This window comes from Peromyscus maniculatus, chromosome 1 (genome assembly GCF_049852395.1).
Source record: "Peromyscus maniculatus bairdii isolate BWxNUB_F1_BW_parent chromosome 1, HU_Pman_BW_mat_3.1, whole genome shotgun sequence".
NCBI lineage: Eukaryota > Metazoa > Chordata > Mammalia > Rodentia > Cricetidae > Peromyscus > Peromyscus maniculatus.
The window spans coordinates 116015207-116271016 of record NC_134852.1 but is presented as its reverse complement, the minus strand read 5'-3'; the positions used below and the strand labels follow the sequence as shown (position 1 = coordinate 116271016).

Here is a 255810-nt window from a genome sequence, read left to right as displayed (position 1 = left end):
AATATGCTGAGGATGTAAGGTGATGGGTGTGTCTATTTGCTCATATGTTTACATACTTATTTGCTCATTTCATAATGTATAAGTATCACTGGATCGAACCCATGAATAAACATAAAGATCAGTAAAAACATTAAATTTCAAAAATATAAACATTTGGGTTTCTTTAGTGAAGATTGACAATTATACCAAGAAGGTTTTTTTATTTGTTTTGTTTGTTTGTTTGGGGGTTGTGTTTTGAGAGGGTGGTTTTGTTTGTTTGTTTGTTTGCTTGTTTGTTTGTTTAGAAAAAGGGTCTCATGTAGTGTAACCTGGCCTCAAATTCAGTGTGTAGCTGAAGATGATCCATAACTCTTGACCCACCAGGCCCAATTTATGTGGTCCTAGGGATCAAACCCAGAGCCTTGTTGTGTTAGGCATGCACTCTACCAATTGAGCTACATCTCCAGGTTTGTACTGAGAAGCTTTAAAAGGATTCTTTTTCTTAGAGGATGGGGTATGTGAATATAAGAAAGTCTAGGGGTTGAGATTTGTCTAAAAACTACCTCCTTGAGTTTAACAATGCTTTGCATTTGGATTATTGAGAAAAATCTGTAAAGCATACAATTTTTAATCTCACCTTCCCCTCAAAGTTGCAATTCTCCTCATTCCAACACTTCAGAAATATCTGAGAAAACAATTCAACACTTTACATTAGTGATGTGTTATACAAGTCGACAAGAGAGTAAAGGAGAAGTGTGATATTATCCCAGATATTGTCATAATCACTAATACTGATATTATTATAATAACAGTGCCTGTGGAAACATAGTCACTGTGCCTATACAGGTACCTTAACAGTGAAATAGTAGATTTCTCATGCTTCCTGAGGGAATAAATTAATCATCATAAATAAAATAGAAACAGTGCAACACAAAGAGCAAGTATATATAAGTATAAGTTATGACATTTTAATGCCTCTCCTTACTCCTTTACTTTCAAATAACATTTTATCATTTCACACTAATAGGTTTAAACAGCTTCATCCACCCCTCACTAGGAGTAATATTCAATATGATTCCTTCAGAAATCGCATTAAACAATATAATTAGTCCTTAATAAGTGTAATTATAACTTAATAGTTCAAGTACACTACAGATTAATGAAATCTTTGGAGAAGTTTATTAGTAGTTACAATTAATCAAACAAACATTTAACAAAGTCACTGCAACAATTACTTATCAGTATAGAAAATGCTATCTTACACATGCTCTACTATGTTCATAGCAGCATTATTCATAATAGCCAGAACCTGGAAATAACCTAGATGCCCCTCAATTGAAGAATGGATTAAGAAAATGTGGTACATATACACAATGGAATACTACTCAGCAGAGAAAGACAATGACAGCATGAAATTTGCAGGCAAATGAATGGAACTAGAAAATATCATTCTGAGTGAGATAACCCAGACTCAGAAGGACAAACATGGTATGTACTCACTCATAAATGGATACGAGATGTAAAGCAAAGGATAACCAGACTACAACCCACAGCTCCAGAGAAGCTAGCTAACAAGGAGAACCCAAAGAGGGATGCATGGATTGCCCTGGGAAGGGGATATAGATGAGATCTCCAGGAGTAAACTGGGGATGAGGAGAGCAATGGAGGGTAGGGGATGGGGGATGAGAACATAGGGAACGGTGTGGTCGAGCTGGAACAGTAATGAAGTGGGAGAATAATGAAAGAGATACCATGATAGAGGGAAACTTCATGGGGATAGGGAGAAACTAGGTGCTAGGGAACTTCCCAGGAATCCACAAGGATGACCCCAGCTTAGACTACTAGCAATAGTGGAGAGGGCACCTAAACTGGCTTACCCCAGTAATCAGATGGGTGAATACCCTAACTGTCATCATAGAGCCTTTCCCCAGTAACTGATGGAAGCAGATGCAGTGATCCACAGCCAAACACCAGGCTGAGCTCTAGGAGTCCAGTTGAAGTAAGAGAAGAGGGATTCTGTGAGCAAGGGACATCAAGATCATGATGGGGAAACCTACAGAGACAACCAAACCAAACTAGTGGGAACTCATGAAATTTAGACCAACACCTGTGGAGCCTCCACAGGACTGGACTAGGCTCTCTGCATGGTGAGACAATTGTGTATCCTGATCTGCTTAGGGGGCCCCCTGGCAGTAGGATCAGAATCCAACCCCGGTTCATGAGCAAGCTTCTTGGAGCCCACTACCTATGATGGGATGCCTTGTGCAGCCTTGAGGGAGGGGGAGGGGCTTGGACCTGCCTCAACTGAATATACCAGGCTCTGCTGACTCCCCATGGGAGGCCTTACCTTCTTGTAGGAGGGAATGGGGAGTGGGTTGAGGGGGAAAACTGGAAGGATGGGAGGAGGGAAGAGGGAGAGTATGTGGTTGGTATGTAAAATGAATAAAAAAATCTTAATAAAAAAAGAAAATGCTGTCTTGGATTCCTCAGAAGCATAGTTTTACATACAAGTGATTTATTAAGGAAATGGGAGGCAAGAAGAGAAAAAAAAAACAGGTATGATGGTACATGCTTATCCTAGCATTCAGGATGCAGAGGCAAAGGGATCCAGGGTATGTGTATTCTGGTCTACATAGAAAGATTCTGTCTCTAAAATAAAATAAAAAAGAAGGCAGGGAAGAAAGGAAAGGGTACATGAAGTTGTAAACTTGTAGGTATAATGTAAGTACTGAAATCTAGGGAAGCTAGCACTAAACTTCAAATTTAGACTGTTTAGCCATGCATATATTCTCATTAGTCGTGTGACCCTGGACCCATCTTGGCTTCATTTTCTTCATCTACAAAATGATAACACTCCAGGTATGAGAATGACTTAATAATATAAATATTCCTGGCTCATGTATGTTTTTTAATGTTAGTAGTAACTGGTACCAGCAAAAAGAATAGCAAAAGTCACATTAGCATAATTATACAGGTTTTTAACATTATAATTATTGTTGCTGTTATGCTTTAATGTGTTTATGTCTATATAGTACACAATTATAATTCATAAAAAAGCAGGTCAAAATTCTACATTTCGAACCAAGTAATGGATTTTCTCTGTTTTTTTTCTCTCTCTCTAAACATGTTTTCTTTTTTTTAATAGGATTAAAACTTTCAAGTTCAAAATGGATGTGAAGAATAGAATAAAGGCAAAATAAATGCATTACTAAATTCCTTTGACAACAGCTATCAAATAACCTCTAATGTTATCAATACTTTTAATACTGGATTTACATTTATTCTAAACTGGAAAAGGTGTGAGCCAGGGCATGTCCTCCTGAGAACAGCCACCCTAATAGTTTGTCTTTGGTATCTTCCTTCCAAACAATTATGTTTACTTAATAGATCAGGCTGTGGTTCCTGTTAACTCCTCAACAGTAAAACAGAAATACTTCTTCAAACTTTTACCTCATGGAAGAACTTGCTGGCCAACTAAGGAGAATGCAGTAAGCATCCACTCTTCAGCTGTCAAGTCATTCAAATCTGCCTCAAACACAAAAAGCCTCTTCACTGGAGGTCATGCCCTTCCTAGGGCTCTCTGTACACACTGAGCAAGACCCAAGCATGCAGCCTAACACAAGATGCTCTAATTAATGGTCTTCTCCCACCCTAGAGCTTCTATCTGGTTCAAGAAAGTTCGTGAAGCCAGCATCACCATTCAGTTCTTCATTTACTAAAACTTCCTTTTGCCCCTCTTTATTCACAGGTATTGATCTCTAACAAATATCTCTCACAACTGTTTCAGCACCTTCCTCTGCATAAGCCAATCTGTAACATCCTTAAGGCCCTAGTAAAGACTGCTAAATACAGATAAATTTGAACAACTGTTGTGGGTCATAAAGATATATCATAAAGAAAATAAGGAGAACCTAACATTCTCTTCCCAAAATGTGGGAAGAGAACCTATCCTTTCTAGGCCTTCCACAAGTCACCACCAGGCAGGAATGTGAGTACTAGGTCTGTGCTAGTTTTTCACTTATGTGACAAATACCTGAGAAAACAGTGCTAAATGAGGAAAGAAGATGTCTTTTGGCTCAGTTTCAGGAGTTTCAGTCCATGGTCACTTGGCTCCATTGTTTTAGGCCTGTGGTAAAGCTCAGTATCATGGCAAGGAGTATATGACAGATTGAGGCTGTTCATTTAATGTTGGACAGGAAGCAGAATGAGATAGAAGGGTTCAGGAACAAAATATATCCCTCAAACATTGGCCCCAGTGACCTATTTCCTCAAAATAACTCCACCTCTTCATGTGTCATTCAGTTACAAATTTATCAATAGAGCAACCCACTTATGGGGTTAGCACCTTCATGACCTCCATGACCTAACAACCGCTCAAAAGAGCTACCAAATGGTGACCAAGACAACCAAAATAAGCCCCCTGCCCTCTTTAAAGTATTAGAGATGAGCATGAGACATAGCTGCTGAGTATGAATCTCATAATTAAGTGATAATTAGAAAAGAGAAAACTAGACAAGAAAAAAGAGAGGTCAAACTGCTGAACAAAGAAAGTGTAGATCTTTTCCACTTGCCTTTGAATTGCCATCAAGGTGAAAAGCCGAGGCCTTGCAAAGGCATTCCTTAGGAGTGACATGGAGATAATAGTTAAATTTAGCCTAAATAGGAGCCTGGCCTTGGTCACTGTACTTGATGCTGAAATTACTCCTGTTAATACTGAAGCTTTATCATGATATGTGATGGAAGACACCTACAAATGCAAGTAGAAATTCTCTCCATCCATCCAAAGGTTTTCTTTCTATGGCTAGATATGGGGCCTACCCTTAAGAGTGATTTATTCCCCAGTGAGACCTCCATGAAGAAAACTAATTTTGCATGTGCAAGTGGTTATCAATTGGAGATACCTTCTGCGTTAGGGGTTGGGGCATGTGTCCATGTCTCCTTTCCAAAGGCTCTCTTAACTTAGCATCTAGTTATTGGGTCTCTGCAAACCCAATGGGAAGAGAAAATGGAAATTGTGATGTAAGCTTAAAAGGTACAAATAACTGCAGAAGAAACTAAACATCTTAGGAAGAGTTTCGAACACCCTCACGACTGTGAATTTTCCCTGCCATTTATGTATTCCATAACCTAGCTATTACTATTATTCTTACAACCTCCCAACTTACTTCTGAGACCTTAGTTCATCCAGAGTCCAGCTTAACATGAAAGTTGCAGGCCTTTTTTCTATGGCCACCAGAAGGTAGTAATGAGTTCTATCATGATAAAGAATCCCAAGATAGTTCAACTTCAGCACTAAGAACAATTAAGGCAGGAATATTCTTTGTTGTGGTGAACTATCCTACGCATTACAGGATGCTAAGCAGCTCTGAATTCAATATATTGGATGCTGATATAATTCCCAACAGCCATGACAAAAAAAAAATATATCCCCAGACATTGCCACATGGCTTTGAAACATTTGCATTGCAGTTTAAGAATCACTATGTAGCCAGGCTTGGTGGAAGAAGCCTGTAGTCTCAGCCTCAGGAGGCTGAAGTGAAATAATAATCTGAAGCCAGCCTGGGCTACAAGATGAAACCTTATTTCCAAAAAAATGAGGTAAAGTTGGGGGAAAAAGAAACACTATACAATGAAACCCGAAAGAATTTTAAGTAGGAAAAGAAAAATCAAATGCTGCTGGAATGTTTGAAAATGTGGTTTTTTTTTTCCTAATAGAATAAAGCACTTGAAAACTTCAAAACTGTGGGGAAACATTGAAAATGTAAAATCACACCTTCTATGCACTTTTTAATGCTCATTCTCCTTCCAGGTTAAAAACATAATTTTGTATACGTGGCAATTTTACACACACTCATCTGTCAATCTCTTTTTCTAGAAATCTACTATGAACATTTTTCTAGATCAAGAAATATTGACCTAGTTTAATAATTAAACACCTCTATTGTATTTCTGTATATATAATTACCAGGATTGCAGTTAACATATATAAACATATAACTTTGTACAACTCAAGATCTGCACTGTTTCACACCAAACACTGCCTATAAATGCATAATTTTGCTATAACTCAGAGCTTTATAAAGTGAATTAAACATAGATATTTCCCAAGAAATGTATACAAATGGTAGCAAGAACACAGAAAACAGATTAAAATATGGTTGGGTCATTTAAATGTAAGATGTGGCAAAAGATAAAGAAATAATAGCTTATAAGTAAGGGATGTCATAGAATATGAGTCTAGGGGTAAAAGTAGTATTAAAGTCAGTCTCAGCAACTTTTTCTGCAATGATAGCCATAACAGTCTGTCCCTATTTCTTGTACTCCCAGTGTGCAGCACATGACTGGATTTTTCTTCTTCATGTACCCTGCATCAATTACAGGACCTTGTACTTAATGGACTTTTAATACACATAACACTTAATGAGGGTATTTATTAGAAGCCCTCCGATGTAGCTAGAGTTTTCCTGGTTTGCCCACAGTCAGGACAAATCTCTATCACCCACCAGTCCCACAACCACTCAGACCCGACCAAGTAAACACAGAGACTTATATTGCTTACAAACTGTATGGCCATGGCAGGCTTCTTGCTAACTGTTCTTATATCTTAAATTAATCCATTTCCATAAATCTATACCTTGCCATGTGGCTCGTGGCTTACCGGCATCTTCACATGCTTCTTGTCATGGTGGCGGCTGGCAGTGTCTCCTTCACTCAGCCTTCCACTTCCCAGAATTCTCCTCTCCTTGTCCCACAGACTTCCTGACTGGCCACTGGCCAATCAGTGTTTTATTTATTGACCAATCAGAGCAATTTGACATACAGACCATCCCACAGCACTTCCCCTTTTCTTTTTCTTTTTTTTTTTAAAGAGGAAGGTTTTAACTTTTACACATCTCTAAAGTCAGCTTGGTATATTTGGGAATTTGGGCATAGCTTCTCTTACTACTTCCTGCTGGAGGGGGATGCTGTATCTTATGGGGACATAAAGAAAATTTTAGGATTATGGAGTAGTCTGTGAAGGTGTATCGTTTGAGCCAGTTGCCTTCAAACCATTCTGGATGTTGGATCATCTGGGCCATGGTGTCATCAGAGACCTTTCAGGGGGGTCTTCGCTGGTCAAACCTGATGTATCTTAATCTGGAACAAATCCATAGCCTCTGGCTTTCTGTGGAAACAAAAACAGAACCTCTTTTCCAAAGCAACATATCCTTACATCCAAATTTTGAAGTCAAAGTGCCTTTAAAATATACATTTTGGCATAACTCAACAGCTTTTGCAATCAAATGTTTTTCTTCAGTTACGAGTATCAAAGAGAACATAATCCAGATTTTATGTGTGGTAGCCATCTTTACGTGGCTTATTTTTTATATTACCTTGAGCCTATTGCTTTAAACTGCAGCCTTCTAAGCCTGAAAACGGAGCTGTGGCTGCTGGCTCTACCCACTTCAGCTTCCCAACATGGCAGTGGTACATTTTCTGCCAGCTCTGGGAGCCATCAACTCTCAGAAATAGTGGATCTATGCTTCTATCAAAGCAGTGTGTAGCCAGAAACCTCTTTTTTTGTTTTGTACTAGCAAAGGCTAAATCCACCACGCAGCTTAATGTGTCACTTACAGAATGAATGGCCTCATTCCCGCCATACTGCAGGTCGAGCGCATAGGAACCCGCCATAGTAGCTCAAACATGCAGGCTGCCACTAGCCTGAGAGAAACAACTAAGAACTGTTTTTAGATCAATTTTAGAATCTTTTTTTCTCAGGTTTTAGGTGGAAACTCTTGCCAACACGTTGGGCACCACTCCAAACTAGAGATCATTCTCTACAAGGAAGAGGGATAATCACATAAGCATAATAAACCTATTGGTGCAAATTCAAATCCCTCTAACTTTCCAAAACTCAAAGGCAAATCAGGAAACAGAGATAAGAGAGGAGAGAGGAAGAGGGAAAGGTCAACTTTCGTGCACTCTCTGATCCTTTTCCTCATCTTTAAAAAAAAAAAAAAAAAAAAAAAAAAGGAAGAAAGAAAAGAAAATAAATCTCAATAGCCTTGAAGAAGGACAATCATGGACTATAGCCAAAATGTACAAGAACATTTTTCTCTCTTTATTCTATAATCTGATGTCAGTCCAAGTCCCCATGCACTGATGAACAGGAGAAAAAAAAAACATTAACTGTTCAATCTAGCTTAAACTTAATTCAATCTGACAATCTGGGTGTATATATTCAGGGATGAATTAAGTTTCTATCAGATAAAACAACTCAGTCACTCACCCTTTCCTGGCTCCTCTCCCAGGGCTTGGTGGAAAGAATGGGATCTATGCAATCTCCTGGCAGTTAGAGGCACAGCTCTTCGGCAGTCTTTTTATGTTATAATAGCACCATCTGCTGTTCACTAGACCACAGCTCATTTGCCATCTAAGTATCCTGCAGGACACCCCTGCTAAACTGGCTAGTTAGAATGGCAGTTCTGTCACTGCAGAAAGGATTGTACTGGCTGTAGAACCCCAAGTTTATTGCTACATTCCCCATCCTACAAATGGGTCCATCTGTCCATATCATGGACAGGTGTTGGCTAGTTTCATGTCAACAAGCTAGAGTAATCTGAAAGGAGGGAACTTCAATTGAGAAAATGCCTCCATAAGATCCTATTGTAAGACATTTTCTCAATTAGTGATTGACAGAGGAGGGTCCAGCCCACTGTGGGTGGTGCCATCCCTGGGCTAGTGATCCTGAGTTCTCTAAGAAAGAAGGCTGATCAAATCATCAGAAGCAAGCCGGTAATCAGCACCTCTCCATAGCCTCTGTATCAGCTTCTGCCTCCAGGTTCCTGTCCTAACCTCCCTCAGTGACAGACTGTTACTTGGAAGTGTAGGCTGAACTAAACCCTTTCCTCTCCAGGTTGCTTTAGTCATGGTGTTTCATCACAGAAATAGTAACACTAATTAGGACATGACCATATAGTTGAGTTAGCGCTGTTATGACAGGCCAATGATAGTACATTGCATATGCAAAGTCATTTTTTCCATAAAACAAGTTCTGGAGACTAATATGTGGACATCTTTAAAGATCTTTATTAATACCATACTCAGAGAATAAACTTCATAGGTCAGAGGCTATAAAGGGTACAGATGTTTTCTTTTATATTTTTAACTAAAATACAACAGTTATACTAAAAGAAATATGCAAATTATATCTGTGCCATTCAATGAATTTGTGACAAGATAAACACACTCCAGGACCATCCAGATCAAGTTGTAGAGCATTACCAATATCCCCAAGTTCTTATCCAATGCTCTCTTCTAATCACTTGTCTTTTTTGTTTTCTCCCAAAGGGGAATTTAACACCACAGATCAGATCTGGTTTGGGACAGGCAATTGAATAATACAATATTGTCCTTTGCACTTGACTTACTTTATTGCATATGTTATATTATGTTATATTTAACCATGTTACTACATGAGATCTGCACTAGTTCGTTTGCATTGTTACATAATCTTCCGTTATATAATCATATGTTGATGTTTGTATTGATTTTACCAATAATTAGCATTCGGGTTATTTCCAACCTCAAAAAGAGTTACAGATATTTTATAAACTATTATCCTTCATTAAAGTTGGACATATGTATAAATTATGCCTATAATTCTAGGAATTCTACTCCTAACATATACCTAATGGAAATGTGTATGTATGTATACAAAAAAGTATGTAAAATACTTATAGCAACATTATTTAAAAGTATCTGTTGCGGGGGCTAGAGAGATGGCTCAGCGGTTAAGAGCACTGACTACTCTTCCAAAGGTCCTGAGTTCAATTCCCAGCACCCACATGGTGGCTCACAACCATCTATAGTGAGATCTGGCATGCAGACAGAACACTGTATACATAATAAATAAATAAATCTTAAAAAAAAAAAAAAAAGTATCTGTTGCACTTTCTGTTCTTACCAGTAATGGATGAAAATTCTTGTTTTTTCTTATATCACCAACATTTGATTTTATCATTCTTTTTAATCTTAGCCATTCTGGAGTATATAATATTTTTCAGTATACTTTTAGTACACATTTATCTTATTAATAATAAAAAAATTGACTGTATTCATGCTTTACTGATTATATGGATACTAACTTAATAATTTGTTTATTTATTATGTTTTTGAGAAAAGGTCTCAATATGTAGTCCTGGTTGGTCCAGAACTAACTATGTAGACCAGACTAGCCTCAAACAGATGTGCCTGTCTCTGCTTCCAGAGTGTTGGGATTAATGGTGTGCACCACCATGCCTGGCCTTAGGAATTCTTTACATGTTCTTTTTGAAATCTCTTACTCAGAGTTACATATTATATACATTGCTTCTCCAGTACTGAAATATGTATACAAAATTGAAATTTGCATAACAATTAACTTTCTGGTTTGGTTATCTCAATTTATTATCATAAACAGAGCAAAATAAAGTATTTTAAATTTTGCAATAATTCATTTACAATTTTTCATAATTGTTCAAATAAAAGGTAAATTTGTCACTGAAAAATATAGCTATACATATAGACAGGATAATTTTTAAGTATTTAGTTTATCCTTAGAAGAAGTTAACATCAAAAATAAAATGAATCCAAGTTCAGTAGAGATTAATAGCAAAAAGAAAAGTTGGTGGGCCACTTAGAAATGCAGAGTTTTAAAAGTGTACTTAATGAAGGCATTACTTACAATAGAATTTCTTTCAGTTAGAATACCTTTTATTTACTTATTACCAAGCTGACTCTAAATCATCTTCAAATCCCAGGTCATCACTCCCTCAGGGAAGCCTTCCCTGACCTACTAAACTACTTTAAATCCACCTGTTATACACTGTCCCTTTCTATGCATATAAAATGGCCTCTACTTATTTGTTGAGTGTTTAACTGCCCATTGGATTATACAGATAGAGGTAGTTATCCAGTGAATCCCCAACAGCACACTAAGTTCTTATACACATTTACTGAGTAAATGAAAGACACTGTGGGTAGGGTAGATGACACACTTGAATATTGATTGCTAAGCTGTACTAAAATTTAATGTAGTTCTTCACTTTCCAAAAAGTAGTTTCTTTTATGCTTCCCCCACACACACACAGGGATCTTCCTTAGTTCTCACATCTGCACAATAATGCAGTTCCCTCTAACATAGAGGCCACAGAAACAAAAGGATCAATGAATAAAATTCAGTAAGTTCATGAATTTGAGTGGGGAAAAAATGTCTTTGTTTTTATTTACTTGTAAATTAAATATAAGGTGTTTTTTCATTTTGTATGTGGATAACAAACCACAATCATATTACTAACAATTGTACTTAGTCAGTATAAATCAGTAATTTTCCTATCAGTTAACAGTTGCTATAAATGTCTCAAAATATGATTAATGTCCATCATTACTTTAAAAATAGTAGTAATTATGAAATCCAACCACTAGATCTATTGCAGGATAGGTGGGATTTCAGGGGAGAGAGAGGAACTCAGGAGATGAATTTAAGTGCGTGGGGGAGACAACAGCAAGACACAGAGCAAGGGACATATAGAATGGAGGAGAAGTAAAAAGTCACATGGCAGAACATAGATTAATAGAATCAAGTTAATTTAAGTTATAAGAGCTAGTTAGGAATAAGACTAAACTAAAGGCCAAGCTTTCATAATTAAGCAGTCTCTGTGTCATTATTTGGGAGCTAACGGCCCACAAGAAAGTCTGACTACATTTGATGCACAACATGTAGCCCATACATCCCCGTAGGGCCTGAGAAAGCTGAAAAAAGTTCTCAACACGGAGTCAGATTCTACTTCCTGGCAACCACAGTCTCTCAGGTAGGCTGCTTGAGGCATAGAGAGGTGTGGCTCCCGCAACTGCCTGCCACTGACTGCTGGACCCCAAGGCGGGCAGAGCCAGCCACCAGTGCTATGTGTTAAGCAGAGCTGCACTGACTGCTCTTCCAGAGGACCCAGGTCAGAAAAACACTGCGCACGCGCGCGCGCACACACACACACACACACACACACACACACACACACACACACACACACACACAAGCTATGTCCAGGCCAAGGAAACCTCTGAACAGGTTACAGTGTGCTTGAAAATGTGCTTAGGTGCTGAAGAAAAAAAGAAAAATATATTCTTTAAAGAAATATAAAGACAGAGAGAGAGAGAGAGAGAGAGAGAGAGAGAGAGAGTCTTTAAAGAGAGGGTAAAGTAATGTAGAAAGAATAAGCCACGTAAGAATGAGAAATATAACATAGGACAACTGGATCCTATATAGTGCTTTTTTAACTTAGAATTTTTTAAATGCTAATAAGCAAAAAACAGCTGCTAGGAGACCAGCCTATATATTTTAAGGATATCTTAACTTTAGAATGAAAGTTAAGGGGTTGGGGAAATGGCTTAGTGGTTAAGAGCACTGACTGCTCTTCAAGAGGACCCAGGTTCAACTCCCAGCACCCATATGGAAGCTCACAATTGTCTGTAACTCCAGTTTTAGGGGACCCAAAATTTTCCATGCCAAAACATTAATGCACATGAAGAAGAAGAGGAAGAAGAAGAAGAAGAAGAAGAAGAAGAAGAAGAAGAAGAAGAAGAAGAAGAAGAAGAAGAAGAAGAAGAAGAAGAAGAAGAAGAAAGGAAGTCAAAAATGTGTTGCACTGGGGTGAAGATTATGCCTTTGTTTCCATAGGAGGAAAAAGCTATGGTTTTCTTCACAATTAATGAAGACCAGATTTGACCAGGAGAGACCTCCTGAAAATCTTGGCTGCAGACATGAAGGAAGAAACCAAGAAAAACTACAAAATAGGTGACATCTAATCCCTATACATGGGAACATCTCTGACACTGGATGAGACTTGATAAATCTTGTTGGCTACAGAGTCCTCATGAATTATTATTACATGCTATCCTTTGATATGGCATGAATTGTGGGTCTCCTTCTTCCTCGAGGATCATTGGCCACTTGTCTGTGAGTAAAGAGGGAGCAGAAGAAGGGAACAGGGTTCAGATGGCTTCATGTGGGTATGACAGAAGAAGCTTTCCAAGAGACAGTCTTCAGTGTTACAGCTCACCTTTATTCCAGAGTGAGGGGAAATATATATGATGGGAACAGCAGCTGGAGTATCACATAATTTGCATTTGGCAGCACAGTTCTACCATACAGCTAGAAGTATAAAACCTAATTATCATATGGGCAGCAGGGGGAGAGCATCGGCAGAGATCTATGTCAAAGGTCTCACTTGAGATAGGTCAAGCATCCACGTTTAGGGGCAACTTCAAGATAAGGTTAGGCCTCCAGGCCAAGAGACACTATTCAGGGAGGGAGGGAGCCCTGCTGGAAAGGGAGTCCTCCATTTTGTGCTGAGCCCAGAAAGCTGACCAGATATGGTGTACTGCAACCTTAAGTGCAGGGTACTCCAACAATGGATGGAGATTTATATTGCAGTTTGGTTATGAATTTCAAATGGACTTATAGAATTGACAGATGTCTTTTACCCCTCAAACATAAAACAGAAAATCATCTTTAGCTGACTTGTGCACACCACACATTCCATACTTATGTCAATGCAGATACGCATGTTACCATTAAAAGTTTGTGTGTTTTCAGAATTAAAGGACCAGACACCAATGAAAAAGACAAGTAGCCCAGGTGATCCAGCCTCTGGGAATACCTCAGTTGCAGTTTCTTCAACAATTTGCATCTAGAACAACTTCTAAGCTGCTAGAGAAGAGGGTCCAGCCTCACAGACTACTCTAGCCAGGACTTTAGATAAGCCCTGCACTCTCCCATTACACAGGGACTAAAAACAAACAATACAGATAGCTCTCCCAGGCCTTGATCATTATCTCACTTTTCTTAGGGTCCCCTAAGGATGCTTTCACCCCTGGACAACAGGAAGCAGTCTAGAAAACATGACACTCACACTACCAAGAGGTGGGGTGGGTGGTTTTTGGTAGTTTGGTAGGTTATGAATATGTGTCATCATTTGGGGTAGGGGGTGGTTACAAGTTCTTACTGATCATGGTCAGGGAAAAAAACTAAACAAAGTAGATTAGATTCAGGGATCTCTTTCTAAAAAGAAGGAAAAGAGGAGCTATAGGAATGATAAAATAAAAGGGTAGATTATTGAATCTACTTTTAAACTAAAAAGCAACTACTAGTCTCAAATGTTTTACATTGGTATGGATTTTTATATACTGATACAAATTTAAGGTTATTTTGTTATAACATACTGTATGTAAGTTTCTACTCTTGTTTAAGGTATTGTACCTATGTAGCTCATTTTAAAATGTAATGTAAAGTTCTAGTCCTTGAAAGCTACTATTACAAACTGTTTAGGATAATTAAGAAATATAGGTTAGTATTTAGTCATCTATAGCAATCAAACTTGTAGTCATGTTAGGTATGGTTTCAAGGTCAAAAAGAGATATATTCTAGATAGATAGGTGGTCTTCAAACACTTCAGAGATCTACAGAATATGGCATTTAAGATGTTTTAATAACATCGCTTCTTGGGCTTTTGGCTAAGATCAAGATGTTTTAATAACATAAGGCTTTTCATGACAGTGAGATATATCTGCTCCTCAATGTTAGCCACTGGACAAGAAACTTCCCTTGCCTCAGCTGCTGACAGAAGGCTGCCCAAATTGGACAAGGACACAAAAAGTGACGGCCAAACTTTGCCAAGACAAGGTATGGCAGTCCTTCAAAAATTCCTGCTTCACAGAAAAGTCTGTCAGATATTCTAGGCCTGTAGGCTGAAGATGGATACCCCAACATTGCAGAGGAAACTTGGGTGACTGTCCAGGCATTCAGTTGTCTTCGTCATTTCTATAGTTTTAGAAGTTGTTTGCTCTGCACTTCCTGTTTACTCAGATAATATTATATACTTCTCAGGTCTCTGATAGTGTTGAAGAATATATAGTTATAGTTTTACAGTTTTCCTTGTTACCAAATTCAGAAAAGAAACTTACAAAAGAGATGTAAAGTTTATAAAATTGAGAAACATAAAGGCTTAAGTTGTTTATCAAAAAAAAATGTTTTAAGGTCTAATAAGATATTTTTAGGTAGGTAACACAAGTGTGATAGAAAACAGTTTAGGTATAAAACTTTGAACTCACCAAGATAAGATAGATAATAGAATATTTTCTCCAAATTTGACAATTACAAATGGACTAGACATTGTGAATGTAATTCTTTTTTCTTTTTTTTTTTCTTTTTTTTTTTTTTTTTTTTTTTTTGGTTTTTTGAGACAGGGTTTCTCTGTGTAGCTTTGCGCCTTTTCCTGGAACTCACTTGGTAGCCCAGGATGGCCTCGAACTCACAGAGATCCACCTGCCTCTGCCTCCTGAGTGCTGGGATTAAAGGCGTGCACCACCACCACCCGGCGTGAATGTAATTCTTATCTGATAGTTGTTCTTACTGTGTATAAGTTTTACTGTGTTAGAGTTAAAATCTTTCCTTTTTATTTAGATAAAAAGGCGGAAATGTTACAGGATATTTGTTTATACTGTGTGAAGATGTGTCACTGTGATTGGTTTAATAAAGAGCTGAATGGCCAATAGCTAGGCAGGAGAAGGCCGGTGGGATTTCCAGGGAGAGAGAGGAATTTGGAAGATAAATTTATGTAGCTGGAGTTTTCTCCAGTCCTGCCTGGCCCACAGTCAGGACAAATCTCTCTCACCCGCCAGTCCCACCGTCACTCAGACCCAACCGAGTAAACACACAGAGACTTATATTGCTTACCAACTGTATGGCCATGGCAGACTTCTTGCTAACTGTTCTTATATCTTAAATTAACCCATTTCTATTAATCTATAAGTTGCCACATAACTTGTGGCTTACCCCAGTATATTAACATCTGCTTCTCATCATGGTTCCTGGCAGTGTCTCTCTAACTCAGCCTTCCACTTCCCAGAATTCTCCTCTCTCCTTGTCCCGCCTATACTTCCTGCCTGGCTACTGGCCAATAAGCTTTATTTATCAATCAATCATCCACAGCACTTCCCCTTTTCTTTTTTTCAAAAAGGAAGGTTTTAACTTTGACATAGTACAATTACATATAATAAAACAGTTATGTAGCAAGAATTACAGTTATAATATCTAGTGTATTTGTATTTGGCAAAATTAAAGAAGACATCCTATCTATCTTATATTTGTAAGTCTGAGGTTTCATATCTAACTTATCTCTTATCATAACTCAGGAAATTATAACTATCTAGTCTTCAAGTACATCAAAGACCTCAGAAGGATATAATATTAACTGAGAAATGGGAGAAGGATACAAGCAACTTTCAGGAGTCTTGCAAGAGTAGACAGAGACAGCTGGCAGCCTGGACAGTCACCTAATGTTCCTTTATAAAGTTGGGGCATCTGTCTTCAGCCCACAGGTCTAGAGTCTCTCAGGCACTTCTCTCTGTGTCCTGTAGAATGTCTGACAGTTTCCTCTGTGAAGCAGGAACCTGAAGGACCATTTTGCCAAGCAAAGTTCAGTGGTCACCTTCCTATGGGTCCTACATGTCCAGTCGATCAAGCAGTACAGGCAAGAACAGTTTCTTGCCCAAATGGCTATTTTTGCCAAGGTGAAGATAAACTCCATATGGAGTGTCTTTGATGCCCATCCTCCTCTCTGAAGTAAATCAGTGCTGCCAGGAGCAGACATGTCTCACTGTCTAGAAAGTCTAAATATTTTAAACATTTTAAATGCCATATTTTGTAGGTTTTTGAAGTGTTTGAAGATTACCTATCTATCTGAAATATATCTATGTGTACCTAGAAAACTTAACTAACATGGCTACAAGTTTGACTATCATAGAAGACTAATTATTAATCTATTTCTTAATTATCCATTACAATTTAAATGAGTTACATAAACATAATACCTCAAACAAGAATAGAAATATATACAGTATAACAAAATTAACTTCAAATTTGTATCAATAAACTAAAATCTACAGCAATGTAAAACATTTCTAAACAAGTTGCTCTTTAAAAATAGGTTCAATAATCTACCCTTTCATCCTATCATATCTATATCCCCTTTTCTTCTTTAGAAAGACATTGCATTTATAATCAACCTGCTTTAAATAAAAATATTGGTTTTTCTCTGTAGCTAGAGTTTTCCTGCCTGGCCCATGGTCAGGACAAATCTCTCTCACCCGCCAGTCCCGCAGCCACTCAGACCCAACCAAGTAAACACACAGAGACTTATATTACTTATAAACTGTATGGCTATGGCAGGCTTCCTGCTAACTATTCTTATATCTTAAATTAACCCATTTCTATTAGTCTATAAGTTGCCACGTGGCTCATGGCTTACCGGTACCTTACATCTCGCTTGTCATGGCAGCGGCTGGCAGCATCTCTCTGCCTCAGCCTTCCACCTCCCAGCATTCTCCTCTCTGCTTGTCTGTAGATGTAACCAATCGTCTTATTAAAATAAGAAACACAGAGCCAATGTAAAAGAGAAAGCCGAGAGGTCAGAGCTCAGAGCTAAAATCTTACCTCCTGCAGTGCTCCTAGCTTCCCCGAGAGAGAGCTTCTTCCTTTGTGTCTGCCTTTAAATAGTCTTTCTGTTCTGCCTTCTCATTGGTTGTAAACCCAACCACATGACTGCCTCATCACTGCCTGTAAGTACCGCCCTCCAGGTCTTAAAGGCGTATGTCTCCAATACTGGTTGTATCCCTGAACACACAGGAAATCTACCTAGCTCTTCTAACCACCACGCTCTTGCTATGGCTCTAATAGCTCTGACCCCAGGGCAACTTTATTTATTAACATAAAATTAAAATCATATTTCAGTACAAATAAAATATCACCATACTTGCCCCACCTATACTTCCTGCCTGGCTACTGGTCAATCAATGTTTTATTTATTAATTAACCAATGAGAGCAACACATTTAATATACAGACCATCCCACAGCAAATCTAGGTGTGTGGGGAGATGCCAGTGAGACACAGAGGGAGACATACATAAAGGAGGAAAGATAAAAAAGCCACATTGGCAGAATGTAGATTAATAGATTAACAGGTTAATTTAAGTTATAAGAGCTAGTTGGGAATGAGCCTAAACTAAGGCCAAGCTTTCATAATAAATAAGAAGTCTCTGTGTCATTATTTGTGAGCTGGCAGCCTAAAGAAAGACCTACTACAAGATCTTTTTTATTTCATATGTTACCAAAACAGCATATATTGCCACAGTCACCAATTTGAAGAGCTTTGAAAAGTATCTTGACAACAATATAACGTGTTTCCTTTCTAATACCCTACATTTTTTTACTTTAGTTCATATACCTAAAAACATTATTCTCCAGAGAACTGAATTTATATTCATCAAAAGACACAAAAAGTTTTTAAAGATCATTGGACTGGATAATCAGTCATAGCTCCTCAGGCAAAGTAGTTCTGCCTGCAATCCCAGTACTCTGTAGGCTGAGACAGGAGAATTACCAATACAAAATCTTGAGTTTGAAACAAATCTGGGTTCCATAGTGAATCTTGGGACAGCTTTTGTCTCAAAAGAAACAAACAAAGTTTATTATCTTTTCTAATGTGACTACTGTCCAATTTTGGGGACAGTGAGGTAGCTCAAAAGATAAAGGTGCTTGCCATGCAAATCTGACAACTCTAGATCGCATGGTGGAAGAACAGAACAGACTCAGGAAATTTGACCTCCTACATCCACAAGCATACCATGGCATATGAGGACCTGCATTCAAAATCACACACACACACACACGCACACACGCACGCACACGCGCACACACACACACACACACACATTTAATTTTAAAAGGTTATCTGAGTCAAGGATTTCTAAAATAGGTCAGTAGGGAATAAAGGAAAAATCCAACTTCCACTGGTGAACAAATACATCATCTAGAGAGAAAGGATTGAAAGCAAATCAGATAGTTTACAAACAGAGCAATCAATGACATTTCTGAATCCAGGCTCACAGGAAGGGGAAATGGACTTAAGAGACCTGGTTAATAATTCCGACCCAGCAGTGATAGGTCAGCTACCACATAGAAGCACAACAAATGAAATATTTGATTTTTAGGTATGATGAAAGCTAGCTAACAATAAGCCTAGCTAAATAAGATATTTTCTTTCAAATGAAAGATGAAAAGATATTTTTTCTAAGTAAAGGTGAAATTATCAAGGAACACCAAAAAAAATTTAAATGATGTGTTATTTAAAAAAAAAACAAAAAACTATAAGGCAAACAGAAAAAGCAGAGTACTGGCTTGATGATGGTGGAGGCAAGAGAAAGACCACCAAATGCATTAATCAGTTCCTCTCTGAACTTGAAGGACCTTATAATTTCAGCAACAGGCAGTTCCCCTACTAATAATACACGGAAATGAAATAGGGAGGGCACAGAACATCATGAAGTATGTAAGCCAAATTAGAAACAGCTTGTCACTATTTCCAGAGTGAAACACCATGTGAGGGATTATGTTGATCCCATCAAACTCTGGGTCCCTCTTTAGCCCTGGGCCACCTCAACTTCATATTTCACATGATCAGAAACTTATTTTTCTAAAATCAAACTATCTTAAAATTTACTTTTTTCCATTTGAAATATGTTTTTACTTGTTACTGTCCTCAATTTTCTAGTAACTACAACTACAACACATTGATTTTAAATAATCCCCAATATGATCATCATTTTGTTAGACATTACAACTAGACTATGTTTTCACCCAATTTCTCCCATAAAAATTGTTTTCAGAAAGCAGTAAGGATGTTGAGTTAGCATGGCATATGGGAGAGAATACAAACAGAGAGAAAATTTTTTTCTTAAGTAAAAGTATTTATCTGCCCAGAGACCTATGGTATCAAACACGACTGGAAAAAATAATCAATGAAATGATTCCCAACGATATTCTACTATATTCATAGATCGGTAACTAATCTTGTCATCACCCAAGAGGCTGCCTCTGGCAACTGATGGGAACAGGTGTAGAGACCCACAGCCAAACACTAGGCAGAGAGAAGTCCAGGTTGGAGGCCTCCATCGGGTCCCTTTCCTTGGAGCTTGGGGAACCCAGTGAAAGAGGAGGAGGAAGAATTGAGAACCAGAGGAGTGAAAGACACAAGGGGGAAAACATGGCCAGAATCAACTAAGCAGGACTCATAGGGGCTCACAGTGACTGAAGTGCCAATCACGGAGCCTGCGTGGGTCTACGCTAGGTCCTGTGTTTATATGTTATATGGTCTGTTGGGAGGGGGGGGGGGGAACCTCCTGGCAGTGAGAGTGGGGGTGTTCTGACTCTTTGCCTGCTCTTGAGATCCTTTTCCTCCTACTGGGTTGCCTCAATGTGGGTTTGAGGGTTTGAGCGTGATCTTATTGTATCTTCTTGTGCGGTGTTTGATGTCCCTAGGAGACCCGTTCTTTATTTTTTTGGGGGGTGGGGGTGGGGAGAGAACCTGGGGAAGAGGGAAGGCTGGGGGTCTGGGAGGAGTGAAGGGAGGGCAAGTTGTGGTCAGGATGTATTGTATGAGAGAAGAATAAAGTTTCAAAACTTTAAAGTATCCATTACTTTAGCTCTTAGTACTAAATATGTAACTTAAATATTTATTTACGTCAATAAAGTGTGAAATACCTGCGACTTTCCTGGACATTATTCAGCTCACTGTCAGTAATGAAAACTGCGTTTTAAACTAGCATTCTCAGAAAGCCAGCCAAGCCAGCAACTCCTCAGGCCAGAGGGCCACATCCCGCTGAGGCCCCACCCCTCAGACGCTGTTCTCCTCAGATACTCACTTTCCCGACATGCTCCGCTCGAAAGGCGCCATCGCCAAGAACGCTCTCGCCTGCTCAAGCAGCGCAGAAGAAATCCGCCAGGGGGCGCCGAGATCCCCGGCGGGCCACCGAGCACCCGCAGACCCTGAGGCCCGCCCCCCTCGCCGCTCCAGACACGTCAACACGTCTGCTCCGCCCTCCCTCAGACTGCCAGCTAGGCAGACTCTGATGCGCATGCGCAAACACGTCTGCCACGCGCCGAGCTACTGCGCATGCCTCCTCTGAGAACTGTCTCCGCCCCCTTCACCGCCGCAGTTTCCCTTTCCGGCCCCCCCCATCCCCGGGAGGTGGGACTAAGGTGGGAACATGAGGTTGTCGCTCGCAGCTGCTATCTCCCACGGCCGCGTCTACCGCCGCCTGGGCCTCGGTCCGGAGTCGCGCATCCACCTGCTGCGGAACTTGCTCACGGGCCTAGTGCGCCACGAACGTATCGAGGCGTCATGGGCACGCGTGGACGAGATGAGGGGCTACGCGGAGAAGGTGAGAGCCGGGTCCATCCTCAGAAGACCGCCCTGGCCGTGTGTGGGGAGTAGGGCCACCCTGGGAAACCCCTGCACGGAAGTAAATCCCGTGGCACTCAACTGAGCACCTTCCCCCCGCGCTGCAAATGGAAGGCTGGTTGGGACAGCGGAGTTAGGAGCGCCCTGAATTAGCTAGTGGGATGATTGGATGAAGCTAAGACATTAAGAGACAAAGGTGGGTGCCTCGGTTCTTGCTCGTGTTGCATCAGTGATGTTTTGTTCTCACAGCTTATCGACTATGGAAAGCTAGGAGACACCAACGAACGAGCCATGCGCATGGCTGACTTCTGGCTCACTGTGAGTGCTCCCTGCCTTCCTTATAGGGAAGGAATCGTTAGAGGACCGGGTACAGGGCAGTTTTAAGCCAGGGTACTCACTTATATACCATTGTTGTGAACTACCTTAGACGAATGTTTCCCTTATTTGAACCGGAAAAGAATGTGCATTCGCACAACTGCCTATAAGTGGTTCTGTGTAACTTGGTACATGATTGGGTGGTGGGGAAATCCCGTGAAGATGTTTTGAACCCTACCTCTGGGAATAATGCCTCTACGGTTGACTGTTTTCTTCCTGTTAACTCTCCCCATCTAGGAGAAGGACTTGATCCCAAAGCTGTTTAAAGTACTAGCACCTCGGTTCCAAGGTCAGAATGGGAACTACACAAGAATGCTGCAGATCCCGAATCGGAAGGAGCAAGATCGGGCCAAGATGGCAGTGATCGAATATAAAGGGAACTGCCTCCCTCCCCTGCCTCTGCCTCACAGAGACAGCAACCTCACTCTCCTAAACCAGCTGCTACTGGGACTGAAGCAGGACCTGCACCATAACCAGGAAGCAAGCCTCCACAGCTCCCACACGGTTCAAACACCAAAGACATAGCTGGAGCAGGAGAGTGAATAGCTCTCGTGGGTGTGTTCACGGGTCTTGGAGCTCTTATAATGCGAGACAACTGGAAGTGGCGTTGTAAAGTGGCCCGTCGAAATGGAGCCCAGACCTTCCTGCTGGCTCATGGTCCTCTCTTTGCACAATAGATAAAATTTTCATGTGACTGTATGAAACTGATTTTCTTTCCTTTCCTGGGATTTCTGGAAAGTGAGAGGCACCTAAGATAGTAAATTCGCAGCTTGTGTTTCTGAATCTTGGGTCAGTTTTGCTTTACTTATTGGTGGGGGAGGGGAGTCTTACGATGTAATCCAGGCTGCAGCCAACATAACAGCTGTCCTCCTGTCCCTGCCTCCCAAGTGCTGGGCCTTCCAGTGTTCACCACCACACAGGGCCGGTTGCTTATCTTTTGTTTTTTATTTTTTTGAGATGGTTTCTTCAGGATGGCCTCCTGAATGCTGGAATTAAAGGCGTCAACTGCCTGGCTTGGTTTGCTTATCTTACCACTTATTTAGATGAGCCCTATATCTCTTGACTACTAGCTTCCTATGGTGACTGTGATTGATATCCAGCCTAGAGACCCACCCCTTGGGATTTCTTTTTTGTTTGGGGCTTTTTGTTTTGTTTTTGTTGTCGTTTGGTATGAGTGCACTGTCTGCATGTATGCTTGTGTTCCAGAAGAGGGCATCAGAGCCCATTGCCACCATATGGTTGCTGGGAATTGAACTCAGGACTTCTGGAAGATCAGCTAGTGCTCTTAACCGCTGAGCCATCTCTCCAGCCCAGCCCCTTTCATTTCGTTTTTTATGATATATAAGTTATAATGTATTTTGATCATATTCACCACCACCACCACATACACACCATTGTTCCTCTTTACCTAGTCCCCCTTCCACTTTCATGGGTTTGTGTGTGCTTGTGTTTATGATCTGGTGAGTTTCGTTAGGCCTGCTTACAGGAGCTGAAGAAAAGTTCCCTCCCTTAGCCATTAACTGGGGGAATACCGCAAGCATTGTTTTTAGGCAAGTTCACACATTCCATTTATGTGTTTTCCTCAACCTCTGAATGAGTTTTGACTGTGGACTCAAAGAGATGCACCACCACCCTGCACATAGATGGGGTGTAGGCATCTGACAGGATGTTGGCCTTCCAGATAAGTTCCTTCCTCTTGGTAGAGGGTGTGAAGAGGACGGCTGATGGAGAGTGAAGCATTAGAAAGTTAAGCCTGGGGGAATTTCCTGGAAGCTTTTGTTGTCAAAAGTGGACCTCTGTGGGAACCCGGAAAGAGGAAATCCGGTTTCAGAATAGCTGGGTCGTGTGAGAAGCAAGAGCTTGTTTATATCCACTGAGTACTGAGGCTGTAACTCATCCTGGCTGCCATTCTGTAGATTCAGAGGCTTGACTGGGAAGTCATGGGAAGATGTGTGACGTTCTCACTCTTGTCACTCACACCTGATGCAGAACCTGAGGAAGGAAGAAGGTGGAGGGTCAGTGTTAAAGCAGAAAGACAGGCTTCAGTGACGGAACTGTTCTGGTGCTGTTTTCCCTGCAGCTGCCTAGACTAATTCACCTGACCTCAGAAGAGCTCTCCCTCTTCCTTCTGCTTAAAACTTGGCATGTTTCTTTGTAAATCTTTACCCCTTTTATACACATTCACCCCAGGTAGATACCCAAATTGTGACTTGGGAAAGCCCACAAAACCAAATCTTGAAGACTTAGCAACAGGTGAACTGTGAAAGGGCTCCCAAAGATTTTCCTTTGAACTCCCTACACTTTTTACACTTTATTTATTGGGGAAGGGGAATGCATGTGTCATACTACAGATAGAGGCCATAGTACAGCTTTCCCATGTCAGTTCTTCCAGCCTGTGGTTCCTAGGTATCAAAGTCAGGTCATCAGACTTAATGGCAACTTCCTTTACCTGCTGGGCCATCTGTCTTCCCCCTCCATATGTATTTATTAAACATCTTCCAGTCCCCAGCATCACCTTACACATTAGAGATAGCATGCTTTGAGAATGTTTGCAATAAATCTGTCCCTAGCCAAATGTGAAATATCTGCCATCAAGGAACTCATAACATGGGACACTGAATCTTTAATAATCTGGCCCAAAAAAGTTGACAAATTCTAGGACGTCTAGAGGCTTTGCCAATCTGTGTTAGTAAATAACCTATCTCAGCAGGTAGAAGATGCCTTCAATTAGCCATTGCTTAAATTCTAAGCCAAAGAGAGCCCCTCTCATCACTTTGAAAGAAAGATGCTCCATGTTGAGTTCCAGTTCTTTACAATAAGATTGACAAAGTAATGGGCCTCACCCACCCAAAAAAACTTAACACATTGACTAAAACATTAGCACTATGAACCCAATACCTGTCATTTTTTTTTAAGCCAGTGACCAAAATTTCCCTGTGTCTTTAGTGGTGTCATGTCCTACTTTATCTCCATTCACAAATACACAGTTGGCCCTAGGGAGAAGCCTCGGGCATAAGGCTGTAGTGATAGGAATCTGGTCATCTTAATTGCCTAGTGGGTCTCTGACAGCACATTTTCTATGAGACAGAATCCAGATTCCTTATACTGCCTACTGACGAGGCATCTGCCTGCTGTTCAGCCTACATGGTGCCTCCAGTATGATTCAGAAGCATAGAGCAGACCTTTGGTTGGTTTCCCCTGGGAAAGTCCCCTCCCTTCACTACTTTTTGGCCCCTATTACCCAAAGACTCCACTTTTACCTACATAATCTGTACACAAATGTGTAGTGGGTAGCCATTCCAGCTTTGGTCTGAAAGTTCTGACCCCCATTGAGGCTTCGGTAACTATCTCACCTACAATGGGGGTTGGAACTTCCAGGCCAAAGCTGGAATGGCTACCCACTACACAAATGCTCAGGTGACTCCTCTGACTGACTACCACCAATTCCTAAATTCATTTCTTTGTCAAACAAGATAGATCAGCAGTGTTCCTGCAGTATACTGAAACTACCACATTGCGTTACAGTTCCCTGTGGCGTAAGGCATTAGACTGAAGACAACAATGAGAATAGCAGATTAAAAACTAACAAGTTAAAGTGCTCCCAAACTGCAATCCTAGTTATAATTAATATGTGTGTGTGTGATTACTGCCATTTGAGACTGGAGTTTCTTTTAATTGCTACCAAAGGCAATCTAAAACATAAAGCTTTGTACCATTAAAATAGTGTTCTTCCCCCCCAAAAAAATGCTTTACTAGGACCCAGATGAAAAAGCATTTTGCATCAGAACACAGTGGTCAAGTATGTATATAAATTAGAGGCTGGAGAGATGGTTCAGCAGTTAAGAGCACTGGCTGCTCTTCCAGAGGACCCGGGTTCAATTCCCAGTACCCACATGGCAGTTCAGAACTGTAACTCCAGTTCCAGGAGATCCGACATCCTTACACAGACATAACTGAAGGCAAAACATCAAAGCCCATAAAATAAAAAGATTTCTGTTTAAAAAAGAAATAAATTAATAAATTAAATAATTACATATCCTCACAAGATATTATCCTTTACAAATATGCATCACCTTTTAACAATGATGCTTCCAGAGCTGGGGAGATGACTCAGTTGATAAAGTACCCACCTATCAAGCATGAGGCCCTGATTTTAGTTCACAAACCCCAAAAAGCCAGGTGTGAAGCCAGGAAGACAGCTCATTGGGTAAATAAAGGTGTTTGCTGCCAAGCCTGATACCCTCAATTTGATTCCTAGAACGCACATAATAGAAAACTGACTCCCACAACACTGACCACGCATGCTATGGCACATGTACAAATGATAGAAATTTAAAAAAGAAAAAAAAGTTAAGCCAAGTGTGGTGGTATATCCTGTTACCCCAGTGCTGGAGGTGCTAGGCACAGACATGCAGACTGTATAAGCTCACTGGCTGGCCAGCCTAGCAGAACTGATCAATTCTAGGCTAAGGAAGTAATCCTGTCTCAAAAAATCTGAGGTTGACCTCTAGGTTCCACATACATGTGCACACACCCATGGGAACATAAGATACACACACACACAAACACACACACACACACAAGGCTGATCTCAATTCACGTTTACAACCTAGTAATGAATTACAACCTGCTTTTACTGGTCTGCCTTTCAGGGCCTAAGCATTGGATAAAATCTGGACATTACACTGACAGTCCTGCTACAGCCTGGTCCAGCCACACCCCAACCTTGCCATATTCCACCCTGGCTGAGGTTTATAAAACAACTGTGCTTTGTGTGGAGATGCTAAACTATACTGTTGATTATCCAAAATAAACAAAAAAAAAAAAAAAAAAAAAAAAGGAAAAGGGAAAAAGGGTTCCTTCCTCTCCAGGGACTTAAATGCTGATAGTGATTGTTAAGAATGTAAACATATGTTGAATTAATTTCCCACATGTTTCATGTTCCAATATCCTGGAATATTTCTAACTAAGCCACAGATAGAAAACACCTATATATTTCTACACTGGCAAAATCGGAAATGATGCCCTTATGATATAGTCACTGAGTTCCTCAAGCAAAGCTCAAGGTTATTACAGTGGTCCAAACTCTTCACTTGATCTTTTAACCACATAGACCACACCCATACTGTATATTAGATCTGGAATTTATTCATCCTACAACTCAAAGTTGGACCCAGGACTAGGGTGGAGTTCTGTGGTAATGTGTACTTAGCATTCAACAAGTCCTGAGTTCAACTCCCAGAACAAAAAAAGAAAAGAAAAAAGACAAAAAAGAAAAGAAGAAAGTTAGAAGCAACAAGAAAGAAAAGGTTAAAGCCAAAACCATCCCATTTCCTCTACCCCTTCAGCACTGACAGCCACAACTTGTCCTTTGCCCTTGTTTTCACCTTTTGTTTTAATCAGGATAATTTTTAATTAATATACCCAAAGTCTCTGAGCAATGCTCTAAAATACAGTTAAAAATTACCAAGAATGTTACACACTTTGCTGGCACAGGGTGGTTCCTTCCGTGAGAGCAAAGGCTTTCCAGAAGTTTCCACATAATTTTACACTGTTCCCCCTTCCCCATTTTTAGAAGTACTGACTGAAAGGAGGACACTGGGGTACAGAAGTAAAGGGGCTAGCATAAGGTCATCAGGGTTTTGTTTGTTTTGTTCTCTTAATTTTATTACTGTGTGTGTGAGAGAGATGTGTATGCATGTGCTATGGCACACATGTGGAGGTCAGAGACAACTTTTTGGAGGTGATTCTTTCCTTCCATCTTTTATGTCGGTTTGGGGAATCAAACTGAAGTTGTCAAACTGATAATCAGTGATGATGCTGTTGTTGAGACAAGATCTCTCTGTGTAGCCCAGGCTAGCCTCCAGAGTACTGAGACTAGATGTGTGCTTCACCACACCCAGCTAGACTAATGATGTTTAACACTTTTTTTTTTTATGCTTCCTGGCTATATGCTTGTCCTTGAAATGTCTTTTGCTCTTGTTTTAGTCAAGCTATTTTGTTTTGTTTGCTGAGTTATGTGAGGTCCCTTAATTTTAAAATTTAGTCCCTTATCAGATATTTGGATGGCAAATATTCTCTGCCTCCAGCAGGCTACCTTTTCATGTTGTGATTGCTTTTTTTATATTTAGAAACCTTTTGGTTCAATATCATCCAACTGGCTTATTTTTTTCCTATTCTTTGGTGTTTTGTCCAAAATGTATTGCCTAGGTCAATATGGAGAAGCTTATCCTTGTGTTTTCTTCTAGGTGTTTTACTGGTCTTCTTAGGACTAGGGCCCCCATCCTTCTGAGATTTTCATTTATCTTAAATACATTTTCTGCTAATTTTGTGTAGGGTTCAGAATTTAGCATGGGGTAAAGCATGTACCTAACAAGTATAAGTCCCCAGTTTTAATCCCTAGCAACAGAAGGGGGGATGACAAAATCAAGTTAGTTAATTTTGAGTCTGGTATAAAACAAGGGTTCATTCTTTTTTTTTTGCCTCGAGGATATATGGTTTCCCAGCAACATTTATTGAAGAGACTTTCCTTTCCCCGTTGTACACTCCAGGCAAATTTGACACAGACAAAAAAAACTATACATACATGCATTTATTTCTGGGCTCTCTATCCTGTGCTATTGGGCTATGTATCTGTTATTATGCCAGTTTAGTTACTATAGCTTTGTATTATAGCCTGCAGTCTGAGAAGATGATGCCCCTAGCTTTTTTCTTTATGACATTATTTTGCTACATGGTATCTTTTATGGTTATAAACTTTGTCTTTCTATTTCAAAGCCATTGGTATTTTGATAGGGATTGCATGGACTCTATAGATCAATAATTTTAATTCTTCCAGTCCATGGACACAAGGCATTGTTTCACTTATCTGTGTCATTTTTGATGTCTTTTATCGGTGCTGTAGTTTATATATAGATCTTTTACATCCTTAATTATATATATTCCTATGTATTTTAAACTCAGGATTGGACCCAGTCTCTTGCACATATTAGTACTGATACTGGCAAATACTCTAGCACTGAACTACATCTCCAGCCCTGATAGTACTACAAATGAAATCATTCCTTTACTTTCTTTTCCAGTGGTCCAATTTCACCCTGTACATCTTTTATCATAGTGACTGAATAATTCTGTTATTTAGAACCCATCACTAAATAGTGAGTTCCTCAAGGGAAGAAAACACATCTAATTCATTTCTCCCACCACCCAGTAAAGAACATGAGACAAAATTGGCATCAAATGTCTATTGAATGAATCAATGTGTTTTACAGACTTCTTCAGCCTGGATCTAAGAATTTGTACTTATGAACTCCTCCCTTCCCCTGTTTCCTCCTACTTCATCAGAAAAAAAGAACTTCCTGCAAAGCTGATTCCCCATTGTTCACCCTGGATAATGTCTGTACCCTGAAGGCTCCCTTCTGTATGCTTTTAAATGCATGGGCATAGTGCAGCTGTCCTCTGACTCTTCGGCATAAACTCAGTAGTTAAGTCCAAGATGCTTTAATCTTAGAAGTGGTCTGTGTGCTTACATTTTGAGGAAAGGAGTTTAAACTTTCCTGAGATTTTGCATTCTTCTCCATAATGTATCTGTTCAATATAAAAGTAACATTTTAGTTCTTACAAGTTATATGTTGTATTTTACACACACACACACACACACACACAGACTCCTCTGTCAAAGTAAGTTTTGTTTATACTGTAGCTCCACATATATCTTGGTAATCCACTATTTACCCAGTATGAGAACACACCGTGAAAGGGGTTTTACTGGTATTTGTTTCGAGATGAAAATATAAAACTGGTCCCTCATGATGGTACTGAAAGCTTAATGACATTGTCCTGGCTTAATTTCTAACATTTTTTTTCTTTACAATGGTTTCCAAAACTTTTCTACAGTTTTTCTTCTCCTTTTATCCCATGAAGAATGAAAGAAAGGGAAAAGAATTCAATTTTGTACGTGCTGACTTTTGAGATGCCTGGGACCATCTGGAGCTGGAGAATGAGGTCTTTGCTGGGAGAACAGATTTGGGAGTTGTCAGCAATTAAAGCTAAGGAAATGGATGGAGTGACTCAGAGCACACATGCAGAAAGAAAGGAGGCTGAGGTCAGACACTGGGAGGACAGACAGGATACAGAACCTGTGGAGGAGACTGAGAAATTAAGACACAAAAGGGAACCTTCAAGACTCCTTACAGTACTTAACACAGTCACATATGTTTACACAGGAGATACTCAAAAAATTACCAAATAAATTTATCAAACATAACCCTTCAAACTACTGCTACGATAGAGCATACAGAGATAAACTTTAGAGGTCCAATGGCTCACTGAAAAGACACCTCATAAACAAAGAAGGACAACGTAGTCACATAGTGGTTACACATGAGGCATACTTGAAGGATCAAGAAAGAAGGAGGTCAAAGTAGAACTCAGAAGAAATAACTCAAGTGCTGGATCTCAGTGAATAGATATTCATTAAGAATCGGGGAGCGGCAGGCATGGTGGCGCACACCTTTAATCCCAGCACTCAGGGAGGCAGAAGCAGGCAAATCTCTTATGTATTCCAGGCCAGCCTGGACTATGCAAATTCCAAAACAGTAGAGAGTGTATAGTAAGACTCTGTCTCAAAACAAAACAAAAAACCAGAATGGGGAAGAGAAATCAAAATTCCAGGCACCAAGATCTGAAAGTATAAAGGCACTGAATTATGAAACAGCATAGAATGGTTTGGAAATTCCAAATAAGTAATTTTGTACAGCTGGGATTTTATACTTCAGGAAAAAAGTGCAGGAAATGAAGCAGGAAAGCCAGGCAAGATCTGGTTACAAAGGATCCTGTAGGACATGATAAAGTGCTTGGATAGAATCCTGAAAACTAGAGGAAGCCACTAAAGGATTTTTAAGTGAAGAGAAAAAGAATCAGATTAAACGGAGAGAAAAAGGATCAGATTTACATTTTAGAAAGATTATTCTTGCATCAGACTGGAAGATGGGTTAAATGGGCAAGACAAGAAGCAAAATTATCAAATAGGAGGCTAGTTGAGGAATCCAAAAGAAGTTGTTGGATTTAGGCTAGGCCAGAGAGAGAGGGGAAATGGAGAAGATGAAGGACCAGACAATTAAAGAAAAGGCTGATGTTGTATGTGATTACATGAAGTGAACGGAAAACTTCATTTTGGGGGGGTTTTGGTGGTTATTTTTATATGTTTATTGAAAATAAGGTTTTCATACAATTTATTCTGATCATACTTTCCCCTCCTCCTATTTTTTCAAGGTCCTCTTTGCCTACAGTTTTAAGTCAAGCATGACAATGGGTTTCTGCTTATACAGTTGGCTAGAAGTTTCTAGTCACAAACAAGTAGTAGAGCAGAAGCAGATTTGAGATTATTGTGATGTGGTAAACTTTGTTGTAGGCATATTTCTGTAGAGGGAGGCACTCACTGATTGCTTTCCTGGAGCTCAGAGGGTATACATGAGCAGGCAACTTAGAAAGTCATGCACATGAAATGGAAACTGAATGGAATTTGACTAGGTGAGATTTTGCAGACTGAAAATGTCAAGAAGAAGGAAGTGGGGATCTAGGATAGAGCTGAAATAACAAAAGGAAAGAAGAGCCCTATTAAGATAATCAAAAGAGGGACTACAGCTTATGTGCTGGCGTCTCAGAATATGGAAGAGAGTATAAAAGTGTCAGCTTTGTGTGTCATCAAATGCATTGGGTGCAGACACTAGTTCATTTTTGTATTCTCAGAACTAAAGATGGCCAGGATTTAGAACACTGGTTTAATGATTATCTTTGGCCATTAGACATAGAAATTTGGGCATTCGCTGTTAAATAATAGAGACTCCAGGAGAGGGGTGTGTGTGTGTTTGTGTGTGTGTGTGTGTGTGTGTGTGTGTGTGTGTGTGTAAGACAAGATCTCATCATGTTGCCCAGACTAGCTTCAAACTCATTATATAGCCCAATCTAGCATGAAATTAATCATTTTCCTGCTCTAGCCTCCTGAGTGATGGATTACAGCCATATGCCACCACACCCAGCAGACAAAGTCTTCTTAATTTTTACTCTCTTGGCCATAATATGCTCCTCAGAATTCGTCAGTTAGTTTAGAAATGTATTTGTTAAACACAGTTCATCCATTGATCAAGGTACCTCCAGGCAAATTCACCAAATTTTGCAAAATTATCAACTTTTTAAAGTTTGCTTTTGAAACCAACGTCCAATTTGTTAAAACTATCAGTTTACCCAAAAATTACTTCTGAAAGAAATGTATAAAGTTCAAAGTAACTGAGTGGTATAAAACAGTTTAATAGTTATTAGATTGTCTTTTTTCAGCTTTTCAAATAGTTTCCGTTCAACTCAATATAACTTTAATTTATATTAGATAGGTTATATCGACTTAGTCAAATTCTGCTGTCATTCTGTATGTGTTATATAGTTCAGACACTTGGGATTCAGGTGCCTGCAATAAATAGAAATACCCTCTAGTTGAGCTTATAAATATATCTGTGAATTAAAAATAGTTAAAGTGAGCCAACTTTTTCTGTGAGGCAAATATTGCTTGCTTACACTAAAACTACACAAAGACATCTCAAGATAACAAAAATAATCTTAACAATAGGAACAAAACTATTCAACAAAGTGCTAGCAAATCCTACAGCTATAGAAAGAAATACATATATATGTATATATATTAAATGGGACTTTTGCTAGGAATGCAAGGTGTATTTGTTATCTTTTTTTTGGTGGGGGGGCTTGGTTCTTTTGAGACAGGATTTCTCTGTGTAGCTTTGTGCCTTTCCTGGAATTCCCTCTGTAGTCCAGGTTGACCTCGAACTCACAGAGATCCGCCTGCCTCTGCCTCCCAAGTGCTGGGATTAAAGGTGTGCACCACCACCGCCCGGCAAATTTTTTTTTTTAATTTTTGTTTGTTTGTTTGTTTTTCAAGACAGGATTTCTCTGTGTAGCTTTGTGCCTTTCTTGGATCTTGCACTGTAGATCAGGATGGCCTCAAACTCAAAAAGATCCACCTGCCTCTACCTCCCAAGTGCTGGAATTAAAGGCGTGCACCACCATCGCCTGACAGATTTGTTATCTTTTTTTTTTTTTTTTTTTTTTTTGGTTTTTCGAGACAGGGTTTCTCTGTGTAGCTTTGCGCCTTTCCTGGAACTCACTTGATAGCCCAGGCTGGCCTCGAACTCACAGGGATCCGACTGCCTCTGCCTCCAGAGTGCTGGGATTAAAGGCGTGCGACACCACCGCCCGGCCAGATTTGTTATCTTAACACCAACTAATATATTGTTTACCACATAAAAAAAAAAAAAGACTGAAACCACACCATGCAGACAAAAAGAGTTTCACAAAATCTTTTGTATTTTTTGAAATTGGGAATAAATGCAAATTTTCTTTTCTTTTTTTTTTTTTCTTTTTCTTTCTTTTTTTTTTTTTTTTTTTTTTTATTTTGGTATTTTTGAGACAGGGTTTCTCCGTGTAGTTTTGTGCCTTTTCCTGGAATTCACTCTGTAGCCCAGGCTGGCCTCAAACTCACAGAGATCCGCCTGCCTCTGCCTTCCAAGTGCTGGGATTAAAGGCGTGGGCCACCACTGCCTGGCTTTAAATGCAAATTTTCTAATCTATTAAGAGGCATGCTTATGCTGGGCATGGTGGCACATGCCATTTATCCCAGTACTTGGGAGGCAGAAGCAGGTGGATCTCTGCAGGTTCTAGGCTAGCTGGTCTACATAGTGACTTCCAGGACAGCCAGGACTACACAGAGAAAAATAAAAAGGAAGTATGTCTGTCTATATCACACCCCTGCCCAGGGCTCGGAGACCATCATGAAGAGGAAGTGGAAAGATTGTTAAGGGTCAGAGGTCAGGGAGTACTAGAGCAAAACAGTGTCATCTACATATGATAGGACCACTGCACTCATGAACTCACACAGCTATGATGCCTGTACAGGATCAAGCCAGTCAACATTCTAGCATGAGGTCATGAGACCTCATCTCTGGAGAGCTTTGGACACTTGATGGCTCCCGGAGGATGGAGAGTCAGTCTTCTTTAAGGGTGTGACCCCTGGTAGGTCAACCATTTGTCAATGTATAGCTCCACACCCAGGAGTGGACGGGAAACTACAAATTGGGCTAAATGATGAGAGAGAAAGAGAGAGAGTGGGGAGTGAGGGAGAAAGAGAGAGAGAGAGAGAAAGAGAGAGAGAGAGAGAGAGAGAGAGAGAGAGAGAGAGAGAGAGAGGTGAGAGTGGATCTGGGAGGAGGAAGGAGGATAAACATAATCAAAGTGCACTGTGTGGAATTTTCAAAACATTAATGAAAATATTTATATAGAAGCATGTCTGAAATAATAGCTACCCCTAATGTCATACTTAATGTTGAAAGACAGGACACTATCCCCTAAAATCTTGAACAAAACAAGAATGTTCATCATTGCTACTTCTATGTAAGACTATGCTAGACTAGAGGTTCCATTAGGGCAGTTAGGCAAGAAAAATAAAAAATAAATGAAAGACATCTTCTGCACTTGCAGAAGACCAGCATTCAATTCTCAGCACCCATATAGTGGCTCACAGATGTCTGTGACTCCAGTCCCAGGGGAACCAATACCCTCTTCTGACCTTTGCCAGCCAGCACTAGGCATGCATGTGGTGCATATACATGCATACAAGCAAAAAACTCATACACATAAAATAATAAATATTTTAATGAAGAGATAAATTACACTATGCACTTGACATGATCATGTGTATTTTAAAAATCCTAAGTGCATACACACACCATAAAAATCAAGGTTATAGCATACCATATTGGTACTTAAAACTTACCTATATATAAAAATCTATTTTATTTCTATACAGAGGTAACTCAAAAAGGAAATTAAACAATTCTACTTGCAATAGCATTGATCAATAAGCTTATAAAAACATTTAACAAAAAAAGAAAAACACAGCAAAAACTACAAAGCATTTTTTAGAGAAATTTTAAGACGACTAAAGAAATGGAAAGACATCACATGCTGTGGATTAACAGACTTAGCATGATTAAGATTTCAGTACCCCTCAAACTGGCTTACAGATTTCATCATCTTCTTATCAAAATCACAGCTGCATGCTTGCACACACAAAATGCCAAACCAAAAAGTCAATTCAGCTGGAAGTCAAGGGACTTGAAAGAACCAAAATATTCCTTAAAAAGAAAAATGAAGTTGGAAGACTTATAATTCCCAATTTGAAAACTTACTACAGAGTAATAAAAACTGTGTAATACTAGCATAAAGAAAGATGCATTTTTATGGAATAGAACCCAGAGTAGAAAAATAAAATCTTACCTTTACTATCATTTTTTTTTTTTTTTGAGACAGGGAATGTAGTTCACTGGGTAAACCAGGCTGACCTTGAACTCACTGAGATTCACCTGCCTCAAGTACTGAAAGTAAAGGCATAAGCCATCACACCTAGCCCACCAATTAATTTTTGACAAATATACAAGAAAATTTAAAAGAGTAGCTTTGTCAACAAATGGCCCTGGTTTTGTGTGTCAACTTGACACAAGTTAGAATCTTCAGAGGAAGGAGCCTCAGTTGAGGAAATGCCTCGATGAGATCCAACTGTAAGGCATTGTCTCATTCATTGAGGGCCCAGCCCATGGTGGGTGGTGCCATCTTGGGCTGTTGGTCCAGAGTTCTATAAGAAGGTGGGCTGAGGAAGCCAGAGGACGAAAGCCAGTAAGCAGCTCCTCTCCATGACCTCTATTTCAGCTCTTGCTTCTGGGATCCTACCCTGTTTTGAGTTCCTGTTCTGACTTCCTTCTGTGATTCAGCAATACTGAAGTGAAAGCCTAATAAACCCTTTTCTCCCCAACTTGTTCTTTGGGCATGATATTTTGCCACAGGCAATAGAAACCCTAAATAAGACAGAGGCCTAGATATCCACATGCAGAAGAGTAACGCTAGATCGTGTGTTAGTCAGTTTCACGTTACTGCAGTAAACTACCTGAGACGATTTTACAAAGAGAAACTTTTTCTTTAGTTCACAGTTTGGTAGATTTAACATTCAAACTGCATAATGCAGGTTTGGTAAAGACTATTCCTGATTGTATCAACTCATGGCATGGAGAGCAATAGTAGGGAGCAAGGATTGGAGCAAAATGTTTCTCCAACCAGAACAGAGAGAGAAGGGCTGAGCGGGTGTCTCAGTTTTCTTTCTATTGCTGTGATAGGGACCATGACCAAAAGCAACTTGGGGAGTAAAAGGCTTATTTCAGCTTTCAATTCACAATCCATCAAGAAGGAATATCGGGGCAGGAACTTGGAGGCAGGAACTGGAGCAGAAGCCATGGACGAGTGCTGCTTACTGGTTTTCTCTACATGACTTGCTCTGCCTGCTTTCTTAAACAATCCACTACCACCTGCTCAGGGATGGCATCGCCCACAGTGGGCTGAGCCCTCCCACATTGACCAGTAACCAAGAAAATGTCCCATAGACTTGTCTACAGGTCAATCTGATAGAGGCCTTTTCTCGGTTGAGGTTCCCTCTTCTCCTAGGACCCTAACTTGTCTCAAGCTGAGAGAAACCTAAGTAGCACAGCAGGGTTCCACAATCCCCTTTGAAAGTATGCCCTTGGTGAATTCAAGACTTCTCAGTAGGCCCTGACATCTCAATGATCCTCAGCACCTCCCAATACCATTATCATAGGAACCAAGCCTTCACATGTGTACCTTTGGGAGACACTCGTTCACACCATGGCAGGCCCTTACCTAACAACACATATAAACATACATTAGTTCAAGTAGATCACTGATCTGAATGTAGGAGTTGAAGTTACTAGTTAATGTGCCATCTATATATATCAGCTCCTGCAAGGCTCAGGGCACATCAAGGAGGAAGGAGAAGACGCAATGTCAGAGGCAGGGGGTGGAGAGCAAATTAATAGTCTTTTGGACGTAAGGTAAACAGATTGCAGCAGTGGATACCTGACCTGCACAGTATGTAGGCCCATCAGCATTGCATGAGGTCCCGCCCCCTCCCTGAATGGTAGTTAATGGTTGCTAGTGGAGAAGGTGTCATTTTTCTTCAGTGGTGTAACCATTGAAGAATTCCCCATGTGCCAGTAAACAGCCTCCCACCCTTACTCATGTAAGCAACCCTAATTAAACTCAGTGGGTCACACCCAAAAGGTGACGTGAACATAGGAAGGGGACTTGGGGAAAGAAGAATTTCAGTGGGAGGGAAAAGGGGGGAGAGGTGAAAGAAGGTAGTAACTAAAGATGGTTATATAGAGGTATGATCTGTCAAAGCATGAAAACGAAACAAACAGCTACAAAATGCTTTTTTAAATTATTAAAACTCTGGCGGGGGAGGGGGGGAATCACGAAAGTAAATCTTAATCTTGTATTAGACAACAGTATCTTAGATATGACCTCAAAAGCTCAAGCAACAAAAGAAAAATTAGATAAACTGAACTTTATCAAATTAAAATTGTTTGTCCTTAAGTGTAGATCAGCCAGAAAAAAAAAAAGATAATATACCAAAATGCAATACTTGCAAATCACATCTGATGGGAAAGTTATATGGAGAATTTTTTTTTTTTTTAATTCTTGGGTTGGAGGTTTAGCCCAGATGGTGGCGTGCTAACATGTAGAAATCCTGAGTTTAGTTCCTCACAGTGCATCAGTCGGGCATGTACATCTGTAAATTTAGTACTTGGGAGATGGTGGTAGGAGGACCTTTAAGTTGAGAGTCTCTGTCTCAACAACAAAGAATATAGATAATCCTTACAACTCAACAATAAAAAATACAACCCAATTTAAAAATGGGCAAATGATTTAAATAGACATGTACTCTGACAAACCAGTTGCTTATCTGGTAAGAACTGGGGTCCTCACAGGCTCTCTCACCATGAACTAAAAAAAAATAATAATAATAAAAAAATAAATAAAAAATAAAAAATTCCCTCCTGCTTCCAGTAGGGGGACAAGAAAAGCAATGAATCTAAAATCCACTCAGCCCTCTGTTCTCACAAAGACCCTGACCTCATGGGAAACTGCTTTAGCAGTGGCTGGTCCACTTGGGTTGTACTGAATCCCAGCCAACATGGAGGAAGAGAAATATCCACTTTTAGTTCTATTTAGCTTTCCTGTCTGTCTAACCTGTGAGGGTTATGGATGGAGCTGATATACAATGGTAACTGTCACAGCCCAGAACACAGGCTCTCTAAAAGACTGACATAATTATCAGACTACGGGGCATTTCCTTGCCCTTCACACACCCTCTTCATATTTATTAACAGGGCTCCTGTTTAATGTCAGGAATTTAGGATTAAAAGAACTGTGAGCCTTTGACCCTATTTAAGAAGGCATCTCTAGAAAAACCCCCACAACAGAGAAGACAAAAACAAAAGGGAAAAAAAGTTTAATCTCATCACCACAGCCACAGAAAACAGTAAACGTTTCTAAGTCCTCCCCAAATATGCATTAAAAACCTCACACACACACATACAAAAAGGTCACCTTAGTTCCTTATATGGATACATCATGGCGGCTTTAACAAAATATTACAAGGCATGAAAAAAGGTGGGTTTTTTTAATGGCCTAAAAGACATAATCAAGCATAAATATGACACAGATTTTTTTAAATTATCAGACCGGGAGCTTTAATAACTAATTATGTGCTAAGGGAGCAAATAAGTAGACAGCATGGAAGAAATATAGATGATATAAGCAGAAAAAAATAAAATCTGGTCTGGGGAGATGACTCAGTTGGTAAAATGCTTGATGAGCAAGCATGAAGACATGAGTTCGAATCCCCAATACCCACATAAAAGATGGATAGAGCAGAAAATCCATTTATCAGTGGCTATTATATCTTAAAATGGTTATTTTGAACTTATGAGTCGATAACAGAATGTATATCGCTAATTCCATCCCATTCTCTAGTAAATATTAATTATACTGTTTACAAACAAGCCTACAGAAATAGAATAAATTTAGTTTTTAGATCATATCTACACATCTACTAAAATGTTTGTGTGTAATTGTGTGCGCACATCCATGTGTATATAGGTGCACTTGTGTGTATCTGTGTGTGAAGGCCAGCAGACAACCTCAGGTGTTGTTCCTCATATGCCATCCACTTTCCTTTTTTTTTTTTAAAAGATTTATTTTTATGTGTGTTGATGTTTTGCCCTCTGCACCATGTGCATGCAGTATGTACAGAGGACAGAAGAGGGAGTCAGATCCCCCAGAACTGAAGTTATAAACCATGTGGGTGCTAGGAGTTAAACCCTGGTCCTCTGGAAAGGCAGCAAGTACTCTTAATTGTTGGGCTATCTCTCCAGCCCGTGTGTGTGTGTGTGTGTGTGTGTGTGTGTGTGTGTGTGTGTGTGTATAAACTTTTTTTTTTAACATAGTGTCTCTCACTGGCCTGGAGCTAACCAAGTAGTCTAGAGAGACTAGCTGCCCAAAAAGCCCTAGGGATTCCTGTCACCCTAGCACTAGGATGCCACAAAGAAGCCACCAGACCCAGCTTTTATATATACACATGGGTTCTGGAGATGAAACTCATGCTTGCAGGGCAAATATTTCAGTGTGTGAGTTATCTCCCCAGCCCACATCTATTAAAAGTGTGCATTCATCCAGCATGGTGGTATATGTCTGTAATCCCAGCACTTGTCAGACTGAAGCATGGGAATCACAAGTTCAAGCCCAACCTAGGCTACAGAACAAGCAAGACTTTATCTCAATATATATATATATAAATATAAATATATACATATACATATATGTTATCTATATTATCTCTATATATATTATATATACACAAAGTAATGAAAAAAAAAACAAATTATTGTATTGGAAGTATTTTAGAAGAGCCCTCGCCCCTGTGCTTTATAAAATGCTCTACACTTGAGTGATTGCACAACAACTCTGGAGTAAACTACACAAGAAAACCCCATTCCCAAAAGTTACCATTTCAAAGTAAGGAAAAACTTAGAGTACACTGAAACTTGGCCAGCTGTAGCGAAATGACTTCAGTAAAACAGCTGCAAATAAATTAAAAAATAAAACTAAATTAAATTAAACTAAACTTAAAAGGACACCAATACTAAGTGGAAATCTTCAAAATTTGCTTAAATAAACCAAAACATACAAATTGTTGTAAATTTTACACATAATTAAGAGAAATAAAATTTTTGGTAAATTGAAAAAATTGGTCATTTCTAACAAACTGGCCACTCTGTGAGCTAAAATTCACAGAACTGGCTATCCTTACTTTCCATCCCAGAGGACAGGAGGTTTCCCCGGTCTCCACAATTAAGCTCTCCACCTGTGTTCTAGATCTCACGTCCTGCTTTCTCTGGCTTTAGCTCTGTGGGAGAGAATCAGGAGCTTCCTTTCTTTGTCCCTAGAGTCTCTATAAGGAGCTGAATGCCTTCAAAGCCTGGAAAACATTCTTACTCTTGAAAGACTTCAACTTAAGCAGTGCTGGACTTGGGCTGTTTTCCAATACTGCTCACTTCCTCCAGGCCTGGGCTTCACTGAGACTGATGACTTGTGACTCCTTCTGAAATGTTTTGAATGGGAATGAAGGCACAGATTCTAAACTAGTGCCTCCTTCTCCCAAAGAAAGAACAAATGAGTAAGACAGGCCATGAGAATTGCCTGCAGCCCTGTTGTTCTGGATACTTGTGCACAAGGCAGGCCTTCTTATCATCTTTCCTCTCCCATTTGGTCATATCCGCTCTGATTCTCCTTCTCCCTCCACTACTTTCCTGACAACTAGCCCTTTACATCATGGAATCACCCCACAATATGGCCTGTTCTGAAACCTCCATTTCATGGTGGCAAAGTCTTAACAGCCCAGTTTTATACCCCTCAGCCTCCACTTCCTGGTAAAAGTCTTGGCTTTGCTCAAGTACCCCATTTCTGCACCTTCCTCCACACCTCTTGAGATAAAAAAAAAAAAAAAAAAAAAAAAAAAAAAAAAAAAAAAAAAAAAAAAAAAAAAAAGGACCTATAGTTCTCCAAGCCTGAGTAAAGACAACTTCTTCTCAGTCATCAAAACTCAACCTTTGTGAATCTGCCAATCTTATTGCACATGCCTCTCCCATCCCCAGTGAGGTCATGAAATGACCTTCCATCTTCATCATTGGAGAATTCAAGGGAGTGAACTGTAGTCTCTCTACTCTCACCAGCATCAACTCCCTGGTCCTTCAGGTCTGTAAGGCTGTGAGTCATCTCTCTTTTTTAAAAACTGTTTTGTTCCTTCAAAACTTTCCTCAAGATTTAGAGAATATTACCTCCCTTATGCCCCATTTCCCACAAAATCCAAAAACTCTTCCCAGTGAGAGAGACAGATAAAGTCCAATGGCTGCAATTTTTGTCTCATCTAATGTCTCCACCTACACACACACACACACACACACACACACACACACACACACGCACACGCACACGCACACGCACGCACGCGCGCGCGCGCGCACACACACACACACACTGTGCCCCATACCTTCACTTGTGCACACATCTGCACCACCCCCATCTTCCCCTTTGGTTTTAAAGTCAAGAACGTCTCTTTTCAGTAAAAAACTAAACTTTCCTTGTTGTCATGGGTGACTCTTTGACCATAATTTTTCAATCTTCTTTCTGGGATCTGGCAAATACTACTTTAATCCAGGGACCAAGGCAGTCAGCAGAGAAAATGTGTTGATATCACATACCTCCTGGTAGAATGTAGTAAGAAGGGGCCTTCATCCCTGTGGTATTCTCTCCCCATAGTCTAATCCTAAGAAAAACATTTAAGTTGAGGGAAATTCTACAAAAATATCAAAGCAATTTTTGGAACTGTCAAGGACATTTAAGAGAGAGAGAGAGAGAGAGAGAGAGAGAGAGAGAGAGAGAGAGAGAGAGAGAGAGAGAGAGACTGTCATAGACCAGAGGAAACTGAACATGATGACTATATGCAATGTGGTATTCTAAATTGAATCCTGGGATAGAAAAAAGTCATTAGTGGAAAAACTGGTGAAATCAGAACAAAGTCTGGCGTTCGAGTTAATGACAATGTACCAGTGTTAGCTGATGTTAATTAGAGGAAGTTGGGTGAAGAGTATACAGAAACCCAGTACTATGTTTGCAACTTTTCTGTAAGTCTAAAATTACTCCGGAATAAAAAGTTTGTATAAAAAAACAGTAAGAGAAAAATGAAGCAGACAAGTAAAATGAAATGAAATGAAAAACATGAACTAGACACAAAGTCTCAGTAACATTTCATTTTCAGGCTCTGGAATCTAGGTTTAGTTACCTTATTTCCTAAGCTAATGCAAACTGGGTTTCTTGAACATGCAATTAACTATTTACAAGAGAGCGGGGGTGCAGGGAGGATACTGTTGAAGATCAAATATAAGGACATGCAAGTCAAGCACTCTACCACTGAGACATGCTGCATCCCAAACCCTTAGTCTTTGAGACAGATCCTCAGCCTGGGCTGACCTCAAACTAATGATCCTCCTGTCTCAATCTCCTTCCTGAGTTCTAGGATTATAAGCATATGCATCCCATACACAACTAACTTTATACTCTCATGCACAGTCACTACTGTTTTACCTCCACTCCATCCTTAAATTACAGTGACTTGTCATCTTCACATCCTCTCCTATAATCACTAAGGTCATCAGCTATCCCAGATTCCTCTATAAGAGAGCTGTCGGATGCATCTTACTGTGGTATTTTTATGCTGTTGACAATGCTCATTCTAGTAGATGTTTCTTTCCTTGGCTTCCAGTAAAATATATGCTCTCTTGATTAGTTTTGCTTTGTAGCTCTTCTCAATCTCCTCCATGACTCTTCTTTTGTAATGCATGCCTTAAAGGTGGTCAGACACTCTAACCACTAGTCACTTTAGCTAAGTGAACACTTTAGTTCTCATTGCTCCACCTACCAACTATATCCTAGTGGCTCTAAATTATGTGCCTTCAGCTCAGATCCGTTCTAGAATATAAAGTTTATACACAAGTATCTTTTAGACCTTTTCCATTAAATACTTCACAAGTATCTTAAACTCACCATAACAAAACATATCATGTTACCTCTTCCTACAAACCTTCCTCAACTTCTTCCCCTAACTCCGTGTGTGTGTGTGTGTGTGTGTGTGTGTGTGTGTGTGTGTGTGTGTGTGTGTGTGTGATATGAATCTAGAAAGGGGATCACTTGCAAGCACCAAGTGTATGCAGATGTTTGCAGAGGCCAGGAGAGGGAGTCAGATCTGCTGAAGGTGTAACTATAGTTCCTATGAGCCATCCAATGTGGGTGCTGGGAACTGAACTCGGGTCCTCTGGAAGAGTAGCAAGTGCTCTTAACCACTAAGTAAGCCACCTCCCAAGCCCCTCTTCTCAACCTTGGAATGTTGGAAATTCTCAGGATCTGTACAAGGTCCTTTCCCGTTTCTAATGTACATACTCTGTTTAAGCAACCTTAATGGGTCCTTTGGCTTCACTCACCTTCTGCCACATTTACCATATGAGGAAACCAAAACCAAAGGTTAACCCCACATTATCCCATGAGAAAGATTTTTTTTGCCAACCTAAAAATGTCTTCCTTTCTTCTTTCCTTCCATTCTATCCCTTTTATTTCTTTCCTTTCTTCTTTCTTTCCTTTCTTCTTTCTTTCTTTCCTTCTCCCTTTCCTTCTCCCTTTTCTTCTTCTTCTTCTCCTCCTTCTTCTTCTTCTTTTTCCTCTTCTTCCTCTTCCTCCTTCCTCCCCCCATTCATTAAGGTTTCATTCTGTAGTCCAGGCTGACCTTAAACTAATGGCAATCTTTTTGCCTAGCCTCCAGGGGCTGTAATTATTAATGACTGCAAGAAAGCAAACAGATGTAGATTTTCCAACTTGAAAAATTAACCTTGCTTCCTAAAATTCCTGTCACCCACTTCCTCTGCCTTATCTCTCTTCTTCCCTGAAGCCAAGCCCCCCTATCCCCAAAAAATTCCAGGGGCAGGAAAGCCGGCTCAGCAGTTAAAAGCACATAATGCTCTCACAGAGTTCAGTTCCCAGCACCCATTTCAAGTGGCTCCCAACCACCTGTTAACTACAGTTCTTGCTGTCAGGACAAGACCTGTGAACCTGAATACAGAGGTATCCAATGCCTCTGACCTTCTCAGGCACTGCACTCATGCACAGACACACCCTCAAACACACACAAGTCATTAAAAATAATAAAAGTAAAAATCTTTTTAAAAGAAGAAACTTAATTCCTGTAAAGATGAGGATGAAGGAAAATTCTACACCTATTACCTGACAGACTTAATTATACATACTTTTAAATTCATACATCAAATAAAATAACATTGATTTGTAAGTGCTGCCTTTCTCCATCTTCTTAAGGTATTGACAATTTTAATACACTTAGCATATTCCTCAAAAGCAGTGACTTCCTCATTGTTAAGGTCACTTTTTTAGTTGTCTTTCACATTTCCCCAGAATAGAAGACCTTCTCTTCAGTCTAAGTGAAGGGTTTGGGGAAGAACACAGCACAGTTTGAATCCACAAATGATGTGGTCATTGGAAACTTTATCCCAGTCACAAGTCTCATTTGCATCACACTCAGGCAGTCAGTTTTTGGCATGCATCCTGCAAGAGTAGATTCATAGAGTCACTTGACGTACTGCATTTTAAAGTCATGCTTTAAATTGTTAACTTTTTAATTAAAGTATAACATTTATGCAGAAAGGGCAAAAGTCAAGCATTAAGCTCAATGCATTGTCTTCAAGGGAAACATTCATGGAATGTCACTCAGTCAATAAACAGAACATTTTGAGCATCCTAGATGCCACTCCCAAGTACAACATTATGGCTTTTTAAAGCAATCATTAAAAAGTATATTTAGAGTCATCTAACACATGCAGTTGTGAGGTCATACCACCAGGAATAGTTATCATACTGTATTAAATTTCTTTAGCTAGGGATTCTGTGACAAATGACCTCTACAAGAATCCAAAATAAGGTTGTTGAGGACACTTCAGGTTAATAGGTCTTGTCCTGACAGCAGGATTACTTACCATTTATTGGGCACTTTCTAAGTACTAGGTATGTAGTGCTTTATCTATATTAAATAATTTAATTCTTACACCCAGTTCATAGATGAGAAAACTGAGGCAGAAACAGGTTAACCAACTTTCCCGAAAGCATACAGCTTGAAAACGGCAGTCTGGACTCCGAGCCAGGCAGTCTGGCTCCAGAGTCCACAAGCTTAGTCACCATACCATACTGCCCTATCCAGTGGTTTGTTGTTCAAAATAAAGTAAATGAGAGCAAACCCTGTAATATGAGAGACTTTGCAAGGACTCAAATATAAGGTTACTCCCTCTTTCCTGACAGATGATTTTGGAAAAACAAAAAAGCAAAAACCTCACCCTATATTCAAACTTATACGGTATTTGCAGATGACTCCCAAATATTTATGCCCAGCCCAGACCGCTCTTCCAAACTGCAGATCTACCTACCCAACATGCACTTCAAAGTCAGCAGCCCCAAATCCCAAGTCATCATCTTCCCAGACCAATCCCTTTCAGGAACTCCTGCTCACCACCACCCACCGGGCTGCCCAAGCCTGAACCACAGATGCCATCGAGGATCTCAGCCTCTCCTCCCACTCTTCCACGATCATACTCTCTCCTTTTGCTTGAGAGACCCTTTGTCCTCTCTCTCGAGAAGTTCCTGGTTTCCCTGTGCCACTTGTATCTGCCAGAAAGCCTTTCTCCCCTCACAATCGCAGTCGCTCACAGTCCTAAGGACCTGAGACAAGGCATCAAAGCTTCCAGGTTGCTTACTATCATCCACTTGACTGACTTCACACACACACACACACACACACACACACACACACACACACACACACACACACACACACCCTTCCTCCCAAATTGGTCCCTCTAGACCTTTGTCACCTTCCTACCCAGTTTCTCATTTTACTTTTCTGGGGAATATACTCTCAGACCACCACCAGCCCCTAAACTCTATGGTTCAATACCTCTCAGTCTCTAAATTCAAATTTGGGACAGACGAGAATATAAGGAATAAGAAGCCAGGGCTGATATGCGGAAAGGGATAACTAGCACAGGGTAGTAAGTGAGTGGCAGAAAAGAATGGGGACATTAAGATGGACGGAAGGGAAGAGGAAAGGACGGGGCGATGAAGGGACGGGAAAGGTGTGAGTCAAGAGCACCAGTGATGGACAAAAGAAAGACCCAGGAAAAGGGGTGTGGAGAAAGGCTGCTGAGAAGACCGGCGGACAGACGGACAGCGTAAGAAAATGGGGAGAATTTGATGGAGGGAGTCTGGAGACAGAAAGCACTGAGCAGAAGGAAGGGAGAAGAGGGCAAAGAAAGGTGTGAAGGGGCGAGACAGAACAGGGCAGTGGGGCAGAAGCAGACCATGGCGGAGTAGGGATGGAAGACGCGACGACCAGTACAGAATGGAGAAAGGAAAGCCGAGGGGATGAAGGGGACCGGACGGGACAAGAGGATCTGGCCCGTTAGTGGCGGGGAGAAGGGACGGCGCGGCTCTGGGGCGGGATCCGGCGCCGGGGCCTGGGGCCGGGAAGTGGAGGGGCGGAGGGCGGGCGGGAGGCGCGGGGACCGCGGCGGCGCGGGTGGGGGCGGGGGCGGGGGCTCGGCGGAGGGCGGGGGCTCGGGTTACCGCGCGGAGGGAGGGAGGGGAGGGGAGGGGAGGGGGCTCGGGCCGCGGCGGCGCATCTTGCATCCTCCGCGGGGTGGCTGTGCAGGAGGCGGCGCCCCTGCGGCGGTGGCGGACAGAGGGACAGATAGACCGACGGCGGAGCGAGCGCAAACGGACGGCGGGCCGCGCCGAGGGCACTGTGAGCCCGAGCCAACCAAGGGCGGACGATGCGTGGCCCCAGGCCCCGCGCAGGCGGGCGCTGCCCCGGGGGCTGACCGCGGCCGGACGGCGCCCCAGCACTGGGCGAGAGAGCCCGCACCGGGCGGAGGTCAGTGCCCGGCCCGTCCGGCCGCACCCGCGGAGTTGGTCGGCCTCCCCGACTGCGGCGGTGGCGGCGGCGGAGCCGGGGGCTTTGTTCTGAGCCGAGACAATGGGGGAGGGGGGGCCGGGGCCTGCGGGAGAGGGCGAGCGTGAACGTGAGCTTGGGGGCAGGGCCGGGGGGTCTTTGTGTGCGGGTGTCATCGAGTGGGAGTGTGTGGCAGTGCTTGAGTGTGCGCGGGGGGTGGGGTAGGGGTGAGGTCTGGGCTGTGTGTGTGCAGCGAGTGTGAGTCAGTGAGTGTCCCCGCGCGGGTTGTGTGTGCATGTGCGTGTCACTTGGAGGGGGTGTGGGTCAGAATGAGCGTGTGTCAGGACTAGCGGGTCCTTGTGAGGGTGTGTGTTTGTGTGCGTTTTACCTGGCTCTATTGGAGCCATATGTCAGAATGCAGGGATGGGTGTGTGACAGAGACACGAAGACACAGACAAAGAAACTGAGGGGGCAGAAGTAGAGAAGCAGAAGAGAGAGGAGGAAGCCTGAAGTGGCGGTGGGTCACCCAAACTGGTGTTCTGAGTGCATCCTGGTGCCAGAGCCTGGGAGTCTGTGTCCAGGATGCTTTAATCAGAGTCCTGGTCAGGGGACAGAGAGAGGTCACTACAAGCCTAGGTCCCACGTGGAGGGGGTGGGGAGAGAGAACTCAAAGGCACAATGAACTCAGTGTGCATGGGCTGGGCCCACAGCCACAGGTCATAGGCCAGAAAAATATTGTCGCTTATGTCAACTCTTCAAATACCCACAGGGGACACAATCATAGCCCTACTCAACCCCACAGGGACTCAGTCCCAGGCAACATACATTCTCATGCACTCACAGCCACCGGACATCCCTAAGATGTCCAATTTACACCCACTCTAGGTGTCAAGCCAGAATGTACCTGTGGACGAAGTTCTTGGTACAGTGTGCATAGAACAGAAATGTTACAGCCAGGATACCTGAGCAGTCATTGTCACATCCAACTCATACCACGGGAGACAATGGTCCTGCCAACACCTCTCAGACCAATTCACGTCCATTGGAAATACTATCAGGCAACACATCCTAGGGATTTTTGTGTATTTCCTCAGCCTGCTCATGTATTACAGGTGTCTCAGAGACCTGGAACTAACAGAAGGCTGTATTGCAACTGCCCTTGCCACACAGCCTCTTGTACCACGTCTAGGAGACAGTTGTGGACCATGCATCCACATTACAAGAAGAATGTAGTTTTGTTACTGCGAAGAAGCCCTTTAGCTTCTAAGGCTCACACCATTGTTCTTCATCCTCAGACCTCCAGAACTTCTGTTCCCTGGCCACTGAGAACTGGACTGGTTTTCCCCTGACCCTACATCCTACCCGGGTCCTAGGTATCTCCCAAAATGCCAGCTTCACAGCTCCTTTACCCCTTTTAGCGCCTGGCACCTTCTCTTCTCCCAGGACCACTCTATTTGAACTGTGTGATCCCATGGCTAAACTCCTACGTTCCTCACTGCACAGAACACCCATCTCGCTACAGCTTTCAGATACCTTTTCTCTTGTTTACTCTTTAACCCCATAATTCTCAACCTCCCTAATGCTGTGACCCTTTAATACAGTTCCTCATGTTGTGGTGACCCCCAAGCATAAAATTATTTTTGTTGCTACTTCATAACTGTAATTTCAACACTGTTATGAATCATAATGTAAATATCTGTTTTTCAATGGTCTTAGGTGACCCCTGTGAAACCTATGTCTCGAAAACTGCAACTTTAACTAAATATGACCTTTTCCCCTTGACCTCTTGCCCTTGAACTCTTATTTCCTAATCAGCTCCTACTTGGCTTTTGCTCTCCATGCAGCTCATTGGCAGAACCATCCCTTCAAGTTCTCCTCGATACTCTGTTCCACTGCCGTTGAGCCTTCTCACATGTAAATTATCAACCCTATCTAGAATGGTTTCTTAGCTACACTAAGCGGCACATTTAGAAATTCTGGTTTCTGTAAATCCCCACGTAGGACCTTCTATAAAGACATTTTTTTTTTACACACCCAAATCACTTTCCCCATTGTTTTCAATAGACTAATTAACCTACTGGCTCATTTAGCAAATACATACAAGATATCTATTCTGCCAGGCATTGTAGTAGAGGGGGCTTTTTCAAAAGTAAATAAAATGGACATGCTCCTTACCCTCAGGAGCTAACACATGGGGCGGGGGCATAACATAGCAGTGCTCATCAAGAAAGCATAAGCCAGCATAGAAAATCCAGAAGAGGCTTTCTGGAAGAAGCCTTAAAACTGGAGAATTCGTCAGGAGTCCATCAAGGAAAGGAGAAGTGGAAATGAGGCAGAATGGGTGGAGAATATTCCAAGCCAAGAACATGGCCTTTAAAAGTTCGTGTATCTTGTGTCTGAGAGATAGAGCAAGCCAGTGATTGTGACACTTACAGCAAGAAGTGGAGAGAGATGGGAGTGGCAAGAGGAAGCTGAGATCATTCAGGGGATCCATGGCCACAGGAAGCTCATTTTGACCCCAGAATAATGGAAAGCCATCAGATCAGTTGAAGCTGTGGAGTGGTGTAGCCAGCTTTGTTTTAGAAACACTACTCCAGCAGGTCTGTGGTGACTGGGGGAGGCGCCTGAGAATAGCCAGGAGGTATTGCAGAAACCCAGGAAGGGGGTCATGCGGGCCTGCACTGGAGGAGAGGCAGGAGACAGGGGTTGCTCTTTAAACAGTGGGGTCAGCAAACTGACAAGGTGGATGTGGGTGTTGGAAGAGAGGGAGGACTGACGAGTAGAAATCTTGGTTTGCTCACTCACTGAAGAAACTAAAGTTTGAATTCCCTCAGCTTTCTACCTTTTCACACCTCACCGGCATCCTCTAGAATCCTTTATCCTTCCTTCCCTAATAATGAGTAGGTGTCTCTTCTCCTTAAGACCAACCCCCCCACCCACCCCCACCTGCATTTAGGATACCATCCCTCACTCCTCCATGGGGATTTAACTTGACTGATTATTTGTCTTGCCTGTGTCTCTGATTTCATCCTTGCTCCCATTCCTCCTGGGGACACTGTCAGAATTCTGCCTGTATCCTCCTTTAACCCTGTACTGCCCCTGTACGGAAGAGGCTTTGTCAGTTTACTTCACTGTCAGGTTTTGTGAGAGACTCTTCTGCATCTAAGTTGTGCTCACTTCATTTACTCCCGCTCCCACAATGTCACACTCTTCTCCCTAAGAGAAAGTGACCTCTCTCCTGCCAAATCAAGGAGATTTTTTTTCGAAAGTCTTCAGCAGCTTGACCTCTTGGCAGGAGCTGACATAGTTGAGCTTTCTTTCCTCTCTGAGCTGTTTTTGATTTTGGCTTCTGAGTCACTGCTTTATTCTCTTAACTTGAAACGAGAACCGATGTGCTAGCCAGGCTGCTAGGTGATGAGAATACAATGGTCGAATCACCGTTTCTACCATCAACAACAGGGTGGCACTTTAATGCAGTGAGACAGGCAAAAAGCAAATGATGGCAGTGTAGTGGGATCTGTGCATCTCTCACAGAACTCCTCCTGGCTGTCCTGGGTCACCTTTGAAGTCCTTTGCATGGCCCCTAGGTACTGCTGTTCCTTAAGGTTCTGTCTTGGATCTGATTATCTCAGTGACATGAGCCTCTGATGACCTATCACTTGTTTGCGTGGTTTTAGCTCTCATATATAGACTGATGAGTTCCAAATAACCTCTCCTCTAAGCTGTGACCTTTGGGTACCTGAGACATACTTGATCTTAATGTATAGCTCACAGACCCCTTACCATATACAAGTTTGAGTTTATCATCCCTTCCCCAAATCACAATCTTTACACCCAGACATTAGCTGTAACCACCCCTTTCTCCATGGACTGTAAGACCAGGAACCTGTTGATTCTGCCTCCTTTCCAGCAGAGTTTGCCATCTCAGCCCACTTCCTCCATCACCTCTGTGCTTGCCCTTGCCTCACAGCCTTTCCATCTGCACCTTTGTAGGCACCTCCTAATGGGGTGCCCTTCTCTCTTCCAATCTGTGCCTCTCATTGCAGCAAGAAAGACTCGAATAAAAACGCAAACCCAGCCATTTTGCTGTGCTTTAGTGTTTCTGTTCCCTTTGCAGGAAATCCCAACTTTTAAATAAGGTTTATGAATCATAATCAGCTCTCCCCACAACCTCCTTAGCTCATTGCCTGCCCTGTTTCTCTTAGTGCTCACATTTTGAGCTCAAGTGATGTTGAGTTCCTTGTAGTTCCCAACAGAGAGTGCATCCTTCCATGCCCCTGGACCTTTGCACACCCTGCTTTATTACTTCAAAGGTCCTTCATTCCTTCCTCCTGGTTAGTCCCTTCTCACTCTCAGCTACAGCCCAAATACAACTGTCTCTGACTCTACCAGGGGCTCATTTTATTTCTCCTTTGTCTCTGCCTTATCCTTATTCTGTTTCTCCAACAAAGCTGCTTGCTGTCAAGGTTGCATGTTATGCATCTTTGTGACCCTTGGTTCCCTACACGGGTCTGACAATGAGCAAACAAATGAATACATGAGCAATCCCTTACTCTCTCACTGTTGAAGACACCTCAGCTGCCCACACAATTGAGGCATTTTCACAGGGTCCCCTTACCTTGCTGGAGATACTTCCCCTACCTCCCCACAGGGTATCCTTTCTTACCACAGGATCTCTCCTGCCCCTGCCCTCCCTTCCTCCCCCCCCCCCAATTTCTCTTTTCCTGGATCCTCTTCCTCTGCTTTATTTCTTTCATTTACTCAGCTGATATTTAAGAGGCAGTGGGAGTTAGCAAACCTGTGTCCATGGAGACCCTTGTCTGTAAGCTATGATCTATATTAGTTGATTTTCTCATTGCTGTGACAGAATAACACAACAAAAGAAACTTGTGAGAAAGGAAAGGTTTGTTGTGGCTTACAGTTAGAGGGCATGGTCCATCATGGTGTGGAAGGCATGACAGCAGGAACATGAGGTGGCTGGTCACATTGCACCCACAGTCAGGAAGAAGAGAAGACAAGCAGCGGGGAGGAAGAGGAGAAAGAGGAGATATGCTGGTGCTTCTCTCGCTTTCTTCTTTTTACTCACTCTGGTACCCAAACCTATAGATTGATGGCACCCACCTTTGGGTAGGTGCTTCCACCTCAGTTACATCTCTTTGAAAACACCTTTGAAGACGGATCAGAGGTTTGCTTTGTAAGTGATTCCAAATCTAGTCAAGTTGGCAATGAAGATTAACTTCCACACCTATCCTCTGACCACCAGGCGCTACAGGCCTCATCTTCCTCCACTCTGCCAGACCCCTTCCTTAGGGGATGCCTTAGACTGTTCCCTCCTCCAGTGCCTGCCCACCCTGAGCTCAACTCCTGACAGTCCAGTCCCTGCTCCTTCCTGTCCCAGGTTCCCTGAGTCCTGTACTCTCCTCCTTGCCCAGTTCTTGCCTGTCAGTGGCAATAGCAACCAGCCTGGACTCGCCCCTCTCTGGTGCTGGAACCTGTTAGCAGCAGCCTCTCCCAGAAGTTCCGGATGCTGGAGTCCAGTTTCTCATCAGCGTCCTGCTGCCTTTCTGTTCCAGTGTCCACAGTCGCCTGTGTAACTCTCTGAAAGTTACCAGGGCATTTTCAACCACTGCCACTTGAGGAAGGGCTTCCAGTTCCCTGTGTTCCCTGGTAAAAACTACCCCCCCCCCCCCCCCGCCAACTCAGTAGAAGGAACTTGTTATCTCTCAGAGCCTAGAACTTGGCTTCCTTGTGGCTGGTCAGGAAGGAAGAAGAGGAGGAACAAGGGAAAAGAAAGGAAAACAGCTATACCTCAGGCCTTCTAATGGGTGACTAAACTTCTTGGAGCTTCATTTTCTCAGGTGAAAATGAGAGTAATGACATCCACTTGAAGTTGTTTGGAAGGTTCAGGAAGAAAACTGCTAAGTTTTCAGCTACTAACTTAGTTGATTGTATTTCACTTTTTCCCATGTTGGGTCTTGACCACAGGACCTTGTAAAATAATTTTGCATCTAACATCTAGGTTCTCATACTGTGCTTCCCTGCCCTCAACGTATCTTCTGAGTTTCTGTCTCCACCTTTTCTACCATCTCTAACTTCATTAGTCTCTACAACTTGGACCATGATAGTTGGGAGTCCAGCTCAAGGGGGTCAGTTTGCGGGTCTCCCTACCTTTGAGCACTATGGACACAGAGACTTGATCTCTCTGAGCTATTGCCCTGTCTCTGGGGTTTGGTGAGTTTGGCACACGGTAGGCCTTAAACCTTTGCTGACTACATCTCTTCATGAATCGCATCGCATGCATGCCCTGCATCCTCTCCTTCCTTCCCTATTTTTTTTCATTCCTAGAGACCTCAGGCAGCCAGGTTCCTTCTTCACTCTCACTGCGTGAGCCAATGCCCATGTGCCTCTGTATCCCGGGTGTTGATTACCTTATTACTGATCTATTCGTTCTGTTGGCCCACTCTGAGCACAGTGCCAGATTGATTCTCCTGGACGTTGGCTATTCTCTTTCCCTGCTGTGTGCCTGACCAGCTATACAAGCCTTTATCTTGGCTTTCCAGGCCCTCCACCAGAGAGGCAACTGGGCTAGCAAAAGCTTTGGTGTCCATCAAATCTGCCTTCTAGATGTCTCTGTGCTCCCATATCCCAGCCCCAGACTCCTCATCTGTGGAAGAACACCTATCCCAGAGTTTGATGTGTGCATTGCACTACAGTACCAGTAAGCAGTATAGTTAAGCCTTAATGCTAAGAGTTTGAATTATTTCATTTAACTCGCATCAGCCGACTGAAGTAGACACTTTGATGCACATATTACAGAGGAGGAAATGAAGGCTTACAGAGATTTTTCCAGGCAACATGGCTTAACCTTATCATCTTAGCACTCAGGAGGCTGAGGCAGGACGATCAGGAGTTCAGAGTCAACCAGGGCTGCATAGTGAGTTCAAGGTCAGCCTGGGCCATAGGAGACCCTGTCTGAAAAAGAGAAGAAAGGTTAATAAGTAGCTTTCCCATTGTGTTGCTGGAGTTCGTGCCACTCTCCTGCCCTGCCACCTGTGGCATACTTTCTCCTTGTTGTAGGAAGACAGTAAGCATGCACTAATGGGTTCATCCATGCTGAGTCTAATCTGGTCTGTGCCTGGTTATGACTCAGTGCATTTTCTCTGGTCTCCCACTACAGGAGCCTTGCCCCCTTACCACCCCCCTGATGCTGTTCTTTCCAATACCATCAGTGGCCTCCTTAACGCTACGTTCAACGGCTGCTTCTCAGTCTATCAACCTCATGTGAACTCTTGATGGCATTGGGCATGGTTGATCTTTCCTTCCTTTTGAAGTTTCCTCCTTCATTCCTGAGATGCTGCCTCCAGGAAGAAGAAAGGTCTCGGCTTCCCTTTCTTTGTGACTATTTACAGAGCTTGGGCCTAGATTCTTCTCACTCTCTACACCCTATCAGATTGGCATCTCCACACCCACAGTTTTCAGTTACTCTGCAATCTGTCCATCCATATCTCTAAGCCAAGCCTTTCCTAAAGCCAGGCCTGAAGATCCAGTTGTGCCTGGGACATCTCCATGTGGTGATCCCAACAACTACTCCCCAAGTGGTTTCTGTCTTCAGTGTCTTAATAAGGACCACTTTGATGTCCTGGTGAGAACCCCAGGAGAGTGTCAAGCTTCTCCATTCCTTCACCCTTCCTGCAGAGTCCTCAGCCAAGTCCTGTCCACTTCACCTCCTCCCATCTTCCACTCTATGTCCTTTTAGGACCCACACCACTAGCCTGTGTTATTGGGGACTCCTCATACCTACTCTCTGCTTTCACCATTCTACTCGGGTGCTCCGCTCAGCTTCCCTGCCTTCCTCTGTTTCGCCTCTTCTAAATTGCAGGCAACATGGAGCGTGCATAGTCCTGAGATCAGATTAGGGGGACATTAACTTGGGAAAATCGTTTTACTCTGAGCCTCCATTTCCTCACTGGAAACTGGAAGCCGGGATTCCTTCCTCACAGGGTTGTTATGATGATTAAATGAGATACTGTCTGTGAACTGCCTGGCACGGGGCCCAGCACACAGAGAAAGCTCAGAAGCAGACCCTCTTCTGCTTTTCTTTCTCTCCTCAGCCTCTCCCTGGAGTGCCTCCTGGGAACACATCCTCTATAGGACAGAGCCAGGCCTTGGCAGTGCCCTGGCCACTGCCCTGGACTGGGAGTTGCGGGGGGGGGGGGGGGGCGGGGGGGGCGAGGGCGGGGGCGGGGGGGCTGTCTTGTGGACATCCAGAAAGCTGGTCCCACAGCCTTCTTCTCCTCCCACCACCTCTCTCCCCATCCCCTTTCTCCAGCTTTGGTTCCTCCTTCCCCAACAGCCCCCTAGTCTGGCTATTCCTGCCTCCACTCTCTCCTTCCTCTGCTGTAGTCCTCCCCCCCCCCCCCAGGCAGGCTTGATTGTTTCAACCCTCCCACCAGAGCTCCCATCTCCCTTCCTCCTTTCCTTAGGCCTAGCCCTGGATCCACATCTCCTTTTGCTCACTGAGGCTATTCTCTTATTCTCCCACTTCTAGCCCAGCTGCCGTTTTATAGCCCCCCTCCTCACCACTGTTGTCTTTCTGGTCCTGCCCCTCTCTGGCCCTGGGACAGGAAGTTGAGGGAGGAGGCTTAGGCAGTGCCAGCTCCCCTAGCATGCTTCCCCTTCTGTACCTCTGGGCCACTCCCATACTTCCTCCTGGAGAGATTCTTCCTTCCCTTGTGGTCCCTCTGGTCCTCCCCATAGCCCACCTTTCTTTCCTCTCCCATGTTTCTAGTTGATCTCAGCTCTGTAGACATACAAGCTGGGGACAGGAAGGGGGGCTCTGCTAGCTAAGGGGGGATTGACATCACGTTTCAGGCCCCAATGAACAGTCTTGCCCCTCCCCCTCTTAATGAGAACCAGCTGTGGTTCCAGAGGCCCAGATGTGGGGATAGAGGGGGAGAGTGGGATGGAGTCAGGACCAAGTAACAGGACTGAGGACAAAGTGAGGGCATGTGGGAAGGCAGCACTGGGGGGAAGAAGAGAGGTGACGGAGCTTGACAGGAGGCAGGACAGATTGGGGAAAGAGGCAAGATGGATGGGACAGACCTGGAAAGGAAAGAAACGAGAAGCAGGAGGAGGAGCATGTGTTAGGGGAAAGGCAGTGAGAAACACTGGACAGATGGGAGGCATGGTGCGGAGAAGAGGCTGGAGAAAGGATGAGACGGTCTCGAGAGAGAGAGTCTGGAGTTCGAGTTTGGAACTGGAAGCTGTGGAGCAGGAAGTGATGAGGCAGAGTCCAGACAGAGGCCCCAGGGACTTGGAGGTCACAGCTGCAGCCGCAGAGTTGACCACGAGTGCCCCGGCAGCATGTGTGAGAGCATGCCTGCGTGTGGGTGGGTCTGCAAGTGTGTGTGCGCGTGCCTGCCTTGTCAGTCTGTATGAAGTAGGCTTGCCTGGGCAGGAAAGGATATGTGTGTGAGTATGCCTGTGTGTATATTGAGGATGTGTATGTGTCTCTCTGTGTGAAATCCATGGAAAAGTGGCTTTCTCTGTGTATGTGAGTTATATATGTCTGTGTTAATATACCACTACGTGTGAAAAATGGGTCTCTGAATACATGTGACAAGGAGTGTCTTGTATGTAACCTGGCTGTATGTTAAAGCAAGTCTTTGTATACAAGTGCATGTTGAATGTGCCTGTCTACATGTGAGCAGCCTGACTGTGAAAAAGATCTGTGTGAGCTTGTCTGTCATTGTTCTGAGTGTGCTAGTGTGTGTGTGGAGGCCTGTGCTCTGTGTGAGCCTTTGTGTATTCAGTGTGAGAGTGCCCTGTGGGAGTCTGCAGTGGCCTATGTTAGGTAAGAAGAGCTGATAGAAGTCTGTAGTTTGGAAGAAGGGGCTGCTTTTACACAGGGGCTCCACCTGGGCCTCGATCCTTCCCCTGCAAGGCTATCTCATCAGAACTTTTATCTCCCTCCCACTATTGATTCATCCTTTTATTCAGAAAATGTGTTGATCATGTACTCTGGCCATCTTCCACATACATGTGAGTAAGAAAATCTTCCGTCTAGGTACAAATTGGGTAGAAAGACAACTGCAATGTAAAGTGTGATGAGAACATGGACCTCATTGTGCATGGCCCTCTCTCGACAAGGTCTACTTACTGCTTTCTCTCCAGTGACTGATGAGGTGACTAGAACCAGACCTTAACCCTTCACCAGCCTCTGGGCTTAGATCCAACCATTTCACAGGTTAGACAAATTAACATTTAGGTTGGATTTAAAGTCTTGCTCTTTAAAAAAAAATATGTGTGTGTGTGTATGTGTTATATGTACACATGTGTGTTTGGGCACACGTGCCCTTGTATGCTCTGTCACCCTTCCTCTTGTTCTTTTGAGACAGTCTTTCCCTGGGCCTGGAGCTGGGTCAGTGGCAAGAAGCCCCACTGACCCTCTTGTCTCTTCTCCCCATGGTGCAGGACTTACAGGTCCATGTGTGGATTCTCAAATTTTTTATGTGGGTTCTGAAATCTGAACTCAGTTTCTCATGCTTGAGTAATGCTTATGCCACAAGTATTTTTACACATAGAGCCATCTCTCCAGCCTCCCCACACCCAGCCCTTGCTTTTTATTGCCTTTTGCGGATGGGATTTACAAGTATAAGATGCAAACACATCTGACCCCAGGGATTAGGAAGAGAGAAGAGCAAATCCATAAAGACCAGAGGACAAACTTCTTTAACCACAGGACTGACCGTAGAACTCCAGGGTCATGGGTTCCCATAGTCATATATATCATCTGAGTTCACACACCTATAGGCATTTCTCTGAATGTGGTGTGTGTGTGTGTGTGTGTGTGTGTGTGTGTGTGGCACCAATTGCCTGCTCATGCTATACCTCTACTAGTTCCCGAAAAAACAGAGACAAGACCTGCCCCATCCTTCAGGAACCTCCAGCGCAGAAACAGACACATGAACACATCGGTACTGTTGAGCACCTTATTATTTGTGGTAGATGCCCACTAGAGTACAGTATTGCATGGGGCAGGGATGGGTATGTCAAAAAAGAACCCACAGAAGATAAGAGGTTTAAACTGGATCTTGAAATTTTAGTAACAGGTGGCCACATGGACAAGCTTTTTAGAAGGTATCTTAGGAAGAGAAAATGCCACTTACAAAGCAAGAAAGACTTGAGGAGCATATTAACATAAAGTTTGGGAACGAAAAAGTGTGGTGGGAGGAACTACAAGTAGAGAATGTAAGAGAGACTGGCAGGGCTCAGACCACAAAGACGCTAATGAAAAGTGGACTTCATGATGTGGGTCAGAAATTCTATGCCTAGAGCAAGGACCCTTGGAAACCTCAGCCACAAGCCTGTGCATGTGTGTCTGCATGTCTGTTGAGGTAGAAGGGCAGCAGTTTTCTGCTGCCAGGAATGGGGGAATCAGTGAGACCCCTTTACAGACCTGGTTAGGTAAGTGGTGTAGATCTCTCTGATGAGGTGGGGATAGATCAGAAGAGGGTCCAAGTCTCCCTCCAAGGAGCAGGGAGACCAGAAAGGAGCTGTTGAAGGAATGGAAAGGAGCATGACAGTGCTTAAGCTTGAATAGCAACAGTGTAGAAAGGCTAGAACTGATACCTACCTGGGTGAAGTGGCCGGGTTTTAATAACAAAGTAGAGATTAAGATTGAAGATAAGCAAAAAACCCAAGAGAGATTCTAGATTTCTGGCTTTGAGGCATGGATGGATGATGGTACTGTTCATGGGAAAGAAAATAGAGGTGAAAAATCAGACAGGTGTTGGCTAGGGATATCCCTAGTATCCAGTATCTCCAGCGCTGGAGATTAAGAAATTACTGACAAATAGATTAGACGTGAAAAATGATTGATACAGTTGAATCAAAAGCATAGGAGTGGGAAAAGATGCCCGGCCAAACTATGAGGATGGCAAAAGATGGCCTAGGACAGAGTCCTGAAAGACACTGATTTTGAAGGGCGGGACAGAGAAAAGAGCTTTTGAAGGAGCCTGAGGAGTGGACTTCAGGGAGTTAGTCGTCAGTGATGCAGAATGATCCAGTAAGAGGAAGATATGACCGGCTCAGTGGGAGAGCTGTCACAGAGAAAGAAGCCTCTGCATGGAGGAAGGGGGGCAGAAAGTGACACAGAGGGCAAATGAAACAGCCTTACGGGGAGGGGTAACATGGGACTGCCTTCCTTCCCTCCTGCAGCTGCCTCCCATCAGCCTCTGCTCCACCTCACCACGGAGCGGCTCTTGCTAGTCACCAAAGGACTTCCTTCTCCTTGAACCTTAGCCATGTTTGAAACCCTTGTTTCTTTAGAGGGTTCTGAGAAGCACCACCCTTCTCTGGTTTTATTTCTAGGACACTTTGTCCAGCTGGTCATTTCCACTAGAAATTTGCCCATCATCCTTGATATTTCTGTTCCCTCATCCCCTGCCTTCAAGCAGTCATCAAGCCCTGCCCATTCTACCCCGGTCCCTTCCCCCACACACGTCCCCATCACTCCCCATTTTTATTGCTGACACGCATCCAAATCAGCATGGAAACAGTGCCATACCTGACCCTCTTCCTTGCCCTATCTGCATATGCTTGTTTTTGTGTGTAAGTCATTGCGGCATTTGTTGAAATGCTTCACTAGCTTCCTTTTGCACTCAGGATAATGTCAAAATCTTCAGTGTGTTGTGTGTGAGTCCCTGCCCATTACATACTCTCTGCACCAACATTACACCTCACAGACGATGCTTCCCAACTCTACCCAGACATTCTCTGCTCTTCTTCTAGTGTGGACTCTAAGCCCTTCCAAATTCTGTTTACTCTTCCAGAATTATTCTCCTATATCTCTTACCTCTGCCCACCAAACACTAATCATTTGGCTCTTGACTTGAATTCCTCAGACTAGCTCCCTGTGAATATGTTAAGCCCCTTACATCCTCTTATGCTTTCAAGGCTTCTTCAGAACCCTATCATATTTGTGACTAAGTGTCTAACTCCTAGTTAGAAACTCCGTGAAACCAGGACCTGTTTCCTTTTTTTTTTTTTTTTTTTTTTTGTAGTTGGTACTCATCTCTTGTAGATTAGAGAGTGAAGTAGGGCTAAATACTGGTAAAAGTCTAGCAGAGAGGAAAGGGTTGACAATTCAAGCATGGTTACCACAAACATGGCTATTGAGGCTAGAAAAGGGGTATTAGTCCTGGGTGCAAAAAAAAAGTAGGAAAAGAGTTTTAAGTTTAGAAATAGAAAAAGAAAGTTTGTAGGCATTCAGACCTGAAAAATAGGAGATGGAATAATCTGCTTAAAGATGAGGTCCAGGGGTTTGCCAGGGGGCAGACTGGAGGAGACTCCGGGGAATCCCAGAAGTACAGATTCCCAAGGACTAGAAATGGATGAGCTGCTGCTTGAGCCCCTGCTGTTACTGAACATGTCTGAGATTTGGTGTGGCCCGATTCCCAGTCTCGCTGACCTCTTAATCCTTCCCCTATAGTGACCTTTCCCCTCTGCTTTTCTCTTAGGTCAGGGAGCCTGAACTGCAGCTAGAGCCCAAGTTGGATCCGATCCAAATCCTGAAATCAAGCTGGGCTAGGAGTCTGGTCTGGAGCTGGAGCTCCAGCTGGACTGCAGCTGCCATGCAGAAGGAGCTGGGTGTTGCACTCTCCTGCCCTGGTATGAAGAGCCTCAGGACTCTTCTCCTGCTGCCACTGCTGGTGCTGTTGGGGACTAGAGTGCCAGGAACCTGGGGTCAAGCTGGGAGCCTGGACCTACAGATAGATGAGGAACAGCCAGCAGGCACACTTATTGGAGACATTAGTGCAGGGCTCCCACCAGGCACAGCGCCTCCTCCCATGTACTTCATCTCTGCCCAGGAAGGCAGTGGTGTGGGCACAGACCTCGCTATTGATGAGCACAGTGGCGTAGTCCGTACAGCTCGTGTCCTGGACCGTGAGCGGAGAGACCGTTACCGCTTCACTGCAGTCACTCCTGATGGCGCCACCGTAGAAGTTACAGTGCGAGTGGCTGACATCAATGACCATGCACCAGCTTTCCCTCAGGCTCGGGCTACCCTGCAGATACCTGAACATACAGCTCTTGGTACACGCTACCCACTGGAACCTGCTCGTGATGCAGATGCTGGGCGCCTAGGAACCCAAGGCTATGCATTATCTGGTGATGGGGCTGGAGAGACCTTCAGGCTGGAGATGCGTCCTGGTCCTGATGGAGCTCCAGTGCCTGAGCTGGTTGTTGCTGGAGAACTGGACCGGGAGAACCGCTCACACTACATGTTGCAGCTAGAGGCCTATGACGGTGGCTCACCCCCTCGGAGGGCCCAGGCCCTGCTGGATGTGACACTGCTGGATATCAATGACCATGCCCCAGCTTTCAATCAAAGCCGATACCATGCTGTGGTATCTGAGAGTCTGGCCCCTGGAAGTCCTGTCTTGCAAGTGTTTGCATCTGATGCTGATGCTGGTGCCAATGGAGCTGTGACTTATGAGATCAACAGGAGACAGAGTGAAGGTGATGGACCCTTCTCCATTGATTCACACACAGGGCTTCTGAGGCTGGAGCGCCCATTGGACTTTGAACAGAGGCGAGTCCATGAATTGGTGGTACAGGCACGGGATGGTGGGGCTCACCCAGAGCTGGGTTCAGCTTTTGTGACAGTGCATGTGCGAGATGCCAATGACAATCAGCCCTCCATGACTGTCATCTTCCTGAGTGCTGATGGCTCCCCCCGAGTGTCTGAGGCTGCCCCCCCTGGACAACTTGTTGCTCGAATCTCTGTGTCAGATCCAGACGATGGCGACTTTGCTCACGTCAATGTGTCCCTGGAGGGCGGAGAGGGCCACTTTGCCCTGAGTACCCAAGACAGTGTCATCTACCTGGTGTGTGTGGCTCGGAGGCTGGATCGGGAGGAGAGGGATGTTTATAACTTGCGAGTTACAGCCACAGACTCGGGCTCACCCCCACTACGGGCCGAAGCTGCCTTTGTGCTACATGTCACTGATGTCAATGACAATGCACCTGCTTTTGACCGACAGCTCTACCGACCTGAGCCTCTGCCTGAAGTTGCATTGCCTGGCAGCTTCGTGGTACGGGTGACTGCCCGGGATCCTGATCAAGGCACCAACGGTCAGGTCACCTATAGTCTGGCTCCTGGCACTCACACTCACTGGTTTTCCATTGATCCCACCTCAGGCATCATTACCACAGCTGCCACACTGGACTATGAACTAGAACCTCAGCCACAGCTTATTGTGGTGGCCACGGATGGGGGCCTGCCCCCTTTAGTCTCCTCTGCCACAGTTAGTGTGGCCTTACAAGATGTGAATGACAATGAGCCCCAGTTCCAGAGAACTTTCTACAATGCCTCACTGCCAGAAGGTACCCAGCCTGGAACGTGTTTCCTGCAGGTAGGCAGGCCCTGCCCACAAACTGTGGGCAAGAGTAGGTCTGAGGCCCACAGAGGACCTCAGAGCAGAGGCCTAGCTTTGCAAGTGTTGCCAGAGGGTTCAGTCCTGTTCTGTGAGCTCCATCGTCAGATGGTTGCAGATGGTGTAATGAGATGATGAGATTAAGGTTCAAGAGCTGAACCCAGTAATCTTGGCAGTTGAGGAAATTAAGATGGGATATAGAAGAAAAGTGTCATGTGTAAGGAAACTTTCGGCAAAGTCTCAAAGCTACAGGGATGGAGTTTTTGTATACCCATATGGCTCCTATTTCACAAGGGCTATGTCAGCATTTATGGTGTCCTCTATGCTTAGTCCAATGTTAGGCTTTGCTGGAGGAAATCTCCATCCCTTCCCTCACATGGGAGCCTTGATGGGACACAAGGACTCAAGGACAAGGATGTGAAATACTAAGAACAATCTAGTAAGATCCCCATGTACACAGAAAGAAGGCCTCTCAGGGGAAGAGGAGAGAGATGGGGGAACATGAACCTAAGGACACAGTCTGAGGCTATATTGCAGAAATCTTTGGCCACCATGTGTTAGGACTTTACTTGGAAAACAAAGGAAATCATTGCACTTTGAGCCAGGAAGGGCATGATTAGATTATTTGTTTGCTTTTTGTTTTAAAGTAGCTAACTGGCTTTAAGGGTGAAGGGTAGATGGATCAATGTGTGAGTGATAAATCATTCCTCAGCACCATAAGCCCAGCGATGTGCTCAGAGCAGAGAACAAGGAAAAGAGATTCCTGTTCTCAGGCAGGACCCAGTCTAGATAGGGAGATGCACCAATAACTGAATGAAGTGCTTTGGAAGCCCAGTGGAGGGACCTGGAAGAACCAATGATACTTTGATAAATAAATACTGTGTGATTTGTGGACACAGACACCCAGCCTACAGAAAGCTACTGAATAAACATCACGATGTAAGACTATATTGTTCAGGCTGGCCTCAGTTATATAGATGAAAAAGATTTGTTGGGAGAGAAGACAAAATAGTTAACAGGCTAGATCACAGGCTTTGACTTTTTCTTAAAAATCATAGTAAGGCCAACATGTCTTTTGGCAAGATGACCATGAACTATAGCTGTAGGAGAGAAGACTGAGGGCAGGGAGGTCACTTAAGCGACCAGTCTTGATGTATGGCAAACCCCTGAGTATCTTCTCAGGGCTGTCTGCTGGCCCAGACTTCCAGGCCAGTGCCTGATCTCTTGCCTTCTGGCCAGATCCTGGACGTTTGCCTGCTTGCTGCTGTCTGGCTCCCACCACCCACTCTCACATGTGTGTACTCTTTTGGCCAGGACCAGTGGATTATTGCTTCCAAACTTCTCCTCTCCCTGCTAGTCCCTGAAGCACAAGAACAACTTTCCAGGTGGTTTCCTGGAGTTTTTGTTGTTAGAAACAATGAAGGAAAGATAAAAATGCCCACTGGGAGTTCATAACTGTTACAAAGTCTTAACACATGATTTATTCAATGTATATTTATTAAATATCCACCACATATGCCAGTCACTGTATTAGGGATACAGAATATAGTAATGAATAAACCCGAACTGAATAAGCCTTAATTTGCAAAGAAACAGCTTATTGCAATAAGGAAACTTCCATGATGGGGTAATAGGCAGTATGGATGTTTCCCCAAAGCACAAGGACTTTTGAGTTGAAACCTACAGAATAAGAGGGACTTCGTGGGGTATCAGACAGGTGAAAGGCTCCAAGCTAGGTGACACCTGCAGAGAACTAAGAGAACCTGATTTGTTTAAGGGGCTCCAAGTCATTCAGTATTGCTGGAGCTTGAAATGTGAGATGAGAAGATGAGACTATGTGGGAAGGCCCGCCAGGGAAGAGCCCACATCAAGCCAAGGAATTTGTTTTTCCTATATAAAATATTGAAGTTTTCTTTTAAGTACAGAAGTAAATGATCAAATTTGTCTCTCAACTGGCTGTCAGTATAGGCTAGTGGTTTACAGCTGGGGGCAGTTTTACCTTCCAGTGGAGATATTTAACAATAGTTAGACATTTTGTATTGTTATAAGTTATGAGATGCTCCCAGTATCCAGTGAGGTTGAGGCCCAGGATGCTGTAAACCATGATATAAAGAATACAATAGTCTCCAGACTTAAAAAAATAATCTGGCCTAAAATGTCAGAAGTATCAAGGTTGAGAATCCTTAATTTAGAGTATGGGTCCGAGGGTCAGATACCTATAAGAAAGGAATTAGAATAGGCCAAGGGAGAATGACTCAGATGGCAAGACACACTCAATATAAGGGGGGTAATGAAGACTTACTGAATCCCTGGCTGACTGATACACCCGGCAAAGGAAAGGAAAGAATTAACTTTGGACTTGAGTGAGTGGATGGAAGAGTCAGCAAATTTGAAAGGATCATGGGTTTAGTACTGGACAGCTTAGATTTAAGATCAGCATGGGACATCCAGGTGGAGATGTTGAACAGGCATCTGGATGTACAGTTTGCAGCCTAGGGGAATGGTTCCCTAAGCTTAAAGCTTACTAGAGATGGTTCCTGAGGCTGGGAAAGTGAAAGAGGGCTTGTAGGGTGAAAAAAGGCCAAGGAGAAAGCCCAGGGAACAGGGTGAATAAGAGTAGCCAGAGCACAGTAAATGGAGAAGGGCCAGTGGTGAGGGTGAACCGGTGGGGGGAAAAAGCAGATTATGATAGTAGCAAGAAATCAGAATGGGGGGGGAGGTGTACAGAGGAAGGATGTCAGGATGGGAAGATACCGTAAGTTCAGAGTCTGGTAGGAACGTTGGCGTTCATAGAAAAGGGTCTTTCTTTTGTCCTTGAAATAGTGCATCTGAGAAGAGCTGGGGGGTCACACTATAGATAAGAGGAGAGGCTTGAGGCTTCTAACAGCGCTGATGCAGCATGGGAGACAGAGCTGAGAAAGAAGCTGCTGAAAACAGTCTGCGTTTACAGAGAAACCTCTGAGCAGGGGCTCAGGAAATCCACTTCTGCCTTGGTCATTTCCAGTCAAAGGCCCCTGCGCCTTTTGGGGGTCACTTCCTGACAACTTCCCCCGACCACTGTTTATTGCTTTCTTCCTGCAACAGAGTCAGAGGGCAGAGGTGTTTAACAGCTCCTGAAGGCAGCTGCAGCCGCGCTGCTGCTTATGGGGAGAGATGCAAGGGGGAAGTCCGTCTCCTGGGATATCCGGGCCCACAGCCACCATAAAGAGCTGGAGCAGGAGCTGTTTCCAGGGTTCAGCCATGGCAGGGTCTTAATGTCTCTCAGGAGGATAAACAATGGCACAGATCATTTCTGTCAAGGGCCTGGGCAACAATCAGAAATCCTTGGCCAGCTTTCTTTCTGAGCACATTTTCTGGCCGAGAAGGGAAACTCTGCAGCTTCCTCTTGCAGCATATCATGACCCTGAGGTCTCTCTACCCACAAAGAGCACTTTGTCACAGCCTGCAGTAGTCAGCCACCAGCTAACCCACTATGGAGGGACTAGTGTGCACTCAATGTGTAAAACTGAGCGTGAAAGAAAGTTTTGTTACAAAGCAGGGTGATTGGATGCCTATTCACTCAATGCACAAATATGCACAGAGCATGTACTGTGTACCTGGCCCTGTCCTAGGCTAAAGTGCGTGAGACACATTCAGAAACCTCAGAACAGACCCTGTAGTGATCAGACTCAACTGTGTAATGAACATGCTCGGTAAAGATTAGACATGTAAGCTGGGATTGGTGGCACACTTGCAATCCTAGCACTCAAGAGGGTGAGGCAGGAGGATCATGAGTTTAAGGCCAGCCTGAGCTGCATAGTGAGATCTCTATCTCAGAACAAAACAAGACTCCCTGCACACAAGATTAGACTTAAAATATCAATCTTACTAACTATCCATCAACCAATTCTCTGCTTGAGGTGATTAGGAGACTTTATGAGGATAGTAGTTTCCTGTGATCCTCTGGAATTAGAGTTTGCTGCCCTTGGTACTCTACTTTGTAGTTGGTCCTTGTTATATGCAGGTTCATTACTCTGTAGAATTTATTTGTAACCCTAGACACATGCAGCCATGAGTTGCCTGATATCTAGGTTCCCAGCTTGAGGTTGAAACAGGTGACATTTTTCTTCTTGTCTCAGCTCTTGTCCTGTAACCAGGTGTCCTTTCTGAGCTCTATTTTGTTGTTTTTGTGCTTTCTATTAGCGATTTCGCTGTGTAAAACAATCCCCAAGTAGAACGGTAGAGCTCTGCCTAGTTTTATGCCTTTCAGAATAAAATACATGCATGCATTAGATAAGCTTTGGTCAGACAGGAGTCACAATAACTAAGTATACCATGGCTGCATCTTTACTGTATTGTGTCTGTGAAGTCAATGTTAATGAATCAACACTATATATTAAAGTGCCTTCAAGCACACATCAAACAAGTTTACATATTGATGATTGCAGCTGTGCTGCTGCCCACAGGGATTCATGCAGAAGAAAATCTGTCTCCTGGGATATCTGGGCCCACAGCCACAGTAAAGGGCTGTTTCCAAGGTTCAGCCTTGGCAGGGTCTTATTTGCCATTTAACAAAAAAACAATTGTAACCAGAGCCTCCCAGGAACCTAAGTAGTGGGTTCTGGCCTGGGGTTGGGTTTTGGTCCGTGTTCTGGTCTTCTGTGTGTGCACACCATTCAGGGTCTTTGGGCACCAGCAATGCTTTCTCGGTTTAGCTCTGACTTTTCTGACCAGCAAGAGGGGGCATCACTTACCCCAGCCTCTCCCCAGGTGACAGCCACAGATGCCGACAGTGGTCCATTTGGCCTCCTCTCCTACTCCTTGGGTGCTGGGCTTGGAGCTTCTGGATCTCCCCCATTCCGCATTGATGCCCACAGTGGTGATGTATGTACCACTCGGACCCTGGACCGTGACCAGGGACCTTCAAGCTTTGACTTCACAGTGACAGCTGTTGATGGGGTAAGTAAATGGACCTTGGCCAGGGATACTGGGGTAGAGTTCTCACCAAGGCTTGGCATAGCCTATTGACTGATGGTTACATGTTCCACCAGGGAGGCCTCAAGTCCATAGTGTACGTGAAGGTGTTTGTGGCTGATGAGAACGACAACCCACCTCAGTTTTATCCACGGGAGTATGCTGCCAGTCTGAGTGCTCAGAGTACACCAGGCACAGCTGTGCTGAGAGTGCATGCCCATGACCCAGACCAGGGACCCCATGGGCGACTCTCCTACCACATCCTGGCTGGCAATAATCCCCCACTCTTTGCATTGGATGCACACTCAGGTGAGAATCCTCCCATCACCAGGACCTGCTATCAGCCCCCTCGTTGCACCCGCCTAAATGATATATTGCCTCCTCTTTCCGGGACCTTTCCCTATTCTTTCCCTCATCTACTTTTGCTTCTCTTCCTTCTCCAGGGCTGTTGACAGTAGCCTGGCCCTTGGCCAGACGGGCTAATTCTGTGGTGCAGCTGGAGATTGGAGCTCAGGATGGAGGTGGCCTGAAAGCAGAACCCATTGCCCGAGTTAACATCAGCATTGTGCCTGGAACCCCCACACCACCTATATTTGAACAACTACAGTATGTTTTTTCAGTGCCAGAGGATGTGGCACCAGGCACTAGTGTGGGCATAGTCCAAGCACACAACCCACCAGGTATCAGATATCCCAGTACTATCTTCCAGTACCATCTCAGGGTGACCTCAGAGCAGCACACCACTGGGAGCTCTAATACAAAACAGTATGGCACACGAACATCACCCTAATGCCAACCAATTTCCCTGCCAACACCTGCCCCTTTCCTTTTTAAAAAATATTTTTTCTTTATTAAGAAATTTTTTATCATTTTACATACCAACCACAGATCCATCTCTCTTCCCTCCTCCCACCCCCCACCCCCAGCCTTCCCTCCCCACCCTCTATTCCCTCTTCCAAAAAGGTAAAGGCCTTCCATGGGGAGTCAGCAGAACTTGGTACATTTAGTTGAGGCAGGTCCAAGCCCCTCCCCCAGCATCAAGCCTGCCCCTTTCCTAATACTGAGTTAAGCACAAATGTGGGAACTGTTTTTTGGATTAATAGGTGACCCATACCCCTTTCCTGATGTTTCTCTCTTTCTCCCTAGGTCGCTTAGGGCCTGTGACCCTCACACTATCAGGTGGGGATCCCCGAGGGCTCTTCTCCCTAGATTCACCCTCAGGGCTATTAAAAACACTTCGGCCCCTGGACCGGGAGCTTCTGGGACCCGTCTTAGAGCTAGAAGTTCGAGCAGGCAGTGGAACCCCCCCAGCTTTTGCTGTGGCTCGGGTCCGTGTGCTGCTGGATGATGTGAATGACAACTCTCCTGCCTTCCCTGCACCTGAAGACACCGTATTACTACCACAAAACACCGCTCCAGGGGCTCCCATCTATACACTGCGTGCTCTAGACCCAGACTCGGGTGCTAATAGTCGGGTCACCTTTAGTCTACTTGCTGGAGGTGATGGAATGTTCACTGTGGATCCTATCACAGGCCATGTCCGGCTTATGGGACCTCTGGGGCCTCCAGGGAGACCAACCCATGAGTTGGAGGTGGAGGCCCGGGATGGAGGCTCCCCACCACGCACCAGCCACTTTCGACTTCGTGTGGTGATACAGGACTTGGGAATCCATGGGCTGGCTCCACAGTTTGACAGCCCTACCTACCGTGTGGACTTGCCCTCAGGCACTGCCACTGGAACTCAGATCTTGCAAGTGCAGGCCCAGGCACCAGATGGCAGCCCTGTCACTTACCATCTTGCAGCAGATGGAGCCAGTAACCCCTTTGGCCTAGAGCCACAGAGTGGGTGGCTGTGGGTACGGGCAGCACTGGACCGTGAGTCCCAGGAGTTATATACATTGAAGGTGATGGCTGTATCTGGTTCCAAAGCTGAATTAGGGCAGCAGACAGGCACAGCCACTGTCAGGGTCAGCATCCTCAACCAAAATGACCACAGTCCCCGCTTGTCTGAAGAGCCCACCTTCCTGGCTGTAGCAGAGAATCAGCCCCCAGGGACAAGTGTAGGCCGAGTCTTTGCCACAGACAGAGACTCAGGACCTAATGGGCGTCTGACCTACAGCCTTCGGCAGCTGTCAGAAGACAGCAAGGCCTTCCGCATCCACCCCCAGACTGGTAAGCACTGAGACCTCACAACCTCATCTCCAGACTGGCAAATACCCAGATAAGATCTCCAGCCCAGATCTTGGCTGTAAGCATGGGGATTCAGACTGGAGTTGGGCCCTGGTACTTGCCCACATTCCCCAGCCACTAATCTGTAGTTCCCAGGCTCTGAATCCTTAAACATCCCATCACAATCTCCATCTTCACTTCCAGGAGAGGTAACTACACTCCAAACCCTGGACCGAGAGCAGCAGAGCAGCTTCCAGCTCCTGGTGCACGTGCAGGATGGGGGGAGTCCGCCTCGCAGTGCCACAGGCACTGTGCATGTTGCAGTACTCGACCTCAACGACAACAGTCCCACCTTCCTGCAGGCTTCAGGGGCTGCTGGTGGGGGCCTCCCTCTACAGGTGAGGAAAGTGTCAGGACCACATTCTGAAGAGGTGTAAGAGAGATGGGGAGGGGCCTCCCGATTGAGCTGTGCATATAGGTAAGAGAGACTCCCTCCTAGAACAGGTATTAAGACAAAAGGAAGACAGTTCCTCCTAGACATAGGTGAATGAAAGCCAATTCTGGGTTATTTTAAGCGGTGGAAGGAGACAACTGTAGGTGAGTTGTGTTTCCCCACAGGTGCCAGACCGCGTGCCTCCAGGAACACTGGTGACCACTCTGCAGGCCAAAGATCCAGATGAGGGGGAGAACGGGACCATCCTGTACACCCTAACTGGTATGAGGGCGAGGAGGAGGGAGCCTGGGAGTAGTGATCAGCGCTCTCATGGCCTTCCTTGCTCTGGCTGCCAAAACCTCATCCTTCCTCTGCTTGTCCCCAGGTCCTGGCTCGGAGCTCTTTTCTCTGCATCCTCACACAGGAGAACTGCACACTGCAGCATCCCTGATTAGAGCGGAGCGGCCCCACTATGTGCTAACTCTGAGCGCTCACGATCAAGGCAGCCCCCCTCGAAGTGCCAGCCTGCAACTGCTGGTGCAGGTATGGCTGCCATTCCTAAAGTCCCCTGGTCTGGGTCCCCTCCTATAGATTCAGCTTCTTGAGATCCTTAGACCCTTTGTCAGTCCACTCTGACTAACCTTCCCCTACTACCCAAGAAGCCAGCACAGACCCTCTTTTACACAGATCCTCCTGATTCAGTTTTCCCGTTCTGGTGCACAATAGGTGCTTCCCTCCACCCGCGCGGTGGAGTCGCCGGATCTCACTGAACCTGACCCTGGAGCAACAGTGCCTGTAGTCCTGACGGTGACAGCAGCTGAAGGACTTCGACCTGGATCCCTATTGGGTTCGGTGGCCCCGCAGGAGCCAGTCAATGTGGGTGCACTCACCTACACTCTGGTGGGTGGCGCCGACCCCGAGGGTACCTTCGCCCTGGACTCGGTGTCTGGTCGCCTGTACCTGGCGCGTCCCTTGGACTTCGAGGCCGGGCCGGCCTGGCGCTCGCTCACGGTGCGCGCCGAGGGGCCGGGAGGCGCAGGCGCGCGGCTGTTGAGAGTGCAGGTGCGTGTGCAGGACGAGAACGAGCACGCTCCTGCTTTCGCGCGCGACCCCCTGGCACTGGCGCTACCCGAGAACCCCGATCCCGGCGCCACGCTGTACACTTTCCGTGCATCGGACGCAGATGGCCCAGGTCCCAACAGCGACGTGCGATACCGCCTGCTGAGGCAGGAGCCCCCGGTGCCCGCCCTGCGCTTGGACGCGCGCACCGGGGCGCTCAGCGCTCCCCGCGGCTTGGATCGGGAGACTACGCCGGCGCTGCTGCTGCTGGTTGAAGCCACCGACCGGCCAACCAATGCCAGCCGCCGCCGGGCAGCGCGCGTTTCGGCGCGCGTCTTTGTCACGGATGAAAACGACAACGCCCCAGTCTTCGCCTCCCCTTCACGGGTGCGGCTCCCGGAGGATCAGCCGCCCGGACCCGCGGCGCTGCACGTGGTAGCTCGGGACCCGGACCTGGGGGAGGCTGCCCGCGTGTCCTATCGCCTTGCGGCTGGAGGGGACGGCCACTTCCGGCTACACGCTACCACTGGTGAGAGTTGGGCCTGGAGTGGGAGGCGTGGAGGGTGCTCAAGTGCAAGGAATGCTGAAGTTGGCTACCGACCTCCTTACTGCTGCCTAGGAGCGCTGTCCGTGGTGCGGCCTCTGGACCGAGAACAACGAGCTGAGCACGTACTGACAGTGGTGGCCTTGGACCATGGCTCCCCGCCACGTTCATCCACTCAACTCCTGACTGTCAGTGTTGTTGACATCAACGATGAGGCACCCGCTTTCCCTCAGCAAGAGTACAGCATCCTCCTTCGTGAGAACAGTCCGCCTGGCACATCTCTGCTCACTCTGAAGGCAACTGACCCTGACCTTGGTAAGACCTGTAGGAATAAATTATGGAAGGGATGGAGTAGGGGGTGAATTGTTAGAGGGATCGAGCAAGGGAATAAAAGATATACTTACCCGTCTGATCATCCTCCATGCTGCCTGTCTTTAGGGGCCAATGGGCAAGTGACTTATGGGGGTGTCTCTGGCGAGAGCTTCTCTCTGGACCCAAACACTGGAGTTCTCACGACTCTGAGGGCCCTGGATCGGGAGGAGCAGGAGGAGATCAACTTGACAGGTATACTGACAGGACCGCCAAAAGCTAGAGGCAGTGTGTACAACACAGCTCCGGTTACGTTTTGGGAGCTTCAAGGTAGAGTGTAAGATGAACTAACTTCTAACCTGTCATCACGAATTTTCCAGTGCATACTGCACTCTTTACACCTCCTTTGATTATACTGAAGCCATTTAGCAGAGGAGCATATTGGCATTAGCAGAGGGGTTAAGTGACCTGCTCAAGCTAACAGGGATTGGAAATGGCAGGGCAGAGAGTTGAGTTCAGGCTTTGATACCTAATTTATTGTTTCTGACACATTACCACTAACTGAAGCTAGTTGCATATAGCCATCATGGGATGTAGAAAGGAAAAGAGAGTTTTCTGACCTGTGTGTTATGTATGCCCATCTGTGCACCCCAGGGTGCGCTGTGAGATAGACATTTTCTGTTTTATATGTGTACCTGGTGAACATGTGTATGGGTTTCTCCATGGCATGAGATAGGGTAGATCTTGTTGATTTTGTTTCTCCACAGTATATGCCCGGGACAGGGGCTCGCCACCCCTGATGACTCATGCCATAGTTCGAGTGACTGTGGAAGATGAGAATGACCATACTCCAACCTTTGGGAACACCCACCTCTCCCTGGAAGTGCCTGAAGGCCAGGACCCCCAAACCCTTACCACCCTACGGGCCTCTGATCCAGACAGGGGGCTCAATGGAAAGCTACAGTACCGCATCCTAGGTGAGAGGCGTCCAGGGCCACAAGGCCAGCACCTACTTGCCTGGTTCTTGCTGTTCCTTGGCTCTTGTCATTTTATGATGATGTTTCTATGTCTCTTTCCCCTTCTTCTATCTATTTCTTTCCAGCCAATAGGTATATTTAAGTTACCTCTTCTAGCGTCTCCAGTTCTTTAACCTTCCCTATGTCTGTTGTCTTTATCCTATTCCTTTTACTTGTCTCTCCACAGAGTCAGTTGTTTTCAAACATTTTTGGTCTCAGGGACTCTTAAAACTTTGTTCTATGTGATAGGGTCTCAACTATGTTACCAGGCTGGTCTTGAACTCATGATTGTCCAATTTCAGGCTCCAGAGTGGTGGGTATTATACTACTAAGCCAGGTATGCTTTTAAGTGTTGATAATCCCAAAAGGTTCATAGGTAGTATGTTAAAAAACAGTGTTTGCTATGTTTCATATTAAAACTTACAAAAATTAGATATCATAGAGGAACAAACGATTAAGGATATTGCTTGCTATTTCTCCATAGGCATAAGAAAATGTTAAGATTTCAAACAAACTGTTGAACAGTATTGAAGTTGCAGTTATCTTAAATGTAACTAAAGGTCACCAGGGTAAATTGACTCTCTGAAAAAATAACTTTTTTTTAAACGTAGAATATTCTGGAAAACACAGTACACAAATACTTGTTCTGTTAACCAAAGGAGAATGCCATACAACATCCACAAACCCCACTTTACATTTGTGAGATAATGAGAATGGAAAGGCATATAATGTTTTAGGAAAATACTTTGATTATATATATTGAAAGGATCTTGGGGGACTGAGGGGTCCCAAGATCACACTCTGTGTGATTTATAGTGTTCCTCTTTGCCCTTGGTGTTTCTCTTTTCTCTTTGCCTTTGTGTTTCTTTGCCTTTCTCCCAGCTCTCTTCTACGGCTTGTATTCCTGTTGTTACCTACAAGTTACTCCTACTCATGAGCTAACATGTGCATGTTTGTGTGTGCATATTCTCTGCAGATGGAGACCCTTCAGGAGCCTTTGTCCTAGATCTCACTTCTGGGGAGTTTGGCACCATGAGGCCACTAGACCGGGAGGTAGAGCCATCATTCCAGCTGCAGATAGAGGCCAGGGATGGAGGCCAGCCAGCCCTCAGTGCCACCTTGCTTGTGACAGTGACAGTGCTGGATGCCAATGACCATGCCCCAGCCTTTCCTGTGCCTGCTTATGCTGTGGAGGTACCTGAGGATGCACCTGCAGGGACCCTACTGCTGCAACTACAGGCTCATGACCCTGATGATGGGGACAATGGTCGTGTGATGTACTACCTGGGTGCAGGTACCGCGGGGGCCTTCCTACTGGAGCCTACCTCTGGAGAGCTGCGCACAGCTACTGCCTTGGACAGAGAACACTGTGCCAGCTACGCCTTCTCTGTGAATGCCGTGGATGGTGCAGCTGCTGGGCCCCTGAGCACCACCGTACCGATCACCATCACGGTGCGTGATGTCAACGATCACGCACCTACTTTCCCCACCAGTCCTCTGCGCCTCCGCCTACCCCGCCCAGGTCCTAGCCTCGGTACACCAACCCTGGCTCTAGCCACACTTCGAGCTGAAGATCGAGATGCTGGTGCCAATGCCTCCATTCTATACCGGCTGGCGGGCACACCACCACCTGGCACCACTGTGGACTCTTACACTGGTGAAATCCGTGTGGCTCGCTCTCCTGTAGCTCTGGGACCTCGGGATCGCGTCCTCTTCATTGTGGCCACTGACCTTGGCCGACCAGCTCGCTCTGCCACTGGTGTGGTCATTGTTGGAATACAAGGAGAGTCTGAGCGTGGGCCTCGCTTTTCCCGAGCTAGTAATGAGGCTGTTCTCCGTGAAAATGCACCCCCAGGTTGGTGCCCAGTTATGTGTCCCAGATTTGAGCCCCTGGAAGGACTGGAGTTAGTCACTGACAATGTAGTGACCACAGTCCAGCCAATGCCACACGTCTTTCTCTTGTCCTCCCTACAGGAACTCCCGTCATCTCCCTAAAGGCTGTCCATTCAGGGGGCTCAAATGGACCAATCACCTATAGCATTCTCAGTGGGAATGAGAAAGGGATATTCTCCATCCAGCCTAACACAGGTAAGGAACAGGAAAAGTTTTGTAAGGAGAAAGGCTCCTGGAGGAGTAGGTTCTCTGGGCCAGAGCGGCTTTTGGTGGGAGGAGGAGTTGCCCTCAGAGAAGAAGGCTCCAGAGCAAAGAAAGGAGCTGTGGCTGACGCAGGCTGTCTCCCATAGGAGCCGTTACAGTTCGCTCCGCAGAGGGGCTTGACTTTGAGACAAGCCCACGGCTACGACTGGTACTGCAAGCCGAGAGTGGAGGAGCCTTTGCTTTCTCAGTGCTGACCCTGACCCTTCAAGATGCCAATGACAATGCTCCCCGTTTCCTGCGGCCTCACTATGTGGCTTTCCTGCCAGAGTCCCGACCCTTGGAAGGGCCCCTGCTACAGGTGTGGGGTGTGGTGGGAAGATCAGGGACAGGGCTGGTCGGACTTGTTTGTGGCCACGCCCGTGTCAGCAATCTTCCCCTCTTACTAGGTGGAAGCAGATGACCTGGATCAAGGCTCCGGAGGACAGATCTCTTATAGTCTGGCTGCATCCCAGCCAGCACGGGGCTTATTCCATGTAGACCCAGCTACAGGCACTATCACTACCACAGCTATCCTAGACCGGGAAATCTGGGCTGAAACACGGTGAGACCTGGCACCTGTGAGTCCAAGACCCCATCTTGAGTCTGTATGGATTCAAGCCCTGTCTTGCATCTCTCTCACTCCCCGGGGCACACCTTGAATTCCTCCTAGGAATTGTCATGAATCCTCCTTGCCCTTCCCAGGGTTCATTCCTATCTCTAGGCCCTGCTCCCTGACTGTGCTCTGTATCTAGGCTGGTACTGATGGCCACAGACAGAGGAAGCCCAGCCCTGGTGGGCTCAGCTACCCTGACAGTGATGGTCATCGATACCAATGACAATCGCCCCACCATCCCCCAGCCCTGGGAGCTCCGAGTGTCAGAAGGTGAGGGCTGAGTAAAACAACAGGTGTAAAGGGCTCCCATAGTGAGGAGAACTAACTCTGCAGTCACCTTTCCCTCATGTTTTGCAGATGCACTGTTGGGCTCAGAGATTGCACAGGTAACTGGAAATGATGTGGACTCTGGACCAGTGCTGTGGTATGTGCTGAGTCCATCTGGGCCTCAGGATCCCTTCAGTATTGGCCGCTATGGAGGACGTGTCTCCCTCACGGGCCCCCTGGACTTTGAGCAATGTGACCACTACCACCTACAGCTGCTGGCACATGATGGACCTCATGAGGGCCATGCCAACCTCACAGTGCTCGTGGAGGATGTCAATGACAATGCACCTATCTTCTCACAGAGCCTCTACCAGGTACCAACTCTTTCTGGATGTCCCCATGCCCGGGCCTGGGACTGTTCCTGTTGGAGCAATATAACAGAGGTAGACAAGTGGCTAGACTGGGCTAGATGTTGGGGTTGATGTAAGAATGGGTGGGAAGTGTCCTATTTTAGGCCAGCTTCCCACGTCCTGTGAACTGCATCCAAGTTCTGCATTCTGTGATGAGAAGGGAGAAAGTGGGCAGTTCTTATTCCTGTGCTGGGGAATATGGTTCTTAGCTGGATGCCAAGTACAGTTCATAGGGCTGACCTCCAGCTCATAGGCTAAGGGGGACAGCAGGGCAGCTGGGAAGCTTGGCCTGGAATACTTTCTGCTACTCTTCAGGTGATGATGTTGGAGCACACCCCGCCAGGCAGTGCCATTCTCTCCGTCTCTGCCACTGACAGAGACTCTGGCGCCAATGGTCACATTTCCTACCATCTGGCTTCCCCTGCCGAGGGCTTCAATGTTGACCCCAACAATGGTATGTCTTTCCCAGAATCTGATCCCTTTATCATTGATTCTATTGGGTTATATTTGGCACTCAATCTTAAAATTTGCTACTTCGTCGTATCTCGACTCCTGGATCTCTGACCCAGGGAGGACATCCACTGCCCCCTATCTTTAATAAAAGTCCCTCCTGACTGTATATCTAGAAGCTGTTTCCTGAGCTTTGAATACCTGAGGACACTACATACTGTCCCAGCACACGGGCTGTACCTAGGAGTCTGACTCCCAAAGCCGTTGCCTAGACTCTGGAGAATTGCTCTTGTTGACACAGTGACATCACTGAATGATTATTTCTTTCCCTACCTTTCTCATCTCAGGAACTCTGTTCACAACAGTAGGAGCAGTGGCCTTGGGCCATGAGGGGCCAGGAGTGGTGGATGTGGTGCTGGAAGCACGAGACCATGGGGCTCCAGGCCGGGTGGCACGGGCCACCGTGCATGTGCAGCTGCAGGACCAGAATGACCATGCCCCGAGCTTCACACTGCCACACTACCGTGTTGCTGTGTCTGAAGATTTGCCCCCTGGTTCCACCCTGCTCACCCTGGAGGCCACAGATCCTGATGGAAGCCGCACTCATGCCACTGTGGACTACAGCATCATCAGTGGCAATCGGGGCCGAGTCTTCCAGCTGGAACCCCGGCTGGCTGAGGCGGGAGAGGGTGTTGGGCCAGGTCCCCAGGCACTGGGCTGCCTAGTGTTGCTTGAGCCTCTAGACTTTGAAAGCCTGGCACAGTACAATCTAACTGTGGCTGCGGCTGATCGGGGACAGCCACCCCGCAGTTCAGCCGTGCCAGTGACTGTCACTGTACTGGATGTCAATGACAACCCACCTGTCTTTACCCGAGCATCCTACCGTGTGACAGTACCTGAGGACATGCCTGTTGGAGCTGAGCTATTGCATGTGGAAGCCTCTGATGCTGACCCTGGACCTCATGGCCTTGTGCATTTCACCCTCAGCTCAGGTGACCCTTTGGGGCTCTTTGAGCTGGATGAGAACTCGGGTGCTTTGCGACTGGCCCGTCCTCTGGACTGTGAAACCCAGGCTCGACACCAGCTTGTGGTACAGGCAGCTGATCCTGCTGGAACACACTTTGCTTTGGTACCAGTAACAGTTGAGGTCCAGGATGTGAATGACCATGGTCCAGCCTTCCCATTGAATCTGCTCAGTACTAGCCTTGCTGAGAACCAGCCTCCAGGCACTCTAGTGACCACACTACATGCAATTGATGGGGATGTTGGGACTTTTGGTAGACTTCAGTACAGCCTATTGGAGGCAGTGCCAGGGCCTGAGGGTCGTGAAGCATTTTCACTGAACAGCTCAACAGGGGAATTGCGGGCACGGGTGCCTTTTGACTATGAGCACACAGGAAGCTTCCGTCTGCTAGTGGGTGCTGCTGATGCTGGGAATCTCTCAGCCTCTGTCACTGTGTCAGTGCTGGTTACCGGAGAAGATGAATATGACCCTGTATTCCTGGCTCCAACTTTCCACTTCCAAGTGCCAGAAGGTGCCCAGCGTGGCCACAGCCTGGGTCATGTGCAGGCCACAGATGAGGATGGGGGTGCCGATGGCCTGGTGCTCTATTCGCTGGCTACCTCTTCCCCTTATTTTGGTATCAACCAGACGACAGGTGCTTTGTACCTGCGAGTGGACAGTCGGGCACCAGGAAGTGGAACAACCACCTCTGGGGGTGGTGGCCGGACCCGACGAGAAGCACCTCGGGAGTTAAGGCTGGAGGTAGTAGCAAGAGGGCCTCTGCCTGGATCCCGGAGTGCCACAGTACCTGTGACTGTGGATATTACCCACACTGCTCTGGGCCTGGCACCTGACCTCAATTTGCTATTGGTAGGAGCCGTGGCAGCCTCTTTGGGAGTTGTGGTGGTGCTTGCTCTGGCAGCTCTGGTCCTGGGCCTTGTTCGAGCACGGAGCCGCAAGGCTGAGGCCGCCCCTGGCCCAATGTCACAAGCAGCACCCATAGCCAGTAGCTCTTTACAGAAGCTGGGCCGGGAACCCCCGAGTCCACCACCCTCTGAACACCTGTATCATCAGACTCTCCCCAGCTATGGTGGGCCAGGAGCTGGAGGGCCCTACCCTCGTGGTGGCTCCCTGGACCCTTCACATTCAAGTGGCCGAGGCTCGGCAGAGGCTGCAGAGGATGACGAGATCCGCATGATCAATGAGTTTCCCCGTGTGGCCAGTGTTGCCTCCTCCCTGGCTGCCCGAGGCCCTGACTCAGGCATCCAGCAGGATGCAGATGGATTGAGTGACACATCCTGTGAGCCTCCTGCCCCTGACACCTGGTATAAGGGCCGAAAGGCAGGGTTGCTGCTGCCAGGTGCAGGAGCCACTCTGTACCGAGAGGAGGGGCCCCCAGCCACTGCTACAGCCTTCTTGGGGGGCTGTGGCCTGAGCCCTGCACCCACTGGGGACTATGGCTTCCCAGCAGATGGGAAGCCATGTGTAGCTGGTGCACTGACAGCCATTGTGGCTGGTGAGGAAGAGCTCCGTGGCAGCTATAACTGGGACTACCTGTTGAGCTGGTGCCCTCAGTTCCAGCCTCTGGCCAGTGTCTTCACAGAGATAGCTCGGCTCAAGGATGAAGCTCGGCCATGTCCTCCTGCTCCCCGTATTGACCCGCCACCCCTCATCACTGCTGTGGCCCACCCAGGAGCCAAGTCTGTTCCCCCGAAACCTGCAAGCACAGCTGCAGCCCGGGCCATCTTCCCACCAGCCTCTCACCGCTCCCCCATCAGCCATGAAGGCTCCCTGTCCTCAGCTGCCATGTCTCCCAGCTTCTCACCCTCACTGTCTCCTTTGGCTGCTCGCTCCCCCGTTGTCTCACCTTTCGGGGTAGCCCAGGGCCCCTCAGCTTCAGCACTCAGCACAGAGTCTGGCCTGGAGCCGCCTGATGACACAGAGCTGCGCATCTAGCTGTGGCCCTAACTGGGCCCCGACCTGGGATACGTACAGTGTCCCCAAAGCAGGCCCCATTCTCAGCCTGCCCTGGGCAGCCTCGGATCATGACTGACCATGGGGAGGCCACCACCAGTCCCCAGCTCTCCACCCGGAACTCTTCTAGTTGGGTCAGGCCCCACATTTCACCCCAGTCTCCTTGGCACTAGGACCACAGAGGGGCTGTTGGTCACTGACCTGTGGCCAGATCCAGTGTGGGGAGAAATAAGAATGAGGCAACAGCCTTGGGTTCTTTTCAGCCAAGACTTCCTGTCCTGCACCAGCACCCTGCAATGGAGCTGAGACTTTATTTATTGGGGGGTAGGGGGATGGGGGAGGTCCCTCCAACCTGTTAGGGCCCAGCTTCTTTGGGTTCCTCTGACACCCCTGCCCCTGCCCAGAACAAGTGCCAATTCTCACTCTGGAGCCTTAATAAACTGCAGTTTGTATCCAGCCTCCGGCTCTGTTCTGTCAGGGTAACCAGAAGTCACCTGGAATGGTACTGCGGAGACCTGGCATACATAGTACCTTAGGAGGCCCAAAGAGGTGGAACACACCAGGACATCTGGAGTAGGGCTGGCACTGGGAGCTCAGGAGCCTAGCCCTGGTCTCTCCGAAGCTTTTCCCTCTGACATGAGCAGGAACTCAGGGGCAGTGGTTCCTGGAGAGACGAGCTAAACAGAGAGAAGTCTAGGGTTCTAAGCCCGAGGGTCTAGAAAAAGATGGGGGTGGTTACAAGAACAAGTAAGTGAAGAGATCCTCAACCCTGCCCATGCACGCCTACCTTGGAATCGTGAAATGTCCACCTTAATCAGAGCTCACATTTGCTGAGTCTTTGCCAGGTCAGCCTCAGCTACGCGATTTGCTTGCTTTATCTCAGTGTCCATTTTCACTCTCAAGTACGAGCTAGATTGCTTTTATCTAACAGTCACTGAATTTTAAATGAAGAAACCTAAGCTCTGAGAGCTTAGTTTTCTAATATTGTACAGTCAGGAGTAGCCCACACCTATGAACCTTCACAGCCCACTCCTTTGTGGTTCCTGGAGAGACAGACTTGGGCATCAGGTGAGGAGCCCTGGGCTTGGATGCTCAATACAGTATAGAGGAGGTAGTCTGATAGCAGCCACTGCATTCAAAACAGCTCATTTGGGAGGGAGGAGTCAGCAACGTCACTAGTTACTAGGCAGGGAGGTGGAGGAGGTGACAGACAGTGCTCATGTGACTTGTCACATGACTTCAGATCAGCCGAAAGCCAAAATGGGACGCCAAACCTGGTGAGAAACTGAGGTGGGGAGGGTAGCCAAAGGGGATTACATTAGAGGGGTCACATGTGGAGGGAATACAGTGGTGGTTCAGCTCCTGATGGAACCCACCTGCCGTCCCTGCAGCCTCCTAGGGCTCCTTGCTCTCGTCATCACTGGCAAATGCACTTATAGCCCTGAGCCGGACCAGCGGTGGATGTGAGTTGATTTCGAACTGCCCATGCCTTCCCTTACCCTTCTCTGCAGTCACCGACCTGGTCCTAGCTTTCCTCACTCTTACAACTGCTCCTAGTGCCCACTCTCTAGCCTTACCCGACACCCCTTAGACTTAATCTCCTGCCTTAACCTCCTCTGAAACTTATCTGCGTCTGGAATTCCACCCAAAGTCTCAGCTCTTAATCCCAAACTCTCCACGACCTGGGATTTCCCATCTGTGGCCTAACCAAGTCATATCCCTGGTCCTGCAGGCTGCCCCCAGGCTGGGTGTCCCTGGGCCGCGTGGACCCTGAAGAAGAGCTGAGTCTCACTTTTGCCCTGAAACAGCAGAACCTGGAAAGACTCTCGGAGCTGGTGCAGGCTGTGTCGGACCCCAGCTCTCCTCAATACGGTGCCTATCAGCTATCAGAAGTGGGGGCAGAAAGTGGGAGGCAGGAACAGGCAGGCACTGGCTGGTGCAGGTCATGTAGGGTCATGTTTCTAGTATGACACAAATTGGCAGTAACTGCCACATTCATGTACACACATACCCCAAATTTAACATCTGAGTTCTTCAGTTTTAAAACAACAAATCTAGGCCTATTGGCATGAGGTAGTAATCCTAGCTACTCAGGCTAAAGCAGGAAGGTTTTGAATCCAAGGCCTGCCTGAGCAGTGTAGCAAGACTGTCAAGATTTTTTTTTAAAGTGGTTTTTTTTTTGGGGCGGGGGGAGCTTAGGTAACTCAATGGTAGGGTACTCACCTAGTGTGTGTAAAACCATAGGTTCAACCTCCAGTAAGACGAGGGTTGGGGTGGGGTAGATATGTTTGAGAGCACGTTTTATAATCAGATCTAGATTAAAATTTTGACTTCTACTTATCAGCTACCAAATGGAGAAATAGCACTTAGTATGTATAATTATCAAATCATGGCCGTTCCCCTGATGTCGTACCTAGTCCTACACTCTCCTCTCTTCCAATCCTGAAGTTGCTAGTTCAACTCCTAAATCGTCTTTGGATTAATCTTCCCTGGCCATCCCTCTTGCCATCATCTCAGTTGTTTATTCTCTCTCCTGGACTACTGCCCAGCACCCTGACTGGTTTGCAGTTTCCTCTCCTCTACCCCACTCCCCAGAGCACTCCTCACACTATTCCAGAGCATTCTCTCTGATGGCCAGGCTGGATTGAATCCTTTCCCTGCTTAAAGTTCTGCATGGTGAGGAAAGGGTGTGTGTGTGTGTGTGTGTGTGTGTGAGAGAGAGAGAGAGAGAGAGAGAGAGAGAGAGAGAGAGAGAGAGAGAGAGAGAGAGAGAGAGAGAGAGAATGAGAATGGAGGCGGGGGAGAGAGGCATCTTCAGATCACCCAAGAAGCTCTTTGCATGCAGGGAAGAATGACTCACCATTACGTTGTTTAAAGTCAACAAGTATGAAGATCTGAGCTAAATTAGATGGTTCTGTATAATTGGCTCCAAAAGTTTGGAAACAATTTTTTTGAAGATAAGCTTAAAATGGGGCATTTAAAGTTTATTAACCTCCTTGAATTTGTGTGACTATGGCAGTGCATGCTGTGCATATTTCCTGGCCATGACGTTCCAAGTCTCTCTAGCCTTTTCTCCCCTTAGATTACCAATATGCCTAGCACCTACACAAACCTCCTTGGGAAGTCTTGGTGTCTACTGATTGAGGTCCAAACAGGCAACCCAAAAGAGCCACTAATCAAGACAAGATCCTCTTCTGAACCCCTGCAGGAAAGTACCTAACCCTACAGGATGTAGCTGAGCTGGTCCAACCAGCACCACTGACCCTGAGCACCGTCCAAAAATGGCTCTTGGCAGCTGGAGCCCGGAACTGCCATTCAGTGACTACACGGGACTTTGTGACCTGCTGGTTAAGTGTCTGGTGAGAAGTAATGATTACCCCATGGAGTTAATTGCCCCACCAAGGAGATAAAATACCCCCAAAGGAGGAAGTTGAAAGCTTGCTGAGAGCCTGTGGGTATAGCTAATGCATGGGAAGATGACTGGCTAGTAAGTGGAACTCGGGCCATTTCTGCTCCCCTCCATGCTTCCTGTTTTCTGACTTCCAGGCAGGCTGAGCTGCTGCTACCTGGGGCTGAGTTCCATCGCTATGTGGGGGGACCTTCGGAGACCCATGTTGTAAGGTCCCCACATCCCTACCAGCTCCCCCAGGCCTTGGCCCCTCATGTGGACTTTGGTAAGCCCAATGGGGTTGGTGGAGGTTGGGGAAGGCAGATCTAGAGGCTGAAGTGTAGATGCCACAAGAGGCATAGGGTGTTGGCAGTAGCAAAGTAAGTGGTAGTGTCTGTAAGCCCTCCTTAAGCCTGACTCCTTTCCACAGTGGGGGGACTGCACCGTTTTCCCCCCACGTCATCTCTGAGACAACGCCCAGAGCCACAGGGGGTAGGAACTGTTGGCCTGCACCTGGGAGTGACGCCATCTGTGCTCCGGCAGCGATACAACCTGACAGCACAAGATGTGGGCTCTGGCACCACCAACAACAGCCAGGCCTGTGCCCAGGTGAGCCATGAGAAGCCCTGGGGTCCTCACAACCTCCTCAAGATATCTTTAATGCCTTACTACGCTGGGCCTCACTCTCTGATCCATGATCCCTGATTTGACTGTTTCCACAGTTCCTGGAACAGTATTTCCATAACTCAGATCTGACTGAGTTCATGCGCCTGTTCGGTGGCGATTTTGCACACCATGCATCAGTAGCCAGAGTGGTTGGAAAACAGGGGCGAGGCAGAGCTGGAATCGAGGCCAGTCTAGATGTGGAATACCTGATGAGTGCTGGTGCCAACATCTCCACTTGGGTCTACAGTAGCCCTGGTATTGCTAAAAGAATTAGTTGGGGGTGGTGGGAGAAATGGGTTGGGGTAGGCTGTTGATCTCTGCCTCATTTTGTCAAGGGGATGCTGTAAACTGAAGGGAGAGTCTAGCAACTCTTCAATGACCACCCGTATCCCTTCTTTTAAAACAATCCAGGCCGGCATGAGGCACAGGAGCCCTTCTTGCAGTGGCTCCTGCTTCTCAGTAATGAGTCAACCTTGCCAAATATACATACTGTGAGTTACGGAGATGATGAAGACTCTCTCAGCAACGTCTACATGCAGAGAGTCAACACTGAGTTCATGAAGGCTGCTGCTCGGGGTCTCACCCTACTTTTTGCCTCAGGTAACCCACCCTAAACTTCTACTTCTCACCTGCCCAACCTGGACATGTTGCCCCAATTGACACTTCAGCCTGGTTTCTGCCTCATAATAAAACTCAGAGCCTTAACAGGGACTGACGTGACCTGTAAACTCTGACCTACAGTAAAAGGTGACACCTACATTTCTTCTCTGGCATATGAGCCTACACCCTGAGTTCTCACCAACTAATCTGAATATTTACTATGTCTCTCCTAGGTGACACTGGAGCTGGGTGTTGGTCTGTCTCTGGAAGACACAAGTTCCGCCCTAGCTTCCCTGCTTCTAGGTAAGCACCCCTCCAATCTTTCATTTGTGACTCTGACCCCACCAGGTGCTGCTATGGATCAGCCTTCAGCTTTACCTGTCTTGATTGCTGTACTCCCTCTTTTCTTCATGTGTGTCCCAGGCTACTAGACTCCTGAGCAGAACATGGCTACCAATGTTTCTCTTTCTTAGTCTCTAGGCATTTTAGTTGCAGGATTTTGTTTTGTTTTGTTTTTCATGTAGAAAAAAAGTATGCACAATCAACTCAAGCCATGTCTTGAGAGCTTTCAATCTCTCAATAAACCCTGTATGCAGGTTTTCACAGTCTTATTCCCTTTTCCAGTAAGACCCAGACTATACCCACCCACTCCACCCATCTTTGGAGCCACCCACTGTCTGAATACTGCCCTCTCTTTAGCCCCTATGTCACTACAGTAGGCGGCACCTCCTTCAGGAATCCATTCTTCATCACAAATGAAGTAGTTGACTACATCAGTGGTGGAGGCTTCAGCAATGTTTTCCCACAGCCTTCATACCAGGTTTGTGCATGTTCATGTGGATATTTGGAGGATAGCAGCGGGGTGGGGGAAGTGATCCTCAGTCCAGCAGCCTGCTGAACAGGCTACTGGCCAATACTCAGACTCAGAAATGTCCTTCAGGGGGAAGCAGTGGCCCAGTTCCTGAAGTCCAGCTCTCATCTACCACCATCTAGTTACTTCAATGCTAGTGGCCGTGCCTACCCAGACGTTGCTGCACTTTCTGATGGCTACTGGGTAGTCAGCAACAGGGTCCCCATTCCATGGGTGTCTGGAACCTCGGTGAGAATCAGTTTGGCTCTAAATCCTCTACTCAGGAACTACCCTTATTCCTCTACCTACAAAACCTTGTACCCAGAATCCCTGATTCCTTAGAGACTTCTGATCTTTGCAAGAATCATTCCGCAAAAGTCTAATCACTCTGAAACCCTGACCTATTCTTGCATCTTCATCTTGCAGGCCTCTACTCCAGTGTTTGGGGGAATTTTATCCTTGATAAATGAGCACAGAATCCTCAATGGCCGCCCCCCTCTTGGCTTTCTCAATCCAAGGCTCTATAAACAGCATGGGGCAGGCCTCTTTGATGTAAGTGTTGGAGGAAAGAGGGTGGATGTTGTCATAGGATATGGGAAGGGCTAATATGAACTTGGGGCACTTTTACTATATGGGATTGTCTCTGTGATATGAATATAAATAAGTACAGTCTAGAAGTACTGGTACCAGCAGGCCCAGATCTGATGTCTACCACCTCCTCCAAGGTAACCCATGGATGCCATGAGTCCTGTCTGAATGAAGAAGTGGAGGGTCAGGGTTTCTGCTCTGGTCCTGGTTGGGATCCTGTGACAGGTTGGGGAACACCCAACTTCCCAGCCCTACTGAAGACTCTACTCAACCCTTGACCCTTTCCTGCTGGGAAAGCAGAACTGTCCTGTGTGCTACTGGAGAAGGCTTAGTCCCCTATTCTGCCTCAATGGAAGCCCTGCTAAACTCTTAACTCTTGCCTCCTGCAGACATCTTTTCCCTAGTCCTCAAATGCTGCAAGCAGGACTTGATTCCCAACCCTATTGTGTTCCATCAAACTCAGGTCTCCTAACTCAACAAGATGTTATAACCAGCATATTTTGTCTCACCCTTCCCTGTCTCTTCTTCCTCTTTCCAACTTGAGACGTGAAAAGAGGATGAGGATGTTGTCTTCCCATTACTGATACTATCAGGCCCATCTGGGGCTTACCACCTCTGCACTGACTGTATGCTCTATTTCTCTTCAAGTTTTCTTCCTAATGCACTGTTAATGAGACCTTTGCACTAATTGTTTAGTTTTTCTTCCCCTGGCACTGAAGCGAAATGGTCTCCCTGACATTTTATGCAGTATACACTTCTCAATCTTTGTTTTATGGTTTTGTTTTTTTGTTTTGTTTTGTTTTGTTTTTTGAAGAACAGGTTGCCAACAATCTCATATTCTAAAGAAAGTTAAAAATCTGTAAACTCAAAGTGTTTTAAATATGTTCTCATCGGCAACATTTCTCAACAAAATAAATAGGTCATTACAAATGAATGTCACCTTTAAATTTTGCTTCAACATTTTTTTGTAATTTTTTTAAATTTACATTTTACTTTCTCCTTCTTGGCTACGATAAAGCAATACTTGGTTTTTATTTCAGCTGTTAGATATTCATAAACATCTAGCTTCTGTAAACCTGGGGTTTTGCTCTTTCCTTCAGTTTCCCATTCATTCTTTCTCCTTGGCTTCCAGTGCATACCCACCCTAACCACACCAGTTTGCCTCCTTTCCCCCTAACTCCTGGAATTCAGGTATTGTTCATTGCTCTAGCCTTAGTTTTTTGCTTTTATCATTTTATTCATCATCCCTCAAACAAATCACTGACATCTATACCCACAGTGATTGATAGATACCTCAAATGGAAGATACCTCAATACTTCATCTCCCTCCTACCCAAACCTCAACTATTTTATCTCTTGGTATATGATACAATGCCTCTTTCAAACAAACCAATAACCCTTAACTCTCGTTTTTTTCACCTCCTTATTAACTTCAATGAACAAGGTTTACTGATTTTACCTTTCTAATACATCTTTATCAGCCGGTGTGGTAATGCTCACCTTTAATCCCAGCACTCAGGAGGCAGAGGCAGGCAAGTCTTTGTGAGTTTGAGGCCATCCTGGTCCACATAGAGTGTTCCAGGCAAGCCAGGGTACATAGTGAGACTCTGCCTCAAACACACACACACACACACACACACACACACACACCCCTCTTCATCTCTACTGCTACTGCATTAGCTTTGAGCCCATGTTGTTTTCCTCTAAACCGCAGGTGGGGAGCCATTCCCAAAGCCCCTCAATATCCCTGACTTCCTACCCAGGGGTAAGTCATCTTCCAGATCAAACAGCATATTTACTTGTACAAACTCTTCAAAGATTACTGGGTAAAAGTCAGGAGCATCGAAACCCGCCTTCAAAATCAGGGAATAAACATTGATAATATCTGACACTTGGAATTAGGTAGCTGATGTTAGCTCTCATTCTTCACTGTGTTGTACCTACATGTAGCTGGGAAACCACCATACAGAATTGAAATTGCTAGTTCGACTGCCTTTCTTTCCCAGACCAGTCGATTGCCTTTCTTTCCCAGACCAGTGTTGCTAGTGAACCAGAATCTTATCCTACTTTGTATTCCTAGGTTCCAGCCCAGTAGCTGGCAATTAGGAATTAAATAAATGATTGTTGAATTGCAAATGTGCTTCACTCGCTGACTGTGGCATGTTATTTCTTCAGGGTGAAACACCTTTCTCTCCATTAACAGCAGCACACTCCTAGGACCGTTGTGGGTGGGAGGGATACTCACCAAATTCACTATAACCCGTAAAAGGCTGAGTAAGGGCACTACAAAGAATAAAGATTGTCAGAAGACTGGTAGTCGAGAAGCCTGACCGATGAGTCCCCAAGCAAAGTCTGCACCCAAGTGCAGTGTGCACAGTCCTGAATGCTCTGCGGCCCCACTCTGGCGTGGGTTGAACCGCGGGGTGACGGCCATAACCTTTCACAGCTCGCCTCCACTTCGCAGGCTACACCTAGTCCGCTCACAGTCAACTAGAGGTCGCCTGCTGCTGCGGCGGCTTTGGAACTGCCGGCCGCAGGCCCGCCTAGAGTGGTGGGCGGGAACTGTAACGTCACGCGGCGTGCGCCTGGGCGAGCGGAAGCGGAAGCGGCTCTGTTCGCCGCCTCTCCCACCAGCCCCATGAGCTGCAGCGGCTCCGGCGCGGACCCCGAGGCGGCACAGGCCGGTGCCGCCTCGGTCGCGGGTCCGGCGCCCCCGGTATCGGCTCCTGCAGCGCTGCCCGCCAGCACAGCCGCGGAGAACAAGGCCAGCCCTGCGGGGACGGCAGGGGGACCCGGGGCTGCAGCCGCCACTACGGGCACGGGCCCCGTGGCGGCGCGAGCCGGGGAGCCGGCGGAGCGGCGCGGGCCGGGTGAGCGCCGGGCTGGGTGAGGGAGGGGGCAGTCTCGGACTGGGCCCCGCGGCGGGGGAGCCTGCCCTTCTCACCTCCGTTGTTGATTCTCCTTCAGCCTCGGTGGCAGCGGGCGGCGCGGCTCCCCCTGAAGGGGCAATGTCTAATGGGGTTTACGCCCTGCCGAGCGCGGCCAACGGAGAAGTGAAGCCCGTAGTGTCCAGCACGCCTCTCGTGGACTTCTTGATGCAGCTGGAGGACTACACTCCTACGGTGGGCTTCCCGCCTGAATAAGGCCATCGGGCTCGCTGTCGTGCCTATCAACCACACCTTCGTACTTTCAAGCGTCCTCTTTGCTACAGTGCTAGCTGTTTTTATTCCTTCTTCCCACCCAGCGCATCAGGGGTCAGGGCTAATACTGACCGCTGTTTAATTTGATTTCTCAGATCCCAGATGCAGTGACTGGTTATTACCTGAACCGTGCTGGCTTTGAAGCTTCAGACCCACGCATGTGAGTAAGCTCAGGGCAGGGCACATTGGACTGTTGAATGCTGGGTGCAGTTTATTGTGTATTTCATTATCACCTCCCCACTTTCCTCTCTAGAATTCGGCTCATCTCACTAGCTGCCCAGAAATTCATCTCAGATATTGCCAACGATGCCCTCCAGCACTGCAAAATGAAGGGCACAGCCTCAGGCAGCTCCCGGAGCAAGAGCAAGGTGTGAAAGAGGCTCACCTACCACAGCAGTACAGGATTAACTTATCCTGAAACCCCTTTGGGGAAGCAGCATCCTAGGGGAGGTATTGGGCCTACTCAGGGTCACCCACAAGGGACTGGAATCTGGGATTACGGTGTTCAGATGGTGGTCTTCCCTCTTCCCATAGGACCGCAAGTACACCCTTACCATGGAGGACTTGACCCCTGCCCTCAGCGAATATGGTATCAATGTGAAGAAGCCGCACTACTTCACCTGACCCACCTAACCCAGACGTATTTGTCTTTTCCTCTGTCCCCACACCAGCCTGTTTTCATAATAAACTTTATTGTGACAGGCAGGGCTTATCCCTCCCATGTTGGGAGACATCATGTGGCAAGTGACAAAGCTCTGAGCCCAGCCCCTTTTGGGGCTACAGTGGTAGGGATGGGAGCAGGGATGAGCCCCATAACTGGGGTAGTACCATAATTGGAGATGGGGAGGCAACCAGAGGCCTTCAGCTTTGGGGAAGTGCACTCCCCCAACCATGTTTTGACACCTCTGGAGTTTGAGCAAGGACCTTCCAGTCCTACTTGTCCTGCATCTTCTCCAGGATAGGCACAATCATGTCAAACTTGGGTCGCTTTGCAGGGTCTTCGTTCATGCAAATCTTCATGAGCTTACACACGTGTGGGGAAATACCTGGTGGAATGGTAGGCCGAAGGCCTTCCAGTGCCACCTGCAAATTATAAGGAACAAGGTGAGCTTTAGATTTTGAGTTGATCATTTGGTAAAAAGTTTTGACCCTTCAATGGGATTACTATTTATCTGTATAAATTGTGAGAAGAGCTTACCACAGTGAGCTTTGTCATCACCACTACCCCTACACAAGTATCTGCAGTTCTGTGCTCACCTTCATTCCAATCTCCATATTAGAGAGGTCAGCAAAAGGCACCTCTCGTGTCACCAGTTCCCACAGAAGCACTGCAAAACTCCACATGTCTGCTGAGCGTCTGTTTGTGTCTTCAGGCTTCTTCTGCAGGGCTGCAAGGAATAGGGCTTACTATTCTAGTTGCCTAGCCTGGCCTGTCTCTGCCTCTTCTACTATTACTGAGCTGATTCTTCTCAATTTCCCAACATGATGCCATCACCTACCTTCCGGGGCCACCCAGGCAGGTGCATACATGCGCCCGGGGCACTGGAAAGAGAACTTGACATCAGCCATGCTGATTCGAGCAGTCATGTCTTCATCGATCTGAGGAAGAGAAGTTCAAAAAGGTGGGTCCTATTGTCGGCAAGCAAAGGGCTTCGGGAGCCAGTAGTCAATGTGGCCTCACCATTACGCTACGGCTGTTTAGTGCATGTCGAGGTATGAGAGGCTCTAGTGTGTGGAGAAAAGCCATGCCTCTTGCCATGTCCAAAGCAAACTTTACAGCTTGGCTCTGGTCCACGACGAAATCTAACAGGAAGCAAGAATCAATAATTTAGAGTCTACCACCCATTCTAGTCCCTCCCCAACAAGGCCAGCATCCTTACTGGTGCCTTCATGTAGTACATTGTAGAGAGATCCATATGGCATCCAGTGTGTGATAAGGGTTGGATGGGGAGCTGGTGGAGCCTGGCAAGCACCTAGCACTGGAAGCACGTTTGGATGTGAGAAAATCCTGGGAGAGGGAGAAGGTGGTGAGACCCAACAGAATTACCCTTTCTAGTACCATTCGGAGTTCCTTAGAAACAACAGCTTCCACTTTAGCTGTCCCACCTGAGCCTAGGACACTCCTCATTGAAGTCTCTGCTTTTCCTTGTACTCCAGTCTCGAACCTTCAGCACCTTCACAACAATGTCATTGCCCTGCCAGCGGCCTTTCCATAGCTGAAGGACAGGTAGAGGTTAGGAGGCATTAGCTCAGGCTATATTATTTCTTTTCCACTAAGTGGAAGAAAACCTTAATGGAGATACAGACTGGCAGTTTGTGAGTGTTAGAGAGGGAGGGGCAAGAAGGGCAGGGATCACCTCTCCAGAATGATTCTCGTTGAGCTTTGCCAGAAAGTTGAGTTGTTTGAAGTCAATACCGGAGTGTTTGTTCAGGGTCCCATTTCCTGAGAATATGGGCAGGTCAAGTACCCAGCTTCACCCTAACCCACCCCAATAGTCCAGGATCCTGTATTACAACCCCTCCCCCCACAGTAGTGACTCACGGGGCCGAGTGCGAGTGGTCCCCTTCCAGAATGTGTCCTTGTATGGAATACGGTTGAGATTCTGGCCCATCTTCTCTGCCCGTTCTGGGGAGGAAAACAGTCTTAGCCTTAATTGTGTTATGAAGGGAAGAGACACAAGATGGGACAAGAGGACACAAGCTAGGGAGAGAGAGTGGACCTCGGAGAAGCTCTCTAAGGGGTGCCTTGGCTTTGTCAACAGGCATCTCTCCATACTTGTTACAGATGCTTACAAGAGCTCCGTTAGCCACCAGGTCCTGAAAAGAAAAGACAGTTATTCAGAGGACCTCTGTTACTGTCAGTCACAAGCAAGCATGAACACAGATTCAGTGCACAGTCCTATAAGTGTCACACAGTAGGACCGGATGGGTTGATGGTTCCATTCTCAATGTGTTTCCCACTCATCCTAGGACTTGGGGTCTGAGTACTTACCTCTGCCACCTGGTCTTGACCCCAGAAACAGGCATAGTGAAGGGGCACATTCCCATGCTCGTTCACTGCATTGATGTCAGCCTTGTATTGCAACAGCTGTGCCGTGGCCAAGAAAGAAAAAAGGCACAGTCAGTCCTAAATGAGATATTTGTGTCTAGGCATGAGGAAAGGGAGAACAGTACACATTCTCCATGACAGTTCCTGTTACTGACTTCACATTGTGTGTGTATGAGATTGTGGGTGGTGAAGGGTTTGCCATACCTTCTGTACAATGTCACGGTGTCCATGACTGGCTGCCAGATGCAGGGGGGTATCATCTCCACGATTCATGACATTGATCCGTGCTCCCCTCATGATCAGCATCTCAACTACCGCAGAGCGGCCTTCCCGGCAGGCCCAGTGCAAGGGCGAGAAGCCATGATCATCCCTTTGAGAAAAAGGCATAGACACTAAGCTGGAGTTGGGAGGAACAAGGGCTTTGATGGGGGGAGGGGGGCGCTCTATATTCACTGAAAAGACTTACCTCTCTCTATATTCACTGAAAAGAATTTAGTTCTTACTCGTCAGCAGTTCACAAAGTTCAATTCAGACTTCCCCTTGAGCTTCACACCAACAAGCAACTGTAAGGTGTGTTCCTTTAATGACCACCTCCTACAACCCCTTCCCTGGCAGTTCTTCTCTTCCTGGGGTCATCTGGTTTCCTCTGCCTCCTTGTCCTCCCTTTTTTGACAGTGCTAGGAATCAAACCCAGGACTTTGTACATACTCGGCACATGCTAAGCATATCTCCAACTCACATCTTTAGCAACACCTATAATCCTTTGTTTCCACTGTGCATCTCCTTACAGTAGAGTTACACTGACTGGATTGTAAGAATCTGTTGATGTGAGCTGTCTTGCCTGTTAGATCATATGCTTGAGGACAGAGTCTGACAGCTAATGTTCTATGCAGGCTAATGGGGGAGAGGGACAAATTGGAGAAGGCAGGCCATAACTTAGGAGAGGGAACAAGCTTACCATTTGGCTCTGGTATTGAAACTAACATCTAAAAATGGAATGGAATTAAAATGTTTTGGAGGGATATAATGACAAGGAAACATGCTTTTGATTACTGATGAGGCAGATAACCACACAAAACAGGATTTTCCTACTTACCAACCCAGGACACATAAAAGAAAACATAAATGGAAGCTTTAGAATAAAAACTACATCTAATTTGTATTTTCATTCCCTAAGAACATGTATTTTAGAAGTGTACAAACAAAACAATTGGATGGGATGGGCCAAACTGACAGCCTGGAGCCATAAAAGGAAATTCCCTCCAGTCCAGGGATGCAGATCTAAGGGGCGGAACAGGGGGCGGTCTGTGGTCTAGGCCTGCAGCCTCCGGATGCCTTAGTGCTGTGGTCACTTCCTGTGAGGGGGCTGGAGGTGGGGCCTTGAGCTGATCCAGGCTTGGTCACTTAGAATCCCCCAACAGCTGAAGGAGGTATATAGCTTTAAAAAATTGTTCCTCCGGTTTGCCCTCATCTGCTAACACAATCAGCAAAAGCTTTCCCAGGCTGTGAGTACATCCGTTGCTATCGGTCTTGTCTCCCAGACTTTTCATGTGTTCTGACCTAATAGCCTCCAGCAGTCTGTGGCCTCAGTAAGCACAAGCTTAAGGACAAAAATAAATGCACAGGGTTTTGCCCACTGTCACCCAGGGCCTAGATTTATATCTCATGAAAGCCTGCAGGGAGTAAACCACCTTTAACACCACACTCTGTCCCCTGCAAAGCCACCAAACTTTCTGGTTTCCCTAATGTTAACCTTTCACCTTTTGACAGCAAGGGATCTTCCAAAATGCCACTCCCACTGGACAACAGCCTAAACTTCTATTTCCTTACTAACAAAACAGATGGTAGAGCTTAGTGTCTACCACAGCATACAAGTTATGTGAAAAAATGAAACAAAAAACTTTGAATATGACATAAAAATAACACACTCTATAAAGGGAAATGGTGAAACCTGGCCAGGGATAACATGATCCTTTGCAACCTAAGAAGTACACTCTTAGAGTCACACATGGTGGCATCAAACTAAAAACCCAGCATTCAGGAGGCTGAGGCGGCAGGGTGGAGAGCTGGAGGCCACTCTGAACTACATGACACCATGTCTCTAAAAGCAAAGTAAAACTACCTACTAAACTTCCCCAACAATGTTTTTCTTGCTTTCCTGTATCAGCCAGAGTTTTAGAAAGTGTTCATATTTTCTGTTTCCTCACTTCTCATTCACTTTTCTCCCTGTCAGAAGCCTGCCATCTCAAGAGTATAGATTATGTCTGATTTAAGGACTCTAGCACCCGCCACAGGTGCTGTTCCTTATTTGAAGGAATCCAGTATAATGCAGTTTTCTGTTACTTTTCTGCAATAGCATTCACAAAGATCAACTATATCCTAAATGTAAGTTAAATGAAGACCTTAAGACACTCATTCGTGTTCTTTAACTTCTCAGTAGCCTATGCTACAGTTGACCACTGTGCTTTCATTAAAACATTCTCTAAATCCATTTTCCTGTTTTTCCTTCAGATGGTTGCTCCCTGTCAGTCGGCCAGGCTACTAATTCCTCTGCCTTAGTTTTTTACTCTTCTGGAGTACTATATTTTTCATGATAATTTGTGGTATCTTGGTCTCCCAGTCAGACCTCTCCTGAATGTCAAATCTACATAACCAACAACCTGACCAACTTCCCCAGGTGCTGTAGTGTCACCATAACTAACCAATCCAGAATGGAACATTGGCAACTTCCAAGTATCCAAGTGCCCAAACCTCACACACCCCAGGTCATCTCTGACTACCCTCAGTTCCCAAGCCAAGTCAATTACTTCATCCTTACGACTGGAGGGGGAGGGGGGTCTCACCACTTATAACTTTTCACCTGTTCACCTTTTTTGGGGGTGAACGCTGAATTAGTCCAAAAACATCACTTCAAGGCAACTGCATCCAGGCCGACATTTGACAAACGGGCAGTCTCATCACTACACAGCTTCAGAACTTTGCTTAAAGACATCTGTCCTTTTCCACTTCTATCCAACGCTCTAGGGCACAGAAACCTATCCTCCAACCACATGTAATTCCAGACAATTTTCTGGCACTCCGGTCTGCTTTTGACATGAGTTCATAGAGGCTGCAAAGCAACCCGGAACTCCTAATTGTGAAGCTTAGTAAAAAACTCAGTTCAGACACAGCTTCCTCTCTGTTGATCCCCCTCATCAACAGTCTGCGCTTACTACTCCACACACTGGATCTGCCCCCGCCCGACATAAGCGCCCCAAGTAGTGGAGAGTGGACTGATAGTCGTCCTCTCACTCACAGCCAGCGCTTCAGCTCACCCCTGATTGAGGTCGTTCTCTGTGTTGTCCAGCCACAAGCGCACCGCCACCGCGTTGCCCTCCCGGCACTGAGTGAAAATGTCGTCCATAGCGGCGTCCCGGCACTGAGACCCCGGGACTGGGGAAGCCTTGGGGGACTGGGGGAAAGCAGAATCAAGAGGATGAGCCTGGCTCTGTTCCCTGCAGAACAGAGGTGTCTATGCTGGGATCGGGGGCTAGGCGCCGCGCGAGGGACAGTGGTTGTAAAGGACTTCGGGGAGCGGGGCGACCACTGGGCGCGAAGGGCAAGCGGGGTCTGGCAGTGTAGGGAGGAATTTGCTAATCTCCTGAGCCGGTGTCAGTAGGCACCGAGTCCCGACCCGCGAGCACGGCTGAGGGGGAGGGGGACAAGCTGCAAACACCCGGGGGAGGGGACAGGGGTCCTTCCCGGGCGGCCCCGGCTCCCAGCTCGGAACTGCTGCAGAGATCACAGAAACGGGCTAGCAGGACCAACGTGGAGCAGGGCGCGGAGCCACCCGCACTCACCGGGACTCGGGCCGCAGGCGCCTTCTCGGGGGAACTCCCGTCCGGCCGCGCCCGCCGCCCGGCCCCGCCCCGCCCCGGCCCGGCCCTCTCCGGCCAGCGCGGGCCGCCGTCCCTCCCTTCCGACCTCCTACTGCCTCTCTAGCTCTCCAGCAGCTGCACTCGATGGTGCTCTGCTCCGTGCCGGCCGCTCTATCCAACCACAGGCTTTCACTTGGTGGCTTCCGGCTGCATTTGGTTTGGCTCCAGCACTGGCATTCCCTGACAGGCTCTGCACGTGGGCACGGCGTGGGCTCCGGCGACCCTGCTTCCACCGGCATGTTCGAGGAGCCCGAATGGGTCGAGGCGGCCCCAGCAGCCTTGGGCCTCCGTCCCGCGACAACACAGACTCGGCCAGCGACTGCCCCACCAGTCAAGGTGAGCGGCCCGGGACTGGGCTGTTTGAGGCGGCGAAGCCAACTTTCCTGAGCGGCCCCTGTGGTGCTGGGGAGGGGGAGAACCTGCAGTGCCGTCGTGGATCGGGATGGAGGGAGTTAGCCCTTATTTGAAGATCTGGGAACTCCCCCCCCCAAAAAAAACTGACCTTAAAATATAGTTGGTGAGAAGTTGGTGTGGAGAAGAGAGTACCTGAGACGTAGAAAAACGTGGAGAAGCCCGGGGTCAGCAACACACCGGGTTAGAGTGTATACAGATAGAAATGGGGGTTCGGAGGGTCGAGCACAGAGTAAATGAAAGGTTTGAAACGTTAAATTTTCGTACCCTAAGCGAGTCAGTGGAGTTGTTTTAGCAGCGGAGTGGTTTCTCCACATTTTCTCTCACCCGGCATCACTTTATACTGGAGATCAGTTCCAGGGTTTCAGCATGGTAGACAAGCATTCACTACTAAGCTGTACCCCCAGCCTTGAAAAGGTTTTTAGTTGCTCTTTAAAAAGTATATTGGACACAGTCAAAGTAGATGACAGGCAGGGTTATCAGAATCACTATTCAAAGTCCTGAGTTCGGGAAACTCAGAACTTCCAAGGTAAGTGTCTGGCAGAGGACCAGCAACAAGACTTTAACCACAAATCAGCTTCCCAGAAAACACGTCTTTTCCCTTGAGCCTCATCAGATGTGAGAACTTCTGTACCTCGTTAGGGTGTACCTGACCTTTAGTCAGTCCAGGGTGTTCCTTTCAGCTCTGTAGCCCATCCTCCTAATGCAGGCCACTGTCCTGTCTGTGTGCAGCTTCATCCTATCAGGCTATTCTCTGTACTGCAGTTAGGAACATCTTTAACAGACCTGTATGACACTGTCCTTCCTGTTTCAAGAATCCTCTCTGGTGCTCCTAGAATGCTATCAGCTGCAGTCTTGTCTTGGTCCTGTTGTTTGTGACCTTAGCACAGTCCTCTAAGGAGCATCACCTTAGAGCCATCCTCTACACATTTAAAAAAGTAGGGTAGATGCATGTTCCCACTCTCCAGCTTCCAAGAGGTTGGGATTGCAGCCTGAAAGTTCTGGGGTTGGCAGACTTCACAACAAACTCATTAAATTGGCTGGGGAGAATGACCAGCATCTGAACCAAGTCTTCATCTCTCCTTTCTTATTCTCCAGGCCTCATCCATTCTCATACCTACTCTCATCCCTTGTTTGCCTCCAGGGCCGCAAGCGCCGCCATCTCTTGGCCACATTACGGACCCTGGAAGCAGCATCTCTTTCCCAGAAATCTCCCAGCCCACCTGGCAGTGATTCTGAGGAGGAGGTAGGAAGGAAGAACAAATACCTCCAAAGGCCCTCACTTGCTAATGCCTCGAAGGAAGTAGGGGAGAAAAGAAAAAGGAAATGTCAAAAACAGTTGCCATCTATCAGTGACTCTGAGAGCAAGGAAGTAGAAAGGAAATGCTGCAGACAAACTCTTGGTGGGATCTCTGCTGAAGAAGAAAAAGGAAAGAGGAAATGCCAGAAATATTCTCATTCACACTCATCCCAGCACCTGGACAGTGTTGATCAAACAGGTACCAGTGTGTATGTATTTGGGGTGGGGGTGTGAGCTGACTGCATAGATGACAAAGGTCTCTCTTTATCACACACACACACATACACACACACACACACACACACACACACACACACACACACACACACACACGCATACACCCCACCCCACCCCCAATAGGCTGGTTGGTAAAAGGCACTTTTATTCAGGCCACAGACTCTATCTAAAGGAAAAGGGAATAGCCAGGATGACTTGCCATGCCTCTGAATTTAGGAGATCAAGCCTGAGATGCCTTCTCATCTCCCTCTTTGCAGTTTACAGTTCAAGGACAAGTACTGCTACAGTTGACCCACCCAAGCCAAGCCCTGAGTCCACATCCTGTAACTCCTCGCATACCCTGAGCCGCAAACAGTGGCGGAACCGGCAGAAGAATAAGCGGAGACACAAAAACAAATTTCGGCCACTTCAGACACCAGACCAGGTTCCTGCCAAGGCCTCCACAGAGGAGACTGAGGTGCCTCCTGCCCCAAAGTCAGACAGTCAACAGACTAGAGCTGGGGCCTTACGAGCACGCATGACACAACGGCTGGATGGGGCCCGATTTCGATACCTTAATGAACAGTTGTACTCAGGGCCCAGCAGTGCTGCCCAACGCCTCTTCCAGGAAGACCCTGAGGCTTTTCTCCTCTATCACCGTGGCTTTCAGAAACAAGTGAAGAAATGGCCACTGCACCCAGTGGACCGTATTGCCAAAGATCTCCGCCAGAAGTAATAGGAGGAGGGGAGGGGCTGTGGACTATGTGAGGGGTGAAGTGGGTGATCAAGGACTTAGACCAGACCAGTATGTGACCCTCCCTTCCACTCCCAGGCCTGCATCCTTGGTGGTAGCTGACTTTGGCTGCGGAGATTGCCGCCTAGCTTCAAGTGTTCGGAACCCTGTGCACTGTTTTGACTTGGCCTCTCTGGACCCCAGGGTCACTGTATGTGACATGGCCCAAGTAAGCACCTCTGTGTGTCTGGCCTTTGCTTTCTCTAACCCTTCCTCCTGGTCTTCCCATCCTTTTATCCAACTCAAGCATTTGGTGCTGAATTTCCCCCTACAACACTGTGTGCTCTATCTAACATTCTTCTTCATCATCAGGTGCCTCTGGACAATGAATCTGTGGATGTGGTTGTGTTTTGCCTTTCACTAATGGGAACTAACATCAGGGACTTCCTTGAGGAGGCAAATCGAGTGCTGAAGCCAGGGTGAGTCCCTAGGACACATGAATTTTTGTGTGCATACATGTGTCTACATATTTACTCATGACTTCCTCCTTTTCCCAGGGGTCTGCTCAAAGTAGCTGAAGTCAGCAGCCGCTTTGAGGATATTCGGACGTTTTTGGGGGCTGTGACCAAACTTGGCTTTAAGGTTATCTACAAGGTAAAGGTCCCCAAGAAGTCTGCCCTTTTGTCCTTTTCTGGGTAATGGTGTGCGGGAACGAGGCTGTAACCACAGAGATAGACCTTTTGCTTTTCAAGGCAAAACTCTGGGAGGAGCTGTGGGAAGCTCCCTGAGCCGGGGAAACACAGAGAGGTGAAGTTGAGGTGAGGATTTGTAGCTCATTGATGTTTTCTTTTCCTAGGACCTGACCAACAGCCATTTCTTCTTGTTTGACTTTGAAAAGACTGGGCCTCCTAGAGTAGGACCCAAAGCCCAACTTTCAGGCCTGAAACTTCAGCCCTGTCTCTACAAGCGCAGGTAACCAATGGGCACCTGTTAAAAGGGGAAGGCTCAGACTCCAAACTCAGAACTCTGAAGACTGTACTTACCCAAGCTTTGAGCCAGGACCTGGTGCCACACTCCTTCTGTACCAAGAACGCTGGTAAAGCCTTCAGCTCAGCTCTGCTCTAACGGAGCTCTCTCAGCTACAAAAAGCATGAAGTAACTTGGGCAGGCTCAAGAATGAGGTTTATTGTGAGGGCATTGGTATATTCTGGGAATTGTGGGTCACTTCAGGTATCATGTAAACTAGTTGGCTTGGAAGTGATAGATCTCTGGGTTTGGTTTCTCTTCATCTTTCAGAAGGTGCCTGGGCACTCCACTGTGTTGTCTTCTGACTGTATTGTGTAGCCTCTGCTCATCCATAGTTTCTGCTCCTTCAACTTCAAAACTACAGATAGCTTTTGCTTCATGGCAGGCCCTAATGCTAGTGCCTACTGGGGCTGGGAGTTATTTCTTTCTCTTTTGGAGCTGAGAATCATTTCATTTCTTTCTTTCTGTTGTTGTTTTGAGACAGCATCTCACACTAGTCCAGGCTGACCTCAAATGGTAATTCTCCTGCCTTAGCCTCCTGATTATTGAGATTACAGGCATGAGCCACTATACCCAGCTTAATTATTAATTTCTGAATATTCCATTTCTTATTTGAAAAATGTAAAATTCTTGTGTTCCAGCATGTTGTATGGGTTAACTGAGGAAAGCTGCAGCAAGAGCTGGGAACATAAAGAGCTGGCGCTGAATAAATCAGCTTTGGCTGTTATGTGTCAGTCTTACTGTTCTTTAACGATCACCCCTAAGATGGCTTGGAGGTTGAAGAGTAAATAATTTAGTTGTGGCTGAGAAAGATTAGGAGAGTTTGGTATAGGCACGTAAACAGGCTTATTTGATATTTAGAGGCTTAATGCACTTGAAGCTTTCATCTGTTCATAAGCAACAGCTGATTGGGCTGCTCATTGGCAGGATCTGGCCATGGTACCCACCTTGCATGTCAGAGGAAAGCTACAGGCAGGAACTAAAGTACTCAAGTTCCTGAACTAGTGCTGGGAAGATGAGCTGGGATGGTATGCTGTATAAAGATACAGCCTCTTCTACCCATTCACAAAAATAAGACCTCATGGTTCCCTCTAGGAGCAAATAGGTCTCAGGATTCTGATTTGATTAGATGCTCCCAGGCCTAAAGAAAGAAGACACAGGCCAAAGCCATGTTTGTTAGAGGTTAGACTGTGAGGCCAACAATATACAATATACAATATACAGCTTTGTGTGCAGTGTTGCTGCTGAGCACGCATCTCACGAGCAAAGTTTACTCGTCTTCCCAAATAGCTTAGCTGCTTAAGCCTCTTCCCCAGAAGCATGTATATTCTCAACATACTGTATGCAAAATGTTTCTTTAGTATACAAGTACTGTGTTGTGGATCGTTTATACATTTCACTACAGCCTTCTCAAGCCATATTTATCTTTCTGTTTCCAGAGTTTGTTTACTTGTGTGTGTGTGGGTGGGGGCGGTTTAAGGAATTAACAGTCTACTTAACTGAACTTGATGGCAACAGGAGTGTTGCTGAAGCCAAGTCTGGGTTACATAAGGGTGCTGTGAACTAGTGATGGGAAAGGTATGCCAGCAGGTGAACCTCAAGATGGAGTTGGTATAATGTTGAGGGTTTTTTGAGAGAAAAAAAAAAATCTGCAATAAACTGGACAGGCTGGTGTGGTCATTCAAAACGTTGAATTTGGGATCCAGGGAGATGACTCAGTGGCTAACAGCACTGCTGTGCAAGCATGGAGACCTGAGTTCAGATCCTTAGCACCACATAGAAATACATGCCTATAGCTCCAAAGCTGCAGAGGGATGGGCTAGTGGAGACAGACTATTGAGGTTTGTAGGCCAGCCAACTTACCTCAACAGTGGTCAGTACCAGACCCAGTAAGAAGTTGTCTTAAAGGAATAAGGTAGATAATGATAAAAGCAGGAAACTTGATGTCATCCTTTGGCTCCCACCCCTGCCCGCGCGCGCGCGCACGTGCACATACACACACACACACACACACACACACACACACACACACACACACACACACTATCCACTCTCACATGCAGCATATCCAGCTTAAAGAACAGGAGATTGAAGGAAGGAGAAGAGTATTAGGAGGTAAGTGGTAATGGGAGGGGTTAACTGTGAAAGACAGTGTCTTTCAAACTTTAGAGTGACTGAAGTCATCTGCAAGGTTCATTATAATGCTGTGTCCCGAGCCCTCTCCTGTAGTTTCTGGTTCTGTAGATCTGAGTAGGGCCCTAGAAATTCTTTTCTGGTGGCTTTGGGTTTTTTCCTTGAAGGAGGAAGCAAAATTTATTCATTGAAAGTAAAAGTGGGGAGAGGATTGGGATTTTGAGGAAAGGAAAATGAAGATCATTTCAAGAATAGAAGAGAATGAATAATGGTTGGTGGCACATGCCTTTAATCCCCGCACTTGGGAGGCAGAAGCAGGAGGATCTCTTGAGTTTGAGGCCAGCCTGGTCTACGTAGTTCCAAGCCACCCAGGGGATACATAGTGAGACGCTGAACTAAGGAAATAGAGTAGAAGTATTGGCAGTGTTAATAACACATGAAGTTCGAGTCATAAGAGGATGGGAGCATGGTACAGGGTTGTGTCAGGAACTTGTTACTTTCCTTTACTACGGGTCTATCAGAATCCAGCCCCATTTGTAAGAAAGGGGAGAAGGTCAGGTTTCTGCCTACTTACCACAAGTCTAGCTAGGGTCTACTGAGACCATTAGGGAAGCATGAGATATTTATTTCTACTGCTGAGGAATGATGAGCCAAGGGTCTTATTCCTGCCATGAAAAAAGCTCCGAGGCTGTTTGGATGGTGTGGTAGTGGGGTGCTGCTGCTTTGGCACTAACTTGCATTCCCAGAATGTGCCCTGGCAATAGAACATGAGTATCTTCTATGCATCTTGTGTTAGTGTAAGATGGGCTTGAGTCCTGTCCTGTGGGACCATTTTGAAGAGATAAAGAGACTTCATAACAAGCAGCAAGGAGTCAGCCATTTGGGCTGATGGAACCATTTCAGAAGGCCACCCAGAATAGTGCAGTATCCATCAGAGACTAACAGGAATTTCACCTTTGAATTTCCACCAGGGACCTGCCAGGTCAAAGAACCACCAAGTCAAACCAGACTTGCAGACTTTCCTTGTCTCTCCTCCTCAGTACTTGTGCCTGGAATAATCAGCAAGGAGGTGGGAAAGAGTTGTGGAGAGCAGGGAGCTCTCCTCCATTCCCTAAAGCAGCCTCCTTGACTTAGGTGAGGCAAAGCTGGGAGGAGGAAAGATTTAAAGCCACTACAGGGGCCAGTTATTTATTACACAGAATTATGCATGCTAATTTAGATTGTTTACTTCTTGAGCTGATCACAGGACTGTCAGTTAACTAAGAATATCACAGTGGGGCTGGACAGATGTTTCTGTGGTTGAGAGCTCTGCCTGCTCTTGGAAAGAATACAGGTTCGATTCCCAGCACCCACAAGGTGGCTCATAACCATCTGACTCCAGCCCTAGGGAATCCAATGCCCACTTTGGCGTCTGGGCACACCAGGCTCCCACATGGTCTACAGACATACATGCAGGCAAAACACTCATGAAACAAAGTAAACAAATTAATAAATAAATAGAAGACAATTATAGGCTTGCTGCAGCCTTTCTCAGTAGAGAGTTTACTCTTTCAGGGCTGTGGGGGAAAAGAATGAAGTTGGATATGGATATCAATCTAGACCTGGGTCATGTTCAATATCCCTTTCAGAGCTCTCCAAACAGTGTTCTGCAATTATTCCTGTGCTCCTGATTTTGTTCCCGTAAAACAGTCCTAAGAGAGAACACAGTTCCAAAAGAAACAGTGTGATCTTGGCAGAGACAGCTCAGTTCCAAGCACTCACCAGTTATGTAATCACACAAAGCTCTCTGGCTTTTCACAGAAACTAGTAATTAGAGCCTTTCATTTCCAGGTCATCATCTTTCCCAGGTGAGTTCTCTAACTAGCCACCTGGTTGTAGGACTTTTGGGCTACTGCAGTGATTGCTTTAGGGATCTAATTGCCTTTGCTTCCCAAAGCAATTCATTTTCCATATTGCAAAGTGATCTTTATGAAAATGTAAATCAGATTATGTCACCTTTCTGCATAAAATCCTTCAATGAATTCTCATTGCTTGAAAACAAAAGACAGACTCCTTCCCAGGTCCTGTGTGATCTTACCCAGGCAATGTTCTGCAGTCCAACTGCATCTTAACTCACTCTTCCCCTTAGTACTCCAGCAGGAGCTTGCTATTCATTGCTCATGCACTCCAAGCCCTCTCTACATCTATACATGCCCCCTCCATCTTCCTAAAATATTCTTTCCCTCAATTCATTTTCATCTTCTGGATCTTCTTACCAGTGACATGTTTTTCTTTCCTGTGGAAGAAATTCCCCAGGTGCCCTCTTTCTGGACATAGAATTAAACTCTTATTCCAGCAATGTACACTAGGCAGGTCATGGATAGTCAGGGTGATGTTTTCATACAAAGAAAGTGAAAGGCAGATGAGCTGTGTCCATTTTCTCCCACTTCTTTCCCTACCTAGAAAGGTCCGGTTTTAAAGGTGATGGAGTCATAGTATACAAGAAGTTTGGTCATTTAGGAGAAAATTGAACTCTGAAACAGAACTAAACCCCTAAAGCTAATGAATGCGAGCATGTTACAGCAATTGTCATTATGCATCCTGGGTATGTCTTCCTGTCCACCATACCACAAAATCCTCTTTCGTGTAGCATGCTTCAACATTTATCTTACCACGTGCCAGTATATACTTTCTAATTGTCCCACTTTAAATATTTGTTTTTATTTTTTAACTACATATATGGGGGTTATGCATGTGTGAGTACAGTGGCTGAGACCAAAGACATGGAATTTCTTGGAGCTGGAGTTATAGGCAGTTGTGAGCTGCCTGATGAGGGTTTGGAAAATTGAACTTGAGTCCTCAACAAGAGAACTACTTACTATCTTTCCAACCTCTTATCCTACTTTTAAATGAAGAAAAATAATGCTCACATCAGAAAACAAATATTTTTTATCAAATATTTATGATTAAAAAATTCCCAGTAAATGTTTTAAACACTTAAATTTTTTTTCCTACTATAACAAGGAACCTGAAGGTTGATGACTTGGCTTTAGTTCAGGAGCTCAGAAGTGTCAAGAGTAAGGGCTTTGTGCTTCTCTTGGTGTCCTGATTCTCATAGTCACAGATGCATTCTTAATTAGGCAGAGACACCTTACTGACTAGACTGCTTGGAAGTCTCTCTAATTGCCACAGCACTCCCCACCCACCCCCTTTGGCTTCACTTCAAGGATCTGTTCACTTGTTAGTACTCTGGTATAAATATGTTATGTTCTCCATGATGACTGAATCCAATCAAAAAAAAAAAAACCCTTTAAATGCATTTTCCTTCTCTGCCACTTCCCACATTTCAGTAACTTATCAGTAGCTCCTAGGGCCTAAACTTCTCTTCAGTTCAGCGGATAAGGGGAATGTGATCTTTTACTCATTTTTTATGTGCATTGGTGTTTTGCCATGGGTGGCAGGTCCTCTGGAACTGGAGCTACAGACAGCTGTGAGCTGCCATGTGGGTGCTGGGAATTGAACCCAAGTCCTCTGGAAGAGCAGTTAGTGCTCCTAAGCACTGAGCTATCTCTCCAGCCCTCCTTTTACTCATTCTTTACCTTTTCTGTTTGTTTGGGGATTGGAATGGAGGGAGGTATATCAGAGAAGGTTAAACTTACTCAATTAATACATCATTGATATGTTTTTCCAAGACAAATATATAAATGTTAACTTTTGTGTGTGATGCTGAGGTCCCCAGAGCTCCCCAAAGGGACATGTGCAGGAACTGGCTTTGGTTGATTCCTTATGATATATAACCCAACTGTCCCTTAAATCCATAGCTCCTAACCCTGACAGTGTATGTCGGTTAGTTTTTGTCAAATAGACACAAACTAGAGTCACTTGAGGAGAACATCTCAGGTGAGAAGATGCCTCCATCAGATTGGCTTGTAGGCATGTCTGTTGATTGTGTGGAGGGCCCAGCCCAGACTGGGCGTTGCCACTCATAGGCAGGTGGGCCTGGGCTTTGTAAGAAAAGTCATTGAATAAACCAGGGGAAGCAAACTAGTTAAGCAGCATTATGGCCTCTGCTTCAGTTCCTGCCTCCAGGTTCCTGCTTCCAGCTCCTGCCCAGGCTTCCCTTGATGATAGATTCTAACCTGTAGGATGTAATAAACCCTTTTCTTTCCAAGTTGGTTTTGTCAGTTTTACCACAGCAAACAGGCAGCAAACTAGGGCACAGTGTATCCACTGCCACCTAGTGCTAACAAGCCTCACCTTCCCTGAGAAGGTCCCAACATACCTCAAGACCGTTTACCTTTCAAGGAGCCCATGGGGAACCCATGCATATTTGTCCTGTCAAACAGTGGAATGTGGAGCAGGCAGCAGGTGACAGTTCTTTCCTTGTGCTGATGAGAAGTACCAGTTACTGTGCCCATATGGCTCCAAACAATTTCCTCCTGTTCCCCTCTTCCTATGACCCTGTACTCATAAATATCTTTGACACAATACATGGTGGTTTAGGTATATGGGTGTTATAACGGAGAACTGCCAGTGCTCTTCACACTCACTTTCCTCCTGGGAAATCAACTATACTATATTCCCCATCTTCCCATGGAGTTGTGTGTCAACAGGTAATGGAGGTGAGACGGTTGGTTGATAATGAAACTGCTACTTCCAGACTTAATTTTATTTTTTCTTTTTACCCCTCTTTGGTTTTTTCAAGACAGGGTTTCTCTGTGTAGCTTTGGAGACTCTTGGAACTTGATCTATAGACCAGGCTGGCCTCAAACTCACAGAGACCTGCCTACCTCTGCCTCCCAAGTTTCCACATTTTCCAACTTGATGCACTGGAGCAGAGGTGTCTAAATCCGAGCATCACCAAAACTGGAGTCATTTACCTGCTTTAGGCTTCATTTAAGTGAGAACTACATTGCTGTTTTCCTGAGGCACTAATAGTCTCTTAAAAGCCCTTTGAGTTGAAGGGGACAAAGCACCTATAAAGTATACAAAACAATATTTAACTCTGATTTATCACAAAGCCACTGATAATCACCCAGATTATGTAGCAGAAGGCTGTTATCACCTAAAGCCACTTCCCAAACACAGGTAGCTTTTGTGTGTGTGTGTGTGGTTAGAGTGTTAGAACTTTTTTTAAACCTTTATTCTTCTCTCATACATTACATTCTGACCACAGTTTCCCCTCCAGATCAACTCCACCTATTTCCCCCCCCTCAAAAAAATGGGGGGAAAAAGCAGGTTTCCCAGGGATCTGTTGAGCATGGCCTAACAAAATACAATAAGACTAGGCGGGGCTGGAGAGATGGCTCAGAGATTAAGAGCACCGACTGCTCTTCAGGAGGTCCTGAGTTCAATTCCCAGCACCCACATGGTGGCTCACAACCATCTGTAATAAGATCTGGCAATCTCTTCTGTGTACATAATAAATAAATCTTTAAAAAAAAAAAAAAAAAAAAGACTAGGCACAAATCTTCATATCAAGGCTGGACAACCCAACCCAGTAGGAGGAAAAGGGTCTTAAATGCTGGCAAAGGAGTCAGAGACAGCCCCCCCCCCCCACCTCTACACACACACACACACACTCCTATTGTTGGAAGTCCCATAAGAACAAGCTACACAACGGTAACATATAGGCAGAGGACCTAGCTCAGACACATACAGGGTCTCTGCTTATTGTGTCAGACTCTTTCAGCCACTATGAGCCCTGCTTAGTTGTTTCTGTGGCCCATGTTCTCCTGGTGTCCTTGAACCCTCTGACTCCTACAATCCTTCCTCCCTCTCTTCTTCAGGCTTCCCCTGGTTCTGCCTAGTGTTTAGCCAGTCTGTGCCACCATTGCCTCAGCATGTCTTCCAGGAAGGACAGATTGTAGGTCGAAGGTTTTTTAATACTATGAGCCTTGCTTGGTTATAAAAGATGGCTAGTTTGGGCTCTATATTTCCCATTACTAAGAGACTTCACTTGGATCCCTCTTGTAAAGTCCAGGGAGTTTCCCCTGCACTAGGTTTCTATATTGTCCCCCAACATCCCCCCAATTCTGTCATCTCTCCCAGTACTCTTTCCCTCCATCCCTCCCACCTACCCCCTCCTGATCCCTCCTGTTCCCATCCCCACCCACTCCCAGTCCATTGGTAAAATCTATTTTATTTATTTCCCTTTCCCTGGGAGATCCATGCATCCTCCCAAGATTAACTAAAAAAAAAAAAAAAAAAAAAAATCAGTAGCCCTCCTATACACAAATGACAAACAGATTGAGAAAGAAATCAGGGAACAACACCCTTCACAATAGCGACAAATAATATAAACTATCTTGGGGTAACTCTGTTGTGTTTTAAAAATGGTGAGGAGTCACACCATACAACAGAGCTCATGTGGGAGGTTCATTGAGGGGAGGGGAGAGAAGGGGGCAGAGACCAGTCTTTGGGGATGAGAGCAAAGGAAGAGAAAGAGAACGAGATGGGATGTGGGCAAGGCCCGCCTTTTATAAGGAAACATAGTGAATGTGCACAGAGGGTGCTCTTAGTGGCTGCAGCTGAGGATATATCCTGTCAGGACCCAAAGGGCAGGCCAGTACCCATGCCTAAATGCTAACAAACTCTAACCAAGCAAGTGAAAGACTTATATGACAAAAACTTCAAGTTTTTGAAGAAAGAGATTGAAGAAGATATCAGAAGATGGAAAGATCTTCCATGCTCATGGATTGGTAGGAAAATGTACCATAGTAAAAATGGTCATCTTACCAAAGCAATCTACAGATTCAGCACATTTCCCATCAAAATTCTAACACAAGTCTTTAGAGACCTTTAAAGGACAATACTCAACTTCATATGGAAAAACAAAAAACAGAATAACTAAAACAATCCTGTATAAGCCAGGCAGTTGTGTATGCCTTTAATCCCAAACAGAGGCAGGTGGATTTCTTTGAGTTCAAGGTCAGCCTGGTCTACAGAGTGAGTTCCAGGATAACCAAGACTGATTCACAGAGAAACCCTGTGTCTCGAAAAACAAAGCAAAAACAAAACAGTCCTGTATAATAAAAGAACTTTTGGAGGTATTACCATACCTGATTTTAAGCTCTACGGTTATAATAATAATTAAAAAAAAAATCACGGTATTGGCATAAAAACAGGTTGATCAATGGAATCAAATAGAAGGCCCAGACATAAATCCACACATCCATGCACATCTGATTTTTGATAAAGAAGCCAGAAATACACATTAGATAAAATACACTGTGGTGCTGGTCTAACTGGATGTTAGCATGTAGAAGATTGCAAATAGAACCATATCTATCACCCTGTACAAAACTCAAGTCCAATTGGATCAAAGACCTCATCATAAAACCAGACACACTGAACCTGGTAAAAGAGAAAGTAGAGGATAGCCTTGGATGCATGGGCACAGAAGACAACTTCCTGAACAAAACACCAATCAAGCAGTCACTCGGATCAACAATAAATGGGCCTCATGAAACTGAAAAGCTTCTGTAAGGCAAAGGATGCTGTCAATAGGACAGAACAGCAGCCTACAGAAAGGTTTTCACTAACCCCACAACTGATAGAGAGCTAATATCCAAAATATATAAAGAACTCGAGAAATTAGATCAATAAACCAAATAATCCAATTAAAATGGGATGCAGATCTCAACAGAATTCTCAATAGAGGAATATCAAATGGCTGAGAAACACATAAGGAAATGTTCAACATCTTTAGCCATCAGGGGACTGCAAATCAAAACTACTTTGAATTCCGTCTTACACCTTTCAGAATGGCTAAAATCAAAAATGCAAGTAACAGCTCATGCTGGTAAGGATGTGGAGCAAGCAGAATACTTCATTGCTGGTCTGAGTGTAAACTAGTAGAGCCAGTATGGAAAACAATATGGAGGTTCCTGAGAAAATTGGGAATGGATCTATCTCAAGACCCATCTGTGGTGGTAATCTAATTGTACTGAATTATATTTTGATTGTATGTTAATAAATAAAGTTGTCTGGGGGTCAGAGCTATTAGAGCCATAGCAAGAGTGTGGCGGTGGTGGCACACGCCTTTAATCCCATAAGATCTCTGTGTGTTCAGGGATATAGCCACACATTGGAGACATATGCCTTTAAGACCTAGGGGGTTGTACATTCAGACAGTGACGAGGCAGTCATGTGTTTGGGTTTACAACCAATGAGAAGGCAGAACAACATACTATAAAAAAAACGAACCGACAGGAAGTAGGTCTCTTTTCGCGAAGCTGGGATAGCAGGAGGAAGGGTGAGATTTTAGCTCTGAGCTCTGACCTCTCGGCTTTCTCCTTTACATTGTTTCTGTGTTTCTTATTTAATAAGATGGTTAGTTACATCTACACCCATCTATACCATTCTTGGGCATATACCCAAAGAATGCTCCATCCTACCACAACAACACTTGCTCAACCATGTTCATTGCCGCTTTATTCATAATAGCCAGGGACTGGAAACAACCTAGATGTCTCTCAACCAAAGAATGGATAAAGAAAATGTGGCATATTTGCACAAAGGAGTACTACTCAGCTGTTAAAAACAGTGACAACCTGAAATTTGCAGGCAAATGGATGGGGTTAGAAAATAAGAGTGAGATAACCCAGCCCCCAAAAGACAAAATGGTATGTGCTCACTTATAAGTGGACATTAGCTGTTAAACAAAGGACAATCATTCTGCAATCCACAGACCCAGAGAGGCTAAGTAGCAACTTTCTTTTCTTGCTCCCACAAAATTTCCATCCTTACTCAGTGTTATTTCATTGGTCTTCTACATAGTCTCACCACTTAAGCTTCCATATCTAAATAGCATTTCCATGTGTCTAGCTTTTTGTACTCACCCCCTAACATGCATCTGTATTGAGCTCAACTATATTAATTTTTATTAATGTGAATAAACCACAATTTAGTGATTGCTTAAACTGTACTTACGAGGAGTGGCTGGGCCATCTTTTCAAGAAATAAAAGCCCAAAATATTGATTTAAGCCAATGTGGTAATATTAAGACTTCTTTTTTTATTTTTTACATTTTTTTTCTTTCATTTGGAAGGAGCAGTATTACATGTGTGCCATGGTGTGTGTGTGGAAATTAGAGACATTTGTTGGGAATCTTGTGGTTATCAGGGATTCAACCTGGGTTGTCAGTCTTAGAGTCAGGTGCCTTTAACTACTAAGCCATCTCACCTCCAGTGTTATTTTTTTCCCTGTCAATATAGTTTGAGAGGGACTCTGATCACACTCAGAGACCCAACTAATGGAGACAGTATCTCAACATATGCTCTTGTAGTCACTGAGGCAAGAAAAGGGAACAAAGCCAATCCTTTCTGCTCCTATGTAACTGACCAAAGCAATTACCAGTGTGAAATATAGCTTCATAGATGGTAAAAAGCAAACAACCCCCCCAAAACCTCTAACCATTCTCAAAGGGAAGAGAAATAATATTTGTGCACTGTCTAGTAACTATTCCAAATTATTTCTGATTTGTCCTTCCTGCAAATAGTGACATTTGTGAAAAAAATGTTTTAATGTCTCTTCTTTGTATGTGTGTATTTTTACCAGGAATAGATATAACCAAGAGTATAATTTGTTTATATACCTAAAATGTAATCTCAGATTTGTACATAATTCTATTTACAAATTTTATTTGGAAACATAGTCTCTTGTAGCCCATTCTGACCTTGAACGCACTGTGTAGCCGAGAATGACTTAGAATTTCTGATCTCTACCTCCCAAGTGCTAGTTTCAGAGAATCTAATACCTTCTCTGACCTTCACAGGACTAGGCATGCATGCAGTGCATATATACATACATGCAGGCAAAACACTCATGCACATAAAATAACCCCCCAAACCAAACAGCCAAATATTTGGCATCAGAACAACAGAAAAGTACCTGAGGGTTTCTCAGGAATTGGCTAGCTGCCACCCATGGTAGGCACATGGATATAAAGGTTTTTAATTCATTCAAAAGACTTTGCTTTGAGAACTGTTCACTTAGGAAAGTGCCCCCCTGTTTTCATCCATCCAGGTATTCAGAGGCCATTGAAGAGTAGCTACTGCTTGAGCCAGCAGCAGACTTTGGCATTGCCCACGTGATGCTGGAGTTTCAAGCATGTAGAATGTAAGAGTTGAGGGATTATAGGCTTTCCCTCTTATTTCAGAGGAGAGTCTAAAAGGCCAATGTATGTATGGTAGGACCAGAATCCCCACAGGAAATCTCTGACAATGTGTAAAGTTGTAATAGTGAGTGGAGCTGCAGAGGACACTCCAGAAAGTTAGAGAGGCCATGGACATAGAGCATCTGCCATGGAAAGCCTCGGTGAGTGTAGCAAGGTCTAGAGAAGCCACGTGGGCTGCAAATGGTAAGGCTTTAGTGGTGGGGATGGATCCATGAACATTTGAGCTCATATATTACCACATACCCAGGGTACTTTTGGGAATGGGCTGTAGGACTAAATGTTTGTCCCACTAGGTTTCACTCTTACTCTGGTCCAACCTTTCTTTGGTGTCTATCTATTCCACCCTCTTAGAATAAAAATGTGTCATATTTTAGAATATTTCTTGAGTTTTATGGGGGTTTATAGTTAAGAGTTTAGGTCTGAGGAAATTGTGAATTTTTGAGAAATGCATTTTAGCTGGATATTGTGGTTTGGGCCTCTAATTTCAGCATTTGGGGAGCTGAGTCAGGTGCATCACAAGTTTGAGGCCAACCTGAAACACAGCAAGAACCTGTCTCAAAACAGAAATGGGGGGGGCGGTAATATGCATTTGGCATTATAAGAATAACATGACCTTTTGAGATCTCGTTGTGGAGTGGTGAAGTTTAGATATGATGTATCCCCCAAACGGGTGTATGCACAGAAGGCTTAGTCCAATCCTGGTGGCACTATGAAAAGCTGACTGGATAATGAAGGTGCTAATTTCAACAATGGATAAATGGACCATTAAAAAGAATGGCCTAGAAGGAGGCCCTTGGGGAGGGTGCTTTCAAAGGGTATAACATGTTCCTAGAACTTCCATGGGACAGGAAATAGATCCCAAGGAAAGCAGGAGTTTTACCCTGAATAGCCTCATCAGTGCCTGAAAGAACACTTCTTATGGAGAAGTGCTTGCTCAGTTGGTTATTGTTGAACGAGTGAGGGGTTGTGAATTGGCCTTTGTTTTGGGTATATGATTCATTTGGAGAATGTGGTAAGGCAGAAGTGGGACATTCCAATAATGCTACTAAATGCCTTAAGCAACTTTCAAATAATGTTCTTCATTTAAAACTACCCACTAGATATTTAATGCAAGTGCTGAGACCACAGTAGAAAGCTGAGCAAGGAATCAGAATTCCATGTTAGCTATTGCTAGGTGTCCCTGTCCCCTTGTAAACACCACTAAAAGCAGGCCCCTGTACCCAGAGTACCCATAGCCTTTGCCCCTCATTTTGTACATGTCCTCCTTCTTCCTCTATCAATAGCATCCTTTTCCCTCCTTGTGCCACATTGTGTACTCTGCATACTGCAACCTTCTTCCAAATCCCAGAAGTCATTCCTGACACCACTACAGCTTTATTTTGGTGGGGGCTCAGGATAAGGTTGGGCTGCACACGTGGACTCTCCGTTGGATACAGGTGTCAGGGCTGAGCTTCGTGGGTAGTGGCAGGTGCATCAGGATGTTCTTGCTGTGCAGCTTAGTGGTGCCAAGGGGTCCGGTCATGTATACAGGACAGGAGTACACACCCAGGCCACCTGAGACTGGTGCAGCCTTGGCCCCAAGGGCTTGTGTGCTGACGCTGACAGGAGGCAGAGGGCTGGGTTGACTGGAAAAGCTGTCCTGCAAGGCCCCATCCATCTGGTCCCACTCTGCATGCTGGAGCTGTAACCCGATCAGCAGCAGTCCCATCTCAGGAACTTTGGGATTTGGGCCATTCTCGACCTGGGGGGTGCCAGAAAACAGTTAGGCAAAGCTATGAAGATGAGAGTCAGATCAGAGTCAGGGTCAACAGGATGGGGTATAATCAGATACTTAGAGGAGGTGGAATGGGGAGCAGAAAGGGTGATGTCAAGATACCCGGATATGCAGAGGGTGGTTGTTCAGCTCCTGACGTTTAGGTGGGAGACTGCCAGAGCCAGAGCCTTGGTTACCAGGAAGATTGGGACTGGGCACTGAGGACTCCAGGACAGCCTCCCAACGCAGTGCCAGCAATAAACGACAAGGGTGGCGAAAAGCTGACAGGTGAAATATGCGCTCTGGTTCATTGGCATTTTCGCTCGTGTCACTGTCCAGGTAGCGAATCAACAGGTGCCCACGGCGGGACAGTTGTCGCAGCCATTGCCAGGGCAGCTGTGGCCCAGCAGGTGCATGAGGTCTCCAAGGCCGAGGTAGGCGTCCAGCCCAAAGAGCATGGGCCACTGCTGCACAGCGGCTGGAGGTGCATGGGGTCTCACCCTTCAGCTGCTGCAATAAGCAGTCAAGGTCGCGCTGCAGTATGCTCACCAGCTGCCTCAGTTCCAGCACCTCCGTCTCTAAGAAGCCCTCCAGAGGCCGGTGGGCAGTGGGCCCCAGCACCGCCCAGGGGGTGACACCCTGGCCTGATCGAGTACGGTTGGTCAGCAAAGCCTGAAGTGCCACCAGCCTCTTCTTGGCTTGCACCAAGCGTTGCCGAAGTCGCCTTTCTTTACGCTGGGCGCTTCCTCCGCCAGCTGAAGGAACCCATGTGGGTGAACACTGCTGCAGCGCATTCAGGAGAGCACGACTCTGGCGTCTCAACAGCCAGAACTTGGGCCCTTCATTCAGTCCACAAACACGAGGTTCAGCTGGTGTGGGCAGTAGACGCATCCGGGCCTTGCACTCTGTCATGGCATCTAGCTTCCCTAGCTCTTAGAATTGGAGGTGAGAAACAAAACAGATTGTCCCCACCAGAGCCAAGGAAGTAGGCCTTCCTCTGACCCAGTAATTACCAACATTGCCCTCTCATACCTTCATTGGTACGGATATTATCCACACTCCTGTGAGGACTGCAGTACAATGCACTTTTCCCCATCCTAGGGTGGACATTTGCCTGAAGCTTACCTGGGCTAGGCATCAGAGTGGCCAGCAGATGCTGAGGTGTGTGTGGCTGGACCCAGCTCATGCTCCTGGGATTCAGACAGGCTCGTGTCAGGCTAATCAGGGCCTCTCTGTCCTCTGGGTCCTCCAAAGAACCTCCATAGAAAACTGAAGCTGTAGATGAAATCAGAACTTCAGTTCTTCCAGTTTCCACCACCCCTCAAAACAAAATTGTGTGTTTATCTATCACATGTGTCCTGGCCTTCAGACTTCCATACCACCCTTTTCCAGGTCTTGGGGGCCAATCACCATATGGAGGACAGGAGGAGAACCTCACCAGCCAGGTCTAGCAAGGCAGCACTGGGATTACTGAGACTGGCCCTCAGATACTCTTGGATCTGAAGAATGTTGGTCAAGGTTATTTGACTCCTGGGTAGGGGTACAGAGAGCACAGTTTTAATAACAATATACTGAGGACTCTTACATCTTTTCTTCAGTGCAAACCTCTCTCCTGAGCTCTACACTTATGGGGACTCACTAGACATTACTACTTTACACCCCAATACAACTTGCTTTCTATTGCAATAATCATTTCCCCTATGAAACCTATTCTACCTCTTAGCCTATTAAGAGGTATTGCCAGCCACCCAGTTGTCTAAGAAGAAGTCTAGGAGTCATCCTTATTCTTCACCATATATTTATTCTTGACCTCTATTCTGACTACCACCCTATTCCTTACCACCCATATCATGATCTTTTCCTTAGAGCCTCCTTAAAAGGTGTTCTTTTCTCCAGGCCCACCCCCTCTGTCTATTCTTCACATTGCAGCCTGGGTGATGCTTTTGACAGATAGAATCAAGTTTCTTCTCCTATTTAACGTCCCCCCCCCCCCCGCCCCCGGCTTCCTGATGTCTGCAGAATGACCCGAGGCCCCTTGCCATGGCCCTAAAAGCCCTTTGTGATGAGCTTCACTTTTCTCTACTCCATCCCCATCATGTCCACCTCAGCTGCACTGAAGTCTTTCCCTCTGCTTCAAAAAGCCCTGTTTCTAACTAACTAGCTTTTGCTTTTACGGTTCAGTTCAAAGTGAGATTGCAAACAAAGTCCTTGGAGAAGACTTCCTTGCCTTCCCCTTGCCTTCACTCTTTGGAGGTTCCAAAGATCAGTTTTCTCATCCAAGCATATGGAAGGTACTCAGTGTTTGCTGGGTGACTGAATAGGACTGGTGGATCCCTCACCAGCGCCCCCTGTGTGCTTGCAGCTTTATCCCATAGAGCTGTCTGTGTAGTAGGAGACCATGCAGGAGGAACAAAGGTAGTGTCTGGGTGAGGGGTTGCCTGCAGAGTCCTTGCTGGGAATCCACACTGTCGATCAAGATACGGCCCAGTTCTAAGGACTGGTCCCAGAAAACAGTCATGGAGTGATGGGTCAGCACCCCTGTGGAGGAAGCAGAGTCCTGAGTCAGTATAGTACCATCACTCTCCGTCCTTAGGACTTGATAGCTCATAAAGGGATGCTCCTCACCTGGCAAGGAAGCACTGGCCTCAGTAGATACAATCAGCCAAAGACGGAAATCGCTGTGGACAGTAGACATATTCTTGCTTTCTTGTTCGGCTAACAGTTCCGAGTCTGAAGCCACTAAGTTTAGATAAGGGCCTGGAATAAATCCTAAGGTAATAAATAGACTGACCCACAAGTCCACAGATCATCTTCAAGACTGGAACAACAGGAATCAGACACAAGGCCAAATGGATCTCTTACACTTGGAGATCAGCCATGAAGCCTTAGAATTCAAGCTCAGGACAAAGTGTAGGGGAGGATCCTCAAAGCCATCCTGAAGCAGTACACTTACCCTTGGCTCCATCCAACAGTCCCAACAAGGACTGTAGCAGTTCTCTTGGCCAATGGGGCATCAAATGACAATTATCCAGCACCAGCCAGTGCCCCTGGAGCATAGCCTGGCGTAGAGTGTTAACTATAGTTGAGACAGGATCCCAGTCTTCAGAACCTAGTGCTATCACATGCAGGTGCTTCTGTGTCTAGGAACCATTAGAAAGGTGACAGAGTAAGTCAAAGTGTTCTTGGTGTGACTTGATAGACCCAGAGTTATGCCTTAATAACCCTAATGTACCTGTGTTAAAAAGACCCATGAGGCCGGGCGTTGGTGGCGCACGCCTTTAATCCCAGCACTCGGGAGGCAGAGGCAGGCGGATCTCTGTGAGTTCGAGGCCAGCCTGGTCTCCAAAGCGAGTTCCAGGAAAGGCGCAAAGCTACACAGAGAAACCCTGTCTCGAAAAACTAAAAAAAAAAAAAAAAAAAAAAAAAGAAATAGCCGGGCGTTGGTGGCGCACGCCTTTAATCCCAGCACTTGGGAGGCAGAGGCAGGCGGATCTCTGTGAGTTCGAGGCCATCCTGGGCTACCAAGTGAGCTCCAGGAAAGGCGCAAAGCTACACAGAGAAACCCTGTCTCGAAAAACAAAAAAAAAAAAAAAAAAAAAAAAAAAAAGACCCATGAGGATGCTGGGACACGGCCCCCACACTCCATCCCAGTCCATAGAAGCCCACTCACTCTGGGTCAAGTAACTAGATTCAAACCTTGTCATGGTTGGCAGCTAGTTTCCGGATGACAGTCACAGGATGCAAGGTGGCTGTAGGGTGACCAGGTGGTGGCAGGACGATCAGGATGGGCTGAGTAGCTTGACTGTGTTCAAAGATCATGGTAGGGGCACCCAGGTCTTCATCTAGGGGCCGACCTAGTAAGCTGGTGGTGAGGTCTGCTAGGACACCTGCCAGGCAATCTGGTCGCAGTACACGCCACAGAATCAGCTTCTGGAAGAGGCTAAGTGGCTCAGAATTAGGACCAGGTGCAGGACCCAGCACGGTGGATGATAGTGACAAGTAATCCTGCCACACAATGGAGTGGCCTGCCAGGGATGCACGAAGCCCAGTAAATGGGGACAGCAGCTCCAATGCCCCACATTCTTGCCAGGCTCTTAAGCCTAGCCAGGCTGGCCTAACCACACCAGGGATCTGTGTGTTATGGCCTCTGTTGGGAGAGGCTGACAGTCCAGGCCACAGTGCCAACCTCTCTAGCTTTGGTGTCTTCTTTGTCACTTGCAGCAGGGCCAAAGCACCCAAGGCACCCACCAAAGGTGCTTGGGTCAAGCCTAGGGCAGCCAGGGTGCTGCTCAGCAACTGGCGAGTCAGATGTATTTTCAACTGCAGCATATGGCTGGCCAAGTCCTCTCCATGATAGCTATCATGTGGTTTCATGCTGTCTAAAGCCCGCCTGGTGACTGCCAACCACTTCTCTAAATTCATAAAGAAAAATGGCAGCAGGTTCTCTAGTGGACTTAGGGCCTTTATCACAGCCATTCCATGACAAGCTACCTGCCGGTAAGGTGCCCAGAGTACCATCTCCTCCAGCTTCTGCTCTTCTATCTCTTCCCTTTGAGCATTCAGTTGACATATCTTTGCCTGCGTCCTCACCATTTCTCTCATAAACTTGGACGGTTTCTTACGCTTTGGGTTCTGAAGTTGCAATATCATCAGCAACCGTTCCTGCATATGGTAATCTGTTTGATGGATCTGGACCTTTGTGATGGTCCCCAAACATCATCTCTAGCTCTATACTTAAACCCTTCCAATGTTTATCCCACCCCACAGACTGGGCCCCCAAGTACCTCAGCAGCCTCCACAGCTTCATAGGTATCCACTGCTCTGATTTTGAGGTCCTGCCAGCGGGTCTCAAGCTCTGGACGCTCTCTGCACAAGATTTCATGCAGCATCTGTTCTTCTAGTATTTCCATGTTCAGACCCAGATCCAGAACATTCAACCCTTTCAGCAGTTTACGACCTAGTACTTGGGGTCACATGGAAAATGTAAACTCACCCATGTCAGAGTCAAGGGTAGAGTAGACAGAGAATTTGGCTCTCCATTGCAGTTCTGAGCCTGCTCTGGGCTTAATTGAATGAAGACCTCTTAGGGATGATTCTGGGGGCCTAGTATGTCCACAAAGCTATGCTAGTAACCTACCCTCTGGTCTCACCTCGTTCCAAAGCATGGATAGGAAGGGTAGTGCTCAGATAGAGGCAGAAGCCAGGTTGCACATGGGGTGGACTCAGATTCTCCCTCAATAGCAGCCCATGAAGTTCTTGGCACCCTAGGCTCAGCTCCATATTAGTCAAGAGCACAGGCAGGCCTATGAGGGAAGTAAGAACAACTATCCACACTGCCAGCACCCATGCCACCCAGTCCCTGCACAAGATGTGCTTCTCAGCAGCTCTCTCTTGGCTGATAAGAGAGCTCAATCTAGATTCTTCAACGTGGTAGGATGTAGGATCAAAGCTAAGGTCAGATTGGGGTATGAAAAGATTGTGGGGGCCACAGAATTAGGGAAGAAAATGAGGGTTGTGGTTCTCACCATTGGCAGCTGCCTGCAATAGCTGAGGCCCCAACTCTGGGTCAGCACTTGAGAGCACAGTAAGGAGAGGAGGAGACTGAGTCTCAGATGATGGACTTGAGTTAGAACTCTCTGTTTCACTTTTTTCTTTCTCTGTTTCTTGCTCCTCCTTCTCTTTCTCCTCACTCTTGTTTTCCTCTGTTTTCTGTTCTTTTGTTTGGTTATTGGCCTCATTTCTATCTTCATCATCGTCATCATCACCTTCATCTTCCGTTTCATCCTCACTGTCTTGGTTTGTCACACGGTGCTTTGCTGGGATGAAAAGATAAAAACGAGTGTTTCTTAGAGGAGAAGCTTGTTTTCTAAGTTCTAGTTACCCAGGAGAGGGTTCATGAGTGGAGGTCTAGAGCAAGACAATTTAGGAAAGCTGCTTAAGATCTATGATTCAGTTTTGAATCTGAAAAAATTGAGTTGATATTAGTGACAACCCCATAGGGTTGCTCTGGATATTAATTGTGATGATGTACAGTATGGACCTGCACACGGCAAACAATAAATGCTGGTTTTCATTATTACTTTAAAATTCCAAGAAAGGAGCTAGTCATCTCTGAAATTGACTCCATTTCTTCTCTTTCTGTGGATTGAGTAGAAGAGTCAATACTCACCCCCATCTTTTTTTTAAACATAAGTTATTCTGGCAGTAACAACTAAAAGAAATGTCCTCCCTGATAGGGAAATTGGTGCCTGAAGAGGTGGCTTACAAGTGAAGGGCTATAAACTATTGCACTAGAAAAGTCATGGCTGGGGTACTGGAAACCACAAAAGGTGGTGTGGATATAGCCATCCCAATCCCTTTTCTCCTGCAAGAAGAGATAAGCACTTGTTTTCTCTCTAGGTTCTCTTACAAGTAGATGCTGCCCAGGCCTACAGTTTGTTGCATTCATTATAACAAATTACTGCAAATTCAGCAGTTTAAGCCACCATTTATTATCCCTAAGTACTGAAGGCTAGTGGTCCAGCACAGCTTGTCTAGATTCTCTGCTCAGCCACACACTGGGCTTAGATGAAGGTCTTCTCATCTAGGGCTGGAGGCCCTTCATGTTTAGTGGATTATTTGTTGTTTGGTTGGTTTTTTTTAAAGATAGGATCTCATTGTGTTTCCCAAACTGTCCCCAAACTGTTGGGCTCAAGCCATCCTCTTGCTGTGGCTTGTTGAGTACCTGAGCCCATAGGTGTGTACCACTGAGCCTGGCTCTGACTGGGTGTTCACAGGATCTATTTCCTTCCTACAGCTGATCTGTAAGCCCCATGCATCTCCAAGCCAGCAACTGTCTGTTGAATGTCCCTGACCTTCTAATCTCTGTTTTCTTTTCTCTTTTCTGCTCTGAAGGGCTCATGATTAGCTTGAGCTTCACCAAGATAATTCAGAATGATAGCTCTCTTAAGGCACATTGATTAGTAACCTTGGTGCATCTGAAATTTTCTTATCCTGAATATTATAGGAGTCATACCAGAAGGCAAAGGTCAGGGCTGAAGAAGTTGCTTGGTAGTACAATGCTTTCCTAGCATTTGAAAAAAGAAAATCATGGGGACCAAAATTCTGCCCAGCACTCCTGACAGAGGAGACATAGATTGCCAGCAGTAACTTTGACATGATACCTGAGTGGTAGACATCTTGCAACTATGATGTATGGATTAAGTTTCTAGGATGACCATAGCAAGTTCCCATAAATTTAGTGGCTTAAACTACTGTTCTCTCTGTTGTGGAGGCCAGATGTCTGAAATCAAAGTGCCAGCAAAGCTTTATCCCCTCCAAAGGCTCAAGAGGGGATCTGTCTTTGCCCTTTCCATCCTCTGGTGAGTACAATTATAGGTATTCCTCAGCTGTGGCTCCATAACTGCCTCCTTCATATGGTCTTCCCGACTGTATATGTGTCCTCTGTCTCTTAAAAGATGACTATCGCAGGACTTAGGCCTCACTCATTTAAGGAGCAGAATGATCTCTTTTCAAGGCCCTGAAGTTCATTATTTCTATAAAGACCTCTGTTCATATAAGGCAACAGTTTTCCTCTCATCTATTCAACTCCCCAAATCTTTCTTTTACAAATGGATTCATTTCTTTCTTCTAGGAACTCTATTCAGATGGATCCCTGATTCAAACATAGCCAATAAAAATATTTTCCAAGAATTTCTCAATGTTTCATGAATTTGGGTAATAAGTATTACCCAAAATTGAAGCTTTATTTGTTAGCAAGATTTCCCATGTTGTTGAGTACAAAAGTGGGAAATCAGGGCCATTGTAACATGAGCTAAAACCAATCAGACAAAAACAGTAAATGAGAATGAATTTATTAATATAGTTCAGGCTGGTAAAATAGGGTATGTGTTAGCCACAAAAACTCAGTATCTCCACCATGAAAAGGCAGACCATAGGAAGCTGAGAGTGTTGGGGAGCTTTTATCCCATGCCATTAATCCATGCCTACCTCTGCTCTCTTTGGAAGGTGGTGCCAACCACTTGTTCTGTTTCAGGGGTAGCGGATTCAACCAGATGAGGGCCTGGTTGCTGGGGTCAAGCAGCAGAGGCCAACGGCAGCTGTTGTAGTAGATGTGGCTTTGTAGTAGCAGGCCTAAAAAGCGGGCTGACTTCGCTTGGGGCTTCCGGTCTCGATCCCACTGATGTTGTTCAGATTCAGAGCTCAGCAATTTCATAATCCTGAAGGGAGTACATGTGGGCACAAGAGGATCCTTTGGTGGCACCCTAGCAGGTTTCTGCTTCAGTGCCTGTGCCACATCATCTGGCTCCAGCGCTTCCTCAAAGCCCTGACACAGAGACAGCCACTTTTCCAACAATTCGTGGCGCCGCTGTGGTGGGAAGGGACCCAGGTAGACAATGGCAGCTGAGCACAAGAGGGCATCTCCAAACACAGTCTTGCAATGATCCTTCAACTTCTGGTGTGGAGAGGGAACCAAAGCATGAATAGTCAGTGAGGTAGAGAAGTATGTGGAAGGGTGGACAGAAGGTTACCCAAGGGGAACAAGGCAATATGTAGAGGAAAATATGGAGAAGGGCATGGAAGGACAGGAAGCAAGGCACATGGTGGGATGTAAAATGAACTGGGAGAGAGACATCTGGGAGGGGCTTGTTACCTGGAGCTGTTGGGTCCACATGTGCATGGGTGTGAGCAGTGCAGATTTCATGGGCCATTTGTGATACTTTCCACATTGTGCCTGATTGAGGTTCTCCATGATGAGGCTATAAAAGGCATGGGCTTCTTCTAGCTTCTTAGTCAGAGACAAAGTTTGCTGTAGCAGATCATGGGCCTGAAACTGGAACTGGCCTAGACGGGCCTGCTCCCGAGCCAATGTTGCCTCCACCTGCCGCAGTAGTAGGCCAGTGGGCAATCCTCGGCGCTGTGCTATCCCATAGCGCAGAACAGCCAAGAGCCAGACTGCCAGGTTTGCTGCAGGGATGCTTACTGACCTCAAGGCTGCATCACGCATACCTGGAGCTTTCAGAGCTTGGTTTAACTTTATCAGCTCTGAGTCAGTCAGCTTCTCCTTGGGGAAGAATACCAGCTCCTGGGAGGACATGTGTTAAGGGGAGAAGGGAAGACATAGGTGCTCTTTACCTTGACTCAATAGGCTAATCTTGCCCAATTCTCCCTTTATGTGACCCCTCTCCTTTTATGGTACCTTATTTTTCCTACCTGATAAAAATCCTCGGTACATAACAGCTGCTTGGCATTGGCCCAGCCTGTCTCATGATGGAACAGCTCACACAATGCATCCGTCACCTGGACTACAGATTCTGGTGGGGCTCGATAGCTTCTTAACTCCTCAAAGTCAGCCACCTGCAGCTTGCTCAAAGGACCTAGAAATGCCTTGCCCATCTAAATGAAGACAGATGCATGCTACAGAGATCCTGCGATGTTCTGCTCATTCTTCGAGATGCTTCCAAGAGGACTCATCTCTCTTAAGGTTCCTCATGAGGGTCCATTCCCAAGCCACCCTGTAACCTTGACCTCCATGCCAAGAGCCCTATTAGTCACCCCATTCTGTCCACTGAGTATCCTGAGTGGTTGTCCTCTCCTCAGCAGAGCTGGTAGCAGGAAGAGCCTACCTGTTCCAGGAAAGCCTCCTGTTGAGCCTGTAGGGTACATTGCTGCCTGACCAGATTCTCAATGAGGCTCTCCTGGTGTTGACATTCTGTCATCTTCTGCTTGTATAGCTGCTTGACTTGATCGAGCTGGCTTTGATACATACCAATGTTCTGTGAACAGAGGTCCAGACCTTGCAGCTCCATTCCCTGGGCTTTAGACCACCCCCACAGAGATATCATGAGCATGACCTAGTCAAACTCCCAGTAGGCCATAGACAGAGCTTCTGCTCTGGTCTGTGACTTATACATCCAGTAGCAGAAACCTTAAGTGTATGTGTGAGGGGATTGCTTTTCCTGCCATCTTATTGCCAAACAAGTAACTCCAAAGCTTGTGTAATTGTTCTGCTACAAATCTTCTCTTCCTGACTTCTTAGCAACAGTTGTCAGAGAGTACTGCCCCTGCCTCTGGAATCTTTCTCCTCCCCTGGCCTTCATGACATTGGATCTCTCTGTCTCTTTAGTGATCCCTAAACTATTTCCTTAATAAAAGCTTTCAGGCCCCCATTTCTTCTCATCTTACACTTCTGCACATCCTCTAATATCATGGTCTTGATCGATTGTACTGTGTGGGATAGTGTTTTCCTATACCATATCATTACTCTAAAAACTCAAATCTCGGGGGCTGGAGAGGTGGCTCAGCAGTTAAGAGCAATGGTTGTTCTTCCAGAGGTCCTGAGTTCAATTCCCAACAACCACATGGTGGCTCACAACCATCTGTAATGAGATCTGGTGCCCTCTTCTGGCCTGCAAGCATGCATGTAGGCAGAACACTGTATACATAATAAATAGATAAATCTTTAAAAAAAAAAAAAAACAAATATCTCTAGAGCCACATTCCTTCCCCAGCTTTGCACTATGTATCCATCTACTTAAGCCTCTCATAGGCTTCTCCAACTCTAAATGTCCCTAAAATGAATGTGTTCATGACTCCTTAGTTGTCTTGCAATCTTACTCCTCTGTGTCCTTTTTTCAAAGAACTTTGACAGAATATACTCATATTACTCACAGAAGATATCTTGTTTGCTACTCTTGGCTCCATCTCTTTTATTTCCTCAAACCTAGCTCATTCTTTGTAGATCTTCCCATTATACCTCTTGAATGTTTCTTATTTCTATCCCCATTCCCAATGCCCATTGACACTCAGGGTCTCTCCTGAGCTGCACACTACTTTTCTAACTGGGTACCTTGGTTCCTGCCCTTATTCCCTTCCTCCAATCATTCACCACACTGCATCCTAATTGGTTTTCTTTAACTGAATCTCATTGTCTTTATGTCTTAACATTCACCTTCTTGGCTACTCATATTTCTAGGCTCATTGTTTTATTTCCCTGAGCACCATACTCTCCAGCCATTCCTGACTTTGAGTTTCTCTAGTGTGGTGAATGTTCTCTAGTCTATGTGTCTTCGCTCACACTGATGCTTCAGTCCAGATGTTCTTCTTCTCCACCTCACTTTATACCTGTCCAAATATTACCTCAGAAAATACCTTTGTTGTACTTCATTGTTGTTTACTTTTTGTTTGTTTGTTTTTCAAGACAGGGTTTCTCTGTGTAGTTTTGGAGCCTTTCCTGGAACTCACTCTGTAGCCCAGGCTGGCCTCAAACTCACAGAGATCTGCCTGCCTCTGCCTCCCAAGTGCTGAGATTAAAGGCATGCGCCACCACTGCCTGGCTGTTGTTTACATTTTAAGGGAATGTTTTTTAACATCCACCTCATTCTATACATGTTGTGCTATATACTGAGACTGCATCCTCTTCCTTCTCCTGTTCTTCCTTCCCTTCCCTCTGGAAAACTCTTCTTGGTATATCTTAGGACACTCTGGACTTTCTCTGTCATAATATGAATAACTTTAAAATTGCCTAGACAAGTCTAAACTATGTCCATTAGCCTCTTTGGATTTCTGTTTTCTCATTAGTAAATTAAAAAGGGACAGTTGCTTCCTGTGCAAATAATGTATTATCTTTTTATCTACCCACCGACCTATCCATCTATTTAGATGTAGATATAAACACAAATACAGACATAAATTTTGAGGGCCTGGGCAAAAGTTATAGAGTTCAATTAATTTTGTTGGTAATACCAATGAATAAATGGACTAATTGAGTATGAGAAAGGGAAAAACTGGAGGAGACCAGAATGATTCTGGGGATTTGGCTTAGATGATTAAGGGAATAGTAGTGACATTTCTTGGGCATGGGAAACACTAGATGGATGCTTTATTAGGACCATTTAGTGAATGACCAAGGGATCTAATTGAAGGACCCCTGAGATGTATGAAAATCTCTTAGCTATATTTGGAGCTTCCTATATTATATAAGGTGTGATATAAGGAACCAAGGAATAGCAGGACTCCTTGATCAGATAAATAATTCATGGTATTAATTATCTTGAGAAAATGTAGGACCCAAGGCAAGACACTAGAACTTAGGAAAGGTAAGAAAGGAGACCCCTATTTATTTTGAACTTTCTACCACACCCATTCCCCATTTTGAAACTCATCTGAGTCTTGAGGTTGAACCTGGTCATCATAAGTTGACCAGGATAGGAAGAGGGCACTAGCACCTTGAGAACTCCAGGGCCACAATTTACACAGAACACTGTGGAAATTATGTAACATAGGTAAATAGCCCTGTTCACACTGGTATGAAGAGAAGTTGCAAGGCCTGAAAGCTTACTAGAAAGTTTAGATCATCTAATTGAGAATGGGACACTAATTCACTTCTCAGAAGCCAGTCCTGAACCTTTTTCAAAGACTTATATGACAGACACTAAAACAAAGTGCTATTTCAAAAGCCATTGTATTAAAAACAAAACTTGTGGCTAGTTTGTAAAAACACCTCAAATGTAGTATTTGGCTGGGGAAGGAGTAACAACTCCCACCCCACTAGTTTTAGCAAGATATGAGAGGTTTATTTATTCAAAATGATTGGCTCTGCATAGCAATGAAAAAAGATTAGAGTTTGGACCAGAAAGGAACTGCATTTGGGGTAACATTCAAGTGGAAAGAAAAGGGCTGATGAGCAAGTGGAACAAATATTGAAAGAACTGGAGGGAAGGAGATGGTTCTGGGAAATATACAGCAGCAGAGGCTAACTAAAGAAATTCAGGACACCAATGTCTAGTATATGATTTTAATATGATTCTGGGATTGGAAGAAGAGGTGAGTCCCTGAGCTCCTGGCTGGACAGCTCAGTTCTCTAGTCCCTAGACTCCAGGTCACATACCGTGCCCCTCCCCCACCCATTGCAGCCCCAGAGACCAGACACCAGCATCCTCCCTCCCCTTGCCAACTATCCCCCTTGGCACCAGCGACCAGTGGACCCACAGGCCCCACCTGCACCGATTGGAAGAAGAGGGACTCCCAGAGGCATAGGCTCTACCTGTACTGATTGGAGAAAGAGATGAGTAGATGGCAGTGTAAGAATACACTCAACAACATAAAGAACAGTATGGCACCACCAGAAACTTGTGGTTCTATAACAGCAAGACCTGAATATCCCAACACAGAGGAAGCAGAAGGAAATGACCTTAAAAAGAACTTTATGAAGATAATAGAAGCCCTTAAAGAGGAAATAAAAAATTCCCTTAAAGAAGTTGAGGAAAAGACAAACAAAAAAATGGAAGAAATCAATAAATACCTTATCCAATCAAATGGACCAAGAAAGCTAAGGGGGGGAAAAACAAACAGGTGAAGGAAACAGTTCAAGACTTGAAAATTGAAATAGAGGCAATGAGAAAACACAAACTGAGGGAACTCTGGAAAAGAAAAAGCTGAGTAAATGAACAGGTACTACAAATGCAAGCATGACCAACAGAATACAAGAGATGGAAGAGAGAATCTCAGGCATCAAAGATACAATAAATGAAATAGATTCACTGGTCAAAGTATGTTAAATTCAACAAACTCATAACACAAAAAAATCCAGGAAATCTGGGACATTATGAAAAGACCAAACTTAAGAATGATAGGAATAGAAGAAGGAGAATTCCAGCTCAAAGGCATAGAAAATATATTCAACAAAAACATAGATGAAAACTTTCCCAACCTAAAGAAGGACATGCCTATGAAGGTACAAGAAGCTTACAGAACACCAAATAGACTGGACAAAAAAAAAAAAAAAAAAAAAAAGTCCCCTTGTAGCCAGAAGGTTTCTCTGGTCCTGCCGGGCCCTACAGTCAGGATGAATGTCTCCTGCCCACATCCCTTAGCCACTTGGTTCTCAGTAAACACACAGAGGCTTATGTTATTTACAAATTATATGGCCTATGGCAGGCCTCTTGCTAGCTAGCTATTATATCTTCAATTAACCCATTTCTATTAATCTATGTTTTGCCATGTATTCCATGGCTTTACCAGTCTGCTGGCATGTTGTTCCTTCGGCTGTGGCTGGCGTCTCTCTAGACTCCACCTTTCTCCTTCCTGTCTCTCTCAAATTTTCTGCCTGCCTCTAAGCTGCCTTGCCATAGGCCAAAGCAGCTTATTTATTAACCAATGGGGATAACATATATTCATAGTACACAGAAAGACATCCCCCAGCAGTCCCCTTGCCACATAATAATCAAAACACTAAACAGACAGAATAAAGGAAGAATATTAAGAGCAGCAAAGGAATAAGGCCAAGTAACATATAAAGGCAGACCTATCAGAATCACACCTGACTTCTCAATAGGAACTCTGAAAGCCAGAAGGTCCTGGACAGACATTCTGCAGACACTAAGAGACCACAGATGCCAGCCCAGACTACTATACCCAGCAAAGCTTTCAATCACCATAGATGGAGAAAACAAGATATTCCATGACAAAAACAGATTTAAACAATACCTACCCACAATCCAGCCCGACAAAAAGTATTAGAGATAAGAGGTAGATTATTGAATCTACTCTGAAAAAAAAAATAGAAATGATAGAATAAAGGGTAGATTATTGAATCTACTCTGATAAGGAAAAAGAGAGGATATAGATATGATACAGATAAAAATGTAGATTATTGAATTTACTTTTAAAAGACAACTACTAGTTTTGAATATTTTACATTGGATTGGATTTTTGTATATTGTATACAAATTATATATATTGATGCAAATTTGAGATTGATTTTGTTAGCAAATACTGTATGTATATTTCTAACCTATACAGTTCATTTAACAATGTAATGCAATTTGCTAATCCTTGAATGTTATATTTACCAACTATTAGGATATAAAGAAATGAAAGTTAGTAGTTAGACATTACAATTGAACTTGTAGTCATATTAGGTATGTTTTCAAGGTCAAGCAGAGATATATTTTAGATAGACAGGTTATCTTCAAACCCTTCAGAGATCTACAGAATATGGCATTTAAAATGTTTTAATAACAGATTTTTTTTCTTTGTTTATGACTATGAGACACATCTGCTCCTGGCAGCACCAATCTATTTCAGAGAAGATATGGGCATTGAAGAAACTGCATATGGAGTTAACTTTCACTGTGGCAAGTTAGCCACTGGGCAAGAAAGTGCCCTTCCATCAACTGCTGACAGTATGCTATCCAAAATGGACAAATAGTGGGCTGGAGAGATGGCTCAGAGGTTAAGAGCACTAACTGCACAAAATGGACAAATAGGACACAAAACGAAGGACTACCAACCGATCCTTGCCAAGACAAGTGTGGTTGTAGCTTTGGCAATAGGTGTTCTCTGAGGCCAGGACAATATGGTACCATCACTGAAGTGGCTTTACAATCCAGAAAAGGTACAATGCCCCTTTCTTCAAAGGCAGCTGAGCAAGCAGTGGATGGATGGCTCCTGGTGTGCAGTGGAACAGTAATTCTTGGAGGAGTAACTAGGCTGACAGAGTCTGGCTTCTCAATGGTAGACTGGTATTTAATAAAGGAGATGAAGCCACCCACAAGCCGAGAAGAATGGGATGAAGAGAATGGGGATGCCGAGATGAAGCCACCCACAGGCCAATAAGAATGGGCAGCTGAGTTCCAAAAACACCAGCAATTTCCAGAATTTAAAATCCTGAATCATGACATGACACTGGCAGAATTCAAGTTTATCTGATACATGGAATACACACACTAAATGTGGGGTCGAGCTGTAGGCCTTGTATACATCCTGCTTCACAAATGAGTCTGTCAGATATGCTAAGCCTGTAAGCTGAAGATGATGCCCCAACGTTGCAGAGAAATCTCAGGTGACTGTCCAGGCAGCTGGCTGTTTCTGTCATAACTTATTTTTTAGAAGTCACTTGTTTGTACTTCCTATTTTACTAGGTAATATTATTTCCTTCTCGGGTCTCTGAAGGAGTTGAAGATTAGACAGTTATAGTTACAGTTTTCCTTGTTAAGAAATTCAGAAAAGAAACTCACTAAGAGGTATTAAGTGTATAAGTTTGAAAGACATTATAAGATGATTTTCTGGCCGGGTGGTGGTGGCGCACGCCTTTAATCCCAGCACTCGGGTGGCAGAGCCAGGCGGATCTCTGTGAGTTCGAGGCCAGCCTGGGCTACCAAGTGAGTTCCAGGAAAGGCACAAAGCTAAACAGAGAAACCCTGTCTCGAAAAACCAAAAAAAAAAAAAAAAAAAAAAAAAAAAGATGATTTTCTGTTGGTAATACAAGATAGGATAGAAAGTGAATTAGGTACATTTTTTGACTTACCAAAGTAGGATGGAAAATGGAATATTTTCTCTGAATTTGTCAAATGCAAATGGACTAGACATTGTTGATGTATTTATTGCTTATATATATATATATATTGTATATAGTTATTGTACTTATTGTATGTAGTTTTTCTTGTATTAGTTATAACTTTTTATTTTTAAAATTTTTATTAGACAAAAAAATGGAAGTGTGGTGATATTTTATTTGTACTTTAATAAATAAAGTTTGCCTGGAGATCAGAGGAAACATCAAGCTATTTTAAGTAAACAAAGAAGTCGGGCAGTGGTAGCACACGACCTTAATCCTATCACTTAGCAGGCAGGACCTCTGTGTGTTCAAGACCACACTAGAGAACAGAGCCAAGTGTGGTGACACAGGCCTGTGATCCCAATACCAACTATAGAGTTCTGGAGGTCTGTACAGACAGGAAGTGACAGAATTGGTCAGGAAGAAGAAGTGATATAGCTAGACAGAGAGCAAATCAGATGGCAGAACAGCAAAGCATATATGCCTGAGGAAACAGCAAGTAGCTCTCTTTGGAAGCTGCGGAGTTGGTGAGGTAAGGTTGGCTGGTGGCTTTCCCTATTTCCCTGATATCGCTAAGGCTTTCACCCCTGTATTTGGCTCTGTATTTTTTATTTATTAAGACCATTTAGAAATTCATCTACAGTATTAGAAGGAAAATTCCAACCCAAGGAAATTAGCTGCACCCACAAAACCACAGGCAATAGATAACCTTACACCAGCAAATCCCAAAGAAGAGAAACACACACATCCTACCTACCACCAACAAACATAAACCCAAAAATAACAGGAATTAACAATTACTGGTCATTGATATCTCTTAATATCAATGGACTCAACTTGCCTAAAAAAAAAAAACATAGGCTAACAGAATGGGTACAAAAACAGGATCCATCCCACTCCTGCACACAAGAAACACACCTTGACATCAAAGATAGATATTACCTTAAAGTAAGGGGTTGGGAAAAGACTATCCAATCAAATGGACCTAAGAAACAAGCTGGTGTAGCTACCCTAATATCTAACAAAGTAGATTTCAAACCAAAATTAGTCAAAAGAGACAGAGACAGACATTTCATATTCATCACAGGAAAAATCCATCAAGATGAAGTCTCAATTCTGAACATCTATGCCCCAAATACAAGGGCACCTACATTTGTAAAAGAACCATTACTGAAGCTTAAATTGCACATCAAATCCCACACACTAATAGTGGAGACTTCAACATCCTACTCTCAACACTGGAGAGGTCTGCCAGACAGAAACTTAACAAGGAAATAAGGGAACTAGCAGCTGTTATGACTCAAATGGACTTAATAGACATCTATAGAACATTTCACCCAAACACCAAAGAATATACCTTCTTCTTAGCACCCAATGGAACCATCTCTAAAATTGACCACCTAATCGGTGACAAAGCAAACATCAACAGATGCAAAAAAATTGGAGTAACTATGTGTCCCTTATTGGATCACCATGGCTTAAAGTTAGAATTCAGCAACACCACAAATCACAGAAAGCCTACAATCGCATGGAAACTGAACAACATTCAACTGAATCATCACTGGGTCAAGGAAGAAATAAAGAAATTAAAGACTTAATATAATTCAGTGAAAATGAGTGAAGAACATATCCAAACTTATGGGACACTATGAAAGCAGTGCTAAGAGGAAAGTACATAGCACTAAGTGCCTACATAAAGAAAGTGGAGAAATCTCATACTAGTGAATTAACGGTACACCTGAGAGCTCTAGAACAAAAAGAAGCAAACTCACCCAGGAGGATTAGATAACAGGAAATAATCAAATTGAGGGCTGAAATCAATAAAATAGAAACAAAGAATCAATGAAACAAAGGGTTGGTTCTTTGAGAAAATCAACAAGATAGACAAACCCTTATCTAAACTAACCAAATGGCAGAGAAAGAATATCCAAATTAGCAAAATCAGAAATGAAGGGGGCAGACAAAACAGACACTGAGGAAGTCCAGAGAATCATCAGGGCATACTTTGAAAATCTGTACTTCACAAAGTTGGAAAATTTAACAGAAATGGGCAGTTTTCTTGATAGGTATCACATACCCAAATTAAATCAAGATCAGATAAACAATTTAAACAGATCATAACCCCTATGAAAATAGAAGCAGTCATCAAAAGTCTCCCAACCAAAAAAAAAAAAAAAAAGTCCAGGGCCAGATGGTTTTAGTGAAGAATTCTACCAGAATTTCAAAGAAGAGCTAACATCAATACTCTTCAAATTGTTCTACACAATAGAAACAGAAGGAACATTGCCAAACTCTTTTTATGAAGCTACAGTTACCCTGATACCCAAACCACACAAAGATGCAACTAGGAAAGAGAAGTACAGACCGATCTTCCTCGTGAACATTGATGCAAAAATACTTAATAAAATACTGGCAAACCAAACTCAAGAACACATCAAAAAAAAAATCATCCACCATGATCAATTTAAGCAGGCTTCATCCCAGAGATGCAGTAATAGTTCAACATACGAAAATCTGTCAATGTAATCCACCATATAAACAAACTGAAAGAAAAAAACACATGATCATCTCATTAGATGCTGAAAAAGCCTTCAACAAAATCCAACACCCCTTCATGATATAGGTCTTGGAGAGATCAGGGATACAAGGAGCATACATAAACAGCAAACCAACAGCCAACATCAAACTAAATGGAGAGAAACGCAAAGCAATTACACTGAAATCAGGAACAAGACAAGTCTGTATACCCTCTATCTATTCGATATAGTACTCTAAGTCCTAGCTATAGCAATAAGACAACAAAAGGAGATCAAGGGGATACAAATTGGAAAGGAAGAAGTCAAACTTTCACTATTTGCAGATGATATGATAGTATACATTAGTGACCCCCAAAATTCTACCAGGGAACTCCTACAGCTGATAAACTCCTTCAGTAATGTGGCAGGATACAAGATTAACTCAAAAAAATCAGTAGCCCTCCTATATACAAATGATAAATGATAAAAAAGAAATCAGAGAAACACCACCCTTTACAATAGCCACAAATGACATAAAATATCTTGGGGTAACTCTAACCAATCAAGTTAAAGACCTGTATGACAAGAACTTTAAGTCTTTGAAGAGGATATCAGAAAATGGAAAAAGATCTCCCATGCTCTTAGATAGGTAGGATCAACATTGTAAAAAAAAAAAAAATGGCAAGCTTACCAAAAGCAATCTCCAGATTCAATGCAATCCCCATCAAAATCCCAACACAATACTATTCAGTTTTACATAATATTATTGTGTTGGGATTTTATAAAAAAAAAAACAAAAAGATGAAAAACCAAAAATAAATAAATAAATAAATAAATAAGTAAGTAAGTAAGTAAGTAAGTAAGTAAAAAAAAAATCCCAACACAATTCTTCACAGACCTGGAAAGAATAATACTCAACTTCATATGGAAAAACAAAAACAAAACAAAACAAAAAACAGAATAGCCAAAACAATCCTCTACAATAAAGGAACTTCCGGCGGCATCACCATCCCTGACTTCAAGCTCTACTATAGAGCTATAGTAATAAAAACAGTTTGATATTGGCCTAAGAACAGACATGTGGATCAAGGGAATCTAATTGAAGACCCTGGCATTAATCCACACACCTGAGAAACCTGGTGCTAGGGAAATCCCCAGGAACCCACAAGGATGACCCTAGCTAAGACTCCTAGCAACAGCAGAGAGGGTGCCTGAACTAGTATTCCCCTGTAATCAGATTGGTGACTACTGTAATTGTCATCATAGAACCTACATCCAGTAACTAATGGAAGCAGATGCAGAGACCCATAGCCAAGCACTGAGCTGAGCTCCTGGAGTTCAGCTGAAGAGAGGGAGGATGGATTATAGGAGCAAGAGGGCATCAAGATCGTGATGGGGATAACCACAGAGACAGCTGACCTGAGCTAGTGGGAGCTCAGGGACTCTGGACTCACAGCTGGGGAACCAGCATGGGACTGAACAAGGCCCCCTGAATGTGGGTGACAGTTGTGTGGCTTGATCTGTTTGTGGGGGCCCTGGCCATGGGACCAGGACTTATCTTGGTTACATGAACTGGCTTTTTGGAGCCCATCTCCTATGATGGGATACCTTTCAGCCTTGATGCAGTGGGAAGGGACTTGGTCTTGCCCCAATTTGGTATGCCAGCCTGTGTTTACTCCCCAAGGGAGGCCTTATCCCCTATGAGGAGTGGATTGGGGGGGGGGGGATAGGAGCATTACATAAGATGATTCGTGGAGTTGGTGAGGTGAGATGTGGCAGTGGCTTGTTCCTTTGTATCTCTGTTTTTTCAGCATTTACCCCAATATCTGACTCTGGGTTTTTTTTTTATTATAAGACCTATTAGATTTTGTGCAACAGAGGGGGAACTGTGGTTGGTATGTAAAATGAAAAAATTTTAAATAAATAATAAATAAATAAATATGATTCTGTTTCTTTGCTATAATGTATATTTCCCCGTTTCCATTACTCATCCACATTTTCCCATTGTTCACCATAGCCTTATACATTTGGTGCTTTTTGGAAGAAAGGTACAAAGTGATATGGAGGGGGAAAGCAGATGACTGTCATGAATTCTACTGAAGAGGATAAGGAACACAGAGATCTCAGGGGCATACCAAACTGTACTGAGTCAAGGCATTAAAGGCACCCAGGGGCAGACACTTGAGATTTCTGTATTAGAAATGTCAATCTAGTCTGAGCTGTATCTTGGGAAACTCTGGGCCCTGGGCTCTAATGGAAGAGACATCAGGGATTAGAGAGATCCTCCAGGGAAAAGAAGACTAAAAGAAACAAGAACCAAGATTCACTTAGGCTGGTTCTGCCCTGTCCCTCCCTTTTTGTTCTCTTGCTTTGACACAACCATGTAAATCTCACAGTCTTCTCCCTCTTTACCTTGTAGGAGCCCTTTAGCTCCTTTTCCAGGTCAGTTACCAGGTTAGTTTGGGTGCTTTGCCTCTCAACCAGCAGCCTTAGAGTCTTCAGAGCAGAGTGGATACTAGAAACACAATATACCAGTGAGTGGACTCAAGAGAGAGCAGACAGAAGCAAACTGCAGGGATGGGATGCTTACCGCCGGGCCCTCATTCTCATCTTCAGGATCATCTGCTGCTGGAGCAACAGGAACATATCCAAGAAGTCTAGGAATGTCTTGGGGGTGACAAGTGGCAATGCAGGGCACAGGTGCTGATGGTAATAGGCAGATGAAAGATGGATGAGAGCCATGATTTTGGCCACATTGGGAATTAAGGCCTTGATATCTGGGCACTTCAAGGAGCCTGCAATGGATATAGTTTTGGTCTGGCCTTGTAGGATTGGAGGGCAATGAGAGAGTAAGGGAACCAGAAAATATTAGTCAGAAAGCAAGGAGAAGGAGAAGAGTGAGATATCAGATCAAGAGGATGAGAGAGACCACCCTGGGCAGTAGCTCTCACTAGCTGGTTGAGGTGAGTGGAAGGAACAAATGAAAAGTGGCTCACCATCATCAAGAGGTAGATTCTGAACATTCTCTAGGTGGGACTGGGCAATCCGGACCAGGGAAGCTTGGTCCCAGGGTTCATAGCGGTCAACACAGGCAGTGGCCAGTTGAAGGAGCCTCAGGAGAAGGGTGGAGGGCAGCTGCTTTTGGGCTTGGTCATCTCCCATCAAGAAGAACATATGCAAGTTGCTACACACTTGCTGATAGAACCTGTAAGTCAGGGACTCAGCTGTGATCTTCCTTTAGACCTATTTACACATCCAGACCCTTGTTCAACCCTGACCCTTTAGCCCACATCTTCAGAGTTCTCATGGCAGCCTATTGCTTTTTCTCATCTTTTTGGCCAGGAAAGAGTAAAAGCAAAGCTGACATAGACAGGTTCTGGGCCTTACCTATGCAATATTGTATCCTTCTTAATGATAAGTTTGACCACAAGGTTCTCCTTGGGGAGATGTTCTTCAATGTTATCCAGATCTGCCTCTGTGTATTGATCAGGGAAGCTACCTGAGGTTGCCAGGGCCACCAGTCGGTGAAGGATAGCAACATTCACACTCTCGGGCACCAGAAGAGCCACTGGCTGGTTTAATATTCCAGCACACCAGCTGGCATCTCGGAGACATTGGAAGATAGCTTCTTCGGACTCAGATGGCAAATGAAAGAAGTGAGCCTGACAAATGCTAGAAGCCAGGCTGACGGCTGTATGGCGCCCAGTACCCCGAGCCATTGAGAGCAGTAGGCCATGCTGCCTCGGCCTAGCCAGAACTCGGACCAGGCGAGCCACATGCTGGGTCATCATGTGGCATTGAGCAAGGTGGGGGTTCAGCTTCAATCGAACAGCTGAGGCAGCCAGCTGCTTTTCCAGGTTTTCCCACTGCCGTTCCAAGTACAAGTTGGTACTCTCAAAGTTAGATCCCAGTGTAAGTTCCAGACTGAACACCAGGTCTGAGGGCTTCTCATGGGGATAGAGCACCAGCACAGGCAGCAACAAGGGTAAACTTAAGTCCATCTGGGATACCATCTGCCACTCACTCTTGAGTGTTCCTGACTGGAGCTTACCACTAGGATCCCTTATATCTTCCTCTTGCTCAGCCATCTGACTTACACTTTCGGTGTTCTCCTTGTTTACTGACCTTATGGAGAATGGTGCTGCACTGCTATCACTGAGTAATGAGCCTGTTGTGGCCTGAATGCCATAGGCATCTTCTTCGTCCTCTGATTCACTGTCACTGTTGCTTAAGTCCTCCCACTGGGCTATTTCTCCTTCAGATTCTACTTCAGGTACTTTCTCCTCCTCCACCTCCTCCTCACAGTCCTTGACCAAGGGCTGAGCCTCTGACCCACAACAGAAGACACTCTGAGCTACTTCTAGAAGCAGCTTAGCACAATGGGAACGTTCCTTTTCACTGTCCAGCCGGTCACAAAATGTTCTTTGTGCCTCATGTAACCAAAGACGCACCATGATGCGCATAGACATCATGATAGTCAGGCGAGTGCCACGCAGGCCAGACACCCGGCGCAGGTGCTCCTGGTGATGAAAAACATCTATAAAACTTCGTGAGCCCATTCTGGTAGGAAGCAGCTGCAGGCTTCCCAGAATGTGGCTCACAGAATGCAGGGAAAATCGGTAATGTGGGCGGAGAGGTGAAGGCATGAAGCAGTTGCACACAGCCTCCCACGCCTCCACTGAAGCCCTGACAAGGGCTCTTGCCAGAGTTTGCTCCCGCTCCACAGAAGGGAAGCGCTCAAGCCAGGCTTGGATACTAGGTACGTGCCTGCTCAAAAGGGTGTCCTGGGTCATGTTGTCCAGGGCTAGCACTGTGAAGAGTCGGAAGAGACGTGGACAGAGTGGGCGCTCAGAGTAGCCTGGTACTGTAGCAGTGGCAAGGAAGTTGACTGTGTGCTGCAGTGTCTGTAATTCTAAGGTGTTTCGGGCATAGATGGTGCCTTCCATTGCCTGGCGCAGGGTCTCTAGCACTGGCTGGCAGCTCTTCTCTGGGTCTGTAAAACATTAAGACCAGCATTGAGAGCATGTGCAAGTTCACATGAAAGTATCCCAGTGTACCGCCCATCCCTGCTTCCTCTTTTTCCAGCACACAGAGTTCTAAAGGAATTCTGGGTATCTGACGTTTTGGCACTGAGCAAGTTGCTCTCTCTCCACACATTCCTAAATGAAGTGATGTCTTCTCTCTCCTCCCCTAGATCCTACCTATTCATTGCCTGAAGGGATTGAATATTGTAATAAGATTTGTACGCTGAGATGGTTGGAAAATGAGTTATATCTCAATTAGAAAGTGTAAATCAGCCGGGTGGTGGTGGCGCACGCCTTTAATCCCAGGACTCGGGAGGCAAAACCAGGTGGATCTGTGAGTTCAAGGCCAACCTGAACTACAGAGCAAGATCCAGGACAGGCACCAAAACTACACAGAGAAATCCTGTCTTGAAAAAACAAAACAAAAGAAAAAGAAAAAGAAAAAAGAAAAGAAAGTGCAAATCATCTCCATTAGAGAATGCCCAGTTATATCACACCTATGCTTTGATCCAGTCATGGTAGTACATACCTATTATCCCAGTACTTGGGAGATACAGACAGATGGATCAAGAGTTCAAGGCCACCAATGGCTACATAGTGGCTTCAGGACCAACCTGGACTACATGAGAACCCACCCCATTCCCCACCCCACCCCACCCCCCACAAAATAAATAAATAAAAGACTAGGGAGATGACTCAGTGAGTATGAGTACTAGCCAAACAAGCCTGACAACTAGAATTCAATCCCTGGAACCCATGTAAAACAGCCAGGTGTATTTTTAATCCCAGCACACCTACTGAGAGATGGGAGGTAGGGCCAGGAGAATTGCAGGGAAGCTGTGGGCCAGTTAGCCTGGAGTACACCGCACAGCAGTGGAGCAAGAGAGATCCTGCTGCTTCAGAAGGTAAAAGAGACCCAGTTCCTAAAAGTTGTTCTTTGACCTCTACATACATACGCGTGAATAAATAAAATCTTAAAGGACTTTAAGATGTGATTTACAAGAGAAAGAAAAGGAGAATGAGGAAGGAGGTGGGAAGGGAGTTGAGAACGAAGTATAAAGACACATATGCATGAAAATACCATAGTGAAACCCATTATTTTATGTCTTAATCTAAAAACAAAAAGAAAAAACAGTGATTTACACAAAATAGGTCTAAAAGTATGTATCATGGAGTTCTGACAATGTAGACACCTCTGTAAACCATCATTTTAATGCTATAGATTTCATCAGCCCTGAAAGCTCCTGTGTGTTCCTCTACAGTTACTCCCTTCTCCCACCATGCATACATTGCTCTCTGAACTGATTTCTATCACTGTCAACTATGCTTCTTCTAGAAGTTTGCATAAATAGAATCATATAGTAGCTACGTAATCATATCTGTTTTCTTTCACTTTGCCTGCATTTGACATTCATATGTTTTTATATATCAGTAAAATATTCCATTATGAAAATGCCACAATTTGTAGATCCATCAACAACACATGGAGGGGGCATTTAGGTTAGTCCTAGGCTTTGGCTTTTCCAAACAGTGTTTATCCATGTACTTTATTTAGGGACAGGTGTTTGATTTTTGCCTCAGGCAAATACAAGAAAACAACAATGTTGTAATACGATTTTTTATTTCTCCCCACTTTTACTTCTACCCACGTTCAACCACACTAACAACATCATTGTATTTGTTTTGACTACCGGCTATCTTTTAAGGAAAGTACAAAAAGAAAATGACAGTTGTTTATATGCAACCACAATCATTATTTTTGATGCTCTTAACGCTTGTTACCACGGCCACTCTGCTGAACAAAGTCATTTAGCATTTCTTATTAAGATTTTATGTATTTATGTCTATGTGTATGTTTGTGTGAACATATGCCATGTATGTGCAGGTTCTAACAGAGGCCAGAAAAGGGCATCAGATTCCCTGGAACTGGAGTTACAAGTGGTTGTGAGCTGCCATGTGAATGCTGGGAATTAACTCAGGTCCTCTGAAAGAGCAACTAATGCTCTTAACCATAGAGTCATCTCTCAAGCACCCTTGAATACAATTTTAGATTTATTTATATTACATGTATGAATGTTTTGTCTGCATATATATGTGTACCACATACATGCTTGGTACTCAGAGGTGAGAAGAGGTTGTCAGACCCTCTGGAGCTGAAGTTACAGATGGTTGTGAGCTGCCACATGGATGCTGGGAATTAAACCCGAGTCCTCTAGAAAAGCAGCAAGTGATCTTAACTGCTGAACCATCTCTCCAACCCCTTAAATACTTTAATAGTTGCTTTAAAGTATTTTCCTGCTAAATCTAACATGTATGTCATGCCAGGGTCAGTTTCTATTAAATTCCTCTTCCCATCTACCTTCTCCCTCCTTTTTCTGAGGGTGTAGCTACTGTGTAGCTCAGGATGACCTCATGTTATTCCTATCTTTCTGCTGCAGCTTCCTGAAGGCTGCAATTACAGGCATGTGCCACCATGCCCAGCTCTTTGCTTCTTCTTGATAGTGGGACACATTTTTTTCTATCTTTCTTTTTTAACGTGTAGTCATTCTTTAAATTTTGTAGGAAATGTATTGGTGGCTGTCGCCCAAAGACACTTTTTCACACTAGCAGCTCTAATAGTTGTCACTTTTCATATTCTTTGCAATGTTTTTGGTCCTCCTACTTTTGTTTTCTTAGCTGAAATGTATCATCTATGTATTCATCTATCTTACTAGATCTTCTTTTATTCCTTTTATTATCTACTGACACCTTAATTACAATTTAAATTCATAACGGACAAAGCATAGTTGAAAAGAATTATCAGGTTTCGAGCAAAATAGAATTGGATTTTAATTTTAATCTTGGTACTTAATAGCTAGGGTGTCTCAAGCAAGTTATAAAAATTATCTGTTTCTTTTTTTTTAAGTTTTGTGCATGCGTGCATATGTGCACTTGTCTGTCTATGTCTGTGTCTGTGAATATGAGCACCCCAAAGGCCAGAACAGAGCATCAGTTCTCCTGGAGTTGTAGTTACAGGTGGTTGTGAGCTGCTCAGTGTGGGTGCCGAGACTGAACTCGGGTCCTCTGCAAGAGCAGCAGGAGCTCTTAAACACTGAGCTATCTCTCTAGCTCCCTAACACTCTCCCCACTCTGAACTTATTCCTCTTTAAAAATCATCATTTTACAAAAATCCCCACCTGGGGCTGGAGAGATGACTCAGTGTTTAAGAGTACTGGCTGCTCTTCCAGAGGACCCAGTTTCTATTTCTGACATTCACATGGCAGCTCACAACAGTCTGCAACTCTAATTCCAGGGGCTCTGATGCTCCTTTCTAGCTTTTACGGGCACCAAGCATGCATGTGGTCCATATACATACATGCATGCAAGCAAACAATCATACACAGAAAAATAACAAATGAACAAACAAACAAAACAAAAAACATTAAGCATGTAAGACATAGTATTCAATACATTTTACCTCTCAGTTTTTAATAGTATTAATACACTGGCTCAAGTTTTCTACATACCATAACAGACTTCAATATCTGATTGAACAAGCTACCCAGTACTTCAGCCTACTGACTTCCTTGACTCCAACAACTTCTATTTAAACTTTAATCATGCTTTTTCTCATGCCACATGTAGAACCTGCCATCTGGAGGTAGCACATTTTGGAAATTTAAATTTCAATATCTCAAACTTTCAGTCAATTTTCCTCCCTTTTCTTTTATTATCTCTTCTTCTACAAATGCTTATCGGGCATTTAGCTCCTATTCTGCCTACTAAAATGAATGAGACAGATTCATGCCGTCATGTAGCACTGAATGTGACAAAAAGACAAATGTATATGCAATCATAAAATGAATTGTTAACCTGTATACAGTTTAGGATGGATATCTAACCCAGCCTGGGGGCTCAGGCTTCTTGGAGATTCTACAGTCTTTGATGACTTGGAAAGAATAAATAGGATTTTTGCCAAATAAGCCAAGGCAAGGGAGGAAGGACAGCATTCCAAGGGGCTACTTGTTGAGTCAATGAGAGTAGACTATAGAAGCCAGAGAATGCCTAGTCACAAAAAGGCTTCACAGTGGAGCTGTCAACATTCCAAGTAATGATTGTATAGACTAAGAAGTGTGTGCAAAGATTCCCATGATATTTAAGAGACAGAATTGATAAACATTGGAGTAGACATTAGTCAAGGATAAAGAGACTTCAACATGAGTACTGTTTTGGGGGCCAGTGAGATGGATTAGTGGGTAAGGGCACTTGCAACTGAACCTGGTGACCTGAGTTCGATCCCTGGCCCCCACATGGTAGGAGAGGACTCAAGTTTCTCTTCTGACCTCCATTTGTGTGGCATTGGCATTCTCTGTGTCATGCATGCACACACATACTAAATGTTAATTTTTTTTAAAGAGTTATAGCTTAAGCAACTGGTTGGATGGTGGTATCTGATACTCAGAGACACAGAAGCAATTTGGAAGGGCATGATGAGACCAGGGCTAGATCTGGTGGTATCCAGCTAGAAATGTATAGCAGATAGTTAGATAAATAGGTTTATGTTTAAGAAAGGTGTCTGATTTGGAGATAGAAATTACAAGTCAAAGCAAAGAGAACATGTACAATTAGACAACAATACTAAAAGAAAATACTGAAGTTTGATCTGTAGGCAGATGTTTGAATCAATGAAGATTGCCATGGATTTTAGTGTAAGGTAACAGCTTTCCCTTCATTTCCTCCTCCCATCTCCTCACCAGAAGCAGCCAGATGCAGATCTTCCATCAGGAAAAGGAGTGAGCCTTTGGATTCCTGGTAAAACCCAAAAAAGCCGGCTTGTGTTTGGCCATGGACCCCTCTGCTCAGCAGGTGACGAAGGTGCACAGAACTTAAAGCAGGGTGAATGGGGCTGTGAATGGAAGGGTGATTTGGCTCCACTAGCACCTCCACAAAAGCTGACTTCCCTGTGGCGATCTCTCCAGCAAGCAGCACTGGATGTCCATTTGATAGAAGCAGGTCCACCATATACAAAAGCCGTTCAGTCTGCAGGATAGGAACAGGACTTACTGTGCTGGCTCCAGATAGGACAGCAATCAAGCCGAAAATTGTGTTGTGTATTTTTTGTTGTTGTTGTTTGTTTTTCGAGACAGGGTTTCTCTGTGTAGCTTTGCGCCTTTCCTGGAGCTTGCTCTGTAGACCAGGCTGGCCTCGAACTCACAGAGATCCACCTGCCTCTGCCTGAGTGCTGGGATTAAAGGCGTGTGTCACCACCGCCCGGCATGTATTCTTGTAGTTGTGAAAACACCTGAGTATGGGAACAGGTTGGGCCTCAGGAGGACCTCAAAGATGGGCTACCCTCTAGCATAGCTCCTTAAGTCTCAACCCAAACTATTTCCTCACTGTCTTCATACCTGGGAAGAGGGCTGGAAAGTACCCAGATTTCCTTTGACACAGCTGCTCAGGTAATGGCCAGTAAAGGGGACCAGTGTTCCATCTTCAAGGTTTACATGTAGATCAAACACCAAGGCTGAAGGAGGTGGCTCAGGGTAGTTGGACAAGGAACTAATAGAATTCTTCATGAAGTTATCAAAGAGAGGCCAGTGTCTACTCAGAGGATACACAGGCAAGAGTCAGTTAATAATAAAAATTCCATCTATGACATTCATATATTCCACCATATCCCCACTGTAATGCCCCATGAACTTTAATTACCAGTCTACCTGTGCTCTTTTGTACACTATACTTCCCATTCTTGTGGTACCTGGAGGGAAGGTGGGCTCCAAAGCCCCAGATTGTGGCAAAAAGAAAGCTGCTGATAGCCAGCAAATGCCTCCTCTGCTTTTTATTCACATTGTCACTGTCAGACTGGCTCCTGCTTTTTGAAGATTTGAAGCTTTGGGTTGCAAGATCGCTGCCACTAAAGTCCTCTGCAATGGTCACCATGGTCAGAATAGGAATCCACAGAAAAAGAAGACAGAGGGGAAAACAGAGATTGGCTATATTACTTCTTGTCACTTTTAGCTCCCTGAACCAACTTCACCAAGGAAACCATGCTTCTGGCTCAGGTATAACCCAGTTACCCTTAAGATCCCAGCTCTCTCAAAAGCCAACCTTTCTACCTCCCTACCTTGGTCATGTGGCTTCTCGTCTTCATATAAGCGTAGATGGGGGTCAAGTAGAGCACGCAAGATGAGAGCCAGGCTGGTGACTTCTGCCACACCTGGGCAAACAGTCTGATGCCCATGTACCTGTAGCAGAGAACTGGCACCTATGCGGGTAAGGAATCGGAGCACTGCAGGCACCAGTACTTCAGCGATGTGGTTGAGCTCAATGATTGTCTCTTGCTGCAGGTGGTATTCATTTGGCAGGGATGCCATCAAGACATTAAGCATGTATTGCCAAGTCTGATCTCCACAACACCAGACTAGAGCACACCGGCCTACCACTGTAGGAGAAATGCCTGCTGCCTCTGCCACCTCTATCAAGAAAAAGGTACTCAGAGGTCGTGCTATCTGTTGACCATTAGGGAGACTCAGCTGGGGAGGGTCACTTAGGAGGCAAGTGATGGAGTCTAACCATGTAGAATTAGGGGCCCCATCACATACTATCCATAGCTGAATCCCTGTGAATTGCTCTGGCTGCTTTTCTGAGTCCACACTCTTACCGTGAGAGGCAGCATGAAGAAGCTTGGGGAAGATGCCATAGTGCCAGGAGGGACCCTCTGACCACCCTAGGAATTCTTGGGAGCTGAGCACACTAGGATATAGGTGGGCAATTTCCACAGGCTGGAAACCTTGGGTTGAGGTTTGTTCCATAGCTGCCAGCCGATTCTGAATCTTAAGTAAGCTCTTCCAACAAGTACTCTTGCCACTGCCCGCAGGGCCCAGGAGCAGAATACCAGAAGCCCGGCTCAGGGCCTGACTGAGCTGCTCCAGTGACATCAATGTGTTAGGGGTGGGAAGCAGGCCTACCTGCTGGAGTTCTTCCACCACTACTGACCTCGTCAGTCTATGGGCCACAGGTTCTGCCAACACGTGGCTAGCATTAGGGAAAATCCCACAGAGCAGCTCTCGGAGCTTTTGTAGGCGGAGCCCATCAAGGATGCTGAACAGTGGTGAATGCAACAGGGCATGCAGTAGGGCAGCCTCCTCAGGGGCAGCTAAGTTGTGGGGCTGCTGGGAATCATTTTCCTCCTCAGTTGTATTTAGTGTCTGTATTGTGTCTTCTAGTACCTGCTTGAGCAGTGGCAAGCGGCAGGGCAAAGTCCCAGACACTAGATCACGCTCTAGGGAGAATAATTTGGATAGGCGAGCAGCCATTCGGGAGGCATCCCGCACCCCTGCTCCCAGCAGGTTAAGTTCTGCCACTCGCTGCAGGTCAGGCAATGCCAATGCCACAGGACGTAGGAGCAGGTGCAGATTGGCAGGCACATCAAGGCTCAGGGAACGAAATGTCAGGAAACAGCCATAGCCAAGGCGCATAGATACATGATGCTTCTCAAAGAATCCAGAACCAAGGAATAGGGGCCTGGTAGGGTTTATGGTACTGATGTTTTTGGAAGCTTTCTGGTACAGTGGGGCATAAAGATGGTGTAGTTCATCCAGACGCTGTCCCAAGGCAGAGAGCAAGCTAGGAGGTAGTTGATGAGCATTCTCCAACAGCAGCCAGGCCCCACCCTGAAGGGCACCATTCAGGTAATTGCTCAGACATCGGAACTCTATCTGGGGCAAGCAGGGCATCATTACCAGCTGGCGGCCCAGGGTCCATGCCAGGCTATTCACCATTTCTGTCTTGCCCAAACCATTCCGGCCCAGTAGGGTCCCACAGGCCACCTCCTCCAGAGCTAATAAGAGAAGTAACACTTGCCGCTCATGAATCAGGCTGGGTAGAGGCCCCAGTTTGGGCCCCAGGTACTCATAATTGTATATGAAGGACCGGCCAAGCACATCTATCCAGCATACAGCTGGTGACAGAGAGGGATCAGCAGATGCAATAGTCTTAAGACACTGGAGGGGGCTTTTGGGCTTCAAGTGAGATGAACCCAGGCGATACTTAAGTTGGCGGACCCAGTGGAAGTCTGTGAGATCACTGACATGGTGCTTCTCCAGGAGTTGTGCTATATCTCGATGAGTCACTGCCATGACCAGCAGGATACTGAACAGGCTAGTCTGGAGAACAGAAGGCAGAGGTTGCTCACCCTGGGAGCTCCTCTGAGCACGTATAAATTGCACCAGTACCTCCAGCTTGTGTACATGTATGCGAGTCGTGCGCATGGTCCCCCTATCAAACAGAGCCTCCTCCATCTCAGCACACCACACTACCTCCTCTGCCACCAGTATGCACTGCCACGGAAAAACCTGGACCGCATCTAGCCAGTGCTGGACATGTAGTTGCATGGGCACCTGTCTTTGTTGAGGCAGTGCCTTCAATGCATTAACTAGGGATGGGCCTTGAGCAAGGCGGGTGGCCACACAGTTCTGCAGCAGGTTCACTATTACAAAACGCAGACACTTCTCCAAAGAGGCCAGCCACTTAGGAAGATCTGGATGCAGAGGAAGAGGACCCTGAAGCTTCACTTTCTCTCCATATGCCCCTAGCACAGCAATCGTCTCCTCTGGAATCTGTGCAGTTGAGCTTGACTCCTTGTTATTCTTGCTTTTCTCATCAATTGGGTTGGACCTGAAGTTCACAGCTTTAATGTGAGGAAAGCAGCGCTGTGCCCATGACTGGGCCTCACAGGTCTCTAGAGGGGCAGCAAGGAGGGCCACCAGTTCACTGTCACTGAGGAAGAAAAGGCGGGGGAAGTGGGCACATACCCCATAGAGGACATCCTCCAGAGCGACGATAATGGTCTCCAGCTCTACAGATCCTGCTTTCAGTAGTTGTTGTAGATGCTGACCTTGGAAGTAAGGGCTCCTCTTGGCATTGGGTACTATAAGTGACAGAACCATTGGGTCAGCTACAGAGATTCGCATTAGGGTCCGATACTGATCATCCATGACCTTGAAACGGGCATTCTGTGGTAAGAAAGGTGATAAGTGAGGGGTAATGTTACAGCTCTACTCTTCCACTCAGAGCCCTGATACTCAGGAGCTCTTGCCCACCTTCTTTAACACCCTTCCCTACCAGCTCGGCACCAGGAAATTGGATCTTCATCTCATGTAGAACTTTATTTAGAAAAATCCACTTCTGTTGGAAAGCCACCCATACCTCCAGTAGGGCACCTGTGTAAGCAGTTAGAAAAATACATGAGGAAGATTCTAGAGTTCTAACACCTCCAAGGGGGTTCAGCATACACCTGACCTCTCCAGTGACCCACTAGCCCAACAGAAACATACTGCTCAGCAGATCTCAGGGACCTGATTAAAGGAAGTAAAACATTCACTAGAAATAAAGACTTTGTCACATCAAACAAAGAAGGAGCCTGGGAAGTCCTTACTCTGTCCTTTGTATCTTCTATCCAATGTCCACATGTCACCCCCATACCTCTGGTTCAGTCTACATCAGGTTCCATCCATCCATCCATCCATCCATCCATCCATCCATCCATCCATCCAACTAGAGCCCTATACTCACCCAGGCCATACATGATGGTCACCCACTCTAAAGCTATTTTATGCAACTCTCCTGATTTTTGGATGGCTAGGATCTTGAATAGTGCTTGGAGACTGTTCTGGATGGCATCTTGCAGACTGCTGAAGTCTTAAGAAGAAAAAGATGCACTGTCAAAGTTCAGCTAAGCTGGTATTATTCTATGTAAGTCAAAGGCCAGGGGCTGGGGCAAGAAAGAGCACATCTTGATCTTCCAGGGGAGGCAATTACCTCAATACCCTTTTTTTTTAATCTTCAGATATTGCATCAGCCTATAGAGTTGGTATGGCAGAGAACTGAGATCTTAAAACAGGCACTATGGGTAGACTCCAAACCAGCTGACTTCTCCTGTTAGACATTGTCATTCTTATCTAGTCCTACAGACATTCTTTAATGCATCAGAGCTTCATCCTAGAAAAAGGCCTCTTGGCTCCAAGTTCCTACATAGTATGTATGCAGGAAGAATGCCCACTCTGAGATGACTGGGATAGATCCTGGTAGAAAAGTTGAGACCAAAATTTGCTTTCACTTAGCTACTTGGGGCCACTTAAAGAGTTGTCCCATAATTTGTGAGACAGGCCTGGCTACAGCATAGATAACTAGGTTAACAACAGAATTGAGAGAAATTGGTTTGGATAGATGTAGGACTCTCTAAATACCCATGTTTGAAAGAAAATACACAATACCTTCATCTCAGAGTGTCTCTACAGAAAACTATATTGGAATAGTTTGGGTCCTCTATTTTATCCTCCTTTAAAAGACCACTGAATAGTGGGGAGGCATAAAGGCCTATCTGTTATGCTTGTCTAAGGAACATGGAGCAGACTACAAATCCTTATAGTTACCTGAGAGCTTGGATACCACATTTCCTTTATATACCCACAAAGACCTCAGATTCTCATCTGATCTTGGGAAGGTTTAAAGAGGTTGTGTGAAGTCTTAATCTAGCTATGTCTGCCAACATATTATATATTTAAAAGGAACATTTTCTTGGGGATATTTTGGGTGTTGAACTATCCTTTTCATATATATCCTTCTTCTTAATTTTGCTAAGAACTTAAAAGGGAGAATGAATGATTAGTAGTGTCACTAACCCTACAAAAACATGTCTTCCTGGGGTATGAATTAAATACATAAGTTTTTGTCATCTTGGGCTCACTCAGGTGAGTGAAGTCACTAGTTTCATGGTGTATGGCCACCATAAAAATTAATTAAGATACCCAGAGCTGATGCAGATGTCTAGTACAGAGAAAGGAGAAAACCTGTAGGGAGAAATGTCAACTACACAATCCCCTGAATTAGAGCCAGAGGGAAAGTTGGACAGAAAGTAGGATAAGGATAAGATAAGGACTGTGAACGCAAGTGAAGATTGGAAGAGTTCACTTGGTACCTAAAGTTATACTTAGAGGTGGTGAACCAAACTTCACAAACAAATCCATAGTTTGTACTCCACTAGTTTTTAATATTATTTTAGTAGCAGAGGAATCTAAGAATGATACAGGAAGGTAGAATAGAACAAAGAAGCAGATTGACAAAGTGTGGAACCAGGGTCAAACACGGGCAAAAAGATCAGCATAAAATGTGCTCGTGTCAAAAGTAGGAAGAGAATGCCCTTTGAATCATAGTGTGAGTATTAACTACAGATGTCTGATCTTAATATGTTTCAGTCAACACTGAAAATGATTAGTCTAAAATAAGAGAAGTGTGAACAAGAATTCCATGTAAAAATAGATAGGAAAGGTATTCCAAACCAAATACTTCACATGGATATGTGTAAGGATAAAGATTCCTGTTATAATAGAAGAGACATATCTTCTCTTCTTCTTTTTTTTTTTAAAGATTTATTTATTTATTATATATACAGAAGAGGGCGCCAGATCTCATTACAGATGGTTGTGAGCCACCATATGGTTGCTGGGAATTGAACTCAGGACCTCTGGAAGAGCAGTCGGTGCTCTTAACCTCTGAGCCATCTCTCCAGCCCCCGACATATCTTCTCTTCTACAACAAATTTTCACTAGCTATATATTTTGCCTAGACAGACTCATAAGTAGCCAAATGCACCTACTTTCCTCATTCTCTGTTGCTAACATTCTAGTATAGGCCATTATTATTTTTCACTTGAATTACACCAGTTGCCTCTTAACTGATCTTCCAGTCTCTATTCTTTGCTACCCAATTATCTTTGTTGAACTAAAATGTGACCTCATCACTTCTCTACAACAAAACATTCTCCATGATTTAAATATTGCTGAATAAATTCTTTTGCATGATCTGATCTCTCTAACTTCACATGCCTATTTCCTGTTCCAAGTAGTCTTTGGGTTCTAGTCTCAGTGAGTTGGAAGGTCCTCTAGTGGATGTTCCTACTTTCTATCATAGATATATGGACTGTATTAATCAGAAGTTTTGTTGCTATGATTAGTTGCCTGGCACACACAACTAAGGAGGGAGAGACTTAATTTAGTGCATAGTCTCAGAGGTTTTGCCAATCATGGTGGGGAGGATAAACACAGCAGTTTACATCATACCAAGAAGCAGAGAAAAGGGAAAATGGTAAGCGCCAAACCTAGATACAGCTCTCAAGGACATATCCCTAGTGAACTATTTCCTCCAATTAGGCCTTATCTCCTACTTTCTTCCACCCAACAATTCAATTGCACTATGAATCCCATCAAGAGTAAAGCCTTAGAATCACTTCCCCAAAGCCCATCAACTGTCAATCAAACCCTCAATACATTAGTATATGGGAGACATTGCAAATCAAACCACTACAATGGTACTGTCTAATGATCAAAATTCAACAGAATCACATAAACATTAAGCAATTATTTAGAATATTCCAACATTTTTGATCCAAGTTAAATTGTTTACCTGATTAAATGCAAGTATGCTTGAAAACCTATTTGTATGAGTTATGTCACAATTTTAATTATATAATCTAATCTAAAAGAGCAGTAACTACTGGAATATGTGTGAGAAAAGAGTTGCTGTTTTTATGGAAACTATAGAAGGTAAAGGTGAGCTTATAAAAAGCTCTTGTTGGGCTGGAGAGATGGCTCAGAGGTTAAGAACACTGGCTGATCTTCCAGAAGTCCTGCATTCAATTCCCAGCAACCACATGGTGGCTCACAACCATCTGTAATGAGATCTGGCACCCTCTTCTGGCGTGCAGGCATACATGCAGGCAGAATACTGGATACATAAAAAAATAAATCTTAAAAAAAGAAATAAAAAGCTCTTATTCTTAGAATAAAATGTTAGCAAATATTTTGGCTTAAATAAAAAATCTGAAGTCCTAGCTACCTACTTACCCACCTATCATGACTACATATTTAACTAATCTCTTGGATTCACTGACACCAGTTATGTTGGATAAGAGAATTTCTCATCTACCAGTAATTCCCAACACATCCTCTTAGATGCTTTTTGTCATAGTTAGCTTCAAGTTAGATCTCAACTAGACACATCTGGGAAGAAGGAACTTTAATTAAGAAACTAACTTCATGGGCTGGAGAGATGGCTCAGTGATTAAGAGCACTGACTGCTCTTCCAGAGGTCCTGAGTTCAATTCCCAGCAACCACATGGTGGCTCACAACCATCTGTAATGAGATCTGGTGCCCTCTTCTGGCCTGCAGGGACACATGCAGGCAGAACACTGCATATATAATAAAAAAAGAGAGAGAGAGAAACTAACTTCATTTGTGGGTACATCTGTGAACATTTTCTTGATTATCAATTGATGTAGGAGGACCCAGCCCACTGTAAGCTGAACCATACCTAGGCAGGTGGGCCTTGGCTATATAAGAGAGGTAACTGTGAGTAAGCCAGAGGAAGCAACCTAGTAGCAATCATTCCTCTGTGGTCTTTGCTTCAGTTCCTGTCTCCAGATGCCTGCCTTGAATTTCAGCCTTGGCTTCCCACGATGGTAGACTGTTACCTATAAGCCAAATAAACCCTTTCCTCCTCTAGGTTGTAAAAGTGCTGTTCCCTATGTAAAATATTTTTCTTACCTTGCAAGTCTGACAAACTTACTTCTTCAAAGGTTAGCCTGGGTCCACTGTCTAAAGTGGTAGTTCTCTTAATAACCCTAGTTCTCTGAGCTAGTCTTCACTTACCTACTGTCCTCAATATGGTAGTCTACCATACATTTAAATGTATGTTATTGGCTGGCCAGTGGTGGCACACATCTTTAATCCCAGCATTAGGGAGGCAGAGGCCAGCAAATCTCTGTGAGTTTGAGACCAGGTCTACATAGAGAGCTAGTTCTAGGATAGCCAAAGCTACATAAAGAAATCCTGTCTCAATAAATAAATAAATAAATAAATAAATAAATAAATAAATAAATAAATAAATGGTACTGTCAGTTTCTCATTAGGCTGTAAGTTTGAGGGATATAGGGCTATATCAATCTCAGAGTGCCTTGTGTTTGGCACAAAAGAGGTCCATGAATTTAACAAGGGAATAAAAGAAAGAATGGCTCTTTGTCTTTCAATGAGGTGACCAACCAACAGACATACATATCTTCGTGAAAACCCTGATGGGCAAGACTATCACCCTCAAGATTGAGCCCAATGACACCATGGAGAATGTCAAGGCCAATATCGAAGACAAGGAAGGCATCCCACCAGCAGTGGCTGATGTCACTGACAAGTAGCTGGAGGATGGCCACACCTTGCCTGACCACACCATCCAGAAAGAGTACACCCTGCACCTGGTGCTGTGCTTACATGGTGGCATTATTGAGGTATGCTCTTGTTGAGTTCACCGAGAAGTACAACTGCCACAAGTGCTATGCCTGTCTGCACCCCTGTGCAGTCAACTGCCACAAGGGCTATGCATGTCTGCACCCCTGTGCAGTCAACTGCCACAAGGGTTATGCATGTCTGCACCCCTGTGCAGTTAACTATCAAGAGAACTATCAACTATCAACTATCAACTATCAACTATCAAGAGAAGCATAGCCATATCAACAACCTGTGCCCCAAGAAGGGCAAATAAAGCTGAAGTCATGCTTGGCCCAAGGTTCAGGGACCAAACAGAGTCCTCTTCTGTCAACTAGTGGGGGAAAGAATGAATGGATGAGTAGATAAAACATAACATCAGCAGGGTAAAATCCAGAGGATAGAGCATTGACAAGTAGAGAGAAATAACCACAAAGAATTTGTGTTTTTCTTTCTTTTTTCTTTTTTTTTTTCTCTGTGTAGCTCTGGCTGTCCTGGAACTTGATCTGTAGACCAGCCTGGCCTCAAACTCAGAGATTTGCCTGCTTATGCTGGGATTAAAGGCATGTGCCACCACCGCCTGGCTGTTTTTTCTTTTACATACTCCTCAAAGTATTCCACAAAATAGAAACAGAAGGAACATTACCAAATTCACTTTATGAGGCCACAGTGATACCCAAACCACACAAAGACTCAAGAAAAAAAGAAAGAGAATTACAAACCAATTTCCCACATAAACATAGATGCAAAAATGCTCAAAAACAGAATCCAAGAACATATAATCACCATGATCAAGTAGTCTTCATCCCAGAAATCCAGGGATGAAGTTCAACATACGAAAATCTCTCAATGTAACCCACCATATAAACAAACTGAAACAAACAAACAAAAATGACATGATCATCTCATTAGATGCTGAAAAAACCTTTGACAAAGATGCCCATCAACGGAAGAATGGATGAAAAAAATGTGGTACATATACACAATGGAGTACTACTCAGCAGAGAAAAACAATGAAAGCATGAAATTTGCAGGCAAATGGATGGAACTAGAAAAAATCATCCTGAGTGAGGTAACCCAAACCCAGAAAGACAGTCATGGTATGTACTCACTCATAGGTGGATTCTAGATATAAAATAAAGAACAATCAGACCACAACCCATAGAACCATAGAGGCTATATATATAGCATGGAGGTCCCTAGGACGACTGTGGCTTATAATAAATTTCAGTTTTACTCAATTATTGAAAAAAATAGCCAAATGAAAGGAAACACATGAACTATGAACCAAAGGCTGAGGGGCCCCCAGCTGGATCAGGCCCTCTGAATAGGTGAGACAGTTGATTGGCTTGATCAGTTTGGGAGGCAACTAGGCAGTGGGACCAAGTCCTGTGCTCATTGCATGAGTTGGCTGTTTGAAACCTGGAGCTTATGCAGGGACACTTGGCTCAGTCTGGGAGGAAGGGACTGGACCTGCCTGGACTGAGTCTACCAGGTTGATTGCAGTCCTCGAGGGAGGACTTGTCCTGGAGGAGGTGGGAATGGGGGGTAGGCTGGGGGTAAAGGGAGGGGGTGGGAGGGGGGAGAATAGGGGAACCCATAGCTGATATGTAGAACTGAATGGTATTGTAAAATTATATATATATATATATATATATATATATATATATATATATATATATACATACATATATAAAATCCAACACCCCTTCATGATAAAAGTCTTGGAGAGACCTAAACATAATAAAGGCAAAATACAGCAAGCCAATAGCCAACATAAATTAAATAGAGAGAAACTTAAAGCAATTCCACTAAAATCAGGGACAAGACATGTTGTCCACTCTCTCCATATCTACCCAATATAGTACTTGAAGCCTTAAGTAGAGCAATATGACAACTAAAGGAGATCAAGGGAATACAGATTGGAAAAGAAGAAGTTGAAGTATCACTATTTGCAAACGATTACATAGTATACATTAGTGAGCCTAAAAATTCCACCAGGGAACTCCTACAGCTGATAAACACTTTCAGCTAAGTGGCTGGATACAAAATAAGCTAAAAAAAAAAATCAGTAGCCCTCCTATATACAAATGACAAATGGTCTGAGAATGAATTTAGGGAAACAACACCTTTCACAATAGCCACAAATATATAAAATATCTTGGTGTAACTCTAACCAAACAAGTAAAAGACATGTATGGGAAGAACTTCAAGTTTTTGAAGAAAATATCAGAAGATGGAAAAATTTTCCAAGCTCATGGATTGGTAGGATTAACATTGTAAAAATGGCCATCTTACCAAAAGCAATCTACAGATTCAACACAATTCCCATCAAACTTTCAACAAAATTCTTTACAGACTTTGATAAGACAATACTCAACCTCATATAGAAATACAAAAACCCAGGATAGATAAAACAATCCTGTATAGCAAAAGAACTTCTGGAGATATCACCTCACGTGGAGCTTGGGGAATCTTGTGGAAGGGGAGAGGAAGGATTATGGGAGTTAGAGGAACCAAGGACATCACAAAACAAAAACAAAAACAAAAAACAAAAAACAAAACAAAACAAAAAAACCCTCCACAGAATCTTCTAACCTGGGCTCCTAGGGGCTCACAGAGACTGAACCACCAACCAGAGAGCCTGCATGGGACTGACCTAGGCCCTCTGCATATATGCTCCAGTTGTTTGACTTGGTCTTCTTGTGGAACTCCTAACCGTGGGAGCAGGGGCTGTTTCTGACTCTGTTACATCCTTTGGGGACCCTTTCCTTCTACTGGGTTGCCTTGTCCAGCCTCAATAGGAAAGGAGGTACCTAGTCTTACCACAACTTGATATGCCATGGCTGACTTATATACATGGGAGGCCTGCCTTTTTCTGAAGAGAAAGGAAGAGGAGTGAATGGGGTGGGGCTAGGGAGAGGAGGGAGGGAGAGGAAACTGTGATCTGGCTGGAAAAAAAATTAATTAATTAAAAAAAAGAGTTCCTGGAAAGGTTAAGACATTAAGAGAGCATGGAAGATACTGTCTCAACACATGGATGCCTTAAGTTATCTTTAAGGATTGGGGCCTGACTACAGGAGCCATATTTGACAAAATTGGTAAATGAGATGAGCCTTTAGCTGGAGACATTTGCTGGATCACAAAGGCTGAGACTCACCTGAGAGGAGGAAGGTGCCACTATCCTTGCCCACTAACTCCCACCGGGGGCTTCGGAATGCCTGCCTTTTGGACCGCTCTGAGGTTGGGGGCTTGTAGGGCACATGCAGGATGAAGTTGAGCAGGCGCAGCTGGCGCCCCTCCCAGTACTGCTGCATCTGCTGTAGGCTCTCTTGGGCATGAATTCGTTCTTTATCGTACTGCCAGACCTGGAAAAGGTATGTCTCAGAAACCAGAACTAGCTAGTGGCTCAGGAAAAATAGCCTTGAAACTAGGACTTGAGTTTGGATCTGAGGCAGAACTCAAGGGCCTGGCCTGTGGCAGTCTCAGATATGAAGGAGGAGTAGAACCATCAGGCTTCAGGGATGTGCTGGCTGCAGCAGCATCAAACTATTAATGCTTGACCCAGGACTGCTGCCTCCACTGAGCAAGCTCCTGGATGGATCTCACTGAGTAAGCAATACCCTAGAGCCAATATGTTCTTTAGGGATAAAGTAAATGTTGGCAGATATCTGTTCGTCTATGTGTCCACAGCTTTGAGGCTACCATTCACTTCCTTCCACTAAGGTAAGCATTTGGTCAGATAAAAGTCTAGAACTGCCTATCAGATCCTCATCTGTAGATGGAGACTCTTCCTACCCTCCAGGAAGGTCATCAGTCCCAACTTCCCTCTACCTACATGCCAACCACTACTGTCCCCATAGTCCAAGGGACTGCTAGGCCTTGACTGGCTTTATTACAAATAATGGCTGCAACCAGGCCCCTCCTCCTTGTGGGCCCCACCTGATTGATTCGGTCTGAAAATTCCAGCAGTGGACAGTTGAGCAGCTGGCCCAGTGTGAGAAGGTCCAAGCTTTGGAGACTGCCCAGCCCTAACACTGAAATAGAACAGGTAAGTCAGAATAACATCTAGCATATGGCTGAATGGAGCGCATATCCTACAGCTCACTTCTACCCTGAGCCCAGACCAGCTTGGACTGCCGTGCAAGATCAAGAGTACAACACAAAGCCAAGAACCCAGAACCCAAGGTCCAGACACAACTCAACCCCCAGATCTGAGACTCCAGCCTGAGTCCAATCCCATCAGTTGAGAGGACCCTGTCTTGTAATGAGGGAGCATAAAAATGTGTTCCTCCTGGGTGAAGTGAGTTTAGCTTATGTGGGAAAGGGGACACAAGGTTTCCAGCAGGAGCAGCAGGGGAATTGCTCTAAACACCGTGTCTTTCCCATCCCTCTCCCCTGTTTCTAACCAAACACACCTCTCAAGAGGGATTGGCAGTTAAAGTTCTGAAACTGGAGGCTGCCCAGCTTAGTGAGCAAGGGCAGGTAGCTTCGAAACTCCTCTAGCATGCGCATGCAGCGTTGTAGCACTGGATTGTGCATCCCCAGGGTGGCGCTGAGCCGTGCAGCCTCTGTCAGCCAGGCTTCTGTCTTCTCCCAGGCCATAAGAAGGCTGAACTGCACAGAGAAGAGGTCACGGTCAAACTGACCCACCCACCTCCACCTGGTAGACTTCTGCCCCAGGTGAGAGCTCCTGGAAGTACCTTGGTAAAAGCCATGCACTTCCACTCACTGATGTTTTCAGAGATCATTCGGTAGAGCCTCCAGATGCGCTGCTGCTGTATAATAGGCCGGTTCCCAGAAGCAGGTGGGGACATAGAACTCTCATCCCCTGTGGAATAAGGCTGGCTGAGACTTGGGTTATTGAGGGCATAATGGGCCAGTGAAGAGCCCTTAATGAACAAAAGTAAAAGTAAAAAAAAAAAAAAAAAAAAAAGATGGTGTGGTGCCTATGTAAATCTCTCAGTTCAGCAGTGGAAGTGGGGCCATGCAAAGAGCAATTATTTCAAAGAGAGGATTCCTGGGCAAATACGATAGTGGCAAAATAAAAGAGCTTCTCTTCTATTAGTCTCTAGCTCACCCACTCAATTCCAGTCACAGTGGACTTGACTGTAGCTCAGATATCCCAGGCACACCCCCTTCTGCCCAGGGCCTTTGACCTGCAGTTCATTCTTTATGAGAAACCTCTTGCCATGGAGAACTACCATTCACACCTTCACCACCTCCAATCCCAAGTCCTTGTTCAAATAGTACCTATCCCATAAAGCATTGTTCTCCACTCATTGGCATTTTCTGACACTCTTGTTCTGCTATGTTTTCTCTACATTACCTATCATTTTCTAATATGCTACATAATTTAGTAATGTTTTATAATTATTATTTATCATCTTTCTTCTCCAGCCACAATATTGGGTCCATTACAGAAGATGATTCGCCATTTGTTCATTGATGTACTTTGAGTCCAGTACATGGCAGGCACTAACCAAGTAAGTGTTGAATGAATGAGTAAGTGAATGAACTCTCAGAAATTGAGGATGATTATTAAATCGAGAAGATCTAAAGGACTAGATTATTTTTACAAAAGCTGGGACAGAAGAAGGAAGTAAACACACTGCTATGCAGTTCTCTGGGCCTAGCACCACTTGGCCTGACTCCTCTGCCCTGATTTTTTGTCAATAATTCAAACTCCTAACAGGAAGGGTCAAGTCTATGGTTGACATGTTAGGATATGGGCTGCAGGCTTCCCAGTACTTAAAAAAGAGACAGAGAAATTCCTGATGAAGGATGGTTCTAAAGCATTTCTCATTTCACCTGGCCATAAGGCCCAGTTGGTAGCTTACCAAGGAGCAACTCACACTGTGCCCTTCCAAGAGTTAAGTGACTGTGTATGAGAAAAGAGCCCATGTAGTTACAAGCAGAAGGGAGGCAGCCTAGCTGCACTCCTGCAGAGGAAGACTGATCTCAGACAAGTAGCTCTGTCCTGGTTGGCTCCTGTGGGATAGTGAGGCCCTCACCAGTCTTTTTTCTTGATACATTGGCTGGAGGCAGTGCTTACCACATCAAGATCTTGGCTATTCTTTTCTATGACTTGCTGCTTGGAATATGACAACACTGACCAGTGCTAAGTTTTATAATAAGTGTATACATTTCTCCCTAATCAGCATTTACCCTGGGCCCCATCAAAATCTAATGAAACATTCAGCTGTTTGTTTTCTCTACCAGACTGTGAACTTCCTATATCCACTAATACCTGAGTCCTACAACGAATGAGGCTTTTTGTCCTGCATGTTTGTTTATAAGAGACTGGTGGAGGTATTGATTCCCAAGGCTTGCTTAGGATCACAGAGGGCACAAGACCTGGAGTCCCAACCCTTATCTTAGTTGGAGGGTTCATCATAGAGTGAAAGAGGAGAAGGTGAAGATCAGTACCAGTGAAGGTAGTGTAAGCATAGCGTAGTTCGTTGAAGTTGTTGTATGTGTTCAAGAACTGGTGCTCCAAGGCAGTAAGCTGGTGCTCAGTGCTCCTCTGTTCTTGTGAAGGATCCATGAAGGGACCAGACAGTGCCTTTGCCAACAGGCCTTCCAGCTCTGCCAATGCTGCTGCCATCAGCTGCTGCAGCTTGGGCACAATGGCATGTCGCTTACTAAGCAGGAATTCTGAAGCCTGGCTTCTCTCAAACTGAAATGCCTCCCATATATCCAGAAGCTGTGGGGCAAGCAGAAGACAGTGAGATGTGGTTATAGAGGAGGGAGACCAAAAGGGATGAATGATTCCTTGAATTGTTCTCTCACCGAGATGTCTAGAGTCTCATTCTCAGCAATGAAACAGTGGTTGCGGATGAGGTCATGGAGTGATCGGACATATTCCACTCGCTCCTCCAGCTGGCTGTATTGCTCATTGGCTTCATTCAACTGCAGAGATTACAGCATGAGACCAGCACCCCAAAAAAAACTGCCTACCTCTTTGAACTCACCCTCAAGAGGCAATCCCATCTTCCAGAGTGGGCATCTGGAGGCTCCAGAGCCAGCTTCAGCATTTAAACCATTTGAGATAGAAGAGTTATCTAGGACCAGATTCCTTTTTGACTCAGGTCTTAAAAGTGGTCTAGTTTTTAATCTCCCAGATCTGATGACAGGATAACATATCTCTAAATTACCTACTGTCACAAGGAACAGAACCATACCTCTTAAAGCAGTGGTTCTCAGCCTTCCTAATGCTGTGACTCTTAAATACAATTCCTCATGTGGTGGTGACCCCAACCATAAACTTATTTCATTGCTACTTCATAACTGTAATTTTGCTACTGTTATGAATCACAATGTAAATATCTGTGTTTTCTAATGATCTTTTTTAAAAAAATTATTTATTTTTATTTTATATACATCAGTCTTTTGCCATGGGTGTTAGGTCCCCTGGAACTGGAATTATAGACATGTGTGAGCTGCCATGTGGTTGCTAGGAATTGGACCTGGGTCCTCTTGAAGAACAGTCAGTGCTCCTAGCCACTGACCCATCTCTCCAGCCCCCTTTTCTAATGATCTTAGGCAACCCCCATGAAAGGGTTGTTGGATGCTCAAAGTGGTCTCACCCCACAGGTTGAGAACATTGTCTTAAAGCAAGACTCTATCTTGTTTCTTCAAGGTCTGGTCCTGACATGAGTAAGCAGAGCACTACACAAACAGCAAGAATCAGCAAGAACAGATAACATATATAAGCATATATATATATATATATATATATATATGCATAGTTTAAGATCATCAAACCCCATAAAGCTCAATAGAAATCTAAAGAGAGTGTGCTGAGCCCTTGAGCAGGCAGGGCCCTGGATATACAAGGAAGAAAGGATGAGGAGACCTCACCTTTTGGGAGCATTGTGCAATGGCATGGATGTCTGAGTTGATGGTTTGGAAGACCCGCAAGAAATCTGTCAACTCTGTCATCAGCTGCTGATTACGGCTCCAGCATTCACTTTGTACCTGTGCAAGAATGTTCTTCCTCAAGTTGTCTAACTTGGATTCTTGAAACAAGAGGGGATGCATGAAAAATAAGTATATAAGAATTAGTATACAAGAGCAAATGGGCAAAAAGGAAGTTTCCTTATAATATGACAACAGAGAACACATGAGAATAAAGGGACAGTCACAAGAGGTTCTCACAGTATGATAAATCACTGAGTTGCCTGGAGCCCCTAATCCAGCATAGTGAAGGGAAGGGGACCCTGAGAAGGCTTGAGGAGGTCTCTGCAGAGTTGGACATTAAAATGAATGTATGAGTAGTACAATGCTCCAAGCATGAACATGGAATACACACTCATGAATAGCAGGTCTTTGTGTTTCAGAGTCTTTCTTCTTTCAGAAGAGATACCAAGAAGAGGGGTAAAGCTGCCTTTATCTGTTTTGTTTTTGTTTGTTTGTTTTTATCTTTTTGGTTTTTTGTTTGTTTTTTGGGGGGGTTGTTTTGTTTTGTTTGGTTTGGTTTGGTTTGGTTTGGATGCAGGGTCTTACTAGCATGTGCCACCAAGCCCAGCTCGCCTTTTGCTTTTGCAGATTAAAGAAAAGCAATTCATGTAGATAAAGGGTTAGAAGATAATCTGCCCTTGGTAATATGAAAAAATTCATTGTCTGAGGAAATAGGAATAGGGGGGCTGTAGAGCTGTCTCAGATGGGTAAAGGTACTTGTCAACAAGCCTGACAACATGAGTTAGGTGGAAGGAGAGAACTGACTCTTTTGAATATCTTCTGACTTACACACTCACACACTCATGCTTGCATATACGTGCACCATGACATGGGAATACACACATACAATAAGTATACAAATGTAATTTTATTTTTTATTACTTTTAATTGTGTGTGTTCTATGTGTGGGGGGAGTGGTATGTACATGGGAGTGCAGGTGTCAGAGGAAGCCAGGTGTATTTGTTTTCTTGGAGCTATACCTGGGACAGATTCAGGGAGCCAAATTCAGATCCTCTGGAACATCAATAACACACTCTGAACCACTGAGACATCTCTCCAGCCCCAAGTGTAGTTTTAAAAAAGAAGGCAGGAATAATATCCATATGACATAATTCACTGACTCTTAGGATCTCACTAACTATAAAGGACATCATTATTTTATATACTACTAAAAAGGGAAAAAAACGAACTCTGACATGCTGCAATGCTGTAAGACACTTCTTAAGTTTAGATATGCTAAAACATGCATAGGATATCAAGATGCAATATAAAAATATGGAATACCACAAAATCCAGTACTGAGTACTTATTATATGCCCGACGTTATTTCAAGTACTTCACATGTATTAACTCATTTTCATCCTCATAGATTCCCTTTGAGTAAGTACTACTATTTATACTTATTTTATAAATAAGCAGAGGCTCAGAGAGGTAAACTCTACTGGTCCACATTATATAATAGTAGAATAATGATTCATACTTAGAGAGCTTTGTTTTACTCCATTATAGCTCAGATTACAAACATAATATAGAGTTAGACACGTATACATGTAGTCTGTGATATACACATATATCAAAAATAATATTATAGTTATATTTTATTTTATATACTACATAATGTTATATAAAAGTAAACACACCTACCCCCTATTAGTGTCTATGCAAGTGGTAGGTAGAATACTGAGTTTGGAGGCAAAACAATTAAGATCCACTGCATATGGCACTTTCAGAGACTTGGAAAGAGTATTCCAGAGAATTAGGCACCAAGAGATGAAACTGATAAAATCTACTGAAGGACACCTATGCTGAACAGAGCATCTCTCTTGGTGATGATGGTTAGGCCACTGAATGGTACTGCTTTGGGACCAGGAGGATTAGGCAGGAGTGCAACAGTGACACCCCATGGTGTGAAGAAGCAGTGATGTCATAAGTATTAGGGCTCCTTGGGTCCATGAGCTGGATGGAGATGGATTGAGAAACTGATTTGAGAGACAGTAAAAGGGAGAAGAAAGGAAAAGTCTTGGCGATGGGTTGGGTGTGGTATATTTAATGCCCTTCTCTGTTCAAAGGAGTTTGGAAAGAAAAGAAGCAGAGTTAGCAAATAAGGCAATAAAATATGATCAGCAAGAAGACTGAAGCAGATGGAGAAAACAAGAGGAAATGAAAAACATCATTGCCTACGTCAGCCATATCTACAAGTAATTCAAAAATAAAGCCAAAAAAAACAAAAAACCAACCAACCAAACAAACAAACAACAACAACAACAAAAAAAAAACCAACCCCACAACCAAACTTGTTTTGTTTTCCTTCCTATAACCCTGAGTGACACATTTTAGCATAACTAGGTTATAAAGAATCTGAAACCATGTGGTCTTACATCACAAAGCAAGTGAGGAACAGAGATAGGACACTACCTCTGAACTGAAGAGACCAGTAGATCCTGGATTTTACAAACTAGAAAGAGAACAGACTCCTGGGGCACAGCCAGGGAAAGACCTGCCAAAACAAGATCACAAAGAAAGCAAACCAATCACATCATCTTGTTCCTGCCTTGACAGAACAAACCCTTGTCCAAGAGCTGGAAGCTTCAGTGGCCTGTAAGAAACCTGGTGAGGAGCAAAAGCCCGAAGCCGAGGCAGGCAGGGTGCTTTCAAACAAAGCAATCTCTCTCTAGTCCCCAGAGTCAAGGCTCTTACCTTCATAAAGAAAGCAGGCCTGTGGGGTGTGTGTGTGTGTGTGTGTGTGTGTGTGTGTGTGTGTGTGTGTGTGTGTGTGTGTGTGTGTGTGTGATGAGTCTATATTCAGTCTTAGCAATAGGTACTATGGTTGGGACTGTGTGAGAATCAAAACAACTTCCATTTCTCCTAAGAAAAGAAACCAATGGCTTCCTAATCTATCCTACCATAAGCCTTTCTAAGGCCAGCTCATAGTCCAGGCACTTAGCTAGTACATGATAGCATGAGCCATTCTTCCCACAGGAAGGAAGAGAGAGAAAAGGGGAGATGACAAAAAAAGAGGTTGTAGGGTAAGAAATGATAAGAAGGCTGGGTGGTGGCTCACATCTTTAATCCCAGAACTGGCCAGCAGAGGCAGGCAGATCTCTGAGTTTGGGGCCAGCCTGGTCTACAGAACAAGTTTCAGGACAGCCAGGGCTACACAGAGAAACCCTGTCTCAAAAAAAAAACAAAAAAAACAAACAAACAAAAAAAAAACAGTGACAAGAGGAAGAAGATAAGATGGGCTGAAGAGGAAACAGAATAGTGTTGTTAAAGGACCAACCTTAATAATATTCTTCCCAGGGGCCCAGAAGAGAAGCAATGAATGGCGAGAATGAATTTTTGGGAAAAAAATCTAAGCACACCAAGCTCTTTATCCATCTACTTTATTCCTCTGGGATAAAATCCTATCTTCACAACTTCAGTTCTGCTTTCGTGCCCAACTCCTTTCTTACCTGATTTCTTTCTACCTTTATCTGCTGTCCCTTTAAGTTCTATCTTAATTCTCTCATCTTAATTCTGCCTCATCTAAGTTCTTCTCATCTCGTTCTTACCCATCTAGTACTTCCCCATCTGGCTGTTCATCTTCCACCTTGTCCTCAAGTTCTCTAGTCAAAATCTTCCTTCTCCCTCTCAGTTCTCCATCCTCAAGTTCTCTAGGGTATTCAGTTATAAACCCAAGCAATAGCAATCCTCTTCCTCCAGCCAGGTTACCAGGCTTGAATTCCTACAGGATCATAAAGGCAGGTAAGAATTTTCCTCAGGGAGTGACCATCAGGTTTTCTTTTACAACCCAAAAAGGGAGTAGTAAAGGAAGGAGGTCAACTGAGAGCTAATGATCAGTTAGTATAGCAAGAAAAGGGAATTCATATACTCAGCCTATATTCCTAGAAGTGGTTAAGTAAGAAGTTAAGAGTCGATAATGTTAGTAAGGCTGTATAAGAAAGAAGGGTCTGTAACTAGAGTTTTCCTGCCTTGCCCACAGTCAGAAAAAAATCTCTGTCACCCGCCAGTCCCACAGCCGCTCAGACCCAACCAAGTAAACACAGAGGCTTATATTGGTTACAAACTGTATGGCCGTGGCAGGCTTCTTGCTACCTGTTCTTTTTGGTTTTTTCGAGACAGGGTTTCTCTGTGTAGCTTTGCACCTTTCCTGGAACTCACTTGGTAGCCCAGGCTGGCCTCAAACTCACAGAGATCTGCCTGCCTCTGCCTCCCAAGTCCTGGAATTAAAGGCGTGCGCCACCACCGCCCAGCGCTACCTGTTCTTATAGCTTAAATTAATCCATTTCCATAAATCTATACCCTGCCACGTGGCTCATGGCTTACTGGCATCTTCACATGCTGCTTGTCATGGTGGCGACTGGCAGTGACTCCTTCTGCCTTCCTGTTCTTTCTTTTCTCTTCTCTGTTAGTACCGCCTATACTTCCTGCCTAGCCACTGGCCAATCAGTGTTTTATTTATTGACCAATCAGAGCAATTTGACATATAGACCATCCCACAGCAAGGGTCCAAGCATAAATTGTGCAAAGCTATTACTTAAGGTCTATCTGACCTAGGTGGTGTCTCCGTGTGAAGTTTACCTTAATTCGGGAGACTATTATGTGGTGGTCTGGACTGTTATTTCTGTTAGTCCTTGAATGTGGCTAAGGGAGATATCTGATTCCAGTGCTAAAAGGGGGAAACAGGTGGGCCTGGCGGAATGAAGCTTGTCCTGAGGCTCTTCTCAAAATATCTCAAATATATGTCCAAAGAGTGATCAGTCCACACTGTTAGCAATTCCTAGGGAAAAATCAATTGGGAAAACTACGAAGGCACACATGATATTCATAGAAGAAGACAGCTTAAATATAACAAGCCAAATAGCACTAAATACTCCCTGAGATTTAGCTTCCTCTGATGTAATTCCTTGATACCTTTAGGTAATGGCTTTGCCAAAATCAGCTGAGTTCTTATAATATATTCCTGCAGCTAGCTGGTAGTAGTGTGCTCTTATGTCCTACTTTTTATATGGAACTTTGGGAAAAGGCCTTCTTAAATGGTTTCCTGTGCTGATAGTGAACAGTCACTGTATAGTAAATATTGTAGTGTGCTGTGTTGTGGCAGAAAGGAACCAAAGGCAATATTTACAAGTCCCCCTGGTCCCAAATGGAGGAGATACCAAAGATAGCAGGACATTGATCCTACTGGACCTGCATGCAGTTTTTGAGTTGGAAGTAAGGAGTCCTAAGGTAAATAACATGGGAGTGGTCAGCCTAAGACAAGTAGTAAGCCTAAGAGACAAGAAGAGGAACTCATTGAACTCCTAAAGGTCTGCCACAGCAATAAGAGTCATGGTAGTGCTGACTCAGAAAAGGTGAAGGCTGAAGAGATGGCTCAAAGGTTAAGGGAACTTGTTCTTGTAGAGGATGGAAGTTTGGTTCCCAGCACCCATATTGGGTATGACTCTAGCTCCAGGGGATCCCATGCCCTCTTCTAGCCTCCACTGGCACCTGTACCACATGCACACGCAGACACACACACACATACACACACACACAAATTAAAATACATTTAAATAGAAAAGGAAAAACGCGCACAGGCCACGCCCCAGCTATACCAGCCTGGGACACAGGAGCACCAGAATCATCAATATCAAGAAGGGTAGGACCAGGTAAGGGGGTATTACACTCTCTGCAGACAATGTCCAACCCAGTGGGCTTTCCCAGTGCCAGTGTGCTGTGGAAGCAAAATGGAGCAGAGAATACTTGAGCATAAAAATCACTGGTGCTAAGAATTCTGAGCTAACCAAGTATTCAGAATAGACCTTACTGGACCAGAGTGGCTGCTTTAGATGAGAAGAGCCCTCATCAACTGGATGGAGTGTGTTCTTTTGCCACTGTCCACAGAGGTTAAGACTTCAGAGTGAGGCAAGAAAAGAGTAACTTTTCACACATGCAAATAGTGGTAGAAATTTAGCACTATTCCATTCAAGAAAGGTGCACACTAGCTTCCCAAGAATCTCTATGAAGAAAACCAAGTACAGGCTAAGCTTCTTAATCATATTTGGTTTGATCTTTTTTAAAAACAAGAATAGAAAAGTTTTCATCAACAGGAATGTGATTCCTAATGAATACAGGGAATGAATGAATCCAAACAGAGGCTGACCTCTGTGACCATACCTTTGATGGCAAAGAGAAGGGGCTGAGAGCTAGAGTTTTGGAAGGCTCCAAAGGTCCAAAGAAGGGCTGAAACCAAAGGTCCCTGGAGGACATTCTAGTCCCAAGGTAACCTGTGTGCATGGATGTAAGGAAGATGTAGGGAAGACAAGAAGCACTCACCCAACTCTGCTTGAACATTGTGGCCACTCAGGAGCAGCAACTTGCCTTTCGTCAGCAACTGGACAGGCATATTGGAGACACGTTTCTGCCAAACTTTCAGCTGGTTTACTAGTACTACATAGTCCTTAATGGGAGAGCCTCTCAGGTCCTCTAACTTCTGAGGGTCCCAGGCTGTCAGGAACTCATAGATGCCTTCTACCCACTGTTGTTCATTGCAGAATTCCTGAACCTCCTGCAGCATGTCCTACGGGCAGATAAGGTATGTAAGGCAGAGGCAGTAGCTATGATGGGGGCTGGCAGCCAGCAGCCCATTCCTCAAACTTCTGTTCTCACCTCCAGGAGTGCCTGTTGTACAGCCAGTGCCTGTTGGATTCTAGCATTGTTGTCCAAGTCCTCCTGTACATGATTGTAATTAGGGGGCAGATACTGACCCCGAAGCCGGTGCCCACGGACCTCCAGGACATCAGTAATTGCATGAGACTTCCAGGGCCACACAAATCCTACATTCGGGCCACAGAAGAGGCGAACAGCATCGCTGGGCTTTCCATGAAACTTGGGCATCAGGAATTCTGCATTTGAGTCCTGGTCTTTATCATCTAATGGAACACATGATATAATATCATGAGCACTCTCCAGAGCCCCATGCAAACCTTCTCTCTATCCTAAATGCACACCATGCTGCTATTCCTTGCTTATGAGTGAATCTATACACAGTACTGCAAATCCATGGGAGGAGTGGGTCAGCCAGAACTCACATGCTGAGAATAGAATTTGTCTAGTGTAAGCAGGAAGGAAAATTATTACAACTTACTAAGTGGGTTTCAGAATAATTAGGAGATCTGAAAAGCAAAAATAATGTACGCTGAATATCTAGAGTCTGGCTGACTGGCAAGTTGGGGTATCATTACCACATCACCAATATATGCAGAGTGGATATATATATATATATATATATATATATATATATATATATATATATATATATATATACTGCCTTTTCTCCAATTTAATTCTGAATTGAAAGCTCAGGTGGATTGAATTAGTGGGCCGTATATCACATATGCTGTCTAGCTGCAAGGGGACTGGAAAGTACACTTAGGAGCATCCTAGCCTCTACAGAACAGGGGAAGAGGAGGAATAGATGCATGATTGAATATGCCAGTTCTTAATATCCACTTTAAGGAATTATCCTTGGACCTGGCTTTTCCCCATAACATTTTAGGAACTGATTAATTGCCAGAGTCAGTATTTTTGGTAAAAAGGCATGCCAACAGGAACAGCTGAGAGTTCACATCTCAAAACTACAAGCAGGAGGCAGAGAGCACACTGGGAAGTATGAGAGATTTTGAAGTCTCAAAGCCTGACCCTATGATATACTTCCTTCAACAAGGCCACATCTCCCATTCCTTACCAAACAGTTCTATCAACAGAGGAGCAAGTATTCAAGCATATGAGCCTATAGGAACCATTCTCAGTCAAACCACCACACTGATACATGAGGTCTACATCAAACTATATCCAAAATCCAACTAATTCTCTCCACATCTACCATCACTTAACCAACTTCATCCTAGCCAAGTCACCATTGTCTTTCACTGCCGTTACAAAGGTAGGCAAGCATAAGGATAGATTAGAAGTCTGGACTCTGCTTGGCCTAAACTACACATACTCTCCATTGCTAACAACCTGAACTCTCATCCTTCCCTGAGTTGTAGATGAAGTTTGGATTCCATTTCAAACAATGGAATAAGTTATTCCTTTAAGCAGCCTCTTGGTAACTCTCATTTTGTGGTTAATTTCCATTCAAACAGGTTGCAGAATATATCAGGAACCAGATGCAGGGGGCCAATCCGGCATGAACCAGTTTTGGATTCAGGCACAGTAATGTGTTGTGAGTGAACTTTTAGGGTAAATTCCCTAATTACCATTTATGCCCATGCATAATTGGGCATGCTTAAGATTAAAGTCAGAGGCATCATGGGAAAAGTTACACATAGCATAGTTAGGCTTACATAAGTCAAGTCTGTTGATTAAAACAAAGAATCAACCACACTATACCGTTTAGCAATACTTCTCGTCTTCTTCTCAGACTGCACTCTAGCCCAAGCAGCCAGCCCACTGCTCCCTTGCAATGTGTCCTACACGGTCTCTTCAAGTAAAACTCCTCACTGCCTTACTATTTATTTGTGCTTTTTCAGTTCCTTCAATAAGATGCTAAGGACCTGGAAATTCCTGGCCTAGACAGCAACCCCTTTGGAACATTACTACAATAATCTTCTAGTCTTTCCCTGCTTTGGCCCTTGCCTACAATGCCTTATACCTGTCCCACATAGAAACAATAACAATGTTAATGCCAGAAGGGATTTTGAGATGATGGTTGTAAAAACCATTTTGAAATCACTCCAAATCCTCACAGGAAAATAACAAAGCAATTAGAAACTCACCTATGTGTAATATTTTAACAACTAGGGAAAAGGCAAAGGTCTCAAAGTACCAGTGAGTGGGCCAAGCCACTCATAGCCTCAAGGTGCTGTGGGATGTCCTGTATGCTGTGAATATATGTTGCTATGATTGATTGATAAATAAAATTCTGATTGGCCAGTAGCCAGGCAGGAAGGATAGTGTAGGTGGGACAAGGAGAGAAGGGAATGCTGGGTGGAAAAGGCTGAGTCAGGAGACGCCAGCCTGCCATCTAGGGAGCAGCATGTAATGGCACACAGGTAAAGCCACGGAACATGTGGTGACATATAGATGAACAAAAATGGGCTGAGTTTAAGTATAAGAGCTAGTCAGTGGTAGGCCTGAGCTAATGGCCGAACAGTTTAATTAATATATTATTTATATATTAATTTTATTTATATTATTTTATAAGCAGTTACAGGGTCCATGGGGCTGGACAGGACTGGAGAAAACTCCAGCTACATCAAGGTACCAGCATTTATGATTATGTAAAACACTAATACTTTTTGTCACTTAATCTAAACTTATTTTTTGAAAATATGTGCTCAATGAGTGTGATTTATATGTATTCATCTATATAAAATATAGGCTCCTTTTCCAGAACCTTTTCCTTCTTATGAATGATCCCCTAAAATTAACTTGCATTTTTTTCCATTCATCTTTATGAAAACATACCAGTTGGGTAGAGAAATTAAAAGGCATCTAATGCTTTTAATGATTTTTTTCATGATGACATTAGTACCTTGGAGAAAGGGAATGTCAAGATGTATTTCCTTTATGATGGTTAACAAGGTTGAGGATTAGAGCTGGAGAGATGGCTCAATGGTTAAGAGCACTGGCTGCTCTTTCAGAGGACCCAAGTTCAATTCCCAGCACCCACATGGCAGCTCACAACTGTCTGTAACTCCAGCTCCAAGAGATCTGACACACTCATACATGTAGGTAAAACACCAATGAACATAAAATAAGAATAAATAATAAACCATTAAATAATTTACTTTTTTAAAAGTCGAGGATTAATATATCAGTATCTTTTTTTTAAGGTTTATGTATTTATTATGTATACAGCATGTATGACTGCAGGCCAGAAGAGGGCACCAGATATCATTACAGATGGTTGTGAGCCACCACGTGGTTGCTGGGAATTGAACTCAGGACCTCTGGAAGAGCAGTCAGTGCTCTTAACCTCTGAGCCATCTCTCCTGCCCAATATCTCAATATCGTAATGAATTGTCCTATCAGAAATAACACAGCCACATAACCTAAAGCAGATGTTGAGCAAGCAGAACTTGTCAGACAAGCACACATTAGTTAAACAATCAAATTCAACAGCAAATAAAATGCAAATGTGACATTAGAGAAAACCTGGAATTTGGGGTGAACCAGGGGGCAGACAGTTTATCCACATACACACCACCACACACAATTACATAAGCACATGAAAAAGCAAGCACATGTACATAGGCACATGAATTAGTGAGCACAACTCCCTCAAGACTCTCCCACTTCTCAACAGACATGTACAGTACCCAGGTTAGAGCTGCCCCATTACATCCAAGGCCTGACCCGTGCTGAGCCTCTGGTCCACTTCCATGTCCTTTGCACTCTACATGTGCCCCTCCCCTTCATTCAGACTTCCTATCCCCTGTCTCTGTCCCTTTAAGTACCTTCAGAATACAGGGGATCTTTGGAGGTCCTCAGGTCTGTAGACTGCAGTACCTTCATGTTAGGAGGCAGAAAAGGAACCAAAATAGAGAAACAATGAGATTCTAAGTAGGCTGAGAACTTCAGATTCTATAGAGGATAGGACCAGGAATTTCCAGAGCCCACCCCCCTGCCCAGTCCAGAAACCTTTAGGGCAGAGGTCTTGATAGACTGCAGGCCTTTATTAAGAGTCTGGATTATAGTTTCAACACAAGGCATAGGAGACAACTGGCCATTGTCATCAAAGACCAGCTGTGATAAGAGAAAAGGGTTTTGTCTCGGGGCCTGTAAAAGAAGGATCAGCAGAGGTTACAGGGCCAGATGAAATGCAGCCCTCCCCACCAAGTAGTCTGGTCCTTGACTGACTTCCCACCCTAGCCACCACCTCACTTGCATCGTGTTGGCTACAAAGGAAGTTATTTCATCTTCTAAGATGGAAACAAGGTTCTGACAAATCATGTAGTCGATCAGGCGGGCAAACTTTCCCAGCTTCAGCAACCATGTTTCTGCCAGCTTCAGTTTCTTCTCCAGATGCCTGCACAGCACCCTCTGAAGGTATATGGAGCCCTGGCCTTTCCTGATCCTGTTCCAGTTTTGCACTCTCTCCTGCAGGCCCTGTTGCATTTGGTATGTGTCTTCGTGAACCTTTCAGGGTAGAAAGGTGAAACTCATTGGAAACAGAAGGATAGGGAAGTAAAACAGCTACCCACTGGTCCCTGCAAGCAAGGAGGTCTTGGAGTCTGGAACCTAGAACTTAGATTTGCATGTGGAAGGCTCCTTTTTAGTAGAGACTGCTCCATACACTTTTAAATGACTCAAGAAGACACAAAACAAAGGACTTAAATTCAGAGGGAGGGCTCATGTGCTAATGTGATAGGCCAGGCCTACCTATGGAAAGGTCGCAGAATAAGGCAGCTGAGCTTGGTAGCACATACCTGAAATCCCAACATTTGAAATATGTAGGCAAGAACATCAGGAGCTAAAGGTCAACCTGAAATATGATGAGAACATGCCTCAAAACAAACAAATAAATCAACAAACCCTATGATGGAACTCAATTAGAAAAGGTTAGTATAGGGACACAGGGAGTGTCACAAGGCAAAGCGTAGACAAAGACTGCATGATTAAAGCCAGCAATGATTGCAGGATTTGGACTCTATCCATTAGGCCTGGGATGATGCAGCCTGTTGAGAAAATGCATTCTATTACAAGATATTTATGGGCACTGACACAGACTTCCAACTGAGGAGAAGTTGGTGTGGGGAGTCTCTTTATGGGTTCTTCTTGGATATAGGAAGATTCTAAACTGACAAAGGCTGAGAGTTTTCAAGTTTCTGCATTTGTCCAGTTGAGGAATCTAAGAGAGATATAGGAAAGCTATGCTTGGCCAGATGGACCCAATGGTCCTTGATGCTCCCCTGTTCCTTGCCAAGCTCCACTGAGCTTGTGATTAGAGTTGACTGGTGTCTGTGCATTGTATTTCTGCTCTCTATGAACTCATCTCAGTGTTCTGCAACTCAGTTGAGCCCTAAGAAAACAAGTCCTCGGGGCTGGAGAGATGGCTCAGAGGTTAAGAGCACCGACTGCTCTTCCAAAGGTCCTGAGTTCAATTCCCAGCAACCACATGGTGGCTCACAACCATCTGTAATGAGATCTGGCGCCCTCTTCTGTATACATAATAAATAAATAAATCTTAAAAAAAAAAAAAAAAAAAAAAAAAAGAAAACAAGTCCTCAATATTAGGAAAGTGTCATTTCCCATGCTTTAAGTAATACCCTCAAGGCTTAGTGTTTCCCACTTCATAGCACTCAGTCTAGTATAGTGGTTCTCAACCTTCCTTATGCTGTGATCCTTTAATACAGTTCCTCATGTTGTGGTGACCCCCAACCATAAAATTATTTTCATTACTATTTCATAATTTTAATTTTGATGCTGTTATAAATCATAATGTAAATATCTGATATGCATGATATCTGACACTCTATTGTAAATATTTAGAGAAAGAATATAATGCCTGGCCAGGCAGCGATGGCACACACCTTTAATCCCAGCACTCAGGAGGCAGAGCCAGGCAGATCTCTGTGAGTTTGAGGCCAGCCTGGTCTACAGAGCGAGATCCAGGACAGGCATTAAAACTATACTGTAGATGTAACCAACCGTCTTATTAAATAAGAAACACAGAACCAATGTAAAGAAGAAAGCCAAGAGGTCAGAGCTCAGAGCTAAAACCTTACCCTTCCTCCTGCAGTGGTCCTACTTCTCCAAAAGAGACCTACTTCCTGTGTGTTTGTCTTTATATAGTCTTTCTGTTCTGCCTTCTCATTGGTTGTAAACCCAAACATGTGGCTGCCTCATCATTGCCTGTAAGTACAGCCCTCCAGGTCTTAAAGGCGTGTGTCTCCAATGCTGGCTGTATCCCTGAACACACAGAGACTTACCGAGCTCTGCCTACCAAGTGCTGGGATTAAAGGCATGCACCACCACTGCCACACTCTTGCTATGGCTCTAATAGCTCTGACCCCCAGGCAACTTTATTTATTAACATACAATTAAAATCACATTTCAGTACAAATAAAATACCACCATACTATACAGAGAAAACCCGTCAAGAAAAAAATATATAATTCCTTCCATTGAAGTGTCCCCTTGGTTGATAATCACCATAAAACTATACAAATGACAATAATAATTATGATTAGAAAATATAATCAGTATACTGTTTTAAAATACCAGCACTAGGCACAAGAACTTGGAAGTTATAATTGTTTTACCTCTTAAACATAAGTCAACATCCATTCCTAATAAAAAACCTTTAGCAAATGGATAAGGGAGAGCCACAAAACACCCACAATTAACATTTTTTTCTTTAACATTTCAAAACTATGTTAGCTCTTCATGATGCTGTATTTTAATGCATTTATAAATGGAATGCATTTATTTAGCACCAATTAAAAGCTTGGTTTGAACAGCTCAGTGACCAGCTGTGAGGATTACTGAGTTCACATCTCCCACCCTTGCCTCTTGAAGGTAACTGCCAGCCAGGAAATGTTTCATTCTGTTCCATGAAACAGCAGAGAAAATGGCTCTATGTGTCTAATGCTTGTCTTTTTGTTTCTTAAATGATGTTTAGTTTTCTTTAGAATATTTATCTTAGGATACATAAATCTCAGGGTTCAATCCTCAGAACCAGGAAGAAAAAAGGAAAAGAAACCCTTGGCTATCTCAAAACAATAAAAATCCTGCCTCATATTCTAAAAGATTCCTTTTTCACTCCTCTACAACGATATCTTTTACCCACAGTGAATGTCATTGGAGCAATAATTAGAAAACAATGGCCTAGTGGAAAATCTAGTAAGATGTGTTCAAGACATCTAACTCACAGAAACTTGGGTAAGAGAAAGTAACAAATGCAAAACATGAAGAGATCCATGTTCATGATTAGGAAACTGTTAAGATAGCAGTAATAAAAGTGCAAGGCTGGGCAGGGTGGTACACACCATTAATTTCAGCACTTGGGAGGCAGAGGCAGGTGGATCTTTGGGTGTTTGGGGCCAGCCTCGTCTACATATTGGATTCCTGAACAGCCAGCGCTACATAGACACTATCTTTAAAACAAACAAACAAACAAAAAACAGAAAAACAAGTGTAATAAGTCAATTATTTTGTAGAAAATAGCTAGCTAATTCAAACCTGATATGGAAATTCAAAGAAGCAAAATAGCCTAGGCATTCTTTAAGATCAGAAAAGGTGTAGGATTTGCAACATCAGATATAAAGCCTCTTCAGAAAGCTGTAATAATGAAGTCAGTGCAACCCTGAAAAAATATCGATAGGCTAATGAATGGTACAGATTTTAGAGACAGACTCCTATAGAAAAAAATGATATTAAGGACTAGGGAGATGGCTCAGTAAAGTGACTGCCTCACAAGCATCAGGAGTTGAGTTCAGATCTCAGCACCCAAGTTAAGCAGTTGGAATGTAAGCCAGGAGGTGATGGAACATTCCTTTAATCCCAGCACTAGGCCAGTATGGTCTACAGAGTAAGTTCCAGGACAACCAGGGCTACACAGAGAAACCCTGTCTCAAAAAAAAGGAAAGAAGTTGGAATGTAATTCTCATTCAGGGGCTGGAAAAAGGTGGATCCCTGGAGCTCACTGGTAAGCAAATCTAGACCATTGATAAGTGTCAGGTTCAGTGAAAGACCATGTCTCAAAAACTGATAAGGTAGAGTATGATTGAGGACCACACCTGACATCTACCTTTGGCCTACACACATATCCATATAAACATACAAACAAATACATACCCCTACACAAATACACCAGAAAGAAAGAAAGAAAGAAAGAGAGAGAGAGAGAGAGAGAGAGAGAGAGAGAAAGAAAGAAAGAAAGAAAGAAAGAAAGAAAGAAAGAAAGAAAGAAAGAGAGAAAGAGAGAAAGAGAGAAAAGAAGAAAAGAAAAGATCAATAATATTAAATGAAGAAAAGAAGTTTTTTTGGGTTTGTTGTTTTGTTTTGTTTTGCTTTTTGATTTTTTTTGAGACAGGGTCTTTCTGTGTAGCCCTTGTTGTCCTGGAACTTGCTTTGTAGACCAGGCTAGCCTTGAACTCACAGAGATCTGCCTGACTCTGCCTCCCAAGTGCTGGGATTAAAAGCATGTGCCACAACTGCCTGGCTGAAAAAGAGTCTTAATTAATTCAAAGGAAAAATAATTTTGACTCTTACCTCACCTCACATATAAAAAAATTGAACCTAGTGTGGAAAAAAAAAGAAAAAATTGAAACAGACTATAAACCTAAATCTAAAGAAGAAGTAATAAAATGACTGTAGAAAAACATAAGAGACGATCTGTGTGACTTGAAATAAGTGCAGATATTTTAAATAAGGACTCAAAAGACTTGATTGTTGTGGAATATTACTTTAACTAGGCAAATATGTGTTACGTTTGTTTATGCTGCATTTGTTCAATTATGAAAAGATGTGTTGCATTTGTTTCACCTTGCCTGCCTAAGGCATCTGATTGGTCTAATAAAAAAGCTGAACAGCCAATAGCTAGGCAGGAGAGGGATAGGTGGGACTGGCAGGCAGGGAGAATAAATAGGAGGAGGAATCTAGACTTGAGAGGAAAAAAGAGAAGAAGGAATAAAGAGAACAAGGGAGGGAGAAAGGGACACTCCCGGGGCCAGAAGCCAGGCAGTCATTAGTCAGTCATGGAGACAGTAGGAAAGTAAGATGTACAGAAAGAAAGAAAGGTGAAAAGCCCCAAGGCAAAATGTAGATGAAGAGAAACAGATTAAGTTATAAGAGCCAGCAAGAAATGGGCCTAACCTAAGGACAAGCATTCATAACTAATAAGAAGTTTCCACGTCATGATTTGGGAGCTGGTTGGTGACCAAAAAGAAAAAGCTTGCTACACTTGATAGCACTGAGAAAACTTTAAGAAAATTAAAATAACGGGCTGGAGAGAAGGCTCAGCAATCAAAAGATGACTGCTCTTCCATAGAACCAAGATTCAATTCTCAGCACCTAGATGATGGTTCGCAACCAACTGTAACTCCAGTTCCAGGGACTCCTATGTCCACTTCTGGCCTCTGTGGGCACCAAGCACACATATTGTGCACAGATACACATATGAGGAAAAACTCCCATACATGTAAAAAAAATTTTAAAAATTAAAATAATTTGTTTACCAAAAGACACAATTAAAACATGAAAAGGTAAGTTACAAACTTGTTGTCATACAATTGATATAGAATTTACATTTACAATGTATATCTAACCCTGTGAGAGTAGGAAAACATTATTCTTAAACATACCAGTGAACACAGCACTTCTGAATCTAGACACGTAGAAGTTTTCTCATATGCACCAAACACTTCTTCAGCAAACTCCAAGTGTATATCCCATACTTAACTCTAACACTATCTGGAAACAGCCTTGGGTCCCTCTGATTAAAGCCACAGCCCACAAGACTGTCTTCTACTTCAGATGGCAATCACAGGGGGTGGTCTTAGTCTAATTGTGTTGCTTTAACAGATTACTTGGAACTAGGTAATTTATAGAGAACAGAAATTTATTTTCTCACAGTTGTGGGGGCCGAGAAAAGGCTTCTTTCCACATCCTCCAGGTAAGAGGAGAACTGTGTTAAGAGGGAAGGTAAAAGAGCAAAGAGGGGGAGGTGGCAGAGGCAGAGCCCTCATGGTCCCATCACCTACCAAAGGTTCCATCTCCTAGTATTGCCACAATGGCACCTAGTTTAAACACCAAACAAAAGCATAGTAACAGATAACAGACAAGAGGCAAGAAAGAACCTGACAAAGACATCCCAGAACACTAGATGGGGATGTGGACTCAGATACAAAGTAGTCATAATTAGGGTAAATTCCATCACTGAGTGCTTCGACTAGCCATGGAGGCCTGCCACGGGTTCAAAGATAATCCCAGATGCATGAAAGGTTAGGATTCTAGTTCTTAATTTTCTTAATGCCCCAATTCCTTCGTGTTAGCACAAACACCTGACAAAACAGACCTTCCTTTTCCTCCCTGCCTCTAGGCTAGGAACAGCCCTCAGGGAACATTAGAGTCCCAGCCTTTGCTCAGTTGGTCTTGATCTATCTATACCAAAATAGAAACTATTGTCGCTGAGCAGAAAAATGTGTCTAGTCCAACAGCAGGATCCAAGTCACACAGGGGTCCCAGAAATAACCAAGAGAAGGCTGAAACTCTGGACAGCTCTGATTGGAGAAAAGGCTCACAATAAAGCAGAGCCTCTTACCAGTTGAAGAATGGATGTACAGAGATTGAGAAAGCGACAGAACGTTCGCAGAGCCTTGTGGTTCTCTTTGGCTATTGTCTTCTGCAGGTCCTGAAGCTCATAGCACTTATCTGGCTCCTTGGGTAGCCAAGACACAGACTGAAACTCCCGAAGAAGCCTAGAATCAAGAAATAAGCTGGTTAGAGCTGGTATCCCAGCCATTCCTCTCTCAACACCTTTGAACTCTTCCCAACTCAGTTCAACCCAGACTAAGCAAATGTTTACAAAGACTGTAATATTCCCAGTGACCAATGACAGTTGCCAGGTGGGAAATTATTTGGAAAAGCCTCACAGAATGCACAGATGCTTATACCTAGTGACCTTTCTTCCAAGAGAGGCTCAGATAAATCCTAGGATGTAAAAAGACAAGAGACTTCATCCTGGGAATAAAGAAAATTAAGGTCCTAAAAAGACAAGGTTGACAGGCATATTTTAGGATCCAAGGTGATTAAACCACTGAGGAAGCTGCTCCTATTCTCTACCCTCCCTGTTTCCCCACAACTCCATCCATAGCTCTTGAGATTACTTGAAAAATATGAACAACCCCCCAATAAGTAGTCAAGATGATTAAGATGATGAATATATGCTATCTATTCTGTACCTGCTAAAGGGCATTGGATATATAGTACTTTTTATCCACAATCTCATTTACTTCTCATTATTTGCACTGTGTAGCTGAAATCTTTACAGGAGTTTGCAGACCATTGACTTCAGGCTCAAAGAGTAGACTCCTTGCTAGTCTCCTAGCTAGGATCTAGATTCAGACCTATAAATCCTCCAAACCCTTATGATTTACACCATCACTAGGCATGAGAACACACACCTATAATCCTAGCTATTGGGCAGTTGAGGCAAGAAGATCAGAACTTCAAAGCTAGCCTTGGCCTATGTAGCAAATTAGAGGCAAGCCTGTGGTATATGAGACCTTGTCTTTTTAAACAACCAGAAAAACAAAACAGCTTTTTTTTTTTAAAGACATTATGATGACTAAGGAAGTCTAGAGGACAGCAACAGCCTAAAGTAGAGGTTGCAAACTGATAACCATTGTATCAAATTCAGACTAAAAGTTTCCACTGTGCACTGCTAAGAACTGACCCTTAGAGTGTTTTAATTAAAATTTGAACCCAACAGCTAAAATTTTAAATTTTGGTAGAGTTGGCATGATGGTTCAGCAGTCAAGGCATTTGCTAACAAGTCTGATTTGCTACCAAGTCTGATGACCTAACTTCAGTCTCAGGGTCCCATATGGTGGAAGGAAGAACTGACTCCTTCAAGTTGTTCTGTGACCTACACACACATGCACACATATACACACACACAGTCCGCACATGCACATATACAAATAACTAAAATACTACATTTAATTTTTAAAACTTAAATTTGACCATGAAATGTAGATTTCCAGGAAATCCTACAAAACAAGGTCAGCTGATCATAGTGGACCTATACTCCAAAACATCAGTTAGTTAAACTGAGCAGTCACTGTCCTTTTCAGATGCAATCTTCAGGGTGCAGCACCATGATCTCTAATGTCTTGCACTTAATCATTGTATTCTTTCAGTATCTTCAATTATGATCCCTGAGCATTTGAGTTTACAACTCCTCTCATAGACTATACAGGAAGCATCATGAAGGAAAGGCAAGGAGGCAATAAAAACAGGAATAACTAACTTTCAAAAAAAATGTGGGTGTGTTGGAGAGAATAATGGACAGGATTAAAGAATTTTTGGGTTCAAATGCCCAAGTTTGAGCCACGGGTTTGGTACTTAGTTGTGTTGTACTTCCGATAAGTTGGTGCAGAAGAACATGTAATTACATGGAGAGATATATCCAGAATACTGGTTATATAACAATATGTAACATATGATCATATTTTGTACATGATAGTAGAAATGACTAGAAAAATAAAATATAATACTCTTAATGGTTATTTATGAATGATAATATTAGAGAGTTTTTTCTTTGTGCTTTTCTTGTATCTTAAAATTTTATAAATGGACATGGTATTGCCTTTTGTCCAAATAATTTTTTGTGGTTATTGACACAAAATGTTGAAGGTTAGAGATGTAGCTCAGTGGTAGAGCACTTGCCTAGTATTCAGCTCCTAGCACTGTAACATACACATATATACACACCAAAAATCAAAACCAAACTCCAAAACAACAACAACAACAAATCAGCAGGGCCTGTTATGCAGCACACATCAACCTCAAACTCTTGGTCCTCGTGACTCAGCCTCTGGGAGGTGGGACTACAAGCCTGCCCCACCCATAGCCAGTATGTAAAATTAAAAAATCCACGGCAGTTGTGTTTGTAATACTTCACCTGCTAATATGGAGCATCCCAGCTCCAAAGTGAGGAACAACCAAGAGCAGATGACCCTTGAGGAAAGTCTGGATTCGATGCAGCCCGTAAAACCTCACATTCTTCTTCCAACTACAGGTTAGAGGTAAGTGACAATGAGCTCTCATATTTCTCTCATCCATATCTCCACTCAAGCCCAACCCTGTCATTGCCTACCAGGTCAAAGCCTTTCGTAAGAGGCAATTCTTAAAGAATGGAATACGCTGGAGTTCGTGCCAGACAGTCGAGTTGCGATGCCAAGTACCCAGTGTCATTGTTTCGCTGCCCTCCACAGGATGTACATGCAGGATCCCAAAGGGGGAAAAGATGTAGTGTTCGGGGTTCACCTTGCTTGGTGGCACCACTATCAGGTTGTAAGGCCTATTTTTAATTAAACAACAACAAAAACCACCTCTGATTAGTGAGAATTGAAGAACTTGTGCATCTCTCCTGGGGAGACCATAGAAGGATAGGGGAGAGAAAAAGGAGTTAGGGAGGCAGAAAAAAAAAGTAGAAAAGGGGGAAAGACAGCAGAATCATATTTAAACTAGAATGATTGAATAAATATTAAGAAGAAATTTAAGCCAAAGATAGATGAAAAGAAAGAAAAGGGCATCTAGCCTGTTAGCCTGTTCCAAGTTCTTATCTTTAGATACAGAACATCTCATAAAATTTAGGACATCATCATGTGTAAGCTACAGTATTATTTTATGAAAAGCTGTGATTAAAAATCCTTCCACTGAGCCGGGCGGTGATGGCTCACGCCTTTAATCCCAGCACTCGGGAGGCAGAGCCAGGTGGATCTCTGTGAGTTCAAGGCCAGCCTGGGCTACCAAGTGAGCTCCAGGAAAGGTGCAAAGCTACACAGAGAAACCATGTCTCGAAAAACCAAAAAAAAAAAAAAAAAAAAAAAAAAAAAAAAAAAAGGAAAAGAAAAATCCTTCCACTGTGATACTTCAAGTTTTAAGATACACTGACATTTTGGAGCTGTTGAAATCTATGTATGGTGGGGGTGAGGTATTTTAATAGTGGCTATCATAGCCTATGAAGGATGTGAGTGAAGGAAGAATAGAAAGAGGAACTTAGGGCTGGGGTGTGGCTCAGTGGTAGAGCATTCACCTAGCATTTGTGAGTTCCCGAGTTCCATTTAAGAACAGAAGGGAAAAAATGGATCTAATAGGAGAAAGTGAATGGATGCAACTGGTGTGGAACCAGGCTTATTTTTATAGTCTCACAGGTTAAAAAAAAAAAAAAAAAAGACAAAGAGGTGGAAGTCCAGGGAAAGAAGATTTTAGTTTGAAAAACAGGATGTTTTTGGAAGATCAATGTTTCCCTAACATTGAGTTTTCAACCCATGATTCTTGCACTGTAGTTAGATAAGGTCAGCATTAAATGTGCTTCTGAGGCTATAAATAAATGCTTTCCTCCTTTCAAAAAAAAGAATAAAGAGCAAAAGTAAGAAAGGCACAATTCAGACAAGAGGTTGTGAAAGCGAAGTAGAGAAAAAGGAGCTGGAGAGGGCAGAGGAGGAGGCTGAGAGGGTCAGAAGGCTGGAAACTGTGAAGCCAAAGAGGGGGATGAGCATAGAGCAAAAGAATAGCAGGTAAGACGGGCAGGAGTGGGTGGGTGGCTCTTAAAGTACCGATCAGGAACCACATTGAGATAGAGGAAGTGGATCTTCTTCTGGTACCAGTCTGTCCTCAGAAGGGATTTCACCTGACGTCTCAGGAGGGAAGCCTTAGAACTTTTCTTCCTGAAGGCCTTCTCCTCAGGAGCTTCGGAGGCAAGCAGAGACCTGCATGACAAAATAAACCAGGGAGAAAAGGCAGAGCAAAAAGGTCAGTGCCTAGAAGTGGGCTCTGCTACCACTGGCCACGGAAAGCAGGAGCTAGATCAAGTGGACAAGGGGACACAGGTGGCACTGTCTAGTTTATACTCAAAGATGTCACATAGTGAGCAAATGCAGCCCATCATGCATGTTGGTCAACTATAGTCAACTAGAGCCAGGGCATCAGAAAAACTCTTTTTCTGATAAATGATTCTACTACACTGGCTGTGATTACTGCAGTCAGTGTTACATAATACTGTATACAATTCTAGGAAGACACTGTTTTCCCAGCTCATTACCCTGTAAATCCTCTGTCCTAGAATTCTTATCAGCAATACGCTTTGATATTGGACCAAATCATCTTAACTGTTCTATCTGATCAAAAGAGGATATCAAGTTCAAGGCCTGCCTGGCTATAGTGAGTTCAAGGCCAGTATAGGCAACTTAGTAAAACACTATCTCAAAATAAAAAGTACAAATAGGACTAAAAATGTGGTTCAGTGGTATAGCAATTGCCTAGCACATGAAGACTCAGGATTGATCCCTAGCATGACAAAAAAATAAAAGCATATTTCCTTAGTAGTGACGTTGCATATCACAAGACCAGAAATATTGCCTCCTGAACAGATCCATAGTGTCCAGTCTAAATTCTGGGCTCATTCCATTTTGATGTTGGATACAAACAACTACTGTTCCCAGCCCCTCAACCTACTGTACCTAACCGTATGCTCAACCCTGCCTAGCCTCAGTCTCATCACATTCTTCCTACTTTGCCTGCATAATCTGAGCTTCTTGACTCTGAATTAACTCCCTTTGTTTCATTTGCCTTGTCATTTTGTCTCCCCAGTTTGAAGGACACTGTGCCCTTTATTTTCTGCAAGGTTACTTTCTCATGTGTTTGCTAGATCCCTTGCTATTCTCTATTAAATTTCCTCTTCTTACCATAACCCGTTGATTCCTTTAGTCTACAAATACTGATGGAGTACCTACTTCTCAGACACTGTGTCTTAAGAGCTGTAAGCATCCCTCTACTTTAACAAGAGTCCCATCCAGATGCCAGAATTACTTCAAACTCTGGTCCTAGTGTCTTTATCTCTTTCAAGCCAATCTTGATGAATAGTAAATGGTATTTCCACTTGTCTCCCATTCAATCCCAAGTGCACTATCATCTGGTTTCCTCATCACAAAATCTGGGCAGTGTTTCATACTACCAACTGCTGCCTCACTGACAAATTTTCACCTCCTAACCCCACTTTACTAATCTAATCTCTACCCAAATCCTCTACTCCTGCTGTATCTCCCTGTGTGTCTTTCCCAACTCCGTCTCAGCAAGAGAGTACACAGACAATAGCCAGTAGCCTTTTGTTTTATATTACTTACTACAATTTGTTAATTATATCTTACTTGTCCTAATGTATCCCTCACCAAACTGTAAGACTCCAAAGAACTGAATCTGTCTGATTAATTTCTTCCATCCCCAGCATCTAGATATATCCAAGTATCTAATAATAGCCATTAAATGAATCAGGGCCTAGGAGGACAGTTCTAGAGAACAGTAAAATAAATTATATTAGCTAGACCTCAGAGATTGACTGCCAGGATTCCTTCTTGATCTATCAGCCAATGACCATTTCTATTAAGGTCTCCCAAGAGAGAAAAGTTAGACTTGGTGCCACTCTGAAGAAGAAAAGCTATGCTGGAATGATTGAAGATGTAAATTGCTGACATTGGCCACCTTTTTTCACAGCTCCAGGAACCTGCCCACTTGTCTGCCATTAGGGATCTGAGACTTCATGAAAGGTCATAAATTGATCCAGCCATAAATTTAAAAGCAAAATCTGAGGAAGTCATGCTTGATTAAAGGCAAAACTAGGTTTTTTTGTGTTTTTTTTTTCCTGGACAGTGAATGTATCATAGACAAGTTACAAAATATCAAGAAAATCAGACCTAGAGAGAAGTTCCCAGACTAAAGTCAAAGAACTCCCAGAAAGGGTCTTTTAAGCATTCTGAAGTCCTAGAATTTTGGAAGCCAGACTGGGAACTGGAAGGAATGGATTATTACTCAAAGGGCCAGCCCATCCTGTCAGAGCAGGAAGATGACTCAGAGTCAGTGCTTTGCCTTAGGTCTGAAATATTTCACATAAACCTGTGGGAGAAGACTACTCAGACAAGTACTCCCTAGGAGTAACCAAGGACCCTATCTATATCTAGCACCCAGGACCACCACAAGATAACCCCCAAAGTGTGGTTCAGTGATTATAAATGACAGAGAAAATGAACCCCAAGGAAGCTTCTGGAACCACAGAAGACTGGAAACTGCAAGGTTAAATTCTGGCTTCCTATTGGCTGACTCTTGATTTCAGTATTTCCCCATGGATTAGCATTCATACAATGGCTTTGTTTTGCAAGTGAAAAGGAAGGAGGAGGCTGAGCTCCAGGAATCCATTCAAATGGGGGGGGGGCAGGGGGACACGGACGGACTACATGTTGAGATTATGATGGGAAGATGTGTAGAGATGTGTCTGGCCACACTAGTGGAAGCCCATGAACTGTAGACTACTGGCTGTGGAGCCCCCATGGGACTGGACTAGACCCTCTGGATACGGGAGATGGTTGTTTGGCTTGAACTGTTTGGGGGGCACCCAGGCAGGGGGATCCGTCCCTGGTGCATGGACAGGCTTGTGGGAATCCAGTGCCTGTGGTGTGACGCTTTGCTGCAGCCTTGGTGCAGTGAGTGGGAAGGGGCTTGGATCTGCCTAGGCTCAGTGTGCCGGGCTCTGCTGACTCCCCATGGGAGACCTTGATTTGGGAGATGTGGGGATGTGGGGTGGCTTGGGAGAGAGGGCTGGGGTGTGGGAGGAGGTGGGATCTGTGGGTGGTATGTAGAGTGAGTAAAAAATTTCTTAATAAAGAAAAATGAAAAAAGAAAAAGAAAAAGATAAGGAAGAAGGGTGCAGCCTAGTCCAGTTCAGTTTAGAGTTGGGCTAATACTGAAGAACCATAGGAGGGGACTCAAGGAGCCAGTGGCCCTGCAGGCCCCTGAAACGAATTTCTTTTTTCTCCTCTCCTCAAAGCCCTGGACCAGGCCACTCACTTTCTCCCAGCAGACTCCTCTTGTTTGTGGTCAGCATCGCTGCTTTCATACTGTACAGGGATGTCTGTCGCCAATGCCAAGGGCAGGAGACTAAGGCTATCCAGCCACTGGGACTCTTCTAGGGCCACCTCAGCACCAACAATGCCCAAGCAGCGCTGCAGCTCAGGCAGTGTCAATGGACGTAGCCACGTGCCCAGTTCCTTTTTTTGTTTCTCACCCCACCGAGCCTTCACAAAAGGGCATACTGGGTATGGAGGCCCTCTGTGAGACCTCTTCATCCAGGGACGGCAGTCAACATGGGAGGAACTAGATAGTAAAGAGCTGTCTGGGGGAAAGGCCTTGTCTATGGCATCTAGCAGGTCCAGGCGGAGTTCGGATTGGACCTTGGGTGCCCAGCAGTACAGCTGCTCTAGTAAGGGCAGCAAATCGAGTTGACCAGTTAGCATCTCACGATATGGAGACAACAGGCCCAGTACTGCATGCAGATAGCGCCAAGCTTCACTGCTGCCATCCTGCAGCACAGCTGACAACAGAGACCGCAGCTCAGACAGCAGCAGCTCCAGCGATGTCCGCTGCTCTGATTCAACCACTGCCTTAAGGCGCTCCTGCTTCTTCAGACAGTCCCAGGTATGTTCTTGGCTGTTGCAGCTACACTCCGTGAGCCCAGACTCAAGGGTATCAAATGATAGCTTATCGGGAGATGAAGGTACATTCCTCTCTTCCAGAGTAAAGCGGAGGCAGGTATTCAACTGCTGTCGAACTGATCTCGCCCACAGCTCAGGGGCCAAATGCCAGTTCCAGACTTTTGGCTGCTGCGTCTCACCTGTGTGACCCAGCCCGGTTGGGGCAGGGTAGGGGTGGGAAATAGTTTCAGGTTCTAGGCTAGGACAGCAAGATGGATAGAGCTGCAGGGCACAGACCGACCAGCAGAGGGCCTTTCCTAAGCCCCACGCTGCCTGTCAAGGACTGGTACAGGTACGAGGAGGAGGCAACCCTCCCTGCCGAAAGCTCCCTCCCACCCTCCAATGCCCTGTCTCACCTGGCCTGCGGGATGTAGAAGGCATGGGAAGGGAAGGGGTACAGGTGTGAGGATGCGGTTTCATTGCGGAGCTCTCGCTGTAGTGATTGAACTTAGACTCAGTCCCTGTCACTTAACACGGAGACCGACACACACTAGCAAACTCTCTGGAAAACTGCATTCACAGCAGGGAACCTTCAGAGTGGCGGCTGGCAATTGCCTTGAAAAGGAGACACAAAGGGGTCGTCACTCAGAGGCGGCAAAACTGTCACCTGAAGTCTTCTCCACAGACTGAGAAGCTGCTGAGCTGAGCGGAAAGCCAACTGCTGAGTGCGGTTGCAGGTGAGGACACCTAGAGGAAAGAAGAGGCAGAAAGGGGAGGCTCCGGGCTTGCCAGTGGTAGGGGCAGGGAGACCTGAGCAATCAGCGCAGCACATCCAGATGCCCACTCAGCCACACCACTTGCTCCCAGCAGTTAGAACCGTTACAGAATCCTGGAGGCCCAAGCTTCAGCCGGAGCCAGAAGGAGGGGGGCCAGCATGCAATGCGGGAGGGGCTTGGGGCGGGCCCCGAGAGCCCAGGTAAACCAGCAGGCCACCTCTAACCCTATCCAAAGAGAAACTGGGCGGGAGAATGAATGGCAAGATTGATTTGGGGCACTAATAGCATTTAGGGCGTCTAGAGCAGATGTAATCCATGTACCCGCTTGTCCGCTCACTGATTTTCTCCTCCCCTCCCTGGACGGTATATCCATCTGTCCCACCTCACCTTCCACAAAGAAGCCCACATAAGACAAAAATCTTTTATCCCTCTCAACAATTTACACATCAAGTTGGGGGTGAAAATCTGGGAGTGGTTTAATTATGAAAAACCAGAAACCCTGTCCTACCTCTTTGTGATAGAGAGGTATGACTCCCAAGATTTTGCCCTAACCAGTGGAAATTTGATATGCCAGAACTATGATGGGGAAGATGGTAAAAACAGCAGGGCTTGGGGTGGAGGGGGGTGGGGAGTCAGGCATCTGATTTCGGGTATTTCAAGTTTTAAGTCTGAGATACTTACCAGATATCCATGGGCAGGAGGCATAGCTCAGTGGTCGAGCACTTGCCCCACCTGGTCAAAGCCCTGGGTTCAGTCTCCAGAGTCTTGAAAGGGAAGCTGGCCTTGACCTTATGATTCCTCTGCCCTCAGTCTCCTAAGTGAAAGGATTATGCTTATGTACCATGTCCAATTAGAAGTTTAGTGTTTGTTTTCACATTATATTCAAGTATAAGAATTCCTAGGGCTATGACCGGAGTGTTCTGCTTCCCCAAAGGTTATGGAAATAGTCTTTGCCTTCAGGGTCGAAAGAGTTCACCCCTGCATCTGTTAAGGCCCATTCCAACTAGTGAGATGAGAGAGAGAGAGAGAGAGAGAGAGAGAGAGAGAGAGAGAGAGAGAGAGAGAGAAGCACACATCTTTTTAATAAGGACACAGCCTAGCAGCTACATATGTCATTCATTTGCTTGGCCAGACCTGGGTAAAGGCAAAGCTTCCACGTCTAATCTTTCTTTTCAGTGGTTGTGGTGGTTTGAATGAAAATAGCCCCTACAGGCTCATATATCTGAACGTTTGCTCGCTTGCTGGAGCTGTTTGGAAAGAATTAGGAGGTGTGGACTTGTTGGCTCATCTCACTAGTGTAAGTATAGAAGAGTGAACACTTTCCCGACATGTTCTCAAGACTGTATTTCAAGTCTCTCCTCAAATATCCTCTTCTAATGAGTTCTTTAACTTCCCAGTAGGAAGTCATCACTCTCCCACGTCCTTATCCTCTTTACCCTGAATTATTTTTCTCCATACTTTGATTGTTATCTCATATACTCATATTTAAAAAAAAATACATTTACTTATTATCTGTTTATCCTGACTAAAAATATAAGCTCCATAGTCACAAAGATTTCAATTTGTTCTTATTGCTCCTTAGTTTATCCCCAGTCCTTAGTGCTAGGTATCATGAGTAGGTGATTATAAAATATTTATGGGAAAATGCATCAATGTATAACAATATTAATCAGTGAGTCAGATTGGTTCTGGGATTGCACTGACTAAATTGAAACACTGATTTTACCACTTGGCTTCATTTTTTTGAAAATGAAGAAAATAGTGTATACTTATTTAGGACAGTTTTGAGATTAAATGATGTTATGTATGTAAAATATTTAGAGTCTTATAGAAAAAATAGATGCTTGATATAATTGACAAGAATGAGACATGTAAGAGGGTTTAGTGAAAGAATAAGTGCATATGTTGTGGAATATTAGTTGAAGATGTGTTACATTTATTTATGTTGTGGAATATTTGTTTAATGATTCAAAGATATGTTGCATTCTTTTATGTTGCATTTATTTAACTCTGTGAAGCTGTTATCTTTTATAATGTTAGAGGGACCAGCCTTAATATACATCCCAGGGGCTCAGGAGAGAGAACTACAAACGGCGAGGGCTATTTTCAGGAAATAGAATCTCAGCACACCAAGCTTATTCCAGTCATTTATTCTTCCAAATCTTCTTCTCTGTCCTCCCATGCCCTGGGAGTCCCGGTTTATATACACTTACAAGCAGTAATCCATTGGCAGTGCAAAGCCAGGCTTCCAGGGTCAAGCGGAGGGGTGATAAGAATCATATAGAGGGGCAGTAATTGTTAATTATCATTTGCAACCCAAAAGGGAAGTGACTAATGGGGAAATGAATTAACTAAAGGCTAAATTCAACTATCTAAGAAGAGGGATCTTATGTGCTCAACTATAGACTTAAACGTGATTGGTAGAAATGTTAATCTATAAGTTGCTAGGTCACTGGGAGAAAATAAAACTGCCTTCTTTATTCCTGTGGCTCCTATCTATCCAAGCTATCTGACATTTTTCTGCAGGGTAGGGGAAAGTGTGCTCGGTTGCTAGGCAACCTGTGTACAGCTGAATGCCTCTGGTGATAGTTAAAGGGAGATCTGGAACTAGAGGTAAGATTTGGGAAAGGAGGAAGTTAAGCTTAATTGGCACATCTGCCAGGTCTTCTCAAACGGGTAGCATGAATACTTAAGTCTGTTCTTAGAGAGTACAGAGGTATCTCTGATAAGGTACTTTCCTCCGTCTGGGGATGGACCTGGCTGGATGCTGCCAATGATGATAATTACAGGGAGGCTTGAACTGGGGTTCTGGCTAAATATTCCTAGAAGTGGTTAGGTAAGGAATTGGAGTTCTATAAAGTTAGTAAGGCTGTAAGAAAAGGAGGGTCCGAGCTAAATTGTGCAAAGCTATTACTTGAGGTCCACTTGACCTAGGCAGTGTCTCCTTGTAGAATTTACCTTAAGTCAGGAGACTAGCATGTGGTGATCTGGGCTGTTATTTCTGTTAGTCCTAGAATGTAACTATGTTACTTTGCCTACCTAAAACACCTGACTGGTCTAATGAAAAGCTGAATGGCCAATAGCTAGGCAGGAGATAGAAATAGGTGGGGCTGGCAGGCAAAGAGAATAAATAGGAGAAAAGAGAAGATGGAGGATCAAGAAAAGGAGGAGAGGGGGATACCAGGGGCAGCTACCCAGCAACACAGCTAGCCACGGAGTAAGAAAGAAAGACATATAGAATAAAGAAAGGTAAAAGCCCAGAAGCAAAAGGTAGACAGGATAATTTAAGAAAAGCTAGCTAGAAAGAAGCCACGCTAAGGCTGAGCATTCTTAAGAATAAGTCTCCATGTATTTGTTTAGGAGCTGGGTGGCAGGCCCCCAAAGAGCATAGTTAAAAAAACAAAAACAAAAACTGCAGGCATAAACAACCAACTCTTTTTGTGAGGCATCCCCAAGAGGCAGAAGTTCAGGAAGTTTAGGCTTTAAAGTAAGTTTTCCAGACAGGCAAAAGTAAATGGGAATTCTGTTTAGTAATTTCTCCTGTGTTGTAGAATATTAATAAAGATGTGTTACATTTGTTTATGCTGTGGAATATTTGTTTAATGATGCAAAGATGTGTTGCATTTTTTTATGTTGCATTTGTTTAACTTAAAGCTGTGTTACTTTGCCTGCCTAAAGCACCTGACTGGTCTAATAAAGAGGTAAACAGCCAATAGCTAGGCAGGAGAGGGACAGGTGGGGCTGCCAGACAGAGAGAAGAAATAGAAGGAAAGATCAAGCAGAGGGAGGATCAAGAAGAGGAGGAGAGGAAGACGCCAGGGGTCAGCCACCCAGCCAGACATGGAATAAGAAGGAAAGAAAAGATATACAGAAACAGAAAAAGGTAAAAAGCAGCCCAGCAGGCATGGTGGTGCACCCCTTAAATCCCAGCACTTAGGAGGCAGAGGCAGGCAGACCTCTGTGAGTTTGAGGCCAGCCTGGTCTAAAGTGAGTTCCAGGACAGCCAGGACTGTTACACAGAGAAACTTGAAAAACAAAAAACAAAAACAACCAAAAACAAAGGAAAAAAGGTAAAAGCCCAGAGGCAAAAGGTAGATGGGATAATTAATTAAGAAAAGCTAACTAGAAATGAGCCAAGCTAAGGCCGGTCATTCATAAGAAAGAGTAAGTCTCTGTGTATTTATTTGGGAGCTGGGTGGTGTGCCCCCAAAGAGTAAAGAGTAAAAAACTATTGAGAGCTGCTGGTACCAAAAGGCCAAGGGAGTATACAGCAGGTGACAACTAATGTTCAAAAGGTAAACCTATCAGAACCAAGGGTTCTGGTAGAGGATTAAGCCATCACACAAGGTGTGTTGGAATTATTGTCTTTTGAATGAACTGGCTGTTTCTTGTTGTAAACTTCTTGTGCAATAACAGCTATGATATCTCTCCATTACCATGCATCTTCATGTAATATATATATATATATATATATATATATATATATGTGTGTGTGTGTGTGTGTGTGTGTATGTATGTAATATATACTATATTATATAATATATATATGTGTATATACTATACTATATAATATATATACACAAAATAGACTAAAGGCCTTTATATATATATGTAATCTCATGATTACATCTCAGTCTTAAGGGCACATATATCTGTGGGTGGTCAGGAAGATGACTTTTCATTTAGCCGTATAATTTTGATATATAGAAAATATACTAGGTTATGCTTCATAGCAAGACCCATTGTCCCATGAGACTGTAGACACTTAAAGCCTGCTTTGTTCCTTTTGCTTAGACTAACACAGAAAATAATAATCCTTCCTCAGTCTAACATAAATTACATACATTTAGCTCATTTTTACCTCAGAGCAAGTTCAAAATAGACTAAAGGCCTTTATATAGAGATCACAAGTTTAAAACTTTATAGTGATGCACAAGGTCAAGAGTCACAGGTGTCCACCAAGGCTGATAACACAAAACACCCTAAGAAAAGCCTGCCAATTCTTCACTTGCCAAGACTGCTGATAAAAAGCTTTGTCTCAGAGTTTGTTGCACTGGGCACTACGCCCCCTCCCTCTAGTCCTGAGACGTTGGAACCTTGAATTACCATGGTAATGGCTCTGCTCCTTATCATCTATTCTAGGAATGTGCTATGACCTTGAAGGTTATAAAACTTTTCTCAGGATTGCAAGGAGTCTCCTGTTAGACATGCATGGATAGTCAGGCAAGAGAGGAACTATGAGGGCTGAAAAGACGCTGTAGAAAAAGAGAACAAAAGAGATCTGTGTTAAAGCTTACTAGGACAATAAAGTGATGGACTGAAAGGGCAGTGTGTATAAATTTATTGATATAACCTCAGATAAGTGGACTTATTCATAGATAAATAGATTTCCCAGCTGGTTGTAGATTCTTCCGGGAACTCTGGGAAAAGGCTATTTGGGGCTGGACCCCAATAGCTTTCATTAAAAAACAACCAAGAACACTACTGAGCCCTCAATGTTGCCTTAAAGCCTGCCTATGTTTGTATTCTCACTTAATTCCCTTTTGTGCATAAGAGTCTTTCAAACCTATACTGATTCATCACTGTCTTCTGCTGTTTTATACTCAAATAATAACTTTACTACCTGCCCTCTCACTCCACATACAGGGTTTTTCTGTATAATAGCCCTGGCTATCCTGGAACTCACTCTATAGACCAGGCTGACCCCAAACTAACCTCCTGTTTAAAAAAAGGGGGGGGGGATTCTCCAGAGGGGTGTGGGTGTGCATAAGAAAGAAGGAGAAATTGAATTTGGTGCATACACATGGATGTTTTAAGTTCAAAATCTGTCAGGGCAGTCCAACATGAAGGAAGTTGAGACAGGTTAATGCTGCATCTTGAGGTGAATTATGACCTCTACATGCATGTCATAGCACATGTGTCTACACATATGCATTCACATGAAATAATTATAAACATAATTTAAAATTTTTTAATCACTTCTTCAGGAGGCTGGAGAGATGGCTCAGTGGTGAACACTTGCTGCTCTTTCAGAGGACCAGAGTTTGGTTCCCAACATCTGCTGTGGGATGTTCTGTATGGCAAATGTGTTGCTCTGATTGGTCAATAAATAAAACACTGATTGGCTGAGGCTAGGCAGGAAGTATAGGCGGGACTAACAGAGAGGAGAAAAGAAAGAACAGGAAGACAAAAGGAGTCACTGCCAGCCACCGCCAGGACAAGCAGCATGTGAAGATGCCGGGTAAGCCACGAGCCACATGGCAAGGTATAGATCTATGGAAATGGATTAATTTAAGCTATAAGAACAGTTAGCAAGAAGCCTGCCACGGCCATACAGTTTGTAAGAAATATAAGTCTCTGTGTTTACTTGGTTGGGTCTGAGCGGCTGTGGGACTGGCGGGTGACAAAGATTTGTCCTGACTGTGGGCAAGGCAGGAAAACCTAGCTACAAACACCCATATCAGACATCTTAACAACTGCCTGTAACTTCCAGCTCCAAGAGATCTGGCTTCCAGGGGCACCCACATACATGTGTGCTTATACACACATACTCTCTCCTGATGTGGAACATTCCTTTTATATACTATGAATATTACTCTCATTTGTTAATAAAAAACTGACAGGCTGGTAGTTGGGCAAAACATTAGGCGGGAAAGCCAAACTGAGAATGATGGAAAGGAGAGCAGAGTCAGGAGAGACTCCAGCCAGCTGCCAAGCAAGTAGGACATGTAAAAATGAAGTAACAAGACATGAGCCATGTGGCAAAGCACAAATAGAAATATGGGTTAATTTAAGTGTTACAGTTAGCTAGTAACAAGCCTGAGCTATCAGCCAAGTATTTATAATTCATATTCAGCCTCTTGAGTCAGTTATTTGGTAGCAGGCAGTCGGGACAGGAAAACTCGGCCTACACTCTCCCTCTCTACTCTCATAAAAATAAAAATAAGTGCAAAAAAATCACTTGTTCAAGGAAGACCTTCATCCCACAAACAGGTAAATTTGTACTAGTGTTATTTTCCATTACAACATACTCTTGTATATAAAATTTACCATGGTTGTGCTTACTTTTCCTATACTGACCTTTACACATTAAGTTCCAAGAGAATGACTACTGCACCTCTCTCTCTTTTATCTTCAGCTAACTTAACATCAGAATCATGTGTGAATACATAGTAAGTATGAAGTCTACCCAGAAATTTGAAGATAGAGTTCAGAATCAGAAAAATGTGTTCAAGAACCAAAATAACATGTCCTTTTTATGGCAAGCAAAAGACAAAAAACAAAACAAAAACCAAAGAAAGAGGCTTAAAGATGAGTCTAGAGAGGCCATGTAGGACCTGTTCAGGCAAAGCCCCAGTTCTGATGCTGAGTCTGATGTCACAAAAGCCAATAAGCAAATGAATGCTGTAGTTATTTATATTTTGTATCACAGTTGGCTAGTCTTGGAAATGAACTGGTAGGTCTTTCTAAAGTTAAGTCCCTCTCCTTAGAAACAGAACCCCTAATCTTTAGTTGGGTAAATGACTGGTAACAGAGATTACAGTTCCAGCCTCCCTTATAACAAGATCTGGCCACATGAGAAACTTTTAACATGCAACTTCCAGGGAGGAAGGCATACCTTTCACCAACTAACTCTGATCCATTCTGTTTCCTTAAAAGGTCAATGTGATAAAAGCTTCAACTTAGGTCACAAGAATGAGGGGGATATCCCAGACACAACCATCTGAAAACTGTGAAGTAGCCTAGGTCTCATGATTGTGAAGCTACCATACCAACTTTGGACTAGGTTTTTTATTTAAAAGAAATAAAAACATGGTAAGTTGTTGTTATTGACTCTTTGTTATCATTAACCGAGCTGGGTTCCAACTTATCTAAAGGGATCTGGACTCATAACAAAAGACTTAGGAGACAGCTTCGGTCATCTGTATCATGAACTGATGAAAGTCAAATTAAGCTGCTGATAAAAGAAGTTGAAGTGTTTAAGAAATATTTACACAGAATTAGAGGACCTACAAATTCGAAGAGTAAACTGCTGGAGATGGGCCTTCAGGTGATGACTGATCATACAGTGTTAGAAGATACTGTCCAGTGAGTTTTGGGATGAAAAAAACATGTCCAGCTGGGCATGGCAACTTGTTCCTATATTCCTAGCATTCCAGAGGCTAGCATGGTGTTGGGTAGCAATTTCTTCCCATACCCAAAACTACATCTTGGAGGAAAGCTGCTTAAAGAAGAGAGTTGAAGTATTCCATTCCGCAGGGAATCTCCTTCAAACTCAGGAAGTAAACAACTCAAAAAATTTAAAACTTCCTGAATCTGACCAGATGCACTAGGCCCCTCCCTCTCCAAGCATACATATACAGCAAGGACTGCTGAGAGACACTCTCAAAAAAGATAAGCTGTCTGGAACAGACACTCTCAATCCGTTGAGATGCCTGCAAAGCATGCAGTTTGCCCTGGGTTCTAGCTTTTGTGAGCTCTCAGACAAGCTGGGCTAGGCTTCTGGTGATGTGCTGTCCTGGAGTCATTTCTGGTCCTGTAAGTAATCCCTTATGCACGCTCCTATAAGTAATCCCAACAAGTTTGACTATGGTGGTAGCATTACTTTGGTCTGTGGTCAATTCTCTCTTGAATGTGTTTACATCTCCAGAATCCAAGACCTAGTGACAGCTTGTCTTAATAACAACAACAAAAATCTCCAATTCTGGCCAAGAAGTGGTGGTGCACGCCTTTAATCACAGCACTCGGGAGGTAGAGCCAGGCGGATCTCTCTCTGTGAATTCGAGGACAGCCTGGTCTACAGACGAGATCCAGGACAGGCACTAAAAACAACACAGTAAAACCCGTCTCAAAAACAAACAAACAAAACAAAACAAACAAACAAAAATAAATAAAAAAGCAAAACTCAAATTCTAAATTATTGGCAAAGGCTACAATTGCAAATTCATTTCTTTATCATTCAATAAAACAAAATTTCTCTTAGTTTTTCTGTTGTTAATAGTAACTTGAACAAGAAAGAAGCTAAAAGCTACACACTAGTTACGTTGATGAAGATACAGCATGAGTTATAAAGACATGGACTCTGTCTTCATGAGGTTTCAAACCATTAAAGAGCATCACACATTCAATACACAAAGAATTATGGGAGCTGATATCTGGGAAGACTTCTTTAAGGAAATGACAATTGGATTAGGAAGTTTAGTAGGTAATGATTTCTCTCCTGCATCATGAACCAGGAAGCAACAAGTACAAAGGCCCTTAGAACAGTGCAAGACAGGACTACGAACCAGTGTGGCTGGAGCACAGAAAAAGTGAAGTGTGATTCAAGTCAACTCAACAAATAGGGTTGATAGTACTTCATAGTTAAGATCAAGCCAGAAGTAGGACTAGATTATACAAGGCTCTGTAAATCATGACTAGAACTCTAGGTTTTGGGTAGAACACTTACATAGCATGTACAAAACCCTGGTTTTAGTCCCCAGCTTTGAAAAAAGTTCTAGTTTTTTTTATCATAAGAACGGTTTTAAGCATGTTTTCTGGTTGATGAGAAGATAGGTTAAAAGCGGTGCAACACTAGGCACAGGGAGAAGCAGCATTGTAACTGTAATACTGGAAGGTCATAGTGAAGATGGAGAGAAACAGAATCAAGGAATATTTAGAAATGTAAGGTAAGATTTGGCAATTGAGTGAGAAGATCAGAAAGAAGGATGTACTTAGGTTTCTAGCTTCTGCAACTAAATGAATACCAAGAATAAAAGGAAAGTTTATAAGAAAAAAAAAATTAGGTTTGGAGTGTTCTTGAGATACACAAGTGACGATATCAAGTAGCATGAAGATCTGGGAGTTATCAGTACCTAAAACCTGGTACTGATGGTAGGGGAATGAAACCATCCTAGAAAAATTTGAGAGAAAAAGAACATGATCTAGAGAAGACTATGGAAGAGGGTGGGCACACTATCAAGGTTAAGACACCATGGTTAAAGAGGTAGGAGTAAAACCTAAAAGTAGAATCAAGGTGGAATATCAACAAAAAACTTAACTATAAAATAGCATCAAATGCCATTGATCGATAAAGTATGTAGAGGACCAGGAACTAATCAATGAATTTAGAGATACAAGGTTATCACCCAGGTGATCTTAGTAAGCATTTTCAATAAAGTAAGGACTACAGGACTCAAAATGTGCTAGTCTGAGGAATGGGAATGGAGAACGACTTGCAAGGTGGACACAACTGTGTCTTAGATATAGCTGTAAAGTGGGAAAAACAGGATGGTAACCCAATGGAAACTAGGTCTAAAGGTTTGTTTGAACAGTGGAATCCTTAGCATATTTAGAAACTGACAAAAATAGGAAGAGAAAGTTGGAAACATTCAAGTAGGAAATGACTAAGACTCAAAGCCCAAGCATGGGCACTGGCATTAGATAAGAGGGCTTCTCCCTATTTAGAAGGGAAAGGAAATGATGCAGATGGGTCAGCAGTAGGATACTAGAGATTACCTAAAGATAGCTTTGTTTTCCACTTAAGGGCAAGTGCTAGTGAGAGAAAAACAATATGAAAACTATAGTAAAATCAAATGATAGCAGGGACAGTGACTTATTAAACCAGGCATAAGGAATATGGTCAGTGAATAAAATTTAAGAAACAGAGTTTTGTTTGATTTAGTAATAATATCAAGATTGAGTCATTTAGAGTGATGACAATATCCAAGACACAACTAAATGGATAGCTAAGACAGAATAGAAGCCATTAGATATTGGGTCAAGAAATTAAGTGATCCTAACTACTGAATGGACTGTTTGTAAACATCAAAGCATTAACTAGTGGATGGGAAGTATCAAGAGCTATTTAGAGGAATGGAAAAAAAAAAAAAAGAGTTGATGGGAAGAGTAAAACAAGGAGAGGGCTGCATGGATGAACTACTTTAAAGCAAACAAATTGGGCCAAGGAACAGGCAGTGAAGTTCTAAAGTCACAATGATGGGACCACCACATCTGCTCCAATGTTTGTGGTGTGGTAAGGCTATGTCAAAAGTAACTCCTGGGCTGGGGATATAGATCAGTGGTAGAGCCCTTTCTTAGCATGTAGAAAACCCTGAACTTGACTTCCCACAACCCCCTGCCAAAAAAAATCCAACCTATTCTTGTCTGCTGTGTCTGAGAATACTGCCCTGCTCTCACTATGCCAATGGCTATCACTTTACGACAAGACCTGAAAAGGACCAGCTACTATAGAAAGTGGGACAGCTGGAATGGGTATTGAAGGAAAGAAAAGAAGACTGAAGGTAGCAAAGGACTGACAGGTCAGGTGGAGGCACATTTGTTTTTGCCCTGAAGGCAGACGATGCAAAGATGATACTGTGTATGTAAGAGCTCTGAAGGTTGAGTGTGGGGAGCACATGTGTAATGCCAGCACTTGGGAGTAAAGGCCAGTAGGATTTGAATTCAAGGTGAGACTGCATAGTGAGACCATCTTTAAAAAATAAAAAGTTTAGGTAGGTCAAAGAGAGTGGGCTTCATGCAGATCTGTTTCCTAGTCTTTCTCCAGCAATTACTAACCATGTGACATGGGAAGAAAGGAAACAGACAGTTCACAGTACACGTTTATTGAAAGGATACATAAGATGCTGATGTAGAAGAACTCCCCCAGCAGCAACACAATATCCTGGGGCTCCACCTTCCTGTCTTTGGGAATTAAGAAGTTCATACGCTGCTTTACTTACATTTATACTTGTCAAAGAGTGAATTTTGTCAGGCAGGCATGAGGTCACTCTATAGGAAAGCTCCTCGTCAGCAATTTTCATCTTCCTAAAGAATTATCTAACAACCAGCTGCAGCCCATGCGTGTAATCCCAGTACCTGGGAGGCTGAGACAGGAGGATCACAAGTTTAAGGCCAATGGACTCCATGGCAAAATCACCTAAAATGAAAAAAAAAAAAAAAAAAAAAAGGAAAAAGCAGTGACACACTAGAATCTGTTTTCAAAGAACTGTGTATAGACAGAGCTCTCATACATTCTGGATTCTTCTTTACCTGTTAAATGGAAATAATACCTCCTAGGTTTGTAATAAATAAATTTATACAACATACTCAACAGACATGATTTTGAGAAATACCCTACTGTCGTAAAAAGAATATGGGGCTCACTGTCCCAGCTGCACTTTATTGATTGGGTCTTGATATACAGCACAGACTGCTTTCAAACTCACAATTCTCAATCTGTAGTGTGCTGGGCTTATAGGCATGAATAATAAAGCTTGGAGCAAGAGCTGCATTTTAAGATGCATTTTAAGTCAACTAAGAATTTCAATTTTTTTTGCTAGCCAGCACTTGGTAGGTAGAGGCAAGAGGATCAGGAGTTTAAGTTCATCTTTAGTTATCATGATTTCCAAGTCAGTTTTGCATCTCAAAAATAAAATGCATTTTTTTGACCTGTAGGGGTGTGTGTGTGTGTGTGTGTGTGTGTGCGTGCGTGCGTGCATGTGTGTGTGTGTGAGATCTGCTTTGTGAATGGTTGATTTTGGCTGGAAATTTAAAACTTAATTCCTCTGTAAAAAATGAAAGTAGCCACCTGTCGCCATACTTGAAGAGATGGGATAGGATTAAGGAAAGCAGTGAAGAGGCAATGGGTAGTTTAAGTTGTTAAGTGAAGAGGCAATGGGTAAAGTTGTTAGAGTTCCTACCTGGCATGCACAAGGCCTTGAGTTTAACCCCCAGTAAAACAATAACAAATGCAGACCCCATGCTGTTGCTTGCCCTGCATCCTGTCATTATTCTTGAAGCCCCACAAGGTGGTATATGCCACATCCTCTTTCCTTCCCCATCCCCATACTAGGGATGATGTCATGGAAAAGGCAGGGCCAGGAAAAAATGTATCCTTCTGAATACAGATGTGAAACCCACAAAGGGAGGGGGGAGTAATGAAACAAGAATAGAGAAGCTGGTATCAGTTACAGTGAGAACAATGTAAGGTGGAGGGTAGAGAGCTGCAATTAGGAGACTCCAGACAAGCAGTGAAAACACGAAGGGAACATTAAGGGCCACACAGATTAAATATAATCTATATTTAACCACCCCCCTCTACCACCATCTTCCTCCCTCTTAGGTTTCTCTTCCTGAGATTTGACTAATGTAGTCCTCCTAACTTGCCTGGAAGGTAAGAAGAAAGCCCTTCTTTGTTTAAAGTCTTTATTGTTGATTTCACACAGACAGGAAATATTAAGATGGCAAACTGGGGAAATGACTGAAATTCTAGACAATATTCCTGAATTCTTACAGGCTTGTCTTTGTTCTGTTTTTCACTGATCTCCTAAGAAGTGGTGGCTATAGCCTATTGTGGTACTGTTTTCTTCCCCTAGATCCAGCACAATTCTTTTTGTATGACAGCTCAGATAAAAACTAGTTATGAGCCAATGTATATTCAGGCACTCGAATTAGACTCAAGGACGGCCACTTGAGTGTTCTCCTTTTGGAACCAATTTCCCCTTGCTAAGACCAACCTTAAAACTACCTATGCTTTTGCTGGGGATCTGGGAATGCTGAGTTTGTCCTACATACGGAAGGCAATTTCTCAACTGCCAGGGCTGAGAGGAGTAGATAGGCACTAAAAACAGAATAAAGGATGGTACCAATAAATGGACAAAAGTTCCTGCCCAGAAAAATCAACTAGAGTACAAGCCCGGTTTATTGGCTCCATGCAACGGAGCAATCGTGTCCAGCTTTCAGGCTCCATCTCTCTGTACAAATTTCGACAAGCCCAAGGTTCATAGAGGAGCCCATCCAAGCACCTTCTCTCCTGGGGCAGAGGCTGGCTAGCTGCCTGACGGCGAGTCTCCGGGCTGTTCTGCAGGAACACCTGGCACGGCCGAGGCAGCCTCGTAGTCCGCGATGCGGCGCTGGACAAGGGCGGGCATGAGGTGCACATAAGCGGCCATGAGGCGGTGGTTAGAATGGATGAGCTTCCCAGCACAGCTGTGCAGACAGGCCTCCTGGAAGGAAGACGGACGTAAGCAGAGACTAAAAGGATCAGGTCAAGCCCTCCTCCTTCCCTCCGGGTCCCCAGCCGAGGGGTGAGGTCATGGAAGAGCGAGGTGCAAACAGAGGGGAAGGGAGTGTGTGTCGCGTCACATTATTGTCAACTCTGGGGTCCCCACCTCCTCAGCGTCCAGAGCTCGGTGGTGCAGGCTGGGCACACAGCGCTGGAAGCACAGTTCTGTCATCCGATTGTAGACCAACAGGAAGTCTCGCAACTGAGAGAAAAGCGGATCAAAACTTCACCACCGCCGAGGCTTCCCGGGGTGCGCAGCACAGCCTGCTTCCCCCTCGTGGGGGGGGGGGCGGTTCAAACCTCACGTCTAAACCCCGAAAAACAACTTAACTCTTACTCACGTTTCTTAGTTGCTGCTGCTGCTCCATCACGCCCAGGGCGCGCGGCCCACGCTACTTCCGCCCTGGGTGCACAGAGTCGTCCCGGAAGTAAATTCTCCCAAGTCACCAAGAACTTGAAGGTGTGGCTCCAGTATCGCCCTGCCCATGACTGCTAACGTCACCTCCGCCCTTTTTCTCTGCGACGTGGCCGGCTTCTTCTGCCCAGAGAGCACGTCACTTCCGCCGAATCTCTGACCTGCTGCTAAGATCGCGACGGGAACTGGAACCCGAGGTCCCCGCGCGGTCCGGGCCTCGCGCCCTGAGGGGAAGAGTGGCCCGGCCCAGGTGAGAAGGACATACTTGTACGAAGGGAAGTTGGACGCACGAACCTGTGCTGAGGGCAAGATGCCCTGAGCCCTTGGCAAGGATGAGGACACACCTGATGCCCAGGTGTGTGGGGGGGTGGCGGGGACCTCTCACATCTGGAAGGCAAAAACTGACTTTGGAAGGGACTGTCTGTGTCCTGGGAAAGAGAGGCTTTTAATGACACCAGGAACACATCAACTGCTTCATCTAAGGCCTGGTGGGGAGGGCCTGAGGGAGGCAGGTGCATGAGATGGAGAAAGGAAAGACCATCTGAAGGAAGAGGAGAAGGAACACCAAAAGGATGTGAAAGACTGGGGATCGTAGGGCATGCTTAAGTGGCAAGTGAGCATCTGAGCCCAGGGAAGGGTTTTGCCTGCTGGTAAACATGCCTATGCAGGGTTAAGTTCCCAGACAGCACAGACATTCCCTCTGGTCCTCACTGCTGTAATCCCATTCTCAGCATCTCACACTTAGTAGGGACTCACTAAATGTTTGTTGAGTGACTAATTGCATGAATGGTTACTAAAGGTGAGGTTAGGCATTGTGAGAAGACACCGGAGGCTTTGGTATCCATGCATCTGTAGAAATAATGTACTCGGAAGAGGAGAAATACACATACTCAAGCAAAAAAGTGGTGGCTGATCACCAGGGGCACTCAAGTCCTAGGACAACCTCTGAAACTTCTGAGAACACAGGGAAGGCCTCCTTGTTCTGGAGTGTTGGCCAGTTTCCAGAATTGTCTGTGTTGGGCTTTACAGCGTGCTGGGGTGGAGACCTTGACTCCAGTCCCTTCCCTAGCCATGACGGACGGGATCCTAGGGAAGGCAGCTACAATGGAGATCCCCATCCATGGAAATGGCGAAGCTGGGCAGCTTCCTGAAGATGATGGGCTGGAGCAGGTGCTTCTGTTTGATTCTTCTAATTGTTTCAATTTAGCAATCCTGACTCTTAGATGTTTCTCTGTCCCCATCCCAATAGGCTTCATTTAGCTAACCCCCTTCATACTTTTCAAATCTTCTATACAGACTTTACCCTGTACTGTCTCTGTCCCCAAAATGTTTCAGCCACTCCCATCTTCTCTGACCTGTAGGACCTCCAGCAGGTGATGGTGTCAGGACCCAACCTCAATGAAACTAGCATTGTGTCTGGTGGCTATGGGGGCTCTGGTGATGGACTCATCCCCACAGGTATGAATGATAAAGAGGCAGGAGGCTTGAGTGGGAGGGAGACTAGGACAGTTTTATTGGAGGCTTAGGACACATAGAGGAAAGCTGAGAACTGATAGTGTGAAATCCGTAGACTGTCCAATCCCAGACTGGCTCTCAAAGTTTGTCATCTGCTCCCCACTTGCCATTTAGTCTCTAAGCTGTCTCATTTGTCTTTTCTTCTCTGGTGCCACCATCTGAGCCAAGTTAAGACCTTTAGGTCACAAGAACTCTGGAGCTTAAGGCCAATTTGCAAGCTTCTCAGAGTTTTATTTCCGACTCCTATACTTACTGGAGCTCTACTTGGAAATACAAACCAACTTCCCTGTTTTTGGTGCCCACCAGCTTTGACCCTGCCAGTTCCGCTCATTATGTTTGCTTCTGTCTCCTCTTCCCCTGTCTACCAACATACTCCTACCCTATCCCAAGGATGCCAAATGCATACGTTGAGTTGATTTGGTTGTCGGGACGTAAGTCCTTGTTCCTGGTAATGAGCAGAAGAGTGCGGTTGTCTAGATTTTCCTCCTTCAGGAGGTCATTTCATGTGCTGGGAGGGAATTAAGTGAAGTCACAGAAGTATCTGGTTGTATGTGAGAGAAACTGGTGTCAGAAAACGTGGTCTTTTAGGGTCTGGCCGCCATCCATCTCACAGCACCTCACCTTCTGGCCCTGGTGATGAGGTGGCCCGGGGCATTGCCGGAGAGAAGTTTGACATCGTCAAGAAATGGGGCATCAACACATATAAGGTAAGAGTCAAGTGCCTCCTCCCAGAAACTCTCCATGGGTACCTTTTTCTTTTCCCCAGATCTTAATACATAGTCTTATGCTATGACTAAGAGAATGGGGGTGCTGGAGTAGTTACTTGTTGGGGTTGGGGCAGAGTTTAGATTTCTGACCTCCCACCCACTTCCCAATCAGTGCACAAAGCAGCTGTTATCAGAGAGATTTGGCCGAGGCTCCCGGACTGTGGATCTGGAGCTAGAGCTGCAGATTGAGTTGCTGCGTGAGACGAAGCGCAAGTATGAGAGTGTCCTGCAGCTGGGCCGGGCACTGACAGCCCACCTCTACAGCCTGTTGCAGACCCAGCATGCACTAGGTGATGCCTTTGCTGACCTCAGCCAGAAGTCCCCAGAGCTTCAGGTGCCTCAGCCAAAACAAAGAGGGTGGGGGTACTGGGCCCTGGCCCTTCCAGGCAGGCATTCCTCAGCCTCCCTCCCTCCCTCCCTCCTGCAGCCCCCAGGGAGAACCCCTCTGGGGTGTGCCCAGTCCTGCCCCCAGCATCACTCACCTATGGAGGCAGCCTAAGGGTTTGTACAGAGGTCCAAAAGTTGGAGGGGTTGTGGGAGAGGGCGCACTGGTGCCTCACAAGTAACCCTTCTCCATATCATCCAGAATGCCTTTGGTGCTTGGCCTAATCAGAGTCCATCCCCTGCCTGCTGCACTTCCTTTCCCTGTTCCTGTCTTGTAAACTTACCCAAGAACTCTACCCCCACATTCCTACCCCAGGCATCCCCAAGGCGACCCTACTAACTTTGTGGCTAAGAGAGCCTTGCTAGAGGCAGTCTGGTTGTTTTAGTTTTGATGGCTGTTTCTTCTTTGGGACGGAGGGAAATGAAGGGCTCTGCAGCTCCAATCAGGTAAGGACTGTTACTCAAGGCCTGTGCCTCCCTTCTACCCTTAGGAGGAATTTGGCTATAATGCAGAGACGCAAAAGCTGCTGTGCAAGAATGGGGAGACGCTGCTAGGGGCTGTGAACTTCTTTGTCTCTAGCATCAACACACTGGTCACCAAGACCATGGAAGACACACTCATGACTGTCAAACAGTATGAGGCTGCCAGGTGTGGGCACTGACAGGGCTCAAGGTTTGGGAAGTTGGCTGGCGTGGGTGACAGTTTGGACATTTGGGGGCATACAAATTCAGGAAGGAAAGGAGATATGTGTATGGATGAAGAGGTGGAGACCAGCCTTTATCACTCCCTCCCCAGGCTGGAATATGATGCCTACCGGACAGACTTAGAGGAGCTGAGCCTAGGCCCCCGGGATGCAGGGACACGTGGTCGACTTGAGAGTGCCCAGGCCACTTTCCAGACCCATCGGGACAAATATGAGAAGCTGCGGGGAGATGTGGCCATCAAGCTCAAGTTCCTGGAAGAAAACAAGGTGCTGCCCTACTCCCTTGGTCCTAAATAACCTTCCCATCTGACAGTACCCTTCCCTTCAGACCCTCCTGATTGTTGGGTGGGGAGATGCAGCCTGGCTGCGGAGGGGGTTCCCCTAGCCCCTTGATACCTGAGCCCTCTCTGGTCACCTTCCAGATCACTGGCCTTTTTTTGTTGAGGATCTGGCTACTAGTCCCAGGAACACAACTGAAAAAAAAAATTGCCCCCCCAGCTGGGGTACCAGAACCCTGACCCAGCAAGTCAAGTCAGGTTTCTTTCTTCATATTGCCCCTTCTCTTTTGACTTCTTGGAAAGTCCCACCCCCAAAGCACTGTCAGAGCAGAGTCCGTATGCCCTGGTCAATGCCCTGGGCTTAGGCACAGCCCCTCAAGAAGGGTGCCTGAGTCCAGCCTTAGCTGACCCTGCTGGGCCCCCAGATCAAGGTGATGCACAAACAGCTGCTGCTCTTCCACAATGCGGTGTCTGCCTACTTTGCCGGGAACCAGAAACAACTGGAGCAGACCTTGCAACAGTTCAACATCAAGCTGCGGCCTCCAGGAGCCGAGAAGCCTTCCTGGCTAGAGGAGCAGTGAGCGGCTCCCAGCCCAACTTGGCTAACAAGAAGGACACTGGGCGGGGCAGCCCCAGGGTGGAGGAGATTGGACACGGGATGTCCTTTGCCACTTACTTTTCGGCTTGGGCTCCCCTTTCCCTGCTGGGGTCTGACACCAGTTTTGCCCATATTGCTGTGGTCTGAAGAGGGCCCTGTAGGCCCAGAAGCTGCTGCCCTGTCCTTTATCTTCCTGGCCACTGGGCTTCATTTCCAGATCTTTTCCTTCCACTTCACAGCCAAAGGCTATGACAAAACACTCCCTGGCCAATGGCATCACTCCTCAGGCCTATCCCCAGCTCTTGGGATGTGCCCCCGACCAAAGACAGGACCTCGAAAGGCTCTGTCAGCCAATGGCAGCTCTTCTTGGGCTCTCTTGGGCCAATAGTGTTGCCTCCAATACCCTTTGTCCCTCCTCGATGGGTGTCCATTGTAGAGAAGGGGACTGGGACCAAAGGAGTGGGGAAAATGGGGAGCCCCATTTATGGCCCTGCATCTGAATGGGCCCTCCCCTCATCCACCCATCCAGTTGAATTGTGCTTAGAGCCCAGGAAGACTGGGTTCTGGCACTAGGAATAAACCTTTCGTAAAAGCAGGCCCAGTGAGGTCAATTTGTGGGGGGACTAGAGGAGGGTGGATTGGTAAGGAATTCCCAGTAATCATGCATTCATTTCCTATGAATTCAAAAGAGCTGTGGCCAAGTTTCAGAAGCTGCTGAAGGCCTGATCCCCTCAGTCCTAGTTAGAGCCCAAAGCTTTATTTTCTCTTCCCCGTTAGCACCAAGACAGCTATAGGTTTGAAAAGCATAGGGTCCAGAGGGGGTTGGGCTGGCTAACCATCATGCATTCAATCATACAGCTGATGTTTACTGAGTGCTTTTATTTGCCAGGCACTGGGTTAAGCCCTGGGGAAACATCAGTGAATAAAACCTGGTCCCTGCTCACAGTGCTTAAGGCCAAGTGGGGGATAGAGACAAGTAACCAGGCAACTACAATACAATGAGAAATGCTAGGATACGGGATGCAGTGGGAGCACCTGATAAGGGGCATCTTGCTTAGACTGGGGTAGGGATGGGGATGCCAGTTTAAAAACAGATCTGAAAAGTAGCTAATAGACCAGGCAGAAAGGTGAATGTACATGAAGTCTGAGTAAGAATTCAGTCTGGAATGAAAAATTAAGTGGGTGTGACAAGAGGTAGGACTTTTGATCTTTGGAGAAAAGGAACTAAGAAACCTCCATTAGAGATCTGACAGCCTGGGGAAAGCCTAGGGCTGAGAAAATGCAGTCTTTCTGGGCTCTTGGGTAGCCTAGTGGCCCTAGCTTGGCTCTCTAAGCATGAACCTTGCCTGAGCTTCACAAGCAGTGAGTAGCCACCACTTGCAGGGATAAAGGCAATTTCATCACTCCTGCTGTAAGCTGCACCGCTCCGCTCCTGTTGAAGTCAAACCTGAACTTGACGTGAGAAGTCAAAGAACACTCCCAGCAACACGTTAGTCAGGGCTCAAGTGCCATCAATCCTTAGCCCCCAAGACAACTGCAGACTTTTTCAGCATTCTCTCACCTGGAGGGTGGAGAAAGGGGCCAACCCAGTCATCAGGTTCTCATAGCACAGGGTGCACTCCAGTCTGGCTTGACTCTTGGTCATCGATACTGCAATCCCCAGCCAGGCTACCTGGGCTTTGGTTAGTCTGTATGTAGCCAGCTGTCTGCCTTGATTATTAGAGGTGCTGGTCCTCGTATTAGCCCCTACTTCATGGGCCACTGGGGATTTTTCGTTGTTAAGGCACTAAATCTCCAAATGGTTGGAGACAGAACCTGAAAGCAGAGCCCAAACCTGGTTCCACCATTTTCTAGCTGATTAGGATTAACGCCTGGGGAGCGAACGCTCCGCTCCTTCCGTTGTAAAGCAGCTAATAAAAGCAGCTACCTATTACGGTTATGCGTATTAAATGAGATAATGTATGTAAAGTGATTAGCTCTGTCTGGCACGTAATAAACACTCGGTCCCTGTTAATGTACAATTTTTATTGTAGTCTACCAAGGCCGTTTTTCCATAATGCAGTGATTCTGAGAATTGCTCTGGGTCTTTGGTGTGAGGAAGGAGTCGCTGGATGGTTTAAACCAAATTTCCTCACGAGGGGGCTCCTAAGGCACCTAGAACCGAATGAAGCCTCCCATTTAGCCCGCAAACCCCTCCTCCCAGAGTTCTGGGCCGAGGTACAGGTGGTCCCCCTCCCTCTTGTGCCGCGGAAACCAAACTAGCAGATTTCACAGGAGCCCCCCAGAAAGCCAGAGAAGGTGCGACCAGAAGCGGCTGGGACGGTATCTCAGAGTACTGAATCCAGCTGGTTCTAGCTGCTTTTTCTTGAAGGCACCGAGTGCCACTACCTGAACCCAGCTACTCGCCCTCGGGAGCCGGAGGCAGCGGGCCAGGATGAGGATCCCGGATCTTAGATCCTGGATCCGCTTGCCAGCTCCTAGCCGCACCGCGGAGGTAGCGCCGGGAGCCGCAGGGGCGGAGGGGATGATGGGCGTGGTCTGCGAGACGGGGGCGTGGTTGGGGCGGGCCTTCAGCCCCCGAGTCGCCCCCTCCCCCGGCCTGTCCGCAGCCCCGCCCCGGCCCCTCCCTCCGGCCTGTGCGACGGGTCCGGCGGCGGCGCCGGCGCGGGGACAGGCGGAGGCGCGGGACGTGGGGCGGCGCCGCGGGCAGGGCCGGGCGGACGGGCGCTGGCAGCGGGGGCAGCGCCGCGGGCCGCTCCGAGTGGCTGCAGTCCGGGCCTTGCCCTCCCATCCTGCTCCCACGCCGTGAGTGCGCCGTGCGAGCCCCCTGGGTGCGTTTGGTTCCCCTGTGTGTCGGGGTCCGGGTCCGGGTGCTAGCGGCGGTGTGTCGGTCCGAGCGTCTGTGGGTGGGGGCGCGGATGCTTTTCAAAAGCTGTTCCAGTCTCTGTCCACGTGAGGCGTGTCCGTGTCTGTGAGAGCAGCGGGGGGATTCTTTGGGCTGTGGCTGCTCACGTGAGGTCCATGTTTGCGGGCGGTGCGGTTGGGGGGAGGCGCGGGTGGATGGGTGATGGTTCCTTTTAGGAGCGCGGGTTTTGGGAGCCTGTGTGTGTTGGCGGAGGGTACCGAATGCTGCGGCCGATGGTGGTGGGGGGTGGGTGGGGTTGCTGATTGGCACTCTGGAATCTTGTGGCCCCGCTTGTCCGAAGGGTTCCTTTCTCCCTGGTGCAGACGCCTCCACCCCTGTTCCCTTCTCTGTCCTCCTGGGGCACCAAGAAGCCCACCAGCCAGGATGGAGGACATCCTTCCTCCGCTGCGGGCACTGTTTGCTGGACAGGAAGCTTCCTGCAGAGGCTGTTTCTTATAGGAAAGGACCCCTCTAGTTCTCCCTCAGCCTGGGCCCCGCCTGGAAGACTCTAGGCCCCTCCCTAGTTCCCACCACCTTCCTCCTGGACTTGGTTTCAGAACCTGGGCCGCAAACCTGCAGGGACAGATGGTTGCAGGTTGGAAGGGCAGGCTGCACCCCAGGAGGTCAATATGACTAAAATCAGGCCCTGTGCATATTCCTGGTGTGGGAGTCCAATGTGGACCGAAAAAAAAAAAATAGGACTTGCCCCAGAGGGAAAATAAATCTGAGATTTCAGGGTGGGTGCAGTGGTTATCTACAGCCACCCTGTGCAGCACATCAGTGCATATCTCCTAAGCAGGGCTCCGTTTTGCTGCAGAATGCGAATGAGAGCTGCAGGCCTGACAGGTGCCCTGCCTCTCTTGACTTGGATGCCTCCAGTGAGAGAGCGCTTACTATCTTATGCTGTGGGAAAGCTACCTTGTGCTAAATGGAGGTCTCCTTGGAACTTTGTTCCTTTGTCTTGTTACTGCTTTTGATTTTGCTGCTCTTTGGTGAAAGGGACCTGCAGAGTTTAAACAACTCCCCTGTCACCAGCATCTGTTGAGGACTTTCTACATGGTAGTTACCAACTCAGCTACTTAGAAGACAGTGGCATTTCTGCTAATAGAACTTGAGAGAAAGGGATCGTGGTTGAGATAGTAGCACCTATGTTCAGAAAACACGAGTGCTGTCACAGAAGAGTGCTGAGAGTGAATGCCAGAGGTGACTTAAACTCAGAAAACAATTATTTTGGAAAGCAAGGGGAGGGGCAGCCTGTGAGCACCCTCTAACATGCTTAGCTTTGTGATGGAAATTAGCAATCAAATCTTCAAGCCAGTTTGAGATGGGATTTCATCGTGGGCACATTGCAGTCTATAGGATCCTTAAATTTAAAAGGGAGCCTTTGGAATCCCAGATTTTGAGAACAGGAAACTCTCTCCCTCCCATTTTACAAATATGGGTATGGGGTAGAAAGATGCTCAGACTTATCTTGTATAATGGAATTAGTGACAGGACTAGATCCTAAATTTCATGACTTTAAAAGACGGTGGTGGCACACATGCCTGTAATCCCAGCACTTGGGAGGTAGAGGCAGACAGATTTCAGAGTTCGAGGCCAGCCTGGTCTACAGCGCAAGTTTCAGGACAGCCAGGGCTACACAGAGAAACCCTGTCTCGAAAAACCAATTTTTTTTTATTAAATTTTTTTTTAATTAAAATAGAATTACATCACTTTGTCTCATCCCTTTCCTCCCTCCATCCCCTCCTAGTTACCCTCCTTCTAACCCCTCCCATGCTCTCCTCTCAAACTGGTAGCCTCCTTTTCTTTGGTTATTATTGTTACATATGTGTATGTAAATACATGCACAAGTATAGGATCACGGGGACCCCAGCCCCAATGGATACATCTCTTGACTTTTTAAACTTGAGCACATTTTTGCATCAAGGATGTATCATAGCTTGTATGTGGAGATGAGAGAAAAATCAGAGTTGAGATTGCTAGGGTCCCGACTGATGAGGCATGGTGGATGGTGGTACCTTTTAATGGAGAGGAGAAACACAGCAGGAAGAGAACGTCAGGAGGGAATGAATGCAGTTTGGGACAATTCTGCTCATCATCAAGGTAGAGGTGTCCAACAATGCAATTACATGTACAGGCCTGAGATTCAAGGAAGTCTTCAGCACAAGGCTTTGGGGGTAAGAACTGCATGGGAATTAAGACTGTGGGAAATAATGAGATTACCCAGACAGATTACGTAAACAGAGACGAGACCCTAAAGCAAAACCCCATGGAATTAAACATTTAATGGGAATGGGGGGGGGGCAACCAGTGCAGTGAATGGGGTACTTAGATCAGTGGGTCACAAAACCATGGGGTTCAGGTGCTGCCCTTTTGAGGCTTACTCTCTCATACTACTATTCTGTTTGTAAATGTTTCATATTTCTTTTCTTTTACTCAGTTTTCCCAAGGCACCTATCAAACTCATGTTTGTCATGCAAGATCCCGCTCAGACATCCCTTCCTCTGGAAGCCTTTTCCATTCTCCACCAAGTTAGATACTGCCTGCCCTAGCAGTTTGAACTTGGTTCCTATCACGTTGTCATTATGTGTGTACATGTCAGTTTCCCACAGGTGAAAGGTAGGGAGCTACTTGATCCTACTTTGTGTCTCTAGTTCCTAGATGAAGGGCTTGGCCTAGAGTGTGTCCAGGGACATTTGATTGAATGATCCATGTACTTACTCTGCCAGGCATTTCGGGGGTAGGGGGATGAGTGATGTGAATTTCATCACTTTCCTTCCCTGGGAAGGGAAGGGTTGCTCAGGTTTAAGGGCTTTCTCTCATCCATTGTTGTTACTTTTCTTTTGGAGAAAGCCCAAAGGCTACAGCCTGCAGACATTTGTTATTTTTCTGAGCCTCAAATGATCAAATATACCTAGAGGCTACTGAGTAGGAGTGAGTCATTTTAGCAAGTGAGCCTAGCCAACTCCCTCCACCCATACACACCTCAACAATGCCTGTGGTCACCTCCAACTCACAGCTGTGTAAATCCTGTACACTGGGAATCTAGTGTGATTGGAGAAGAACATCATGGGGGAAGTTGGATGTTATTTGAGAATTTGGAAAACCTGAAAAGCTTTGAAACATATTTTTCCCCTCTATGTCAAGGATCCCATTTATTTAGCATTAGCTGTCTTTGTTCAAAATCAGCTTCTTAGCTCTCTGTCCAGCTCCTAGAAAGCACACTACTTGAAGCTAGAACAGCTTCTTTGGTGACTTTAAATGATGGTGCGTCTGACATTTCACAGTGATGATCATTGGCTTGATGATAAGGGTCTCTTCTCCCTTTGCCTCCAAATAGCTTGCTTCCTCTGTGCCGTTCCTGTCTCTGATACCTTCCCCTTCTTCTTTGCATCTTTATATTCTGAGCCCTTATCTTAAACGTTGGCATTCCTGGGGGCTAAGTTATAGGCCCTCCTTTCTTGCTCTCCCCTTGTGTCATCTACTTCATTGTGGCTTCAGGAATATCCCTATACCAAAGAAATCTAAATCCATGTCTTCTCTTTCCTGTACTTCAGGTTGCCTTCCCAACTGAGAGCTGTTCCACTTGAACTGTGTCCCGTGGGCACTTTGGAGTCATTGTGTTAAACACTGGACTTATCACCCTGTCACCCAAACTCTTCTAGTTCTCAAGCTAGAAAACTAGTAACCATTTCTAATCCTTTCTTCTACCCTGGCTCTTCATATAGTACCAACCAGTTACCAGGTTCTATTGGTTTCTCCCTGTGAAAACTATTTCAGCCTCCCCTAGCACCCACTCTCTTCAAGCCAGTCTCTTAAACTTCCACTCTTGACCCCTCTATTTTCCACACAGCAATCAAAAAAATCTACTTTTGTCATTCTGGGCTTAACCTCCCCCTCCCTCCAACCACCACCAAACTTTTCTTTTGCACTTTGGATAAAGCCTTAATCCCCTAGCAGGGAAGGGGGTAAAGTCTAAAGTCCTTAATAAGGGCAACAAAGCATGCTGTGGTGCAGCCCCTGCTTAGCTCTGCATCTCATTTGTTAGCCCTCTCCTGCCACAGTGAGTGATGCAGCTTCCAGACAATAGGTACCATGTGCTCTATAACTTACCCATCTTCACTGTCTATTCCTCTGGGCCCATCCCTGCATCAGGTCCAAGTTAGGGAACTTACTTTGTGCTCCTAGAGCAATCGTGTCTCCCTGTCATGTTCATCACCACACTGCATGGCAGAAATCTGTTTATTTGATTGTGGGATCCATGCAAGCTCAGCTGTGTCCATTTATCTTTGTATCGCTGCAGAGGTGTCCAGTGAATGCTGAATGAGGAATGAAGTGCCTTTGGGACTGAGCCGTAAAGGATATGGGTGGGATAAGGGACAAAGACACCCAAGGAAGGAGGGTACAACCTAGCTCTGTGTCCAAGATCCTCCAAGTGTCTGTTGTGATAAGTAGCCCACTTGAGTCTGGGACTGTTGGAGGTCTACGTCTAGAACAGAGGGGTGACCCAGGAGCAGGAAGACCTCAGGGAATCAGTCTAGCGAACCCTAGATTGAGGCTGGGGTATGACCACAGCAGATGTGATGCCTTGTGAATCTGGGTGGGAAGCTGAAACAGGAAGGGGAAGGGAGGGAGGAGCTGTTGGTCCTTGGATGTAGCCCAATTCCCGCCTCTGTGTGACAGGCTGGGAGATCCCCAGGGTTTAGAGAGGTGGAGCCTAATGTCCAGCTGCCCCAGCCAGGCTCAGCAGGCTGCTAGTGCTCTTCTCTCAGCCTTCCCATTTACAGTTTTAAGCTTCAGTTTGCCTTCAGCCTTCCTGTCCCGTCAGCCAGCCTCCCTCCCTCCATCCCTCTTAGGATGTCCTGGTATTAAGTCCCCCAAAATGCCAGTGCCCATATCAGCAAAGGATTTTCTCAAGCAAATCCTTCCTTTCCTTCCCACACCCACCAGCACATCCACTCAGGACGAATGCACTTCAGGCCTCCTGCTATCCCTCCCCAAACCTGAAGAGGCCTCTGGGCTGTCATTCATTCATTGTCTTTAAGATGCCCGTGGTGCATCTAGCTGGGCACAGCAGTGGTGATCTGGTCCTACTCACTGCCTGTTTTTCAGCTCCTTCATGTGTAAATTTCTGTCAGGGACAGTCTACATCTGCTTTGTGAACTTGACTCATCCGCTCATCCTTCTGGCCTGGCTTCTGCCCTAACCACTGCACCACAGCCAAACGTAGTGAACAGTCTCGTCTTCAACCTGTTTCACCCCGCCCCACCCCCATCACTGTCCGCTTTCTATCCCAAGCTACTCTATCATCCTTTCGTACTGTTTTAAGGGCCATTAATATGCCAGTGATTCCAAATCAATAACAAACCCAGAATTCTCTCTTGAGCTCTTGTATTCTGTTTCTCACTTAACTGCTCCACCTGGACATTGTGTTATATATAGTTCAAACTTAGTGTGCCTGGAACAGAATGCCCCAGACAGCCTCTTCTTTTTTTATTATTAAGAAATTTTCCGGGGTGGTGGTGGTGCATGCCTTTAATCCCAGCACTCGTGAGGCAGAGCCAGGTGGATCTCTGTGAGTTCGAGGCCAACCTGGTCTCCAAAGTGAGTTCCAGGAAAGGCGCAAAGCTACACAGAGAAACCCTGTCTCGAAAAAACAAAAAACAAAACAAAACAAAACAAAAAAGGGTCTCACAGGTTGACAGGTTGTGGTGGCGCACACCGGTAGGATTTGCTGAAGGAGGCAGAGGCAGGAGGATCACGAGTTCGAGGCCAGCCTGGGGAAAAAAATTAAAAAAAAAAAAAAGAAATTTTCTATTCATTTTACATACCAAGCACAGATCCTCCTCTTCTCCACCCTCCCCCCCTCCCCCCACGCCTTCTCCCCAACCCACCCCCCATTCCCTTCTCCTCCAAGGCAAGGCCTCCCATGGGGAGTCAGCAGAGCCTGGTACATCCAGGTGAAGCAGGTCCAAGCCCCTCCCCCCGAACCAAGACTGTGTAAGGTGTCCCACCATAGGCACTGGGCTCCAAAAAGCCCACTCATACAGCAGGGATGGATCCTGATCCTATTGCCAGGGGGCCCCTTAAGCAGGTCAAGCTACACAAACTGTCTCACCTATGCGGAGGGCCTAGTTCAGTCCCGTGGAGGCTCCACAGCTCTTGGTCCACAGTTCATGAGTTCCCGCTAGTTTGGTTTGGTTGTCTCTGTAGGTTTTCCCATCATGATCTTGATGCCTCTTGCTTATGGAATTCTTCTTCTCTGTCTTCTGGAGCTCAGCCTGGTGCTTGCAGACAGCCCCTTATTAGCCTTTTCTGTCTATTCATGGTCTGCTATTTGCTCAGTTGAGAAACAGGGGAGTTGTTATCAATGCGCCCTTTTTACTCTGGCATCCAGTCCATGACACTGTCCTTCTAATTCAACCTCACACACATTCGCATCAGTCAACCTTCCTGCCTCTAACCTCTGTAACACCGTGTTACCTGAAGAACTGGGGTAGCGGGGTTGGGGATTTAGCTCAGTGGTAGAGCACTTGCCTAGCAAGCACAAGGCCCTGGCTTTGGTCCTCAGCTCTGGAAAAACAAAAACAAACAAAAACTGGGGTAGCTTCCTGACAAGTCCTCCTCACTCCACTTCTGCTTCTGTTTCTCTGCGATTTCTCTTCATACCAGACGAATATTCCGGTTTGTTTCCTTTTATTTGTAAATTGCCTCATCCCTCTGTCTACCTTAGGATAAAGTAATATTCTTAATGCTCTTGCTGTTATTCACTTTGCTTTAAGCACATAGTCCATTTACGTATGAGCCTTCTCCTGAGAATGCATTTACTTTTTTTTACATTTTTGCTTCAGGCCCCTCCCTGGGCTCTTCGTCATTCCTGCCACTGCCCCTACTCTCTGCTTGCAGAGCCCTTTGGCATCATTCAGTTAAGAGTTTAATTTCTCTTCACATCATTTTTCTTCATGTTAGTCCTTGCCACCTCTGGGCAATTATGTATTTACTTATCACTTACAATCCTTTCCTCTTGTTGTTATGTGTTTTTGAGACATGGTCTCTCTACATAGCTCTGGCTATGCTGGAACTCACTATGGCCTCAGGCTCACAGAGACCTCCGTGCCTCTGCCTCCTGAGTGCTGAGATTAAAGGTGTGTGCCATCAACCCAGCTACTTATAATACGTTTTAACTATCTGCTATCACTTCCCCACCTTTGCTCAGACCCTTCCAGTGTCTTTGCACAGTAGGCACTTAGTAAATAAGTATTTCAAATTAATCATCAAATTCAGTAAAGACAGGTCATTCTTAATGTCAGACTCCTTGCTAAGTCCTAGAAATGGAGAAGTAAAATAGTATACCTGCTTTCAAGAATACTGCATATGAAGGGAGCAGAGAAATAACAAAATTATAGTGTAGGGTGAGGTCTAGGATGGAGGAAATACAAGGAATTGAGGGACAGGGGTAGCACCCAACCCAGACTTTGGGAGGTCCCAGAGGACCTCGCTAAAGGAAGTGACATTTACATGAAAACTAGGAAGGGGACAAGAGTTTCTCAGGCAGAAGTGAACAGAATGTGTAACTACAGAAACAAAGAGAACATGGAGTTTTCTAGGAATTGAAACCATTATGACAGATCATAGATTGTGAGACCAGAGGTTGAGTGGGAAGTATGAACAAGGCATTGCTCAGCCTTTTGGGCCGGTTTAAAGACTTTATCCTCTGGACAGTGGAGAACCATTGAAGGAATTTAAAAGGAGTAATGGTAGGATCAAATCTATCTTCAAAAACTCACTCTGGTTAGAAGGGGTGATGGATGGGAAGGCACAGGCTAGGCGAGCAGAGACCAGGTGCTGCGTTCCAGTAGAGAACGGGGGGCAGCCTGAGATGGGAGCAACAGCTTAGCATCTGGGAGAAAGGAGTGGTTGGGAGTCATCCTGAACCCTAATACTGATTGGTGTGGCCAAGAGTGCAACCCCAGGCAGTTGTGCTACATGGTGGGTCAGAGTGTGGGGGGAGGGGCTACCGGAAATGATTACTGGAGGCTGGTTGGAGGTGCTGAGCAGAAGAGAGTTGGGGTTGTCAGTGAAAAAGCTCTTCTTGGACTGTGCACTTGACTTGTACCCTCTCAGGCTCTTAAGACAAGCATTTGAGATGGGACTTAGTATATGCGTTATTATAAATTAGAAACTGAGGTTTGGAGAATGATCCAGAGTCACCAAGATGGCAAAAGAGGCGCTTTAAAATCCAGTGTGACCCTAAATCTGTGCTCTGAAATAGTGCCACACTCCGGAGTCACTCCACCCACGCACTTCACCCTCGTCTTCCAGCCACCACCTTGTCCTGTCCCTGGCAGGGAAGAAAGGGGCACATTTCTCTGCTGGAGATCGGGTGAGGAGAGGGAGGTGCTGGCCTCCCTGCTGCTGACTGTTTCTCTGTACACAGGCTGGTGTGAGTGGCAGGAACCATCTGTGGTCACCATGGCAAAGAGGGAGGACAGTCCTGGCCCGGAGGTGCAGCCAATGGACAAGCAGTTTCTGGTATGCAGTATCTGCCTGGATCGGTACCGGTGCCCCAAAGTTCTGCCTTGTCTACATACCTTCTGTGAAAGGTGAGGGGGGCTACCAGAGAGGGGCCAAGATCCTGCAGCACCCATTGCCCCCAAGGGAAATGCATGTTATAAATAAAGGGAATGTGCACATATGGGAGGGAAGGACAAGTGAATCCCATCTTGCAGAAGATAAGGATTTGGTTGCAGTAAGCTGTGAGAGAACCAGGAACTCTGAATACTGGGCCAGAGTGTTGCCTAGAATCAGGCTTTGTCAGCTCCGTCCCAGATCACAAAGTAGCCAGAGGAGAAATCAGACCGTGCTGAGACTCCCAACCAGCCCTGGAACCAGTATAGTTTATGACTGATGGAAGAAAAAGTGGATATATGAAGTTAGGTTTGTTCTTTCCTGCCTATTCTGAGGCTCTAGGAGAAAGCCAGCCCTTCCCAGCTTCTAGGCTTCTATGCATTGTGCCTTCATTCTGCTAATACTGCTATGTGTCAGACCCAATACAAGTCATCGAATGTGCACCGAGGAGCAAAAAACCAGACAGGATTTTATTTTATTTATTTATTGAGACAAGGTCTCACAGTGTAGCCCTTGGTAGCCTGGAATTCACTATATAGAGTAGGCTGGCCTTGAACTCACAGGCATCCCCCTGCCTCTGCCTCTCAAGTGCTGAGATTGAAGGCGTGCACCACCATACTCATCTCTAGAGACATGATCTTTATGATTAAAGGGTTTGTAGTAAAGTGAGAGAGGTAGCAATCAAATAATCATAGAGCTGGATTGTTAGACCCGTGAATTACACTCATAGTAAGTTCTGCAGATGCAGTACTAAACTGTGCGGTCTTAGTGATCTGTTATAGTCCGGAGAATCCTGTGCATTCCAAGGATGGACAGGAGTTAGGTACAGGGAATTTAAGAGCAGGCTAGGCAGAATGGAAAGCTCAACAAGACCATGTAGCCTGGGGAATGTGTTGGATGAGGGGGCCTATGAGAGGCCCTGTGTAGCTGGAGCAGAGTGAGTAATTAGAAGTGGTCTGGTATGGAACTGGATAGGGAAGTGGGCTCGGTACACCTATTAGGAAATTTGTGTTACCTGACAACCACTCAAAGCCTTGGCATGGTTTTCCTCGTGATCACATTGTATTTTGGCAGCATTTTCTCTCTGGCCTCATATCTCATGGCTGTACCTGAGAAGTCCTGGTCCCCAGATCTTCTCACCAGTGTCTCTCCAAACCTTCCATCTATCCCCTGCTTTCACTAAATCTGATCCTGCTTCCCTGACAGCCCTGCTCTTTGAAATTCCACCTTTGTTATCTTCTTCGTTTATCAGTGAGCAAAGGTCTCAGCCATCCTGCCCATTCAAATTCTTCCAGCAGCTTGTGGACCTCACTACCCATTTGTGCCTTCGTTCCTAATGTCCATGGTCATCATCGGCTTTGTCTGACTAGCATCTCCTAACCATCACTCCAGTGTTGTTGTCCGTCACCTAGAGACGAGTGCTTCTGTGACTGTAAACTCCAGCCTTCCTCTTCTAGCTCCTGTCACCCTGCTACTGCTATGCTGCCTTTGACTTAATCTACAGCCTAGCCTCCTCAACTACTCCTCTCCTCCCATGTGCCACCTCTGCCCTGGCTCCCCTCTCTTCTCTATCCATCCTCAGCCCTACAGCTGATCATCTAACTGTCCCTGGCCCACTTCCCTCACACCTTTGTCCTCTGCTAAGCCCATGTCATAGAATTTCAGTGCTGGGTCAGAGCTGTAACTGGATGCCTCTGCACTTTGTTGTATGCCCAGATCACTGAGCATTCTTGGGGGAAATTAGTGACTGCTTACAGTTGGCCATGCACTCTCTACTTGATTTACCTGTACTGATTTACTTAAGTTTTTTTTTTCTTTTGTTTGTGTGTGTTGTATGAGTGGATGCATTTTTCAGGTGTGTAAGTTCACATGCATTCATGTGGAGACCAGAGGAAGATGCCAGGTGTCTTCCTTTATTGTTGTCTGCCTTATTGTCCTAAACAGGATGTTTCATTGAACTGGAAGCTCATTGTTTGGTTAGGTTGATTGGCCAGCAGGCTTCTGGGATCTGCAGTCTCCATCCCCCCAATACTGGAGTTATGGGCACATCAGCTATGCCTGGCTTTCTGTGTGGATGCTGGAGATTCAAACTCAAACCATCAAGCACTCTTACCCACTGAAACATCTTCCCAGCTCTAAAAGATACATCATTCCCATTTTAGAGACAAGGAAACTAAGGTTGAGAGTCATTAAGTTATTAAGGAGGGTAGCCAAGGCTACACGGCTTATAAATAACTCAGGGATGTGAGAGAAGAGAAGGGTACTGGCAGTAGAAAAATCAGTGCCTTAAGAAGTAAACAGATCTGGATGTGATGGAATACACCTTTAATTCCTATCACTTTGAAGGCTAGAGGGGCTGTGTAGTGAGACTTTGTCTCAAAGGGAAAAAATACAAAATAATAATAATAATAAAAAGAAGAAAATAGAGTAAAAAAGAAACCAGAGTATGCTGCTGAGTGAGGCAGGTGCTAGGAGGAGGTGGAATCAAAGCCTCTCTGTAGCCCAGGCTGACGTTGTACAGGTGACCCTCTTGCCTCAGCCTCCTGAGTGTTGTGATTACAGGTGTATGACATGTCTGGCTTAATTAGATTTTTTATTTGATTGATTGTTTTTATTATTTTTTTATTTTTTACACCCCAACAAAAGTTCCCTTCCCTGCTTTCCTTCCATTTTTTCCCTCTACCTCCCCTCCCATCCACTCCTCTTTCTTCCGTTTCTCTATCAGCCAGCCATGGTATATCAAGTTGCAGTGAGACTAGGCACCTCCCCTTCTACACTAGTGAGCTTTAAAGAAAAATATCTAGTTGTAACATATAGGCCCTCTGCATATATGTTACAGTTAGAGTCTTTTTAAAGCTCACTAGTTGTATGGAGAGTGAATTTTAAAGGAGCAAGGGAAGAAGTAAGACCATTTGGAAATGATGGCAATCCAAGGATGTTTGACAAACAGGAAGGAATTGTCCATCACTTACAAGGTGCTCTGTGGGAACAGAGCTAGAATAGTGGGATGAGAGCCGTCAGGGACAGATTGGGACAGATTTCTGAGTCAAAGAAGTGACAGTTGATGAGATGTGGGTGGCAGTGGGAACATGGGAATGGACAGATGAGGTGAAGCGAAGGAAAGGTTCTTCGATGGTAAGGAAGTAAGGATGAAGAAACCATAATGGAGGTGGGTCATCTGGTAGGTGTCAGAGCCACTGAGATGTTGGCAGAACGTGAGGGGGTGAGAAGCTGTGATAGAAGAGCAGAGCCAGGAAAAGGACTTCAGTAAATGGAGAAGCAACTCTTAGGTCAGTGGAGACAGTTTCGAGATGGCGCGGTGTAGGCAGAAGAGAGCAGCTTCGAAGGAGCTGCAGACACATGGAATGTTCTAGTTGAGAAAAGGGAGGACTCACTCAACCCCACCTTCTGGCCCTAAGGAATGTGGAGCATGAAACAAAAACCACTCTACTGGGAGGGACTTCAGAGAGAAGTAGGTCACAGAGAAACCAGTTAATATTTGTAAAGCACTTAAGACCGTCCCCGACACATAATGTTTGTTACATTTTAATTAAGAACAAAAGGTATAGGCAAGAGCCAAAGAAGAGCCTGGGACACAGGGCAGTGTGCACCGTGGGTATCGTTCTTCCGTGGATCCATGATCTCCAAGCACGGCTGCCTTCAGTCTGGTGTCTGTTTCTAGTAATCACTGTCCTCTCCCTCCCTCTGGTGACTAATCCCAGCCACCCTCATTCCTCGCCCCTCCCTTCTTCCCTCTGGTGGATCCTGCCTCAGGCAAGTTAGGCACCCTGGTTCTGCCTTTGGCGCTGTGCTCCTAAAGCCACCCTTCTTGTGTTCTTCCCCTCCAGCAGAGGATGAGGTCCATGCCTCCCCTTTAGGCCAGCCTCTCTCCATCCCCCGGGCTTTGTCTTACTGGCTTCCTGGTCTCTCCCATAGCTCCCTCGCTACTGCTAACTTTTCAGCTCGGAAAGAAGCTCCAAATTCCCATAATAGTGGGCCGGGGATGCAGCTCAGTGGTAGGTTGGGTAGATGGTGAAATTCAAGTCCCCCTTACTAGCACAGGAAAACTATTCTCTTGTCTCCCTGCAGCACCATCCAGTCCTTCAGGCCCCTCCCACTCAACTACCCGGCCTCCCCAGCACTCTTCAACTTGTATCACTCAGACTCTTCTCCCACTGCTGTTGCCATCGCTGTCACCTTCACAGAGAAAAGTCTCCTCGTGTTTGCCAAATGCAGAGGGCACTTCCCACTGCTCAGCCACTTCCCACCCTAGTGACTGACTCATCCCCTCCTTCTGTACTCTCGCGGCTGCCCGGACACTGTCACTCTCCAGCCTCTGCCCATCCCCACTGCTCTTGTTCATCTTGGCTGAATTCTCTGTCCCCCTCTCTTACCACTGTCCGTATCCTCTCTGATCTCATCCTCCCTCTTGGCTACTGAGGCTGTCTGAATGTTGATGGCCCCCACCGCTGTCTCTTAACCCCCCTCCTCCCCGGTGCCGCTCTCTGTGGCTTTTCATGGTGATGTTATGTCACCGTCATTCTCTCAGATGCCAGTTAAGAATGGTCTCCCACCCCCTACACCAGGCGGTGGTGGCACACGCCTTTAATCCCAGCACTCGGGAGGCAGAGGCAGGCGGATCTCTGTGAGTTCAAGGCCAGTCTGGTCTACAGAGCGAGTTCCAGGACAGCCAGGGCTACACAGAGAAACCCTATCTCCAAAAAGCAAAATAAATAAATAAAAAGAATGGTCTCCCTCACTCTCCATACCTACTCATCATTGGTGGTTTTCCTCTCTCCTTTTTATTTTCTCTTCCTCCCTACATCTAATCTACCACTACCCCCTGCTGGGCCTCATTATATAGCCCCGGCTGGCCTTGAAATTGAGGCAGTCCTCTTACTCAGTCTCCTTAGTACTGGAACGATAGGCATGTGCTGCCACACCTGGCTGTGTTTCTTCAGTATAAATTTGTTCCCTCAATCCACGTCTCTCTCACCTCCTCCCTGGAATAGTGAGTGTGTTGGTGAAGCACAGGCTTGCTCTGCATTTAAAACCGGGCTCCAATGCCCACTAGCTTGATTGCTATGACCACTTAGCCTTTCTGCACCTCTTCATATAAAGTACAGGGCATAGCATCCAGCACATGTGTCCTGCAGTTCTGTGGCCGCCTGCTGCTGCTGCTGGGATCCACTGCTAGGCTCCTGCACTTTTCTTGTCCTGCCTTGCTGTCCCCATCATGTTAAAGTGCCCTCTGTCCCCTTCTTCCTCTCCCTCCACCTTTCTCTGCTTGGCCCAACAGTTATCTCTCCACACAGATTTTGTTTCCATCACTTCTGAAGCCTCTCCTGGCCTCCTCTCCACCCACCTGAGCCACACGCCTTTCCTCACGACCCCGTCTACTATGCTTTTGTGCGTCGTGCTTTAGAGGGCCAAGTGCTTTACATTTAATCCTCCTTACATACATGTAAGCGGGCCTTTTACATGTAATCCTCATGCATCTGAATTCTGTACTGTTTCCATCTTATAAGGGAAAAGACCTCGGCTTGTGAAAGTAACATGTCAGGGGGCACACAGTGGATTTGGTCCCTGGCCAGGGAATTGAACCGAGGCACACTAACTCAAGGACCAGTGTCTTTAATCTTTAAACTCTAATTCTGTGTCTTTGTTTTTCCCTCTGAGGACTAGAACTATTTTAAAGGCTGGCACTGTGTTTTATTTTTTTATCCCCAGAGCTTGGCACAAAATTGGCAAGAATAAGCAGTCAGTAAATGTTTAATGCGTCGAAGAGGGCAGGAGTAGCAGGATGAGAAGGGCTTGTTACATATTTTCTTGAGGAGGTTTGGTAAACACCTGTGAAAGGTGAGCCTGTGTTTGTTCAAGCAGAGGAATGTAGACATGTCTGTTCTTAGATAGACCAGCAATGTATTTCTGCTCAGTCCTCAGAGGCCTTTTAACACCTGCTGGCCGATGAGGCCTGTGTGTATGTGCACTCCACACAAAGCAGTTTCAAAATGAAATATTAATGGCACATCTGTGTAAAAGGGGTTAGGCACTTATGAGGGGTGCTTGTGACCCCCCTGCTTTGACTCTCCCTTCTCTTTGGCCAGATGCCTCCAGAACTACATCCCTGCTCAGAGCCTGACACTGTCCTGTCCAGTGTGCCGGCAGACATCCATCCTCCCAGAACAGGGTGTCTCAGCCCTACAAAACAACTTCTTCATCAGCAGCCTCATGGAGGCCATGCAGCAGGCACCTGATGGGGCCCACGACCCCGAAGACCCCCACCCCCTCAGTGCGGTGGCTGGCCGCCCTCTCTCCTGCCCCAACCATGAAGGCAAGGTGGGCCCAAGCGAGGCCCAGTGAGGCCAGGACTTGGGGTGGGAGGAGAAGGAGAGGTGCTGAGGGTAGGGTGGCCGTGGGCGAGGTGCTCTACAGGGGTAAAGAGGGCCAGAGGGGAGGGGACAAAGAAGTGTAGTGTCTGGCTGTTGCCTCATAGGAGCCCTTGTACCGCCAGACGATGGAGTTTTACTGTGAGGCCTGTGAAACTGCCATGTGTGGTGAGTGTCGCGCAGGGGAGCACCGGGAACATGGCACAGTGCTGCTGCGGGACGTGGTGGAGCAGCACAAGGCAGCCCTGCAGCGCCAGCTTGAGGCTGTGCGAGGCCGGTAGGCATCTTCAGGGCATCTGGACTGGTGCCTCAGCGGGGCAGGGCAGGGGCACTAGGGAGGGGAAGGAAGGGGCCTGGGAAGGACAAGTAGGCTCTAGAAGGTCAAATAGAGGCTCTCCCAGTGGGCCGTAGTAAGGCTATCTTTGAGAAGGTCTAATCTGGCGAGGGCACCCTCCAGCAATCCTGGTATGAGATGTTTCACCTCCTCAGATTGCCACAGCTCTCCGCCGCTATCGCCTTAGTTGGGGGCATCAGCCAGCAGCTGCAAGAGCGCAAGGCAGAGGCCCTGGCCCAGATAAGTGCAGCCTTTGAGGACCTGGAGCAAGCCCTGCAGCAGCGCAAGCAGGCTCTGGTCAGCGATTTGGAGAACATTTGTGGGGCCAAGCAGAAGGTGCGTCGGGTCACCCTTGCCAACCATGGTCTGGGATGAGATGATCTTACTGCCTCCATTGTCCACATAAGGGTTCCTTTTCTCCATCCTCTGTTCTGCCTCTCAACATGGTCTGTCATTGCTGTGGTCATCTACCTCCCTGTCCACATGGTCTGCCACTGCTGTGGTCATCTCCCTCCCTGTCCACACGGTCTGTCACTGCTGTGGTCATCTCCCTCCCTGTCCACACGGTCTGTCACTGCTGTGGTCATCTCCCTCCCTGACCACACGGTCTGTCACTGCTGTGGTCATCTCCCTCCCTGTCCACATGCATCTCTGTGTATTTCTTTCCTGCCATGGTCATCGGTCATCGCAGCAGCTTCACTTTTGCCAGTCTGCACACCCACTCCATCTCCTCTTCTTCTACAGGTGTTGCAGACACAGTTAGACACTCTGCGCCAGGGTCAGGAACACATTGGCAGTAGCTGCAGCTTCGCGGAGCAGGCATTGAGACTGGGCTCTGCCCCTGAGGTATTGCTAGTGAGAAAGCACATGCGAGAGAGGCTGGCCGCACTGGCGGCTCAGGCCTTCCCGGAAAGGCCACATGAGAATGCACAGCTGGAACTGGTCCTTGAAGTAGATGGATTGCGGAGATCGGTGCTCAATCTGGGTGCACTGCTCACCACCAGTGCCACCGCACATGAGACGGTGGCCACTGGCGAGGGCCTGCGTCAGGCGCTAGTCGGCCAGCCTGCTTCACTCACTGTCACCACCAAAGACAAAGATGGGCGGCTGGTGCGCACAGGCAGCGCGGAGCTGTGTGCAGAGATCACCGGCCCTGATGGCACACGCCTTGCAGTGCCGGTGGTGGACCACAAGAATGGCACATATGAGCTGGTGTATACTGCACGCACAGAAGGCGACCTGCTCCTCTCGGTGCTGCTCTATGGACAGCCGGTTCGTGGCAGCCCCTTCCGTGTGCGTGCCCTGCGACCCGGGGACCTTCCACCGTCCCCAGATGATGTGAAGCGCCGGGTCAAGTCTCCTGGTGGTCCTGGCAGCCATGTGCGCCAGAAGGCAGTGCGTAGACCCAGTTCCATGTACAGCACTGGTGGCAAACGGAAGGACAACCCGATTGAGGATGAACTCGTCTTTCGTGTTGGTAGGTAGGCCAAGCGCAGAGCCAAATGAAGGCCAGGGGGAGGGTTGGATGAAGATTGAGGGGAGGGCCTGATGGGGACCCAGGGAAAGGTGGTGGGGCCTGGCTCAGGCAGGGGTCTCAGTGAGGAAGGGAGAGAGGTTCAGACTGATGTCAGTTAATTTGTGTTTTCCTTCTCATCTCTTACCCACAGGCAGCCGTGGAAGGGAGAAAGGTGAATTCACCAATTTACAAGGTGTGTCTGCCGCGAGCAGTGGCCGCATAGTGGTAGCAGACAGCAACAACCAATGTATTCAGGTGAGTCTTTACCTAGCTCCTTTAGTACCAGAAAGGATTTGCACAGCACAGCCTTCGGGTCACCTCCTGAAGATCAAAGCCACAGTTAGAACCATCTTTAAAGAGCTGTGAATCAAGCCCCTCTTGCTTGATTCAGTCACCTTCAGTCAGAGCCAGGGTTCTTGTGCTTGTTGCCTTTGCTTCCCAGGCCATGCTAAGGCTGTGTGAGCTCCTAGATTGGCTCCTGCCTTCTTCCTCTCTGTCTTTTCTTGAGCCGTCTGCTGGCTGGTCTACTTTATCATAGTGGTCAGGTTGCAGGTCTGCCCTTCCCTGCTATCTTCCAGTATACCAGTCTGGCTCCGGGGTATGTTATCTGCCTGGAGAATGCAGCTATCTGGGTGACTAGAGAATTAAAAGGGAGTGCCTTTCATCAGCTCAAGGGTGGCACACAACCTCAAGTGGTTCTGTACCTGCGTTTCTTTACCTTGTACCTCAGCTGATTCAGACATCAATCACACTCAGTGCTCATGGTCTCCGATGTACTGCAAGCTCCTTGCTACAACCAGGAAATGTGGTTTTCCTTCCCTCTATTCCTTGCAGAAAGCACTGATCCTAGCACAGTGGGTGTGAGTGTGGTAGACAGTGTAGTGATTGAACGCTTGGGCTCTGAAACCAGACACCTCAGCTTGAATCCTGGCTCTCCCTGTACTAGCAAGTCATGTGACCCCTTGGCACTGTAGTTAACTCATGTGTAAAATTAGGAAAAGCATTTTTCAGGATTGTTGGGAGTATTAAATGATGTAATGTAGTATACCTAACACCTAGCTGTTGTTAAAATCATTGTCCAGGTGTAGACTGTAAACAAAGGCAAGGAGATGGGACAGTGCTGGAGCGGGACGTTCACATCCCATTCTGGCTGCAAGAAGCTGGCTATTAGGAACTTGGAGTGGCTGAGGTCAGATTGTAAATGGTTTTAGAAGTGATTTTTGAAGATGGAATTTTGGTTTTACACTGTGAGATTAGCTACTGTGTACCTCAATTCTTAGAAATGTATTATTGTGCAGCTACACCTTAACCTGAAGATCCTTACTTTGAAACACCCATACCTTTAAATTTCTTACGCTGCCTGAATATCCTTGTCATGAGTCCAGTTCTGCTTTTCTTGGTACTCTCAGCAACTCCCTGACCCGACTCCACCTAGCAGAAACCCTTGCAGCCAGATTCTCAGGCCTGCCGGCTCACTTTTTTCTTAGGGTAGAGGAACAGAGAAACCCAGGAAGGGATTTGGGACCAGCCTAGATGATGAGAGGGGTACTTGGGAGTTCCGGGGTAATGCTGGGATTCTACTCAGGATCACCTTCCACCTCCCTCTCCTTTCTTCCCTTTAGGCCAGAAATGCTTTCTAGCACAAAGGTTGAGATTTAGGGACCGCTGTCCTGTTGTTCACACACACAGAAAAGCTGGTGCTGCTTGACCCTCTGGTTGTGAGAGGCCTGGCAGAGTTCTCTGTTCCAGACACCTGCTACTCTGTAACCATGCTTGCTTCTTTCTGCTTCCAAGTCCACCCTGATGTCAGAGCTGCAGGAAGCCTGTTCTTGGATTCCAAAGCTGAGTGCTTACCTCTCTTACTCTGGACGCCTCAGGACTGATGTGGGCTGAGCTCACATCTATAGGAAGTGACTCCCCCACTTTTCTCATGAGGCTTGGGGGTCCTTGTGAGCTTGCCCTATAGTGCAGGGTGGAACCCTACTAACATAGCACATCTGCCCAGCAACGAGAAAATGCCTCATGACTTTTGAATGAATAATTTAATTCTAAATATCCAGCATCGTGTCATTGTCTTAGTCCAGAAATTTGTTAGCTCTCTCTGGGAACATCCTCCTTCCCTGCAGGCAGCATGCTGATCACATTCTTCTGTCCTCCCTCAGCCCTTTGCTATGGTAGTTTTCACACTTCTTTTCTGGGTTGGTTTGTCGTTTTTATGATGTTTTATCTTTTTTGTTGTTGTCATTTTCTGTTGAGATCCTTAAAGTCAGAGATCTACTTAATGTTACCATGGTATAGGAGAGAGGTGTAGGGGCCAAAATGAGAGAGAGTCCAGCAAATTCTAGTGCTGTGGAGGAAATAATGTAGCAGTTTTTACTGAGTATCGAATGTCATGGGAGAAGGGGACAGGATGGAGAATGAGGACTTGGTGGGCTGGGTCAGTGGTGTTCCCATTAAGAATCAGGCCCAGTGTTAAGTTGATGAGTTCACTTTTATCCCTCTTGAGTTTTGAGGTTGCTGTGTGGCTTCCAAATTGATCTGTCCATCAAGTTTAGGCCTGAGATTGAACTGGAAGATTCTTTGGTTGGTTGGATACATCCTAGATACCAGAAGCTATATACAACTGAAAATGCAGCAGCAGACAAAAGTGATGCAGCACCAACTCCAAACAGGGCTTGCATCCTTAGAAGGGGCGGGCCACAGATATACAGCCACAAAGTGGCAGTTGTTATAAAGGAAGCTATACAATATATACTGTAGGGCCCCAACTTTACATGTATGTGCTGATTTAAATAAAGTGGAAACTGAAGAAATGACCTGGAAATTTTGGAACTCTAAAAGATAAATAGGAGTTGGCCATTTCTGATAGGGTGTGTGAGAAAGGATGGGAAGAATGAGGCTTTCCAGACCCTCCCCACTGTTGAATCTGAGTTGAAGCTGCCAGGATGAGAAACGGCTGCTGGACTGCCTCACTGCTGATGTAGCTGTTCATTTTATTTCCCCTCACTTCCTTTCCTTACCCTGTGGTACTTTCTTTCTCCTGACAATTTTGGCTTTGCATAGGACCAGTGCAGAGTGCTGACTGACCAGGTGAGGTCTTGCTATACAGTCATGAAGGTGATGTGCCGTGGGAGGATGGGTCTGGAAGACCTATCCCCAGGTGACCATGAAGGAAAGAGCAGGGCTGAACTGAATATCAAGCCCGAGGCACAGAACTTGAGCTCTCTGTGGTAGCTTCTTGGCTCTGACCCATCCTGTGTCCCCAGAGGCTGTAACAACATGGAGTATATAAGAATTATGCAATGAGTAATGGAGCTGTTAAGTTAGAAGATGTAGTTTAAGAGGAAAAGAAGATTAAAAGAGATGCTTTAGGATGAAGAGATCTTAGCATCTTGAGAGGCTAAGGTGGAGGAGTAGGAGAAGGGGAGATGGAAAGATCCATTCTGGGTGGGTCACTGGAGAGTTGTGTAGTGATTAAGAGCACTGGCTGCGCCGGGCAGTGGTGGTGCACGCCTTTAATCCCAGCACTCAGGAGGCAGAGGCAGGTGGATCTCTGTGAGTTCGAGGCCAGCCTGAGGCTACCAAGTGAGTTCCAGGACAGGCTCCAAAGCTACACAGAGAAACCCTGTCTCGAAAAACAAAACAAAACAAAAGAGCACTGGCTGCTCTTCCAGAGGACCAGGGTTTGATTCCCAGCATCCTCATGGCAGCTCACGACTGTCTGTTACTCCAGTTTCCGGGGATCTAGTGCCCTCTTCTGGTCTCCATGGACACCTGGCACTGGTGGTGTACAGAGATACATGCAGGAAAAACATCCATACACATAAAATGAAAACCTTTAAAAAAAAAAATTCAGTCTGTCCAGAAAAAAGGTTGTCTTTTTAGCCCACAAACCGAAGGGAACAATCCTTGTGGGCTTTTTCCTTCTCACCTACCCTTTTCCACTCAGCTGTGAAATTCTGTTGCGTTTTCCTCCTGTATTCCTTTTGAGTCCGTCTGCTTCCCTCTCGGTAGTTTCCTTGGTCCAAACCACCATTCTCTTTCATCTGGATTCCTGCTACAGCTTCTAACTGGTTGGCCACCTTCCAGTCCTGTCTCTTTCCTGTTAGAGTACCTTTGTAAAAGCAGATCTGTCACTTCTCTGGCCATAAATTTTCAGTGGCTCCTCATTATAGCCCGGGTGAAATGTAATTCCTGTTGACTACTCCAGCCACACTAGTGAGGTCCTCAGACAGGGTTCATGCTAACTAGACTCTGTACCTTTCAAAAGTAGTTCTCGCTGGGTCTAATTGACATCTTTACAGGCTGTTGGCTCACATGTCTCCTTCTCTTGGTGCCTTGTCCCGCTGTCCCCTTGGTTCCGTTTGTGTTCTCACACTCCCCTTCACGCCCCTACTGCAAGTCCTCTAAGGTATCTCTCATGTGCTTCCTCTGTACCCCTGGCATGGTGTCCGCAAGTGCTTGTTGAATGACTGAATAAATGGGATCTTGCTAGGACCCGGCTCCCTTTCCTCTGTACCCACAGTGTTTCCCCTCCTCCCTGCTCCCTCCCTTGCTCCTCCACTCCAGGTTTTCTCCAATGAGGGCCAGTTCAAGTTCCGATTTGGGGTCCGTGGGCGCTCACCTGGGCAACTACAGCGTCCCACAGGTGTGGCAGTGGACACCAATGGAGACATTATTGTGGCAGACTATGACAACCGTTGGGTCAGCATCTTCTCCCCCGAGGGCAAGTTCAAGGTAAGAAGCTTGCTGTTGCTGTGCTTTGAACCCCTGGTGACCTGCTCCACTGACCACGTTAGGTCAGGGCCTAGAGTGGACTATCACCAACTCAAGGTTCTGCTTTGCTACCAGGCCAGGACCTTATTCTCTACGGTACTAGTCAGGATAAAGTCCCTTATAGTATGCCCTTCCTACAGACCAAGATTGGAGCTGGCCGCCTCATGGGACCCAAAGGAGTGGCTGTGGACCGGAATGGACATATCATTGTGGTGGACAACAAATCTTGCTGTGTCTTCACCTTCCAGCCCAATGGCAAGCTGGTTGGGCGTTTTGGAGGCCGTGGGGCCACTGACCGCCACTTTGCAGGTACGAGAGAAGAACCGCAAGATCCAGGCTGCGATACTCCAGTTCCATAGAATTTCCCAGGGTCCTCCAGGTGTGAAGACCCCTTCTATATCTTGACTCCAATTCCCCTTTCCTAACATCTAGTTCCATCCTCTCAGAGACAGGGTATCTCACCCTGCCCAGAAATCCTACCCTTTTCCTGACTGAGTGCCTCAGCTTAATGCTTTAAGACCTACTTTCTATTTTCAGGGCCCCACTTTGTGGCTGTGAACAACAAGAATGAGATTGTAGTAACAGATTTCCATAACCACTCAGTGAAGGTCAGTGTTCTCCCTCCCTCCTTCCATGATCCCTGTCCCATTGGCCCCTCCTCTTCAAAAAACTCCTTTCCTCCCTCCCTCCCTCCTTCTCCCAAGCCCCCTTGAAACCCTTCATTGAACCAATAAACATTGATGGCATGGCGACTTTGTCCCAGGCCCTGTGCTAGCCGCTGGGGGTTCAGGGCTGAGTAAAGTACACACATTTCCTGTCTCCTTGGTTAGAGTCTGTCAGGGAAGAGAAGACAGTCAGGAAATTACAATCGGAAGTAATAGATTCTCCGATAGGTGCAGGGAACTGTGGGAGGGACAGGGGAAGACCCGAGTCACCAGTAGAATTAGCCAAAAAATGGAGAAGGAGGGGGTTTCGGGCAGAGGACACAGAAGAGGTCAGGTGTGGTGATACACAGCAGTAATCCCAGCACTTGGAGATGAAGGCAAAAAGATCAGGAGTTCAGGGGCATCCTTGTCTACATGAATTCAAGGACCACCTGGGATACATGATACACTATTTAAAAAAAGACACAGGAAAAGACCATGGAAGTCAGCTCTGGAAACCATGGGTAATTCAGACTAGGTATGCTAGTACAAGGTGAGGATGAGACCTGTGTGTCCCATGGAGGGGCTGTCTCTCTTTTTAAGAGCAATGGGGAGTGCTTAAGGAACCCCTGTTCATCTTAGAAAGGAACCCCTGTTAAATGAACCTCTATTCATTTTAGAAAAGGTCACAATGACTAGGGCAGTGCTAGAGGCAGTGATCTAGATGAGAAATGATGAGAGCCTGGACCTTGGCACAGGTATAGCAGTATATATATAAGGAAGAGACTTGAGTCAGAATCAGGGATGTGTTCAATTGTTTCCTGTCCAGCTGAGAACAATCCGTGACAGCAAGGTGGTAGCAGTATTGAGATAGAGAGATGGGAAATACCGCTCTCCCAGGGAAGCATCAGCAGGAATGTCTGATGGGCAGTGGGATACTGTGTGTGATGTCTGAAAAGGATTTCTGGCCTAAGCTGCAGATCTGGGAATTCTCCCTGGAGCTTTACCCCACCCTCCAGGCCTTGCCCTCTGCCTGAGGTCAGGTCCCCAGTCCCTAGCCCCTTCCCCCACCAGGTGTACAGTGCCGATGGAGAGTTCCTCTTCAAATTTGGCTCACATGGCGAGGGCAATGGACAGTTCAATGCCCCCACGGGAGTAGCTGTGGATTCCAATGGGAACATCATCGTGGCCGACTGGGGCAATAGCCGAATCCAGGTGAGTGGGGCCTGGGGATGACTAGAGTGAAACGTCGTGCTGAGCTTCTTCTCTGCCTGACTACTTCTGCTTCCATTCTCCACTTCTTTCCCAGGTATTCGACAGCTCTGGCTCCTTCCTGTCCTATATCAACACATCTGCAGAGCCACTATATGGCCCACAGGGCTTGGCATTGACCTCGGATGGCCACGTGGTAGTGGCTGATGCTGGCAACCACTGCTTTAAGGCCTATCGCTACCTCCAGTAGCTACACAAGGGCCCTGCTTGGCTCATGGAGGGACGGACATAGGGGTGATTGGACAAGAGGGTCTGGCTAAGAGGTGGGCCAGACCCGGCAGCACTGAATGTGGGCTGTGGGCGTGGGTGTGCCCAGTGCCCTTCCCTTCCTCCCCAACCCCACGGTTGCACTTTATTTATTCGGTTCTTGCTTTGGTGACTGGGTGGGCCTGGACTGGTCCAAAGGATGTGTGCAGAGCTTCACCCTACCCCCTTTAACACACCCCCCACCTTACACCCTCAGTCTGCTCTCTGCCCCCCAGCCTGGGGCCAGAACAGCCTCTTACTTCAGAACAGAAGTCCCTCTGGTTGTCTCCCTACCACCCCATACACACTGACAGAGACAGCAATACCCCACCCCATATTAAATAAATGTGTTCGCCAAGGTGTTTTTGCTAGGTTCTTGTGGGGTGGGTCTCTGAAGGGTTGGGGTGTTGGTATCTACTTTGAACTTAAAAGTGATCAAGCCGATAGGCAGAGGACACAGTCTCTACAAGTGATGGAATTTTTAAAGAATATTTTTAATTTTTTTGTTTTAAATATTCATTTAATTGTATTAATAGGGGTATTGTGTTTATGTATTTGTCTTATACTACATGATTGCATTGTCTGTGGATGCCAGAAAGGAGTGTTAGATCCCCTGAATCTGGGGTTAGAGATGGTTGTTTGCTATCATGTAGGTGCTGGGCACCAAACCTAGGTCCTCTGCAAGAACAAAGGGAGCTCTTAACTGCTAAGTCATCTCTCCAGGCCCTAAAGAGTATTTTTACTTATTCTTTGACAATTTCACACATATATACAATGTATCTCGATTATCTACACCTCCTACTCATTTAGAGTCCCTGAACATGCCCTCCTTCCACCTCCATGGTCTAGTCTTTCTTTATAACCCTAGAGTCCAGTTCCGGTTTGCTTTTTTTTTTTTTTTTTTTTACTTCAGGAGAGGAGAGCAAGAGTGAATCCCTGAATGCATGCCTTCAATCCCAGTACTCAGGAGGCAGAGGCAGGTGGATCTTTGTGAATTCGAGGCCAGCCTGGGCTACAGAGCGAGTTCCAGGATAGTCAGGGCTACACAGAGAAACCCTGTCTCGGAAAACTTAAAAAAAAAAAAAAAATGAGTGATTTCCTGGGGCCCTGAGCCACTTGCTAATTCCTCATTCCCAGGCCCTGTATCTCTGTTCGCCCTGTAAATACAGGCAGTTCCCTGCCCCCTCCTTTCTGGAGCTACAAAATAGGAGAGGTTGACTCTTATCCAGTATACAGCCAGGGCTGCAAGGAGAGCAGTTTTAGTCATGTGAGAGCAATCCTTAAGGCTTCTCCAGGTGGAGCCTGGATGTAAGAGACTCTATGGTCAGTGGTGGAAGTCATTCCTAAAGCCCTGGACCCTAATCCTTCCCAGCTCCGTGTTCCAAGGTTGCTGCCCTTTCCTCACAATGGAATTGAGGTTTTCACATTGCATTCCAGAGCTCTAGTCTCTCATGGTAGGACTACTAATCCCAGAGATAATTAAAGCAGTATTCAGTGACCTGGGAGGTAGGGACTACAATTTCTTTCTCTACTAGAGACTGAAGCACAGAGAAATTAGGCCACATTATTGACTGAAGAGCAGAGTTGGATCTGTAGCTGTCATTCTCTTCACAGTAAATTACACTGTCTTCTTCATTTTGTGCTCCTTGCACTTAGCATGATGACTGGCAGAGAAGGTACACAAGATTTGAGGAATAGTGGATCTGGGAATGTTGGTCATAAGAGGTTATGGGAGAAGCTCCCAGGCTGTAGTGGGGCACGCCTTTAATCCCAGCATTCAGGAGGCAGAGGCAGGCAGATCTCTGTGAGTTTGAGGCCAGCCTGGTCTACAGAGTGAGTTCCAGGGTAGACTCCAAAAACTGCACAAAGAGACCCTGTCTTGGTAAAAAAGAAAGAAGGAAGGAAGGAAGGAAGAAAGGAAGAAAGAGAAAGAAAGGTTATGGGAGAGATAAGATATTATCCAATATAGCATAATTCCTGGGCCTCAGATAGGAGGCAGTATGAACATCTTGGAATCTTTGTAGAGGCTAAGGGTGTACTACTTGGACTACACAGAAGCCTTGGTTATACTTACTTCTTTGGTCCTTGTCATTGCTGTTAGTTGAGACCTGGTAGGCAGGTGGATGGACACAGATTTCCTGGAAGCTGTAGGGCAGTGTTCTCACCAGGCCTACACATCTGGCTCTGATTATGAGCAGAGCTGCCTCAGTCCGTACACTGCCCTAAAGAGGCAGGGGTTCAGTATCAGTGGAATCTATTCCTTCCCTCCATTCTGATCAAAGCACCAGCTGTGATGCAGAATGGAAGCTACAAGTTCCTGTTTTCAGTCTCTTGGCATGCCTAAAAGCAAAAGAGGGAACTAAAATGACAGTAAGGGTGACCTTCCTTGAGAAGTCCTAAATAGTTCTTCCTCCAGCCATAGAGCAGGACTCTAGAGCTTGTTCCTAAGCTATGCAAAGGTGTCTCAAAGTGAAGCCACTCCCAGGTCCATCCACACTGGGTATCTGGGTATTTCCTAGTTCTGATCTGAGGTTCAGGTAGGTATAAATGGTTGCCTGATTGTGGAAGTCATGTCATGATTCAATTGGTGTGACTCAGATGATCTTCACATACATGGGGCATCACTACCAACTCTTTGTCAGGACAAACAAGAATGTTATTTTTGTGGTCCTGCATGAACTCGAGTCCTGCTTGTTCAGTGATCCTCTATGGCAGTGGTTCTCAGCCTTCCTAATGTTGAGACCCCTTAATACAGTTTTGGTGACCCCCCCCCAACCAAAAAATTATTTTGTTGCTACTTCATAACTAATTTCTTACTGTTAAGAATTGTAATGTAAATGTCTGATCTGCAGGATATCTAATATGTGACCCCCAAAGGGGTTGTGAACCACAAGTTAAGAACCATTGTTCTATGGCCATATGCGATCCACAGGCTCATTCATCCATTAAAGATTTACTGGACACTTACTACTCAGGACAATTGGTCAGAAAAAGAAACGGGCCCTGGGAAAACAAGACAGAAATGGTCCCTATGGAACCTTACGGAAGTTACCATTGAGTGGGAAAGGAGGCATGTTGTGACAAAGAACTAAATATGTAATGACAACTTGAGTTCAAGTGTGAAGGGAAAAAAATAAAGTTTTTGTACAAGGACAGAAATAGTGTTAAACAGGGTACACTGGGAAAGCCTCTTTTCATCAGTAGCCTGCCAAAGAAGCAAAGAGTAGACAAGGGATTAAGCATGTTAAGTGAAGGAAGCAGAGATTTCCTGAGAGCGGAGGTCTTGATGGGTTTGGAATCTGAAGAAGACCAAAGTAGCTTCAGAGAGAAATTGGTTGGGAAGAGGAAAAGACTCGATTTGAAGAGTTAGAGCTGAGTTAAATCATTTAATTAAGTCCAAATTTGGGTCCAAGTGTAACAGCAAACCACTGAAGAACTTAGGCAATGGGGATGGGTGAGATGGCCAGTGAACTGATGAGTGGAGAAAGAGGTAGAAAGAGACATATCAATGGAAAAGAAAGTGATTAACATCTCTAAACTGCTCCTGCTGAAGACCTAGCATTTTAATCATCTGTTGCCTTCCAATCCTAGGGATGTAGTCTAGGGGAAAATTGGACAAATGCAAAAGGAGTGTGCACCAAATGTTTAGCACAGCTTTTTAAATAGAAAACAGATTCCAGATAAATCTATATGCCCATCAGCACAGAATAGGTACCAAAACTTCCTGCTAATATGAATACCCTATTTGTACCATAAAAAGCAAACAAACAAACAAACAAAAACTAAAGAAATAGCTGGGCATGGTGGTGTATAGTTTTAACTTCAACACTCAAGAGGCAAGAGGCAGGAGGGTCTTCGTGAGTTCCAGACCAACCTGGTCTACATAGAGAGTTCCAGGACATAGAGTCTGTCCCAAAAGACAAAAGCAAGGTGTAGCCTTGTCTTTACAAGTCTGAGTTCTCAGAACATGGGAGGCTAAGGTGGACAGATTGCTTTAAGTTTGAGGCCAGCCTGGGCTACACAATGATACCAGGCCATATAGCCAGATCTGTCTTCAAACAACAGAAATGCTGATGTGTGAGGTGTGCTGTAAAAGAAAAGGTTCCATCAGTCAGATCCTTGTTTTTAAGGAGATTATCATAAGAATGGGAAAAGAGCCAGGCATGGTGGCACATGCCTTTAATGCTTGCGCTTGGGAGGCAGAAGCAATTGGATCTCTGTGTTTGAGAGTCTAGTCCACATAGCAAGTTCCAGGCCAGCCTGCCTCAAAAAAGAGGTGGGTGAGGTGTGACAAAGCTGGAATATATAATAAGTCTTTTAAGCAAGAACAGGTAACCTCAGGTATCCTTTTGGAGAGTATCATGATATTGAAAACTGATGTAGAAGAGCAGACTGATCACAGAGGGTCAGAAATGAGGAAGCTGAGTGGGCAGATGAAAAAACAGTGCTTGTACTAGTAAGTGGGGGCAGAAATATACAGGTTTTCTGTATAAATAGAAAACTGAACTCACAGCATTTAATATTTATGTAATACAGTACTTTAGGCATTGTTCCATATGCTGAAGACATAGCAGTGCAGAAAAAGCAGATAAAGCCCTTATCTCGGGGTTGTTGTTGGATAGCTCACTGGTAGAATGCTTGCCTAGTGTATGCCAGATTCCATATTTGATTCTCCAGTACCAAAAAATAATTAGTTCTCTTCACAATTAAATAGTATGGTGACTAGTGGATTCTATAGCTCCTTCGTCCCTGCCTGACAAAAACTATCAGGAACTTTGAGCCCTAGTTGCTTAAAAGCCAGCCATTATTAAACTGTTGCTAGGCACCACAGCTCCCTACATAGACCAGGCTGTCCTTGAACTCACAAAGATCCTCTTGCTACTGCCTCTTGAGTGCTAGAATCATGGGCATGCACCACCATGTCCAGCTATTTCTCCAGGCTTTTTGCTTTGTATTAAGGGTACATATAGAATTTTTAAAAATATGTATGAGCAAAAGTTTATGTAACTTTTCCATGCTGGTGGACATGTAGGTTTCTCTGGAATCCATTATCATAAACCTGTGAGCTGCTGGGCGGTGGTGGGGCACACCTTTAATGCCAGCACTCGGGAGGTAGGGGCAGGAAGATCTCTGAGTTTGAGGCCAGCCTGGTCTACAGAGTGAGTTCAGGACAGCCAGGGCTACACAGAGAAACTCTTCCTTGAAAAACCACTAAAACAAAAACCAAACAAACCTTTGAGCTCAAGTCCCCAGGAGGCTGTAGTGAGAGGATCATGAGTGTGAGACCAGCATGGGCTACATACTGTCTCAAAATACAAAACAACAACAACAACAAAAATGTTGAACTATGACCTTGAAATTGAATCTTTTTAAAAATGAATGCTGAAGAATATTCAAAAGCATCACTTACTACTTATTTTACTATTTTTGTGCCCCGAGTTTCTTTACATCTGTGGGGTAGGAAGACCACATAGATCCTGTTACCGCATGTCTCAGGCCCACTCTCTGTTTCTAACATTTGGTAGCTTGATCAACTGTGATAGGAGAATTTTCACCACAGAAGTCGGCAAATGTGATGAATCAGGGCTTTCTCCCCTGGAGAATAGCTGTTAAATACTTACTAGCATGGCCCTTCATAAACTTAGGAGCACACCCTGGAATCAGGAAGCCATAGTTTAAACCAGGGCTCCATTAGTTGCTAACAATGTGATTTGGCTAAGATATCTAATGTTGGTTTCCTCAATCATAAAGTAAGACAAACAGTCCTGCCTAAGCCATTTGTACAGCTAAAACAAAACACCTGAGGTGGATGATTTTAAAATAAATGTATTTCTCACAGGTCTGGAAACCAGAAAGTATAAGGTTAAGGTGATGGTAGATTTGGTGCCTAGTGAGGAGGGACTGCCCTTCACATGGCAGAAGAGAGAAGAACCTTTCTATCTGCTCTTTTTATAACTTTATTGTCCTAAAAACTTCCCCATATGTTCCATCTCTCTCCCCCCACCTCTGCCTCATTGGGGAGTCAACTTCTAGTACATGAATTTAGAGAGGATAAATACATGCAAACCACAGGAACAAGATAACATTTAATTAAATAAAATTTCAATAAGTGCTTAGTACAACAGCAAATACAGGCACCTAGTAAATGTGAATAAATTATTTTCTACTCATAGGGAGATAGGGATGGACTGTTTAGGGACAGAAGAGATGTCTCAGAAGATCGGAGTGTGGTTCCCAGCATCCATATCCAGAGGCTTACAACCGCCTGTAAGTACAGCTCCAGGGTTCCAACACCCCTCTTTGGCCTCCTCAGGCACCTGCTTGCACATGGTATGCATATAGACAAGCAGGCACACACATATGAATAAAAAAAAAACTAAATAAAAAGGAACGGACTATTCAGAAGATCCATTATAAAACAAGAGAAAATGTTTTTGTTGGAGAGGTTGATTGGGAGCAATGAGCTCTTTTTAGGTGCCTGGAGCTTTATTTCTAAGCTTCCTAACCCCAGGAGTGAAGAATCCAGTCTCTGCTCTGGAGTACACAGTGAAAACATCAGGCCTGGCACACCCAGTACTCAGTGGTCCCAGGAGGAATGACTGAAGTCAGATTAGTTTTAGGGCAGGTTGGACGTAGCTATCCCAAGGGATAATGAGGTCAATGTTCAGCTTAAATATAGAGCCTTGCAGTGCCAGAGGATGTCCTAGCCATTAGGGCTTTGCTGGCCTATGTTCAGTCTTTCCTGGGGGAAGTCAAAAAGCTGTTGGTTGGGAGAATTGAAAAGACTACACCAAAAAGGAAACGATTGTATTTTTCAGAGCTTGAATTTCCCTGGAAATCAAGCCGGAGACTGAGGTCTCTATAGCCTTTCTGAACAGTGGAGGGTTACAGAGGACAGGGAGAGAGCAGAGAAGAGGATGTGCCTCCAAATCCACGTAGCTAGGGATTAGGAGGAGCGAGAGGGCAGGTCTGGAAAGCCCATCAGCCAGAGGGAAATCTTCCCATCCTGTGGTTGAAGGTAGGAGTGCACTGGTGCCAGTGGTCTCCAGGGGGCGCCTGTGCACAACCGTGAACAAGCTTCTGGGTCCAGTCAGGCTAAGGGCTGGATGCACTGAGGACAAGCAGAGGTGGCCTCCTCTGGTAAGAGGAATAAAAGCAAGGTCAGTGCTGTGTTGAGTGCTGGAGAAGAGTTACCTTGTAACTTATGACCTGTGACCAGCACTAAAGTTGCCCGCAAATTCATAGCCCAGAGTTCCCAAATGGATGTAATTCTCTACCTCACAATTTTTGTCTAGAAGTTGGGCTTTATTGTGGTGTTGCCTGCTTGTGAAACACTGTGGGGGGTCTAGTGAGTCCCTGGGGGTATTGCATTTAAGCCACTGGATGAATGAATGGCAGACAGGAAACAACAATGTTAAAGGGCCATCAACACTTTTTTGAGGAGCTGTATGGGAAGAGGCTAAACTGTAAAATGAGCATCTAGTGCTGTTTCTCTTTTAAGGACTCTGCTAGGCAGTGGGAGACTGGCCTACAAATTAGTAATGGATCCCCAGAAAGGCTAAATACAGAGGCTGTGAGAAGAGAGTCTAGGAGTATCAGCTACCAGTGCAGATCCAGCCAAGAGCTGTCTTATGATGGGGGAAGGTGGGTGTCGGGCCTCAGTTGTAGGAGCTGTGTCCTTTGTCCTTTTAGAATCTAGCTTTGCTTACTGACCCATGAGGAAGTAGTGACACTAACAGCACACGTTCATTTTTAGGCAGGAGGGGACATTGTATGTGATGGCAGAAGCCTGGTGTCATGCCCCAGAGTTCCCAGAGCTCTGATTTTGTAGTCAGAGGAATTTTTGCAGAATAGAAAAGAGGGGCAAGAGGAGTAGATCATGTGCTCAGCATGAGCACAGCCTGCAGTCTGACCTCATCACTTAATAACGGAGAGGGTTATCTCAGGCTTCTGCTAAGGTTGTGTAGAGGATGTAAGGACCATAAGACCACCCAAGAAGGATCATTAAGGAACAGAGGTCTGGGAGTCTCGGGCTAAAGCCTAGCCGGCACTACCTACAGTTCTCTGAGCTGACAGCAAATCTTGGGTGGAACTGAGGCAGGCTTTGGAAGAGGTCTCAGGGAGTGATGGGAACAGCACGTACTGGAAGTGGCAGGTGATGTCCAGGAATGAGAAGGACGTGGGACTGAAACATTGGGGAGAGAAACAGGACCACCAGAGAAAGGGCAGTGACAAGCAAATGTGACCCCTAGAGTTCAGTACATACCTATCCTAAAGATACCCCCATTAATAATGTCCACTTGCTTCAGAAGAGGGGGGATTCTCAGAAATGGAATGATACGAGCCAAAGCAGGTCAGGAGGTGAAAACAGAACAACAGGGCTGGGATGGCAGAGTGCTTGCCTGGCATGTGGGAAACCCTGGATTGCTTAAGAAACAAAACTAACAGAAAGCAATCAATAAGTAGCTGGAAAAAATAATTTCAAGTTTTAGTGGGTGACATATAGGAAAGGAGAGGCCCAGAGGTCAGAAAAGCTGGTCAAGAAAACATGTATGGAGAAGGGAACATTTATGTCAAAATCTGTTGTAAATGTTGTGCAATCCTAGTTACAATTCACTGTGTTCTGTGATAGGTAAATAAAGCATTTCTCCACTAAGTTGGAATCATCAAGAGAAATTACAGGTAAAAGACGCCTCTTTGGGCCCCGTTACTGTCAGGCCTCCCCTCAGAAGCTTTTCACAAGTTTTTTTTTTCTTTTCTTTCTTTTTTTTTTTTTTTGCTGGCAGGGGTTGAATTAGGGGCAGAGTATGGATTATTTGACAATAGTGTGAGACAATATCTCCAAACCAGTAGTCCAGAGATAAAGCTGTAAAAGTTTGGGGTACCCCCAGGAGAGGCTCCCATGACTGATGCTTGGAAAAGATTCTCTTGAATATTTCTGAGGAAGCGCATTTGTGTGTGCAGGGTTATAAGCAGTAGTCTGTTTAGTTGCCGTAGGCTTTAGTTGAGTTGGACTTGATACTCAGTACACAAAAAAAGGTTCATCTCCCGGCCACCGCCCCCTCTTCTTTCCTCTCTCATTGTAGAGATAAACTCAGCCTTAGAAAGGTAACCGTCCATCCTGTCCTGATTTATGAGCACCTATACCTGTTGTCAGTATGTGAGAGAGTCACAGTGGATATGGGCTAGTCATGGCTGAAGATTTGCTGAAGGGGGGGTGGGGGCTACTGCCGGGAAGAGAGTCTTGGATTCAGGTTTCTTTTTAGACTTTGACCTTATTTGCTGTGGTGTCATCTGCCAATATTGGCATAGTCTTGGAAGTCCAGTCTTTCTCAATAGGGTTGGAAATGGGGGTGGTGATGAACTATATAAGTTCAGCCTCATGCCCAGTGCTGTCCTGTGGCCTTTCCAGCTCAGCATGGCTAGGGCAGTGGTGGCATCAGTCACCCTGGTGGTGCTGGGCCTGTGCTGGTCCCTGGCTGTTGCCAACCCTCTTCCTTCGTGAGTAAAGCTGGGATTAGGAATAGAGGATTGTGATCTGGGCTTGAGTGTGACGGGGCCAGTTTCCAGACCTAGGTCATGAGCTAAGGAAGAGGAATAGGACCCAATGGACCCAGATACCTATTTATGTTTTCTCTAGTGCCCATGGGAATGTTGCTGAAGCTGAAAGTGGAAGCAAGCCAGACTCAGATGTAATCGGTGAGACCCTAATTCCTTGAGTCTTTCTGTCTTCTGTGTCTCTGCATTTTATTATCTTACTGATATTTTTCCAACCCAGAGCGCTGCTCAGATGGCTGGAGCTTTGATGCTGCCACCCTGGATCACAATGGGACCATGCTGTTCTTTAAAGGTAGGAGGAAGCTATATATATATATATATATATATATATATATATATATATATATATATATATATATATTGTTTCTTTGAAACTATCTCAGTCAGCCAAAGGTTTGTTCTAGATTCCTCAGAGAGTGTTGGTTTTTCAGGGGAGTTCGTGTGGAGGGGTCATGCAGGGATCCGGGAATTAATCTCAGAGAGGTGGAAGAATTCCACCAGCTCAGTGGATGCTGCATTCCGCCGTGGTCCTGACAGTGTCTTCCTGATCAAGGTACTGCTGGGTCAAGGGAAGAGCTGGGCTGGAAAGGGCTGGAATCAACATTAGAGTCCCTCCTCCCTCAAGTGTCCTTGGCATGGAGCCTGACTTGGTCCATTTTCTGCTGCTGTAAAGGAATATCTGATAGTAGATAGTTTTAATGAATAGTATTTTACTTGGCTCATGGGTCTGGAGTTTGGGAAGCCCAAGGGCATAGTGCTGGTGTCTGGCAAGGGAATTCATGCTGCGTCACAGCCTATAGAAAGATGGCACCAAGGTAAAAGAAGGCATGAGAGAGCCAGAAGGGTCCAAACCTGCTTTTATAGTGACCCACTCTTATGATAACTAACCTGCTCCCATTATCATATTGAGCCAATAATCACATTAAGCCATTTGTGAGGCTGGGCTCTGATGAACTAACAATGTCTTATTAGGCTCCACCTCCCAGCACTGTTGTGTGGGAACAAACATATAACCTTGAGGGACACATTCAAACTATGGCAGGGCCCTTGCCAATAGGTACAAAATTTCCTCCCCTGTGCCTTATTTTCCTGAAAAAGCACAGGTTCTCTCTCTCTCTCTCTCTCTCTCTCTCTCTCTCTCTCTCTCTCTCTCTCTCTCTCTCTGTATGTGTGTGTGTGTGTGTGAGAGAGAGAGACAGAGACAGACAGACAGAGAAGCAGAGACTGAGCATGTGCACCTGTGGGCAGGAAAGGCCAATATCTAATGGCTATTCTTCATACCTAATCTAGTTCTAGCTGGCCTTGCTATTCCTAACTTATGGCAATTTCTTTCCTTGGCTTCTATGACCCTGTATATGGTCCTATTTATATGTGTAGCAAGTTTTTCCCAACACAATGGCACCTGGCCAAGAGGGCAAGCAAAGGATTTAAAATACACCGATTCTTGTGTTCATGAAGCCCCAGGCCCTGGCCTAAACTGTCTGCTCATAGGAAGAGATAAGTTCTCTTAACTTGCCTAAGGGTGTATGTGGTTGAGGTGGCCCTGTGTGACAGCCTTATTTCGTCTCCTGCCTCTTTCCACTCCCTCTTCTTAACCAGTGTCCTCAATAGGGTTACCATTGCTGTGATGAAACACCATGACCAAAAGCAAGTTGAGAGGAAAGGGTTTATTTGGCTTACACTTCCACATAGCTGTTGATCATCAAGGGAACTCAGGACAGGAACTCAAACAGGGCAGGAACATGAAAGCAGGAGTTTATGCCAAGGCCATGGAGGGGTGCTGCTTACTTACTTGTTCCCGATGGCTTGCTCAACCTGCTTTCATATAGAACCCAGGACCACCAGCCCAGGGATGGCACCACCCACAATGAGCTGGGCCCTCCCCCATCAATCACCAATTTAAAAAATGCCCTGCAGCCAGATCTTACTGAGGCATTTTCTCAATTGAGGTTCCCTCCTTTCAGATGACCCTAGCTTGTATGCAGGTGACATAAAACTAGCCAGCACAGCCAGTCCCAAATGTTTGTTGCTTGGGGATCCACTCTGAGCCTGTCCAAGCATCCTTCCTAGGTGATTTCAACCACTGCCATGGCTTTGAGGGCTCTGTGCTATACCAGATCTGGATCACTCTCCTGAGCTTTGGCAATCTCTTTTCACTTTCTTGTTGAAAAATCTTTGACTTAGTTATTCCTCAGATATACCAAACTCAGCATCTTCCCAAATAAATTTGGTGTCTTTCTTACAAAGCAACCTTTTCTCTGTTTCCTATTTCAGTAAATGTACCACCATGTACTGTACTATATGCCAGATACATGTGGGTCTGAGGGAGCTATCCTTGTCTTGTCTATTTGTTCATTTTTTCTTCCCTTGCCATGTTCACTGTATAGCATGAGGTCACACCAAGTCTTCTGAGTACTCTGTACATGTTAGGGTCCTCTATGCTCCTGTCCTCTTTACCTGGTAAATTCTCACTCATTTTTCAACTCTTTGGCCATATTCTTTCTCTCCACACTAAAACTTTCTGGGACTTTCCCAGACATAGTTCGATATTTCCCATGTATTATCTATGTGCTTTTTGCATGCTTTGTACCTTGGTGGCTGAATGGCTGGGATGTAGCAGTTGCTTTCAATCTTGCCATCCCTGGATGCTCAGTGCTTCTCATAATGCTCAATCTGTAATAGTCATTCAGTATGTGTTTCTTTAATGAATCTATAAATAAATGAGCAAATGAATATATGAATGGGCGAGTGATTAGAAGATACCTACTTGTGGATGTTCTTGCCAAAACTAAGAGTGCTGTAATTAAGTGTGCCCCAGGAGTGTCTGGTTATACATAGCCAGATGTGTATGCATTGTAGTATGGTGACTGTGTTGGCTGAGAGTATGTACTGCAACAAGGGGCAACATGTGGACTGAAAATGCATGAAGCTGTAAGGAGATACTGTGTACGTGCAATAGAGCAAAAGTGTGTGTGCATGCAATGTATCTGAAGCCGAACAGTTCCCAAAAGAGTGTTTTTGGATACAGGGAGACAAAGTCTGGGTATACCCTCCTGAAAAGAAGGAAAATGGATATCCAAAATTGCTCCAAGAAGAATTTCCTGGAATCCCATACCCACTGGATGCAGCTGTGGAATGCCACCATGGAGAATGCCAGAGTGAAGGCATAATCTTCTTCCAAGGTGTGTCCACACAGGAATCCAAGAACATAGATAGAGTCATGGTGCTCATGGTGATGGCGGAAGAGCCACTGTTGGTTTTATGAGGAAAGGAAATGGAAAAGCCTGTTCCAGGCTAGAGGTCAAGTAGAGTAAGGGGTAGAAGTCATTCTAATGACTGAGCTAACATTTCTCCTTTATTCCTCACGACCCTGGGACAGACCTGTGCTCCTTGGCCTTATGTACATATCTCACCATGAGCAAACCCCTATTGACCTCCCAGCTTTGACTTCTAACATCTCCTGATCTTGGCTCCAGAAACCCCACACTATTCCCTGAATACTGAATTTGCTTCTGGCTTCCTTTCTTGTTTGCCTTATAGCTCCTACCTCAAATTTCAGTTTGTTTCCTCTTTCTCTGACTTCTCCCAACTCTTCCTATTCCTAGGTTGATCATGTGCACCTTGCTGCTGGCTTTTGGTGTGTGATCACTACCTCCCTGCTGTGCTTGCTCGCTCCATATAGCCATCTACTGTATCCCACCTCTCCTGGGCCCCAGTGAAAGCCCAAGGCGTGCATAATCCAGCCTCACTGAATGCCTTTTGATTTCTTGGTCATAGGCAACCGCAAGTGGTTCTGGGACTTTGCTACAAGAACCAAAAAGGAACGTTCCTGGCCAGCTGTTGGGAATTGCACGTCAGCCTTGAGGTGGCTTGAACGTTACTACTGCTTCCAGGGTAACCAGTTCCTGCGCTTCAACCCAGTCACAGGAGAAGTGCCTCCCAGATACCCTCTGGATGCCCGTGACTACTTCATGTCCTGCCCTGGCAGAGGTGAGAAAGCCCCAACCTCTGGGACCTACTGGAAGTTATCCATGCTGACTGAGCTTGCTGACCTCATATGCTCACCTCCCGCCTTAATTCTGTACTCTAAGGTGTGAGTTCTCCTATTGTCCTCAAATGGGGGAAACCCACATTCCTACTAACCCTGGCTATCTCTTCATCTGCAGAACCTACTCTAACCCCCGCCTCCCTCCCACTCTGTGTGTTCCCACCACCTGTTTCTCTTCCAGGCCATGGTAGACACAGAAATGTAACTGCTCATGGGAATAGCACCCATCCTATGCACTCACGCTGCAGCCCGGATCCCGGCTTGACTGCATTAATGTCTGACCACCGTGGTGCCACCTACGCCTTCACTGGTGAGAGACCACCCCAAATTCCCCAGCTCTATCCTCCTGTCTCTTTTGTTTGTACCTCTTTTCTCTGACAGAGCCCTCCACTTTCATCACCATGTCCTGTGTTTTATCCCTTTGTACTTCACCTCCATTTAGCACTCCGTCTCCTCAGATGCATATTTCCAACCTTATCTTCCATTGTCCATGCCTTCCTTCCACGTTTTCTACCTGTCTGAATCTCAGTGTTGTGTACGCCCCTGTCTGTGTTCTCTGTGGGACCCCTCTATCTCCAGTAATTGCTCGTGTTTCCCTTGCCCTGCTGGGCCCTCTGACTGTCACTTGCTGTCTGGACCTCGCTGTGCATCCACACCTGCTTGTATCCCTCGCTCTTGCATGTCTCTCTGAGACTCCTGGCTCTCACTTACTATCTGGATCTCCCTGTGTCTCTGGTCCCCCTGTGTCACTTGCTCTTACACATGCCCTTCTGAACACTCTGGCTCTCCCTTAATTTATTTCAGGAACCCCATCTTTCCAAGGTGCTTAGTTTTTATATCCCAACCTCTGGACTCAGCATCACATAGGGATGAGATGTTCCCACTGCTAAGAAACAGAAAAGAAGCATGTATACTCCAGACCTTTAGGATGTAGCTTCAGGGAGATTTTTGTTTTGAATGTCCAATGAAGAGACCCATCCCTTGACCTTTGTCTTCAGTTGGTAAAAGCCACCTCATGATATTTGGGGACATATAACTCCTCAGGCAGGTGTGACAGGGCACTCTCTACACTGAAGACATCTCCAGAATGGGGAGGAAACAACCACACCACATTCAACCTGAGATAACGTAGCAAAAGTGTCATAGACAGCAAGGGCACAGAAAAGTAAAAACATCTGAGCAAATATGACACGTTGTGATTAACGAGTTCTATTGAGAAATACATAGCTACATGGAAAGTGTATGCTCTCAGAATGCACACCTTACTGAAAACATATAGCTGCAATGAAACATACATGTTGTGACAATACAGAACTGAGCTGAGAACACCTGTCATAGGAAGAACATGTGTCAAGAGAGTATGCATCTGTGGTAAGCGTGTGGGATCATTGGGGGAACCACAGACAAAGTGAGAGGGGGGGGGGGGAGGGGAGGGGGAGAGGGAGGGAGAGGGAGAGGGAGAGGGAGAGGGAGGAAGAGATAGAGTGTTGGGGCAGAGATTGATTGGAACATACTAGGTTTGGTGTACCAAATAGGACCAAATGAATGTATCAGGTGGACAATTGAATTTGGGCCTAAAGTTCAAAGGAAATGTCAGTCTGAGTGGAAGAGAGTCCATGCCTGTCCTCAGCATATAGATGGTGTTTGTGAGAACACCAGTGGAGTTAAAGGCATTTAGAGAAGAAAAGAGGACAAAACAGGAACTCTAATCTCTTAGATATAAGACCAAAAAGGATAGTCAGAAAGATAAGCAGCATACTGGATGACTCTGAGATTGTAGGAGCCAAGATTTTTTTTTTGAATGTTTAAAGAAGAAGGATTAGGCCAGGTGGTGGTGGCGCACGCCTTTAACCCCAGTACTTGGGAGGCAGAGGAAGGTGGATCTCTGTGAGTTCAAGGCCAGCCTGGTCTACAAAGTGAGTTCCAGGAAAGGCAAAGCTACACAGAGAAACCCTGTCTCAAAAAAAAAGAAGAAGGAGAAGAAGAAGAAGAAGAAGAAGAAGAAGAAGAAGAAGAAGAAGAAGAAGAAGAAGAAGAAGAAGAAGAAGAAGAAGAAGAGGTTAGGGATGTAGCTCAGTTGGTAGAGTGTTTGCTTAGCATGTACCAAGCGCTTGACTAGATCCCTAGCAGCATATAAACTGGGCATGGCCGGTGGAGGCCGAAGATCAGAAGTTCATGAATGCCACCCTCAGCTCCATAGCAGACATAAGAACCAAGACCCTGTCTATAAGGAAAAGGGAGTGGTGAGCAGTCAATTGCTGCCGAAAGCCAGGAGGTAGAAATTAACCATTAGATTTGGAGGACAGTGCTGACCTTGATAGGAACCTTTTCAATGGAGGATAGGAACGCAAGTACAGCTAGAGAGCAATGGGGGAAAGGGAGGTAAGTGGGAGTCTGAATTCTTTTAGTACATTACTACGAGAATAAAAGAGACTGGAGAGATGGCTCAGTGAGTTAGCGCACCAGCTGCTCAAGCATGAGGAACTGAGTTTGGATTCCCCAGGATCCATGTAAATGGCCAGGTAAACCCGGGTGTACACCTGTAATCCCATTACTGTTGGGGTACAGAGATGGGGTTTGCTGGCTGCCAGCCTAGTGCTAGAGTCAGAGAGCTGGTTTTCAAGAGAATGGGGTGGAGAATGATTGATTGAGCAGGACAGCTGACATTCTCCTGTGGCCTCTGCACACATGCATCCTTCTCCATACACATGCGCATATGCCTTACACACACACACACACACACACACACACACACACACACACACACACACGCCGAACTCCTGTCTGCTGTTCTCCACAACTGCCTCTCTATCAGGCTTCTGCTGACTCCAGCTCCAATGGAGCCACAGTCCCCATCATGGTTCTCCTCTCACGCTCCCGACTTCTTCTTAGCCTCTGCATGCATTCTCTCCCTCTCATGACTCCAGCCTGCATTCATTGCTTGTCCTTTTACTACGTTAGCTTTTACCACCAGCAATAGCACTACCTCTGATATCCCACAGGCTCCCACTACTGGCGTCTGGACACCAGCCGTGATGGGTGGCATAGCTGGCCCATTGCTCATCATTGGCCCCAGGGTCCTTCAACAGTAGATGCTGCCTTTTCCTGGGATGATAAAGTCTATCTGATCCAGGTGTGTATTGGGAGAAAGGCTGTAGATGGATACTGGAACAAGACTGACTGTATAGGCCTATGTTGTCACTCTCCTTTGTTCCCTAGGGCACTCAAGTATATGTCTTCCTGACAAAGGGAGGCAATACCTTAGTAAGTGGTTATCCAAAGCGGCTGGAGAAGGAAATCGGGAGCCCTCCCGGGATCAGCCTGGATACTGTGGATTCGACCTTTACCTGTCCCGGTTCTTCCAGGCTCTATGTCACAGCAGGTGAGGAGCTTTTGGATGCTAAGGGGTGTCTTGTTCTGCTAACTCTTCATGGCATAGATGACCAGGAGGGAATGAGAAAAGCTAAATCAAGATCCTTGTGATGTAGAAGCCATGTTAAGTGTGTTGTCTTCTTCCCAGGACGGCGGCTATGGTGGCTGGACCTGACGTCAGGAGCTCAGGCGACATGGACAGAGCTTTCTTGGCCCCATGAGAAGATTGATGGGGCCCTGTGTTTGGAAAAGTCTCTTGGCCCCAACTCATGTTCGTCCAACGGTCCCAGCTTGTACCTTATCCATGGGCCCAATTTGTACTGCTACAGCAGTATAGACAAACTGAATTCCGCCAAGATGGTTCCTCAGCCCCGGCAAGTGAACAGCCTCCTTGGCTGCCGTCAGTGAGAACCCCTGATGTGTATTAGCCCAGCCCAGCCCAGCCACCTCTCCATTTTCATCCTAATAAAACCATATGGCTTCTTCACATGAATGATGTGAAATCACATCAAATCTTCTTTATTTGGATTGAAAAGTTAGCAACTCTCTTTTTAAAATGTTATTTTATCATTTTTTTAAAAAGTATATGAATGTGCATGGGTATGTGCCCACAGAGGTGAGAGGAATTGGATCCCCTTGAGCTGGAGTTTCGGGCAGTTATGAGATGCCCAGCGTGGGTGCTGGGGATTAAACATGGATCCTAGTCAAGAGCAGTGTGAGCTGTTAAAAGCTGAGCCATCTCTCCTGCTCAAGCAACTACTCTTTGAGATTCCCAAGCTCAAACAAGGCTGTGGGGAACAAGGACAGTACATAGATGACTTTGTAATCCAAACCACAAGCCTTTTCTTGCTTGTTTTTCCTTTGATTTCTTCTGATTTCTCTGCTCTTCCTACCCCTCCTCCCCCCCCCCACTCCCTTCTTCTTGCAGGGTCTCATGTAGCCTTGACTGGCTTCAAACTCCCCACTTAGCGAAGGATGGCCTTGAAATTCTCTAATCCTACTGTCTTGACCTTTCCAGTGCTAGGGTTGCAAGCATGCACCGCCATGCCCAGTTTATGCCATGCTGGAGATCAAACTCAGTACTTTGTGCCTGCTAGACAAGCGCTCTACCAACTGAGCCGCATCCCCAGCCCAGAACATGATTTATTCCAGCCTATCTACACATAGTGGGTCAAAAGGACCAGAATAGGAAGAGAAACTGTTGAGTGTGCACAGCGTGTAAGAGAGCTAAGACTTGGAACTAACCTGCAAATTGACCACAACTGGCCCTAGGGCATCGGGAGTCCTAGGGCTTGGGGCAGCTATTCAAGGTGGATTGACTTGGAGTTGCTGTGGGACATCTTCTGTGGGTGGATGGGGGTTCAAACTGTAGTTCTGAGTGGTTTGGGTAGAAATCAGCAGTCAAGATTTCACTGCCTTGAGTTAAACCCAAGGGGAATGAAGACAAAGAGGGAAAGAACACTAGGTATGCAACAGTGGCCAGGTGGAGACAGAAGGAACGACACAGAAAGCTGGAACAGTGACATGCATGTACAAACCAGTCTCCAGGGGGATTCTCCTGGGGCCCGGGGCCTCTCGCAGTCTGCTGGTAGGAGATTACCCTTCATGATGTGTGCACCCTAGAGGCCAGCTGATGCCTCCCACATAGAAGTTACAACGCTTGGTTCTTTTCTGCTCAGAAGCCAGCCAAAGCTTTAGGCTCCATTACAAGCACCCAGTTAGAGAGTTGTAACAGTGGATCTCATCTGAGATTCTCTTTCCCTTCCAAAGTCAGCTGAGATTGGAGGTTGGTTCGGTTTAGGGCCTAAAATTTAGGCTCAAAAAAGATCCTGAAACTCTAGCTGGCTGGGTGGGGGTATTTGTATTTATTTTTATTTTATTTTATTTTATTTTATTTTATTTTATTTTATTTTATTTTATTTTATTTTATTTTATTTTATTTTATTTTATTTTATTTTATTTTATTTTATTTTATGTGTTTGGGTGTTTTGCCTGCTTGTATGTCAGTGTACTGTGTGCATGGATGTTGTTTGATTCTAACGGCTCCCTCGGGGGAGGGGGTGAGAAGGCAAGGCATCAACAGCACAGACACTGGGAGTCAGTTGAAGGCAAACAACAAACCCGTTTATTCAATAACAGAGGAAGGCCTTACATACCCTTCTCCCAGCACCCAGTCTGTGTCGAAATCTGGTGGCATTGCGTGGTCATCCCTCATTGGCTGGGCAGGATCAAGGAACCCTGACAGCGAACAGGAACTCTGGCAGCGAACAGGAACTCTGACAGCACCTGTTGCTAGGCCCTCAGGCAGGCTTCAGGTTGGCTCATAAGGAAGTATGTTATGTGCATGCCTTGGCAATTGGTTTGAGCCAATTTCCTAGACTGTGTGGGCCTGTCCTACTACACATGCCTAGTGCTGGTGGAGCCCAGAAGCGGGCATCTGATCCCCTGGGACAGGAATTACTAGAGAGTTTATGAGCTGCCATGTGGATGCTGAGACTTGAACCTGGGTCCTCTGGAAGAAAAATTAGTACTTCTAATTGCTGAGCCATCTCTCTAGCCCCAAACAGAAGGTTTTATTCTGATTATCTACATCGTACTCTCCATGACTTCTTCAAAATGGGTTTAGTGCTGCTCCTGGTGGCACAGGCCCGTGATTCCAGTCACTGGAGAGATTGGGTAGCAGAAGTGTCACAAATCCAATGATTGCTGCCTGGGCTACAGAATGAGTTTAAAGCCACTCTGAGCAAACATAGCAGGACCTTTTTCAAAATAAAATGTAAAAAGAGGGTTGTTGATATAACTCTGTCTTAGTTAGGGTTTTTATTGCTGTGAAGAGACACCATGACTATGGTAACTCTTATAAAGAAAACGTTTAATTGGGGTGGCTTGCTTAAAGTTTCAGAGATTCAGTCCCCATTATCATCATGGCAGGGAGCATGGCGGCATGCAGGCAGACAGACGTGGTGCTGTAGCTGAGGCACCAGGGAGTTGGCTGAATGTCACACTGAACGAAGTTTGAGAAAAAAGAGACCTCAAAGCCCACCCCAACAGTGACACACTTCCTCCAACAAGGCTACACCTAGTTCAACAAGTCCTATCTCCTACTAGTGCTCCTCACTCTGAGATTAGGGGGGCCAATTACATTCAAACTACCACACACTCAGTAGTAGAATGCTTGCCTTGCATGTGTGCAGCCTATTTTTGAATGTGTGTGTGGACATGTGTATAGGTGCATGTGTATGCGGCCCGAAGTCATTGCCAAGATTCCTCTTGGACCACTCTTCCTGCTTCCCAGTGAGACAGGCTCTCTCAGTCAAATCCAGCACTCACTGTTAACGGTTAGTCTTGCTATTCTTACTAGCTCTCTTGGGGCTAGAATTACAGGAGGCTGCTCTGCCCACCTGGCATGTACCCGCCCAGCATTCGCATGGGCTTCTGGTGATGCCAACTCAGGTTTTCATGTTTGTGGAGCAAGTGCTTTGACCTCTCACCATCTCTCCAGCCTCTCTTTCTACCATTTTTATGGCCACCATCTGCCACCCTCCTGACTGTGTCCTCTCAGTTGCAAAATCTAGCTAGAGGTCAGAGAAAGAGAACGCTGGGGTTTGACATGTCTGACATCAAACTCCAGCTAAGCTTCTTACCTCTCTGTTGGGAAATGTAGTCTTTCTGAGTTGTTTTGTGCTTGTTTAGCTTTTGGAGATAGGGTCATCTATAGCCCAGGCTGGCCTTAAACTCTCTTTGCAACTGAGGGTAAACTTGAATTCCCTTTTTTCTTGCTTCTACCACCGAAGTGCTGGGATTACAGGCATGTTTCACCACACTGACACTCTCTGAGCTGTGTGTGCCACGTGCGTGCGTGCGTGTGCGTGTGCGTGTGCCTGTGCGTGTGCGTGCGTGCGTGCGTGCGTGCGTGCGTGCTTGTGTGTGTGTGTGTGTGTGTGTGTGTGTGTGTGTGTGTGTGTGTGTGTAAGCCCTGCATGTATTCGCAAACTAGGAATATGTGTTGCATCAGTTATTGTTCAACAGAAACCACTCTGGGCACCAAGTAGACAAGAAATTAAAGCTAAAAAAGTTGTTACAAAGTTGAGGTTTGGAGATGGGGGGGGCGGATCACAGCATTAGCCAAACACTAGGAAGCTAACTGCCAATCGTGGTTTAGAGGAGCAAAGAAGTATATTGTCTAAAGATGTGGAAACCAGGGCAGACACATCTGGACTGGCTTGTATTGCTGATGCTTTTGTATTCATCCTTGTTTCTGATATTCAGGGACCACTGCTGATGTGGACAAAATGAGGGAGAGATTTCCTTCCACCTTCAGACTTAACTGGGACCAAGCTGACAAGGAAATATGAGAGCTGTGGTTTTCAGATCCTAGGCTTAGGTGGTACAGGGGGTATTTCAGAGAAGTGGGGGTGGAGATGACTACCAACAAGTAAAATCTGCCATAATTACATCCATCACAACTCTTAAGTTGTAAAAAACAAACAAAACAAAAAACAAAAAAAACAAAACAAAACAAACAACAACAACAAAACCAAAAACCAAATTTGAAGTCATAGAAGCAAAGAAAATCTGTTGATTTATGTGGCTAAAAACTATGCAAGTAGATTTTTTTCAAGCCAAGGTCAATACAGATGTTAAGTTGATATTATCAGACCTCTCTGTCCTGAACCCTGCTTTTTTTTCCCCCCAGATTGGCCTCATCATTAGGAAGGCACCACCTCCTTAGTGACAAAATGCCTGCCAAGCTTACACTGTGCTTGATAATTTCAGGAAAATTCCTGGACCTGATTTCCATGTTCTTCTTTAGTCATGTGCTCATCTCTGAATTGATCACTGTAAGTGTTACAGCTCTGAGGGGGAGGTTTCCCCAGTGGAAGTGTTTCAGCTCTGAATGGAAAGGTATCCTGGCAGTTGGGAGCCAAGGAATACCACAAAGTCACACAACACAACAAACTTCACACAGAGATTTATTGGGAAAGACACAAGAGAGTAGCAGCCTCCGGTGGGGTGAGAAGCAGCAGAGAACTGAGCAGGAGGCAGGCTTAATATAGGGTTTCTTAGGAGTGAGGGGCAGAAGAGCTTTCCAGGGTGGAGATTTCCAGGTTGGGGATTGGTGGGATTTCTAGTCCTAAGCTGTAGGCAAGCCCAGGGATTGGTGGGATTTTTGAGCCCAGGGATTGGGTTTTCAAACCTGGAAGTGAGCTCAGACCTTTCACCCTACATCCACTGTTCGAGTGTAGTTCTGAGTTTGGAGCCCATCATGACGTGGGTTGTAGGACTAAGACCCCATATGAGTAAAGAGCAGGAAGGGCTGGTCTCTAAAGCACAGCTTTCCCAGACAGGGTCACATAACTGAGGCTAGGAGCACTGGAAAATGTGCCAATAGTAAAAAGGACATATACCCAGGGGTGGGATTTCCTGGTTAGATGCAATTTCTAGTTTTAGTTTAGTGTTCCTTTATCTATGTGGGGGCTGGATAAATGGGTCAGCAGTTAAGAGCATACAATGCTTTTCCAGAGAACCTGGGTTCTGAACCCAGAACACATGCCAGGCAGCTCACAGCTACCTGTAACTCCAGCTCCAGGGCAAACAAAGACCCCTTCTGGCCTTAATCTTCCCCCAATACACATAAATAAAAACAAATAAATATTTTTGTAATGTGAGCTAGATGGGGTGGTGTACACACTTTGAATCCTTACACTCGGGAGGCAGAGGCAGGCAGACGTCTGAGTTCAAGGCTAGTGTGGTTTACGAGTTCCAGGACAGCCAAGGTTACACTGGAAAATTCTGTCCCAAACCAACCAACAAAAGTGTATGTGTCTGTGTAAGTGTATGCCACATATGTATGGTTATGCACAGAGGCCAGATGAGCAGGATCCGCTGGAGCCAGAATTACAGGTGCTCGTGTGCTGCCTGATACAGGTTCTGGGAACTGAACTCAGTCTTCTGCAAAAGCAGCAGTGCTCTTAACTACTGAGCCCTCTCTCTATCCACTTCTTCCCCATTTCTTTAGTTTATAAAAAAATTTTGAGACAAGATCTGGATATGTAGCCCATACTGGCCTCAAACTTGAGATCCTTCTGCTTCTGCCTCCCAAGAGCTCTGCTCTTAGTTTCTTGAGGAATCTCCATGCTATAAAACTAAAATCTTTTAATTTTTAAAAGAAGATTTATGTTTATTTTACGCATATAGGTGTTGTTTGGGCAGCCTGTGTGTCTCTGCACCATGTGTATGCAGTACCTGCAGAGACCAGAAGAGGGCATCAGATCCCTGGAACTGGAGTGCTGAGGGCTTGCTTGAGGAGCAGCCAGTTATACTTAGTAACTAACTAAGCCATCTCTCTAGTGCCCCAAACCAGACGCTTTTTCTTTTCAGATGGGGTCTCTCTATGTAGCCCTGGCTGTCCTGGAACTCACTTTGTAGACCAGACTGGCCTCAAACTCACAGAAATCTGCCTACCTCTTCCTTCAGTATGCTGGGATTAAAGGTGTGCGCCACCACACCTGGTCCCAAACCAAATTATAACCTCAAATCATTTTCCAGCTTCTACCTCCTGTTTCTTCCAAGCTTTTCACATGGAGGTCATTCACTTACTTATCTCCTTTCTGTTTGCTCAGTTCCTCACACTGGACACCTCAATTTTCTGCTGATGTGGATCATGGGGGTTCACGACCTTCACCATGCTGAATTCAAAGAATGCTGTTTTTACTTTAACCTTATTGGAAATCTTTGCAGCAGTTAATGCTGTTGACCATTTAATAGTCCTTGAACTCCTTCCCTTGGATCTTGTCCATGATGTTAATTTCTGTCAATTCCTCTCTGACTCTCAAGTTTCTTCTCAGTTTCCTTCCTGGCCTGTCCTTTCCTTGGCTGGCTCCCTAAGTCCTGGCATTTCTGGAGTTCAGATAGCAGGCATTGAGACCTTAATGCCTTTTTACCTTCGTGTTGTTGAGGATTAGGATATTTCTACTGAAGTGTCTTAAGGAAGTTCTTGCTAGGCCTGGAATATGGTTTCTGAATTCCACTTCATGTAGTACAGGAGAACATTTTATTCTGTTGATTTTCTTTTTCTTTCTTTTCCTTTCTTTCCTTTTCTTTCTTTTTTTTTCCAGACAGGGTTTCTTTGTGTAGCCTTGGCTGTCCTGGAACTCTCTCTGTAGACCAGGCTGGCCTCCAACTCAGAGATCTGCCTGCCTCTGCCTCCCACATGCTGGAATTAAAGGTGTGAGCCATGACTGCCCAGCTTTCTATAGATTTTCTAAATAAAAGCCACCACCCAGAGGTACTGGGGTTTATTACTTTAAATGCAAGAAAACATATAATATAAAAGAATATTGGGGCTGGCAAGATGGCTCAGCAGGTAAAAGCTTAGTGCAAGCCTGATGATCTGAGTTCCATCCCTGGGACCCACACAGTAGAAGGAGAGAACCAACTCTTGCACATTGTCTCCTGAATTACACACATGCACCATAGCATGCATGAGCTCTCACACATACATGCATACAAAATAAATAAAAATGTTTTTATAAATAAATAAGTAAAAATGTGATAACTCCATCCCCCAACTCACATGTAGTGAAGCATTATTTTTTCCCTAAAAGTGTAAATATAGATGAAAATTCTGTTCTTCCAAATAGATGACTTGGGCGCCAATTGCCAAGTAATGCTAATTGGCTTGTCTATCCATTTAATAGCATAACTCCTTTATTCATTGAGTATGATAGCATGTGCTCATAATCTCAACATTTGAAGAGGAACTCATTATACTCAAGAGGCTATGTCCAGTCTAGCTACATAGTGAGTTCCAGGCCATTCTGGGCTGCAGGGAAAGTGACTCTGGATAGATATGCTTACAAT

General features: G+C 45.0%; 12 protein-coding genes and 2 long non-coding RNA genes across 32 annotated transcripts; 10 read left to right on the top strand and 4 right to left on the bottom strand.

Moving 5' to 3' along the window:
* Positions 1–16515: 16515 nt before the first annotated feature.
* Positions 16516–20985, bottom strand: LOC143268271 (uncharacterized). Its single transcript, XM_076549620.1, has 2 exons — positions 20756–20985; positions 16516–17393 (listed from the first exon to the last, which is right to left on the bottom strand). Exons 1-2 carry the CDS (start codon positions 20968–20970, stop codon positions 17300–17302), a joined length of 309 nt encoding a protein of 102 aa, XP_076405735.1. The 5' UTR covers positions 20971–20985; the 3' UTR covers positions 16516–17299.
* A 65-nt stretch (positions 20986–21050) lies between these two features.
* Mrpl17 (mitochondrial ribosomal protein L17) lies at positions 21051–22452 on the top strand. The gene is made up of 3 exons (XM_006991744.4): positions 21051–21274; positions 21544–21612; positions 21907–22452. The coding sequence occupies exons 1-3, from the start codon at positions 21101–21103 to the stop codon at positions 22192–22194; spliced, it is 531 nt and encodes a 176-aa protein (XP_006991806.1). The 5' UTR covers positions 21051–21100; the 3' UTR covers positions 22195–22452.
* A 23954-nt stretch (positions 22453–46406) lies between these two features.
* Dchs1 (dachsous cadherin-related 1) lies at positions 46407–79931 on the top strand. Of its 2 annotated transcripts, none has more exons than XM_006991743.4 (21): positions 46407–46681; positions 60220–62118; positions 66889–67077; positions 67170–67401; positions 67536–67772; positions 68239–69264; positions 69466–69659; positions 69880–69976; positions 70080–70237; positions 70421–71282; positions 71373–71612; positions 71736–71861; positions 72374–72583; positions 73599–74477; positions 74597–74710; positions 74866–75077; positions 75166–75320; positions 75511–75641; positions 75729–76012; positions 76364–76502; positions 76846–79931. In XM_006991743.4, exons 2-21 carry the CDS (start codon positions 60334–60336, stop codon positions 79455–79457), a joined length of 9882 nt encoding a protein of 3293 aa, XP_006991805.1. In that variant the 5' UTR covers positions 46407–46681; positions 60220–60333; the 3' UTR covers positions 79458–79931. The 2 variants fall into 2 exon arrangements, with proteins under 2 accessions (XP_006991805.1, XP_076405662.1); XM_076549547.1 differs by having other exon boundaries at positions 46407–46685; positions 60225–62118.
* A 722-nt stretch (positions 79932–80653) lies between these two features.
* Tpp1 (tripeptidyl peptidase 1) lies at positions 80654–87703 on the top strand. The gene is made up of 13 exons (XM_006991742.4): positions 80654–80752; positions 80867–80938; positions 81208–81347; positions 82684–82834; positions 83022–83149; positions 83294–83472; positions 83586–83784; positions 83941–84129; positions 84363–84432; positions 84829–84949; positions 85070–85228; positions 85406–85531; positions 85705–87703. Exons 1-13 carry the CDS (start codon positions 80709–80711, stop codon positions 85843–85845), a joined length of 1719 nt encoding a protein of 572 aa, XP_006991804.1. The 5' UTR covers positions 80654–80708; the 3' UTR covers positions 85846–87703.
* Positions 87704–88170: 467 nt separating this feature from the next.
* Taf10 (TATA-box binding protein associated factor 10) lies at positions 88171–89468 on the top strand. The gene is made up of 5 exons (XM_076549581.1): positions 88171–88437; positions 88535–88689; positions 88863–88927; positions 89021–89135; positions 89302–89468. The coding sequence occupies exons 1-5, from the start codon at positions 88206–88208 to the stop codon at positions 89389–89391; spliced, it is 657 nt and encodes a 218-aa protein (XP_076405696.1). The 5' UTR covers positions 88171–88205; the 3' UTR covers positions 89392–89468.
* On the bottom strand, positions 89441–95781 carry Ilk (integrin linked kinase). The gene is made up of 13 exons (XM_006991740.4): positions 95656–95781; positions 95131–95267; positions 92021–92186; positions 91760–91855; positions 91488–91584; positions 91310–91393; positions 91125–91210; positions 90874–90983; positions 90648–90775; positions 90449–90570; positions 90267–90366; positions 90025–90155; positions 89441–89850 (listed from the first exon to the last, which is right to left on the bottom strand). Exons 2-13 carry the CDS (start codon positions 95217–95219, stop codon positions 89701–89703), a joined length of 1359 nt encoding a protein of 452 aa, XP_006991802.1. The 5' UTR covers positions 95220–95267; positions 95656–95781; the 3' UTR covers positions 89441–89700.
* A 34-nt stretch (positions 95782–95815) lies between these two features.
* On the top strand, positions 95816–142219 carry Rrp8 (ribosomal RNA processing 8). 2 transcript variants are annotated; one of them, XM_042281400.2, is made up of 8 exons: positions 95834–96069; positions 97289–97643; positions 97939–98392; positions 98493–98622; positions 98766–98872; positions 98951–99047; positions 99250–99365; positions 142080–142219. In XM_042281400.2, exons 1-8 carry the CDS (start codon positions 95971–95973, stop codon positions 142117–142119), a joined length of 1398 nt encoding a protein of 465 aa, XP_042137334.1. In that variant the 5' UTR covers positions 95834–95970; the 3' UTR covers positions 142120–142219. The 2 variants fall into 2 exon arrangements, with proteins under 2 accessions (XP_006991803.2, XP_042137334.1); XM_006991741.4 differs by lacking the exon at positions 142080–142219 and having other exon boundaries at positions 95816–96069; positions 99250–100146.
* On the bottom strand, positions 111159–185403 carry Dnhd1 (dynein heavy chain domain 1). Of its 8 annotated transcripts, none has more exons than XM_042281361.2 (43): positions 185195–185403; positions 184156–184978; positions 180876–181028; positions 179411–179614; positions 179216–179326; positions 176852–177008; positions 170470–170724; positions 170227–170364; positions 170043–170094; positions 166249–166511; positions 165916–166159; positions 159499–159656; positions 158428–158547; positions 158065–158341; positions 156339–156466; positions 156054–156252; positions 155578–155672; positions 154796–155003; positions 146896–147021; positions 146446–146543; positions 143447–146336; positions 143081–143246; positions 142731–142923; positions 142077–142362; positions 135707–137312; positions 135316–135524; positions 134910–135114; positions 134732–134834; positions 123091–123240; positions 122678–122860; positions 122118–122549; positions 121454–121919; positions 118990–119280; positions 118615–118767; positions 118249–118427; positions 117161–118126; positions 116418–116604; positions 116090–116221; positions 115804–116002; positions 114903–114994; positions 114590–114739; positions 113588–114396; positions 111159–113452 (listed from the first exon to the last, which is right to left on the bottom strand). In XM_042281361.2, the coding sequence occupies exons 1-43, from the start codon at positions 185256–185258 to the stop codon at positions 113102–113104; spliced, it is 14271 nt and encodes a 4756-aa protein (XP_042137295.1). In that variant the 5' UTR covers positions 185259–185403; the 3' UTR covers positions 111159–113101. The 8 variants fall into 8 exon arrangements, 7 of the variants coding, with proteins under 7 accessions (XP_042137295.1, XP_042137299.1, XP_076405631.1 ...); XM_042281365.2 differs by having other exon boundaries at positions 116090–116203; XM_076549516.1 differs by lacking the exon at positions 146896–147021.
* On the top strand, positions 155551–159369 carry LOC143268266 (uncharacterized). Its single transcript, XR_013043979.1, has 3 exons — positions 155551–155686; positions 157036–157121; positions 159278–159369. It is a non-coding gene; the product is annotated as an uncharacterized LOC143268266 (long non-coding RNA).
* Positions 185404–191669: 6266 nt separating the features above from the next.
* Positions 191670–193369, top strand: LOC143268268 (uncharacterized). Its single transcript, XR_013043981.1, has 3 exons — positions 191670–191795; positions 192693–192726; positions 193214–193369. It is a non-coding gene; the product is annotated as an uncharacterized LOC143268268 (long non-coding RNA).
* Positions 193370–197141: 3772 nt separating this feature from the next.
* On the bottom strand, positions 197142–200070 carry Timm10b (translocase of inner mitochondrial membrane 10B). 2 transcript variants are annotated; one of them, XM_006991737.4, is made up of 4 exons: positions 199940–200070; positions 199705–199800; positions 199339–199539; positions 197142–197471 (listed from the first exon to the last, which is right to left on the bottom strand). In XM_006991737.4, the coding sequence occupies exons 1-3, from the start codon at positions 199964–199966 to the stop codon at positions 199363–199365; spliced, it is 300 nt and encodes a 99-aa protein (XP_006991799.1). In that variant the 5' UTR covers positions 199967–200070; the 3' UTR covers positions 197142–197471; positions 199339–199362. The 2 variants fall into 2 exon arrangements, with proteins under 2 accessions (XP_006991799.1, XP_042137293.1); XM_042281359.2 differs by lacking the exon at positions 199705–199800 and having other exon boundaries at positions 197334–197471; positions 199940–200049.
* Arfip2 (ARF interacting protein 2) lies at positions 200071–204854 on the top strand. 3 transcript variants are annotated; one of them, XM_006991734.4, is made up of 8 exons: positions 200071–200263; positions 201043–201183; positions 201375–201471; positions 202117–202235; positions 202408–202629; positions 203171–203328; positions 203476–203650; positions 204087–204854. In XM_006991734.4, the coding sequence occupies exons 2-8, from the start codon at positions 201085–201087 to the stop codon at positions 204240–204242; spliced, it is 1026 nt and encodes a 341-aa protein (XP_006991796.1). In that variant the 5' UTR covers positions 200071–200263; positions 201043–201084; the 3' UTR covers positions 204243–204854. The 3 variants fall into 3 exon arrangements, with proteins under 3 accessions (XP_006991796.1, XP_042137272.1, XP_015865482.1); XM_016009996.3 differs by having other exon boundaries at positions 200185–200368; XM_042281338.2 differs by lacking the exon at positions 202408–202629 and having other exon boundaries at positions 200127–200263.
* A 2064-nt stretch (positions 204855–206918) lies between these two features.
* Positions 206919–231331, top strand: Trim3 (tripartite motif containing 3). Of its 7 annotated transcripts, none has more exons than XM_016009973.3 (12): positions 206919–207064; positions 215602–215767; positions 221900–222131; positions 222289–222458; positions 222671–222851; positions 223260–223992; positions 224183–224286; positions 228601–228768; positions 228948–229116; positions 229345–229415; positions 230526–230666; positions 230761–231331. In XM_016009973.3, exons 2-12 carry the CDS (start codon positions 215637–215639, stop codon positions 230911–230913), a joined length of 2253 nt encoding a protein of 750 aa, XP_015865459.1. In that variant the 5' UTR covers positions 206919–207064; positions 215602–215636; the 3' UTR covers positions 230914–231331. The 7 variants fall into 7 exon arrangements, with proteins under 7 accessions (XP_015865459.1, XP_076405602.1, XP_015865458.1 ...); XM_076549487.1 differs by having other exon boundaries at positions 206952–207090; positions 222307–222458; XM_016009972.2 differs by having other exon boundaries at positions 206952–207090.
* An 8982-nt stretch (positions 231332–240313) lies between these two features.
* On the top strand, positions 240314–248440 carry Hpx (hemopexin). The gene is made up of 10 exons (XM_006991732.4): positions 240314–240470; positions 240610–240668; positions 240748–240819; positions 240959–241080; positions 243556–243709; positions 244305–244517; positions 244757–244885; positions 247578–247708; positions 247795–247957; positions 248096–248440. Exons 1-10 carry the CDS (start codon positions 240352–240354, stop codon positions 248353–248355), a joined length of 1422 nt encoding a protein of 473 aa, XP_006991794.2. The 5' UTR covers positions 240314–240351; the 3' UTR covers positions 248356–248440.
* Positions 248441–255810: the final 7370 nt, after the last annotated feature.

What these genes read in the sequence shown, in the direction of transcription:
- Arfip2 (XM_006991734.4), top strand. Translation starts at nt 201,085, where the DNA reads ATGACGGACGGGATCCTAGGGAAGGCAGCTACAATGGAGATCCCCATC. An exon ending in GGGGCATCAACACATATAAG is followed by an intron (nt 202,236 to 202,407) that starts GTAAGAGTCAAG and finishes CTTCCCAATCAG; the next exon opens with TGCACAAAGCAGCTGTTATC. An exon ending in AGAAGTCCCCAGAGCTTCAG is followed by an intron (nt 202,630 to 203,170) that starts GTGCCTCAGCCA and finishes TTCTACCCTTAG; the next exon opens with GAGGAATTTGGCTATAATGC.
- Mrpl17 (XM_006991744.4), top strand. Translation starts at nt 21,101, where the DNA reads ATGAGGTTGTCGCTCGCAGCTGCTATCTCCCACGGCCGCGTCTACCGC. An exon ending in TGAGGGGCTACGCGGAGAAG is followed by an intron (nt 21,275 to 21,543) that starts GTGAGAGCCGGG and finishes TTGTTCTCACAG; the next exon opens with CTTATCGACTATGGAAAGCT. An exon ending in TGGCTGACTTCTGGCTCACT is followed by an intron (nt 21,613 to 21,906) that starts GTGAGTGCTCCC and finishes CTCCCCATCTAG; the next exon opens with GAGAAGGACTTGATCCCAAA.
- Dnhd1 (XM_042281361.2), bottom strand. Translation starts at nt 185,258, where the DNA reads ATGAAACCGCATCCTCACACCTGTACCCCTTCCCTTCCCATGCCTTCT. An exon ending in ATGAGAATGAGGGCCCGGCG is followed by an intron (nt 134,835 to 134,909) that starts GTAAGCATCCCA and finishes TTGTGTTTCTAG; the next exon opens with TATCCACTCTGCTCTGAAGA. An exon ending in GGCCAGTGCTTCCTTGCCAG is followed by an intron (nt 116,003 to 116,089) that starts GTGAGGAGCATC and finishes CTTCCTCCACAG; the next exon opens with GGGTGCTGACCCATCACTCC.
- Tpp1 (XM_006991742.4), top strand. Translation starts at nt 80,709, where the DNA reads ATGACTTCAGATCAGCCGAAAGCCAAAATGGGACGCCAAACCTG. An exon ending in GGCCCCTCATGTGGACTTTG is followed by an intron (nt 83,150 to 83,293) that starts GTAAGCCCAATG and finishes TCCTTTCCACAG; the next exon opens with TGGGGGGACTGCACCGTTTT. An exon ending in ACAGCCAGGCCTGTGCCCAG is followed by an intron (nt 83,473 to 83,585) that starts GTGAGCCATGAG and finishes CTGTTTCCACAG; the next exon opens with TTCCTGGAACAGTATTTCCA.
- LOC143268271 (XM_076549620.1), bottom strand. Translation starts at nt 20,970, where the DNA reads ATGCGCATCAGAGTCTGCCTAGCTGGCAGTCTGAGGGAGGGCGGAGCA. An exon ending in GAGCGGAGCATGTCGGGAAA is followed by an intron (nt 17,394 to 20,755) that starts GTGAGTATCTGA and finishes TTACATCTACAG; the next exon opens with ACAAGCAGAGAGGAGAATGC.
- Rrp8 (XM_006991741.4), top strand. Translation starts at nt 95,818, where the DNA reads ATGGTGCTCTGCTCCGTGCCGGCCGCTCTATCCAACCACAGGCTTTCA. An exon ending in CGACTGCCCCACCAGTCAAG is followed by an intron (nt 96,070 to 97,288) that starts GTGAGCGGCCCG and finishes GTTTGCCTCCAG; the next exon opens with GGCCGCAAGCGCCGCCATCT. An exon ending in GGACAGTGTTGATCAAACAG is followed by an intron (nt 97,644 to 97,938) that starts GTACCAGTGTGT and finishes CCCTCTTTGCAG; the next exon opens with TTTACAGTTCAAGGACAAGT.
- Dchs1 (XM_006991743.4), top strand. Translation starts at nt 60,334, where the DNA reads ATGCAGAAGGAGCTGGGTGTTGCACTCTCCTGCCCTGGTATGAAGAGC. An exon ending in GGCAACTGACCCTGACCTTG is followed by an intron (nt 71,613 to 71,735) that starts GTAAGACCTGTA and finishes GCCTGTCTTTAG; the next exon opens with GGGCCAATGGGCAAGTGACT. An exon ending in GGAGGAGATCAACTTGACAG is followed by an intron (nt 71,862 to 72,373) that starts GTATACTGACAG and finishes GTTTCTCCACAG; the next exon opens with TATATGCCCGGGACAGGGGC.
- Timm10b (XM_006991737.4), bottom strand. Translation starts at nt 199,966, where the DNA reads ATGGAGCAGCAGCAGCAACTAAGAAAC. An exon ending in AGCAGCAGCAACTAAGAAAC is followed by an intron (nt 199,801 to 199,939) that starts GTGAGTAAGAGT and finishes CTTTTCTCTCAG; the next exon opens with TTGCGAGACTTCCTGTTGGT. An exon ending in GAGCTCTGGACGCTGAGGAG is followed by an intron (nt 199,540 to 199,704) that starts GTGGGGACCCCA and finishes TCTTCCTTCCAG; the next exon opens with GAGGCCTGTCTGCACAGCTG.
- Trim3 (XM_016009973.3), top strand. Translation starts at nt 215,637, where the DNA reads ATGGCAAAGAGGGAGGACAGTCCTGGCCCGGAGGTGCAGCCAATGGAC. An exon ending in TTTGTGGGGCCAAGCAGAAG is followed by an intron (nt 222,852 to 223,259) that starts GTGCGTCGGGTC and finishes CTTCTTCTACAG; the next exon opens with GTGTTGCAGACACAGTTAGA. An exon ending in CACTGACCGCCACTTTGCAG is followed by an intron (nt 229,117 to 229,344) that starts GTACGAGAGAAG and finishes TTCTATTTTCAG; the next exon opens with GGCCCCACTTTGTGGCTGTG.
- Ilk (XM_006991740.4), bottom strand. Translation starts at nt 95,219, where the DNA reads ATGGACGACATTTTCACTCAGTGCCGGGAGGGCAACGCGGTGGCGGTG. An exon ending in GTCAAGACCAGGTGGCAGAG is followed by an intron (nt 91,585 to 91,759) that starts GTAAGTACTCAG and finishes TTTTCTTTTCAG; the next exon opens with GACCTGGTGGCTAACGGAGC. An exon ending in CCTTAGAGAGCTTCTCCGAG is followed by an intron (nt 91,394 to 91,487) that starts GTCCACTCTCTC and finishes TTTCCTCCCCAG; the next exon opens with AACGGGCAGAGAAGATGGGC.
- Hpx (XM_006991732.4), top strand. Translation starts at nt 240,352, where the DNA reads ATGCCCAGTGCTGTCCTGTGGCCTTTCCAGCTCAGCATGGCTAGGGCA. An exon ending in AGGCATAATCTTCTTCCAAG is followed by an intron (nt 243,710 to 244,304) that starts GTGTGTCCACAC and finishes TCTTGGTCATAG; the next exon opens with GCAACCGCAAGTGGTTCTGG. An exon ending in CAGGCTCTATGTCACAGCAG is followed by an intron (nt 247,958 to 248,095) that starts GTGAGGAGCTTT and finishes TCTTCTTCCCAG; the next exon opens with GACGGCGGCTATGGTGGCTG.
- Taf10 (XM_076549581.1), top strand. Translation starts at nt 88,206, where the DNA reads ATGAGCTGCAGCGGCTCCGGCGCGGACCCCGAGGCGGCACAGGCCGGT. An exon ending in TGGAGGACTACACTCCTACG is followed by an intron (nt 88,690 to 88,862) that starts GTGGGCTTCCCG and finishes TTGATTTCTCAG; the next exon opens with ATCCCAGATGCAGTGACTGG. An exon ending in GAAGCTTCAGACCCACGCAT is followed by an intron (nt 88,928 to 89,020) that starts GTGAGTAAGCTC and finishes TTTCCTCTCTAG; the next exon opens with AATTCGGCTCATCTCACTAG.